The sequence below is a fragment of the Eptatretus burgeri genome, chromosome 2 (genome assembly GCF_056783735.1).
Source record: "Eptatretus burgeri isolate ZD-2024b chromosome 2, Ebu_testis_v1, whole genome shotgun sequence".
In the NCBI taxonomy this organism is placed as follows: Eukaryota; Metazoa; Chordata; class Myxini; order Myxiniformes; family Myxinidae; genus Eptatretus; species Eptatretus burgeri.
Genome location: NC_140962.1, coordinates 76,665,501 through 76,953,858, shown reverse-complemented (window position 1 = coordinate 76,953,858; position 288,358 = coordinate 76,665,501). Strand labels below are relative to the sequence as shown.

General features: G+C 42.7%; 1 protein-coding gene, 4 long non-coding RNA genes and 2 pseudogenes across 11 annotated transcripts in view; 5 read left to right on the top strand and 2 right to left on the bottom strand.

Annotated features, from left to right (window-relative positions):
- Positions 1 to 5,036, top strand: part of LOC147032382 (uncharacterized) — a 27,602-nt pseudogene extending 22,566 nt beyond the window's left edge.
- The window catches only part of LOC147032381 (chromobox protein homolog 1-like), a 38,477-nt gene extending 31,681 nt beyond the window's left edge, over positions 1 to 6,796 (top strand). Inside the window, exons 4-6 of one of the 2 annotated variants that reach the window (XM_085869961.1) lie at positions 5,043 to 5,283; positions 5,517 to 5,611; positions 5,741 to 6,796. In XM_085869961.1, coding sequence (XP_085726087.1) covers positions 5,043 to 5,283; positions 5,517 to 5,611; positions 5,741 to 5,882 — 478 coding nt within the window. In that variant the 3' untranslated portion in view covers positions 5,883 to 6,796. The remainder of the gene's footprint in view (positions 1 to 5,042; positions 5,284 to 5,516; positions 5,612 to 5,740) is intronic. The other variant, XM_085869962.1, reaches the window with a different exon arrangement.
- A 53,691-nt stretch (positions 6,797 to 60,487) lies between these two features.
- On the bottom strand, positions 60,488 to 96,081 carry LOC147032380 (uncharacterized). Of its 6 annotated transcripts, XR_015055140.1 has the most exons (5): positions 95,854 to 96,081; positions 88,329 to 88,590; positions 84,347 to 84,461; positions 78,017 to 78,076; positions 60,488 to 61,786 (listed from the first exon to the last, which is right to left on the bottom strand). It is a non-coding gene; the product is annotated as an uncharacterized LOC147032380 (long non-coding RNA). The 6 variants fall into 6 exon arrangements; XR_015055142.1 differs by lacking the exon at positions 78,017 to 78,076 and having other exon boundaries at positions 95,854 to 96,079; XR_015055143.1 differs by lacking the exons at positions 60,488 to 61,786; positions 78,017 to 78,076 and adding an exon at positions 78,377 to 79,384 and having other exon boundaries at positions 95,854 to 96,079.
- A 70-nt stretch (positions 96,082 to 96,151) lies between these two features.
- Positions 96,152 to 109,539, top strand: LOC147032379 (uncharacterized). The gene is made up of 3 exons (XR_015055145.1): positions 96,152 to 96,361; positions 105,626 to 105,733; positions 109,408 to 109,539. It is a non-coding gene; the product is annotated as an uncharacterized LOC147032379 (long non-coding RNA).
- LOC147032378 (uncharacterized) lies at positions 107,735 to 194,311 on the bottom strand. The gene is made up of 4 exons (XR_015055144.1): positions 194,198 to 194,311; positions 168,223 to 168,308; positions 124,776 to 124,896; positions 107,735 to 109,543 (listed from the first exon to the last, which is right to left on the bottom strand). It is a non-coding gene; the product is annotated as an uncharacterized LOC147032378 (long non-coding RNA).
- Positions 194,312 to 231,309: 36,998 nt separating this feature from the next.
- Positions 231,310 to 233,418, top strand: LOC147032377 (uncharacterized; annotated as a pseudogene).
- A 45,836-nt stretch (positions 233,419 to 279,254) lies between these two features.
- LOC147032376 (uncharacterized) overlaps positions 279,255 to 288,358 on the top strand; it is a 46,557-nt gene continuing 37,453 nt past the window's right edge. Inside the window, exon 1 of the long non-coding RNA XR_015055137.1 lies at positions 279,255 to 279,328. This is a non-coding gene — a long non-coding RNA (uncharacterized LOC147032376). The remainder of the gene's footprint in view (positions 279,329 to 288,358) is intronic.

The window sequence follows — 288,358 nt, the reverse complement described above, 5'->3', positions numbered from 1 at the left end:
CTTGCATGCTCACCCTCCCACACCCGGGCCAGTATGCACGGGTCTCGTGGTCTTGGTCTCAACATGGTAGCTTGCCATGGACCAAGTCGCATGGTTGGCAACCTGGCCATTTGACCTCAACTGCAGAGACCCATGATGTGGCTTTGGAAGCGGGTTCAGGAAGCTCGTGCATACCACACACCTCCTTAGGAAGAGTCCTTGTTCAGACCTTCAGTAACTGGACCATTGCTCCCCATTCACACCATTGTTCTACGTGGCCATGTACTTGCACAATATGGCCATGGTCAGCTCCACCCTGCAAATTGTGCCTCTCCGCTTGCTCCTGAAATGGATCTTCGTACCACATTCGGGGTCGTGTGCTCCTCGCACGTCTTTGCCCTCGCACGTCTTTGGATGTGTGAGGATGATGAATCTATTTGATTTTGGTGAAGACCCGATTGCAGATCTGGATACGATTTTTTATTTATTTATTTATTTTTTTTTAACAGCACGGCGACATCGCGGTTATTTTTTAAAGTGATTCTTCACTATTGATAGATGGGACCAAAAACGATATATATTGTTACGAATTACGCGGTTCCGACAGCCACGCATGACCGCTTCAGCCGAAACGCAGTCGCGCGCCCGCCGAAAGCCGGAATTCAGTCGTAGCCTTCCAGATAACCCCGAAAACCCGCGACGGGTGCCTTAATGTACCATAAACGTGTCAATATCCTGTCCGCGTGGTACAGGGTCAATCGCCGAATCTCGATATACCTAATTATCCACGCAGACAGAAATACTGAGAATTTATACCTCGACGGAGACTTGTATGGAACGAGCCGCTAAGTGCGCTCGTCCCGTGTGCGTTTTGCCGAGCGGTTTTAAATCGCCAAGTTCCGTCAGACCAAATTGTCACGTTTATCGGCCTTAATAGCCAGCTAATTCCCCGAACGCGTCGTGGCAGTCAATGGTAGGAAAGTGACGCAACGAGCAGATGTATTCAAACAATAGGGCATTTATTTTATACAGCAGGCAAGCAATTGATGGGGGAATAGGGACAAGACACGAGCAAAAGCCTACAGCCGATGTATTCAATAAATGTACAGTCATGCACTTAATCAGTTCTACTTAAGAGAGACAAGGCGCCACAGATTTTCCTACAAAACCCAAGGAAAATAATATGGCTCGTGAGCCTTAATGGTACTCAGAGACGGGATGACCGAAGGGCTCCGAGAGACCGGGCTGGTTACCTGGTCGCCCCTGGTGGCGACTCGAGGGTCTTCGGGTCGGCGACCCCTGTGTCTCTGTTCCACCTGGGGCGGCTCAAAATGCGCCAGTTGCTTGAGCGGCTTGAGCAGCTTGGCGGGCGGCTCTCCTTGGTCGCTTGGCCTTTCCCACGGCCTGGTTGATCGGGCCTGGCCGACGACGCTTCAGAGGAGCGAACGGGCCTTGCTCTCTTAGTGTTGATGCCCTTTTGGGACCCGTTCACTCCCCAGCATCGCTTGATGCCCTCAAGGTCGTCTGCTCAGACCACCGAGCTCCGATGCGCCTTTCTCTTCAGCGACTCCAAACTCCATCCTTCCAGCCTCCACCAGCCCCGTCTCTCCCCTCCGACTGTTCCGATGCGCCTTCATCTCTCCCATCTCCCATCTCCCGAATGCCTCTGGTGATTCGACTTCGCCATTTTTATAGCCCGGGGGGTGGGGGGGAAGCCGCTCTCGGTTTCTTCACCCGAGGTTGGCGCCACTTTCACCTCTGCCCTTTCACCCCCTCGTGGGAAACCCCATCTCTTACATCACAGGGTGGTTTCGGGGGAAGACGTCTTTTTGATCAGAGTATGCAAATCAGTCGCTTCGCGGCTGTTTGCACATGGACGGTGTGATGTGGCTTCACAGTTGTGCCGCTGGTTCGCAACCAACGGCATTTTGCGGCTGTCGAGGAGGAGGTGATAGTTTTATGATGTTTGTTTGAAGATGATGGCGTTCCTGTTGTTCGGGGATGATCAGGTTTTTGTAGATGTTATTAAAATAAAAGATAGAAAAGAATAACACTACCTCAAAGATTCACATCCCTTTACACATCGGTGGGGATTCTAACCTTAAACACATACTTATCTAAATAACTGATCTCTGGGGAACCTGAATGGTGTTTTGTGAATTTCCACAACCGTAACAATATCATGATATTTCAAGAAGTTGTGGATGAGTTGGTTAGGTGATGAGAACAAGCCAATTTGATTTTTGGTTCAGGTCCGGATCCAGATTCTTCCGATCTGTGGGATGCAAAACGTAGACTGTTCAGCCTGGCGGAGAAGTGCCCTTTTCCGAGTGTCGTTCTAGTTATAATCTTTTTCTCCATCTCCTGTTTGATTTTTTTTCCCCATACTGGCACTATTTCTGTTTCCATTGTTTTTCCTGCCTCTTTCACCAATGTCCCCCCCCAACCTCTCGGTAAACTTCCATGCTTCCTTAACCACACCTTGTATTCCCCCCGTTATCCTGGTCTGACCGACCATCAATCTCCACTGAGCTCTCCGCATGTCCACCAGGTTTCTTGCCATTGTCTGCAGCTCGGCTTGGCCGTTTTCCATTTTAGCCGTCGAGTTGACTTGGCCCGCTTCAAGCCTGTCACTATTTGCATCAGCATGGCCATCAAATCAGTGCCACCCCCCGCTGCTGTACTGACAAGGACCTGCTCCACCCTGGTGTCTGTTCATTTGGGGGCACCGGGTTAGCTGGTGGAGAGTGGAGAGTCTTTGAGGCTTCCAGGTGAGGGGGGGGGCTCACTCCACCATGACCTCTCCATCTCCATCTCTACTGGGGCTGTGGTGGCGTCAGTCCAGTGGGCACTTCCATAGTCTGAGCTGCTTTGATCACTCATAAATTTAAATTTTAGCACCAACTCACATGCTCTGCAGTTTCGCTTTGAGGTACAATTTCTCAAACCTCAGGTCAGAATCCCAACTTCTAGACACCAGTGTTGTACAAACTCTCAGCACCTGTGCTAACTGCCAGCCTGGGTGTTTTATTCATTTGAGCATACATTTGCATGTCCGCTTACGATGGTCGTTTCAAAATAGCCGCTGCTTGAGCCAACCTACATAATTAGCAGACTAGTTAAAACGAGGACTGAGGGTGGAACATAAAGTTACTATATGAGTGGCAAGTGAACTACAGTTGAGGGAAAAAAGGATAGTTGAGTGGTGGGAGAGTCAATTTAGACTAAGCAGTCAAGAGGAGTCACCACATCCAGCTGCAGAATTAATTTTTCTGGCAGCTGTGGGCTTCAGTAGTCTGTGCTCATTCCTGCATGATGGTCAAAAGTGGTGCTGTTCATACAACTGAAGGACGTTAACACTCAATCTTGAATGGTGTTCGGGAAGAAGTGCTTTTGGTTGTGACGTTTCCATTTCTCTTCACGAGTCTGCATTTTCGACTGTGCTATTGATAGACTGCCGATGCCCTTCAGAGACCCTTCCGCCTGTACTACTGCGGCATATTTCTTCTGTTGGTGCCCTCAAGGCTCTCTCACGTGTATCATTGATGCCGAATTGCCATTGCTGTGGTTTGTGTGCCTTGAAGACCCTCAGGATTTCACCAACTGGACACACTCTGTGCACTGCCAGCCCCTCAGGGCTCTTCCACCAGGTCAAAGGCTCATCATTCACCACTGCAGCTCTGCAAGCAATTGTGGCTGATCGCCGTCATTTCTCCCCCAATATGCACTTCCCAGCTCTCGCTCGCAGCCTCCTGCTCTACACCTTCCTATTAGGCCTGATTTATGTTTTGTTTTGTTTTCTTTGAATCCTTCCACTCCCATTTGATTGTATTTCTTCCCCTTGTGTAGTTTCTCCTGCTAGCCTGAAGCATTATTAGTGGTGATTATTGTTGGTTATTTATTCTGTCATTTGGTTTTTCTTGTATACATATATTAAATTACATAATTGTTTCTAACCAAATGAAACTAGTTGGGAGATTAAGAGAACTGGTATCTGCTCAACCCGATAGCCATCTGAGCTCGTTATTTAGAGCTCTGCCCTCTATGCTTTGCCAACTGCCACCCAGAGGTGCGTGACATTATAATGTCCCAGAAAGATTACTGTTACACAGTTTGCTTCTCACGGACTGATAGATTATGCACCTTATTGCCTTCATAAGCTTACAACATTAAATACTAAGGTATTGTCCTTGTGCAACTGTAAACTTTAACTTTGAATATACATATGATGGACATGAACTGTAAACAGCATAATACAATGTTTTTACACAATACAGCTCAAATTTCTCGGCTTCAACATAACCACCATCTTTCATAAATGCATCATTCAATCCGACTTTCCAACTCGTTGAAACCATTCTCCAGTTGCTGATGGGTTTAATGAATTGCATTTCTGATTGTAGCCCCAAGTTCATTCAAAGAATGTGGTTTTGATGAGTAAACAACAGTTATACATAGCACCATAACATGTCATCCCATGGGGACAGGTCAGCGGAAGGAGGTGGCCAAGAAAAATTGGTCCACGTCTCCCAATCAACTTCTCTGGGAAAATGTTATTCACGAACCGTTGCACATTCAAAGCATAGTGGCAGGAAGAAAAGTGTTGCTTGTGCAACACAAGGTAATATCTGAAAGATGTAATCATCGTAGTTCAGGGATAAAATTTCTGCAACATTGCAAGGTAACGTTCACCATTGATTGTTGCTTCTTCAAAAAAGGAAGGACCACAAATAGGTCATCAAAGATCTGTGACTTCCTGAAAGCGCACCATACGTTGCTTTTGGCGAGTATAACATGTTGCCAGAGTGAGTTGTTTTTTTTCCTGAACCCCTAAATGCAGTAATTGTGGCAATTGACGTTGCGTCAGAAAATGTCAACTCGACAAAAAAAAAACTCAGGGGAATTGTGGAATTGACAAAACTATGAATCAAGCTTTTATATGCTATTTCCAGTTTGCATATATCATGTTTATATATTCAGAGTTATTAAAGTTTAATAAAAATTTATAAAATAAACTCTATGAATAGTCTTCTTATTTTGGCTTTTTTAATTGTTTTTGGCAGTGAAGACAACACTTGGGAGCCTGAAGAGAATTTAGATTGCCCTGACCTTATTGATGAGTTTCTTAACTCTCAAAAAGGCAAGCAGCGCAAGGTTGAGGAGAAGTTAGAAAGTGGAAAACGCAAATCATCGGTCAATGGCAATGATGATAAAAGCAAGAAAAAGATGGAAGATGTGAAGGTGGATCGTTTTCTTTCTTTCTTTAAAATTTCTATCCCTACCTGCACTGCTTCTGTAATTCAGGTGATCGTTTTTTTGTTTTCTTTTTCCAACGGCTTTGGAAAGTTTGTCCTCACATTTTTTTCCTCCCTGTACCCACTCATCTGTATTGTGCAAATTATTGTTGCAACTTGTTTTTAATCGCTTGGGTCCCAACTGCCAGGAGACCTGTTCTTTGCACACACAATTTCCTGGTTCATGCATTTGTGTTTGTGAACTGGAGCAATGAAATAGTGAGTTCTGTATGCAATCAACAGAGTGAGCAGCTGAGAGGCTTTGCAAGAGGCTTGGAACCCGAGAGGATAATTGGGGCGACAGATTCAAATGGCGAACTCATGTTTCTCATTAAATGGTTCGTTGACATCACAATTTGCAAACCGACGACAACTTTTTTATGTTGCTGTATTTATTTATTTATTTTTTGTTACTCTGGCATGCAAGCAAGCTGATCACTTTTCATTTGTATGTATTCTGCCTCCAGGAAAGGCTCTGATGAAGCTGATCTGGTTCAGGCCAAAGAAGCAAATGTGAAATGCCCACAGGTTGTCATTTCTTTCTATGAAGAAAGGTTGACCTGGCATACCTATCCTACTGATGATGATGAGAAGAAGGAAGAAAATTGAGTGTGCATATAAGGCTTGGCCTTAACATGAATAAGAGTGGTGATTAAGAACAGGGGTGTGTTCCGTTACCAATCAGCTTGGTATCATTACCAATCAACCGTTTGGAGTGTTTGCTTGAGTACTTAATCAAATGGAAGTCCAAATACTACACATGAGTCATCAGAAGGAACCTGGAAAGGATTCGGGTCTCAGCTGCTACTCCACAACCCTCAAACCCATCCAGGCACAGCCAAGTGGGGCAGACAGAAAAAATTCTGCAAGAATTTACTTCTCCTTAGACAGATAGATAAAGAAAGAGAGATAAAGAAAAATCAAGAATTAGAATGAAAAGAGAAATGTGAAAAAGTGGAAATGTGAAAGGAACAAATATGTCGGGAAGAACCTGGAGGGATAGATTTCAGCAGTTATTCCTCAGACTCAAATGCAGCAACAGGTACAAGCAACCCGAGGTCCATCAGTCACTTGGCGAGCACTCCACAAGCTGATTGGTAATGGAACACACCCCCAATCTCACCGATGAAAAGACGTTTATCATCCCACGAGTTTGTTTTTGCATCCAAAAGGACGTTCCTCCAATTTCTATTGGCTACACCCCTTAAGGGTAGGAGTAAAACTTTGAAATTATTTCCAAGTTTTTGTTTTGTTTTTAATTTTTGCATTTATTTGTTATCCAGTGGTTTGACTTTGGAAGTAAATAGAATTAGGGTAAAGCAGTAAACCCTTTGTACTTGCTCATCTTCCATAATTTGTTGTACAAACTTAAGTCTTTGGCTATTAAATGATCCTGCATTGAGTGACGATTCCACTTATGTAAACCCCTTTGCTCTGGAATGGAGGTCACCCATTGCAAGTTATTGTTGGTTCTTAATGATCTTTTATGAAAAGTTGAATAAAGTTATTCATTCAATTTCTCACTGAAAGCATTTTTTAAATTTATGAATCACTTGTATAATTATTTTAACAATTAATTTCCTCCACCACCAAAGGTGGATGGAGATCGTTTTTACCCCTGTCTGTCTTCGTTTGTGAACAAAATATCTCAAAGTTGTGGACGGATTTGGATGATATTTAGTGAAGAGTTTGGGTAAGTAACAAGGAAGAATTGATTCGACTTTGGTGACGATCCGAATTTTAAAGTGATTCTTCACCATTGAGTAACGGGCTAAAACTATATCCAGCACGATATTTCAAAAAGTTACAAACTGATTCGGATGAAACTTGGTGGATGAGTTGGTTAGGTGACCAGAACAAGCCGATTAAATTTTAATTTAATTCAGATCCTGAAGCCAATTCAGGTCCGAATCCAGATCCAGCTTATTAGTGGGATACAAAACGTGAACTAATCAGCCTGGTGGAGATATGTGCTCCACTGAGTCCCCTTCTAGTTTTCATTGTGTCAACTGCCATAACTGTGTTTTGTGTAATATATATATATATATATATATATATATATATATATATATATATATATATATATATATATATATATATATATTGTCCTATACAGCCCTTGCTGCACGTCCTGTGACCGATAAACCCCACCTGCCACGCAGGAACATTATCTCTCGCTCAGCCACACACACCTGGAGCCATTAATTGAATGCTATTTTCCCCATCCAAAACCCACCCTATGGGCGAACTTGTTCCATGAATACAACACATTCTTCTGACGCATATCCTTATTTGGGCAGTGGAAAGGCAACTGACAGCTCTGTATAGGCAAAAAAACCCCCAGGTTGCGTGCATGAAGTAAAAACATACCTATGACTTCTAATTCAAAACACTTCACTGCATTGGAATATGTGGGGACAGGAATACTGTATTGTAAATGGTGGAGACTTGTAATACCTTCCCCCACCTGGAGCCGGCGTGACACGATACACGTTGTAAGAGAATTACAGAGCTTTCAAGTCTTGCATCCCAAACCCATCGCTTTCTGTACCCACCTTACCCAGTCACACCCAGCTGTTCCTGGACTTTGTGTCCTTTTCTCCTGACAAGTTGTAGAGCTTGCTGTCAAACCTCAACTCAGATTCTGCAACCGGTCCAGACGGCATCTTCTCACGTGTCCTAAAAACCTGCTCTGCTGCTCTTGCTCACCCTCTCTCTGTTCTATTCACCCTCTCATTTGCTCAGTCATCTACCATCTGCTTGGAAATCACCAAACATTACTGCCCTGCATAAAAAGATGCAAAAATGGATCCCTGCAACTACAGAGACCAATCAGTGTTGTCCCAATCATCAGCGAGGTTATGGAATCCATCGCTTCAGACATGAAATCCCTTCTCTTCTCCAATGGCTTGATTTCCGATCATCAATTTGGTTTCAGACCAGGTCACTCGACCTTGGATATGCTGCTTGTGCTCTCCCAACAATTGATGGAGGTCCTCAATGCCAGACATGAGATCAGAGCCATCTCCTTCGACATATCATGGGCTTTCCATGCAGTCTGGCACCCCGCCCTGCTCACCAAACTCTCTTCCTATGGTATCCAAGGATATCTCCACTCATGGCTTGCAGACTTCCTCTCCTGTCGCAGCCAAAGTGTGGCCCTGAATGGAGTTCTCTCATCCCCTCTTCCTGTCCAGCCTCGAGTTCCTCAAGGCAGTGTTCTGGACCCTGTTCTTTTTCTGGTTTTCATAAATGATCTCTCTGCCTCTGGAAAATCCTCTACCTCTTTGCTGATGACTCCACCCTATGCTGTACCGTCTGTCATCCCCGAGATCGACAAGCAGCAGCTTCTTCGCTCTCTGCAGATCCAGATAAAATTACAAGCTGGTCCAACACACAGAACATGTCTTTCAACCCTGACAAATCTCTCACACTCACTATGTCTCTCCGAAAGAACCATCTGGAACCCCAGCCCCATCCATTTTCTCAACAATCCTCTTAAAGAAGTCCTTTCATTCAAGCTTCTGGGTCTCACTATCTGCCATGATCTTTCCCGGGAAAGCCCCATTTCCAAGCTGGCCTCCAAATCCAGTCACCGATTGGGCATCCTCCATCATGCAGAGTCTTTTCTTGACACACCTGAGCTCCTGACCACACACAAAGCTTTCATCCGCAGCTTTCGTGATGGAGTATTGCTCTCCCCTCTGAGCTGGCACTCCCGACTTATACCTTTCTCAGCTTCACGCCGTGGAAACCAAGGCATTTTGGATCATTGGTATCTCCCACAATGAGGCTGAGTCCTTGGGCCTCTCACTCTCTCACCGCAGGCAGGTCAGTGGTCTTTCTGTATTATACCGTCTCCTCTCCAGCCTCGCCCCCCCGGCTCTATCTGAGATGTCACCCCCACATTTCTGCAGGGCGCTCAAGGTCCGCCAGCACCCCCTCTGATAAAACTACCAAAATCACGAATCACTGCTCACCTTCACTCTTTCATTTCACTTTTTTTCCCCACCTTTGGAAAAAACTCCCACACTCTCTTCAATCGCACTCTTTCCTGCAGCTCTTCAAAACAGCTGTTCACCACCATCTTTTATATTTCCCCATCCAAAACCACGATCTTTTCTACCCCCACGAATCCACCCCAAACCCACCTCCTTTAAATTCCCTGCTTTCCTTCCTGAAAGTCCCAATCATGTAAGGACCTGAAAGTCCCCATAGTATCCATCTTGTTTACCCTGTGTACCCTGCCCCATCCTTCTCCCTACCACAGATCTCCTCGTGTCTGGTCCACACTGTTTTTTCCTTCCCTCTCCCGCCCTGCACTTCTTGTCTCCTGCTCCCCTTGCTGTACGTTCTCTATGTGTTAGCTCTTATACGACCCTCAACAGTGCATACAAAAAAATTGTGGGCTGGACGCTTGGTGCAGATGAAGAGAGAAATAATGGCAATGAGAGCGGACAGGTTGAGGGAGCAAAGGAAGAAGAATAAAAAAAGTAGACTGTGATTGAGATGGGAAGATTGCGTGAGGAAGGATATCAAGAAGGTGGGGTTGTTGGAGAGTGGAGAGAGTTGGCTGAGGACGAGGGGACGCAGAGGAGTAGCATGCCAGAGGCAGGGCAGAGGCTTGGTGCCATTGGACCTTACCCCAAATAAAGGGAAGAGAAGAAATATGTAATCCAGGTAACCGTACATTTGATCATAATATAATGTAAACTCCAAATTACACTAAAGGACTTTTTTTTATCCCCCGGCAAACAACGAAGTTGGCGGGGGATATAGAAATGGGTTCCGTCCGTCCGTCACATTTTGTTTCCGGAGCTTAACTACAAATCCCCTCAAGATATATTTACGAAATTTGGTACACATATCAAGCAAGTGGTGAATTGGTGCCTTTTGATATTTTCTAATTGATTGGTCACATGGTTTGGCAGCCATGTTGGATTCAAGAAAATATTAAATAATGTTTTCTCTGGAATCACATAACCTAATGAAGTGAAAATTTGCAACTATCATCTTCCATCATGTCTGCATACATTGTAAAAATTATGACATCACAAGTCATGGTTTGGTGGCCATCTTGGATAGAAAAACACACCTCATCCGATTAACACGAAACTTCACACACGTATTCCACTGGAGGATTGGAGGCAGAATGTAAATTTATGATGTCATAGGTCACATGGTTCGTCAGCCATCTTGGATTGAAAATTAATAAATTTTAAAAATCTTCTTCTCCAGAACGGTTGGACAGATTGAGGCAAAATTTCACATACACTTTCCCCAAGACATCCTTTCAGAAGTTTGTTAATTTCTAATTGATAGGTCACATGGTTTGGTGGCCAGATTGAATTTACCCTAAAACCTACAAACATCTCCAGAATGGCTCGTCAGATCAAGGTGAACTTCACATACATATTGCACACGCTTAGGGAATATAAGTTTGTTAATCCTCATTTACTATGGCGGGGGATATCGAAGACTTTGTCTTCAATGGATGCCAGTTGTACATTTGAAGATTGAAGCATCTTCTATCATGAAAAAGATACGTTTTGATTACAACAAAATACAGAGGAAGGAAAATAGTCTTGGAGGTAATGCATGTTAATACTACAAAGTATAACATATACCTTTGAAGTTTTTAAGAAAACAACTCCATCCCGTCATTTTGGCGGCCTTTTATGCTTTTACCCCACTGAAATAAATGAAGGTGTTTCTGTGTAATTTCGGTTTTAGCCTGAGTTTTTAAGGCTGAATAGCGTTTTATTTATCCGTATGCAGCCTGTAGCTGCTTGGCTGCATCATTTGCTGAAGATGCAGCTGTGTCACTGATGCAATGCCCCCATTACCAGCACGCTGGTACTCATTTCACCGACTTCAAAAGGATGGCAGATCGAGTCAACCCAACTGGTGTTATTTCAACGGGTGACGGGTTTGCAATCAAGACCGCAAGATCTTTAGCCAGCCACCCGAACCGTAAGCCAAAACCAGGCTTGCTGAAGAGTGTGAAAATACAGAAGTACCCCCCCTCTTCAGCATTAGGAATGTTTTCCTTCAGGTATGTAATCTGGGTTATTTCTATTTTGCAAAGCGATCAAGACAATGGTCTGTTGTCACCTATGTAGATGGTAAGCATACACATTATGTAGATGTTTCCACAATTTGTTGATGGTTGCATACGAGTGTGGTTGGTTAGATGGCAAAAACTTAACACTGTGTCCACCCCCTTTTACACACCGTTCCTATCCAATATATTGGAGCATTTATATTTTTCCCCTATTTAAAAAAAATTAATGAATCGATATTTGGAAGAGTGAGGCAACAGAAGAATGCCATGTGTTTACTGTGGGACATGTGGATGCAACAAACAAGAAGAGAAGTGAATTGCAACAGTGTGTGTGTGTGTGTGTGTGTGTGTGTGTGTGTGTGCGTGCGTGCGTGCGTGCGTGCGTGCGTGTGTGTGTGTGTGTGTGTGTGTGTGTGTGTGCGTGCGTGCGTGCGCGCCTGAGACAGAGAGAGAGAATGATGGATGGGAATGTAAAATTATCTGAGATGATCTTCCTCATTCTTGAACAGTTTAAGTCTGCTAGGAAGCATCAATAGCTGAGGGTGTGGCTGTGCCACTGAACAGCCATCTGTAGGTGAGGGCAGGAATTTATAAATTGTTCACCGTGCCGGCGATAGCTTGCCTGCTTTTTGTGAAGGACACCATTGGATCTTTGACATCCACCAGCTAATGCTGGCAGATGTGACGTCCGTTTAACATCCATCCGAGGGATGTCACACACTGATGAATCACCCTGCCTGTGAAACACAGGGATGATGACAGTTTAGCTGAGCCAAACTTCAAACCCAGGCTAAACAGCTAAGTGGTGGGTGTGCGTACCTCTTGACTGTCCTCCCAGCATACTTGAGATGGTGATGCAGCGAAGTGAGATGAAACCAACTTTTGAGGGAAGATTGCAATTAAACGGAATGAGGAAAATAGTTCCACAAGTGTGACAAACGAGAGGCAAAGGATGAGATCAGCAGTAAACCTGAATTTTTGGAGTTTCATAAAAGGGTATTGTGAGATTACTGGAAGAATGCAAATGACCTGTACAGATGGAGGATGACAGGCAAAAGAAAACTTTGGCCACCTACCTGTCTGTGTTCAGAGCACAGAGCTTGCTTTATAGGAAACAGCTCATCAAAATTATGGGAGCACAAAACTCAACACCGAGGATTACGTGACCTCAAATACAGGTTATGAATTACGTCCGATGAATTATTTTCAAGATATAATCCAGTCTGAGACTTTACCTGGGAAGGATAACGAGCAATTTGTAAACTCAACACACATTTCAGGTAAAACAGTCACACACACATCACATCAACAGATGCCATCTTCAAAACGACAACAACAACTCCAATAACAATACACCATGTCAGGTCAGGTATGGGAGCATGCGCTGGAGCAGTGCATCGCTGCGTCCACTTTCCGTCAGTACTCCAGGAGCCTCCACTGGCGATCCCCCAGGCAGATACCTGGCCCATCCCCATCTCCTTGAGATGCCGATCAACCTATTGCAACTACGAGGCACGTGATCGGCCCATTGGCCTTCTCCACACACGAGGCTCCCTCGCTGAGAGAATCTGGTGAGCAGGATCAGCGTCAGGAAAACGAGCCACATGTCTATACAGCCGCAGCTGATGCTCACAGGCTATGCAGGTAATAAATCTCATTTGAGTCTCAGCAACCACTGGTTGGACACAAAGTCTAACCAGCGAAAGCCAAGGATTCTCCGAAGAGACCTGGTACCAAAGGAATTGAGTCTCCATCTCAGATCCCTGTTCAGAGTCAAATCTCACATCCATAGAGCAAGGCTGGAAGCATCAAGGACCTGAAGATTCAGACTTTCATCCTCCTCCACAGGTACCGACAATGCCACACCTCATGATCCAGTGAATCCATGACTTCCCAGGCCTGACCCAAACGATGATTGACCTCTGATGCATCGCAGACTTGATCTCTCTGACATCCAGTGCAATCAAGTGCTGAAAAGTGTGGGGACCAGCACACACCTCTGACAAACTCCAGTAACAACTGGAAATAATCAGAGATGGCATCACCACATCTCAGTGCACTCTCAGTTCCAGAGTATACTTCAAACATCAGATTGATCAGTCTTGGTGGCACCCCAAGTAGAAACCTACAAATGTAGATACCAACTGAGACGCGTGCACGCACATGGTTTGCAGCAAACTCCACAGCAAATGAATCGCCTGTTAGAAGCACTCACATATTGGTCATTAGATTCAGTCACTGAATGTTGTTCCAAATGTATGAGGCTTTGAGGCAGGCCTGCAGTTCATCAGCTTTGGTTCCATGTGGAGTGACTGGCAGTGTCTGTCGAAAATCCCCAGCCAACACAAGGTCGCTCCACCCATTCTTCTGTCATTATGTCGAAGATCTTGCATGGTTTGATCAAGAGCTTCGAAGGCAGCTTTGTGAGACATTGTACACTCATCCCAGACAATGAGCTGGCACTCCTGAAGGAGCTTTGCTTTGCCAGTGCCCCTGCCAATGTTGCAGGTTAGTGCCTCCATACTTGCCAGATTTAAGGGTAACTTGAAGACCAAGTGAGCTGTTCTTCCTCCTGTTAACAGTGTGGCAGCAATGCCAGATGATGCCACTACAAGGGCAATCATGTTTCTCTGACGGATTTTTGCAAAAGAACATTGATGAGAAAAAATTTGCCAGTTCCACTGGGAGCATCCAAAAATAAAGCATCACCAATCCAATTGAAAACTGCTTATGTAATCTTATTGAAGGCATAGTATTGGTCTGGAACCAGACATGGCTCATTCTCCTGTATGTACAGGTTGTCCCAAAAAAATATACAACTTTTCATCTGCAAAGAGGATGGTCATAACATATATTTTTACAAAAGATATATGGCTGGATAGAAAGCTGAAAGGTTGAAGTTTATTGTACCAATGTCAAAATTGCCACCAAAATTTAAATTTTGGTATAGAATCGTCGTTTTCTTTTAGACCAAATGTTCGACGTAGGCTCCACGTTGTCCGATCACTGCCTGCAAACGCGTTGTCATGTTCTCCATCATTTTGGGAAACGTTTCCTGAGGAATGTTTTGGATTTCTCGGTGGATGTTTTCCTTCAGATGATCAAGAGTCTGAGGCCTAGGGTTTCCATAGATCCTGTCCTTGAGATACCCCCACAAGAAGAAGTTTGGAGGAGTAAGGTCAGGGGAATACGGTGGCCACTCAACGTCTTCGTAGAGGGAGATAAAGCGGCCTTCAAAATGTTGGTTGAGAAAACGCCTTGTTTCCCTGGCTGTATGGGGCGATGCCCCATCCTGCTGGAACCACTGGGTTCTCATCTGGATCAGGTTGTTTCTCCTACGGGCCTGAGTATGTAGTTCAGGCAGATAGAATTCCTGAATCATTTCGCGATAGTTCCTCTGGTTTACCGTGCAAGTGCGTCCCTGGTCATCTTCAAAGAAGTATGGACCAATTATCCCATACCAACCAACCACCTCCCACATGGTGACTTTGAGAACAGATTGAGGCACCAGTTCAGTTGATGCATTACCAGGATTTTCAGTTCCCCAGTACCGAAAGTTTTGCTTGTTTCCCTCCCCGGACAAGTGAGCATGGCATTCGTCCATCATGTGAAGTTTTTTGAGGAAGTCTGCATCTTCCTCCAACTTTCCTGAGAGCCAATTTGCAAAGTCTAGTCGTTTGCGTTTCTGTTGATTAGTAAACACCGTTTCCGTTTGAATTTTGTATGGAAAGGCATGAATGTCTTGGTGAATGATCCTCTGAACGGTGCTCTTATGAATGTTTGTCTCGGCAGAAAGTCGTTGAATCGATTTTTTTTGGACTCTGAACGACCGCCTGTCTCACCATTTCCACATTTTCTTCACTATGACCTGTCCTCTTCCGACCACTGTGACCCTTGTGAAGGTCACAGATGGTTCCCACATTGGTAAACTTTGTGATGGTGCACTTTATTGTCCGAAAGTTTGGTGCATGGCGCAAGTGGATACTGAAATGTCTCGAGTAAAGACGTTGCACCTGTATGACACTTTTTGTCTGGTGCCAAAGTTCAACAATTTTCGTCCGTTGTTGTCCGGTCAGTCTTGGCATTTTTCTGGCGCTTGCTTGGTATCAAAATAAACTTCAGGGTCTCTGCAACAAGAAATGAAGCATTAGTGACAAAATTACTGCTTTTTTAGGATCAAACGAAGCATTTTAAAAGTTGTATATTTTTTTGGGACACCCTATATTCAGCAAGCTTCTCCATGTTGTAGTTTGTCTCTCTCAAAATTCCATTTGTGAGCTCAATTTCATTGTGTCGTTGAGGGTCAGGAAGGCCAAAAATTTTAAGGTCAGAGCCACCAAAAGCCTTGATCTCGTATTCAATGATAATGAGAGCTTGATTGAAGATGGCATCATTGTAATCCAGTTCCAGGTTAGGATTTTGAACTTGTGCGTGATGCAAAATGTCCTTTGCCAGATTCTCCGTGTGGTTGTCCCATAGTCGTTGAGGATTTGACATGGCACATGGCTGCAAGATGATGGCAAACAAGTTCCGCAGCATCCATGATGATCAAGTTGCAGCTGCCTCCTTCAATGTGCTGTTCTTGTTTGTTTCAACCTCCAGGAGTCCTTTGAGTTGGCAAGTCTGTTTGTGAGTTTCACAAATTGTGGTATCCACTTTTCGCAAGCCCTCAGATGATGTTGGACCTTTGACCTCATGCAGAAACAGTCTCAGGTAAAAGCATTCAAAATTGTTAGGATGGACAGTGAGTGAACACACAGCCAAGTGCATCACTGGCTTTGATGCCTGGCTGGTCTGGTGCAGTTTGTTCTGCTTTGCGGCAATCCCATTTCTTGCTGCCAACATTCCATGTGTAGTACTTGGGTATCTGATGATACAACAGTGTCTTTGCAAATTGATCATCCTGGCAGAGATTGAAGAAAGCAGTGAGGGTTGTGTCTTGTGGGACTTGGGCATGGGAGGTGGGAGTGAAGTACACACTGGCCATTCTCAAGGTGCACACTGACATGAATCCTCCAGATGGCTTCATTGCTGCTGATGTATCTTCCCAATTCATATTGCTGAACCCCATCATGCACAGTCCCATCCATTGTCAGGCCAAACACATCCACGTCAGATCCTTTGTTGACGTACTTGCACACATATTTTATGGATTTCACAGAGTGGCAGTACTCAATATTGATTTGTGCATTGAATAGCTGTGTAAGGAGTGGACAGTATGGAACTGTTGTCAACTGTTATCAACTTCAACCACACAACCACGAACTCTGATGGTTGTTGTGACAACCATCTTCTGGTTTTCTCTGACCATACAGTGGGTATCCATCTTGTGCAGTCTGTCTCTTTCAGAAGATATCGTGGGAACCTTATTGTGTATTTATCTGTCATGCATGGTGAGTTTGGGTTGATGCTTCCACAAGGACCATGCACCATCTGTGTTTTGACAGTGCTGAACAGAAATGGATCAATTTCTGGGCCTGGAAGTTCAGCACTGATGAAGTCATCCACTCTGTGCACATGAAATTCATCTCAAAGCCAAGTCAGAATGTGGGCATGTGGCAGGCCACGCTTTTGCCACTCAATTGTGTATATGTAGCACTTAATGGCTCCAAAAATCTTTCCCTTGGTGATGACATTCATCAATGCCTTCATTTTTTGTTGGGTAATACTCTTGCCAGCAAATCATGGTGGTGATGTGATTTTTGGTCTGGCTTCAGAACATAAGCCACTTCCTCCCAAGCTGGATTGTAGGTGAAGGTGATGAAGAGATCAGGATGGCCATGGTTTCGCACATATGTCAGGGCATCCTGAGTGTGCTCATGCATGTAGTGGGGACCACCTGGGAAACTGGAAGGCAAGATGAACAATTGGCCAACATTGGCAGCATTTCCACATCATTGTTAATGGCATCCCTGAGGTGAACACAGTTCTCCACTCAGTTTCTTTTGAATGAATCTCGATTTGCTGCCTCAATTTTGTCATATATGTGCATAATAAATTGATGGAAGAGATCTTTGCAAAGTGTGGGAAGGGAAGGCGAGGAAGGGGGGAGTAGAGAGATCCCTCACCACATGTCACAATACACTCCAGGAGGGAGAAGGTGCGAGGAAAGGGGGGGGGGAGAGAGAAAGAGAGAGAGGTATGGAAAGAGTGTGTTGTACTGCATTAGGTGGGGGCAGAGCGATGATGTGGGACAGAGAGAGAGAGGGGGGGGGGCAGGTGAGTTAAGAGACAATGTTATGCTTTATTAACACACACACACACACACACACACACACACACACACACACACACACACACACACACACACACACACACACACACACACAGACACACCTCCATTTTTTTGAAATATACATTGTCGAGGCTCGTCTCAGGGCTAACACTCAGAATGTACAACAAGGGGAGCAGGATGAGGCGGGTACACGGACAAGATGGACACTACAGGGACTTTCAGGGTGGGGGAGGGGTCCAGACGGTCCTTTTGGAGAGACATAGTGAGATTTGTTAGGATTGAAAGACGTGTTCTAAGTGTTGAACCAGCTTTTGATTTTATCCAGATCTGCAGAGTGAAGAGGTTGCTGCTGGCAAATCTAAGGGATGACAGATGGTACGGCAGAGGGTTGGAGTCATCAGCAAAGAGATAAAGAGGATTTTCCAGAGTCAGACAGATCATTGATGATAACCAGAAAAAGATGATAACCATAACACGTTGACTGCTGCAGGAGAGGAAGTCTGCACGCCATGAGTGGAGATTGCCATGGATACCATAGGAAGAGAGTTTGGTGAGCAGGGCAGGGCGCCAGACTGCATGGAAAGCACATGATATGTCTAAGGAGATGGCTCTGATCTCATGTCTGGCATTGAAGACCTCCATCCATTGTTTGGAAAGCAGGAGCAGCAAGTCCGGGGTAGAGTGACTTGGTATGAATCTAAATTGATGATCGAAAATCAGGCCATTGGAGAAGAGGAAGGATTTAATGTCAGAAGTGATGATGGATTCCATAACTCTGCTGATGATTGGGAGAAGGCTCTTACACGAGCCTTGACTTGGTATACAAAAAAACAAACAAATATTTTTTTTTCAAGGTTGATTGCTCTATAGTTGCAGGGATCTCTTATTGCACCTTTTTATGCAGAGCAGTAATGGTTTCTGATTTCCAAGGAGAAGGCAGATGACATTAAGCAAATCAGAGGGTTAATAGAACAGAGAGAGAGGGTGAGCAAGAGCAGGTTTTTAGGACACGTGAGCTGATTCCATCTGAACCGGTTGCAGAATCAGAGTTGAGGTTTGACAACAAGCTCTCCACCTTGTCAGGAGAAAAGGACACAGAGTCCAGGAACAGCTTGGTGCGACTGGGTAAGGTGGTTACAGAAAATGATGCGTTTGGGACACAAGATTTAGAAGCAAACACGGAGTTTAGACATTCAGCCTTTTTGCGTGCAGTGTCAACTGTGCGGCCATTTGAGGTGAAAGAGAGGATGGAGGGGGAACATGCACCAGAAACAGTTAACTAGCCGCCACCAGGATTTTGAGGAGGGAGACAAGTTTGAGAGTTCAGACTTGAGATTAAAGAGATGAGCTGAGTACTGATCCTATGGGACATCTTGTTCCAAGTATGCAACACGTTCTTCTGAGACTGCCTTTATTTGGGTGGTGTATAGGCAACTGACAGCTTTGTATATGCAAAAATCAAAAACCCCCATGAAGCTATGTGCATGAGGTAAAAACATACCTCCTGCTTACAATTCAAAACACCGCACTGCACTGGAAAACGTGGGGACAGGAATACTGTGCTGTAAATCGTGAAGACTTGTAATACCCTCCCCCATCTGGAGGCGGTGCGAAATGATAATATTTACATTGACAATTTGCGTCCGTCCCCTCTCCCTCACTCCCCCCTCCCCAAGACCACCGCAAAGATAAAAACACCTCGATACACTAATTGGGGTCATGCTGATACTATGTAGCCAGTCTGGATGTAATCGGCCTACAACTGTAGGAGGAGCAGCGCAACAAACACTCAAACACTGATTCGTGAATTATTGTGAGGATAAGTGAAGACAAGGGGAAGTGATTGTCAATTTAACGATCCATCTTAATGTAATTTTAACATTGTTCTTAAATGGGGACAGGAACAAAGCAGGCATGATGGGCAGAATGGCCTTCTCATTCACCAAAGTGCCCTGTGTGACGTTGTTAAGAACAGGAAAACATGGGGAGGGAGGACAGAGAGTTGGGGGTGAGTGCATGCAGTTGGAAGAGAGAGATCGAGATGTTGAGAGTGGGGGGGGTGGTTTGAGGACTTGGGGTGTGGAAGGAGTGTTGAGAACTTTGGTTTGAGGCAGTTGAGGACTTGAAAAAGAAAAGGGGAGAGGATAACAGAGTTGGTTTGGGGGAGTGGAGGCAGAGACGTGCGTCACAGAGTTGGGATTGAAGGGTTTGAAGCTTTTGAGGGGTTTGGTGGGGGGGTTTGAGGACCCAGCTGTAAGGTGGTTTGAGGATTTGACGAAAGGGGTGGGGAGCACAGTTTGGGTGTGGTGGTGGGGGGACCAGAGAGAGGACAGAGTTTGGGGGGGTTGAGGACTTGGGATTGTGTGTGTGTGTGTGTGTGTGTGTGTGTGTGTGTGTGTGTGTGTGTGTGTGTGTGTGTGTGTGTGTGTGTGTGTGTCTGTGTGTAAAGGGGGGGGGAGGTTGTCAACCCAGTCACATTTTACATTATGCAGAATTTCCATGGGTCCCAGATGGTCCCTTTGGGTTTTTTCGGTATTTTGAGCTCCAGGTATTTTGGGTCCTCGTGGTCTTTTGTGTGCTCAAGTCATTTGGATCCCCTGGGTCTTTTGGGTCCTTGGATCATTTGGATCCCATGGGTCTTTTGGGTCCTTGGATCATTTGGATCCCATGGGTCTTTTGGGTCCTTGGATCATTTGGATCCCCTGGGTCTTTTCAGCACTCAGGGTCTTTTGGGTGTTTTGTTTTCTCGGGGTCTTTTTAGTCTTCGGGGTCTTCAGGGAATTTTTGGTCCTGTGAATTTTTGGGGCATTTTTGGATGTTTGGGGTCTTTTCAGTGTTTAAGGGTCTTCGGGGTCTTTTAGGTCCACTGGGTCTGTCGGGGTCTTCAGGGTCAGTTATGTCTTTTTTTGTACACAATGTCGAGGCTCGTATGAGAGCGAACACACAGAATGTACAACAAAGGGAGCAGGAGACAAGAGGGGTGGGAGGGGAAGGACAAAACAGTGGGGAAGAGAGACAGATCTGTGGAAGGGAGAGGGATGGGGCAGGGTAAACAGGGTAAACAAGATGGACACGACAGGGACTTTCAGGAAGGAAAGCAGAGAATTTGGAGGCGGGTTTGGGGTGAATTAATGGGGGTAGAAAAGTTCATGATTTTGGATGGAGGAAGATAATATATGGTGGTGAACATCTGTTTTGAAGACCTGGAGGGAAGAGTGGGATTGAAGAGAGTGCGGGAGTTTGTTCCAAAGGCAAAAAGAGGAATGAAAGAGTGAAGATGAGTGGGGGGGGGGGTGAGGGGGGCAAGCCCGGAGGAGAGATGGTGGAAGAGAGAAAGACCACCGACCTGCCTGCAGTAATACAGTAAGACACCCAAAAGCTCAGCCTCATCACGGGAGACACCAATGATCCTAAATGCCTTGGTCTCCACAGCGTGAAGCCGAGAAAGGTGAGATGCGGGATCACCAGCCCAGAGGGGAGAGCAGTATTCCATCAGGCTGTGGACGAAAGCTTTGTGCATGGTCAGAAGCTCAGTTGAGCCAAGCAAGGACTTTGCACGACGTTGGATGCCCAGTCGGCAACTGGCTTTGGAGGCCAGCTTGGAAATGTGCCTTTCCCATGAAAGATCATGGCAGATCGTAAGACCCAGAAGCTTGAATGAAAGGACTTCTTCAAGAGGATTGTTGAGAAAGTAGATTGGGGAGAAGGGGTGGCTGAGGGGGGGGGGGGTCCACACAATCCTTTCAAGGAGACATAGTGAAAGTGTGACATTTGTCAGGATTGAAAGGCATGTTCCATGTGTCGGACCAGTTTGTGATTCTATTCAGATCTGCAGAGAGTGAAGAGGCTGTTGCTTGCCGATCTGAGGAATGACAGAAGAGGGCAAAGGGTGGAGTCATCAGCAAAGAGATAAAGAGGATTTTCCAGAGAGTAAGAGAAATCATGAATGAAAAACAGAAAAAGAACAGGGCCCAGAATGCTGCCTTGAGAAACTCCAGCCTGGACAGGAAGAGGGGATGAGAGAACTCCATTTAGGGCCACATGTTGGCTGCGACAGGAGAGGAAGTCTGCAAGCCATGAGTGGAGATGGCCTTGGATAAAATAGGAAGAGAGTTTGGCGAGCAGGGCAGGGTGCCAGACAATATCGAAAGCTTGTGATATGTCGAGGGAGATGGCTCTGATTTCATGTCTGGCATTGAGGATCTCCATCCATTGTTGGGAGAGCAGAAGCAGCATAACCAAGGTAGAGTGACCTGGTTTGAATCTAAATTGATGATCAGAAATCAAGCCATTGGAGAAGAGGAAGGATTTAATGTCTGAATCGATGATGGATTCCATAACTCTGCTGATGATTGGGAGAAGGCCGATTGGTTTTTAGTTGCAGGGTTGTGTTTTTGCACCTATTTATGCAGAGCGGTAATGTTTGCTGATTTCCAAGCAGATGGCAGATGACCTTGAGCAAATGAGAGGTTGAACAGAACAGAGGGAGGGTGAGCAAGAGCAGCAGAGCAGGTTTTCAGGACACGTGGGCTGATGCCATCTGGACCTTTTGCAGAATCCGAGTTGAGATTTGACAGCAAGCTCTCCACCTTGTTAGGAGAAAAGGGACACAGAGTCCAGGAACAGCTGAGTGCGACTGGGTAAGGTGGGTACAGAAAGCGAGGGGTTTGGGACATGAGATTTAGAAGCAAACACGGAGTTTTGGCATTCATCCTTTTCACCTGCTGTCAGTAGTGCGGCCATTTGTAGTAAGGGATGGAGGGAGAACATACATCAGAAACAAACGAAACGAGGTGCCACCAGGATTTGGAGGAGGGAGACAGGTTTGAGAGTTCAGACTTGAGATTTGAAATGTGTTGTTTTCTGGCTCTCCTTGGGGTAGACACACACTTGTTCCAAGCTTTGTGGAAGGAAATGAGATTGCCTTCAGTTGGATTAGTCTTCCATGAGGCGAAGACGCATTCTTTCAGGACAACTGCCTCACCACAAGCTTCATTGTACCATGGGCAGGAGGAAGGGTAGGACAACTGAAGACGAGATGGGATAAATATGTGCACAAGAGAGAGAGAGAGAGAGAGAGAGAGAGAGCAAGTTTCTCTGAAATAATTACCAGGACGAGTTGATGTTGGAGAAAGTAGAGATGGGAGCCCAGTCTATAAGTACGATGGCTGCTTGAAGTCCCTGCCAGTCAGCCTGAGTGAAATGCCAGACTCGACGGTGTTGAAGTGGTTCTCCAATGACAGCCAGAGAGACGTCCACTTTGACAAGCATGGAGTTAGATGAACCGATTGGAGCCGAGGAAGAACAGCAGATATTTTCAGGGAAATTGGTCAAAATCAGATCCAGAAGACGGAGTACCATTGGTTGAGATCCGAGTTGGGAAGTTGACAGATTGTGTCAGCCCCAAGGAGTTGCAGAAGTCTTTTGCTGAAGTGCCATGGCAGGTGATGGAGGTACCCACACCAATCCAACTGGCATGATGACAATTGAAGTCACCATCCATGTTTTCGGCGAGCGAGGTGTAAATGGAGTCATCACTGTTTGGTGGACGGTACAACACACATATAAACATCAGGTGGGAGCGGACGGAAAGCCATAGCCAGTGGTATTTCTGGGGGTGTAGGGGAGTGAGGGCAGTGCATGGAGAGTGAGGAATAGAGTTGTTGATGAAGAGAGCAACTTTGCCACCAGGACGAGGCTCAGGTCTGTCATCCCAGGGAGAGGGACGAAGTAACCAGGCAGAGATACGACAGAGTCGGAGACGTATGAAGGAGAAAGGTTTCTGTTAAGCAGATATCTGCTTTGTCAGTGGCAACCTGAATGGAAAGATCTGCCAGGTTTGAGCGAAGGCCACCGATATTTGAGGTCCACACTGTTTTGGAAGAGGGAGGGCAGGAGGCTTTGTGTGTAGTGAAGGGGAAGGACAGGATGAGGGAGGAAGGGGGGGAGGTTGGAATAAGTCTGCTCTGTGTCTGCTTTTGTAAGATTGCTTGCCTTTTGCTGCACCCCACAAATTCCTTGCTATCCCCTGCTGTACATACAAATAAACCCAATTCACTGTGCCACATACCTTTCCTCGCCATTGTAAATAATTCTTTGTATAGAAATGTTCCCAGCTAAAATTTTCGTCTTTTACTTCATTGGTCCAGCATCGTTCGTACTCTAGTCTAGCTGGGACGTTATCCCCTAACAATCTGTTTCCTAGCCCGGACGTTCTTGGCAGTTACGCTCGGCTGCATCTGATCTGGTAAGGTGATCTGGTTTGAGCAAGGCGTACCGAGGGCTTATCTCCCGGTAATTATATCACGTGACCATTAGGTAAACGGTATCAGACGGAGGACCCGAAGTCACGTGTTCGAGTTATTAGTGTTCATGGTCGATTAGCGACCCACCGCGTCACAAAGTTATTCGTGTGTGACGGCCTGCGATTCCGGAGAGTCTGATGGGAACCCAAGGTCGCTCACCCCCTCATGGTCTTCTCGCCCCCAACTCCGGGTCCGCAACAATATTAACAAACAAACTTGTGCATGTCTTTTTGGAACACCTTATATGTCAAATTTGGTACAAGTGTTTACAATGATGTGGTAATGTGGACAGAGGTATCGGTCGACGACGCGATGTCGAAGAGTGCCGTTCTAGTTATATTTGCATTCCAAAAAGTAATTAAGTGATTACTTCGTTCTTTTGTTTCTATCTTCAATCTTATTTCATGCAGGATCATTTTGATGAGACAGTATGAATCTGGGCATGCGGATAATCTATGAAAGCTAAAACCAAATGCTGTACTAACGCAGTTCACCTTCGCATCAAGCAACACTCCACAGCCTCGCAAACCTCCCAGAAAGAGAGTCAGGGTTCATGATGACTATCATTGTCTTTCCCAAACAAGAGAACAAGAGAATTAACCTTGATCACTCCCATTGCAACTTCTTGATAATGTACTATCAGGAAATGACAGAAATTCCAGTGATAGTACATGTGAATCCTTACTGTCATATTGAAACATTTGAGATGAGCTCCATTGTGTTTTCTTGTTTAAGCATTAATTGTACTGTACTGAGAATTGAGCAAAATAATGATTTGCATTGAGATGTGTTTTTTTCTGAAAATAATGATCTCTTCTGAAATTGTAAAAGAGATGAGTTGAAAGAGATAAAAACATAGGTGAGATCAATAAAGCCACTATATTATGTTTTGCAAAGCTACATTATGTTGCTTTGCATGACAAATCTTCCAGAGTTGATTTGCATGTCAGATTTGTCGTATTGTCTATTATTGGGTTGCTTATTACATTTTCTGTTATATTCATGTTTTCCCATTGTGGGAGAAAATGAGCGGGGTGGAGATGGAAACCTGCTGGAATTGGCAGAGCAAGCTGGAACATCGAGGAGCTACACGAAGTGGGCACCCCTTTGCAAGATATTGCAGGCATGAATGGAAACATAACTTGACACGAAAATCGCATGGCAGCAATGAAGGACAAGGCATCAACGCTGGAGAGAGCACTGGCTAAAGAGCAAAGGGCTACATGAAAGCTTCAGAGGCAGGAAAGGAATCAGGAACTGAATCTTGCAAAAGGTTTCAACACTGAGCAATTAGTACAAAAACAAATCCAAATCCATTGGGACCATACTCTGAACAGAGCATCGGTGCTGCTGAAGCAGTCTCCTGAGCAATTGGGCACAATCCTGGATGGGTCACCACTCCAACACAGGATACTCAAATGGCTCAATAATCACAGCAAGCTGGTACTCAATTTGCCAATCTTGGAAGGATGAAAAGCTGAGTTAACCCCACCTGGTATTAATTCAACAGCCAAGCAGGATTTTAACTCAAGACCCTAGGATCCCAAACCCACCGCCCTTATCATAAAGCCAACACCAGGCATAATTAGGAAAGTTAGGCTGCAAGACAACACGAAGCATGAACTGGTCAAGTGAGACTGAAGAAACGTCTACAACTACGATTTGCTTCTGGAGCTACAGGATCTTAGCTGAACTGGGAAGTAAAAGTGTGGCCATGCGAGCTGTGGTGAAAAATTAAAATAAGAATTGTGTGAGAACGGAAACAATAAAATTTAACACAAATTCACCTGCACTGAATTACATGTGCACCTGTTCGTACGACTGGGACCAGATTCGGTTTGCTCGCTTTTGTAAATGCATCTTGTTTATCTCGTCAACCGATAATTTGATGGAGTTGTTGTAATTACCCTCACCGGAGGAGAGCGTATTGCATTTGGGTCCGTTTGTTTGTGTCTGTTTTTGTTTGTATGTCTGCACATAACTTTCTTGTTTTTCTGCACAAACACTTATCTGATCAAGACAAAATTTTCACAAAAGGAGCGACCACTCATGTGTAATGTTTTGTTGGCCGTTATGACGTCATAGGTCACATGGTGTGGCAGCCGTGTTGGAAAAACGGAAAAATCTTTGGACCTCTGTATCTCTGAAACCACACCAAGGAAAAAATTCAAACTTGGCACAAAGCAAGTACTCCTCATGAGTGTGATTGATTTTTATAATTGCATTGGTGCCTTCGTTACGACGTCATAATTGCATACGTAGAACGCTACATCCGGTCAGTATGAAAATTATTGAGGGTCATTGAGGGAGAAATTGGTACATAGAAAAAAAAATGATGACGTCATCGGTCACGTGATTTGGCAGTCATATTGGATTTACCCTAAAACTGATTTTAAAAAAATCATCTCCAGAACGGCTGGACAGATTGAGGGGAAGCTTCAAAAAAATGTTCCCCAAGGCATGTGTGTACAAGTTTGTTAAGGAATAATTGATAGGTCACATGGTTTGGCAGCCATATTTGATTGAAGAAAATATTAAATAATGTTTTCTCTTGAACTGCTTAATCAATCGATGTGAAACTTCACAATTATGACCTAGTAGTGATGGGGAATACATGTTTTAAATTTCAACTTGATCAGACACATGGTCTGGCAGGGAGAATTAGTTAATATTTTTGACTTGCGTTTTTTTTTTGTTTTTTTTTTGAATAACACTCACTTGGCTGTGTCTGGATGGGTTTGAGAGTAGAGGAGTCGCAGCTGAAATGCGAATCCTATCCAGGTATCTCCTGATGACTTCATCTTTTCGTTTTGCTTGTTTGGGTTCCTTCTGATTACTCCAACGCAGGACTGTACCTATTTGGTCGTCCATTTGATTTGAATTGAATTTATTTTAATCCCATTGTAAATTCAATTGAATAATAATAATAAACGTCATGGGTTAGGGTCACGTGTACAATCAAATTTGGACGTCTTCGTACCCAGTCATCACTGCCAGCAGTTATAACGTGACATTTCTAATTATGTCATTTATTAATCATGTAATACACCAGTACACAAACGCCACACAAAATACACTACAAAAAAAGGAGTCCTGGTGAGGGTCTGCAATCTTTGATTGCTCTTTTCCTTGTTGCTTTTCTTTTTCTGTTTTGCTTGCTTCCTTTGGTGCAAATGTTTAAATAATGTGTTGTACTTTGTAGTTCACAATAATTTATTGTTAAATCATATTTCAGCTCCAAAATAAACTTATTTTCACTTTTTTGCATGAGATAGTTTTTACTTGCTGAGGGATCTTGAGGGTCTAAAGTGAAAGCTCTAAGAGGTGTCAGGTTTTCAGGGTCTGAGTGTCTGAAGGGTCTAAAGTCATAGGTTTGTAAAGGTCTATGACGTCGAAGGGGTCTGAGGGTTTAATGGATCAAAAGTAAAAGGTCTAGTGGATCTAAAAGGTGTAAATGTCTCAAAAGTGCATTCTAATAGTTCGTAATGAACTCTACACTGCACGTGAACAGTTGGGTAACAACATGGCGCCTGCTGTTAAGTTCACGAAATTCTGTTATTCAATGACTCTGGAGGCAGCATCAGGGGGGTGGGGAGGGGGGATGAGGGGAGGGGAAGGCAGCGTGAGGTGAGGGGAAGGCAGTGTGAGGGGAAAGCAGCATGAAGGGAGGGGAAGGCAGCATAAGGGGAAGGGAAGGATTCCTGAGGGGAGGGGGAGGAAAGGCAGCGCAAGGGGAGGGTAGGCAACATACCAGACCACTACCAGGGCAATAAAACGTGCCCAAACAGCAATGTTTTCTTCACTGCTGTGTTCTATATACAACCAGGTGGGAGCATTGAAAAATTGAAACCCATGCTATTTACCTGACAAAGGTCTGTCTGCATGCATACCCCCACCCCCCTCACAGCCCATGCTAACCATGCACGTGCACTGTTAATATACTCAGTCTTTCACACACACACACACACACACACACACACACACACACACACACACACACACACACACACACACACACACACACACACACACACACACACACACACACACACACACTGCACAGTGCACACTGCACTCCATACTCCACTCCACATGCACTCCACACACTGCACTCCATACACTGCACTCCATACACATGCACTGCACTGCACACATACGCCTGGCTTTGATGCTGTAGTATGTCTGCTCTTCATGTGGCTTCGACGCTGTAGTATGTCTGCTTCCCACATGCAGATGCAGAGGGTTTACAAAATGGCCACATAACCACCTCCATAGCGCCACGCACCATGGCCCAAGTGTGAGTTTGAGTTCAGATCACGTGCCTGCGGAACCTGTGCACCGCACATGTAACTAAGCGTGCAGGCAAGCCCACACCGTATGGAGAGTCATTTATACCTATTTGTGCAATGTCTGTGTGTGCTGTCTATGTAACTCTTCATTTTCAGCAACTGCCAACTATTAATATATTGCAGCAACTATTAGTATAATATTATGTCATGAAAGCAGATCACACAAAATGATGAAAAGCAAAAAACCCCCCCACTTGCAGCAACAAAAAAGCACCTCTTCGCTTGCAGAAACTACCAACTATTAATATATGTGGCAGCAACGATGAGTATATTTATTATATTAATGTTTTGTCACCAAAGCAGATCGCATAAAAAGGTTAAAAAGAAAACCATACATTACTATTGAAAAAAAACAAATGACCCCTGTTTACTGTATCGCCATGGCTTGCAAAAGCAGGTTACAGAGCACAGCATTGCGCTCAATGAAGTTCCACTTTCTGCACATTCCTTAATCTTTTATTCGCCAAATATAATCGTCCAAACAGTCGAAAAAAATTTAGGTTAATGCTTTGCTTAAATAAATACACTTGGTTATAAAAATCGCAAATTTGTGGAAATTTTCAGATTTCACTCCAGATTTCGACACTTTAATTCACGATATCCGATTCTCCAATCAGATATAATATTTTGATTATATACTTTAATTAGTCCGTTAGAAAGAGTAGAACGTGCTTCCAAATTAAAGCATGTTTGAATTGGCCAAACAAAATGGCGACTTAAGACCCCAGCAAGCTGACAAAGGGCTGACCAAGGATGACGCCTTGCTAAAGGGTAATTAAATAAGGCTGCTAATTATTCTCAAAAGGAGTATTTGAATTAACCCAAACACCCAATTTTCATTTATGCACCAGCAAAACAAATAAAACAAACACCACAAACCTTTTAAAATACCTCAAATGGTAGTTGATTTTCCGTGAATTAAAGAGAAGTTCACATTTGTGGCTTAACCCCGTCATCACAACAAAGAAAGAAGGAATGAGCAGGGTATTGATGGGGATTAATACAGCAAATGACGTCATTACTGACAAACTGGGAGAGGGAATGCCGATTGGACAGAGGTGTCTGCGTCATATGTGACGTATTGCCCAAAGTAAAGGCATCAAGTGATGAGTTGAAAGAGGCAGGATAGGAAAAGGAAAAAGAGGAAGAGAAAGAAGTGAGGTAGAATGAAACGTAAAAGGAAGGGAGGAAAGGGAGAAAGAGAAAAGAAAAAATGAGGGGAGGTTGAGAGAAGATGGGTAGGGGTTGGAGTGAGGGTAGGGAGGATGGGAGAGGGAGGGAAAGGTAGGGAAGGGGAAGAAGAAGAGGAAGTATAACATGAGGGGAGAGGAAGGTTATGGAAAAAATAATAAGAAGGAGGAGTGAGGGATGAATATTTAAAGGCATGATATTTAAGAGAAAGAACATTTTTCATCCAAGCCATTTGGTGCAGGAAACACGATTTTTTGATTGTTATAGCTTCATGTAATCCTTCTCCCATGCCATTTACTTGTTAAATAAATGTACCTGATCTCGGGGTTGGGGTCTGCTTGTTGTGGTGTTCTCATTTGGTGATTTTGGTAGGCTATCATTAGATGAGCTGACTCAATCCGCTTGGAGTGCTCGTGATCTATGATTGCTCAGCCAGATTAGGAGGTCGCAAGTGTCTATCGGTGCATCACTTGATTAATTACACGGTCCCTAGTATTGCCAAACAGGTCCAGGAACATGCTCAGGACTGAGGACTTAGCTGACGGTTGCAGTCGTTTTGACACGACCCGGGTAATTGGAACGGGCCGCGGCTATTACAATATATTTTGATATCCGTTGAAATGTGAGGACATGCATAGGTTGGAAGTTTTATTTTTTTGATGGACATCCGACATGTACATCCACAAAATGTTCGTACCAAACTGCAATAAACAGCACATGAACTGTCCCCAAACTGATTGCAAATCAACTCATAAGCTTCTTTCGTGATGCTTGTACAACTTGCAATTCAGTGATTGATAAAGAGTTCAATTCCTTGATCCAAGGAACTAAACCACCACCAACTATAGAAACTCACCCTCCCCACGATTCTTCAAGGGGGGGTCATTCACACTGCAAAAGATACGTGTGAGCTCTTTACAACTCAGGGCCTTTCTTTGTCTGACAGTAAGTTATCATTCAAGTGAATTAAAGGCTAACTACATGACATTGGGTCCAAATTATTGATGAGTGCACGTTTATAATTTTCTATGTGAATGTAAACAGGTTGCAATTTACTTGAAAGCATTATATAAATCAATGAAGGATTCACACATCTTGTGACATTTCACGAAAGCAATTTAGGAAATTAAAGATGTTGAAAGGAGTGTAGTTGTAGTTGTAGTTGACAGGAACATGGGATGGTGGAAGGGACAGATGCGGTAGAGTTGAGGCTTTTGGAAGGGGTGTGTAGCGGTACTAGGTCAGTGTGGTAACTAGGTAACTTCTCCCAATTCCCAAAAGGACAATTTAAATAAATACTTAACATAAAATTCTGGAAATATAAAATGCTAATCAATGTTTGTACATATATTGGTATTTGTAAATGCACCACCAGCTCCCCTCCCCTTGCAATGGACGCACACGTCCAAGCAATGGCCATTCACTTTTGTCTGAACCAAATATATCCAGTCCTCAGAGAAAGTTTGATTTTGGATTTCAAAGTGACATTCAGCTTGCTAGATAAATAATCCACCCGTCGTCATACAATCCATCCCAGATAGGCCAGGAGGAATGAATGCAGGCCACAGTCCTTGAATAATCGATTAGAGAACTGACACGTTTTGGATGTATTGCCAACATTGGTAATCCATATCTCCCCAGATGAGAAATGATGGTAAAAATGAAATACACCCTGTCTAAATCTCACAGTTAATTAGGAGGTCCCAATCTATATTTTGTAGGATGGGGACTAATTGGGTAGATTTTAAGCTGTGCAGTTAGTTACCTGATATTGAGTTTGCAAGATAAGTTAAATACCTATCTGATCGATGATTGAAGAGCTGACTATTAAGCAGCTGTTTGGTTTTTCTGCCAAGTATTTGCTGCCAATGAAAATGCAAATTAATACTTTTTCACTGCAACACTGTAAAGCGTTGGACTTTGTGTTATTTCTTCTTATGAGTCATCTATGTGTAGTAGTTTAAAGAATGGGGTCGTTTTGCTGTCGCTGAAAGTGCCATTTCTTTTCCGAAGTAATTATTCAGTTTTCCTGTTGGCAATGGTCATGAATGGATGTATTTTTGAATGGGAATGCTGACATTAAATGTTACGGATTAATGCTTGTTCAAGCTCATTTTCTTCATCCTTTTTCCATGTGCAGGCAGTATGAAAATGAATGTGGCAAATTAAGTTTTGTTTTTTTTCTTCCTAATTACAATAAATATTGCATTTCGTATTTTGACACATCACAAATGCAATTACAAAAAGATTTTCTTTGCATATGGAAAATTGCTTGTATTAATCCCCCCCCCCCCTTCCTACAGCCTGGCTGGGAGCTTCAATTTGTGCACAACTTCGTGAAAAGAACAATGCAGCACAGCTCAATTAAAAGCAGCGTGAGTAATGCATGTATGCATTGGACAGTAAATCAAGCCAAAAAGTTTTGGCCAAACTTGTCATTCTGCTTTATTTTCTCATAATTTATGAGAAAACAGGTGCTGGGGCTCTCGTATGCCGAATCTGTCTATCAAATCCAATTTAAGTCCATGAGGTCCTTCTCTTTCTTCCATCCCTTAAAGAAGGCAGTCATTACCCTGTAACAACTGTAACAACCTTCTTATCTACTTGCGAGCTTTTCTGTTCCCACTTACCCAGTCTCCTTTGTCTTCCTGCAGTGGTCTAATCTACTTAACATTGATCTTTGTATACGTGTACATGTTGTTTGCCTGCTCTCAACTGCCTCATTTTTGAGTGGTAAACCTTCAAAACAGTCAAACTTTGTTAGTCTTGTCCTCAAAACTCACAAAATATTCGCTCTAGGAAATAAACAAATCAGGAGTTTTTATTATATTATTGCCAAAAACACAAAAGTTAGAATGACCACAAAGTGAAGAATGCAAAAACAAAACCATCTCAAACTTTTTGGTCAAAAAAAGACAGAAGCTCAGAAAGTACAACATATCAGCCACAGAATGGCCCTCATCAGGGACTAACACGGGCTCTGTGTTCTCAGATCTTAAATTCCCTCCTGGAGGGGTGGAATGACACAAGCCTAGGATGGTGCACTTACCTTTGAGCTGTTTAATCTGGGTTTGATTCCGGGCCCAACTATAAACTGTCAGATTGGTGCTTTGGAGACAAGGTGTTGGATCACGCAGTGTGTCAACCATTGGATGGACCTCATGCTGGTGGCCTGTCTATTATCACTAGTTGGTGCATGCAAATGTTAAAGACTTCAGACAAAAAGTCGGTGAGTTATAGCTGTCATTCATATTGGCCAAATTCCGACAATTCCTGCCCTTACCTACAGGGGACACTGTACCAGCTGCACAATAAGCAGCCACTGTGTTTGAGAGAAGAAGAAGAAATCAGTCTTGCCCTGCCCTTCAAGGTTGACATAAAATATCTGAACACAGCACCTGTGTTAGTCCCTGATGAAAGTCACTCTATGGCTGAAACAGGTTTTCAGAGCCTTTGTCTTTTTTGATAAATCACTCGAGTTTTTTATGCTTTTGCATTTCATTTTTGCACGTTATCACAATTTTGTCGTTAACACAATTTTTTTTTTGCACGTTAACAATTTTGCACGTTAACACAATATCACACGTTATCACACGTTATTTCATCTGCACGTTATCACAATTTTGCTGATTATGGAGTCTCAAAACAACAAACTGTTCTTTCATACATTGTGAAAGACTTTGCAGGTGCACTTAAATTGGTAAGACATATTTGTTGTTCAATCAGTAAGTTCAAGTGAACTTTCACTATAAATAAAAGAAGAAATCAAATCGCCATTTTTGATGACACTCAGCAGCTGGGTTCAACCTGACATCAGAGATGACATTTTTTTTTATTTTAGACTGTTGAGGTCTAATGGCAAGGTCACATCTTAAGGTCAAAATTGTGTGCTGTTTCTTTTAAATGGCGAAGAGTGAACTAAGTTACTACTAACTAGTGTACCATTTGTAACACATCTTCAGGGTCAACAAGGAAATGTATTATTAAGTTATGGTAGATTTAAGTTAAAAGTCATGGTCACAGTTTGTGGACAAAGTTTTCCAAATCTAAATTTAAAAGATTATGACGGAAAAACCATTGCATGAATCTGGACAGCATTTGACGGACACATTGAGCGTTCGACAGATGTCACTGGATATTTTTGTGAGTTGCGGTCAAAAATCAAAAACCCTCATCTCAGATGCAGGTGAAAAGTACCACATTGCCTCTTGTGAAATTCTCATATTGCATGTATCTGCGCCGGGAGAACGATTATAACACCAGCCTCATTATCTACCTGTGTCCATACCTGTGTATCTTTGTTTTAACAGAATAGCTACTCACCTCTGAGCTGTCCAACTTCAGTTGAAATCCCAACCCAGCAATTAACTCACCCCACTGTTTTGCATGCAGGATGATACATCAATATGTGCGCGATCCATCCGAAGGTTGCCATTAAAGATCCCACAGTGTCCTTCATGAAGAATAAGCGATCTATTGCTGGTACCCTAAACAAATACAAAATTTATGCTCTAGCCTACAGGGGACACTACATTAGTGGTACAGCCACCCACAGAGTGATGATGTAAACCCACAGCTACGTGCTGTACACAGAATGATGATGATGGTGCTGATGTCGAACAAAATATCTGAGAAAAAAATATCTTAATAACAGTACCCAGCATTGCAAAACAGGGGTTTGTGCTTTGACGAGCTCTTCCCTATGTACACGTGCTTAATAAGGCTGCTGAAAAACTGCACTCATTTTGGCTTTGTTGTCATTTGACACAAGCTATGATTATAAGGTTGCTGAGCTGAATATATTTTCAAATAGTTAGAAAACACTTTTTTCTTGATGAGTCTGGTGCCCCTTGAATTTATAGCTAGAAAACCAATTTGGTTACACATTAATGTGTTGAAATATATTTACAGGAGGCAATCCACCAGCATCTGCTGCAAAAACACTGACATCCTTAAGAATGAGTCCTCCAGTATAACAGTGCCTTGGGCACACATTGCAATTTTCTTTTGCACTATTTTTTTAAGTATGGCATTCCAGTTGTCAAAGTTTTCTCCTTTCTGAAAAAAAAAGTTGAACGACCTAACTCACAAGATCTTTCTCCATTTTTTTTTTTGAGTCCCAAAGGTGAAATTGCACAAAAATGAAGACATTATGTCAACAAATTATTGAACTTGTCATGGTTGTTCTTCGAGAAGGAAGTTTAGAAAAAGGGCTCGCAAGACTGTTTCTCCAGATTACAGGAATGCTGGAATAAATGGAATAATTTGGAAGAATACCATCAATGGGCCAGCTATGATTGGCTTATAATGGCAATATGATTTGTACAATAAAAATCGGTCGTACATTCAATATCTAAATGAGTGTAAAGTCTTTTTGAGTTCGATTAAGGCAGGTTTAATGAGGTTGATATACTTTTGCATTCTCTCCATTACTTGCAAGCAAACAGCCCTTTCTTTTGTCTTAAGGTCAGTTTCGCCGTATGGACTCGTGGGGGAATCCAGAACTAGCTCTGGTGGCCAATTAGCAGCCACGAGAAGCCAATTAAATTCCAGGAAATCGACACACCAATTGCGCGGAAGCATTTTCTGCCAAATAAATGCTAATTGTAGTGATAATTGTATGTTTTTGACAGGTGCTTTGAAACTAGCATATTTCATTTGAAAATCTAAAAATGAGACTATTGAATTCCGATTTTTCAAACCACTAAATTGACGTCCATCCTTATTTTGTTCGTTAATTTTGCATTCGAAGCAAAATGAATGATTTACATGCGATTTTTAGCGAATGATACTTGAAAGACAATGTTCAATCTTTTGAGTGAATGCATAAATTTAGGAAACACTTATGTCCACTGCAGCCGTTTCACAGCGCCACTTTGCGGAGAATGGTCCTACTCTGTACTTCTCAAAGAACTCATAAGTGGAACACACATAGCTCGTTTATAATCACCTCAGGTTATTATTATGTTTTACTTTCACAATAACCACAATACAGTGTGTTGTATTTCAGATGAGCCTTATGTGGCTCAGTGGTTAAGGTGGTGGCTTGGGATCCTTGGGGATCCTTGGGGATCCTTGGGGTCCTGAGTTTGAACCCCGCTGGCTGCTGAGTTAGCATCAGGGGGGGTCGACTCAGTCTGTCATCCTTCCAAAGGTTGGCAAAATGAGCACCAGTATACTGGTAATTATCCCTGCAGGGTCGAAGGCGACTAAAGGGTTGGCGTCAGGAAGGGCATCCGGCCGTAAAAAACATTTCCACAAGAAAAGGTACCATGATTAGAACATGCAAAAAGCTGACCCCTGATCAGGGATAAAGGCTTTCAAATGGTGTGATGATGAGTGTGTTGTATTTCAGAGTTCCTGCTTGAATTTGTTTTGTGAAAAAACTCGTTTTTACATTGCATAAATTATTTGGATACGTATTAAATAGACAGAAACTTTGTTTTTTCTTTCTTCACAAATTTTGTTAAACTCATTTGCTTCAAGTGGAGCATTATTTTGCACACCCTTTCAAATATATATATATATATATATATATATATATATATATATATATATATATATATATATATATATATATATATATATATATATATATATATATGGACAAAACAGAAGCTCAGCAGAGATTTGTTCGTTAAAAACAGATGATGAGAGGACATCAAGCAGACAAAAAATCGTCTCCAGCATTACAGGATGTAGCATTCAGTTCTGCACGGACAGCTACTGTCTGGCAGGCCCCTAATTAATAAAATATTTATTCGTTTAAAATAGTGTACACAGGAAGTACTCCAAGAACGTCATTAATGGGTCCCAAAAAAGTGTGACGTTGTTGGAAATGACATTTTTGGAAACAAATTTTCCCCATCTATCCATATATTAACACTGAAGGGCCAATTTTGTGCTCCTCCTCGCGGTCGCGTCACGTTTTTCTCGGGACTGTGACCTGGACTGAAAGAAACTTCGTACCTGTAAGAGTGCATCGCACATAGTGGCAATAGTCAAACTTCAACTCTGAAGCAGAATAAACACTTTTCGTTTTACATTCGTTTACATGGCGACATGTGACGTCACCGCTGAGAGGCGTAAGGACATCATGACATCATCAGTCATTCGCGGACGTCATTACGTCTGTCGTCGACAGACCGTCACCGCTGAGAGGTGTAATTCCACTCCTCGAAAATAGCGTCTGCAATGTAAAACCCTCTTCTGCACATGCTAACTACCTCAGAATGTGAATTTGACACAAAAAATGTCACAAGAAACATTGTATCTATATATTAATACTGAAGGACCAATTTTGTGCTCCTCCTTGCGGCCGCGTCACGTTTTTCTCGGCACTGTGAGCTGACAAGTTTTGACACGGTGTTTGTACGTCAAAGGAGACACGTGCACAAATCAGGGGACTTCTTCACAAGGAGTAGTGTACACCAAAAATGTCGTGTACAAGGACGTTTTGTAGGCCTCATTAGGTAAGGTCATGGAGTACATCAACTGGGATCCGGCTCTTACGAGAGCCGTCACTGGTTGTCATATTGGGCTCATGGAACAGAATCCGTCTGTGACGGGGTTTCGGCTAGTATAATAATAAGCTTGTTCATCCATCCGTGTGTAACACTCCGTTCCACCCATTGGTTGGACAGCTGGCCTGACTCCACCCACAATTGTCCCCTGAAAAGCCATACGGCACCTATGTCAGTGCTATGCGAAGCCATATGCATCTTTGGAGCTGTCTTATTCACAATCACCATGCCCTCCCTATAAGTTTCCCTTTCGACTGTTAAAAAGGATCATTAAATATTGAAAGGTTGGAGCCAATAGGTGTCACGGGCCTTGTGAAGGCCACAGTACGTTTCGACCTCAAGCTTCAGGCCTTGGCAGCAGTCTGTTGTCTCTTCACCACCTGAATAACTATGTGGAATTCTCTCGAGCAAAGGCTTTTACCGCGTCGATTATGCAGGTCCTTACTAAATTATTTCCGACTATTTTTCTCTTAAACAACTCGAACAAGCACCATAAACCCATGTCATTATAAAGGTCTTTGTTCGAGCAGTTCTGGGAATCTCACGAGATTGTGAAATAAAACACCTGTCATTATTTACTTTTAATGATGTGTATACAGTGAACCCTCAAATATGATCATGGAGGTTACATTCCTGGTAAATGTCACGATAGTTAAAATGGCGATAATTAAAACCAAGGGCTTATGGGAAAAGGGGCTTGAAGCAAATAATTTTGTCCATTCTTTAAATAAAATATAGAGGAAGGTCAGGGGCAGCCAGCAATAAACACATCACAATTGAAACAAGAGCGAGAATTCCTTTGCAATACAAGTCCCCTTCCGATGTGATATTTTCTAAGTCCAAAAAGGGCATCACTGAAAAATTGATGAATCGCCCTGACACTCGAATTGGTTCTGTAACTTATCATCATAAAGCCATGTACCAAGTTTCAGGTGAATGTTAAAATGTATGGGGAAAAAGTTTGCAAAACCACAGGTGGGACGGATGGAAGCAAACCTATCGTCCTCTCCGGTGAAACCAGTAGGGGACTAATAAATATGTAAAATATGTGTAAAGCATGATAACATTGAAATTAACATGTAGATAAAATAAATACAGCATAAAATAAACAACAATACAAGACTTTTACTTTTTTAATTAATTCCAAAACAGCGAGGTGATTTTTACGAAACAGTGAGGTGGGTGAGGGTAAGAATATTACGTACTCTGCCGTGTACGTATATAAATCACATGAATTAACTCGGGATTATGATTATGATGCTGTTGGATCAGCGTGTGGAGAGGGGAGGAATGTGGAGCAGGATTCAGTGATCAGAAGAGCAGCATTAGCTTTACGCTGAAGTCGCCTGAAGCATTGCCACATAAGCCGAAGGGTAAGACGATCCTTATCCATCTTATCTTGAACCCCGGAGCAGATCTTTCCTGCTTGGAGAAGAAGGTATCAGATGGCATCCTTCCAGAATAATCCAATCTCATCGGTGTTAAAAACCTGCTCCGGCTTAAATCCCTTCGCCTGGATTAGTTCCAAAAGCTGCGGTGGGTAGGTTTTTGCAGCATCATGGTCTGCCGATGCTGCTTCCCCGACTAAGTTTACATGATGGAGGCCGAATCTTATTTTGAATTTCTCAAACCAGCCCTTGCTGGCACGGAAGTCGTGGGTAGCTGTGGTTGAACTGGAGCCTTCGGCCCTAGGTGCCTCGTGGCAACATTGGTAAATGCACAATGATTTATCATGTATCACTGGTCCACAAAAGGCAATTTTTTTTCTGTTTATGGTCCTCAACACAAATATTAAGTGTTTTTTCCATCCTTTCAAAATGAGGATCATGGGACTGGAATTACACTTTTGCCCTTTGCGGAACGTTGGCTGCAACACTCGCATAGATATTTGACTCACTTTTACAGATATACCACACAGTAGTTTGATTGATCCCGTAGTGATGGTCCACAGATGTTGCACTTTCACCTCTTGCCAACCTATCTAACAACTCTGTTTTTTTTTCACACATCATAAACTTTCTCTGCCTTTTGGCACAACTAATTTTGTCCATCGTTTTACGTTTAGGCTCATTAAAAACGGTGCACGAGAAACAACAAAAGGCTCGTATTGGGAGGTAATCGTACACGTGGATGCAAACAATTACTCATTTCAGCTCAAAAATTGTGATTGGCCAAAATGAAATCCTGCGATAAGTCAATCGGAACATAATTAATAGGCTGCACACGATTGAAACAAGAGCGAGAATTCCTTTGCAATACAAGTCCTTTTGTAAGAAAAACCCGCGATATTTTTGTCCTTTGCAAAACCCGCGATATTTGAAACCATGATATTTGAGGGCTTACGGTATACTCATCAGGAAGAAAATTACTTTAGGGTCGTTTATTGACACAATTAGGCTGCTCATGGTCACTTTAGACTTTAGAGATACAATTCCACGGGGTTTCTGCATATCTTGCAGGATCGTGAGTTGGACAGGCAACCGTGATAACAATGACATGTTGGAGCAGTGCTGTTGCTGTTTCAATCATGGTTTCTGTTAAGTCGGTGATAGCATGATGGGGAAGGGAATGAGTTAAATATTCTGCTGTTTCGATGGGGTAATGAAGAAATGTGTAATGATCAATGTTGAAATGCACCTTTGCTTTTATGAGCTTGAGGAGTGGTGAGGGGAGGAAAGAGGGATGGAGTTGGGAGGGGGTGAGTGAAGATATGACAGTTGAGAGGGGGAGGTTGAGTATTTGGGGGGGGGAGGTTGAAGAGTTGTGGTGGGGGGCATGGAGAGAGGGTTTGAAGGGTTGGAGAGGGGAGGGGATTGAAGCATAGGGTGAATTTGCAGAACTTTTGAAAAAAAGAAAGTAATAAGCAAGACGACTCCTTACTAGGGAGGTCCGGGGGCATGCTCCCCCATAAAATTTTGAAAAATTGATGACAAAATATGCAATTTGGAGGTGATACTGTCCAAACTCTAACAAAAACTATGCAAATGAAAGTGACATTTGGGGAAGAATTTTTTTTATTTCACTTGAACATCCATTGCTGGAAAAATTATTTTCAGTTAGTTGGTACAGCATTTTGTTGTCTAAAAAATAAATGAATACTGAATACCACATACCTTTTCAGGACTTATAATACGAGTGTTTTATGAAGGGTGGGAGGAGGTGGTGTCACACGTCACATACTGGAGCGGTTTCCCGGAATCACCCTCGCTCCAGTGTAAACCAGAGGATTTATTACTGCCTTGTGTTTTCTGTGCATTTCTTTACTTGGCAGATACTGGACTCGTTAACACCATAATGTTTGCCTAAAAGACCTCGCCTGGCACCCCCTCTTGTGCGCTCGTGGCTATTTTGATTAGATTATATTTCCTGTATCAAGTAGGTTTTTCTTATGTCGGATCACGAGTGTACTTTGTCACTTGCAAAATCGAAGATTTTTCAATTGTATTGGTCAGTCGATTTTGTTCTTCTGTCCGTCTGTCTGTTTTTCACCTTCAAGGCACAATTCCAAACCGATTGTCATGAAACTTTACCAAGTTGTAGAGGTAGTCTCAACTGAGAAGCCTCTTGATTTTAAGGTGAAAGGTCAAAGGCCATTTTGAGATCAGATTTCTAAAATCGTCATTGTTCATCCGATTGATTTGAAAATTATGCAGCAATTGCATAGTGCATCACTGAATTGGGATACCAACTATTTTTGAGATCAAAAGGTCAAAGGTTAAACTAAAATCAATTTTTATCTGAAAAATTGTCAATTTCCATCTGAATGACCTGAGCTTTGATTAAGATTGTCAATTTTAATCTTAATGAAATGGAAAATTTGATGTATCCATGGCAACCTTTGGAGAGGGGGTGGATTTTGCAAGTATCATACGCTGCACGACGTCTTTTTCTTGTTTATTTATTTATGTTCCCATTTTCACGTCCATCTATCTTTTGTCCTGGGATTCTCCATTTTCATCATCCTGTGCCTTCTTATAATAAACAGTTATTCTGTAAGAACACGTTTGGTATGGTGGCCAGCCATTGCAGATTTAACATGTGAGAAACCATTTCTGCATGATTTTAATCGCAAATCCCCGGGGGAGGTTAAAATTGGTAATGTTCTCTAAAAAGAGACTGGCAGAATTAACAATTCCAACCACCCTCTCCAGAATGGGTTAGTAAACACACACAACGTCATGTGTGACGTGTACAAGTAAAGTTGTAAGTCGTAATAAACAAATGAGTTTTAAAAAAAATTGATTATATCACACTCAAGTCGTTATGCCCATCACACTTTTCTCATCCCCACTCCTCATTGCAGTGAAACGGAATTGAGAGCCTGATGAATTTATTCAATGTGGTGGTGCAGCATAGGCATGATAGGCCAAATGGGCTTCTCCTGCATCTATGCTCCTTGTTGAGATTTATTGATCAAGATCGATGTGGTCACAAACTTCACCAGCAGACATTATCAGGTTTTGTATTTGTGTGGAGCAGAATCGCATCTTTACTTTATACAATGCCAAGATGGCACTTCAGTATTTTCCGGGAAGTTCATGGAAGGGAATGGCAATGGGGAAATCCAACAATGAACGCTATTTCTGTATTTACCAACATAGACAGACATTCTCCTGCCTGGCGGAAATCTGATCATGGTAACGCGCTTGCAAGCTTTTGTACCCAGCTAACTTCTACTAAAATACCTCATAATTAAAAAAGCTTACATAATAAAAAACGATGGAAACCTACGTTTGAGTCGTTACAAAAATACGGATTTCCATCCAGATACAGAAGAGTTTCACCCATGTTGAAGCCTTGGGGTTGGGAGGGGGAGGTTGCGGACTTGGGGTTTGGGCGAGGGGGGGGGGGGGTTATTGACTTGATCTTTTTGGGGGTAGTGGGAGTTGAGGACTTGAAGTCTCATTTTACATTGTGCAGATGTTGTGGGACCCTGCTCATTGACATTAATGTAAATAACATTTAATGTGTCCTAAGTCTAAAAAAAAATTGCACGAAACACACCTTCAAATGAGCAAGACAGCATATGTTTGTACATTAACATTCAATAACATCCTAATCATAAAAACGAATAGTCCCAAGTGGGTTAGACGCCCGTCTCATGTTGGACAGCAGTCACCGATGAGCTGTATTAGGTGATATAGTGGGTCTTAGTGTTTTAAAGGGTCTTAGAGTTCTATAGGGTCTATGGAGTCTTAATGAGTCTAAAAGGGTCCAAAGTGTTTAAAGAGTCTTAAAAGGACTAAAAGAGTAAAGAGACTAATAAGGACTGTGAAAAGGACTCTGCCCTCACCCAACTCTATGTCCTTCCCTTCCCCTTTCTTTCCCGTTCTTCAAAGCAAGAGGGCATTCATGACATTAAGGAGGTAAAATTAAATTAAATATTGATTGAAATCGAATTAAATTGAGAGGTTAAAATTAAATATCGAGGAAACATCGATGACGAAATCTCGCGATATGTGATGGACGTACAAACATAAACGACATTTTGAGTGAATTAGTTAATTATCTCATCACCTGGATGGAAATTAAATAAAAAGGCTCCATTCGTTTTTGCACATGACGTCATGAATCATCATGCTCTGTTTCACAACGATAAGGTTCGCCACGTCAGAAGAGAAGGGAAAAACGAAAAAAAAATGTGAATGGACCCATTTCTGGAAGGACATGGTTGTAGCTTTAACAGTTATGGCTTTAAAATTACTGACCCTCAAATCAACTGTGAACCACCTTTGCTTGTGGAAACGCCGGCTGCAGTGACCAGCTTGAAATGGTGTAAAGCTCCTGGGATCTGTGGCATCCATGCTGAACTTCTCAAGGCTGGTGGAAATGCTGCACTCGTGTCGTTGCATGCAGTTCTGTACTCTGCCTGGAACACAGGCATCATCCCACCTGATTGGAAGAGGTGCCTTGTTGTCCCTCTCTGGAAAGGGAAGGGTGATCGCCAGGACTGCAACAACTACCGAGGAAGTGACGCTGCTCCCAGTGCCGGGCACTTTGTGGACATGCTGTACATGAGTGCCTCATTGAAGTCAATGGTTCGTTGCTTGTACCTTTTCCTTTTGTATGGAATAAAGCAAGGATGTTCCTTGTCTGGCCAGCTCTACTCCCTGTGCAGTGTGCATTGGGCCTTTTCTCTGATGAGGTGAAGGTTAACCAGCATTGTGGTGCTGCACATAAATATTTCCTTCATTCTTTCTGCTTATGCCGATGATGTTCTAGTGTTTGTGGGGAGTGCAAGAAACATGCAAATCGTTTATGACTGTCAGCAAATCTACTCGGTGATATCAACCGCAAAAATAAATTGGCAGAAGAGCTCTGGACTCCTGGTTGAACCTATACAGGTTGATGAACTCCCCACACTGTTTCAGCGATTCAACATGGAGTCATCATGAAGTTAAATATTTGGGGGTCTATTTGCCAATCTCTCCTTAATTCACACCTTGAAGCACTTTAGAGGATAAAATGCTGGTGAAGCTGAGAAACTGGAATAGACAACTAAAAATCCTGTCTCTGGATGGGAGAGCTCTTTTCATGAAAAAATTTGTCATTTCAAAACTGTTGTTCAAGCTTTCTTGCATAACAATTCAAGATGAGTTTCTGGCAAAGATGCAAAGGAAGTTGTTGGACTGCTTTTGGAATGGTAAGCATTGGGTATCTCTTGGAATCCTGAGCATGCCTCTTGCTGAAGGTAGACAAGAATTTTTCTGCCTTTGTAGCCACTTTTACACCTTGCGGCTGCAGACAATTCAGCGTTACCTTTATGTGAACCTAATACCACGATGGTGCATGCTAGTCGCAAGCATCATTATTTTTCAGTAAAGCACTCAGTGTAGGGTATAAAAGGCAAATATTCATTATCAATTCCCAAAACCTTGCCAGTGATCTTTTGCCGTATTTTTTTTCATCAGAAAATGCTGAAGGTCTGGTATGCAGTTCATATGAAAAGAGCAAATGGTCCTCACCCAGGGAAAGACCTGCTGTAAGAGCCACTTTTCCTCAACCCACTTCTACAGCCCCCAACGCGAGCTAGCCTCACTAGAAGGAGAAAACTCTTGTCTAAGGCTATATTCACAGAGGGAGATCTCTTTAAGGACAGGAAGAATGATGTTCTCTCACCTGATGAACTTGCAGCAAAGATGAATCTACAGATGATCAGAGTTCCTTTGAGGATACTCAAGGAGGTTAAGAACTCGTTTCTTCCTGATTGGATTACCTGGAGAATTCTTGCGAAGGTGATGAAGACGTGCAGGTTTGCCCCCATACTTCCATCACTTTTATACCACGAGAGCACAATCTCTCCTAACCACCACCCAAACATAATATCAGCAAGGTCCCTGGTACAGCTGGGGTCCTCTGTGAACTGTCAAGGAAGGAAATGTATGTGCCTGTAGTCTACTCACTCCACTTTGTTGCAAAAGCAAATCGGCTGGACACTCCCTGGCATGAGGTACTTCTGCGTCCGTTGCTTGGCCATCCAAGTTGGGAATCTTTTTATCTCTACTCAACACCAAGGATGGTGAGAGACCTTAGTTGGAGATTGCTTCATGGGACACTGAGTTCTGGAGTTCTGCTGCAACACTTCACAAACTTTCCTGGTGGATGTTGCTTCTATCGGGAAACGGAAATCATCTTTCACATGTATACCTACAATGCCAATGTTTTCAACGAGTTTTTTGCTGGTGAAAAACCTGCCGTCATGCTTTTGGCTTAATTTTTCCCCAACACTTTTGATTATTGTTCATCCTGTAAAGAATGAGAGTGGATCATGGGATCTCCTTTTTAACTTTATTGTCAGGTCAGGTATGGGAGCATGTGCTGGAGAAGCGCGTCGCTGCGTCAACTTTCCGCCGGTACTCCAGGGGCCTCCGTCTGGCCATCCCCCAGGCAGATGCCAGGCCCATCCCCATCTCCTTGAGATGATGGTCAACCTGCTGCAACCACGAGGCACGTGGTCGGCCCACTGGCCTCCTCCACTCACGAGACTCCCCCGCTGAGAGAATCTGGTGAGCAGGATCAGCATCAGGAAACCGAGCCACATGTCCATACAGCCGCAACTGACGCTCACGGACCATGCAGGTAACAAATCTCATCCGAGTCTCTCAGCAACCGCTCGTTGGACACAAAATCCAACCAGCGATAGCCAAGGATTCTCCGAAGAGACCTGGTATCAAAGGAATTAAGTCTCCGTCTCAGATCCTTGGTCAGAGTCCAAGTCTCGCATCCATAGAGCAAGACTGGAAGTACCAAGGACCTGAAGACTCGGACTTTCATCCTCCCGCACAGGTACCGGCAGCGCCACACCCCATGATCCAGTGAATCCATGACTCCCCAGGCCTGACCCAGATGTCTATTGACCTCTGATTCACAGCCAGTAGAGACATGAATATCACTGCCAAGGTAAGTGAATCTCTCCACGACCTCAATATCCTCACCACAAACAGACACAGACAGGACAGCAGCATCCAAGATGTCACCGAAAGCCTGGATCTTAGTTTCGACCCAAGAAACCCGTAATCCCAGCGGCTCCGACTCCTCATTCAGCACCTCGAGGGCCCCCTAAAGGATATCTAAAGTCTCCGCAAAGATGACTGCATCATCTGCAAAATCAAAGTCCGAGATCTTGACATTCCCAAACGATGCACCGCAGCTTGATCTCTCCGACATCCTCCCTAAAATCCAGTCCATACAAGTGCTGAAAAGTGTGGGGGCCAGTACACACCCCTGACGAACTCCAGTAACAACTGGAAATAAGTCAGAGATGGTACCACCACACTTCACAGCACTCTCAGTACCAGAGTATAGTTCAGACATCAGATCGATCAGTTTTGGTGGCACCCCACGAAGACCAAGAATCCTCCAGAGGACATCCCGATTCACTGAATCGAACGCATTACAGAGATCAACATAGGCTGCAAGCAGCCCCTGCCGAAACTCTCGTCTGCGTTCGGTGAGGACATGAAGAGCAAGGATACGGTCAATCGTTGACCTCTTTGGTGTAAAGCCTGATTGCTCTGGACGCTGGTCTCAAGCAAATGGTGGTGAACCCTATTAATAATTATCCGAGCAAAGACCTTGCCCGGCACTGAGAGCAGCGTCACCCCTCGGTAGTTGTTGCAGTCTTGGCGATCACCCTTCCCTTTCCAAAGAGGAACAACAAGGCCCCTCTTCCAATCAGTTGGGATGATGCCTGTGTTCCAGGCAGAGCACAAAACTGCATGCAACGACACGTGTGCAACATTTCCACCAGCCTTGAGAAGTTCAGCATGGATGCCACAGATCCCTGGAGCTTTGCCCCGTTTCAACCGGTTCACCGCAGCCCGTGTTTCCACAAGCGAAGGTGGACCACAGTTGATTCGAGGGTCAGCAACAGGGATTGTAACACCCTTGACGTCCAACTCGACAGCTGGGGGATCAGCCTGGTACAACCGCTCAAAGTAACTGGCCCAGCGGGCCTTCACTTTAGACTCCTCTGTCAAGAGCCTACCACTCTCTGCTCTAACTGCAGTGCTCCGAGGGATGGGCTTGGATGAACGCAATGCGCGAATTCCCCTGTAAACGGGACGAGAATCACCTGTCCACAGGTGATGCTCTACCCCCTCAAAGATTCCTCGCACATAGGCCTCCTTGTCCACCCTCAGTGGACCTCCTTGTCCTATCGGTTCCACCCTCAGTGCACGTACAGTTTTACGCCTCAGCTCCCTGAACAGCTCAGCTCTGCCATTCAGCCTGGCCCTGCGACTCTGGTCAATGGTATCCAGTGTCCCTTGAGAGACAAAATTCTTCTTTGCCCTGCGGTGAGTTCCAAGACATCCACCGGCAATATCAAGGACGGTGGTCTTAAAGGCGCTCCACAACTCTTCAGGACCCCCCAAAGCACCCAGACCCCCCAAGTGTCCACTCAGCCCATTCGCAAACTCCTCAGCTACTCTCTCATTCCTGAGCTTGCCAACATCGAGCCGAGGCTGGGATGGTACCATTCTCCAGGATTTAAGGTGCAGCTTTAGAGTTGCTACAACAAGCCTGTGGTCAATATTGAGGAACTGAGCACTCTGGTGGGCCCTGCAGTTCTGGATCATCCTCCAGCGATTTTCATCCTCCTGCACAGATACCGGCAGCCCCACACCCCATGATCCAGTGAATCCATGACTTTATTGTGATCTCTGGAAAACTTGTAATATACAAAACCGGAAAGGCAAAGATTGAAAGTGATGTGATAAAGCATAGTTTTGCATGTGTGAAATTCAATATGCTCACATATCACTTCAGAGTTAAAGGTGGCACAATCGTCCAAAACTATTGGGTGGTTGAAAGAAATTTACCATATTCCCCACAAGGTACTTTTCTTTTACTTGTATGATTGTTAGTATTAGTGCCCTATCGGTATCACCGGAGAGGACGATAGGTTTGCTCTCTGTCCATCCGTCCTGCCTGTGGTTTTTCAGACTTTTTCCCATACCCTTTAACATATTCCCCTGAAACTTGGTATATGGCTTTATTTTGATAAATTACAGAATAAGTTCGAGTTTCAGGGCATTTCATAAATTTTTCACAGTTATACCCTTTTTGGACTTAGAAAATATCACATCGGTAGGGGACATGTATTGCAAAGCAATTCTCGCTCTTGTTATTATTGGTCCCCAACGGGTTTCACGAGAGAAGGCGAAAGGTTTTTTTTGCCGTCTGTCTGTCCGTCCCACCTGTTGTTTTTCAGAATTTTTTCCAAACACTTTAATATATTTGGCTAGAACTATGCCCTCACCGATAGCTCTTTGTGCATCCACATTCGACGAGTCGGAAAAAAGAGAAAGAACGCATAAGCATTGGAACTACCACTCGTGGGTGTTTGTCGATTTCACCTCTTGCACAATACTGCATCCGGACTGGATGGTGCTTGGTCCGCATACTTCCTCAGCATCCCATTCCGTTCATTCTGTTTCAGCAGAAAGCACCTACTACTCCAGTAGCAGCCAGTGCATCCAGCAAGAACCCAGCAACCACCGCACCAGCTCTTTCCATTGACCAGTTCCGATATTTAAGGAACTCGGGAGAGGTGAAATTCCGTGGGGATCAAGGCTGAATCACCGCCTCTCGTCGGTGTGGTTCTTGAGAGCAAGAGTCACATGCCGCCCTCGTTGCTCCTAGTGTGGCACGCTCATTGGTCTAGACGTGCTCTGTGGTGACATCACCTTCTCCATGAGTTCGCTGGTTTAGAATCACTTTCACTCATTCTCTGAATGTGCCATGCACAAGAGCTCCTGACTTAACATGGGGCCAACGTTCAGCAGTCCCCATTTGTCACTCGAACGCCCGGGAAGGGCGCAGATGGCTTGCTGGATAGCAGTGCGGTTCTTGCTGACAGGAATGTGATGGAACGGTGAGCACACACTCACGCCTTGGTGTAAAGGCTTTGTTTGTGGCGGTGCCGGGCCTGGGTACAAGCGTGAACCAAAGGTGTCTGTGGACGAGGCCAGATGATGGGCCCGATGTGCGGGAAGGCAGTTTGCAATGGTGAGACGTATGAGACTGGTGTGGTTGTGGAGTCGAAGCGTCGTTGTTGGGTGATAGCGATGTGGACAATGGAAGAAGGCTGGAAAAGCGAGCTTGAAGGGTGGTGTTTAATGGAATTAAAGTCTGGTGTGTGTCTGAAGCAGGCAGGGTGATAAGGTCAGGTATGGGAGCATGTGCTGGAGAAGCGCGTCGCTGCGTCAACTTTCCACCCGTACTCCAGGAGCCTCCTTCTGGCCATCCCCCAAGTAGATGGCTGGCCCATCCCCATCTCATTGAGATGCTGATCAACCTGCTGCAACCACGAGGCACGTGGTCGGCCCATTGGGCTCTTCCACTCACGAGGCTCCCTCGCTGAGAGAATCTGGTGAGCAGGATCAGCATCAGGAAAACGAGCCACATGTCCATACAGCTGCAGCTGACTCACGGACTACGCAGGTCCATCATCTCACAGATCCGTGAAAACAAATCTCATTTGAGTCTTTCAGCAACCGCTCTTTGGACACAAAGTCCGACCACGACAGCCAAGGATTCTCCGAAGAGACCTGGTACCAAAGGAATTAAGTCTCCGTCTCAGATCCCTGGTCAGAGTCCAAGTCTCACATCCGTACAGCAAGACTGGAAGCGCCAAGGACCTGAAGACTCGGATTTTCATCCTCCTGCACAGATACCGGCAGCGCCACACCCCATGATCCAGTGAATCCATGACTCCCCAGGCCCGACATAGACGTCTATTGACCTCTGGCTCACAGCCAGCAGAGACATGAATATTACAGCCAAGGTAAGTGAATCTCTCCGTGAACTCAACATCCTTACCACAAATAGGTACAGACAAGACAGCAGCATCCAAGATGTCATTGAAAGCCTGGATCACTGGCATGTGTGAGAATTGTGATGACGAAGGCTATTGTGGTTGAAATAGCAGTTTGGTTGTGACACACAGATTCAAACAAGGTTTTGGCATGCATATGCAAATTAGGCTGCTAGCAGCAAGTGCTTGGTCATAAGTTGAAGATAGTGTACAGAGAAGATAATGGGGAAGAATGGGGCAAAAAAAACCTCACTTATCCCTCACAATGCATATTCACTTTGTAATCCATAAGACACAACGGGAGGACCCTATCTGGAACAAGTAATGATGGAATAACTACCTCTGGAACCACTGTATGTTGTGTGCCATTAAGTTGGTTCTGAGAACCATCACAATAAGTTCCACAAGAAGTTCGAGTTTCAGGGCATTTCGTCAATTTTTCACAGTTATGCCTTTTTCAGACTTAGAAAATATCACATAGGTAGGGGACATGTATTGCAAAGCAATGCTCACTTTTGTTTGTGGATACTTAATTTTTGTTTCAGCTTCTCTCCCTCGTTATCTGTCTTGGTCATGATTTCTCTTTTAAATGCTCCACATTGGCCACTGCAGTTCTAACCATGGACTTGCAGAGAGATGAGGAATTCGAGCGACATTATACAGGAAACTTGTCTGCCTGAGGTTTCCTGCGCCCTGAGCGCATGCCTCCAAAGCCAAACTACGACTGCTACTACGACTTCGACTATTTCATTCCCACATTCTTGTAGGGCTGGTCAGGGAAGGTCTTTGGCTTGTGTTTCATGACCCGTCTGGCCAAGCCTGATTTGGAAGTTAACCAGGGTGCTCGTGATACAACAACTCGCTTACTCCAAGCAAAGAACACTGTGATCTTTTAACTGATTTTGGAGACCTCCATAGAAGGGCAGGTCGTATAAGCTGAGGAATGTCAGGATAGCTGCACGAGTTATGGCCTGCGAGCCTCGAAGCTATCCGGTCCTGAAATAATTGTGCTGTTGAGTCAAATATACTAATCTGGCATTTCGGTATGGAGCCAGCAGGTGGCGTTGCACCTTGAAGCACACCGTTCTTCAAAAAAGGATATCACAATGGTCTCACCTCATGGAGGAGCTGAACTACAAAAGGCAACATGCACAACAAACTACAAAAAGGGAAGTGAAGAGGGCGGGTGTCGGGGGATAGAGGAGATTGACGTGTACAAGGAGAAAAACACAAAAACCTAAATCTGGTTGTCCTGCCTACATGTTGGCTTTCATAGTAATTTTAGACATTTTATATCACAGTAGATCTATGGCTGGCAGGATGGCTAAGAGGTATGCATGTTTACCTCTAAGCTGTGTAGCCTGGGTTTGAATCCCTACCTAGCAATAAACTATCATCCTGGTATTTCACAGGCATGGCATCCTCCAGCATTCATTGGTGGGCGTTAAACATCCGATGGTGTCCTCTCTGTAGAGTAGGCAAGCTATCGCTGGCACCATGAACAAATTCCTGCCATCAGTGGCACAGCTGCGTCCTCAGGCAATGATGCTACCCCGCAGTCTGGTGCTGCATACCGACGAAGAAGAAGACGATGGACATAACGAAAACAAGGCTCGGCGATGCATTGTGTTTAGAGCGTCAACTCCGAGTGTGGGAGGTCGTTGGTTCAAACTCCTTGCTGAGTCAGAACAAAGATTTTTTTTTTTAAACAGTAAAAAATGACAAGGTGCGTGCTCCTTCATTGCTTGATGCTCAGCATTTAAAACGATAGAGGACGGACAAACCACCCAGTACAACCCTTGTAGCACCATGACCATGTAAAGAGTCTGGGACATATATCAAAATGAACAATCCATCCAAAATGGTTGGTCACATCAGGGAGTGGAGACGCGCCACATTCCCTGATGGCCGCATGATTTATAAGTTAATTACAAAAACGAGATGTGGATATTGTTCGAGAACGCACATGAGGCCGGGATCAAATCCGATCAAATTCAGCCTGCTGGTTGCATCATTGCTGCTGCGGTGCCCCCTTCCCAATCATGCAGGAGTTCGTAAAAAAATTTCAGGGTGCCGTGGATAACTCACCGCCCTCTTCGCAAAATATACCACATAGTGAGTGGTATCTCTCCAGGGGTAACCACCAGGGTGACAGTTTATACGCTTGATGGAGATTCGAATCCAGGCTAGACGGGCTCATCAGCTCAGTGTGCAACCACCTCGTCATCGGCTCACCTGCCAGCCAGGTAGAGAGCTGAATCGTCCGGAATCGCACAAGGAACGCCGTGTGCTGCCTTATTACGGGCGTGCGTGCCTGAAAAGATGGCGATCCAACCGAAATGTCTCTTTCTTTGGAATAAAATAAAAATTAAAAAAAAACCCAAATAGTTTCACTCCATTGATCTTGCACGTACGACGACGACGAGCTGGGACATCAGCAGCTAATTAGTTCGTCTCCATGGAGACGGCGTCTAATGAGGTGAAGTGCGGGTCACGGCCATGGAAACGAGGTGATGGAGAGTGCACGGTGAGGGCGCCCGTGAGGCTGTGTGACGGTTCTTCATCCTTTCACGGCTTGTTTAATGTGCTGACGTCGTGCGGCCGTTCCGTTGTGTCCGGGCTCTCGTTGCGTCTCATCCCCTTGTCTCGTTACTAGGAAATTGCCTTTGAAACCGCAGTGAAGCTTTGCACTGGGGGCTGCAAGGATCGTCGCGTTATAACGGTCTCTCCTTTTGATAAATGCTCTCTGAGCCTGAGAGGTTGGCGGTTCGAACCCCAGCAGTCCACGCCAAAGACGTTAAAAAATGGTCCGTGCTGCTTCCTTGCTTGATGCTGAGCATTTAGGAAGGAAAGAGCCGGCACAATGAGTCTGCTTAAAAAAAATGCAGGCTTTGATGGGTCTAATGGTCTCCTGTATTAAAGTCCCTTGTTGTCAGGGAACTCATATTATTGTTATTAGTCCCCGACCGGGTTTCACCAGAGAGGACTTTCGGTTTGCTCTCCGTCCGTCTGTCGCATCTGTGGTTTTTCAGACTTTTCCCCCATACCCTTTAACATAATCAACTAAAACTTGGTACATGACTTTATTATGATAAGTTAGAGAACAAGTTCGAGTTTCTGGGCGATTCGTCAATTTTTCACAGTTTACGGCCTTTTTGAACTCAGAAACATATCACATCGGTCGGGGACATGTATTGCAAACAAAATTCTCGCTCTCGTTATTAATTGATCTCCAGTAGGTTGTTGGGATTAAAATTGTCTTTTTTTTAAGCCATGGCAATGATTGGTAGTGTTTGTCTAAACGTTTATTTTATGCCTTCTTCGTTCGCTATCTGGCAGTTACTTTTCTTACATTCACAACTCCTACCACTACTAGTACCTGGCTGACCAGGCCAACTGTGCATCGATGAAACGTTCGAGGAATTTGTGATTTGTTTAGGGTGCCGGGGATACAACTCCCCTACTCTTCATGGAGGACACCAGAGGATCTTTTTGGGTGTTTGTGTGCATGTGTATGGAGTACTGTTGGTGGGGGTCTCGTCAAGGGGTGTTGTGTGGTTGATGTTTTTTTGACCCAAGCACATTCCCCCTCCTCTGGGGGAGTAGGGGGGGGATACAAAAAAATACAAAAAGCCCACAAAAAACACTTGATTTAACTAAAAAAACAAAACATTTTGCATTTCCTTATTTTGATCTTGTGTTGTTATACTCGGTGTGATTTTGATGTAGGGCAGTCATGATCGGCTGAATGGCCTCCACATGTGTCTAAATTCCTTGTGTTTAACGTCCACAAACTAATACTAGCAGATGAGATGCTCAGCTTAACGCCCATCCGAGGGAGGGCACACTTGGTGATACAGCACCCTCACTGCAATGCACCGATACATCGGTTTATAATCTTGTTGGGAATCGAGCATAGACTAGACAGATAGCTGTAGTGCTAATTCTGCACCAACCGGTCAGAAATCCCTAATATTTAGTAACGAGCACAAGCCCGTGGTAAAAATGCCACCAAATTAAAAAAAACAAAAACAGGAAAGCCTTTTATTCTTGCATTGGTTGAAATAGCTCCAAAATGGGAGGTTACATATTTCTTAACAGAAAATAAAAAAATTTTGAGAGTGATCGAGGCAGTGATCTGTTGCCAATACATCACCCCTGTTAAATATTTTGGCTGATTGAAAAAATTATAATTTTCCTGCAGGTTTTGATTAATTTGAAACAACCTTTACTGAACGTTTTTTTTTTCTCCCTGAGGAGCGTTTCCATGTTTCAGGGTGGGACAGACAGCATTTGTCACACTGTATCTGTATATGAAGACCACAATGGGAAAACCAGAGATGTCACTTTTTATAAATTTCAGGGTTATTGCACCTGCCAATAGTTGGCAACATAAGGTTTCCTCTCACAATATTACTTTAACAAATAACCAGGGTGTCACATAATTTATGTGGTATAAAGTTTAGCCGTGCAATGAAAAAACAAGTGTTGTCAAAGCTGAACAAGTAGAAACCCAGAGTTGTCAGTACTTTACTCCTGGTTATCTCCTTTTCATTCATGTTAACTGTTCCACCATAATATTCAGACTTGAGAAACTAAAAAATGAAAGGTTGTAAAACTTTCAGAGCATAAACTCTGAGCACTACAATGGCCTATTTGGTTATATAATGGGCTCCGTAGTTGGTGCATATCGTGGTTCAAGCCTGGTCAAACCTTTATTGTGACTTTTATGGGACCCACGCCGTGACTTAATGGTTAGCGCGTCTGAGTACCCATCCTCATTCGATGTACCCACCGCCCAATCAACCTGCTTAGGTATATGAGGGAGTCACATGAGGTGACTTCGGCTATCGCGGGGGTGGTTTATCCTTGGTTTCCTCCCGGTTTTCCATCATATTAAGTAGCACGGAGTAAGAAATGGAGAATCCATCGTCATATAAGCGAAATACCCTTGAGTATGGCGTTGAACACCAATCAAACAAAAAAACAATGACCGTTTAATATTGAAAAAAAATAATCTGTGATCACCAAAGTCATGTAATGTATGCTAATAACCAACAAGCATGAATTTGCTACACATCCTGGGTTAAAATTGCATGGCAATTATTAAACAAGGGAATAACCAGTGATGTCAGTTTGCAACATTGATTCGTTCTTTGCTCTTAAATTAAATAACACAGAAGCTTGGCAAATGCTACATGCTTAATTTGATCGGCCAATGATCACTCTTCCTTTCACTGGAAAAGAAATCTATATGACAGTTATTAAACAGTCCACCAAAGTCTTGATACTTTGTTTTTCAGTTTCTTCAAAATTGACTTATCCTGACGTCTCCGGTTTTCCCCTTGTGGTCTATATATATATATATATATATATATATATATATATATATATATATATATATATATATATATATATATATATATATATATATATATATATATATATATATATATATATATATATATATATATATATATATATATATATATATATATATATATATATATATATATATATATATATATATATATATATATATATATATATATATATATACATATATATATATATATATACATATATATATATATATATATATATATATATATATATATATACATATATATATATATATATATATATATATACATATATATATATATATATATATATATATATATATATATATATATATATATATATATATATATATATATATATATATATATATATATATATATATATCTATATATATATATATATATATATATATGTATATATATATATATATATATATATATATATATATGTATATATATATATATATATATATATATATACATATATATACACACTAGTGCGGGCCCGTAGGGGCGGGCCGGCAGGGGCGGGCCCGTAGGTGCGTACCAGTATGTGCAGCTTCGTGCCTGCAGTATCAGATCCCCAGCATCAATTGTGACGTCATATCAAACGAAGAAGAAGAATTGTGATGACCCCTCACTCTCCCCCCTCTCCCCCTCCTCTCTCCCTCCTCCTCTGTCCCCCCTCCTCTGTTCCTCCCCTCTCTTGCCCCCCTCTCACCCCTATCTCGCCCTTCTCTCTCCCCCTCCTCTTGCCCCCTCTCACCCCCTCTCTTGCCCTTCTCTCTCCCCCTCCTCTGTTCCCCTCCTCTCTCCATCCCCTCTGTTGCCCCCCTCTCACGCCCTTTTCTCTCCCCTCCTCTTGCCCCCCTCTCACCCCCTATCTCGCCCTTCTCTCTCCCCCCTCCTCTTGCCCCCCTCTCACCCCCTCTCTCGCCCTTCTCTCTCCCCCTCATGCCCCCCTCTCCGCCCTTCTCTCTCCCTTCTCTCTCCCCCTCCTCTCTCTCCCTCCCCTCTCTTGCCACCCCGTCTCACCCCTCTCACCCCTCCTCTCTCCCACTCCTCTGTCCCCCCTCCTCTCTTGCCCCTCTCTCTCCCCTCCTCTCTCTCCCCCTCCTCTCTCTCCCTCCCCTCTCTTGCCACCCTCCTCTCACCCCTCTCACCCCCTCCTCTCTCCCCCTCCTCTGTCCCCTCCTCTCTCTTGCCCCCTCTCTCCCCCTCCTCTCTCCCTCCCTCTCTTGCCCTTCTCTCTCGCCCCCTCTCTCCCCCCTCTCTCTGTAAATGTATTCACAAATGTCTACCAAGCACAACTATTAATTCCAACCTTGGGAAAAAACAGCTTTCAAACCCTTGGGAAACAGCTGTTTCCCTCGGGAAAATCCAAACCTTAGGATTAATTAATAATTTGAATAATAAATAATCAAACCTTGGGAGTAAATAATTAAATAACTTAATAATTAAATAATAATCAAACCTTGGGATTAATTAATTAATTCAAACCTTGGGAAAGAACAGCTTTCAAACCTTGGGAGACACTTGGGAAACAGCTGAAATGGATGAGGAAGAACGATATCAAACTTTGAAAAGGCACATACCCAGGTCCCCAGTGTCGATTGTGACATCACACTAAATGAAGAAAAATTGTGACGTCAATCCTTCAAAAAAAAAAATTTAAATAAACATTAATTGTCACGTCATTCTGTATGTCATAGCACCTTGTCCTGTCATTGGTTCACAGATACATGGCCGTAACTTGGGAACCGCTCGTCTGATTGATATCAAACCTTGAAAAGGCACATCCGCGGGGCCCCGGCAATATTCCTGGCAAGTTTCAATCCGATCGGACCGGTGGTCGTCTGGTTATTAATAATTTGGGGAAAAAATGGCATGATAAGGCGAGAAGGTGGAACAACATCTTCAGCTGCCATATATACACCTTTTCAACACTAAAAAAGCAATAAAATGGCCGTAACTTGGGAACCGCTTGTCTGATCGACATCAAACCTCGAAAAGGCACATCCGTGGGTCCCCAGCAATATTCTTGGCAAGTTTCAATGAGATCGGACCCGCGGTCGTCGAGAAACGGCGAGATAATATATATATATATATATATATATATATATATATATATATATATATATATATATATATATATATATATTATCCATCAATACATATTTATTTATACATAAATATATATTTATCCATAAATACATATATATTTAATATTTATACATATATATTTATACATAAATACATATTTATATTTCCACACACACACACACACACACACACACACACACACATATATATATATATATATATATATATATATATATATATATATATATATATATATATATATATATATATATATATATATATATATATATATATATATATCGTTATATATATATCGTTATATATATATATATATATATATATATATATATATATATATATATATATATATATATATATATATATATATATATATATATAGTTATATATAGTTTTATATATATATATATATATATATATATATATATATATATATATATATATAGTTATATATAGTTATATATATATATATATATATATATATATATATATATATATATATATATATAGTTATATATAGTTATATATATATATATATATATATAGTTATATATATATATATATATATAGTTATATATATATATATATATATATATATATATATATATATATATATATATATATATATATATATATATATATATATATATATATATATATATATATATATATATATATATATATATATATATATATATATATATATATATATATATATATATATATATATATATATATATATATATATATATATATATATATATATATATATATATATATATATATATATATATATATATATATATATATATATATATATATATATATATATATATATATATATATATATATATATATATATATATATATATATATATATATATATATATATATATATATATATATATATATATATATATATATATATATATATATATATATATATATATATATATATATATATATATATATATATATATATATATATATATATATATATATATATATATATATATATATATATATATATATATATATATATATATATATATATATATATATATATATATATATATATATATATATATATATATATATAGTTATATATATATATAGTTATATATATATATATATATATATATATATATATATATATATATAGTTATATATATATATATATATATATATATATATATATATATATATATATATATATATATATATATATATATATATATATATATATATATATATATATATATATATAGTTATATATATATATATATATATATAGTTATATATATATAGTTATATATATAGTTACACATAAATATATATGATCGATTAAAAAGGCTGATGCCATCTTTCTGTAAACTCGAGATAATTCAGTACTTTTACAGCTTTGTTTTCTTCCTCTGCATCCATTTGTCCAAAGCTTTCCTTCCCTATTCAGGTGCCTTTAATAGCAGATCAATCCTCAGTTTACAGCTTAACTCAATCCCCTGAGCTTAAAACACAGTTTGCTTTTATCTTTAAGTCAAGTCTGTCTCCGGTGTGTGTTCCTCCTTTTTGAATGTCCACTCACCTTGTGGTGGCTTCATGGCGGACAAGTTTGAAGCAAGGCTGAGTGCTTCAACTGCCTTGACATCCAAAGCTTGTTTTCCTAACTCTTCCCGCCTCATTTGTTCTCTTAGCCTGGACTGATACCTCATATCAACATGACCTTTCCAACCACAAAAGTTAAGAATCAATTGGCTTAGCTCGACAACTCATGATCTAATTTATTGAACCTTTAGCCAAAAACACTATTTTATCTTCCAAAAGTGCTTTTTCCAAGCTGGCACGAACACCCCTGAGGAGCTGTCATCGATCACCATGAAAACCTGTCTTTATCATCATTTTAAAATGTAACACTCAAACTAAACCCGACAATATTATTTATGCACCTGTTAGCCAACCCACACATTCAGTGAAGACCATGTTCTAAAATCAATAAACGCAGATTCTCTTGAATTTCTCTCCAACGTTTTGTTCATTAATTACCAGTTCGTGTTTTTTTGCAACTTCACATGACAATCACTTGCTATTTTCTGGGTAAAGTGTTGGTTTACAGGTTTTCAGCTTGCTTGTTTGTTGTGTAAATGTTGGATGGGTGTTTAAAAAGCAGTACGATTTGGTATGATATTGCGGAATTGGACTTGTCCAATCCAACAGTGAATTCATCATCTATACCAGTGTTTCTCAAGGTGGGGCGCACGCCCCACCGGTGGGGCATGGCAATATTTTGGTGGAGCATGAGGATTCATAATTAATGAATTAATATATGATCGCTTTCGAGAGAAAGAGAGAGAGAAAGCGAAGAGAAATCGACTGGAAATCACGAAACGTGGTGATTTAAGGCTGAAACTGACAAAATTGGTTCCTCAAATCAAACAAATCCGCAGCCAGCGTCAAGGGCCGGGCTCCCATTGAAGTGACTAGCAATTGAATAAAATTTGCAATAAAGTATTAACAAAGTCTTTTGAATACATATGTAGTACAAGCCGGTAGGCGGCGATGGGTCGCCAGGCATGGAAACTATAAGATGCAGAGCAAAATGGATGTCATATAGCGGATAGGGAATCACCTTAAGATTATGCATATCAAATCTCATCCAGTTCCATCTACTGATAACTACTCGGTATCCATTTGAATGAAAAGTACCGAAAATGCGGTTTGAAATCGGAAATCCCCAAAGTTCGAGGGGGTGCTGTGGGTGAACAAAGATCTAAATCGAAAATCCGGCTCAATCGTTTGTGCACAATGTATTCCAGACGATTAGTGTGAATTTTCATGACCATCCGACCATAACCCTAGGAGGAGTAGCATTTGGCGCGAAGGCACCTCCAGCTCTCGCATATTATCGATTTTTGCACTAATTGACCTTTGACCCCTGACCTAAGCGAAATCCGTCAATATGTCCTGAGGCAAAGTTGTAGTACTCATTGAGTACCATGAACCTGCAAAGTTTCATTCGGATCGATGCACTCACCTGGTCGCAAGGTGGCCTTCAATTGTCGCCAATTTTTGGGCATACCCCATTTGTAGGGGGCGCTGCGGGTAAAGTATTCCATATATCACAAAAACCGGAACATATTTGATAGAGCATCACCTGTAGATCATTCGTGCCAAATTTCATAACCCTACGTGGGATAATGTCTTTCGGAATTGATTTCGCGTGAATGGTACCGATTTTGAATGTTTTTCAGTTGTTGCTAGGGGACCAAAGCGTCCCAAGCAACCATCACAATTTCCAAAGCACGAGGTCATAAGATGTAACTCCCACCCGCGTTTGGTCAAAATCCGCCCACATTTACTACCAATTATGCTGATGACAAACGAACAAACATCCAAACAAACAGACAGAATTACTGACAATAAGGGTCACCTATTTCGGCGACCCAATATACTGTAGTGTCTCCAATCATGGTGCGGCGTACGATTTTTTTGAAAATCAAAGTGGAGCATGGGACAAAAAAGGTTGAGAAACATTGATCTATTCTTACAAAAAGGCAAATATGTATGTATATATATATATATATATATATATATATATATATATATATATATATATATATATATATATATATATATATATCTCTCTCTCTCTCTCTCTCTCTCTCTCTCTCTCTCTCTCTCTCTCTCTCTCTCTCTCTCTCTCTCTCTCTCTCTCTCTCTCTCTCTCTCTCTCTCTATCTCCCTCTCTGTATTCTATGCACGGCCACATCTTTTAAGTTACAAACTCCAAACTCGGGGTACAAATACAACTTTGCGTGGGGAGGGGGTAACATCGGATATGTGGCCAAGGCTTCACGTGGAGATGTGAGGCGGGGGGGGGGGGAGGGAGGGCTCCATGTAAATGTGTACCGTGTAGTGCCACCTTGTGATGGTGGCAGAGGGTATTACAATTTCCAAATTTCCTTCTGCTACAATGTTACTTATTCACATTCCTCTTCCCGTGCAACGACAGGTAAATCTGCAAGTAGTTTATAAAATTGGATCAACATGCCTTACATGCATCAAGCATTTTTTTATTCCTGGAAATAAATGTCATTGTCTGTTTGCAGATAAACATTACAAACAGTGCACCCATCCATCCATTGGGACCATACTCTCGTCCAGAGTGTTGGTGCTGCCAAAGCAGTCTCCTGGGCTCTTGGGCACAATCCTGGATGAGTTGCCACTCCGACGCAGGATACTCAAATGGCTCAATCATCCCAGTAAGCTGTTACTCATTTTGCCGACCTCGGAGGGATGACAGGCAGAGTCAACCCCACCTGGTATTAATTCAACAGGATGCAGGATCTGAACTCAGGGCCCTTGGATCCCAAACACACCATCCTAACCATTAAGCTAACACCAGGCATAAATATCATCATGGTCTCCAAAAATTAGGATGGCAAGTCAAGAGATTAACCTGCATATTCTCGACATTTTGAAAGGAAAACCACAAACTGGGAAAAGCAAGACCAGTGTTTTTGCTGTGATGGATCTGCTATTACGCCACTATTGGTACAAGCTGCTAAAGTCAGGGGCTATCTCCATATTACATCAGCAAATTTGGCAAGTTTTTGCCTCCCCTCTGTCCTTCCCTATCACTTATGTCATATATCCCTACCCTTTTCTCCTCTGCTTTGACTAAGGCGACCTCCTCCCAACCTCCTCCTTTTCTTACCGACCTATCCTTCTCTCCCCGAATCCCCCTCCTCCTTTCCTCAATTTATTTTCTCAGCTTAGCCATTTCACTTGCTTACTTCATCTGTAAATGTCACCAATAGGCTGGGTAATGTCATGCGATCAGATTACCTTGGTTTGTTCCGTTTTTATTCAAAAAAATCAAAAAAAAATCAGCTTATCGATCCGACAATGATGATTACCGCTGATGAGTGAAAGATGAAAGCAGACATGAAAAATAAAAATGGTGGATTTCATCACCAAACAGGCTGTGCTCCATGATCCTCCATCTTATGGGCAGTGCTTGCCTTCATACACATCCAGCGAAACCTAGAGTGAGCAAATAAGATTCCATAGTTTCAATAGCTGTCTTTTAGGTATGCATTTCTGATTCTGATGTACCATTCTCTGTTACAGAGTGTCGGTGCTGTCAAAGCAGTTTCTTGGCAAGGGTTATAATGGGTGGTTTCCCTTCCTCAGAGTACTTAGAGCAGGAATTTGTCGTTTGTTTTGGGTGCCATCGATAGCTCACCTACTCTTCACAAAGGACACCATGTGATCTTTAATGTCCACCAACTAATACCGGCAGATGGGGCACCGAGTTTAACATACATCTGAGAGACAGCGCACACATTTATGAATCACCCTGCCTGTGAAACACCGGGATGACAATTTACAGCTGGGTCGGGATTCAAACCCAAGCTAGACAGCCAACAGGGAAGTGTGCGTACCTCTAGGCCATCCTCACAGCCCAAGTATGCATTAGTGGTTGCTTATTTGCTCTTCTAAAGTCAAAATATGCCTTATTGTATTTGCTATGAATGCAATGAATTGTAGAACTCCATGTAATCAGGCCCTTGGAGGTCAGGATTAAAGATGAAGTGTTGGAAGTGCCATGCAGCATCCACACTTTCATATTAACTTGGCAGAGATAGAGGTAAAACAAACAATATCGTGTTCTTATTATTTTGAACAAATGTACTTTAACATTTCTCATTTCCACATTCCCTTCTTTCCCAGCATGCTGTATTAAAGTGTCAATGAAGAGGTGTCATTTAGGGAGCACAATGTTAAATACTCTTATCCACCCTCTCATACGGTCCATGTGAATATCACCATCCTGGCAGTTTCTTTAGAACAAAAAGTGTCTTTCAACTTGCAAATCACCTCACTCAGCTTCATGCACTTCTTCATCCCAAGATAAATATCCTTTTTTTTTGTATACAAAGTTGAGACTCCTGGAAGAGTGAGAACATTCTAAGATCGACTGTAATCTATATACCCCCGTGAGGCACTGCTCGTAAACACTGTCTTGTTTGATTTGTTATGGAGTGGGACATATTTTTCAACTGATGATACACAGCAATTGAAAAGGCAAATTAAAGGTCACAAGAACGTGCCTCTGGCAGATGCACCAGTTCAATGACTACGTGCGTCAATTTCATAATAAATGATCTATTATATCAAAGAAGCAAAATAATTCAGATGGTGAATGACTTATGACCAGAACCAAAGTAACAAAGTTCACCGTTGCAAAAATGACATGACAAATGTTTGTCTTACCATCATATGAACAGCATATCTGTCTGTCTGTCTGTCTGTCTGTCTGTCTTTCTTTCTGTCCCCAACCCTGTTATATTATATTATGAGATGTATAAGTGAAATGCCATGTTATTATACAAGTGAAATACTGGCATAGGAATTTGATGCCTTCTTGCCTGACATTCATCTGGATGGCCATAATGTGACCCTGCCGGTGGCCACCCGGCAAGATGAATAGCCAAGAGTGTGACTGGCCCAGGGACACTGCGAGAAGCCAATCGAGCACTCCCTGACCACCTTGGCTATGTCTTTCGCACAGGCATAGAACAAATCGTGATGACACTCATGTGGTATCGTCAGCATTTTACTGTTTCCTGTCACAAAACAATTCTGAGAAACACGCGCGCACGCACGCACGCACGCACACACACACACACACACACACACACACACACACACACACACACACACACACACACACACACACGCACACACACACACACACACACACACACACACACACACACACACACACACTTCAAGGCAAGCTTTCATACAAGAAAGACTTTTCATAACTGCTATTTTTTGTGCTATTTTACAATTTAAGCATCATACATCGATTCTATCGGCAAGTCAGTTCCAACATGTAATCGTATCTGATTTCAACTCCAGTGGATAGCTCAATATTCATCATGTCGATGTAATGACAATCCCTTTGAAAGTCCATTTGAGACAAAGTGCTGAAGGTGAAGTCTGCGAGTCCGAAAAGCCGTTATCATCTGGGATTTACTTTTTAATGATTGAAACGGATGATTTGTTGTATTTTTGTTGGAAAAATAATCCTTTCTCGACCCCCACTTCATCTGATGAAGCCACCAATTATTTTCAGTTATGATACATCAACTTGATGAGATCGACAATGTTGCCTTTTCCTCAAAGAATAAATATTCTTGATGGTTTTCTCATCAGATTCAGCAGTGGCATAGCTCCAGCATTTTCATCTTTATAATATGTATTAAGGGTGCAGATAAATTGAGAAAAGTTACGGAAGAGATGTCCATGGAAGAAAAGTGGGTACGGTGGCCTAATGGTGAAGACGTGGGGCTGGAAACTCAGTGGTTACCTGGTTAAATCCAGCTGAAAGAGGCAGTAACAAGACTTCTGAATGAACCTTAGCTTATCTCATGATAATTACTTTGTCACTATAGGATTGTCAGTAAGGATGAATGAATTAATGAGCTTAAAGCATCGGTTCAACAAAGGGGAGGAAGTCTCCCTCCTCCCCCCCCCCCACCAAAGTCAAATTTATAAGTGTACATATTTTGATGTTTTTACATAACAAATCTATTGTTGTCCAATCCAACGGTGAATATTTCTCTCTCCTCCACACAATAACTTCTTAACTGGGCTGTAACTGTAACTTCCTTTGAGTTAGTCACTCACTACAAGTGCATGGGGTCAGAAATAAGGGTATTCCTCTTCCTCCTGCAATGCTCTTTTGTTTTATTTTTTTGTACTTTTCACTCAGTGAAGTGACTTGCTCAATCTCTCAAACAAATTCCTGCTGCACCTCGTCTGGAAATTAAAAAAAACGTTGTAAAAAATAATGTGCAAGGTTTGCTGTGATTCCGTGATCAACATCAGCCAGGTCACGGAACAAGAAGAGAGGAACACTGAAAAAAAAAACATTGACCCATATTTATTTTCTGCTACCTGATAGGTAATGTGTGATAGATAGGTAATGTGATAGGTAATCACCTCCCTTCCCTAGGTGAAAAAAATAATTCTGATTGCATCCCTGCCTTCAGGAGGAGGCAGCCAATCTGCTTGGCCTGCATTTACGGTCTGCAGGTGTTGCCGGTCTATACGTTGTGGTTGACTTATAAATGCCTCAGGGCAGTTTGGGATGGGCATTTAAAAGCAGCTTGTAAAAGATAGTACTGCCACATCAACCTACATATACAGTTAAAAAAGGAAGGGTAAGGGAGTAAGTATCATCATCATCATGATGATGTGCGGCAGTTAGAATGAGGAGAGAAAAAGATGGCAGGTTGCCGAAAATGGAGGAATTTGAGGACAATGTATCGGGACATCCGGGCGGCCTTCGAGTGATGGCGAATGTTCAAGAACTCAAGAAAAATCGTTGCATTATAAAATGAATGAGGGAAATTAAAAATGTCTAAGAAATGAGATACTTACAATAGTCCGACACACGTAAACAATTTGATTTTCCAATACAGTGTATTGTTACGAAAATGACTGAGGGGTTAATGAATGGATTAATTGGTTAGTTATATTTCATTATGAATATTAGCAAAAGGCATTTTGTAGCATCTTGTTTCGTGATTGTCAGGATCGAGTATATAGAGAGCTCCCTATCACAGCAGCCCCTATGTCTGTCTCTCCCCCCCCCCCCCACGCCATTTGCCTCTGTATTTAGTGTTCTTAATCCTTCCCTGTTGTGTTTTCTCACCTCCTACATGGCTGCAAAACCAACACAGTGGAAATGTATTTGCAATCTCTCACGCAGCTGTGAGAATATGGTGAAATCGCATCTGCAACCTCTGGCACACTGAAGCAGCATGGTGGAGCCACATGTTGGGGCCAAGAGTGAGGGTCAGCTCATGGAGCAGATGACGTCACAGCCTAAATTAAGGATATAAAAGCAATGCACAGAGGTGCTGCTGCAGTCGAAGAGTCGGATGTAGTTTGTTGCAGCGTTCAGTCCCCTTGTAAGAGACCCGGTCCAAAATTGAGTTCAGCTTCCGCGAGAGTCCAGCAGTCATTCCCAGGCTTTCAGTCACAGTGCAGGTGGAGTTGGAGTTCCAGTGTCGAGGGTATGTGCCAGTCATGGGTCGACCCCAGCCACAATACAAGCGACTCCAGCCACAATGTGAACCGCAGGGGGGCACTCGCCTGCAAGCTAATCGGCATGCCACGCTGTGTCCTCCGGGTGCCTCAAGGAAAGCCCTTTGCAACTTCAACTTCCCATCTGTCTCCTCTTGCATTTGTCTTGTGTTCCTCATATGAGTCTACATCGACAAGAACTTAGTTCAAGGATAGGCTTTGAGTCCATCTGTAATGAGCTGATAAGCATGCGTCGGTTTCTCTGCTGTTTTCCCTTTCATGGGTAATTACTGTGCCATCCTCCCAAATTACTATTTACTGAATTACAGTATTTCTTTATCACCTTTGCTGTGGTTTTGATCTGCAGATTCACCCTCCGACATTGCTAAACTAACATTAAACCGAACACGTGCCGAGCTTTGGCGTAGAGGCCCAACTATTTAATTCTTAACCGCACCACGAGGCTTACAGTGTGTGCAAGTGAAATGCCTCTGCTCGGCCTCTGAGAAGTTTATCTCTGGTGATGTCTTATGAGTTTCTCTCAGGCCGTCTTGGGTCACCCCTTAGAGAGACCCAGTACTGTTACAATATTTTCCAAATTAACCCACCTATTTATTTACTTCATCATCCACTGGTGGAGGTTTAGTCTCTTGAACTTCAAGGCCTCGCCACCTTTTCTGGGCCAACAACAATGGAGGTCCATACCTTTCCTTAGCTAGCCTCCAAAGCCAACCTGAGGTCGGGCAACCTCTATCAATCCAAGTCTTTCCTTGGAATATCAGAGCTACTCTCAGTTGACAAGGCCTTTGTCCACAGCTCAATGGAATAGTGCTCTTTGCTATGGGCTGGCACTCCAACATCACATCTGTCTCTCCTGGATTCTGTGGAATCTAAAGTTCTCCAAATTATTGGACTCTCTTGTTATGAGGCCAAAGCCCAAGGTCCTTCGCTCTCGCATCACAAGCAGGTTTGTGGTCTCGTTTTTTTCTACCGCCCATCCTCCGATATTGCTCCCTCTGCTCTCTATGTCCTGTGACCATCCATATCAACTCCAGGATGCATGCATTCTTCAAGTAATCCCATCCTAATTAAACTTCCAAAATCAAGGCTGAATGCACACTTCAACTCTTTTTTTAACGTTTCTTCTCACGTCTGTGGAACCACTTTTCAGAAGCTGTTCTGTTTCATTCTTTCCTCCAGGGTTTCAAGCAAGCAATGCACCGCCCTCTCTTGTCATCACCAATTCTGACCCATGATCTTGATTACCCCCATTAATGCTTCCTAACCCAACCATCTTACTTGTTAGTTTCATATCAAAAATTGGCAAATTTGAAAATGACACTTAAAAAAACCATTTTACAAAGAAGAGCATGATTGTAGGAAATAAAAACTGATATGGTTATGGTTACTTGGGTTGAAGACGCCTCTTTTTATGCAACAGTGAAGAGGTGCACCAATTGTTTTCATCCTCTAAAGTGTAAATGTTAGCAGTGGAATAATCAACCTACAACTTTTATTTTCATTATTCGGACGAAGCCGAGCGAAGTGAGGTTGAGGCCATTTATTCATGATACGTGAAACACCCTGCAACCCATGCCGACAGAAAAGGGACTTTTGGGAACACAGAGCACATTTTCCATCAAATCATGTAGTTTTGTTTAAAAAAGAAATTACCCATGGGTCGGTGCTCCGATGTGGAAAGATTCATGTCAATCACTCAAGTGGTTGCGGAGAAAACTAATTTAAAAGCAAATGAAGGTGAAAAACTGAGGGAAGAAGAAAGGATGGATGTGGATGCTTATTACTAGTACAAGTACACATAGTTAATAACAATGGAGGTCCATACTCTTGACATAGCTTCGGTGCTCGTCACAACAAGTAGAGAAACGTTTCAAGGCTCGAACCAATCCTGGACAGATTTCTCTCCATCACAGCATAATAAACTGAAAGTGGCAGGAATTGGTTATTTGTTCAGGGTGACGACAATAACTCGTCTCCACTTCATGAAAGACACCATGCGATCTTTAATGTCCATCAAAAACCACTTCTGGCAGACAGGTCCTCCAGCTTAACGTCTTTCCGATGGACGGCACACATATTGATGAATCGCCATGCATTTGAACCATCAGGATGACAGTTTATAGCTGCATCGAGATTCGAACCCAGGCTAGAAAGTTCCTCCAAAATCTAAATCATCCTTTCATCCCAATTATAGTTGGTAAGAAATATAACATCTATATATATATTTGTTGAAAAATAAATATAAACGTTGGCATTTCTTTGATTATTGTGAGTGTCTCGTTCATATAACCTTTTCAACAGTCCACATATATGTGTAAATGGTGGCAAAGATTTCATTTATTTATTTTTTTAACAGGGAAAAGGGTGAAATATGATCTTCGGAGTAGGTGCCCCAAAACTCCACGACATAATTGTGTGATGAAAATGGCACGACAACATTGTTTTGAATAACAGGACTTTTCCAACTTGTTACATTGCTGGTATGTTGAACATTTTGCATATAACCATATTTAGAAAACACGATGAGCAAATGTTTCGCACAAAGGTGTCTCCAAAAATAGGTCGCCATATTGCTCATGAGGGACTAGACAGGGCAAACACAATAAATCTCGAATTCAAATTGAAGAAGGTATCTGTCTCTTTCAGTGCTGTAAACACTGGAAAAAGCTTCCATTCCAAACGCATTCCAAAGCTTTACTGCCTGATGGAAAACTGATCCGAATAGGCTACTAAGCTCGTGGTTATAGATGTTCTGAGACACACTTTGGTGCTGAAGTACATGAGCTGACTGTGCAGAGAATTGATGAGTAATGCAACATGCTGAGGAAGCAGAGTGTAGCTCACAGAAAGCCTGGTGTTGGCTTCGTGGTTAGGGTGGCTGGCTTGGGATCTTAGAGTGGTTAGGGTGGCTGGCTTTGGATCTTAGAGTGGTTATGGTGGCTGGCTTGGGATCTTAGAGTGGTTAGGGTGGCTGGCTTGGGATCTTAGAGTGGTTAGGGTGGCTGGCTTGGGATCTTAGAGTGGTTAGGGTGGCTGGCTTGGGATCTTAGAGTGGTTAGGGTGGCTGGCTTGGGATTTTAGAGTGGTTAGGGTGGCTGGCTTGGGATCTTAGGGTTCTGAGTTCGAGCCTTGTTGGCTGCTGAAATAACACCAGGTGGGGTTGACTCAGCCTATCATACTTTTGAGATCCATGAAATGAGTACCAGTGTACTGGTTTAGGGGCACAGCATCAGTGGCATAGTTGTGCCCCAACAAAATGACAGCGACCCAGCAGCCAAGCTGCCATACACAAGAAGAAGAAAATCACATATAGGACTTATCCCAGTTGAGGAGAAGACTTCATTCCTGTATAATTGGAAACTCAAGAGCTGGCACATTGTGAAGATTTTGTTGGGATTAACTTCATATTTTGGCCACTTGCTCCTCATAATGAGATGTTCAGAGCATGACTCTATTACAGATTGATTTATTCAATCTGGTGTTGGTGTAGCACAGGCAGGATGAACCAAATGACCTCCTCCTACATCAGAATCCTTTGTTACCCCGAGCGCGTAGTGCAAAACAATTTGTTCACGCTGTTTGTCAGTCATTACATGATCAAGGAAATACTTGATTTCAATTGAATTATATATTTTGACACTTTAGAACACAAATCCGAACATGAATCGGAACACCAACCTACAGTTTAGGTGTACTTTGATTCTGAATTTGGCAAATTGTATGGAACCTTGCCCCAAACATGCATGCGCACATCGGAGTAAGGTAATTGTTTTAGTCTGTCTGTCAACCAAAATTAAAAATCATTCCAAAAAGAAAACTCATTGTTTTCAAGGACATCATAAAAGGACACAAACAACAAACGTGAATAACTAATTTAGCGTGTTAAATAAGGTGATGTAAAAGACATTGCGTCATCTGCAGTGAACTTCCAATTAAATTGATTTTTTTTCTACAGCCTTTAAAACTGTTATTTTATTTCAATTCCACAATATATATTTGAACACTGTGGAACACATATCACCTTGATTGCACTTCCAAAAACCTCCAGTTTAGCAGTACTTGAGCAGAATGTGAGGCCGTCTTGACCAATCAAATTTGCAATGTTCTGACAGTGGAGGAACAGCGAGATGCAGGCAAAATAGCAGCGCCCAGCAATGCAACCACACTTAGTACAAAATATCTGTTTGTTCAGTGCATCTTTTTCTCAAAGATCGTTCCAAAATCAGCAGTTTCTCAGAGAATTGGCAGAATGTTCAGCTCTGGATTGTTCTGTTTGACCCATCAGCTTCATATGGCTGCCATCACACCTGCTATTCAATTTTCATGAACAAAGCCAATATCGATCGTACTTGGAAACTCAAAGCAGGAATTGAAAAGACCCTTCCCATTTCCTTTTTCTCAAGACTGTGTGGAGTGAGGTGTTCAATGAACTCTCCAGTTATTCCTTGTTATTACGACGTTGAGAAGTGTCAGATGGAGAGGTGCTCCACCAGATCTTGAAAACGGTACATACTAGCTAGACCTTGTTTCTTTTACTTATCATTCATGAATGTATGTTCGACTGGGAATCATTAATTTGGTCTGCTGAGGCACGGGTGTATCACCATCACTACTGAGGCATGGTTGTATCACTGATGCAGTTTCCCTCTGCAGGTTAGGGAACGAATCTAGAAAGGTACGATAGGTTCTTTAACATCCGCTTGCAAGGAAGGGTCGCTGATAGGACAATGAGGTTAGCATCTCCCCTGAAGGATGACTCAAACATGTAAAGGGCGATGGCAAATCTATTGGAGAGGGTCATCTCCTGATACCTGGATGGCTCAAATACGACTTTAAACTGGTAACCTCACCCCTATTCGCTAGACTTAGTGCCTCCGGCTATTCCTATTTTGAAATGGAAGCAATTTAAGTTCTTTAGATGCGTCTTAAACAGTAACAACAAAGTTATCAACACTGCAGAAGAGAATTTTGAGTGCTGAGATTTCAAAAAAACTCCACCCTGGATATGCTGTTTCTGCTCTCCCATCAATGGATGGAGGTCCTCAATGCCAGACAGGAAATCCGAGCCGTATCCCTGGACATATCACGTGCTTTTGACACAGTCTGGCACCCTGCACTACTCACCAAACTCTCTTCCCATGGCATTCAAGGCCATCTCCACTCATGGCTCGCAGACTTCCTCTCCTGTCGCAGTCAATGTGTGGCCCTAAATGGAGTTCTTTCATCCCCTCTTCCTGTGCAGGCTGGAGTTCCTCAAGGTAGCGTTCTGGGCCCTGTTCTTTTTCTGGTTTTCATCAATGATCTCTCCGACTCTCTGGAAAATCCTCTATTTCTCTTTGCTGACGACTCCACCCTCTGCCGTACCATCTGTCATCCCTCAGACCGGCAAGCAGCAGCTTCTTCGCTCACTGCAGATCTGGATAAAATCACAAACTGGTCCAACACGTGGAACATGTCTTTCAATCCAGACAAATCTCACACTCTCACTATGTCTCTTCGAAAGGACCGTTTAGAAAACCCCCCCATCCACTTTCTCAACAATCCTCTGGAAGAAGTCTTTTCTTTCAAGCTTCTGGGTCTCACTATCTGCCATGACCTTTCCTGGGAAAGTCACATTTCCAACCTCGCCTCAAAAGCCAGTCGCCGACTGGGAATCCTCCGTCGTGCAAAGTCCTTCCTCGGCCCTCTTGAGCTCCTGACCACTTACAAAGCTTTTGTCCGTAGCCTGATGGAGTACTGCTCTCCCCTCTGGGCTGGTGCTCCTGCCTCCCACCTTTCTCGGCTTCACGCTGTCGAAACCAAGGCATTTAAGATCATCGGCATCTCCCGCAATGAAGCTGAGTCTTTGGGCCTCTCACTCAATCACCGCAGGTTGGTCGGTGGTCTTTCTGTCTTCTACCGACTCCTTTCCAGCCTTGCCCGCCCTGCTCTCTCTGCAATTTGTCCCCACCACATTTCCACAGAGCGCTCAAGGTCCGCCAACAACCCCATTCTGGTAAAACTACCAAAATCACGAATCACTGCTCATCTTCACTCTTTCATTCCTCTTTTTTCCCGCCTTTGGAATAAACTTCCTCACTCTATTCTTTCCCATTCTTCCCTCCAGGCTTTCAAAACAGCTGTTCACCACCACCTCTTATCTTCCCCCATCCAAATCCTCGATCTTTTCTACCCCCAATAATCCACCCAAGCCCACTACCTTCAATTCCCCTGCTTTCCTTCCTGAAAGTCCCTGTAATGTCCATCTTCTCTGCGCCATGTTCCCCGTCCCATCCCCATCCCTCTCCCTTCCACAGTTCACCTAATGTGTCTGTTCCCCACTATTTTGTCCCTTCCATTCCCACCCCTCTTGTCTCATGACCCCTTGCTGTGAGTTGTGTGTTAGCTCTCATACGAGCCTCGACCAAGGTATACAAAAAAATAAAATAAAATAAAATAAAAAAAACCTTTCACTGTAGGTACTAGGCAGCTTAAAGCTGTTTAACAGAAACTTGATAAAGTACTGCCCTAAACAAAGGTTAATATTGGATGTTTTTTTCCAAACATATCTTTCTTGTTCAGGCTCAACTTAATTGGTTTGAAGAAGAGCTCACACATAAAACATCACTTCATCTTCTTTCCTACAGTGGTTAGATGACGTCTCTCAACATTGGTAATGAAAATTAATTGTCAAAACGTACAAGCAAACCCTCATATGACAATGGAAACTGTCACATGTTGGAATCGTTTGGAGGTGTTGGAAACAGACACGGACTAGAGAATTAATAGAACACCTTACACCGTGCAGGAGCGCTGTCTTGAGAATGAAGGACATGGGCGGGGTGTACGAGTGTCAAATTTTATTGGTCGGCATGATGTAAAAAAATTTAAAAAGTGGCAAATTTGATTGCAGTAGTATGTGTCAGGGCGGTGCTGAGGTGTCGTCCACCAAATGGCGGTCTCGTTGGGTTAAGCTGAGGCGGTCACTTCGGGGGGTGGGGTGCCTAGAATGTCCTATCCTGAAGAAAGGATGATCATCTGTCTGTTATCATCAGAGCTCAAGCATTTGGACATCGGTATTGCAGCCCTCTCTGAGGTTCGGAGACCGGATAGTGGCAACATCATGGCAGGTGGTTACACCTACAATTGGTCTGGTCGCTCTGATGGTTACCATTCCCAAGGAATTGCTGTAGTGGTGTCCAATAAACTGATTCCAATGGTAATTGAGGTAACACCGGTCAACAACCGTATTATGAGACTAAGGATTTGTCACTCCTTGGGTGTCGTTTCTCTGGTCTCTGTTTTTGCCCCGACTGAGGCGAGCCATCTCACCTTGAAGGACGCATTCTATGCCATGCTCAAGTCTGTGGTTGAATCAGTGTCCCAGGCAAGATACTCTTCTAGTCTTTGGAGATTTCATTGCATCGACTGTAACTGATCGGGATGGTTATGCGAACACGTGTTGGTCCCATAGCTCTGGAACTGTGAACCAGAATAGCACTAAGTTCCTTCACTTTGCAAGAAGGCATGGATTTAGGGTGGCTGGTTCATGGTTTCAGGGCCACAGACTCATCGCTGGATTTGGTATTCCAACGCTGGTGGTGTGGCAAAGGAGATTGGCCGTATGTTCATTGATGGTCGCTGGAGAATGATCCAGAGCTGCAGGGTCCACCAGAGTGCTCAGCTCCTCAATACCGAACACAGGCTTGTAGTAGCAACTCTGAAGTTGCAGCTTAAATCTGGGAGATGGTCCCATCCCAGCCGAGGCTGGATGTTGGCAAGCTTAAGAATGAGAGGGTAGCTGAGGAGTTTGCGAATAGGCTGAGTGGGGATTTGGGGGGTGGGAGTGGTTTGGTGGAATCCTGAAGAGTTGTGGTGTGCCTTCAAGACCACCATCGTTGATGTTGCCAGATGTCTTGGAACTCATGGTTGGGCAAAGAAGAATTTTGTCTCTCAAGGGACACTGGATACGATTGACCAGAGTCGCAGGGCCAGGCTTAACGCAGAGCTGAGCTGTTCTGGGAGTTGAGGCGTAAAACTGTACGTGCACCGAGGGTGGACAAGGAGGCCTATGTGTGAGGAATCTGTGAGGGTGTAGAGAATCACCTGTGGTCAGATGATTCTCATCCTGTTTTCAGGGGAATTCACGCATTGCATTCCTCCAAGTCAATCTCTTGTTGGAATGCAGTTCAAGCGGAGCGTGGAGGGCTCTTGACAGAGGAGTCTGAAGTGAAGGCCCGCTGCGCCGGTTACTTTGAGCGACTGTACCAGGCTGATCCACCAGCTGTTGATTTGGATGTCAGGGGTGTTACTATTCCTGTTGCTGACCCTCCAATCAACTGTGGCCCACCTTCGTTTGTGGAAACACAGGCTGTGGTGAACTGGTTGAAATGGGTAAAGCTTCTGGGATTTGTGGCATCCATGCTGAACTTCTCAAGGCTAGTGAAAATGCTGAACTCATGTCATTGCTTGCAGTCCTGTGCTCTGCCTGCAACACAGGCATCATCCCAACCCAATGGATTAGGGGCCTTGTTGTCCCTCTCTGGAAAGGGAATGGCGATCGCCAAGACTCTCAGTGCCAGGCATGGTCTTTGCTTGGATAATTCTTGATCGGGTTTGTCAACAACTACTTGAGCACCTGCACCCAGAGCAGCCAGGCATTATACCAAAGAGGTCAAGATTTACCATATCCTTGCCATTCGAGTCCTCACTGAATGCAGACGAGGGTTTTGGCAGGGGCTGCTTGCAGCCTATGTTGATCTCTGCAAAGCATTTGATTCAGTGAATCGGGATGCCCTCTGGAAGATTCTTGATCTTCGTGGGGTGCCACCAAGACTGATCAATCTGATGTCTGAAGTATACTCTGGAACTGAGAACGCAATGAGATGTGGTGATACCATCTCCCACTTATTTCCACTTGTTACTGGAGTTCGTCAGGGGTGTGCACTGGGCCCCACACTTCTCAGCGCTTGAATGGACTGGATTCTGTGGAGGATGTCAAAGAGATTAAGCTGCTGTGCATTGTTTAGGAATGTCAAGATATCTGACCTTGATTTGGCAGATGATGCAGTCATCTTTGCGGAGACTCTGGAGATCCTTTTGTGGGCCCTCGAGGTGCTGAATGAGGATTCAGAGCCACTGGGATTATGGGTTTTCTGGGTCAAAACCAAGATCCAGGCTTTCAATGACATCTTGGATGCTGCTATCTTGTCTGTACCTGTTTGTGGTGAGGATGTTGAGGTCACAGAGAGATTAACTTTCCTTGGCAGTGATATTCATGTCTCTGATGGATGTGAGCCAGAGGTGAAGAGACATCTGGGTCGGCCTGGAGAGTCATGGATTCACTCGATCATGGAGTGTGGCGCTGCCGGTACCTGTGCAGGAGGAAGAAAGTCCGAATCTTCAGGTCCTCGATGCTTCCATTCTTGCTCTATGATGTGAGACTTGAACTCTGACCAGGGATCTGAGACAGAGAATTAATTCCTTTGCTACCAGGTAGACCTCAAGATAACAGACCTCAACATCCTCACCACAAACAGGTACAGACAAGATAGCAGGTCTCTTCTGAGAATCCTTGGCTATCGCTGGTTGGACATTGTGTCCAACGAGCGGTTGCCGAGAGAGACTCAAATGAGATTTGTTACCTGCATAGTCCGTGAGCATCAGCTGCAGCTGTATGGACATGTGGTTCATTTTCCTGACGCTGATCCTGTTCACCAGATTATCTCATAAGGGAGCCTTGTGAGTGGGGTTGGCCAATGGGCTGACCATGTTCCTCATGGTTGCAGCAGGTTGATCAGCATCTCAAAGAGATGGGGATGGGCCAGGCATCTACCTGGGGGATGGCCAGATGGAGGCCCTGGAGTACCGGCGGAAAGTGGAAGCAGCGACACGCTGCTCCTGTGCATGCTCCCATACCTGACCTGATCTGAATGAAAGGGTTTTGAATGTGCTAAAAGGCAATTTGTGTTCTTCAGTGTTCAAGTGTATAATTCAATTACAATTAAATAAAGATTTTTGATGTCGTAGAAAGGTTTTAGAGGTTTTTTTGGGGGGAAGTTTACTGCCGTTTCACCCAGTGTCGTTTACACCACCTTATTTAACACATTACATGAGTTCTTCGTGCCTGTTGCTTGTGCCCTTTTTGACGTCCTCAAAATAGTGGGTTTCCTGTTTGGAATGATTTTCAATTTTGTTTGACTGCCTGACAGGCAGACAGTAAAACTTGAAGGGCACTCAGTGGAGCACATATCTCTGCCATGTAAGGCCAAAAAAAAAAAATGTTGCATTGGCGTAACCCGCCCGACCCTAAAAATTCCGCCGACCCTACGTTTTTTTGTTGTTTTTTTGCTATCGAAAAATTTTGCCGACCCTATTTTATTGCTATTTTTGTTGTTTTGCTATCGTTTTCAAGTATCTTGTTGATTGCGATCGCGATCGCAAAAACCCGGAAGTGTTTCGGACAGAACCCGCCGACAAAAAGGGTGGTACTCGAGCCGGGGGAGATTTTGGGAGGGATTTATTAGGAAAAAAAATAAAAAAAAAGATCCCGACCGACCTACCCTATTTTTCAGTGACCCGTTACGCCAATGCAACATTTTTTTTTTTTTGGCCTAATGCCTGATCCATGAGAATATATCGGGCACGTTACGTTTTTGAAATATCATGCTATACAGTACTATATCGTTTTTGGCCCTATTTCTAAATGGTGAAGAATCACTGAAAAAATTATCAGATCTGGATCCGGATTGGGATCTTCACCACAATTGAATCAGTTCATCCTTGTCACACACCCAACCTGTCTACCAAGTTTCATGTGAATCCGTCTACAACGTTTTGACATATCCTGTAGACAAACAAATAAACAAGTGAAATTGCTCATTGAGCAAGGAATTGCCAGAATAACTGTCATATCTCCATGATCTCTGAAAAAACAAAAACCTGGAAATCAATTTGGTTCTTATCAGTCAATAGTGCTGGGTAGCAAGTTTGGTCATGATCATAACTTGGAAGTCAATCAGATTTGAAATGGCGTTTTTATCGCAATTTTAAAGTTTTGACCCGACCCCCCTGACATTCGACCCCGGACCGCCAAGAAGGGTGCTGGTTATGACACTCCAATGAGACATATGGTTGGATGCAGAATTGGAAGATTTAGTTTGAAGTCTATACGATCATTTCAGCGGACGTTATTGCGAAAATAAGAATTTCGGTTTTTCGGTGACCTTGACCTTGACGTTTGACCTACGTATATTCACAAAAAATGACAAGTGTCTAAGTTGGACCATGGCCGACGTCTGTACCCAGTTTGGTCTTGATCGCTGAAATGGTGTGACTGCTACAGGGTAAACAAACACACAAACAAACAGACAGACAGACACACAGAATGACACACACAACCGACTAACATAATTGTCGAAATCCGAAGGATTCCGGCAATTAACAAACAAACAGACAGACAGATAAAGAGGTGAAAACATAACCTCCTTCACCTTCTGGAAAAAATTATCTTGCTCCTCTCTGCGCATGCACAATCGGGACACATTTTGAGGTAAAGTACTGATAAACGACAGGTTCGTTTTCCGATTCATGTGTTGCATTCAAAATATAACATCTAATTGAAAATAGGTTCTTTCCTCAATCATAAACTGACATTTGTGGACAGACAGACAGAAGTGAACCAATTCTCACCATATCATCTCAGAAGGATTGTCAAACGAAGCCATCCATCTTTTTCCATGGTCTGCTCCTAAAAGAGCTCCAGTGTTTTAAAGTTCTTGACCTTATGCTTCGTGTGCGTTGGGTGAAAATAATGTTCAATGTATTTGCGATGGGGTATCATATGAAGGTTGCGAGCAGGAAATGAATTATAACGTGGAAGGACTGGAGGGATGCTAAAAGAATTGAAGTAAAGCCGAAAGCATCACGCTGTTTCGGTTCACCTCATCGTAATCTGCACCGTGCACTTGCACCAACTGTTTGGATCAAATTTGTGTGTGCTAATTAGCAGCTAAGGAACATTGAAAGCACATTCCCAAAAACAGCAGGGGCCTTTTTGCGAATTGCCACAAATGCAGTTCTGTGGGATCCACAAATTCCGACAAGCTCATGGCATATCCAACCGACCTTTAGCTTCACTTACTTGACTTGAAAATGCATACGTAAAGGTACCTGTGCCGTTCAAGAAGTTCAACAAATGGTACACTCTCGTCCAAGATGTGTCCATGTTTTCTGTTTTTGAAAAAACATACACACACAAAGCAGAGAGTTTATCCATCCCAAATCACATAAAGACCCCATGCCCCCTTTGTTTATATTACTGCAACCATTTTTTTTTAAAGACAAATCGATGTGACATGCTGAGATAAAAAAACATTGAAATTTAGAAATAATTCACTGATGATTCGTATCTTCTGCACTGGGAAAGCAAAAAATGCTCACTTGTCGCCCCATCGTTACATGATGGGGAGGTCACAGATCGGACAGGAGAGAAAAAACGAGTTTCACTTGCTCAATTTCCTATTTTAATATTGAAGATTTCCAAAAGATAAATCGTATCTAATTCCCACAATATCAAAGGATAGTTTCAGGTGAACAAGGGATATAGTTGTTTGTAATTCATTCATAACTTATACAAAGTAATGAAGGACCGTGCCAAGGAGATAATCTAAAATTACACAGAAGATAACTGTAATCAGCAGCGAGCTACCTTACCCTCTGGGTGTGAACTGGCAATGTTGAACACATTCACCCATGAAGACATGACATTCACAGTCATTTATTAACTCATCTGAAAAAAATTTGGTTTGAACAGAGTACAGAGTATTCGTTGACTTTCATATCCAAAGAAGGCATTCAGATGAAACGTGTGAATCGCCTGGTCAATTTATTTATAGTGCAGAAGCTGCTGATCTGACGACGACCACACTTGGAGATAATATGCAGATGACAAGAAGCTTCCAATAACCCAGTGTGAAAGAGCCTAAAAGAACATCACACCACTTGCTACCCAGAGTCCAGGCAGGGATTCGGAATATCGCCAGAGTGCTGGTGATGGCTCATCTACTCTTCACAAAGAGCACCGTGGGATATTTAACATTCACAAACGAATGCTAACAGACAGGACGCCCAGTTTAACGTCCATCACCATCTGAGAATGCCTGGTATTGGATTAATGGTGAGGGTGGTGGGCTTGGGATCTGAAAATCCTCAGTTAAAATCCCCCTCGGCTGTTGAATTAATACCAGGTGGGGTTGACTCTGCTGTCATCCTTCCGAGCTCGGAAAAATGAGTGCCAGCTTCTTATTATCCTGTGTCGGAGTCGTGACCCGTCCAGGATTGTACCCAATAGCCAAGGAGACTGCTTAATAAGCATCAATGCTCTGCACAGAGTATGGTCCCAATGGATGGATGGACCATCTGAGGGACAGTGGACACATTGATGGCTTGCTCTGCATGCGAAACAACAGGATGATGGTTTGTCGAGATTCGAACCCAGGCCAGCCAGCTCAGAGCCGAGCACCCATACTCCAGGCTATCCTGCCAGCCCAAGAGAAGAGAATACTGGAACAATAAAGTGCCTGAACATCAAAAATGAAATGACAAAATTATGGAAATAAAAGACAATATCTCTGTATACCACTTGATTTGGGTTTGACAGACATTACAAAAACAAGCTTTACAAAGTTTAAAAAAACTAAACATAGAATTTTATGAAACAATTAATCACTAATAATAAGATGTGAGAGACCAATGACAACTCTATAAAGTCATCAGAACAAAACAACCGTGAAGAACTTCCACAGTAACTTCCAAAAAATGGAATGTAAAGTAAGTGTTGCTTAGCTATGGTTTGTGGAGCTTTTTCAATATTCAATTTATAATACTAAGATTTCCTTACACCCTGTATAGATAACTGAGGAGACTTGTTCAAAAAAAAATTATAAATAATCAGTTGGCCGAACTAACAGAGTCTCAGAAGAATAATTTATAATCGAAGATACGCCTATTCCTGATATCAGCACAAAGGATAGCTCAAACTCGACATCAATCCAAACCGAGCATGAAGACAAACCAGCAGTCGGCACACGCCCAATTTATCTCTCATGAAACTCAGCAAAGGAGCATCTGTTTATGATGTATGCAAAACAGAATTCTGACCCTTACCCCTCTTCTCACACAGATCATATATGAGGCGCCACGAGGAGGAGTGATGTAAGGGCCACATCGGCCATTTTGGAGTTCATGCCATATAGCACTATTTTAACCTTTCCCCTATCATCCGAGCCTATCATCATCATATGATTAAAAAAATGTTGCTTACATCACTCCTCGCGGCGCCTCATATGTTTCTTTCCTCCCCCTTCCTTACACTGTTTCTCTGATCCAAATTTTATTTTCCAGGACCTCAGACTGGTAGCAGAGCTGTCTCACACACACACCACACACCAAGCTTAGCGGAAATGCGGTCACTTACTAGGACATTCTGGGTAACAGCGAGGTCACAACAATGGCGCTGACTTTCTCACCCCATGGATGCTAACCTGTGGTTGGTTGTTTACTTGTGCTTTTATCCTTTCAAAATGTTGAGCGTCAAGCAAGGAAATGGCACGCACCATTTTTAAAGTCTTTGGTGCAACCCGGCTGGGATGTTAGCTACCGACCACCCAGATTTGGGCAGACACTCCACCCAGTCTCAACATGCAATCATTACTCCACCCAGTCTCAACATGCTTTCCCTTTTTTCGCTGCTCTTCGCACACCCTCCCTTCTCTCCACTCTCTTCCTCTGCTCCTATTCATTTTCTCAATTTAGTTTTTACAATTTACTCATGGCCATCTTCCCAGTACATCTATACTAATAAAAGGCAATGTGTGTCAGCGTTTCAGTGTGTCTCCTCCATCACTCCAAAACCATAAAACCTAGCAGCCTGAAACTTTGTATGCATACGAAGAAAGCTCCAGTGAAGTGCAAGAGTGAAAATTTGGTGCTTCGGTTAATTAAAACACCCCTTATGAAGATAATTAACGACCTTAGTTAATTATATCCTTCATCAGGAAATTCACGGCCACCTTGCTGTCTGGGGTCTTAAGGCGTTTCCTGGGTAACCACGCTGGGGTCTGAAGCCGCCATGTTTTTTGACCTGCTCAACCATATCTTGACTTGAAACAGGCTGCAACGATTTCTTCACGATGAAGTTGGTGTTTGCACTTTACTTGCTCATATTATCGAATGACTGTTCATCATAGCTTTGGAGTGCTGTATACATTGCTTTTGTAAGTACCATAAGTTTTCAAATCACGAGCTTGGAGTGATTTCATACATTAGTTGATACAATTTTCCACGATGTACTCTCATGGACTAATTAAAGTACATCATGGAAATATTATGCCTGGTGTTGGCTTAATGGTTAGGGTGGTGGGCTTGGGATCCTAGGGTCCTGAGTTCAAACCCCCACCCGGCTGTTGAGTCAATACCAGGTGGGGTTAACTTGACCTGTCATCCTTCCGAGGTCGATTAATACGAGGTGGTGTTATCTCGGCCTGTTATTCTTCTGAGGTCAGCAAAATGAGTGCCGGCATGCTAGTATACTGTGTCGGAGTGGTGACCCATCCAGGATTGTGCCCAATAGCCAAGGAGACTGCTTAGGTGGCAACAATGCTCTACACAGAGTACGGTCCCAATGTATGGATCAAAATTTTATTTCGGTTTTGCGGATCGGATATCGTCCGGATAAAAGAAGTGTTGAAATCTGTCATGAAATCTGATAATGTAAAGAAATAACGAGTCTTATAACGAAGCCGATATACCTATTTACTTTAAGCAAGCAAGGCTACGTACTTTCTTCCATACATGCACAAGAAAATGTGAAATTTCCAAAGCATTAAACTTACCTTTTTCGACTGTTTGGAGAATTATATTGAGTGAACAAAATTTTTTAGGAACGTGCCAAAATTAACCAGCTTCAATGAGCTATATGATTTAATGCATTCACTGCCGGACCTCATGCCCTGTCCCCCAGAGGGACTGCTTATCCATAGCATCTGCAAGATCTATGTGTGTATTTTTAGAGGTTTTGTGAGGTGCACATCCAAGCAGGGAAAATAGCGGGTTTTATGCAGTGTATATTTCACGGGTGATTGAATTTTGCGGTCTCCAGGGATGTTCTGCATTAAGCTGTAACTGTTTTGTGGATGAAGTCATTATGTGAATGAATTCATTTTATTTTTCATTGCTGCATTCGCAGTGAAGACCGGTTTTAAAGTTTAAGGGATCCTTTATGGTATGCAGTGACAGCCTGGCCAACCTTTCCTCATCAACCATTTAATTGGAGTGCTTGCGGTATTCGTCTCCGGACGCGTCCAGGCGGTGTTCATCTGCGGACGCGTCTGGGCGGTGTTTGTCTGCAGACACGTCAGGGCGGTGTTCGTCTCCGGACACGTCTGGGCAGTGTTCGTCTCCGGACGCGTCTGGGTGGTGTTCGTCTGCGGATGCATCTGGGCGGTGTTCGTCTGCGGACGCGTCCGGGCAGTGTTCGTCTCCGGATGTGTCTGGGCAGTGTTCGTCTCTGGACGTGTCCGGGCGGGGTTCGTCTCCGGAGAGCTTGGCTGCTTACGTGTCCTGGTGGTATTTATGTCTGGACGGGAGTTTGGCTCCAGGCCGTGTTTATAGTATGACAGGTAGAAAATGGATTTCAGACATTGTTTTGATTCAATCTTCACTGTTATTCTATGCAGAATCATTTTGACAAGACGGTATGAACGTAATTAACGCTCCACCACACGTCTGCCTTCCCTTTCCCTCTTCCTCTTCACTCTCACCTCTCTCTCTCTCTCTCTCTCTCTCTCTCTCTCTCTCTCTCTCTCTCTCTCTCTCTCTCTCTCTCTCTCTCTCTCTCTCTCTCTCTCTCTCTCCCCCCCCCTCTTTTTCTCCCTCCCCATTACCGTCAGCAAAGCGACAGGTAGTATTTGCTCGTAAGTAATAAATGGATAGTCCAAGATGAGATAAATATGCGCTGAAGTTCATGAGGCCCCATTGGGAGTCGGCCCCATCAGTGGTTCATGAGGCCCCACATTCAAATACAGTATGCCTAAATACAGAATGCAAAGAAAAAAGAAAGAAAAAACTACTATTGAATGATGACAACTCAAATGCAACACACAATAGGTGCTCATCAAGTCTGTGGCCTGAAATGAAGTGTTCACCAAGACAATGAGCAAAACTGTTGTGCTACATATCCTTGTGGGATATAATGTAGCGGTATTTTCTCCACGTCTTTTTACTAGGTTTTTGATTTTTCAACTGAACAATCACTCATGCATTATTTCCTATCTCTTTTAATGCCACAAAGTTATGGTGTCGTTTACACAACAAATTTCAAATAAATAATGCAATTCATGGAATAAGGTTGAGTTTCTGGAGGATAATTATTTTCAAACACAAATGGTCAATTATGAGGGCATTCTTAGGGGCTGACAGGATGGCCGAGAGGTACACACACTTCCCTACAAGCTGTCCTGCCTGGGTTTAAATCGTGACACAGCTATAAACTGCCATCCCAGTGTTTCACAGGTACAGTGATTTATCAATATTTGTGCTGATCATCGGATGGACGTTAAATGGGTGTCCTGTCTGCCAGCATTAGTTGTTGGGCATTAAATATCCCATGATTTCCTTCGCAAAGATCGGCGAGCCATCTCTGGCAAATTCTTGCTTGAACCTACAGAGGGCATTGCATTGGCAGCACAGCCACACCCTCAGCCAATGATACCACTCCACGGCCTTGTGCTACAATCAAAAGAAGAAGAATAAGAAGAGCATTCTTAAGAATGGGGAGACAAAACCGGATAAGAGTAGGTGAAAATAATAAAAGGGAGGTTTACTTGAAAAAAAAATCAAAATACAGCACGGAGTTGAGAGTATTGAAGATTGATATTACAAAAATTTAACTGCCAATGTCATGACGTGTTCAAATGAATTGCAAACATTTTCCATGTCTTACCCATATCATATTGGGTCAATGTCAGTAGATTTGGAAAGCTCTTCCATTTCGTCTCATCTTGAATGTACTAGATGACAACTCGTCACCAAAGAAGATGAGCTTTTTCCTCCATTAGCATGAAACGTGACTCAACAGCACCAGCAAATTGTCCTACAATCGGATTGAAGATCACATCCTTTCAACTAGATGGGGGTTGAGCAGTATTGTTGATGATGTACACATATGTGGAGCCTTAAATATTCCCCTGGACTGAATGAAAAATGGTCTCCCAATGCAATCCTTGTTGGTGAAAAAGAAGTGAAATAGTAATTAATAATTCTCCTGCCAAACTGCTCACAAATTGGACTATGCATCGAGAAAAAAAAACAAAACAAAAAAAAAAAGAACAAGGGATATTGACTCAACAGTGGAAAGTATTTGACTTAATTCTCATGAATCGATGCTTTCGTGCTTTGGGCAAATTGGGTGTTGGCAAAATAACTCGGAGCTAACATACTCACCTTTAAGTTGTCTTGTCAGGGGTTGTATTTTCAAATGAAGAGAATCCAACGACATTGCAAACGATTGTCTTGTTGCTCATCGGGCAGGGAGTTTGTACAATGCAGTACACCACTGCTTTAGGGGGGACATTGGGCCAATGTTTAGCATTTGTGGATGTAAAGACAAAAAAACACAGGAAGCCTTTCAAAAAGAACAAACCAATGTCTGAAAGCACCAAGGACAAATTCCAAAACTTCTTCCTTATCCACAGTGCGTCTGGAAAGTCTACAGCTACACGCTCTTTCATAATTTTCACCTTTTGTCACCTTATAGCCTGGAATTAAATTGCATTAAATCAGATTTTTTTCCACTTTATTTACACATCGTAACCCACAACTTCTAACTGAAAAACAAATGCTACAAATTTCAGAAAGTTAATTAAAAATACCAAACGAGAATGTCTTGGTTAGATAAGTATCCACCCCCCCTAATAATAGCACACTGTAAATAAGCTCAGGTGTAACCAATCATCTTCAAAATCACACACCAAGTTAATTGGCCTCCACCTGTATTAAGTTGAAGCGATTCTCATTATTTCAGAATAAAATCAGCTGTTTCTGCAGGTTTCCTTTGCTGGGTGCATTTCTCAGCAAAGACTCAACCATGAGAACCAAGGAGCTTTCAAAACACCTCTGGGGTTAACGTTGTGGAAAGGTACAGATCAGGAGATGGGTATAAAAATATTTCAAAGGCCTTGAATATCCCTTGGAGCACAGTCAAGCCAATCATTAAGAAGTGGAAGGCGTATGGCACCACCAAGACCCTGCCTAGATCAGGCTGTCCCTCCAAACAAGATGACCAAGCAAGGAGAAGACTGATCAGAGAGGCCACCAAGAGGCCAATGGCAACTTTGAAAGAGCTACAGGCCTTTATGGCAAAGACTGACCACTGTGTGCATGTGAGGACAATATCCCAAGCACTCCACACGTCTGGCCTGCATGGTCAGGTGGAAAGATGGAAGCCATTACTCAAAAAAGCCCACCTTGAGTCCCATTTGAGGAATGCAAAAAAACAATCTGGAGATTCTGAAGCCATGTGGCAAAATGTTTTGTGGTCTGACAAAACCAAAATGGAAGTTTTTGGCCAAAATGCAAAACGATACGTTTGGCACAAACTCAACACAACACATCACCCAAAGAACACCATCACTACTGTGAAGCACTGTGGTAGCAACATCATATTATGGGGATGTTTCTCATCAGCAGAGACTGGGGCACTTGACAGGATAGAAGTGAAAATGAATGGAGCAAAATACAGAAAAATCCATGAGAAAAACCTGCTGCCCTCTGCAAGAAAGCTGAAATTGGGACAGAAGTTCAACTTTCAGCATGACAACGACCTGAAGCATACAGTCAAAGCTACACTGGAGTGGCTAAGGTACAAAACGATAAATGTCCTCGAGTGGCTCAGTCAGAGCCCCGACCTAAATCCAATCAAAGATCTGTGGCGTGACTTGAAGATTGCTGTCCATCAACGCTCCCCACGCAACTTGACTGAGCTTGGACAGTTTTGTGAGGAAGAATTGGCAAATATTGCCCAATCAAGGTGTGCAAAGTTGGTAGAGACCTGTACCAACAGACTCACAGCTGTAATTGCTGTCAAAGGTGCTTCCAGCAAGTATTAACTCAGGGCAGTCAGGGGGGTACACACTGATCCAAGCAAGATATTCTAGTTTGGTATTTATAATTATCTGAAATTTGTTTTTCACTTTGAAGTTATGGGTTACATGTAAAAATAAAAGGTGGAAAAAGTCTCATTTAATGCAATTTAATTCCAGGCTATGAGGCAACAAAAGGTGAAAAATTTGAAATGGGGTGTAGACTTTCTATAGGCACTGTATGCAGAAATGTCAATGTGATTATTGCTTTAAAAAATAATAAAATGCTTTATGTTTTATACATTTTGTTATTTTGGTGTGAATTAAATCCACCTGTGTTATTAAATTGTTTTAATAATTGTTTCAGTTGATTTGGGGGATGAGTTGGATTTTTATCGCTTTTGGAATGGTGCTGTCCAACTTCCCCCCTTCCATGATCCTGGCCTGGTTTGATTGAGTCTACATTAACATTTGATTTCTTTTTGCAATTAAACGAATAATGTTTTTAAATTTTGGATTGTATGCACAAGCCCAGAGACAAAGGAACTTCCTCGTGTTGCAATCACGACCATGGCTTCAGCAATTATTGAGTTATGGCGGGCAACAGTTTTACATTGTTTTTAGAGGGGAAGAAGCAGAAGTACAAATTGGCGATTTAGCGGTCTCTCGTTGTGGTACTTTAGCGAAATACTCTGGCATCCTTTTTAAGTCTCGGTAATTCAGAAAACGCTCGAGAATAAAAGGTGTAGCTTTTAAATGTTTACGACTTCATTCTAAAGTAGTTTATGAGCATGTCATTTTGTACACATTTGAATGGGTGGCCATTTTTTCCCCGTATCATCCTTCTATATGGAGTACGACCATGCTCCATGATGACACTAAATGAGAGGAGCACACTGACACTAGATGTGACATGACACTGATGTCATGCACATAAATTATGCCGACACCTCATCTCCAAACAGAATGACATCCATGTGGCACTCAGGTCTTTGCAATCTGAGATTTATGCCATCTGCTGAAGAAGTTTGAGCATATATCTGAATGATGGTGGTGTTCACTTGATGTCCTTTCAACTTCAAAGATTCTTTTTCTTAATTCATATCCAGCACAAGGCTGCAGAGTAGCATCATTGTCTGAAAGGTATTTGTAAATTTACACTTTTGGATGAAACAACTTTTTTAAATGGCAGACTTTAAAATAAAAGCTCCAATATTCACTTCATGTATAACAAAAAACAAAAGTTTTAAAATCTTTCAGTTGGTAAGTGAAAAATGTGATTGCGTGGCTGGAAGATGTATAATGTCATATAGCGATTGAAGCAGGAGAAAGATACTATTTCTGCACATTTTTACATTATGGCGAATAGCTGGGCCATGACTACATGCTATCAGATACCAATATATGTCGTCCATTTGATTTTGTTCACAGAAGAGATGAGTAAAATAAGGTTTTTGTTTACAATCAAGTGTGCACATTGTATTTTTGCTGGGCACTGTATAGGCTCTACGATATACGACTGAGGCCACAAAATTATGTTCTGTTGCTCCTCATCCATTGTTTAAAAGTCATCTTATGATCAATTTAAAAATCCTTTTGTGTTTGAGAGTCAGCATTTCATCCTATAATACATCTTTAGAAATAAGCTGTGGTCATCTTGAGAGAACAAACATTTTAAATCAACTTATAGTGGGCTCCTTTGTGTGTGTATTGAATATTTTAAAATATATATAATTTCTGTTTAACAGAAAATTAGATTATTGCATGAATGTTTAAAATCACCATGTCATGGAATATATTAATCATGACAAATTTAGTACACATCTGCAATGTCTGGATTGAACATATTAACATGTATGGAATGAACATGTCTTAACATGCTGATGCTGAAGCTTGCCACAAAAAATGGTTTATTCAGTATTCCATGGTGGCATTATGTAACTTCATCCCAACAAGCTTTCTTCATTAATCCTCAAGCAGTACCTGTCTGTTATTTTGCACCATTAGTGTGGGGCACAGCTATGTTGCTGAAAGAATGCCGCTAGATATTAAGCTACAAATTTACAATTTGATGTTTCGCAGTGACCTCAATCAAATGTACCGTACTGTTCACAAAGCGTTGGTTCTACCGAAGCATTGCCCAGGGAAAGGTTATGCTGGGTGGTTTGCTGTTGCTTTCCTCGCAGAGAGGCAGGGCAGGAATTTGTAATTTATCCAGGGAGCCAGTCGGTAACTCAGCTACTCTTCACGAAGGACGTTAACGCCCACCAGCTTATGACAGCAGACGTGACACCCAGTTTAAGGTCCATCCGAGGGATGGCACACACATTGATGAATCGCCATACCTGTATGCCTGGTGTTGGCTTAATGGTTAGGGTTGCGGGCTTTGGATCCTCGGGTCGAGTTCAAATCCCGCTCAGCTGTTGAATTAATACCAGGTGGGGTTAACTCGGCCTCATCCTTCCGAGGTCGGCAAAATGAGTGCCAGCATGCTGGTATACTGTGTCGGAGTGGTGACCCCTCCAGGATTGTGTCCAATAGCCAAGGAGACTGCTTCAGCAGCACCAACGCTCTGCACAGAGTATGGTCCCAATGTCCTCCTCCTGCCTGTAAAACACCAGGATGACAGCTTATAGTTGGGTCGGGATTCAAACCCAGGCTAGACAGCACAGAGGCAAGTGTGCATATTTCTCGGCCATCTTGCCAAACCAATACAATGGCCTACTCTTCGCCAAAAGTACAAGTGGATATTTACCGTCTACAAGTGGGGGCAGATGTAAGACAGCTGGCTCAGCTCGTTTCAACAACTTCCTGCCTACACAGCACCACAATAACAGTTGATAGGCAGACTAGGATTCAAACCCAAACTCGACAGCTCAAAGGAGAGTACATAACCTCTCAGCTATCCTGTCAGCTCGCAAGCCTGAATTAGCTACAAAAAAATAAAATAAAAGTGCCATCAGGACCAGCTGGATGCCAGAAAGGTCAGGAAATAAAACAAGATGGTGAGGTTATTTAACACCTTGAGTATCCCATCCATCAATGTGGTAACAGTAACACGATAGAAAGCAGTCATATAAAATATCCGAGGGCAAAGAGGCCAAGGTTGGTGAAATAGAAATATGGATGATGTTTGAGCGATTCAAAAGAGATGCTTTGGAAGCTCATGACACGTCTTGCGTGTCCGGTTAACAGTCCCAGGTATTCCATGGCGTTGTTCGTTTATACTTACTTTACTAATACTATTTGGCAATATTAGGTGATTTTAGAAGCCTGATCGTGTGGTCATGTAATTGGTGGGTCTTGAACCACAAATATATGCGTGAGTACGGAACAGAAATGTAGAAGGGGCATTCAAGAAGTTCAAACAAGAAGATATTCACATTAGTGCATGTCATGCCAGCATGTTGTTTTATTTTCCACCATGGAGGTTTGTTCGTCTGTTTATTGGACGAGGAATCAATTGCGACTTCAGCCTGCAGGTGCACACCTATTCTCTAAGGGCTGACGTTGTGCTGGTGATGAAGTGCTTCCTGTAGGTGAGGGAAGGAATTTGGAATTTGTTCAGGTTGCTGGAAACAGCTCACTTACTGTTCTTCGAAACACACCGAGGGACCTTTAACGTCCACCAACATATGCTAGCAGAAGGGACACCTATCTCAACGTCCATCAGAAGGACGGTACACTTTGTTATGCAACACCTTGCCTGTGAAGCATCAATGTGAAAGTTGATAGTCGGGTCAGAAATCAAACCCAGACTAAACATCTCAAAGGTAAGATAAAATATGAAATGACAAGAGCTAATACATAAACCTCTGCACAGTGCAGACTGCACCAACGTTGAACTAATATCTATTTTCTGATTACTAAGAAAAATATTTTCCTACTAATTGTAGATACAGGTAGTGGACAAAAAAAAAAACGGAAACACCAATGTAAGGTCACTTAACAGGGCGCTGGGCCACTACGTGCGGCGAGTCTGGTCTGTATGTGCCATGGCACAGAGTCCGGCACCGTTCTTCCACGAGAAAGTTAATCCAACTCACACCTGTTTGATGGAGGTGGAAAACGCTGTCTCAGGCGTCGTTCCAGAATATCCGATAAATGCTCGATTTGGTTCAGATGTGGTGACTGAGAAGGCTTTCACATATGGATAACATCAGTGTCATGCTCATCAAACTATTGGGTGACCACTTGTGCTTGTGGATGGGGGCATTTGGGGGGGGGGGCAGCCATGCTACTCATAATTAGAGGTAACTAGGCCTGTGCAGCATTTCTATACATGACCCTGAAGCATGCTGGGATGTTATTTGCTTAACACACAGGCCACACCTGTGTGGAAGCCATTACTTGGTGTCCCTAATTTACCCATGAGGTGTTTCAATTTTTTTGTCCACTACCTGTATGTAGTGTCGTTATGCGTTGAGAAAAAAAGAAGTTGGCATGTCTTGAAGTTTTGTGTTTACCTGGTTCAATTAAATAATTTTACACTCCCCCACCCCCCGAACCGCCCCCACCCCCCCCCCCAATACAGTTCCAGAAGTATTGGAACAGCACCCCAGAACTTGAAATAAATCCTCCCAACATTGATGTCCCTATTAGGAACTTCAACACAAAAGCCTATGAAATGGTTGCCAACCTATGGTTGTTTGTCCATGTCTTATCCTTTGTTTAATGTTGAGCATTAAGCAAAGAAGCAGTGCGTACCATTTTTTAAGTTTTTGGAATGGCTAGGCCAGGGTTCTGAATCGCCGACCTCCCAGACTTTGAGGAGATACGATAACCATTACACCACCGATACAGTGCTTTATAAAAGGTGTGCATCAGGTATTGAATGCATTTCAAATCAAGATGCCATGACGGAAGAGCTGACTGGCCTTCAATGTGGAATTATTAGTTATTGGGTGCAAGAGGTTCACGACATTCCCCCAACTAAACTGTAGTTGCCAAAAAGCCAACTCGCATACTTCTTCCAATGTTGAAAACAGGACAGAAAGGCTAGAATCATGAACACACCAAATCAAAACAACCTTAAAATGTGGAATCATGGAACACTATGTTTGATATCTTTCTAAATTTGATACAAAATAGATGAGTGACAGGTTACCAGCTGCTTGTTGCCCAAAGGAGAGCAACACCTTCTGACAAATTGAATAAATCGTTGTGACCGACGACAGCTGCATATTTCCTTACTCTCCCAAGTCTTTTGGTATGAAATATAATGTAAACTAAAAACATTTGTGCCTTGTACGAAGATGCTACTTTACATGAAGACTCAATGTATGCACTTCAAGAGAAGCAAACAATAAAGAAGGAAGGTTGTGGAACAGGAGGGACATGGGTAATGGCGTGAATGCAGTCCGTCAATTCAGATGATTTCACATCCGGAAGATAACAACCCGCTGCTCAATATATGATCCTCAAATGATCCCTCACCCCAAATCTTCAGTATGATTGGGATTAGTTTGGAGAAGAAGATGAAAGCCACCAGTCACCACATTTAAAATGGTTCCTATCGCTACCTGATATAATGAACCTTCGTCATAACATGCAGAGGTATCTGGCAATTATGTGTCAGATCAGAACATTTTTTCTCATTTTTGTCTCACAAGCTATACCACAACAGCATCCATCGCGGTGTTCCACTAAGCACTGTGGTCTAGAAGCCTCGGGGTCTGCATCCCGCTCCAGCGAAGCTGGACTCGAACCATGTAAGATGGCCTTTGGCGAAACAGATTGCTGTTGGCCAAAGAGATATATTTGTGCGTGCTCCGAGCCTGCTGAGCCAGCGTCAGACAGATATCGATAGGAATGATATAAATACACAGCAGCACCGTTAACTGGTTTCAGAGAAAAGACAAGAGCCGAGAAATAAATCTTGCATCTTGTTAGAGCAGGATTCCCAATTCAAAAAATGCCAATTACAGCCAGGCCCATTTATATTCTTAATATGCATGGCATCTGTCAGACAAGAGGCAAAGGCAATGGCTTGGTTATTAGGCAAACGAGCAGCAAAAGTCACGAGGATAGACGGAGGTCCCCTCACGTCCCGACAGGCCGCCTGTAATTGAAAAGAATGGTTTTGCCTCCTTACTGCCTCTCGCTTGCCCTCAGTGTTCCTCTGCCCCCACGAAGGCCTTGTTCTCACACCTTATGCTCAGTACCTGTGTTCATTGGGACTTTTTATTCCCTCAATTTGGTCGATTGTCCAAAAAGAAAAAAAGAAAAAAAAGGCATTCCGAGACGAGGTGGATTTTTTTAATATATTTACATATTTATCATTAACTCATGCAAGATATCTCCGATGTGTTGGGCGAAGGTTCAACGAGGCTTCCTTGCTGTTATCTTTTGGGAATTAGCTGTGGGGATCTGGACAGCGAATCGAAGTCTAATTCACACGTCAGTTAAACATCCACTGTGTAATCATGTTCGATTTACCGATTAAACGACATTGCACATATAACCACTATCGAGCATTATGGCAACACCTTCACATATCCCAAATTCCTCCTGGGAAAATGGCTTCCGTGTTACAGGTTCGCTACATTACATTCATGTTCAGGCTGCCGTATCGAAAACGGTTCAGTTCGTGACATCTTTCCATCGTGCCAGAGCACGATAGAGAAAAATGGAAAATTAAAGGGTGGCCATTCGATGCATTTTTGCTATTAATAAGAGATGTAGTGGGAGTGAGAGTAGAGATGATAACAAAATGGCTTGTTTGTGTTCCTGATCATATATTGCCATAACTATGTGCTCGAATGTAAAAGCGTGATAAGCATGTCCGTAGGATGGGTCTGTCTGTCTGTCTGTCTGTCTGTCTGTCTGTCTGTCTGTCTGTCTGTCTGTCTGTCTGTCTGTCTGTCTGTCTGTCTCTCTCTCTCTCTCTCTCTCTCTCTCTCTCTCTCTCTCTCTCTCTCTCTCTCTCTCTCAGTTTTGGAAATGCAATAATGATGCTCAGTCGGTGCACACAAGAGGCATCATTGGAAGCTCACTGTAACTGGACATAATTTAGAGACATCAGATTGGCCTCCAACTCTTGGAACAAAAACGCATTCTGGTCACCAAGTATGACACCACAAAGCAATCTCCAGCTGACAATCTCATCAAGATTAATAATAATCTTTGAGACGAATTTTTTTTTAATGAAATGATGGAAAAAGTTAAAATTTAAAAATGAAGGAATAAACATGCATCCCCAGCTTGCAATTCTGTGAGAAAAACTCGTCTCAATGACTGTTTGTCTTAACGAGCTTGTGCGTGATTGTGTGTTTGTGTGTTTGTGTGTTTGTGTTTCCGTCATACACGAGCTGGCTGGCTGGATTATCATTGGAGTGCCGAAGAAAGAGGATGCAACCTATTAAGCTCAGAATCTGTCAGGATTGTTCGGATGACTGGGGGTTAGGGAGGGGGGTCCACGGTGGCTAATACAATGTCAAACAAACCATCAAGAGGGGAAATCATCTCGGAAGCTGCTTTCAAAGGTGGCGGTTCGAGTCGTCCTTGGAGGTCACATGAATAGGGCAAGTCAAAATGATTTTAATTGGGATTTCGTTTTTTTCAAAATATTTAATGAACTTAAAAAAATTAAAACATGCGAAAATAATAATAATTGTTATTATTATTACTATTATAAGAATACAAAATTACACCGACAATAAAAACAATGATAAAAATCATAATTAAAATAATCAGGTGTAATAGAAATGACAAAAACGAAAACAAACAAACAAATAAATAAACCAAAAGGTGACCACGTGTGACTTCTTTAAGGTCACACTGAGGTGAACAGAGCTCCTATCCACCAGGAGCGACTCCTTGAGGAATATCTGCCTATGAGAGATTCCGATGAGAATCGTTCTGCAGAGTAACCATGAAAAATATGCTTTTGCCTCATAACGTCACCAAATGACGTCATAATGTCTCAAGCTTGACATATCTAGAAAGCACTCATCGAGGTGTTCAATTTGAGGTACTACACAATATGGTTCCTAAAACTTGAAAATTTGACCTTGGGGTCAAATATGTTTGACCTAAGGCGCTAACCATGAAGGTCAAGGCCAATCGCCACCAAAAATTAATCAGCTGAGCGCCAGACCATGAACTATATTCCCATGAAGTTTGAAGACGATCCGATCAAAATTACTCAAAAAATAAGGGTTTCGTCGACTCCCCTGATTTGCGAAAAAGTTACCTTGACCTTTGACCTTGACCTTCAAAATTTTGTGCACTGAAAGGGACCTCTATAGGCCTCTGATATGCGAAGTTACAAAAATTTCCAATGATAACTGTGCTCTGCAGAATTTTTTATATGTGATTACAGACAAACAAATAAACAAAAAAAAAAAAACAGACAAGCTGACTAACATATCTTGCAAAAACTTCGTTTTGCCAAGATAACGAAAAAAGATTACATTTAACAATTAATAACCGAGCTCATGATCGATCATCTCAAAATGAATGATCGAGCTGATGTTCCTATCAGCTTACAGACACACACACACACACACACACACACACACACACACACACACACACACACACACACACACACACACACACACACACACACACACACACACACACACACACACACACACACACACACACACACACACACACACACACACTTGGCAGGATAGCACAGAGGTAATGTATCTGATGCGACTGCAAGCCGTCACCAAGGTGATTCACAGGCAAGCCATTCCATCAATAAGGGCACCATGTTTCGGAGGGACGTTAAGTTTGCTGTGTTATCTAGTAAGCAGTTCCTGGTGGACCTAAAGGATCCCATTGTGTGTTTCGCAAGAGTAGGCCATTCTGTGCCAGCTCCTCTCCTAAATTCTCTACTGCTGTCCTAACCTATAACACCATGCAATTGTTATGGGTACCTGTCCAGAGAGAGGTTTCTCAACAAGCAATACTCTCAAGTGGATGTGAGCACCCCAAGGCACTGTGTGGTGTGTGCACACCTTGACCTTGGCCGTGACATACATTTATTGTCACACGGTCATTATGGCAGCAATAAAAAATCGCACTCAAAATGCTAAGTCCAACAGTCTGAATTCACATATCTTCCACAACTAGTTGTCTTGCGTCCAAATCATTGCCGGATCAACACGACCCCGATCAAAATGATCATATAATATAATGCAATAAGATAGAATGTCCATTCGAAGATATTTTCCCCATGGTTACGAGTTGACTGATGATGCACCACGTGCAGCACGATGGTTCCACCATTGTTTTTCTCTCGATATCCTCGATTAAGTGTGTGGCCACGTTTGCTCCACACGGCCACGTTTCTTTGGCCAAATTGGTTTGTTTATCTGCACGCAACCTGGGCCTGCTTGGTTGCGTCATTTCCTGGGAGCGTGGCTGTGCTGCTGATGCAGTGCCCTCTTTTCCCCATACGCCGGTATGGTACTCATTTTGCCGACATCGGAAGGATGACAGGCCGTCAAGCCACTTGGTGTTAATTCAACGGCTCGACAGGGGCTCGAATTCAAGACCCGAAGGTCTTAAGCCAGCCAGATTAACCGTTAGGCCAACACCAAGCCTGCCAAATGTGTGACCGTCAATACGGGCAACATTGCACCGACATCTTTAAAAAAAACCAAAAAAAAAAACCACTTTTTACCAATCCTCTCACCCCAACAACCTCCAAGCCAAGGCGACTCGTCCTTGCCTTGGAAATCCCAACATCTTAATTTTATCAGAATTTTTTTTTAAAGAAATGTCCTGCAGCAGGCCCAATGTCATGTCTCAATCGCCACTGAAATCCAAAATTCTATTTGTCGTATTACCACAGGCTCCCCACCGCAGAAAGAACGGACTTCCATTCCTTCGAGGATAAATATTTAATCGAACCTCTGCGGTCCAGTCGGGGTGAATCTGTCACATTGAATCAGAAGACCGTCGCGACCACGAGCCACCATGCCCAAACGCCATTGCTATGACTTCTTGCAATGGCGTGCTCCCTCGTCGGGCCTGTCAAGGCGAGCTCGTTTGTAAATGGCTTTATTGCGGTCGTCCTGCCTTTTCCTCGTCCGGGCGAGCGTGGAATTCCCACTCAGGAAACGTGCAGAGCTGTGGGATAACCACACGCCGCTGCTGATTGGCCGTCGAGCAGCGCCTCGGTTGCCGTGGTAACCGTCGTGATCCAATACGTGCGTTCGATTGCAGCGACGACGGTACGTGGAGATGGGATGTCTTTGTACCCCCCGGTGGAAGTGATATCGTAGAATGGGTGAAAAAAAAAAACAACAGAGGGGTCTATTGCAAAGGATGTTTAAAAAAAATAAACCAATTACACAGCTTGGGTACTTTGTGTGCCACTCGAGGTGTTGCATCATGGAGCATGTTACTATTGATGGAGGTCAGTTCGCATTTCACAAATACTCATTGTTGTGCTGCATGCTATGTTTTATCCACAATCCTTGGTCTCTATGGAGACAACAAATAGTGATTGTGGAATTTTATGATTCAATTACACCGTACGTCTCACACTCCTGATTGGGATAGACGTCAATTGCTCAAAACAATTAATTAATGACAGACACTGTTGCAGTTGGCTCAGGTTAAATGTATAGAAAGCATCTATTCTCGAGGTAGCGCACTTACAGTTGAGCTGTGTAGTCTGGGTTCAGTCCCTGAGCCGATTGGTTCGTCACTGGTAATTGGAAATGCATCACAAAGTGCACCGTCCCTCTTATTAAGGACCTTAAGCTGGCTGTCCCATCTGTTAGCATTCCTTGGTGGATGGCAATGATCCCACGGTGTCTTTCACGAAGAGTAGGCGAGTTGTTGAACAAATTACAAATTCCTGCCACGTTATGTTGAACAATTTGTCAGCAGGTTTGTGAAAGACTTGGACAGAAAATGTTCCCCAGCCAAACTGCACAATAAATTGGGAATAACCGGGGCCATTAAGAAAGTAGTGCAGATGCACTGTGGGTATCCAATTAACAAAATGGGCATTATCAGCATCCATCCATCCATCCATCCATTGGGACCATACTCTATGCAGAGCGTTGGTGCTGCCGAAGCAGTCTCCTTGGCTATTGGACACAATTGTGTAAGGGTCGCCACTCCGACACAGGATACCAGCAAGCTGGCACTCATTTTGCTGACCTTGGAAGAATGACAGGCAGAGTCAACCCCACCTGGTATTCATTCAACAGCAAAGTGGGATTTGAACTCAGGATCCTGAGATCTCAAGCCCATCACCCCTAACCATTAAGCCAACACCAGGCATACATTATCAACACCAACTGGGTACATTCTCAACAAGAAAAAGAGCAATCAGAGATTGCAAACCCTCGCCAGGACTTCTTTTGAGTGGTGCATTTTTATCGGTTTTCAGGTAAATCCAATATGGCTGCCAAACCATGTGACCTATGATGTCATATGTGTGACATTTGTTCCTCCTGGATAGGTGGTCATATGTGTAAAGTTTCACCTCGATCTTTCCAGCCATTTTAGAGAGGAAGATTCAAGGTTTTCTTTTTGTTTTGTTTTTAAACAATATGGCTGCCGAATCACGTGACCAATGACGTCATGATTTTTTCTTCTGTGGACCGTTTTTTCCCCAGATGACCCTCAAAAATGTTCATACTGATTGGACGTGGCGTTCTACATATGCAATTATGACGTCATAATGAGGGCACCTATGACATCATTAAAAAAATCACTCATTCCCCACGAGTACTTGCTGTGTGCCAAATTTCAAATTTTTCCTTGGTGTGGTACGAGATACAGAGGTCCAAAGTTTTTCCAGTTTTCCAATATTGATGCCATGCCACCTGACCTATGACGTCATAACTATCATTGAAACATTCCACATGAGTCGTCACACCAATGGTGAAAATTGTCTCAATCCAACAAACGGTTGCGGAGAAAAACACGAAAGTTCTATGCAAACAAACAAACAGACAGACAAACCCAAATGCAATACCCTTTCCGAATCCTTCGGCGAGGGTAAATATCTTACCTTGTGTGCTTTACTCAATATGCTGGGCCTCGAAAGACAAAAACAATGGACCAGTCCAAGGTTTATAATCCACTCATGAGTTTCCCCATTGTGCATCAGAATCTGAACAACTATTCTACCTGTTTAAATTTTTGGTACATTTTGATTTCATGTCAATATGGGACTTTCGAAATGACGTATGAATGGTAACGAGGCCTTTTGCACATGTGCTGCGTACGTGTTCCCAGGGACTCAATTCTGCTAGTCGGGGCACATTAAACCTGCTGTTGCTTACGGCAAAATCTGTATCAAATAGTCTTTTTAACATATATCTATACCACCCCAGAGCTCTCACAGCTCCCAACTCCATCCCCCCACATGATCAATAGTAAATATCATAATTTAAAAGGTTGATTCTAAACTTACCCTGTGAATTCACAAGCCCCAGATACGACCTTGCCATCGGTGTTAAGGAGCACCCAAACCAGATAGGGTCTTTCCCTTATGGAAGTGTACCTGGTACGTCCGGCTCCCACGTGACTATAGCTGGCATAAGCTTTGTGTATTTTTTTATCTCACGGAGATGTCCTTCGTCAGAGTTGGCAACCCTTACTTTGTTGGTAAGGAGGTAGTCCCACAAAGTTCAAAGTCCACTGACTAGCAGCGATAGTCAAGGTTTGGGTAACTCAGGCCTTGCACGAGTCCACACCATCACAAGTGCAGCAAGGGCATAACATCTCAGCGCTGTTGGTGAGCTGAGAGTGTTCTCTAACTCTTTCATTGTGTAGAGGCACAGCCCCGTCTCAGGTACTTTTCCAATTATTTTTGGCTTCTTTTAGAAGCTTTGTGAGCCATTTGAGGTAACAATCCTTAACTCGCACACATGACATGCATTAGTGTTACGGCCTGCAGCACACCAAGCCAACATACGATCAACCCGCTTTTATTTAGGGATTGTAACAATCATAAATATATACATATACATAAAGAAGGAAGGAAATTAAGAAGGAAATAATGAAGAAGAAAGGGAAAGAACCCGATTAGGCCAGCACAAGGGCGAAGGAGTAGGCACCCAGGGAGCTGGAGGGTGCTGTTCGTGTAAAAGACGGTGGCAACCAGATGAAACCCCTTTGAAATCTGGCCAGTCCCAAGAAAGGACCTGCAGTCTGATGGTCCTGAAACTGTCAGAAGAGCAGAGACCCAGATGTTGTGTGTGTGAGCGGCACCGTATCCTCAAGTACCAAACTCAAGGCAAGATAATGGATCCGAACTGGAGAAGCTACAGCAAAGTTCGAGCAAGCACAACATTCAATGTAGCAAGCTCCAACAGTAGGCCACCCCCAGGCATGCCCCAACAGTAGGCCCCCCAAGGCAAACTCCAACAGTAGCCCCCCTCCCAGGCAAACTCCAACAGTAGCCCCCACCCCAGGCAAACTACAACAGTGGCCCCCCCAGGCAAACCCCAACAGTAGCCCCCTCCTGGCAAACTCCAACAGTAGGCCTCCAGGCAAGCCCCAACAGTAGGCCCCCAGGATGTCGTGAAGTACAAACAATCAGAGGGACCACAATGCACTCAACTTCACGAAGGTTTTATTCACAACACTCAGCTCTATTGCTCGCCCCTTGTGTTGCGCATGCCTACACGGCACTCACATCAAATCCAAGGAGGGCGATGAATCACAATATCTCCCCTTTAATTACAAATCCAACCAGTCTGGATGCTTAGATACACGGGAGGACCGACACAAAGGAGTTGTTGCACTCAGATTTAGGTGACATGGACAAACACACTGGACTGGCAGCGGGTACAGGTACAGACACTTCGGCGACGCATTACTGGCAACTTCAGATGCAGGCTCGGAAACAGTTGCATTCTCTGACAACGGAACAATAACTGGATGAAACAATAATGGGAGACATGTATCATCCTCCAACTCAATGTAACACTGCTGGATCTGATCCACATGTTTCCTAACTGTACGCCCATCTTTCAGCTCGACACAAAAAACACGAGTTCCTTCCTTGCTAATAACAACACCTGGCAGCCATTTCACTCCAAGGCCATGGTTCAGTACATAAACTGGATCGTCTACAGCAGTCACGCAATGCAGCCGTTCGATCATGAAAGTATTTCTGACTCTGACACTAGTTATCAACAGTTTCACTGATGTCAGGATGAACAAGAGAAAGTGTGGTTTTGAGTTCTCGCTTCATAAGCAATTCGGCTGGAGGCACTCCAGTTACGTATGTGGTCTGGATCTGTAACCTAGCAACATGTGTGACAAAGGCATTTGAGGCAAACCTTGAGTAACATGCCTTGACCCTTGCTTGATAATCTGTACAGCACACTCTGCCTGACCATAAGAAGCGGGTTTAAACGGAACAGAACGGACATGTTTGATACCATTCAATCTCATGAACTGAAATTCCTGACATGTCAAACACGAACCATTATCGCTTACCAACACATCAGGTATACCGTGAATAGCGAACATGACAAAAATTCTCAATGATGGCAGCAGAAGTGCTGGTAGACATGATAGAGCACTCAATCTACTTAGAAAATGCATCAATGACAACAAGGAACATTTTTCCTGAGAACGGACCTGCAAAGTCAACATAAATCCTGGACCAAGGTTTGGAAGGCCACAACCAAAGACTCAGTGATGATTCCGCTGATGACTTGCTGAGCTGCGTACACGCATCACAGCAATGAACACAAGATTCAAGCTCAGAATCAATACCAGGCCACCAAACATGAGATCTTGCGATAGCTTTCATTGTAAAAATACCAAGGTGGGTACTATGTAGTGCAGAAACCAACTTCTCTCACAGTCCCACAGTCCCACAGTTTGTCAAATGTCTCCTGGCTCATAATTGACCGACTCGCCCCCATGTCCAATTCCATTGACACCTGCTTGCCATGCAGTTGAAGATCAACAGTTATCGGTGCGGTGCTGCCATAGATTGTACACATCTCATACTCCTCATCATGCAGTGATGACTCAGCTCCAGCAACATGCTCACCATCATCCATATGATGGGTGGTAGCAGTACTATTACCACTACTGGATTGGGAACACCTCGTTTGAAGATGCCCGATCTTGCCACATCCGTTAGATGTGTGCCACTTGAAACGACACTGGTGAGTCACGTGATTTGCACCACAACGCCAACACAAGTTATTGAGGCTTCTCACTACCGATGAAGCAGGTTTCAAACACACAATTGGCTTAGGTGTAACTTTATACGAAGATTGAGGAATCCTATTTAGAGTATCTGCACTTGAAGAGTTCTGACTTCGCCAAGATCTCCTTCAGGTTTTCAGCAGTTGTCAGACACGCCTGTGCAATCTTCACTGCTTTTCCTAGGTCAAGGTCGTTTTCTTGAGCAAGGAGTTTTCGTAAGATGACATCATGATTTACCCCAATCACAAAAAAAGTCTCGGAGCGTCTCATCAAGCACAGCACCAAACTGACACGGTTCTGCTAAATGGTGCACATCAGCAACCAATGGGAAATGTCACGATTTTCCTGGCGAGTGTGTGTATAAAACTTGTACCTCAATATGATTAGACCAGCTTTCAGCATGAAGTGTAGCTTGACGAGCTCACAGAGTTCTTCATATGACTCGTCGATAGGTTGCCATGCTGACAGCAGGTTTTTGTCGAATCCGTACACCTTCTGCCCGCACACAGTCAACAACACAGCACGACGACAGATGGCATCACCAGCAGCCGCCGTGTTGTTGGCCACGAAATACTGGTCCAGCCTCTCGCCAAAATCCACCCAATCCTCCCCTTTGGAGTATTCATGGAGAATGCTGATAGTCACCATCGAGACACAGATAGTTATTTAGCTCGTCACCACTTGTAATGTCGTGAAGTACAAACAATCAGACTGACTACGATGCACTCAACTTCACGAAGGTTTTATTCACAACACTCAGCTCCATTGCTCGTTTTCCATGCATGCGCACACGGCACTCAGGTCGAACCCGAGGAAGGGCGATACATCACAGCCCTCAGGCAGGGCCCAACAGTAGGCCCAAGGTAGGCCTCAATTTTGTCCGCAAGGTGGAGATACTGCAATAAGGGTTTGACCAAACACAACCTTCTGATAAAGATACTGCAGGTGGAAACTCCAACCCGAAAAAGACACTCAGCAATTAGCCTTTCTCAAAATTGCTACTTTCACCCTCCTCACCCTCCGCCGCTTCCACCTACGCCTCCTTCTCTGCATCAACTTCCTGGTTCCCTCTTTTCCCCATCGCCAATCACAGTCTTTATACCCATGTGCTGAACCATTTGGTCTAACTCGGAGGGGGAAGAAGATAAAAGATAAGAGGAAAAGAAAGGTCACAGACCATAACATAAGCCAGCCCCAATAACTGCTGAGGCTTGGGTTTTCTGCACATGCTTGTGGTAGATTTCATCGTTTCAAAAGACCTACATTGCTTGTAGCAATCAATGGTACGTAACACTCATGGATGTGAGAGATGTAATTTGACAAAGTTCTAAATGTAAAAAAGATGATTTCTTGCACAGTGTTGATTCGATATGGAACTAATTTATGACAAGAAATAAAAACATTTTAAACAAAAAAAGAGCAATCAGAGATTGCAGGCCCTTGCCAGGACTTGTTTTGTGTGGTGGTTGTGTCGTTTTGTGTGGTGTATTTTATGTGGCGTTTGTGTACTGGTGTGTTCCATCTTTACTAAAAAAAAGGCAGTGTGTGTGTGTGTGTGTGTGTGTGTGTGTGTGTGTGTGTGTGTGTGTGTGTGTGTGTGTGTGTGTGTGTGTGTGTGTGTGTGTGTGTGTGTGTGTGTGTGTGTGTGTGTGGCATAAAAATGTGAAAACTTTGGAGGGGGGTGATGTAACCAAGTTTGAATGGAAAATGTATAGTGTTCCAAACATGTCTCTCCATATTTATGCTCCCACCCATGTGTCACGCCATCTCTGCTGCAAGCGGGCAAGAGCACGTTGCCCTGTCTGGCAGGACGTGTGTATGTATCTGGAAAAGGCACAGTTTTTACTGATGCAGTTTGAGTGTTTTAAATAAAGGAAAAGTGATTTAAACCTCTGCAAGTGTTGGATAAACTGCGTGGAGCATTCATATTCATGAATCTGGACACATAGGCCATTCCAGGATAAGGGGAGTGAACACTTTCGGAGGCCACTGTAGATATACATACATATTTTGCTGAACAATATGTTAGCAACAAGTGTCGTCCGCCACACGCACAAGGTGTCTGCCCTGCTGGGCATCAGTTACAGGGTGGAGTTACGATTACTGTTATGGGACTCGAGCTTTCATTACTGCTTGACTGAGTGAGGGGTTTTAATCCATAATTTAGCTGACTTGATAGGGGTTGGGAGATTGAGATGTGGAAAGAAGGGGGAAAAAAGACAGAAGGAGAAAGGAATGAATGAAAAGAAAAGAAAGTAATTCACCTTTATAAAAATCTCAAAAGTTGCGACGCAAATTGCCTGATTTGTCCCAACCTGAAAACAAGATAGACCTTACAGGGCAGGTTGGTGAACCAATTTTCCGAATGCTCTACCATGAAGTCCTATCAGCATTCCAAAGTTTATACGTTTCCATGCAAGAGTGGCGCGATTTAATTATGAGCTCAGTGGTAAAGCTACAGACGAATTCAATTACCAGACAGCTGACTGAAAGATTCCATAGGCCATAACGGGTAATGAATAGTGAATAGAATACAGGGCTGCGTGTGCTGCTCGCAGCCAAACCGATGTTCCCTTACAAAATGCAATTAATATTGAAAGCACAACTTTAAAATACACTGCTTGCTGAATAATATTTGATCAGAATATTAAATTCAATGCAGCACTTCATCTACACATCTGGTTCTAGGATTAATTAATTTGATTTCTCGGATCAATTGATATATATGATCTTCCCTGGTAAACATGAACTTTACAGAGCCTGCAAGGCCTTTGTCTGTTGTGCTCTGTCATGCTAAACCTCTTTGGGCTAGTGCACCCATTTTAGACACATCTCTCCTATATGTTGTGGAATCGAAAGCTCTCAACATCATTGGCATTTCCCCAAAAGAAGCAGAAGCACAGGGCCTGCTGCTCTCTAATCTCAGACAGAAAACATGTGGCCACTATCCTATCGCCTCTTCTCAGGTCTTGCTTCCTCTGCTCTTTCATCTCTCTGTCCCTCTCAGTCACATGCATTCTTTCAGAAATCCCCTCCTTGCGTAACTCCCATAATCTAAACTCACTATTCACCTCTCCCCTCATGTGTTCCTTTTGTCTCCTGCTTCTGGGAAGCTTATTCCTTCATCTGTACAATCACACTATTCCCCTCAATCGGGTTTCAAGTTGGCAGTAGACCACCACTTCAGGCTATTCTCCATCTCTGTACATGATCTTCGTCTATCCTTATTCACCCTCCCTTATTTATATTGAGCACACTACCTCTCTTCATATATTTTATTTGCATGTTTGCTTTCCTCTTCTCTTTCCTCTCGTTTGTTCATCCAGTTGTTGGATTACATGCTACCTCACTCTAAAATCAGCATAGACTTTGTACACAGTTTTTGAAAAAAAACTTGTTCTGATGGGGGTACCAGCAGCCTGCATTGTATAGTGAGTGTGCTGTCCTTTGGAAGCAGCATTAACCTGGAGTTCCATTCATAATCATGAGTGTTAGTTAATTGCAACAAATAAAACTTTTATACCAATTGCAACAAATGAAACTTTTATACTTTCTCTCGTCATGGACTGAGATCCACCTCCCCTCCAATATTCCCTCTATAAATCGAAAAATGGAGGTGAATATATGGGGCTGGATATTATTGGGGAAGTGGGGGAGGGGTGGAGGATAGATTTAGCAAAATGTGTTTGTGACTGAATGTAGTTTTATCATTCTAGAGGAAATTACCAAACAGTATTGCAGCAATTAGAAAAAAAACGTCAAAGCTGCTTTTTTAAAAATCATTTCATTTTAAGTGATAATTATTTAAATCTCGATCTTTTTTGACCCCAATCATAGCAGGTCAGCACTTGTAAGCTCATAGCATGGATCCTGTATTTGTTTGTTTCGTGAGACGCAATTTTTAAATGGTTCATAAAACAAATAGTCCTTTGGACTGTAAAACAGCACAGCGATGCAAAACATAATGGTGTTTACTTTTTGCGCTGGCGCAGTATAATGTATGTATTAAATTGGAACGGAAGGAAATTTGAATATTTTAATAAATGGATGTGAACAGGGCAGTGTGAGAAATGTGGGTGTGCAAAGCGTGGCCCTTTTATAACGTTTAAGGTCGGGAAGCAGTAGGGGGTCGGAGGGGATTGGAGGTTTTAGCTCGTACCCTCCGCAGAAATGAGAAGTGTGTGGGCCAATGGACCCCGCATTGCTTCTGATTTTGCACCATCCACCTGCTTAAATTTATCTGATTCATTCACATCGGTTTCAGATGTGCTGCTTCATTGTGATTGTGGCAATTTTTCTTCCCAGTAGGGGGGCGGAAATAGCTAGATTAGAGTTGAGGCCTTAAAAAGGGCTGTAACACTTTTTCCCACAACCCCATCCTATTCTTATCCTCCTGGTGCAAATTTTCACCATTTATCACCTGATTCCCAGTTATTAACAATGTAGAATGACAGGATATATATCGATGTACTTTCATGTGCAGGATTAGGATCACGGCATTTTTATGGAAATACGTTGCAGAGTTGATGCTACTTGAGAAGCGGACCATATTTAAGCAAACCATTTGCTGTGGCGTTGCCATCGTGGAAAGGTGAGTCAAAAGGTTTACCTTTTAAACATGTGTCCCCTGACCATGAAGTGAAGCTCGGCAGATAAGTTAGCCCTTTTCTCTGTCGTAACTTCCTCCCAGTGGTGGGTGACTTTCCCGATGCCCTGGGAACATGATTTATGTTTTTGGCTCTGAAATTATCTTCAGGGGAAAAAACCTTTTGATTCCCTTTTGTATGTGTTCGTATGGTAAGTGTGTGTACATCTGTTTAATATAACATCCCATTAGGTTTAATAAAAGGAGAAAGAAATTATGGAATGATAATACAAAACACAAACATTTGTTTGTTTCAAGTAATAATTTACCTCCTCCTCCCACATGGCATAAAACACAATTTTAATAAAGTGTCTTCAATGTTTAATAAGAAGAAATTTCATGAGATGATTCATCTGCAGAACGATTATATAAACCAAGGTATCCACGGATGCCATTCGAGCGTCTTATCTGCTCTGTGCAAGTACGGTACTGCGAATTATTTTCCCCAAATGACAGAACGAAGTTGTAACTGGAATTTCATTTTTGTTTTTTAAATAATCGGTGAAAACCCATTTTGATCAAGTATATTTTTTTTCCCCATTGACAGAACCTTTTTTAAATGTCTGTACATTGCAGTATTGTGTTCATATGATATATTCCTGTGTTTACTTGCAGAGCTGGTATACATCCTCAGAAAAGAAATACTGCCATTATTAACCGTTTTGTATTTAGAGGGATTATCTTGTAAATAATTTCAAGTGTTTGTGCGTTTGTTTTTTGTTCTTTCATTGCCAAACTCTAGCACCGAGAGGCCAAAAATTTTGGGCATAGGTCCTTCAGAATGTGAGCAAGGTTTGAAGCCATCGCACGTTGATCTTTAAGGCCATATTGACGCCACCAAAGGCCACTATAAAGTGTATACTGGGATTTGGGGTCAGGCAGTGTTGCTGTCGGCCCACAGGCAAAAGGTAACCACCATGAAGTTAATAACTCCATAACTTTTCAATGTCCAACATGCCAGGTCCCAACCCCAGTTATCTATATTTTTAAATGCAGCCTGAGTTTTACAATTCCGAATCAAGCAAAGGAGGTTTCTTGTCAATCAATTGCTCCCATGTTAAAACTAGTTGCAAATAATCCTCGTACTATACAGTTCTGCCTACCTCCTCATAAACTACATAGTTCATACGCAAAACTTTTGTCATGCACAATCGTGCATCTATCCATTGAAATTGTCCACCAGAAAATTAGAGTAAAATAATATTTTCGTTTCGTGTATTTTTTGCCCATTTTGTGCCCACATTCAGATTTTACATGAACCCAAATCACTATATGTCTTTAGAAGCCTGACGGCACATCCCCAGATCTGGCCCTGCAGAAAAGTATTTTTTTAAATGGTGTTGAAAAGAATGAGATTTAAATTGTGTGATCCAGCAAAGTCCAGTAGCGGTATTTGTGTTTTATAGTATACTAGTATAAAAGCCCATCAAAAATGATGGCTTGAAGAAATGGCAAATAAATATTTAAGGAGACTGGAATATATGGTTTCCACAGCAAGAAAAACTCTAATTTTAAAACACCACATGTACAAATGTGACCCCATTCTCTTTATCTTCTGGGACGTTTTGTTTTTACGGTACAGCAGTGTGACCACTCCTTGGCTTTTTTCACAAGATCTTGGCTATTTGTTGTTCACCTTGGCGTCCTGGTTTTCTATAGGTTTTCTTGGCGTATAGGTTTTCTATTATCATCGCTTTTCTGAAACCTTGTGAATTCTTGGCTTTTTTCATTGTCTCACCTTGGCATTTATGAAAATGAGGAGTGGTCACACTGTGGTACAGCCTCATAAGTTGTGAGGGTGCCAAAGCCTGAAGCCTCGGCCTAGTGTTTGTTGTGCTTACATCTTCTTTATTTTTTAGACATCTTACGGATGTAAATGAATACTCGTTTTACTCGGTGCATGTAACACATCACGTGCAGTGAATTTCACCTCCCTGCACCTCGTAATTATTGTTATTTTTAAAATCATTCTGTACACCGCCCTTGAGGCTCGGTTTACAAGTCACCATCTACAATTCCAATAGAAAAGATGGAATTACTCTTTTAGGGAAAATGTTTTTTGATTTTTTTTTTAATCATCAAAAATAAACCACAGTAAACACACAGTCATGTGAAATGATTGGCCTTTAAACCCCTACTTAAACCTTCCTTATGAAGGGGACAAACAAATACACAAATACACACTGTATTGTTATAAACATAGACTCAGATCCACTCAGATGTTATATACATAGACTCAGATACAGCAGGAAGAAATGAAATTTTGTTTTTTTTTCTATATTTTTTGTAGGGGCCTAAAACACTTCCCTACACCCACTGAGGAATGGGGTCAGAAAACATTCAATATTACCTTTCACATTGCTCCAAAAGGCTGAAGCACTTTCAAGAGATTAAGAGAAAAAAAAAAGAATCCCCCCCCCAAAAATCAAATAAAAAAATTGTTTTTGCCTTAGATACTCCACAGCACTCAGTAACAAACCTCTGAAAGTTTGACGATGATCCGTTTGACCATCTCTAAGAAAAATGGCCACACACATACACACACTCGTTTTCAAATAAACGAATAAAGGTCATGCTAAAAAGCATATAAGAGTTGGTGTTTCCATGAAAGATGAAGGCTGGTAATAAGTTTTGACAGAGTATTTACAATCACCTGTATTATTTGTCAACTTAAGTACATGCGTTGCAAACTTATAACTAATCTTTTCAAAGCTTTCTCTTCATCTAATGTTTTGTGAAAGAAATTTAACACATGTGCAATTTCTCTCGCACTAAATGAAAAATAAGTATACATAAATATATGCTTTAACGTGGGTTAGGCAGGTTCGATGCGGGGACGCTTAGTTTAACGTACATCTGAGAGACGGTTTGATACCTGTCTAACCCATACCATATGAAACCACATGATAAATAGCAATAGGTGACGACATTGTTGCCTTCATTTTCAATAAGAAAAAACTTGTTTGATTCTTAGACACTTCTTCCAGAGCTCTCCAATAAAACCATTATTGTCTCAGCTTATTGTTAAATTCCATCTTCATTTTTGGTCGCTATCCATTTGGCTACAAAAACAATTTTTGAAGTATTTTATCAAGTTTTTTTTTTTACTATTAGCAACGTTTAGGAAAATTTTCAATTTATCTTGGGTAACTTTTAAATATTTGACTCAGATGCTTCAAACATAATGTCGCACTGTCTTTTTAATAAGCAAAAGATAATGAAAATGCACATACTGCAACAAAATAGATTGGTTCGTGAATCATGATCCTTTACCAAAAAATAGGAGGTGGAGATTTGGAGTTCCAGGAGAATTCCCCCGCACCTCCTGAAACCCGCAAATGGAGATAACCAACAAACATAAGTAAATAACTACAGGTAGGAAAAAGATGAATTCAAACAAAGAGCAAATATATAGCAAGGAAAAAAAAAGCTGTTTCATTCCAAGTCTTCAAATATCACCAAAAAAAAGACACCCCATGCCTTATTTATTTTTGCATTTACTTTAACCAGTGTGATCTTGTGCTGCATGTGCGCACTCATCTACCCCATGCCAGCATTTCCCCCAAGCAATGCAGGAAAGGATCTGGACATGATCCAAATGTGCTCTTCTTGGGCAACAGGGATGCAGGGCTTTGCTGGAGGCATCCATTGTGCCACTCGGGATAAGAGTCAGATGGTCTGCCAATTCCAAACGAGAATTTGTGGTAGGATGTTGCAGAACAAATGTCAAGAGATGGGAAGAATAAAAGATTGTGGCTGAGGAGAAAAGGTCAGTTGGGAGTAATAAGGGGTTGGGCGGGCCGCCAAAGCGATATTGCATTCTACAACCTTTCCTCTGAGAATACATTTGCAAGCATTTCTGGTTATATTTTCATATATTATATCACACAAATTACTACATTTCAACATTGGAGTCTGTGAGTCTAGATTACGAGCATTCCTGCAGAATAAAAAAAATCAAATTCTGAATGCATTAGGATTACTCATTGCATTAACATGTACTCTTGTGATGACTTATGCCCATCTGCTTTTGTGACACCTTTTGCATTAGGCCATTAAAACTGAAGTATGAGACTGAAATACTGGTCTTGAATGGCAGATGAGTTTTCGTGAAAAATATCTTCATCTCATGGTGCTTATAAATATCTGGTTTTGCTCTCTTTCCCTTTCCTAATGACAAGATAACACTAGGATTTGCTTTCTAATTAGGCCTATACCTCAAATAAAACTTTGCAAACATGAAAACTGGCCCAAATCATGTTCTCTTACATGTTACTAACAACAGGTTGCTTGGCCGAGCTTACCCTTACAGAAAATATTTAAGAGCCTTTTTATAAAATTGTCCTGTTTCTTTTTTTTTCTTTTTTTTAAATTAGTGTCCAGGTTCATGGAGGGGCTAGAGCACAGAATGGATCAGAGTATACTAGAAATAAAAGAAGAGCAGAAAGAGAGGGGGACACACCAACAGCAGGGTTAAGGGACATATAGAGGGAGACTTGGAGAAATAAGTGATGTGGGAAAGAAGTGGAAACAAGGGGAGGACACAAGGGGTGAACAAGTTGGAAACAGCCACAAGCGTTCAATCACAGAAGTGGAAGATAAAACTGGAAAACTGGAAAGAGGTGGGCCCAAGGAATTTTAATAGGAAGACAAAAGATCATGGAGATAGATGGGGGGGGGTGACCTGATATGGTGGTGAACACCTGTCTTGAAGCCCTTGAGGGAAGAGTGAGATTGAAAAGACAAGGAAAAAGGGACAAATGAGTGGAGGTCAGCAGTGAGACTAGATTTTGTGAGTTTCACCAGAGGGAGTTACTGGTAGACAATGTGCACTCTGCAAATAGCTGGGGGATGACAGACCACAGCAAGGTTAGAGGTGACAAGACCAGAAAGGCTGCAGTAGAAGACAGTGAGACCACCGATCTGCTGTTGTTTTAAACATGAATTAGGCCCCGTTGGACTTAGTCTGCAACGGGGACTTATGTATTTGGTCTCGATTGTTGGAGTTATGGCACCATCTTCTCCTTCCCCTACTTCCATATATTTGTGTTCATGAAATATGAGCAATATCAAACCCTTTGCACGATTCCATTTGTGATGGAGCGATGTATGGATATTGGCAGGACTGATTATTGGCAGGACACAATTACTAAACATGTACACAATAGATTGTTGTGTACATGCGTAGTAATTTTGTTGTCTGTGAGTGGGTCTCGTCAAAAAGTGATTGTGCTGTCATTGTATTTGATCGCGCAACCTACAACCCCCTTCATCCCAAGAAAAATAAAAAACACCCTGGTTACCTCCAGCACCGAAGGTGGACGGAAGTTATGTTGTCACCCCTGTCTGTATGTTTGGCTTTGAGCAGGATATCTTAAAAAGTTGGGGACGGCTTCAGACGAAACTTGATGGACAGGTTGATTGTGTGACAAAGACGAATTGCTTAGATTTTGGAGAGGATCCATATCCAGATACTAGAATTTTAAAGTAATTCTTCACCATTGAGAGATAGGACCAAAGCGATAGATAGCAGGATATCTCTGGGATTTGTAAAGGAAATTGGACAAAATTTGGTGGATTGGTTTAGTATGTGACAATGACGAATTGATTATATTTTGGTGAAGATCTGGATCCTATAATTTTTTTAAGTGATTCTTCACTATTGTGTAATCAGGCTAAAAACGATATATAGAATGATATCTCGAAAAGTTTGGAATGGATTCGGATGAAACTTGTTGGACAGGTTGGGGTGTGTTGGAAGGACAAATTTATTCAATTTTGGTGAAGAGCCGAATTCGGATGCGAAAATTAAAAAATTATTTAAGCGATTCTTCACCATTGAGAAATGGGGCCTATGTTGACCTTTTGACGATATATATAGCATATTTCAAAAAGTTGTGGAGGGATTATGGCAAAACTAGGAGGATGAGTTGGTTATGTGACAAGAACAAGCAAATTATATATTGGTTCAGGTTTGGATGCAAATCAGGCCTCTAATTGGGATACAAAATGTAAACTGTTCAGCCTGGCGGAGGTATGCGCTCTATCGAGTGCCATTCTAGTTATCTCCTTGTGGCTGCCACTACTCTTCTCTGCTACACTTATCCTTCTTACGCAACACTTCCATTCCACGTGGAATTAAGTACATAAACTGATTAATTAAATTAATGGTTGTGGGTCAAGTACAGGCATGATATACCAAATGGCCTTCTCCTCTATGTTCAAGTTCCATGTACTTCCTTGCATTTCCTTGTCTCCTCATCTCTCTGAATGTAATTTTGATGGTTGTCAGATCGACCTTCAAGGTTTATGTTGTCTGTATTATATTTCTTCATGACATTCCCATCATGTGATTTGGGCATGACTTGGATGGTTAAAAAAAATAAAGATCATAGATTCAGGATGGGGGATCCAGGACCTAAATTCTGCAAGATTGCTTTATATTGGATTCCTCCACATAACAATGTATGAAATGAATTGTGTAACGATTTGTATTTGTTTTCGTGTACACGAGTACTTGTTTGCATAAAATGACCATTTTTTCTTTTTTATTACTTTTTTTCACTGTTTAATATGAAAACATTATTTCTTGCAAAATCGAAGATTTTTCAAGTACAGTGGATTGGTCAGCTGATTTTATTGTTCTGTCTATCACCTCCAGGTCACAATTTCAAACCAATCTTCATGAAACTTCACCCCATGGTACAGTTTGGCATAAGCAAAAACCCTATTGTTTGAGGTCAAAAGGTCAACATAGGCCAAAGGTCAACAACTTATGTGAGATTTCTAAAATCCTCAATTTTGATCCGATTGACTTGAAATTTGAAGAGGATATATATTTCAGGTTACTGAATTCAACTTGCCAATTATTTATAAGGTCAACATCGACCAAAAGGGAAACATAGGCCCAAAGTCAACAACTGAGGTGGTATTTCTGAAATCCTCAATTTTCACCCGATTGACTTGAAATTTGAAGATGGTTTATATTTCACGTCACTGAATTCAACCAGCGAAGTATTTTTGAGGTCAACATCGCCCAAAAGGTCAACATAGGCCAAATTTCTAAAATTGTCAATTTTCATGCCATTGACTTGGAATTTGAAAAGGAGTTGCATATTTCGTCACTGACTTCAACCACCAATTATTTTTGAGGTCAAAGTTGTTTTATGGATTTTACACATATCGTCCTCTGCACGATGTCTTCTTGTTTTCACTGTTTGTTTGAAATGTGTACATAAAAAAGGTGGCAGCCCATTGCCTGCTTGAAGGACTGGAGATGAGAGTGAGACCGAACTGTCTTCAGAAGGTTGTTCCATAGATGGGAGAAGTGAGGAATAAAAGAGTTAGGTGTGCAGTTAGCGTGAACTTTGGAGGTTTAATCAGGAAGGGGTTACTGGAAGAGCATGTGCATCCTGGAGATAGCTGGGAGGATTGGAGGATTGAGAGAGTGGAAAGAGCAATGCTGGAAAATAGACTAGAGACAACAGAGAGACCACTGACCTGCCTGCGATGTGAGAGCAACAGACCATATGCTTCGGCCTCATCTATCTATAATTCCAGCAATGTGTGTGTGTGTGTGTGTGTGTGTGTGTGTGTGTCTGTGTGTGTGTCTGTGTGTGTGTGTGTGTCTGTGTGTGTGTGTGTGTGTGTGTCTGTGTGTGTGTCTGTGTGTGTGTGTGTGTGTGTGTGTGTGTGTGCCTGTGACCGCTGTTTCTCGACAACCACCGATCCGATCTAATTTAAACTTGCCAGATATATTGCTGGGGACCTGAGGATGTGCCTTTTCAAGGTTTGATATTAATCGCACAAGCAGTTCCCAAGTTATGGCCATTTATTTACCAACCAACGACAAGACACGTTGCTGCGTAGGCGTGGCCGATGGGGGAAGGGAACCTCAGACGTGTTCCCCATTACAGGTTACAACATACGGACTTCCGGATAATGATGACTTCGTGTATTCTATTAATTTCTTGATTTCTCATGCGCATTTATAGATAAACACAATGCCCCAAGTTATGATCGTTTTCTTATTAGACGGTGCATAAATTTAGGTAACATCAGAGTGAGCTGGTCTGCTCCGAAGCAGGAAGTATTTTTTTTTTGTCCCAAGTTCTGATCGTTTTCATATTAGACGTTGCATAAATTTCGGTAACATCAGAGTGAGTTGGTATGCTCCGAAGCAGGAAGTAATTTTATTTTTGCCCCAAGTTATGATCGTTTTCATCTTAGACGGTGTATAAATATCGGTAACATCAGAGTGAGCTGGTATGCTCCGAAGCAGGAAGTAATTCTTTTTTTGCCCCAAGTTCTGATCGTTTTCATATTAGACGGTGCATAAATTTCGGTAAAATCAGAGTGAGCTGGTATGCTCCGAAGCAGGAAGTAAAATTTTTTTTGCACGAAGGTTTATTTTTTTTTCTCTTCTCTTCTCTTTGTGTTTTTCCTTGTGACGACATTGCGAAAAGGCAAAATACGTTGGCGCTAATTGAATAATTGGCTATTAAAACTAAATTGCGAATAATCGTGACTGCGATATGCGAACTTCCGGACAGTGAGGACTTAACTTCCGGATAGTGACGAGTACTGTATTCTTTCTCGATTTTTTTTCTTGATTTATCGACTTACTGTATTCTTTCTTTCTCGATTTCTGTGCTTTCTCGATTTTCTTAAACACAATGCCACAATCCAGTCAGTGACGATTACTGCATTCTTTCTCGATTTTTTTCTTGATTTATCGACTTACTGTATTCTTTCTTTCTCGATTTCTGTACTTTCTCGATTTCTTTCTCGATTTTGTTAAACACAATGCCCCAATCCAGTCGTCGTTTACGACAGCGAAGGAACGAAGCTGCGCATCATGCACGTGCAATGGAATCTAATGAAGCACGAGCTGCTCGCTTGGCAGACAACACTGAATGCGAGGCAAGGCGTCGTGCAGAAGAAACGGATGAAGAATGAACTGGTCGCTTGGCAGACAACACTGGACGTGAGGCAAGGCGCCGTGCAGAAGAAACGGATGAAGAACGAACTGCTCGCTTGGCAGACAACACGACGCGAGGCAAGGCACCGTGCAGAAGAAATGGGTACGGGCACGTGAGAGCGAAGGAACGGCCTGTGCAGTTGTTTCTGGCACGCGGTTTTAAATTGTTTGGTTTTTGCACGTACGGCCATGCACGTACATGGGCACGCACCGACGGTCATGCACTAGTTATGAGAGATTCCAAGGATATTGAGTATTAGATTCCACAGAATCTAGGAGAAATGGATATGCTGAAGTACCAGCCCATATCGACAAGCAGTACTCTACTGAACAACGGGCAAAGACCTTGTAGACTGGGAGAAGCTCTGATATTCCAAGGAAAGACTTGGATCAATGAAGGATTCCTAATCAGTCTGGCTTTGGAGGACAGTTTTGCTGTGTTCGTCCCAGGAAAGATCATGGTTGATGGTGAGGCTGCGAAGTTCAAGAAACTGAATCTCTTTCAATGAATGACTAAGGATATACGTTTTAAAAAAAATTGTTTTATGATCATTCCAAAATGATAGTGAGACTTTGGGATTTTCCACGATTGAAGGACATTTTCCATTTATCAGACCAGAGTCGAATAATTTCCAGATCAGCAGAGAGAGACACAGCTGCTATCTGTCTCGCAGATGGATGGGGTACTGTACGACAAAATGTGAAGTCATCTACAAAAGGGAAGAGAGGGTTTTGCAAATCATCAGACAGGTTATTAATGTAGATGAGCAAAAAGCCAAGGCTCAAAACACTGTTTTAGAACCTCCCGCCTCCACTAGGAGAGGGGAGGAGAAGGGTCCATTGATAGCAACACAATGACTCCATGAGTGGAGGAAGTCAGAAATCCATGAATGAAAGTGGCCTTTTATGCCACATGCAGAGAGTTTGGCAAGCAAAGGAGGATGCCAGACTGCATCCAATGCCTGAGATATGTCTCGGGAGATGGTTTTAATTTCTTGTTTGAGATTGAGGGATCCAACCATTTCTGAGAGAGGAACATAAGCAGGTCCAGGAGTTGAATGACCAGGACAAACACCAAACTGACTGTTGGAAATCAGATTCTTCGAAAACAGGAAAGACGACATCAGAATCAATGATGGATTCCAAGACGTTTCTTGTGATTGGAAGCAAATTCACTGGCAAATAGTTTGTACGGTCTGTTTTTGCACTCTTCCTGTCGATGTTTACTGACTTCCATGCAGAAGGGAGGTGGCCAAAAGAGAAGGGCAGACTTAATAGGGCAGACAGAGGTGGAGGAAGAACAGAAGAGTAGGATTTGAGAACAAGGGCACATATTTCAGAGTAAGAACAGTCAAATGGGTACAGCAAGAAAAGTATTAGGGACATTTCCCTTTTATGCAAAGACAGAGTTAAGGCAGTCATCCTGGGTATGAGCAATGTCCATCATGACCCCATCCTTCAAGAGTGAAGGAATAGAGGAGCATCCTTTAGAGATTGACTTGACGAACTACCACAACGTTTTTGTGGAAAGACCTGCCAGTCTGGACCTCTGTGGTGGCCTAGATAATGAACTCTGGAGCATCTGAGGATGAAAACACAAAGGTTGCAAACTTTGCATTGAGACTAGAGGCTCCTGTCAGGGGGTTGGTTTCCAGTAGAAAAAGACAAGCTGCTTTTTGGCATTTGCTTCACAGCATGAGTCGTTGTACCAGGGCTGATGTTAGCCAGGATAGTAACTGGTGTGAAGGTATAAACTGATGGTCTGATAGAACAGACAAATTCACACTGATACACGGTGTCACATTCAAATGTTATTTTAACTAAACTACTTTTGACTCTTTTGTGTTTATGAAATATTGTGCCATTTTACATTCCTCCAATGATAACAGGTTTTCTGAGCACAACCCCCACTGTGTTTACTTACATATGCTGCTTCTGCAGGGCAATGGATGAGAATTTTTTACATGCTCAAAATAGTGTTTTGTGTTCTATCAGTAATGGAATTAAGCTGGTGATTTTGAAGAACAATGCTGACACTCCAGACTGCCGAGGCCTCCATTATGATTGTGTGGTGAGCTGTTTTCTGCACTACAAAAGAAAATAGTCGGCTGAAAAAGTTCGGTGGAAGATAATTACAACTACAACAGTGCCAAAAACAATTAATTATACAGGCATTTCCTTTCACTTTGAAAATTAATTGACACAGTGCGACCATTTTTTCTTTTCTTTTTTTCCTGCCTTTTGTTATCTGCACATAGAAATAACAATATGGATAAATTTTAACAGGAATAATGCAATTTAAACTATTTTCATGTGTCGTGTGACATCATTTGACCATAATACAACCATCTTCTTTTTAAAACTTTATATTACATGACGAATTTTTCAAACTTATAATCTGATTATTCTTTCCAAAATAAAACAGCCCCAATGTTATTAATGAGAAAGAGAAACAACTTGTTCCAATGATTGTGCCATGAAGCAGTGTTCATTTGTCGCTTGTTGATATAATCAATTTTTCTCATGCAGTAATGTTGAAAAGCTCCTTCTGAGACTGCCCCCCCCCCACACAACTGCACAGCGGGAGACAGGGTTTTGCAACCGTGTGTGTGTGTGCTTTTGTCATCAAATTTTCAACAAACCTTAATTATGAAAATATAGAGAAAATAACGAAAAAATTGGATCAAAATGTGAAAGGGAAAAGTCATAGCGACTATAAATAGCTGTTATTAGCCCCGCCGCAACACGTCAGGCGTGAGACGCCCCGTTTGTTTTAATCCCTTTCATGTTTCTTGATTTTCCATTGAGCTTCAGTCTGTCTGTCCAAGCCATAACATTACCAATTGAGCTTTTGTCATCAAATCTTCAACAAATCATCATTCTGAGAATATAGAGAACACAAACAAATGAATAAAATGTACAAATTTTTTTTAACTGTCGTTTTCATTAGGTTTAGTATGTTATGTGTACAAAGCGGCCGCAGACGGGCTTTGCATTTTGAGATGCTTTCCAGTTAAAGTTTATAATTGCTTCGAAAAGCATACAAGGAATTTTGCCTTCCCAAAGAGTTGTCTGAAAACTAGCTGTCCGAGAATGATGTACTGTAGCGACGAATGTTGCTTGAAAATGCCACATACTGAAGCCAGCAGTGAGCTATCAACATTTTATAAAAAGGAACTGATCCAAGAAAACAAAGGGCAATAAGAATATGATCATAGTTAAAACTCAGACAAAGTGATTTCAGCTTGACTTGCCACATAAACCTGCACAATGCAGGGTCCAGTGCTAAATTCAGGGATTACCAACACAGACGCCATACACTGGTTTACATACACGATTCTCACCATGTACATAGATATCTTAACATTTAAATTTCACTCTGACTGCAATTCACTACTTTTTAAAGAATTAGCAATCAATGAATGCAAATTATGTTATTATTTTTTTAACTAGTGAGCATGGTATGAGTTTCCTAGTTTGGAGTGAACATGAAGACATAAATAGAGAAACATGATATGTAAGATAGAGAAACATACATATTTAAATTCTGAACACCAACACCCACTGCCTTTTCATATTTGTGCATGAACGATATACCCCAGCAAGTAGCTGTTTCTGCACAACTGAAAACAATGTTTCAGCATCTTATACAAGTCAAATTGATAACAATAGACCACAAACAGAAAACAGCCAGTAACTAGAAAGCATTTCAAAATTCAAGGCATCCGTTTTGTACTCAAACTAAACTTGAAGAAAACAACAGCTGAAAAAAAATGTACTAGACAGTTCATAGAACACATTACCCCACCGAGGCATGCTGTCTTGAGAAACAAGGATATGGGTGAGGTCTACGAGCAGAAAATTTGATTGGTTGTGATGATGTAAAATGCCATAATATTTTGTCCAAGTACTGTTAAATGGAGGGTTTTGAAAGTGCCAAAAAGGCTATTTGTGTTCTCGAGTGTTCACATGTGTATATAATTACTGTATCTATAATAATACGTGTCAGTGGGTGTCCATCCTTCCATCCATCAGTCCCCCCAGCTCCTCAATAACTCCAAGACCATGAAACCTAGCGGCGCCATACTTTGCATGCAAACTAATGAAACTCCAAGGTCGTGCGTGAATGAAAATTGGGTGTTTGGGTGAATTTAAATACCTCTTTTGAAGATATTTTACAGCCTTATTTAATTATCCTTTCTCAAGCTGTCATCCTTGAACAACTCCCTCTCCCTCACCGGGGTCTTGATTCACCTTTTTTTTTGGCCTGCTCAACAATGCCTAGACTCGGAACAGGACACAACGGTTTCTTAACGATAAAGCGCTCAAAAATGTTTTTTTTTTGAGCATCCTGGGTCAAAAATTTCAACGGATTCATGATCAGCGTGAAAAATGGCCATAAAAAACACTCCTTTCAACGGGACAACAGAGAAAAAGTCGATGTATGCCCAACCCTCTGAGGTTGGTAAAATGCAAAAAATCAAAATGGCCACCAAATTTACCCACTTTTCAGGTAAAATTTGATAATTATGGCTTACTAGGGCATGTAATATTATTACATGTAATATTCACACTGATACACGGTGTCACATTCAAATGTTATTTTAACTAAACTACTTTTGACTCTTTTGTGTTTATGAAATATTGTGCCATTTTACATTCCTCCAATGATAACAGGTTTTCTGAGCACAACCCCCACTGAGCACAACCCCCACTGTACCAGACAATTTTTTTCCCCCTTAAAGGTGTACAATTTGATCCTTTGGAATGCACAGCGTACAATATTATTACATGTAATATTATTACATGCCCTTGTAAGCCATAATTATCAAATTTTACCTGAAAAGTGGGTAAATTTGGTGGCCATTTTGATTTTTTGCATTTTACCAACCCAAGACATTATCCTAAGTCAAAAATGTCAATGGATTCGTGATCAGCGTGAAAAATGGCCAGAAAAAACACTCCTTTCAACGGGACAACAGAGAAAAGTCGATGTGTGCGAAACCCTAATGTAAAAAGTCTTTGTCTTCCATGTGGTTAAATACCCCTTTGAGATGTAAAATTATACTCTGTAGACTGATGCCACTTCTTGTAACTGTATTTAGGTGGTTATCGCGAGTGTGCATTTAAAATTCCTTGTGTATTGATTTAAGATTGCCAAAGGACCAGGTAGGTACCAGTATACGTTGATTAAAGCCACTCCGATGACATGACCATTAAGGACCTAATGGCCTTTTGTTTCATTCAATTATCCTGAATATTTTTAGAATAGATCTCAAGCTCTTCGCACCTGAATTTTATTGACTCGGAAATGCATGAATCGTCTTGTTATATCTATTGAACAATGTCAAAAACGTTCTCTTACTAAAAGAAACCCAACACAAAGAACTGTTCACACTGACATCAAGAGACACACACATGAAGGCATAACGACTTCATCATGTGATTTGATAAGTTTTTTATACTAAGAAAGACAACATCGGTAAATAGATGGATGTTATACACATCCCACAGTAATCCTGCCGAGCAAGACGGCTCCTTTCATGATGTCATGGAGGCAAAATGAAAAAAAATTGAGAGCTCACTTTCTTTTTGGAGCAAACGCCCATTCATTTCAAAAGGCGAAAATTACTGCTGTACCAGACAGGGCCTGTCAATTAAGCAGAACATTAGAGTGAAAAACGCAAATGTCACCAAGCACGCGGAGTCATCATGTGCTCTCCAGCCGTTCGACTTGGCGTCAATCCCGCTCTTAATGTCAGCACACTGCACTTGGCGTCTTCCAACCAGGAGTCCATCTCCCTCGCAGTACGAATACCTAATTCCGCTCTTTTTAATTAAAGTCACCGTTATACAATCTGTTCGTGTGACACAAACATATGCGTTTACCTGCGTGGAAGGGATTTTGATTGATGGAGTAACGTTTGTGAGACCAAGAGTGGTCGCTCTGGAAACGATTGCATTTATTTTCAAATTCCGCAGTGTTTCGTAAATAAATAAATAAAATAACATTGACCCAGCTGTAAAATCCACAGATAATTTGAAGCCATCGCAAAAGAGCATCATCATATCAATGCACACCTGCTGTGGCTTTACTTTACCTAAACTAATCAGAAGGTATAACACAACATTCAACTTCAATTGAGTTTAATATTCATTGTAAATGTGGAGCTCTTTGCTTTCTTAAATCGATTGGAGATTGACATGTCAGGCAGTATATTTCCAGTGGACATGATATGGTCAAAATATTCTTCCCAGTTGATACACTGGGGGAAAATGCCGATATAGTACTAGGTGCATACCAAAGTTCGACTACTAAAAGACATGCCCATGGTGACTATGTCCGTCAACATATCAGGTTACATGCCTTTAGCGACAATGTCGTCAACATGTCAGCTCGAACTTTTGATCATGCCACCAGTAGTACCGTTTGACATCCATCCTACTTCACCCGAAAAAGGTTGAGCTGACATCCATCATTCCTTGACATCTACTGATAGGAAGTGTGCTTTACACATGACCAAAAGTTGCTCCTGATATACAATTTTTTCCCCCTTAAAGGTGTACAATTTGATCCTTTGGAATGCACAGCGTACAATGATACAGCAGTGCAGTGTTACCCATAAAACTTTGATAGTGTTACGTTTGAGGGGGGGGGGGGGTATGCATTCAAAGGGTAATTAGGATGTTTAATTAGGTATGCCATGCTGTTCGAGTTTACCAGGATCTCGATGTAATAAGTAGCAATTCAGTGGTGATAAGTTGTCTAGTAAATGTTCATTTCTTCAAGGGGGAAATGATAATTGTCACGTAATTAGATAGGGACACGGGATAGGGTAAGTGTGTCTGCGTAAACCCCTTTTAGTAGTCCCTGGAGGCTGGCCGTGACGTCACAGGACAGGGCTGCGGATGGCTCCGCCCCGTGATCACGATTGGCGGAAGGCGACGGCGGTGGGCCAATAAAACGGCTCGATTGGAAGTGACGAGGACGGGAGGATAAAAAGGTTCTGTTCGGGGTCGAAAAGGAAAAGGAAAAGGAAAAGGAAAAGGAAGAGGAAGAAGATCTGGACAAAAAGATCGTGTTTTTTTTGGTGTGGAGGCTGTTGCGCGGGAAGCGTACTTGTTGTTGTGCTGATTCGATCGTGTTCTTCATCGTGTCTTGGAGCCTTGCTGAGCCTCGTGCCTCACCTTGGTTGGCTCTGGCGTTCTGCTGACTCGGAGTACGGGGTCGAACGGCGGGCGGACCTGCCTCCCTCTCCTGCTTGCAATTTGGCGCCAGAACTGGTTCCCTGGCGGCTGTGAGCGGACTTGGGCCAGGACCAGGAGGTCGACAGCACCACGGTTTCTCCTGCCCCCCTGACGAGAGCAAGGCCAGCTCGTCCGACGCTGATCCAGGGACAGTTGCGTCCACACCACGGTCCAGCCTGACCACCAGAAGTAGCTACGTTGTATGTGTGTGTGTGTGTGTGTGTGTGTGTGTGTGTGTGTGTGTGTGTGTGTGTGTGTGTGTGTGTGTGTGTGTGTGTGTGTGTGTGTGTGTGTGTGTGTGTGTGTGTGTGTGTGTGTGTGTGTGTGTGTGTGTGTGTACTTGGCGCCTTAGAGGGTTTGAGAATTGTATATTCATTGGAATTGTCTGTGTTTTCCCCACGCCCGATCCCACGCCATCCCGTCGAATCGCCCCGGATCCCTCTTCTTGCCGAGTCTGTTTATTTCTGGTTAATAATAAAAACAAATAAACATCATCAACTCAGTGAAAAGCGACTCGTGCCACCTTCCTCATCCCGTTTGCGGTAGAGCGATTAGAACCGCCATGTTTGGGTTATATATAAATAAACCGCCTCCATCGTTTCGGCTCATTCTACGTTGGCGGGACTGTTCAAGTCCCGTGGACGTCACAATATAAACAGTATTTGAGATCGAGCTTATGACAGGGAACCAATCTATAACTGTACAATATGGATGGAAGTACTTGCTGTCCACATCCTGTTGTCCTGTGGAAGTTGGCAGGATGTTCGACAAATGTATTCAACAATTTCATAGAGGAAACCGAGCTGAAATAACTCTATGAAGACCACTGTCTTGAATACCAAAATGGCCATGCTTGTGTGTCTGTCTGCTCGTTTGTTGTACTGCCTCGTTGTATAACCTCACAATTGACATTAGGCTTTTGGTGCATTGCCTCTCCAGCACCTACCTTGACAAATAAACGAGTGTGTGTTTCAATTGGATAGCACACCTGAAATTACGTGCATATATGCCAAAAAATGCAAATTTCGTGAAGTGTCTCACGTGTCAACCTTGCCACAGAAGAAACATATTTGCTTCACTGACTCATTTACTGGATAATGGGTCATCCCCACGGGTACAATTCATACACCCCTCCAAACTGACAGCATCCTTCCCTGTAGATTTCCGCTTCTGTGCTCTCGAATTTGGATTTCCTGTAGTTCAAAGTGCATCGCTTGTGTACTCTACCGCTCTCTTTTGTGAGTGTCTTCACAGCCACCCTCTTCATCTCACACGGCTGTATTGAAAGGCAAATCGGGTTATTGGCCAAAAAATCTGGGTATAGTCATTTTATTCACTCTCATTTATGCCTTGGATGTACTGTATATATTATAAATATATTTATTGTCAATGGTGGCCACTTTGAAATCCATAATGCTTTATTTAATGGGTCCTATTAAGTGCTTGGCTCCCTTCCTGAAAATGTTTCTCCATGGGTTCCCTTTCAAGGAACTTCGAAGCAGGAGGAGGCCATTCGGCCCATCAAACCTGCGTAATGGCTGGCAACCTATGGCTGTTGTCCGTGCTCTATCCTCTTTAAATGCTGATCATCAAGGAAGGAAGCAGCACGTACGTACCATTTTAAAAGTCATTGGAATGACTCAGCCGGTGTTCAAACTTCCGACCTTTGAGACTCAGATTGGATGCTCTAACCATTTGGCCACTGAACGTGGTGTATGTTTGTCTCGAATCCTGCAAAATTTCCTGCTTTATCACAAAGTGCAAAATTGCTTCATATAATTTCACATATCTACCCGAGTTTGAAGGGTGATAGAACAAGAGAAAGTGCAACCTTTAAAACTCAATATGATCGAGATGTCGAGAGGAACCGTGAATTAAAGGAGCAGATGAGTGTCTGTGAAATATATAGAACAGTCGGTGAGTTCAATCATGTAGTACGAGGATGTGCAATGCATGTGCAGTTGTCAGGCCATGTCTGTGTCGGAGATAGACAGCAACAGTGGCAGGCACTCGTATGCAAATGCTATCAGAATCGGACTACATGGCTCACCATTAAAGAGCACAGTTATTTCTTCATCGTGCCTTTATGGAAGCAAATCCTCTCGGCTTCAATGTCTCATTGGAAATTCGATGCCTAGTTATATTTCAGGCAATCCATCAACTCAAAGTGCCTGCCAGGGTCTTATGTACACATGCAGGGCTAACCGTCTGCCAAAGTATGATTATTTAAGTATATATATATATATATATTATGTATAAATACATCAATTTCTTTGCAAAGATATCTTATACAGGATCACTTATTCATTGTTTCAACAATACAGTGAAATGAAGTATAAACACTGAATCGAAAAGAGAAGAGATTCACAAAATATTCAAAGGTAAGCCGCCAACATGTTTTCATTGAACTGATGAAAGATGAAATCCATTCTTCCTGAAATATAATGCACAATCCCCGTTCTCTATGTTCAAGCAATGAAAAGAAACGGGTTGTGTTCATAAATTATGCCGACTCCTCTGATTGCGTTTGAATTATTTAAAAGAAATGTCAGGCATTGGTCACTCTTCTGATACACAAATGTGCTCCTGTGATGATACTTTTGATATTATAATATTGTTTATTTCTGTTTGTTTTATTCTTATTTGGGGCAATTTGATTGTCTTAAGTTTTCTGTTCTGTAGTGGTTTAAGCTAAGGCCTGCAAAGGAACTTACATGTGTTTGTAAATGGATTCAATAAACATTTATTCAATAATCGTACCTTTTAATCAAAGTTGAGGCTCATGGAAGAGGGGATGAGAGTGGATGACGGAGTTTCCATTGCCCCAAAAAAAAAGGACGGAAGGAAACGAGCAGACGTTCGATGGACGTGCAAACATGACCTGCAAGAAAAGACTGGGTGTTGGAGTGTGTTTGTGTGAATAAAGATCATGAATGGCAATAATAAAAGACATGAGATAGCAGTCAGCTACAACCTTGAAGCAGATGAGGAAAGAGCATGTTTGAACAGTCACAGAGAGGCAATTCCACAGGCAGAAACAGAGCAAGATATAGGAGTGTGTGTTAGCAAGAAGCCTGCACTTTGAAATGTTGAGAATGATGAGCTTCCTGCGTGAATGCATCTGTTCTCATAGAGCTGTGGAGTGCTGGTTGGCTCATAGGTTGGTGGCAACGTGAGCAATACTGGATCAGAGAAGATAGAACATTGAAAGTCCTCCAATCGGTCTGCCTCAAGAAAGCAATAGGACCTGTGCGACGACCTCTTGGTAGGTGATGCCGTTTATACTCAGAGGCTCAGCCTTTATCGCTTCCAGGAATGCAAGTTGGGATTACAGGTGTGCCAGTTGACGAGGGAGAATGATACTCCATTATGCGTTAATGAAATACTTTATAGCAGGCACAGATCCAGGAAATGAAAAGTGGAGGTAATGATTTTTCATTTCAAGCTGGAAAGAGTGGGGGAAGGGATAATAGTAGGGAAAGAGGGGGGGGTTGGGGGAAACAACACACATTGCAACACCAGCAGTTTTCAGGAATTCTCACGAAAACCGCATACACATTTAAACCCCATTATTAACATGTTTGGTTTGATCTTCCCTGTTCTTCATTGGGCATGATCTCGAGTTATATGTGTGACAGTGAGTGCTTGTGTGTGCACTTTATTTTTATTTTGCGCTTCCAAAGCACGACCTTAACTGCCTATGTTTCTGGGTGCTGTGTGGTGACATATTGGTTGCCTCATTAGTGGGTTCACTGGTGCGAGTTGTACGCGCGGGAGGGAGTAGTGTACACTTGCATACATACAACACCACGAGTAGGTCACGCCAAATGAAAAATAGAACAGAGCAGACCATGATGATGCTGATGATGGATGATGATGACGTTTTTGCTTGAGGTCTAAAACACTCCTTTGATTCACTCCTTGCACCAGCACATGGCCGGAAATGGTTGCATAGAAATAAAAGAGGCCACACGTTAATGGGGCTTGCTCGAGTCTTTGGCCTGAGGAAGTCTGTTAAGAAGCTGATGACACGTCACCTGAGACGAGCTTCTTTCCTCCCGCCAAATTTCCCCGACAGTGGCATCTTGCCTCACCTTACTCTACTCATTGATGCACTCAAGCACTGCTTACAAAATAACAAGATGGCATTTTTTAGTCGAGACACAAATCAAACCCAGTCTAGACAGGTTAAAGGGGAGTGTGCTACTTCTGAATCTATCCTGTCAGTTCATGTCATTCATTAAACACCCACCACCATACCTTTCTGTCGACACCCCTTCTGTCAGTCCTGTGTAAACTTTTCACCTCTCCGAGCATGTATTTTCAATCGCTCCATGACGCAAAGTGAATTTTTTGAGGAGGATGTAAAATTAATGGAAAATATGCTGCTTTATTTGTAACCCAGGTTTACAGTCAATGAGTCAATGCTTATTTTATACCTACTAGCATGGTTTGGCTTGCTACACTCTCCTCTCCACACGTCGTTGCAGTGATTGACGTCACAGATTTGCTGTGTTGCCATGATTTACACCAATCATAATACAAACATTTCTTCTCCACAACTTTATTTGTAATATTGCTGATATTGTATTTATTTGAAATTTATTTTGTGATATAAGAAGGTCTAAGTGGTCAATGGTCTAAGGCTCTACGCTGTCTAATCTATCTGAAGGGTGTAAGGGGTTGAAATGGTTTTAAAGTCTTCGGGGTATGAGGGGTCTTAGGGGCCTTTTGGGTCGTTGCTGTCTTTTGGGTCGTTGGGGTCTTTTGTGCCTTCGGGTGTTTGGGGGTCTTTTGGGGTTTTTGGTGACTTTGGGGTCTTTACGGTTTTTTTGGTCTTCAGGGCCTTTTGGGTCCTTGGGGTCTTTTGGGTTTCAGGGTCTTTTTTGTATTCAGGGTCTTCATGTTCTGAAGGATCTTTTGAGTCTTTTTGGTCTTCAGCATCTTGGGGGTCTTTGGTGACTTTTGGGTCTTTGCGGTCTTTGGGGGTCTTCTGGGTCTTGAGGGTTTTCGTGGTCTGTGTTCTTTTGTGGTCGTTTGGGTCTTAGGAGTCTTTGGGCTCTTCAGGGTCTTGGTCTTCAGGGTCTTCTGGGGTCTTTTTTTGTCTTCGGGGTCTTTTAGATCTTCAGGCTCTTCGTGTTCTTAACGATCTTTTGAGTCTTTTTGGTCTTCAGCATTTTGGAGGTCTTTGGTGACTTTTGGGTCTTGGTGGTCTTGAGGGTCTTCAGGGTCTGTGTTCTTTGTGGTTGTTTGGGTCTTATGAGTCTTTGGGCTCTTTTGGGTCTTGGGGGTCTTCATTGATTGTTGGGTCTCAGGGTCTTTGGGGGTCTTTGAGGTCTTCCTGGTCTTTGGGTATCCCTGAGGTCTTTGGGGTCTCTGGGGTGTTTTGGGTCTTTTGCATCTTAAGGGTCCTCAGGGTCTTAGAGGGTCTTCGTAGGTCTAAGGGGTCTCGGCAGTCTAAATGGTTGAAAGGTAGATTCCATTAGTACGTAAATAATGGACTTACAGTCACACGGCCTGACAGACGGAGAGATGGAGGGATGGAAAGAAGGACAGACGAGACTCACGCCGAGACTGAGCTCTTTTTATATATAGATTCTTATTTTGATTCCAAATGAAGATAGCACTAACTGATCGAATCTAGATTGTATTTTTCCAATAACAAAACGTGGTTGCAAGAAGAGCGAGATGAAAGAGAAGGGAAGTTCTCAAAATGACAGAAGGGGCAGTAGGGAACAAGCAGACAAAGAACAAAGGACATGATCTGAAAGTATAAAAAGCCTAAAGGTATGTTTTGGGGTGGGGAAGATGGGTTAGCAAAGGTAGAAGTGATCACAGATGAAGATGAAAGACAAATTGATTCGGCAATGAGCTGTTTCCTTGAAGTTTAAGAAAACACAATCAGGAAATTATTTCAACACAAATGTGTACTTGCTCATACATGAGCACAATTACAGAAAACAAGAATACATGCTCACATTGGGAAGAAAAGGGCAAGTAGATGAAAGGACTAATGTAGGAGGAAAATAAAAGGCAAGAAGTCTAGAAATGCTCAGAAGTGAAGATACAATTTGATGTAAGTTGATGATGAGCTGACAACAACTTGCATAATGTGCAGGAAGAAGAATAACTGAACAGAGGTTTGAAGGCGGTCACATGGGCGAAAGATTGAAAGTAAGATTTCAATCTTAACTGCGAGGCAGCAAACAACCTGTGGCTTGATAATAATGAGTGTAATAATAATGATAATAACTTGATAATAACTGCTGTTATTTCAACAGATTGAAATGATTTTGAACTGGAGAGTAACTGATTTGCACGCATCGATGCAGGTTGCAATTTTATGATGATTTACTTTTTAGTTGCAGTTTCCATAATATTTGGTAAACCCCGATTTTATAACCAGTGTTTTTGATAAAACTATTTTATGACCATTGTTTTGGACAAACCTCTATTTTATGACCATTGTTTTAGATAAACCTCTATTTTATGACCGTTGTTTTTGATAAACCTCTATTTCCTGACCGTTGTTTTTGATAAACCTTGGTTATATGACCATTGTTTTTGATAAACCTCGGTTATATGACCATTGTTTTTGATAAACCTCTGTATTATGACCGTTGCTTTTGATAAACCTCTGTTTTATGACCATTGTTTTGGACAAACCTCTATTTTATGACCATTGTTTTAGATAAACCTCTATTTTATGACCGTTGTTTTTGATAAACCTCTATTTCCTGACCGTTGTTTTTGATAAACCTCTATTTCATGACTGTTGTTTTTGATAAACCTTGGTTATATGACCATTGTTTTTGATAAACCTCGGTTATATGACCATTGTTTTTGATAAACCTCGGTTATATGACCATTGTTTTTGATAAACCTCTGTATTATGACCGTTGCTTTTGATAAACCTCTGTTTTATGACCATTGTATTTGACAACCCTCTATTTTATGACCGTTGTTTTTGATTAATCTCTTTTATGACCATTGTTTTTGGCAAACCTCTATATAATGACCATTGTTTTTGATAAACCTCAATTTTATGACCGTTGTTTTTGATAAACATCTATTTTATGACCGTTGTTTTTGATAAACATCTATTTTATGACCGTTGTTTTTGATAAACATCTATTTTATGACCGTTGTTTTTGATAAACATCTATTTTATGACCGATGTTTTTGATAAACCTCTATTTTATGACCGTTGTTTTTGATAAACCTCGATTTTATGACCGTTCTTTTTGATAAACATCTATCTTATGACCGTTGATTTTGATAAACCTCTATTTGATGACCGTTGTTTTTGATAAACCTCTATGTTTTGACTGTTGTTTTTGATAAACCCCAATTTTATGATCATTGTTTTTGAGAAACCTCTTTTATGACAATTGTTTTTGATAAACCCCTATTTTATGACCATTGTTTTGGACAAACCTCTATTTTATGACCATTGTTTTTGATATGCCTCTAATTTTTTATCAGTGTTTTTGATAAACCTCCATTTTATGACCAATGTTTTTAATAAACCTCTAATTTATGATCATTGTTTTTGATAAACCTCGATTTTATAACTAGTGTTTTTGATAAACCTCTATTATACGAGGTGTGTTGAAAAAGTATCCAACCTTAATTTTTCGTGCGTAAACAAATGAAGCTCGGGAGGCGTGGTTTGGTGCATGTATGTAGGTGATCCTAATCCGTATGCATGAATTTTTTCCCGCCTGCAGAAGCTGTCAGTCTCCGACTGACCGCCGATGAGTGAGGAAGTGTAAGTGAGTGCCGTCGGATTTTCGTTTTCGACAAAATGACAGATCACTGTGGTCTCATCGCCAGTGATCACTCCGTTGAAGAAGTTGGGATCGCTGTTCACAGTCTCCAGCATGTCCTGTGCGATCTCCAAACGGAGTTGCTTCTGCTTGATCATTAGCAGCTTTGGCACGAACTTCGCTGAGATTCTCCTTAAGCCCAAATCCTCAGTCACAATGGAATGAACAGATCCAATGCTGACGCCCGCCTTGTCTGCAAGTTATCTGATCGTGATTCGACGATCCTGCATCAGCAGGGTCCTCACTTGGTCAATGACGATCTCATTTCGGGATGTTGAGGGCCTACCAGAACGTGCTTCAATTTCCACTGATGTGCGACCATCTTTGAAGCGGTTGTACCACTCTTTTATCTGTGTGGTGCCCATTGCTTCGTTCCCAAAGGCCTGTTGAATCTTGCGGATCACTTCCACTTGGGAATCGCCAAGCTTTTCACAAAATTTGATGCAGTAGCGTTGTTCAAGTTTTTCCGTCATTTTGTCAAAAATGAAAATTCGACGGCGCTCACTTCCACTTCCTCACTCATCGGCGGTCTGTCGGCGACTGACAGCTTCTGCAGGCGGGAAAATATTCACGTATACGGATTAGGATCGCCTACATACGTGCACCAAACCACGCCTCCCTAGCTTCATTTGTTTACGCACGAAACATTAAGGTTGGATACTTTTTGAACACACCTCGTATAACCAGTGCTTTTTTATAAACCTCTATTTTATGACCGTTGTTTTTGATAAACCTCAATTTTTTGACCGTTGTTTTTGGAAAACCTCTATTTTATGACCGGTGTTTTTGATAAACCTCTATTTGATGACAGTTGTTTTTGATTTACCTATATTTTATGACCGTTGTTTTTGATAAACCTCTATTTTCTGAACATTGTTTTTGATAAACCTCGATTATATGACAATTGTTTTTGATTTTTTTTTTACATTTTTCGAAATGCTGACGTTCTCTCATCAAGTGACGTCGCAATGCGAGGTTGTGGCACAATCTCACAGGTACAAATTAAGTATTTGGGGGAAAGATGTGCCACGGCCCTAATGGCCCCAAATATCCCACTGACTGCAATGATGATCGCAAAGAATGTCTGAGAAGATTAGCACTTTCAACTGTAACCGTGAATTTACCTGCTCAATAATCAACCTTGAACCATTGACGAAACATAACAAATGATTGAACCAGTCCAATTACAAAGATCTAAATGACTATTAGACGATGCGCAAACTACAATCCTAGAAACGAACGATATCCATATCAACAGTCAATCATCCACCAACACTTTAGCTTGTGAATACTTGCATATCAATTGCTTATAATCACACAGGTTGTTGGTTACCAAAGAAATGCACGTATTATAATCTTTCCAATTCATGTAATTGTGCATCGATGCAATAACCTTGCACAAAGGGCTTTGGCTTATAGTCTTATTTTATACAGCAGGTGGCTCTCACAAGCAAGCCCTGCAACCCCAGTGCGGTCTATCTTCAATTATGAGGTTATCTTGTCCCTGTGTCCAGTTTTTACCAGCTTGTTGTTGGGGGCTGGCAGGATGGCCTTGACATACGCATCCTCACCTCGAAGATGTCTAACCCGGGTTTGCATCCCTACCCAGCTATAAACTGTCATCCTGGTGTTTCACATGTCGGGTGATTCATCAATGTGTGTGCGATGTCCTTCGGACAGACATTAAACTCGGCGTCCAGTCGGCCAGTATTTGTTGGTAGACGTTAAAGATCCCACGGTGTCCTTCGTGAAGAGCAGGCGAGCTATCGCCGGCACCATGAACAAATTACAAATTCCTACCCTGATCTGCTGAATCAGAGTAGTTCCCCGTCTGGGATTGTAGCCGAGTAACAGCTTCGGCAGCATCAACGCTCTGCATTGGGGATGATGATGATGATGATGATTGAATGGATACTGTGGTCAGAATGTAGTGGTATTAGTGCAATATGCTTGATGATTCCACTTGTACAACATGCATCTCTGTAAATAATTACACATTAGAAATTGCTTGTGTGGAGGGGCGGGGGGTGTGGGGGAGGCGTTCAATATTTCAAATTTAATTGAGATTTCATGGAGGAATTAAACTTGTAATTGTTGCTGCGGTTCTGCGTAAATTATTTCGACGAGTTGGCGTAGTCATTCATTCAGTTCCTTGAGTCTTTCATGTGCATCGCTGTGTCCAGTTTTAAGTAAATAAATTCGGTGATAAGGACATGGGGGCTCATCCACCGTCAGGGACAGCTGAGCAGTGATACCTCAGACAAAGAGATCGTGGAGCAATTGCAATCTGAAAATATCGAATGTACTTCAAAATGATCAAGCACACATAGAGCTAGATCTGGAAACGTTTCATCTTGGGGAGAAAACTCGCACACAGCTCCAGACCCTTGGGCAGGCAGTAGGCAGCACATCTGAGCTCTCCATCCCACAAATTACACTAGGGCCATGACTTGGTTATAATCCAGCAACAAGCTGTCTTCTTCTTTCATGTGCAGCATAAGGCTGTGGGGTATGATCATTGGATGAAAGCATGTCTGTGCCCTCTGACGGTAGGTGAGGGCAGGAATTTGGAATTTGGCCAGGGTGCCGGTGATGACCATTTATCGAAATGGCATATCGGATTCCACAAGATTGTCCATTATTTGTTTTTGAGTTTAGTCTCAGTTCGATACCCAACAAACCTGATTACAAATTGTCCGACTGGTGTTTTACAGCCATGGCATTACATCAATGGATGGACATTAAGCTGGTTGTTCCACCTGCTCGCATGGAAAGAGCTCACAGTGTCTTTCGAGGAATATGTGAATTGTGTACGCCACCCTGAACAAGTTGCAAATTCCTGCCCCGACTACACCTACGGTCGAGCAATGCTGAGATGTTCGGTACACCTGACGGGTGACTGGAGATGAAAGGTTACTGCCTACTCGGATAATTTGCCGCCAGAGGTGACCAGCCCACAAAGAAGAGAGAAATTGTAGTTTTGAACCCAATTTAAATACGTAATAGAAATGGTGATAATTACGGAAAGCCCAACACCCTGACATAAGAAGAGAACTGCTTGTCTAATCAAATGAGAAGCTCGAATGTCGTCATTCTCATGTATGTATCAACTGCTTGCTGCTTTGCATAATTTCTTGAAGTGCAACCAGGCTGATGCTCTGCAGGTCGGATATTGCATCGGGCAAGAGAGGATTTATGCTGTCTGTACAGTCTGGTACTATTTAGTTGCTGGACCTTAACAATTACACAGTACCTTGCAAAAGAGTAGGCCATTGTCTGTCAGCACCTAATCCAAATTCCTGTCCTGACTACTGCTTTGAAGTCAAAGCAAACTACCCATTGTATTTCACAGACTAAAACTTTTCAGCAATGCCAACAATTTGGCTCCAAGGAGGATGGTATTTTGGGAGAAATAACTCAATACTGTGCAGTTATTGAGGTTCATGAAATAGCCGAACATAAAGGGGCACAGGATCAACCCTCACAAAGGACAGCAAGAAGCAGGAGGATAACAACGTACCTACATTTAACCTGCACCACGGCATGATGACATTAGCTGCACATGAAAGGGAATAAGGTCTCAGCAGGTGTAGTAACGTGGAGGTAAGAGCTTGAGACGACAGACTGGGGAAGTCAGTTACAAGCGCAAACAAACAGGGGAATGAATGAATGGAGGAGGTGAGCGTTCAACTTGAACTTGTGGAGAGCGCCCTAATAAAGTGAGCATTTCAGAGCTGAATTAAACACTTATGGGGCCCTGGGCAAACCTCAGCGAGTGGGCCCCCTTATTTATATTTCCATATTTACACCTCCATGTCAAGAATATAGCAAATTTAAACATGTACTGTATACCATTTATTTCAAAGCAATGCTTTGCATGCCTTTTGGATGGCAAACGTGCGAACAATGTCCGTGTCGTCAAGACTGTGAAGTGTGTCCGATTCAGCACTCACGGTAAGATATTTGTGAGACGACTTCGGGTCATAATTCGACCGTTACAAGTTCTTGATCAGCTTTATTTTCGAAAAAGATCATTCACCAGAACAGTTAGTGATCATAAGAGTGAGATAGATCTTCAAACAATTTTCTGTGTTAGGAAAAGTAACCTAAATGTCGTTGTCAAGTCTGCAATTGTACATAAATTGTTCCAGGACACAATCTTCTTTTTTCTGATGCAAAAGACAGAGAGAAATGACTGGAACGGAATTGTAGAAAAGTCTGACAACTTATTTGCAGCAATTCTAATGCAATCAGGGTTCATCGTTGGATTTGGAATGTTTATAAAGAAGTCAAATAGATCACATACTTCAATGTGGGCTGCTAGCCGATCTTCCAGTCATACCAAAAGCCTATTGATACACTGCTGAAAGGCCTTAGTACGAAAAGCCTCCTTTTGTGCAAGCTCAACCTAGGCTTTTTTTTACATCACCATAGTCAAATGGCTTGTGATGCACATTACAAGAATGAGTTTGATGCCATTCCACAACATTCTCTTCTGTTCCTGAAAAGAACTTGCTAGCTTCTTCAAATTTATCACATTGTTGCTGGATAAAGTCTTTGAGCGACCAAAAACAAAAACAAAAAACACACCAACCGCAGCATTTAACTTGAGATGCACTCCCTGCAAAGTTTTGTTGGTATTGATAAAGCATGGAATATAAGATTCTGGGATTCCTATAAAATTCCTGTCTCAAGTTTACTCATTTGATCATATCGTCATCATGTAGTAATGTGACATTCTGACTTCTCAAGATAGTCTGTTGACATCTCCAGCAAAATGTCCATGATATCTTCAGAGCCATTCACTCGTGCTTGACAAGCAAATGCATGACACAACCAACGTGTCGCTCAGTTTCTTCGGCATTGAAACGGAAAGGGCCTTTTCTTAGAATTTGGCTTTCAGTTTCTTATACCGCCCAGTCGAGCCAGTGAAGAAAACATGTAGTGCTTGTACAGAATCAAAAAACTCTACAGCCTCACTGCACTAACTTGCAATATCCTTGTCCATAAGAATCAACGAATGTCCAAAATAAAGCACATATTTTGCCAGTTCATTTACGTTGCCTATTCCACCATGCATGTCCTTGTAGGGACCAGACATGTTACTTGCATTGTCAAAGCTTTGGCCTCGGCATTTCTGGATGTCGACGCCAACACCACCATTCAAAACAACAGCTTCAGGGGGAGGCCAATTAACATATCCAGATGTCACCTTCAGAATGAGGCAATTCAGTAGGTGAAGATGTATCACTTGCAGGTGCCAGACAACCACAAATTTGGGGAAGTTTAGCAATTCTTTCCTTCAGCTCCTGTTTCTTCTTAACGCTTCATGCTCCACTCGAATGCTTCATCATAATGATGGGTGCAACTTGTTCGTTATTTCTCACACAGATTAGTTCTCTGAAACAAAATGGAATAATTTCAAAATCTGAAAGAAGTGTGTGTGTGTGTGTGTGTGTGTGTGTGTGTGTGTGTGTATGTGTGTGTGTGTGTGTGTACATATGTATCCATCCATCCATCAGGACCAGACTCTGTGCAGAGCATTGGTGCTGTCTAAGCAGTCTCGTTGTTTGTTGGTCACAGTCCTGGATGGGTCACCACTCCAACGCAGGATACCAGCAAGCTGGCACTCATTTTGTCAACATCAGAAGGATAACAGGCAGAGTCAACCCCACCTGGTATAAATTCAACAGCCAAGTGGGATTTAGAACGCAGGATTCAAGGATCCCAAGCCCACCACCCGAACCATTAAGCCAACACCAGGCATATATATATATATATATATATATATATATATATATATATATATATATATATATATATATATATATATATATATATATATATATATATATATATATATATATATATATATATATATATATATATATATATATATATAATGTATATATATGTGTGTTGTTGTTCTTCTTACGGGTCGCCACAGTGGATCATCCTTTATGATCCGTATACTGATTTGGCATAGGTTTTACGCCGGATGCCCTTCCTGACGCAACCCTGGTCGCCTCTTACGACACAGGAATAAGGATTGGGTTTCGCCATGATTCTGGGCTGCCCAGTGCAGAGCTCCCGTCCTCAAGCGATTCTCCAACCCAAGCCTCCGAGTAGCCGGATTACAGATGCATGCCACTACGTGTGTGTGTGTGTGTGTGTGTGTGTATATATATATATATAGTTGAAAGTGTGTCTCTCTGTGACCTATGCACGCGAAAAGTACTGGACTGATCCTCACTAAACTTCACATACTGACAGAACATGTACCCGGGAGTGTCCCGATGTAAAAGAATTGTACTTCCGACTTCCGGTTTCCGAATTATGACGTCATCGCCTGATTTCGTAACATTAATTTTTCAAGTTCAGCCGATTGACATGGGGCCAACGCCATTTGCTCGAGAATGAGAAATTAATACTACAGTCAATTGAAGACAATGACTTCCGACTTCCCGGTTTCCGAATTATGACGTCATCACCTGATTGCGTAACGTTAATTTTTCAAGTGCAGCCGATTGACATGGGGCCAATGCCATTTGCAATAGAATGAAAAAATAGTGCTGCAGTTAATTCCGAATTCCCGTTTCCGAATTATGACTTATGCATTCGACACACTTATCATATGCCCTATTCACATCAACAAACGCCTCTTTTAATGCATGATTAACACAAGTCATATTTTATTGTACATACAGGTAGTCGTCGACTTACGACGGAAGAACCTCCAATTTCTAACTTACTGGCATTTTTCAAACTATGCAAAATTGATGACTTTGCTCAAACTCTACTGTATGCTCAGGTGCCAACGTATTTCACTTGGAACTCGAGTCAGAAACGTTGGAACAGGAGGAAGCAGGGTTCAGAAGTTCCAGGATATCCCGATATTTACAAATCTGACACATTGGGTCGAATGTACACAGTACATCCCAATAATTTTGAGTGTTTCTGCGTCCGCCTCCTCCTGCATGTGAAACGAGGCCCAGTGAGTTTCATAGATATGAGAACAGTGGACGGGCAAATTTGCAGCACATTCCGTGAGGCTTGCAATCTCCTTGGACTCCAAGAAGACGATGCCCATTGGAACGCCATGCTTGAAGAGGCAACTGTTTCTCAATCCCCATCGACCATGAGGTATCTATTTGCTATTATGATAACTTCATGTGAGATGTCAGATCCCAAGAGCCTCTGGGACATTCACAAAGAGGCCCTGTCTGAGGATGTAAAAAACAGAGTCCAAAGAGAACATCCCCAAGAGGACATCCAGCACACACCAGATATGTTCAATGAGGCTCTGATATACATTGAAGATTTGGTATGACACATGAGTGGGAAAGATTTAACTAAGTGGGGACTTCCTTCTTCTAATAGGTCTGAAAGCGCAACCATCAGTAGAGAATGATTCCATGAAACAAACTACAACACAGATACTGTCGCAAAGTTTGTTTCTGACAATGAGCCGCTTCTGGTACAGGATCAGAGTAATGCATATCAACTGATTTCTGAAGCGGTTCAAGAGGGAAGTGGTGTGATATTTTTCTTGGATGCCCCGGGTGGTACTGGCAAAACATTTGTCCTCAACCTTTTGCTTGCTAAGATGAGGAGCCAGAAAAAGATCACACTCGCCGTTGCTTCATCCGGTATAGCCGCAACACTACTTTCAGGTGGCCGCACAGCGCATTCTCCTTTCAAATTTCCTCTCGACTTAGCTACAATGGAATATCCGGTTTGTGGCATTGGCAAACAAACTGAAGCAGCAAAAGTGCTGAAGAATTGCGACCTCATAGTTTGGGATGAAGGTACGATGTCGCTTAATGATGCATTTGAAGCATTAGATAGAACTATGTGAGATTTAAGAGGAGTAGACCTGCCTATAGGTGGAGTTACGCTGGTTATTTGTGGCGATTTCAGACAAACTTTACCTGTAGTACCCCGTGGCACTCCAGCTGATGAAATGAAAGCCAGTATAAAATCTTCATACCTCTGGACATTCGTACAAACTATCCATCTAACAACAAATATGAGGGTAAAATTTTATGGTGATTTAGATGCTGGCAATTTTGCACAATTACTTCTCAAACTTGGAAATGTTGAAATCCCGAACACAAATGATGATGATATCTTTTCCCGATGACTGTGGTACAATAGTTTCATCTATGGAAGAATTGGAGGCTCATGTGTATCCCAATTTAGCGACTAATTACAAAAACATACAGTGGCTCTGTGAAAGAACAATCCTGGCTCCACTTAATGAAACAGTCCATGTAATAAACCATCAGTTATTACAAGTAGTTCCAGGCGAACAACAGAGTCACAAGTCTATTGACACCACACTGGATACTGAACAAGCCATACATTATCCCACAGAATTTCTAAACTCATTGGAATTACCAGGATTGCCTCCGTACAATCTGTCGTTAAAAGTTGGATGCCCTATTATGTTATTACGTAATCGAGATGCACCAAAACTTTGCAATGGAACTAAACTGATTGTGAAAAGACAACTAACACATGTAATTGAGGCCACTATCATGACAGGATGTGCGAAAGGAGAAGATGTATTCATTCCGCGAATTCCACTCATTCCATCAAATTCAACGATTGAATTTAAGAGACTACAATTTCTTGTATGCCTGTGCTTTGCGATGTCTATCAATAAGGCACAAGGACGGTCATTGAAAGTAGCAGGGCTGGAATTATCCACTTCTTGCTTTTCCCATGGTCAGCTATATGTGGGATGCTCCAGAGTGGGATCATCGGAGGCTTTATACATTTTGGCCCCAGAGGGGAAGACATCAAATATTGTTTATCCTCGAGCACTCCACGAAAATTATTGAGCTACTTCAGTTATTTCATAAACGGGAATAGGATGTGCGATGAAGGAAATACATGTTGCTGGTGAAAAATAAAAATGGTGGTGGGAAATAAAAAAAATGGTGGTGGTGGTTTGTATATTTACATATTACAGATATAAATAGAATGGTGATGGCGTATTGCGTATGTGTATAATATTTTATAATTAAATGGTTATGGGCTATGTCTATTTTATAGAATGGTTATGGGCGTAGGAACGTTGTAACTTCGTATACATAATATAACATAATTTTTCATCAGGATAACAGACGTAAATAAATCAAATACGCTGGGCCAGACTGGGTTATGCCCGACGTATAAATTAAGTCGCAAATGATGACATGAAACCAGCCTCACATTGTTGAGGCATTATGGTTTTTTATCTGATACGGCAAAAAATCTTAACATTTTTGAACTCGAGTCTTCTGCATATAAAACATGGCGGGGAAAATATAATATTATAGTGGTGATGAAAAAAAAAAAGTAATGGTGGCAACCTCTACAATTTTACAATTAACTGTGACATATACTCCTTCAGACCCGCCGTCATCCACGGGATTCCTGTGCGGAGCACGGGTATCCCTGCGAGTTTATTAATAATAATGGGGAACTGGATTTAAAGAGAAGCAAGTAAGAGCAGAACTATACCCACTTTACGGAATGCAATACAATCATTTACAGCACACGAAGCACTTAACAGTTTCCTACTTATTAGACGGGCCCATGGACACGCACACGCACACGCACACGCACACGCACACGCACACGCACACGCACATGCACACGCACACACACACACACACGAAATGGTGGCTGATGCCTTTAATTACTGACTCCAGCTCAGAGGACAGATGAGCTGAAACCCAGAACCTATCTCGAACCTCTCCACCTCGTGGTCTTCAAGCTGTTCGGACCCAGGCTCCAGCGAGAGTATGCTGGATCCAATCGCCGTGAGCCGCGATCCTTCCCGAGCTCCAGCGAATCCTCTCGCACTTCCGAACACGTGCTAGTGAGACGAGGCGCCGATCCTTCCCGTTGATGCGTCCCTATCTCGAAGAACCACCTCTAAGATGAGGCCGATGAGTCGCACCAACCCAGCAACCAAGCGGAGAAGAAAGAGCTCCACGAACCAAGAAGAGCCAGCCGAGCAACCAGCTCAACTCTCTTCCGATGAACAAAGCCTCTCACAACACGAACCAAGAACTCCGAAGCGAGCAACCAGCTCAACTCTCTTCCAATGAACAAAGCCTCTCTCTTCGACGAACCAAGCCAGAGCCCAAAAAGCGAACCGAGCCAAGCAGAACACGAAGGTCTGCTGAAAAGCCAAGCCGAAGCAAAAAGCTCTCCAAAAAGCCTCCACCGAGCCAAGCAGAACTGAAGCTCACTGAACCAAAAGTCTCAACGCTCGCCAAGCAGAACCCAAAGGCCTGCTAAAAGCCAAGCTGAAGCAAAAAGCTTACTCGGAGCCAAGCCAAAGCAGAAAGCCTCCGAAAAGCCTCGACCCAAACCCAAGCCAAGCAGAACCTGAAGGCCAACTACTGAAAGCCCAAGCAGAAAGCCTTCAAAAAGCCTCGACCCAAACCCAAACCAAGCAGAAGCCGAAGCTCAACTGAAAGCCAGCCTGAACAAAGCAGAGGGTCTCTTCTTTATTCTTATCGGTCCCCTCCCCCGCTCCCAGCGTGACTCATGCCCTCGTGCTCCATCCCCCGCTCAACCACGGGTGCGAGGGAGTTGTTGACGTCATGAATCACGGGACGGTAGGGCTCTTCTTCCTCTTCGCAGAAGAGGGGGAGGGGCGTCTTCCTTTGTGTTTGATCGCTCCCTAACTTATATTAAATCATGCAGCGCACTTAATCGATTTCTGCCCATTAAACAATGGAAGGTGAACTATCTCGGGAACATGGACTTATCGACGTAACTGACGAAAGGAACCTGAATGTTGTGTGCAATGAAATTCCCAAATTCGTAACAATATATAACTATGTATAGAAATATACATTTATACATCCATATATATATATATATATATATATATATATATATATATATATATATATATATATATATATATATATATATATATATATATATATATAAAAATATACATCCACATTTATACATACATATATAGAAACATTTGTACATCCAATATACACATTTATATAAACATATTATATATATTTATATATATATATTATAATACCAAGCTTGCACACCAAAAACTCGGCTCACCGTCACGCGATCCCTATGAAATTGCTGTGGCACTTAGAGGACATGCCGACAATGTTTGGGAAGTCTTGGCGTTTCATAGTACCACTTGCATTTTGCACAATGCGTATTTTTGTCATTCACCGTGTACGGTCTGTCGTCTGCTACCAGCTATGTTGCACTGCTATCCCGTGCATGTGCACGGGTATCGCTTGTATATGTATGTATATATATATATATATATATATATATATATATATATATATATATATATATGCATTTATACATACATACACAAATAAACATCCATACAAACATAAACATATATGTATATGTATATGTATATATATATATATATATATATATATATATATATATATATATATATATATATGCATTTATACATACATAAATAAACATAAACATTCATTTATACATATATATATAAACATACATTTAAACATACATTTATACATAGATATATATATATATATACATTAATAGAAACGAATAAAAACATATATATATACCTTTATACACATTTATACATACATATATAGACATTCATACATATTTATGCATACGTATATATATATATATATATATATATATATATATATATATATATATATATATATATATATATATATATATATATATATATATATATATATATACATTCATACATACATATATACATGTATACATGAGCCTGTTGTGGCTTATTGGTGAAGGCGGTGGCTTGGGATCCTTGTAAGTCCTGAGTTCGAGCCCCGCTGGCCGCTGAGTGAGCATCAGGGAGGTTGACTCAGCCTGTCATCCTAATGAAGGTCGGCGAAATGAGCACCATTATATTGGTAATTATCCCTGCAGGGTCAAAGGCGACTAAAGGGTTGGTGTCAGGAAGGGCCTCTGGCCATAAAAACATTGCCACAAGAAAGGGTACCATGATTGGAGCCTGCAAAAAACACTGACCCCTGCTCAGGGACAAAGCCTTTCAAATGTGATGATCTAAACATATATATATATAGATATAGATAGATATAGATAGATATAGATAGATATAGATAGATATAGATAGATATAGATAGATAGATATAGATAGATATAGATAGATATAGATAGATATAGATAGATATAGATAGATATAGATATAGATAGATATAGATATAGATAGATATAGATATAGATAGATATAGATATAGATATAGATATAGATAGAGATATAGATAGAGATAGATAGAGATAGATAGAGATAGATAGATATAGATATAGATATAGATATAGATAGAGATATAGATAGAGATAGATAGAGATAGATAGAGATAGATAGAGATAGATAGATAGAGATAGATAGAGATAGATAGATAGAGATAGATAGAGATAGATAGAGATATATATATATATACATATATACAGATGTTTGGTACAACAGAACTTTAATGTGGAGAAAAACAAACAGAACATAATAGTGACCAAAGGTTTTAGTGCTGCAATCTTCAAGGTAAAAATCGCAGCAAGTGAAGGCATGTGCTTTGTACGCAGGTCTCAATAAGGTAGATGCTGATTGGTTCAACCGAAATGATGTCACGGTTAATCCGAACGCCCATTGGTCAGCTTATAATCTTCACCCCGATCTCCCATTGGCTGGAGCAGAGTTCGTCGATGATTGACGTTTGTAACCACATCTTGAAGAGAGGGGGGTTGGGTTTCTCCGAAGGTCCATTCATCATTTGTTACTGTACTTCCCTTGATCTTTCCATGCTGAGACACAGAGATCGTACAAATTCCTTTTGATGACATATTATTGGATCGGTGGGAAGGATGAAGGTTGCTTCCAACATACATAAATGAAACGAGCTCCGACCTCGGCTCAATATCCTGAACATATCTGCATTGTACTGGTCTGCACAGAAAGGGTTGGCAACCAAGTGCTGTGCAATGGCAGATGAAGCAGGTACAGTGGCTGGTGGTTGCTGGATATTTCTACATGCTCGCACTGGTTGTGTTCTAACCCTCACAATCTTTCTTTGAATCGCCAAGGGGGTGTGTTGTTTGATCCGATCAGCCAATCTTAGTGTTGTGTGGCCAATCATAGTCTTAGTGTTGTTGATGATATACATATATATATATATATATATATATATATATATATATATATATATATATATATATATATATATATATACACAGTATATATGACCCCGCACGAGAGCAGCCGAAAGAAGACATATATATATATATATATATATATATATATATATATATATATATATATATATATATATATATATATATATATATATATATATATATATATATATATATATATATATACACACACACAAGATCAGCCAATCTTAGTCTTAGTGTTGTTGATGATGTACACATACATACACATAAATACATATATACAAATTTCACATATACATATATATATTTATACATACACATTTTTCATTCATCTACATACATGTATACATATATATGAGGCCCGGCGAGGAGGAGTGATTTAAGCGACATTTTTTGTTGATATGATGATGATAGGGGAAGGGTTAAAATAGTGCGATATAGCATTAACTCCAAAATGGCCGATGTGTCCATTACATCACTCCTCGCGGCGCATCACCATATATATATATATATATATATATATATATATATATATATATATATATAGATATATATCCTAGTGTTGGCCCAGTTAGGGTTAGCAGTCTTTAGCAGTTAGGGTTAGCAGTGCTGCTTTAGCAGTCTCCTTGACTATTGGGCACAATCCTGGACGGGTCGCCACTCTGACACAGTCTATCAGCATGATGGCACTCATTTTGCCAACTTCAGACGGTGACAGGTCAAGTTAACCCCACCTGGTATTAATTCAACTGAGCTGAGCTGAGCGGGATTTGAACTCAGGACCCGAGGATCACAAGCCCACCACCCGAACCATTTTGCCAACACCAGGCACATACATATAGATATTTATGTAGAAATATGTCAAAATATAAATATATATAGATATATATATATATATATATATATATATATGTACACACACACACACACACACACACACACACACACACACACACACACACACACACACACACACACACACACACACACACACACACACACACACACACACACACACACTCTTCCTTTCGACCACGGAAATCAAATATTGTTCGGAAAGTTCTTCACAGCACTGTTGCAGAATATCCCACAAATGTGTTGCACTTGATGGTTGCTTTGCTTTCACCCTTCTGTCCAGTTCATCCCAAACCAGGTCGACGGGGTTTTAGTTTGGAGAATGTGCTGGTTATTTATATATATATATATATATATATATATATATATATATATATATATATATATATATATATATATATATATATATATGCATATATACATATCTATACACACACACACACACACACACACACACACACACACACACACACACACACACACACACACACACACACCACACACACTGTTTAAGTGGGTTAAAAAATTGTTTTTATATTTTTTTACAAGAAATTAGACCTGTGTGTGCCAGCTGTCATTTCCAACGTGCAACGGAAATAAAACTTGCTCAAATGAGCGGATCCTCGTCCTCTTAATGATGACGTCATAAAAACGAATATGACGTCATTGTGATGTATCAGGTTTGCGATAAATTATCTGTGCCAATGTCCGGCTTGATTCCCGCAAACAAAATTCAAACAGCTTGCCTATTTTTGAAGATAATGGTATCGGCGATTTCCATTAGCGGCGATATTGTGACATCAACTTTTTTTCTAGGAAGAATTTCCAAAATCGGAGATGGTTGCTGCCTGCGCGTGGACTTTCTGCATATACATGGCAAGTTTCACGAAGAACCGATGAAAACTCTGGGTTGTGAAACAAAAAATGTCAAAAAATAGAAATGACGTCATAAAAATTGATATGACATCATAGTGATGTATCGTATGTGCGCAAATTCATCTCTTCTAATGCCCTGTTCGATTCCCACAAACTGAATTCAAAAAGCTTGCCTAGTTTCGGAGATAATTTCTTAGGCGATTTCCATTAGCGGAGATGTTTTGACGTCATAACTTTTTTTTTCTCGGAGGAATTTTCTAAATCGGAGATGGTTACTGTCTGCGCAGGGTATTTTTACATATATATGCCAAGTTTCAGGAAGTTTCGATGAAAACTGTGGCTGTGAAACAAAAAAGTCCACAAGAAGAAGATGAACAACAATAATGTGAGTAAGACTTTGAGATCCTCCACGAGGATCGAACATTTGTGGGAGAAGATGCTAACTTGTCATTTTGATGCCAGTTGACAACTATTCTCCTGGAGTGAACTGAATAAATCAAAAAGCTTTCCTATCCCCTTTTCTTTGTGTACGAGGTGGGCCTCCATTGGCAGTGGGCCCTGCCAAGTGTCCCCTTTTCCCATTCGATAAAACAGCCAGAAGCGTTTATGGTGTAACGTGTGCATTCTGGTGGGGTAACAGTTGTCCATGGATGTGAGAGCGTTGGAGTAGCAAAACCACAATAAAAGACTGCAAGGGCATGTATCATACATGCCTGTGATCTCCTGTTTGGTGATCAGGTAGCAGACCCCAATAGTCAGCCTCCTGTCATGAGTTGCCAATGACTCGGAAGGGCTTTAGATCTTTGCGGCGTTTGTTCTTCCCTTTGTTCACATTGATTACTTGGGGTTGGATGGTTATGTATGTCTGCAAAATTTGTCCATTTAGCATAGTCGGTCAAGCATCTATTGAGCGCGCTTTGCAAGATATATAATTTTAAAACGTGAATAATTAGCCCAAACCGCACAGCAAACACTGACAGACCTGCTGTCTGTTTTGGAGGCTTGGTTAACCCAGGATAGGTTTGTCAAATGATGATAGAATGACCCTCGAGAGGAAATGATGAAATATTTATTAATTGTGATTGAGTAAGTCGATTGTGATGGGTCATGGGCAGGTTTGACTTTTCCTCTACATCATTCTATTGTGTGCTAATGAAATAACTTTATATTCAAGAGCACTTGAGTCGCCGCGAGGAGGAGTGATGTAAGGGCCACATCGGCCATTTTGGAGTTTATGCCATATAGCACTATTTTAACCCTTACCCTATCATCCGAACCTATCATCATCATATCATTAAAAAAATGTCGCTTACATCACTCCTCCTCGTGGGGCCTCACTTGGTTCCAATGAAATGCAAGCCAAAAGACAAACTAAAAATGTGGCATATTCATAATTAACTTAATCAAACGATGAGAAAAAAAGGCAATTCAGGTGATCCAAAGAACAATAAAAATAAATATGCAATATTTAAAGTGTACTATCATTTCTACAATTATTTAGTAAACAAATTGGTAATTGTTAAAATTATTTAGTAATTATCAATATTTTGAACACATCAATACTTGTGCACATCATACTGTCGATCAGAGACTGATATCGGCATCACTTGCAATTATTTCCTTTTAAAAGTATAACGTCCGTTCTCCTTCGACTGTTTCAAAGGCACGTTGTGGTTGCATTCTGTAAGCAGCTAAATAACTCAATAAGTCCTATATACTACAAATCAGAAAAAAAAACATTTTATGAAAATGAAAAAAAACATGTCGGGATGGAATCCCCAACAAACAACCAAACAAGGGAGGAAAGAATGACAAGGAGGGAATGTCAAAATAGAATATGTTGTGATGGCAATCCATAAAAGGATTGTGATGTTGTATTGTGGTGTCATTCCTACCTTGTCATTCCTTTCTTGTCATTCCTTCCTATGTTGTTTTGGTGTTTTGGGGGGGTTTCCGCCTCCACATGTTTTTTCATTTTTATAAAATGTTATTTCTGACTTAACTGCATTTTTCCCAAAAGATGCCAATGGCATCATCTCAGTAAATTCTTTTGAGGGGCATCTCCATGGGGATCTCCCCAAATCCCATCCCCTCAGTGATATATCTCACACAAGTCCCTTCCCAAGTTCCCTTCACATCCCATCCAATATTCCCGTCCATTCTGTCTCCACTGAGAAATTCTGCTACGCTGTTGTCCTTCACTTTTGGAGTCATCTATTTATTTTGTATTTCAACATGGCAAGAAGTTTTCATTACCCTTTCTCCTTTCTCTGCTCCTTCCCTTCTATTATATCCTCCCAATCTTCCTCTTCCTCTCTCCCAAACTCTGCTCAGCTCCTTTCCTTCTCCTTCCATTCGACATTCTCTTATTTTTCTCAATTTACTCCATATATATATATATATATATATATATATATATATATATATATATATATATATATATATATATATATTCACAAGTAGAAGGGCACTTGGAAGAGTGCTACAACAATGCCTGATCCAGTAAAACATATCAGGGCCAAGGACTCCTTACACGAGTCTTTATGCGTGATGGAAGTTGAACGATGGAGGGCGGAGCGATTTAACTTACCCCACTCCCCGGGTTCAGGTGTATATCTGGGTTAAGATAGCGAATGGTGGCCTTCTTCCAAGTCCGCTTCTCATAACAGGAGTAACAACAACACTAATGATTATAACAGCATAATATTAATGTTATTACAAAATAATATCCTACCTCCCCAAAGAGTTTTTATGACATGTGATATTGTTACGAATCTGGAAACCATTCGCCTTCACACACAGTTGACCCAAAGTTTAGTTATTTCGTTAAGTATATGTGGGGAGTTAGAATCTCCCCCCTATGTCTAATGGGAATTTCATGTGTGCGCTGCGAGTTTCTTTCAAGTTAGTCTTCTGCATTAAATCCCCCTCCACTCCTTCAGTGCCATTATGCACGTGTTCGAGGCCATGGACATAGGCGGGGGTGAGATCACCTCAGGGCCGACTCCACCCCAGCAAGATGGAATGTTCCCCTCATCCAATCGGGGGTGAGATCACCTCAGGGCCGACCCCACCCCAGCCAGATGGAATGTTTGCCTCGTCCAATGAGGGGAGGACACCGATCGCCCGATGCCCCCCGACCATTCCGGAGGCGAGTTACCTCAGAGCGGTCCCTCCACCCACCCGGAGGTGGGATAAGAAGGGTGGCAAGCTGTCTCAGCGGCCATCTTTTTCGGGGTTCCTTGGTGGTTGGTGCTCGTGGTGGTGGTGGTCGTGGCGAAGGTGTTTGGTGGGTGCTCATGTCGTCGATCGTTGTTCGTAGCAGCCAGGATCGTGGGCTCATTGGATTCTGATTCGTGGGTTCGAGTACCACCATGGTGGGTTGTATTGGAGCGCTCGAGCTGGGGATCCCTGTTCCCATCCATGGACTCCGAGCCCCACAAGTGCGAGTCGGTAAAACTGCACGAGGCGGCCAGGTACCCAGCCAGACTCTGACCTTCAGCTCGCCTTCCATCCTGAGCTGAAGGGCCGAATAAAGACCCACGAGGTCCATTTATTTTGGGTTTGTGTGTCTGTCTGTGGCCAGTCTGATAATTATCAGTAGTAATCGTTTAAGTGATTGCCATTGTACATTTCTCTACATCTATGTTTGTGATTAAGTCTGCTCTGTGTTTTCCTCCCTCTTACATTGTAAATAAATAACTGTTAAATGTTCCAGTTCGTTGTCTGTGCTTTTTCATTGACCCACTGTGGTTTGGGCTTGAGAATTAGGGAGGCCGATTGTGCCGTAAATTGTCATTTGAGCCGGCGCGGCTTTGGTAATTCCCGCCCGGTTACGCCGGATCCGAGTCGGTAAGAGCGACTCCGTTCGGACAAAGCCGGCCGAGGGTGTGGTTTCCCCTGTAGCTCGACCGCATGGCTACTTTGGTAAATTGGAATCAAACAAAAAGACCCTAACCGCGCGGTCGAAATATTGGCATCCACGGTCCATTAAGTGACCCATCGACATTGGAGTTATCTGGAGTGACGACCTTCAATTCTGGGTGTTTGGAGGGGAAACGGCCCAACTGCTCTGTCTAGCAGTCGTCCTCGCCACTGAACCCCGGCACCACAACAATATTACCCCCCCCCCGCCCCACTGATCTAACATGTCATGTCATCCATGATCTGATCCTTTCAATAACCTGATCTAACATGTCATGTCATGCATGGTCTGATGATCCTTTCAATGACCTGATCTAACATGTTATAATGTCTTGCAAGGTCCGATCCTTTCAATGACCTGATCTGGCATTATAATGTCAAGCATGGTCTGATCATCCTTTCAATGACCTGATCTAGCATTATAATGTCATGCATGGTCTGATGATCCTTTCAATGACCTGATCTGACATGTTATAATGTCTTGCAAGGTCTGATCCTTTCAATGACCGCATCTAACATGTTATAATGTCTTGCAAGGTCTGATCCTTTCAATGACCTGATCTAGCATTATAATGTCATGCATGGTCTGATGATGCTTTCAATGACTTAATCTAACATGTTGTGTCATGCACAGTCTGATCCTTTCAATGACCTGATCGAACATGTTGTTATGTCATACATGGTCTGATCCTTTCAATGACCTATAAACAATGGCAATCATAATAATAATTGGCTATAACAATAATGAGGATAATAACATGATTCCCCTTGCCACTCCTGCAGTCAGCGGGCCGACTAGTTACTTAAATTAGCAGAGTAGATCGAGTTTACTTTTTAGATGGAAGCACCTTTCTACTTTTAAAACACCTGAAGCTCAAAGTCTTCTCTTCACAGTTGAAACTCAGACTTCCTTACTTCGACCAGTGTTAGGCTGTGCTTGAAGCTGCTGTCCTGTGAGCCTTCTAACCCTAACAGCTGTTGACGCTCAGAAACTTGTCTTCTGATTGTGTTGTGGCTTTGGGTCTGTCAGACCTCTTCCTGTCAGAGTTTTCTCCAGTTTCCAAGTACCTTTTGATGGTGTAGGAAACTGTACTCACTGACATCTTCGCTCTCTTTGCAATTTCGCCAAAGGAGAGACCTACACTTTAAGGGTTATAATGGTCTGTCTGTCTTCCTTTGTTAATTGTCTTTTTCTCACCATTATGATAGCAATATACTACTTCCTGCATTGCAATATTGTCCAAATAATGCTTCAGACAGTGTAGCAACACAGTCTGTTCCAACACTGCTTTTATACAGACAGAGGGTTTGTAACTAATCAACAAAAGTTGGGACACCTGGAGGAATTGTTTGCATCGACTTTCAAGGCTTAATTTACTTCCATTGCTGCAGAACAGCTGCAGTTGCTACCCCATTACTTGTTTCCTGAAAAGGGCTTTTTTAACAACTCTGAAATTTACATTATTTTTCAGTTTTTGGTAACCTAAACTTTTTTTTTTAACCTCTGGCAGTTTACCGCTTAGCCTTGTACCATTGCAGGTTATTCACTGGACTTGAACTGCTTAAATTTCAGTAAAAACTGAAAAATGTGGGTGTTCTAAAACTTTTGTCCGTTAGAGTAAGTATTACACACACGATTAGAATTAAAGTAAACGTTTTGCAGCCAACAACTTATCAGCTTCACGAATGTGTTCAATAATCTCATCCAGTTAAACACAATCTAGCTCGGTTACGACTTTGATGCGAGACCTCTATAGGTGTTCTCGGCTTAGGGATATCTGGATAGCTCTATTTGTGGACTGCTCTTTTCTGAACTGTTTGGTCACGGATGTATTTTGCTGTGTGGAGTCAAATATGACTAAAACTAAAACAGGTCATTGGAAGGCCATGTGGAGTCAAATCTGACTGAAACAAACTGATGGTGGTGGCTTGAGAGGGCGCTCCATCATGGAGAACTCGATATTTCATAGGGGGACCTAAAGTTGACTATCTTGTTTGGATTTCGGTTGGGGATGTTGGCGATCCCAAGTTGTCTCTCAAAAATGGTAGGTCATTGTGATCCAGAATCCAACCTTGAGATTAAATGAGTTATTTAAATTATTCAGAGAGTTAGGATGTTAAACTACTTGAAATTGTTGGGTAAGAATGGGGTTAGGGCGTAGGAGATAAGCAAATTGAGAAATTGATTTCATGCAGTGGATGGATGATTGGCCGAAAAAGTGTGTGTGTGTTTTATTTTTTTTGACACCTCCCACACTCCTCTTGCTGAAGAAGCTGTATAAAGCAACTCAAGAAGGGCCTACACAAGGTAAGCGCTTTGCTGTTTCGAACCCTTCCCAGAGTTCTACCACAGCTATAAAGACATTCACACATAGTACACACATGAGAATCCCAATGCTACACAGCCCTACAGCTACCAGATCAGTTTCATCGCTTATTGGTGAATTATCAGCGATAGAGCAGACAGTAATGCAAACCAATGAGGCTGCCAAGCATGCAACACATGCAAACATCAAAAGCAGTCAACATATAATTAATAAAGAAAGACCCACCCACATCTCATCTCTAGTTGTGGAGGAACTCTGGGAAGGGTTCGAAACAGCAAAGCACTTACCTTGCGTAGGCCTTCTTGGGTTGCTTTATGCAGTTTCTTCAGTCTGAGTAGTGTGTGAGGTGTCAATTTATATATACACTACCAGTTAAACGTTTTAGAACACCCCCATTTTTCAGTTTTTACTGAAATTTAAGCAGTTCAAGTCCAGTGAATAACCTGAAATGGTACAAAGCCAAGCAGTAAACTGCCAGAGGTTAAAAATAAATAAATTTAGGTTACCAAAAACTGAAAAATAATGTATATTTTAGAGTTGTTAAAAAAGCCCCTTTTCAGGGAACAAGTAATGGGTTAGCAACTGCAGCTGTTCTGCAGCAATGGAAGTAAATTAAGCCTTGAAAGTTGATGCAAACAATTCCAACAGGTGTCCCAACTTTTGTTGATTAGTTACAAACCCTCTGTCTGTATAAAAGCAATGTTGGAACAGACTATGTTGCTCCACCCTCTGAAGCATTATTTGGACAATATTGCACTGCAGGAAGTAGTATATTGCTATCATAATGGCAAGAAAAAGAAAATTAACAAAGGAAGACAGACAAACCATTATAACCCTTAAAGTGTAGGTCTCTCTGGAGAAATTGCAAAGCAGTCAAGGTGTCAGTGAGTACATTTTCCGACACCATTAAAAGGCACTTGGAAACTGGAGGAAACTCTGACAGGAAGAGGTCCAGCAGACCCAAAGCCACAACACAATCAGAAAACAAGTTTCTGAGAGTCAACAGCTTACGTGATGGAAGGCTCACAGGAAGGCAGCTTCAAGCACAGCTTAACACTGGTCGAAGTAAGGAAGTCTCAGTTTCAACTGTGAAGAGAACACTTAGAGCTGCAGGTTTGACAGGTCGAGTGGCAAAAAGAAAACCATTGCTAAGACGGCAAAATAAGAAGTAGAGGCTTGCGTGGGCCATGAAGCACCGCCAGTGAACTACTGAAAACGGGAAGAAGGTCTTATGGACCGATGAATCAAAATTTGTAATCTTCGGTTCATCACGCAGGGTTTGTGTACGCCGTCGAGAAGGCGAAAGGATGGTTCCTCAGTGTGTGACACCAACTGTCAAACATGGAGGAGGAAGCGTGATGATCTGGGGCTCTTTTGCTGAATCCAGAGTCGGCGACTTGCACCCTGAACCAAAAGGGCGACCACAGCATTTTGCAGCCCCATGCAATACCCTCTGGTCTACGCCGAGTTGGTCAGGGGTTCATCCTACCGCAAGATAACGACCCAAAACATTCCTCCAGGCTATGTCAGAACTACCTCAGAAGAAAAGAACAAGACGGTAGGCTTCAAATCATGGAATGGCCAGCACAGTCTCCAGACTTAAACCCCATCGAGCTGATTTGGGATTACCTGGACAGAAGGGTGAAAGCAAAGCAACCTGCAAGTACAACACATTCGTGGGAACTTCTGCAACAATGTTGGGGAGAAGTTTCCGAACAATATTTGATTTCCATTGTAGAAAGAATGCCACTAGTATGTCCGGCTGTTTTATCTGTAAATTGTGGCTACTTTGATGAGTCAAAAATTTGGATTGAAGTTTGTTCAACAAAACGATTCCATGATTTCTTTTTTTATCTGCAATTGTTTATTTGTACTCCACTTTAATTTCAGAGTGTATTGAAACATTAAACTGCTTAAATTTCAGTAAAAACTGGAAAAATGGGGGTGTTCTAAAACCTCAGACCGGTTGTGTGTGTGTGTGTGTGTGTGTGTGTGTGTGTGTGTGTGTGTGTGTGTGTGTGTGTGTGTGTGTGTGTGTGTGTGTGTGTGTGTGTGTGTGTGTGGTTTGTCAGCCCCTCAGACTGCTTCAATCTGGAGCAGGATGATGTTGGGAGCACCGTACACATTGAAACACCATTGCTGGTCCTTTGGTCAACTGAGAGTTCCTCGGGGTTCGGCCAGGGTGTCGGGTGCGCAATGACCGACTCTTTGCGAAAGACAAGTTGGGATCTTTAACGTCCACCAGAAAATGCTGGCAGACAAGACACGCAGTTTAATATCCCATGCGAAGGACGGCATACTCATTGATACAATAATGCCCTGCCTGCGAATACCAGGGTAGGCAGGGTGGCCATTCACAGTGGGGTCAGGAATCCAATGCAGACCCCTGAGCTATCCTGCCAGTGCCACATCCTTCAGTAAAATGCCAACGATGAAGGTTTTTCTCGTAGCAACACAGCTGGACGTGACATCACTGTAAATGAAAAGCCCAAGGGTTTCCCACAGATTTTAAACCCGCAATTTTCCCACGGCATTTCAGTTCGAACACTTTGTATGATTTAATATAATAATAATTCTCACCATCTTGACGGTATATTAAAGCTACAGAAGCAAAATCTATCGGGATCGACGCTATTATCACAGCAATTGGTCGCCCAGGAAACTGGCAATGCTGGGGGATTCCTCATTCGTAATGACATCAGTAAGTGGTTGACCTTACCTTGGTTGGGTTCGAGGATCTCAAACTGCTTGGAACAACCCTAAACAGCTGCAGATGTTTTTACAATCGGGATGTTTTAAGCAAAATTTATAATACCTATCCCTTGTGCTGTCTGCTCCGCAGATGTTACGACTGGGAAAGTATTTGGGAGATCTAAAAAGCCAAAAGAGTAATGTCTGCATGGAATTTCTCAGTCCAATGTGATTTATTTTGACGACTGGTGCTGCGGCTGAGCGCTGGAACTCCTGCGGAGAATCCATGGTTCGGTTATCCATATGCAGCTCTGTCTCGATGCCGACCCGTCGGGGCCTGCCACCTGTCTGGAAAAATGGCGCTTTTGGGATATAACCTTCGGCCGTGCAGTCTTCATAACTAACCCTATGACATCGAGTATTAGTTATACAAGGTCTTCAATAATCCCACACACCACACCGACGGCTTATCAATGGGAGATGTTTAACAGCTAGAGCTGTCATGTAGTGCGTCCACAATGTGGGTCGAGGCTCTATGTCGTGAAATGGAACAAAAATTGTGTCGGCATCAAAATTAAGAGAACTTTAAAAATGATGACGATGTCGTGTTGCAGATAATCAGCTGCAGCGAGGAAATGAGGACATCTGTTATGGGAAGAGAAGGCTGTTGGGGTTCAATTTGTGTGGACAAATGTTCAGGTCAGTCAGAGTTATTTTCATCTGGGATTATGCCTGACATGTTCACCAAACCTAACTAGAGTCCTTAAGGGAGGGGTGTGATGTGGGATAGGATAAAGAAGTATATGTGGTCGGTGATGAGAAAGGTTTGGGGATTGGACAGTGGTTATAGGGGATTTGGTTATAGCTGAGGCACGTGTCTGTAAAAAAAAGGAATATGTCATTGTCATCATCATTTCCAATCTAATCCAGATCAATAATCCGCAATCCTCCTTACTACCCCCTCACAGTGCTTACTCCCAACATCCCTACTTCATCCTTTCCTATCGTCCATCAACTCCCTTCTCCCTCCCTCGAGGAGTTTATTAAGTCTTGGTGAATGCGTCGTATAGTCCCAGTTGAAGATCACCCTGTGGTTGAAACGTCGGTCTCAGCCTCTTGTCCACGTGACAAGTTCATTATTGGATGCATATTCATCCTTTATCGATTTTGCTTCAGAAAAGCATCAATTTTAAACAGCAAATCTTGACTCGAGTAACAGATTGCCCCTCAAAGTAGTCTATTTAAAATACAAGGGCAAAACTCATTTATAAAAGAAGGATGGCAGTTTGGCAATTAGTCGTGTAGCGGCAGCAGTCGCGCACAGATTGATGGCATGCATAAAGTTGACGTCGCATGTCTGAACGGACATTTAAAAACGACTCTCGTTGCGAAAGGACTTTTTCATAAAGCAAGCTTTATGAGCTTCGATACCAGCTGAGTTGTCACCACCCAAAATACAATGAATAGTCCCAAGTGGGACAGATGCTCATCTCCAGCTGGAGGGAGACGTAAGATGATAAACTTTAGTTTAATTTGATTGCAAATTATTATCATTGCATGGTCATATTCACGTGATGACATTTTAAGTTAATTATTTCACCACCTGGATGGAAATTGAAAAAAAAGGGCTCCATTAGTGTTTGGGCGTCGATGTCATGAATCGTCATGCCAGGTTTCAAAACGATCCATTGAGCCACCTCGGAGGAGTAGGATAAAAAGCAAAAATTGTTAATGGGACGCACTGCCTGACTGCCTGACTGCCTGACTGGCTCGACTGAAGGACATGATTATGGTTTGAAGAGCTCGTCGACCATGGAGTCGACGAACTAAAAATTTATTTTTGGCGTTGTAAAATTAACATCCATCTTTACAAAGGAATGCAACACTTTCCAAATGAAATGATCCACTCGAGAAAGATCAGGGCGCATGTGCATACCCCCTCGGCAGCAATGTTGATTGGGGCATGTTTCCATATGTCGTGCATGTGAGATAAGGATTGCTTGGTCAAATGGCTCACAAATCTTCTAAACGAAGCTGGAAATACTTGGAAAAGTACCCCATAGAAGGGGCTGTGCTTGAACAACAAAAGAGTTGGAGAACTTTCTTACTTCGCCCAAAAGGCTGATTTCTTGCAGCTTCGCTTTCTGTCCTGCAATCCGTCCTGCAAAATTCTGATGGCATGGGTTGATACAAGGCCCAAATCGTTGGGGGGAGGGGGGGGGTTATTGGATTCGGGTTCCTGTGGACATTGCACATTAATTTTTGGCAACCATTATAAATGCATCCTGCTGAATCATAATAACAAGAAAACTGCTTTTGCCACTTTTTTTCTATTGACATTTAACGACCTTGACCTGAGGTCGAAGTTCGTGGGTCATGGAAAAACTGAGGAAGAACAATATACTTCTATAACCACACAGATGGCGAAACGAGAGACTAATTTCAAGCTCTGCACAAAATGCCAACACTCAGACAGCAGAAGACTTGTAACAGAACCATCGTTGACGATTCTTCAAAATTTCTGACCTTCATTCACAAACTAGGGCAGTATCGGGATGGTGACTTTCCAGAGATCAGCCATTGACTGGATCAAGTGACAGATACCAAACAGAGCCAATGAGACTTCGTGGCACTGTACTTGCTACAGTGAAACATGTCAGAGTGGTCATCTCAAATTAACCAGGGTGTGCTATGAGACCGCATGTCAGCAGAGAAAGAACCAAAAAATTCAGAAAAGACATGGTTGCCCCTCCTCCTTGGATGGTACCCAAAGTGTCTAAGCACCCTCGCCAGGTCTAAATGACACCCATTTCACATATTCATTGGCAGCTCCCTTCAATAAGGAGATGTGCTTCTTCTGCCAGGAGGACACTCCGAGCCAAGATATTAATGAGGTGTCCACCTTCACTGCATGTGAGCAGCTTCAAAATGCAGTGGAAGAGAGCAACAATGAAACATGGAAAGGTCACCTTGGCACAGCCTTCAGTGCAGATGATGCAAATGCCATTGATATTAAGTACCACTTGGCATGCTTGGTGAAGCATGTTCAGCATGCACCAAACAAAGAGAGGGAGGGGAGACACTGCATAGTCTCCATGCATCAGAAGAACCAAACGTTGGCATCATTGCATCATTGCATGAGTATATCTGCCTTGTGAGAAGTCTCTTCAAGGATGGCTCGAATAGCATGGCCGAGCTACGCACTACCGACAGTGTGAAGATGGCGTGAAGAAAGAAGTTATCTCGCACATACATGACATCCACTTCATGAAGCCCAAACACCAGAACGAGTCTGAATGAGTTTTCTCCATAACCTTGTGGGATGCTGCCACTTGGAAAATAGTAATGATGCAGAATGCTGAAAGGGGCATCTACCAGCTGTTTCAGAGTGCCTGCATCCTGTGAAAAGCCATCACAGATCAGCCAAGATACCCTTGTGAGTTTGTTGGATCTCTGAATGCCAGTGATGCCAAAATACATGTACCCAATGTTTTCTTTCATCAGATGGGTACTACAGGGGCCAAGACAGAATCTCCAGATTGAAGTACGTTCATCCACTATTAACCAAGATTCCTCGCCATTAGCCAAAACATAATGTACAAGTCAATGTGTCAGGTCATGTACATACCAAGGCATATGGATGCATTGTTCTGACATCAATTTGAATGGCCTCAGCTGCTTGCCATCGACATTGCAGAAAACAAGTCGACCAGAAGTAAGAAGCTTCTAGAATTCCTGCATGGCTTCGGTCTGTCTGTATACTTCAGTAGGATTGTAAGGCTCGAGAGACAATTGGTGAGTTCAGTCATAGCAGCTACCAAAGCACAGTGGACATAATTGCCATCAACCATGTATATGGGAGCATTCAAACTTCTTTGCGGTAGACAAGTGACTTCAATAAAGACACACCGAATGGGAAACAGACACTCCAAGACACTGCACCAATTGTGTAAACAGGCTGGAGACAGTCAGGAGAGCACATACAAACTGATGCGACATGGCAAAACCAGAGACCACTCTCTGAAGGGTCTCACTACTCCAAAACTTGTCCCCTGCTTTGAACTAAGCAGGCAGGTTGCCAAAGGTCCCACCTTTACCTGGTTCAAAGCAGGGTCAGCCGAAGATGTTCTCAAGTTGTTTCATGCACAGGATTCTGTGTAGCTGCAATCACACACCACTGCCTGCACATATGAAGTTGATGAAGTCCAATCCATGGACATCACACCCTCAAAAGAGCTCGAATACCAACTGCTCCAATGCACCTCTGAAGATGATGATGCAGCATTCTGTGATGCCACACAAACAGCAACTCCACCTGGAAGCAAGACCACAAGGCACAACATCCTGACCTTGACTGCTGACAACTCATTCATAGCCTCTGAAAAACCTGTGACAGAAGTTGCTGCCCTTCCTTTGGTAGCAGTGCCTGCCATGAATCGCAAACACTGTTGACAGTCTTAAAGCAGACATAGCAGATCAACTGCATGGTTATGGGCCTTGACAGAAAGAATGGTGATCACTTTGGACACGGCCTTGTACAAGCGAGCAAAGCAGCTCGAGATGAGTCGGGATGACTGCAAGGGGAAATGGGTGCTGAGACTGGGTGGGATACACACTGTGCACTGAGGGCAGCTGGCAATGCTTTATAAGACAGCGAACTGCATGAAGCTTAGCGTGAGGCAGACATCTATGGTTCTACCATGACAAGACAGATATAATTGAAGCAAAGCACACAATACGACAACCAAAGCTCTCTATGTCCTCCATGTAGAAGCATTCTTTGTAGAGCATCCTCACATCAGGGGCCTATGTGTCAATTCGGAAGAACATGTTGGCAAAAGCTGTGCCCAACATAACTGAGTGGAGACGACCATGGAGCAAGTGACCATGTTAGCTACCTTTGAGTCCACCAATGTTCTCCAGACCATGGCACAGTTCGACAAGATGAATGAAGCCAGAAGTCCACTCTTCAAATTTGTGCGGCATTACATGCAGATAATGCTATTGATGTATGTATTTATCCATGCAACAGGTGACAGCCTGTGGGATACTTATTTTCCCATGACGAGCAGAAATAAGCATGGCTTGTGCCACTGTACTTTACAGAGTGACTGCCCTGCTGACTACCAATCCAGACATAGTACATCAAGAGTTCATGGCTGGGAACTTCACAGTCAACAACAACCAGATACCTTTCTGTGCAGTCAGTGTGGATCACACTCATAAGCACATCAATTGAATCATGAAGATCACGAGAGGTCTTGTGGGAATTACCCAGAATGGCAGTGCTCATGAGAGATTCTTTCTGACAGCGCCAGAGCATGGTCGGCTTGCAGAATAAGCACACCAGATGGCTGGTTCTCCAACAACAGCTAGACGGAGAGAACATCACGAGTTGTCAACAGCTTTATGGTCTAGGCAGGAGGAAACCATTCTTCGGCTGAATAATGTAAATGGATTCATTCACAAACACCATGATATATGAGATGTGAGACCTGATTTCACCAAAGTTGTCATGCCACCACAAGTGCAGCAAGATGTGTGCAACCAATATGAGATTGGCCAGTTAGAAGGACACTGCAAATGTTGAAGAGCACATCATAAATTACATTGTCAGTGCCTGGCTCAGAATGAAGAAGAAGGTTCAACTCAGGATGTGGAAGAGTGCAAGAAAAGCAGTGAAACATAAACGGACTGACTAGGTAGTGGCACTGAAGGATGATCAGACACTGTTTGCATGCATGCTGATTGTTACCCATTCCCGACCGGAAATCAATGTGAAGAAAGCCGTTGGCCAACATGAGTTCACCTCACTACCATGGGTCTTGTTTGCAATGACTGGGAAACTTCGAACATGCATGTATAGACAAAATCCAGATGAGGGCCATACTTGAGGAGCTGCCCAAGCAAACTATGACTAAAGATTGTCAGCAACCAGACCCCGCCACAACTAGTGATGTTCGATTGCCATCCAATAAGTTGACTGTCATAGATGGCATGGCTGTGGTATAGGTAATGGGGAAACCAATGTGGATCAAGACTTGTGCTGAGTGGGCTGACCACTTCACCACCATACTGGACAGCAAGACCAGAGACTGCGATGCGATGCATCAGCGAATACATACCATGTGGAAGATGGCACACCAATAGGGAAGGTATTTGCCAAACAGTTTCTGTCTAGTAGCAGCACCAAGGACGAGCTAACTGTTTACCTCGCTCAGAAAGTTCTCCACAACTTTGAGATGTCTGAGACCTTCACTGTTATGGCAAGGCAGGGTTTCTTCTTGAATCATGTAGATGTGCACCACCTTCAAAGCTCACAAGAAGAAGCTGACACCAGGATGATAACAGCCTGGATGATGTTAGATGAGCCACAGAACTGCACAACCAGTCACCTGACACTGATGTGCTTGTCCTTCCAGTCCAATGATACCACCAGCTCTGCAGGGATACCTACTTCGTCACTGGCACAGGGAATAATTCATGGGAAACCATGCTGGATCCAGGCAAAAATGCTACATTTAGAACTATAGTATATGAAAGTTGTACTCTCATATACTATAGTTGGTAACCGGTCCTATTACAGTAGTCTGCAGAGAGTTACTACAGGAAAGGAATGTTATTTTTGCCTCGACCAAAAATCCATGCCCTCAGTGCCTCCAAAGCTGCGGCCTTAACAAGCATATATGCTTTCACTGGAGCTGATCAACTGGAGGCAGGTTTGCGAGGGAGGGCAAGCTCAAGTGTTGGCAGGCACTAAATAAGTGTTCTGCCGAGATGATATCTGCATTTGCTGTCCTGAAATCCTCCAGCAATCTGACAGCTGCAACAGAAGGAGCCATCGAGGCATTTGTATGCCAGCTTCACGAGCCCGGTACCATCATAACAGATGTTGCAGATCTAAATTGGATGCTTTTCACAAAGAAACAGTCATAAGCCCAGAGGTTATCACCCACATGAGGAGCTTTGAAGGAAGTGATCGCACAAGCCCATTACCAAGTCACGGTGTGCTTCAAAAACTATGTCCCTGAGCCGCATCTACCACCAGCCACGGAGTACGGATGGAAAGTGGAGAGAGGTGGACCAGTGACAACCCCAACAATTGAACTTCCTGCTCCACATGCTGTAACACATCCGATAAAATGCGGGTGTACGAAGAGCAACTGCCAGTCCCACTGTTCATGCTCACTCTATGCACGGCTACATTTGTCTTGCCTTCCTTCTCCTTCTCGCTCATAATTTTTGGCAAACAGGACGACTAATTGTTCAATCAGCGAAGAGACGGGTTGGCTCTGCTAATTATGTCATAAATCAGTAACTAACCGCAAATCATATATAAGTGTGTGTGTGTGTGTGTGTGTGTGTGTGTGTGTGTGTGTGTGTGTGTGTGTGTGTGTGTGTGTGTGTGTGTGTGTGCCCATAACAATCCTTCTCACCGATTGGTTGGACAGCTGCCTTAACTCCACCCACAATTGTAACTTTTCTGCAGATTTAAGATGCTTCACAAAGAATATAATTAATTTATGATCATTTATTAACCCAAATTTATTAACACAATGAGGCTACTCATTATCATTTATTGAAAAATTGGTGCAATACCGCTGGGCGCTTACCTGGTAGAATAATGAAACTGAGGAGGAAGTCAACATGGGATGGAATCAGCAAAATGTACCAACGAACCAATGTTTGTTTTTTTTGTATAAATATTGTTGCGGACCCAGGGTCGGGGCGAGAAGAACACGAGGGGGGGGAGGGGAAGGCAACCTCAGGTTCCCACCAGACTCTCTGGAATCGCAGGCCGTCGCACACAGATAACTCCGTGACGTGGCGGGTCGCGAATCGACCGTGAACGCTAATAACTCAACCACGTGACCTTGGGTCCTCCGTCTAAAATTAACTGGTTACCTAAAATAGTTAAGAAATCTAATTACCGGGGGGGGGACATGCCCTCAGTACGTTTTGTTCAAACTGGGTCACCTTACCGGATCAGATGCAGCCGAGCGTAACTGCCAAGGACATGCCGGCTTGAAGAACGGATCGTTGGAAGATAACATCTCGGCTAGGCTAGGATACGGACCATGCTGGATCAATGAAGGAAAAGACGAAAACGAGCTGGGAACATTTCTATACAAGCATTTATTAACGATCAGAGCCTGGTGTTTGCTTCGTGGTTTGGGTGGTGGCTTGGGATCCTCGAGGTCCTGAGTTCGAGCCCCGCTGGCCACTGAATTAACATCAGGGGGGTTGACTCAACCTGTCATCCTTCTGAAGGTCGGTGAAATGAGCACCAGTATACTGGTAATTATCCCTGCATGTCGAAGGCGACTATGGGTTGGCGTCAGGAAGGGCATTCGGCCGTAAAAAACATTGCCACAAAAAAGGGTACCATGATTGGGGCCGGAAAAGGCTGACCCCTGCTCAGGGAAAAAGGCTTTAAAATGGTGTGATTTATTAACAATCAGGCGAGGAAAAGTATGTGACACGGTAAATGGGTTTATTGTTATGCACAAAAGGGATAGCAAGGAATTTGTGGGGTGCGACGAACGAAAGCGACCAACTTACGAAAGCAGACACAGGGCAGACTTATACATTATATCTTCTACACTCTTAACTTAGGCCAGGACAAGCGCCATCACACACACACACACACACACACACACACACACACACACACACACACACACACACACACACACACGCGAAGATGAGATCAGAAGGAAGGAGAGGATATGAGGGTTAACAGCCTCGCAATACCTTGCACAGTCGGCCGACTGTGCTATCCAGTACACTTTGAGGGAGGCTCCGCTGAGCGATCCCACCTTGATAGTCGGTGCATTGTCTCCTGCTAATTACTGTGTTAGGACTCGTGGAAGTACGTGCACCGGTCTGGTCCAGAGAGTGGGTGGAGCAGGCAGGTAAGGAGGGCGGATAAGTGGGCGAGTAAGGCGGGTGGAGTAGGCGGACCCAGCAGGCGAGGAAAGCGGAGTCAGCAGGCAAGTAAGGGTGGAGTCAGCAGGCGAGTAAGGCGGAGTGAGCAGGCGAATGCAGAGATCCAGAGCGAACGGATTCGCGATCCACCTTTTATAAGCTCTGTGATGTAGGGTGGGGTGATGACCTGAAGCGACGCGACGTCACCTGAATCGTGCGCTCCTATTGCCCCCCGGACTCGTGCTGCCAGGCTCCTTCGGCTGGAAGTGGGCCCATTCGTACATCCGGCGCAACATGGCCAAGCTGTGGAATTGACTTGCACCAAACACCGTGACATGAATCGCCTTGCACCAAACTCCCGGGCCGTGTTCCGGCGACTAGCCGAGGGTCGTGTCAGTTGTGCATGCCCGTTCGGGCACCCCCGGCGCTCTGCGGTTGGCGCTGGTTAATGTGCTTGTTCCGTCCACACGACATGCGGCCCGAGCAGACTGGGCAGTGCAGCACGCCTCTGCTTGGTGGCGACTGAATCGAGGCGGAGGCGCGAGGATGCGCGGGATGACCTCGAACATTTACGGGAGATATTGGTGGCTGAGGTGGCGAGCGAAGGTCGAGGGTGAGACGCCGTTGCAAATCAGTGCGTAGAACTGAATGAAAGGACACGCAGCGCACGTCCTGTTCAGTGTAGGTGGAGGTTATCACGGGCTGCGTGTGTGTCTGTTTTCGTGCATTTGCACCTGCTTCGCCTTGCATCATGGATTGAAGGAAAAGATTGGAATGAAGATAGAGATAGAACAAGTCTGGAGACGGCGATGGTTCACGAGCAATGTACACGGTTCGCCTTTTTTATATTTTGACCTTCGAGGGGACGCCACGGGCAAACTGGCGGGAATTGGAAAAAACGTAAATGATGAAAGTTGTAGTATTAGAATAGCACTACTTGCATACTAACTTTCATTCGAAACAGTTGAAAACCCTAGAAGCTCGATGCCCAATTTATTGATTTTTTTTGACATTTTCTAAGTTCGTGACCTTGTGACCTTGACCTTGGGACGAAAATGAAAATTCGACCTCTGTGGGGCTATGCAGGTGCCATTGGGCTAACCAAATACTGAAACCCCTGCCAGATTCGACAAACCCCCTCGGAGAAGATGTAACTTGAAACCGGCTACCCCCTAAAAACACATGGTTTTTGGGCGTGGCTCCGCCAATAATTGGCGCAGCTTGCCCATTCTCATGAAAACACAACTAGATCATGATATAAACCTCCCACCCAAATTTTATCAGGATCGGATCAAAACCCACGGAACTATGCTCGGGACAGACAAACAGACAGACACACACCCATAATGAATATGGTGGTCACATACTGACTAGTGAACCAATTAGACCTCGCGATAAGATCCACACAATGCACTTCATCCCGTTAACCCATTATACACGAGAGGAAGGTCTAACTGCACGTATACTAACAAAATTACTGTCTGGGGGACACTGTATGTTGGGTGCCATTGCCTTAGAGGCATGCGGTTTTCAGAACCGCAACAATATTGTCGAGGCTTGTATGATAGCTAAAAATGTAAAAGCAAATATTATAGCAAATACCTATTTTGGGGGCAATCCCACCACCCCCATAAACTCCCCTCGACCCCGATTTGTTTTAAATAGCACGAACAAACTTGGTACATCACGAGTGATAAAGATTGTGCTCAAGTTTCATGGAAATTGTGTTTGTGCAGTTTCGGAGAAGAAGCAAATACATATTTTGGGGGGCCACTCACCCCTTCCCTCCACCCAATACACCCTCTTAGACCTCAATTTGTTATTAATGTCATTAACAAGCTTTGGTACATTACGGGTGATGAAGGTTGTGATGAATTTTCATTGTGTAGTTTCTGAGAAGAAAGGAAATGCATTTTTTGGAGGATAACCCCGAGTAGACCACTTTAGGGCCTGATATTTTTAATACTGTGAACAAAATTTGGTACAACATTGGTGCTGAAGGTTGTGGTGAAGTTTCATCGAAATTGTATGTATAGTTTCAGAGAAGAAAACAAATACATAGCTTGGGTGGAAACACCCCCAAACAACTCCTTAGACCCCGATTTTTATTTTTATTTTTAATTTTGTGAACAAACTTTGGTACATCACGGGTGATGAAGGTTGTCGTCAAGTTTCGTCGGAATTGTGTGTTTAGTTTGAGAAGAAAGCAAATACCTATTTTGGAGGGCAAACCCCCGTAGACCCCCTCAGGGCCTGATTTTTTTTGAAAAATATTATTATTATTATTATTTTTAATGCCATGAACAAACTTTGGTACATACTGGGTGACGAAGGTTGTGGTCAAGTTTCATTGAAATCATGTGCGTAGTTTCAGAGAAAAAGTTGCATGTGTTTCTGAACGGGACGGACGAACTACGTTCCAGGTGAGCTAAAAATTACGCGGAAAGACAAACGACGGACCGTAATAAACCATGACCTGTCAGATATCTACGTTCTGCTTCGATCGTGCTTTCCATGAATAGAGTTAATGGCATGAAGAGCTAAATATTCAACTATTTTAATGAGGTAATGAATATTGTCGTGGCCAGGAGGGTTTTAACCCTTTCCTGGATGGATGGCCAAACTTCTCCCTTGGAGGCCTCCAGCCGAGACTCTTGGAGATTAATGAGCACGCAGGAAAACAGCTAAGCGATGTACCAGACCGGCACAAATACACGGACACGACCAAATCAAATCAACTAAATAATAATTTAATAACAGCTATTAAATATGTACAATGACAATAATTCAAATTATATTGATGAAATAAAAATGTGAAGTAACCTAAATCTAATTCTAATTGAGGTGCCTCCACACAGACTTGAATAGAGGCAAAGGGAAAATGAACCAAAGAAAAATCCCTCCTTTATTTTGGCACTTAGCTTGGTCCAGATGGTCTTTATGGAACATGGAATTGAGGTGCTGGTAGACGCGCCCAACAAAATGGCGCCAAGCCGTACGTCAGGCAGCGCGGAGATGGCACTTGACGTCATGGCTCACGAACCACGCAGTAGTTTATTCTCCAGAGTGAATATGCCGACGTTCCTCTCCCACACTCGGTCCATTCACAACAATGGTCCACACCATGAGACAATCTCCGAGTTGGACTGCCAATGGCCAGTGCCTTGCCCAGCACACCACAAATTCACCAGCACAAATACGAGAATCGTGCAGCCTTCGGCGTGCCGAGAACAAAACCAAGTTCCTCAATGTTCTCCAAGTCCCTCCACTGCGTGCATCCTTCCTCCTGGACTACTCACCTCTACGCCCTCTTCTTCTTTATGCATCTGACAACACACCTTGGGGGCGTGACTTTGCCTGTTGTCACCCTTTGAAGACGGCTTTCTGCCCACTTGTAGTTGATTTAGGGACGTGTTTCCCCAACTTTATTGGCGATTTTGAAATATAAAAATATAGGGAAAAGTCACAGAGGGGCTATTACATATTGGGGAAATTATCCCTAATCCCTATCTAATTAGCACGCCCCCCCCCCCCCGTGTACTTACACGTAACACTTAAGCTCACAATCTCCCTACTTAGTTACACCGAGATGTCTCCTACACGTGCAAAAGCCAAGCAACTATACACAATGCTGTCTTTTTATGAAATCCCTTCATCTACCCCACAAACAAAAGAATATGTAATCACAACATAGCAATTTTCCCTTTTGCTTTGAATTATGGGATTGATGGCAGAGGAGGGTGTTTGTTATGTGTGGTTGAGGACCTTGGGTGGTGAGGTGGTTTGGAGACAGATTTCAATCTTACAGCTGCCACATTGCGTTGGTGCTCACTGCTGTCATGTTCACAATCACTATGCACTCCTTATATGTGTTTCCTTCATTGTCCAAGTACCAAAGCGACAGTTTAAAGGATTTTGAGTCGATCGGTGTGACGGCTTTGTGAAGATCGGCCTCATCGATCGGGACAGTGGTCTGTTAACTTATGCACCGCCCAAATAGCAATGTGGAATTATCTCAAGCAGAGATTAACGGTCACACTCAGCACTACCCAGAGATGTCTGGAAATGCCCAGAAATGCTCGAACGCCTGGAGACATTCTTTTTTTTTAAACACTCAGAACTGCTGTTGAGCTCAATTCCAAGCTGTTTAAATTTAAATTCTGCTGTTAAGAGATTGTAGAACGTATTGCATTTTAGTTTCAAAACGTGAGTGGAAATGAAATAAAGTTACGAACACCACCCGGAGAAGTTTGGAAGTTAAACAAAATAAATAAAGTTACGAACACCGTCCTGAGGAGTTTGGAAGTTAAATAAATTAAATAAAGTTATGAACACCTGCCCGGAGAAGTCCGGAGATGTGGTATTTGGAACTTTGTTTAATTTATTTAATTCCCGGATGGTGTTCGTAACTTTAATTTATTTAATTACCACTCACGTTTTAAAAGAAACGTGATACGCTCTACAAACCCTTAACCTCAAAACTTGAACAGCGGAATTGAGCTTAACAGCAGTTCTGACTGCTAAAAAACAAAAGAAATCTCCAGGCATCTCCAGACGACTTTGGGCGGTGTTTAGTATGACCCGATTTTAAATCCGTGTAGTTTGAAATTTGTCCAAGGTCATTATTTACTTTTGACCCTGAGATGCAAGGCAGTCTTGGGGACCCGGCAAGGTTGTTGTATTGCCACTGTATAACTATGTTATAAAATAATTATTTTATTTGCATAAGCCCACTTGTATGTATGCTCCTCTAACTTACAACTAATTCAATGAGATAAATATGAAAAAAAAAATTCATTCAGGTTCGATGGAAAAGGTTAATTCATAATACAACCCTTCCTTTACAGCCACCGGGGTCTGGGAGACCCGGCAAGGTTGTTGTTGTGCTATATAATATTAATATTTATTTTTCTTTGCATGAGCCTGTTTGTATGCTCCTATACATACTAACTTACAAATAATTTACAATTCCATGGCATAAATATAAAAATATTTAATTCAGGTTCAAGGGAAATGCTTCCTACCATTACACTTCCTTTCCAGTCTTCAGGGTTTGCCTCACCTCATTAGCTCGACAATAGGTCCTAATATCTAATTCTAAACTTGGAGGGTGGGAGGGGGAAGTCAATCAAGCTGGATTATTGTTGACATTATTCCATCCCACTGCCATGTATAAATGTGTTTCTGCATTTAATTTCCTCCTGTGAGCTTTTCCTGTTCGAATCGACTTCTCACATTGACTTCTTTAGTGGTTTTAAGCATCTTCAAGATTGGATTACTGCTTCGATTCCTTTGGCAGAGGTAAGCTTATTCTTTTTATTCTCATGATTTTATGAGCTTCACGAGCTTTGCAAGTTGTGTGTCTTACTGTTCATATTATGGCTTTCCCAGACCCGACACCTGGAAAGGTATAAAGTTTTTGACAAAGTTGTGGAGACATCTTCCAAATAAAAGGATCAATGAATCACTTTTTGAGCAAATATTCATCTATGAGCATCGACTTTGACAAAAAAAAAAGAATAATAAAGAATAAAATAATAAAAGAAAACAATTTTTAAATGAATTTCCACTTACGTTTGCCCAGTTGCCCAGAGCCCAGGACTGGAAAGGTGTAAAGTTGACCCTGCATCGAATGGTGGGGGAGCTTCCCGTTGTGGTGCCTGCAGTCCAAAAACAAGTCGCCCGACTTACGACTTCTAACTACTTCAGCATTGTGTTGCTGTATTTTGTTCAACTATTCGGTCCCTGACAGCCAAACAGAGAAAGGTGTCAGAAACTGGTCAGAAAAAATGGCAACAGCATTTTTTTTTACAACCAATTAAAACATCCCAGAAGATAGCCCAACCAGTTGTCAAAAATTAACATTTGATGCCAACAGGAGTGCATTACCCCCCTCCACCCCCATGAGAAGGATCATAGATGATAAGAATGATTATATGAAACTATTAATCATGTGTGGGGGAGGAAGGGGAGCTGTCATAGCTGTTACCAATATATTGCTTGTTTGGTTCCATAGCCAAAACAAAAATACCAGATTTTTGTATCTTTTGTTAAAAGGAGAAGTGTGTGTGTGTGTGTGTGTGTGTGTGTGTGTGTGTGTGTGTGTGTGTGTGTGTGTGTGTGTGTGTGTGTGTGTGTGTGTGTGTTACACAAGGTGGAACGGAGCCTTCCCACGTCTAAAGGGTATTAAAAGGTCTGAAAGGTGTTAAGGTCTAAAAGGGTAGAAAGGAGTCTTAGGGATTCTAAAGGGTCTAATGGGGTATATGGGCATTATGGTTTTAAAAGGCTTAACAGGATATAAAGGGTCTTAGAGGTCTAAATGGTTCTAAAGGGCGCAATAGGTTCTGTCGGACCTAAGGGGTGGTAAGGGGATATGAATGGATCTTGGTGTTTTAGGGGTCTAATGGGGTCAACAGGGTCTTAATAGGGCCCGGACTTAATAGGGACCCGTAATTATTCCTTCATGTTTTCTGTTTCTTATAAAGAATGATTGTGATGATAAAACACTGGAGGCAACTTTATTTTGTGTCTCCCTCCAAGCCATTCAGGGTGATTCCATGGCATGCCGTTGCCATGGACGGTGACACCTTCCCTTGTAAAATAAACTACTGTGGGAACAATTTACATAATCACAATCGTGGTAATGACGTAATGATGTAAATGAACACAGGAGTGTTGGCCACACTCCATCCGGATCAAGTGTGGTAAACGAATCTGCATATTCTGCGGTAAATGTGTCGAAATTATTCTTTTACAATTTTTGTTATACGCTCAATCTGCACGATATCAAATGGTCATATAACATGTGCTAAAGTTTCAATTTCCTCCGATGAACAGTTTTCGATGTATTCTTTTAACAAAATGCAGACACGTACACGACCGATTGCTTAACCCCGCTTGAGCACGGGCTAATTAATACACCTCCTCCTGTTCTTTGTGGCCAAACAAACAAACAAGAAAGATGTCGTACATCGCACGATACTTGCGAAATCTCCAAAACAAATTTGACCTTTAAAATAATTGGTGGGTGAATTAAATGACCAAATCCGCAAATCCTCTTCAAATTTCAATTCAATTGGATGAAAATTGACAATTTTAGAAATACGTCCGATGTTGACTTTTTGATCATTAGACCTCAAAAATAATTGATGGTAGAAGTCAGTGACCTGATATGCAATTCCTGTTCAAATTTCAAGTCGATTGAATAAAAATTGAGGATTTTAGAAATTTCACCTCAGATGTTGACTTTTGGCCGATGTTGGTTGACCTTTGGCTTATGTTGACCTCAAAAAGTAATTTGTGGTTGAATTTAATGACCAAATATGCAAATCCTCTTCAAATTTCACGTCAATCAGATGAAAATTGAGGATTTTAGAAATCCGACCGAAGTTGTTGACCTTTGGTCTATGTTGACCGTTTGAACTCAAAATTAATATGCTTCTGGCATATGATGAACTCTAACATTTGGTGAAGATTCGTGAATGTCAGTTTAAAATTGTGACCTGCAGGTGATCGACATACAAACAGACAGAACAAGAAGGTGCCAGGTGGGTAGCCTGACAGGTATGATGAAAAATTGACGTCACTATCACCTTGACCTTTGACATAAATAGTCAAAAAACATTGACAGCCTCACTTTTGGCCTTCAAAATCCTCTAGTACAGTTTTACGAAGAGAGCTGAAAGTGTTCGCAACTTATCACACTCACAGAAAAACAGACGAACAAGAAAAAGATGTAATGCCGAGCCGATACTTGCAAAATCCACCCCCCCCCCCCCGCCACCCTCTCCAAAGTTTGTCACAGATACATCAAATTGTCCATTTATTTAAGATTAAAATTGACAATCTGAATCAAAGTTCAGGTCTCGCCGATTGGGAATCCTCCGTCGTGCAAAGTCCTTCCTCGGCCCACCTGAGCTCCTGACCACATACAAAGCTTTCGTCTGCAGCCTGATGGAGTACTGCTCTCCCATCTGGGCTGGTGCTCCTGCATCTCACCTTTCTCGGCTTCATGCTGTGGAAACCAAGGCATTTAGGATCATTGGTATCTCTGGTGATGAGGCCGAGTCTTTGGGCCTCTCACTCTCTCACCGCAGGCAGGTCAGTGGTTTTTCTGTCTTCTCCCGTCTGCTCTCCGATCTCGCACCCCTCTCCCCATCTGCGATATGTCTCCCCCCCCTATATTTCCGCAGGGCGCTCAAGGTCCGCCAGCAACCCCCTTCTGGTAAAACTACAAAAATCACAAATCACTGCTCACCTTCACTCTTTCATTCCTCTTTTTCCCCACCTTTGGAATAAACTCCCACACTCTCTTCAATCCAATTCTTCCCTCCAGGCCTATCTCCCCCCATCCAAAACCTCAATCTTTTCTACCTCTGTCAATCCACCCCAAACCCACACCTTCAAATTCCCTGCTTTCCTTCCTGAAAGTGCCTATAGTGTCCACCTTGAATACCGCAAGTTCCCCGCCCCATCCCTCTCCCTTCTACAGATTTCCGAATGTCTGTTCCCCACTGTTTTATCCTTCCCTCTCCCACCCCTCTTTTCTCATGCCCCCCCCCTCTTGCTGTGTGTTGTGTGTTAGCTCTCATATGAGCCTCGACAATGTGTCCCCCAAAAAAAGACAAAAAAAAGGTCAATCGGATGAAAATTGATTCTTTTTTCAGATTGAAATTGATGATTTTAGAAGTTTGACCTTGAGTTTACCTTCGACCTTTTGACCTCAAAAGTAGTTGGTTTCCCAATTCAGGGATGCAATATGCGAGTGTTGTTCAAATTTCAAGTCAATCAGATGAAAAATAACTATTTCAGAAATTTGACATCAAGATGACCTTTGACACTTGATCTCAAAATCAAAAGGCTTCTCAGTTGAGACAAACTCTACAACTTGGTAAAGTTTCACGATGATCGGTTTAGAATTGTGACCTGTCAGAGAGAGAGAGAGAGAGAGAGAGAGAGAGAGAGAGAGAGAGAGAGAGAGAGAGAGAGAGAGAGAGAGAGAGAGAGAGAGAGAGAGAGAGAGAGAGAGAGAGAGAGAGAGAGAGAGAGAGAGAGAGAGAGAGAGAGAGAGAGAGAGAGAGAGAGAGAGAGAGAGAGAGAGAGAGAGAGAGAGAGAGAGAGAGAGAGAGAGAGAGAGAGAGAGAGAGAGAGAGAGAGAGAGAGAGAGAGAGAGAGAGAGAGAGAGAGAGAGAGAGAGAGAGAGAGAGAGAGAGAGAGAGAGAGAGAGAGAGAGAGAGAGAGAGAGAGAGAGAGAGAGAGAGAGAGAGAGAGAGAGAGAGAGAGAGAGAGAGAGAGAGAGAGAGAGAGAGAGAGAGAGAGAGAGAGAGAAAGAATAACAAAATCGACTGACCAATATACTTGAAAAAAATCTTCGATTTTGCAAGTAACAACACAGACCGACATATGATGAAAATTTTTAATTTTTGTCATACTACACACGACCAACCAACGCACTTGAAATATCTTTGATTTTTCACAAGTAACAAACAAACAAACGGACCCAAATGCAATACCCTCTCCTCTGGCAAGGTTAATAACATCAGGAACAATAAGGATAATAGCGTTACAATAAGATTTAAATTATTTACATTTAATAATAATGAGGATAATAATAAGACCCTTCCTGGCCGCTCCCGTAGGAAGCAAATGTTTAAAGTAATTAGAAGTATGACAGGTCACTGAGTTTTAATTATGGGCCGGTGAAGGCAAATGGAATGAGGATAATTACAGGATCAATGCAACACCAAAGGTACAAGTTTCATTCACACTTAATGTAAACTCAAAAACTCTCCATTAGTCTATAGTTTAGCAACCAAGTACGGTCATTTGAAAGCTTTTAAAGTCGGATAGAGGCGAATAAAACACAGCTGCGATTTAACACGAATAATTTAACTCGATCTAATTTCCACAATCCAATTGAACTCATTGCAAGTACATGTATGTCGTTTACGCTCTCGCGGCCACATGGAATCTTTGCGGATACCATGGACATTCCATTCAGGTTTTACGAACAAAGTGTTCTTCAAACAATCTATTTCTGTGACTCGGTCTCTCGATATCGATGAAGAAATGACTATCAATTATCGGGGATATACATGGTGTTCCAAAAAGACCCGGACAAATTTGATTGTTAATATAGATGGAACCACAAATGATACGACGATACCCTTTGGTTTATGTGATATACTAAAACTCATAAAGTTTTGTGCACACCACAACGCACTTCAATGTGGGCTCCGTTTGTTGCGAGCAGGACATCAAGGTGGTCCATGAGTTCTTGCCATGTTCAGCTCAGCATGTTTGCACTTTTCTTTGTGGACGATACAGTGACCTCAACAATTTACATGAACATGTTGGAAGGATTGGCCTTCGCACAGATTGAAGACCTGCAACCCGATATCATTTTTCAACAGGATGGTGCTCTCCCTCATTGGGCCTTCGTCGTTTGAGCTGTCCTGAATGAAAAATTTCCAGGTCGCTGGATTGGCCAAGATGGACCAACCGCCTGGCCCCCACGATCACCAGACATAACCCCCCTTGATTTTTCTTTTCTGTGTGGGTTTGTCAAAGATGTTGTCGACAACACCAAGGTGGCAAACCTGCAGGATCTCCATTATGGGATCACAGCTGCGTGTGCACTGGTGGACGTAAACATGCTGAGTCAAACATGGCAAGAACTCGTGTACTGTCTTGATGTCCTGTGCGCGACAAACGGAGCTCACATTGAAGTGTATTGATGAAGTGCACAAAATGATACGAGTTCCTGTATCATATAAACCAAAGTGTATCGTTGTATCATTTATGGTTCTAAATATATTAACGACCAAAGTTGTCAGGGTCTTTTTGGAACAACCGTACAGTGAAGCCTTCACGCAGGAAAGTGACTCTGCCACAATGTGCTTGTTTGTGGGGTTAAAATATTCTTAAAGTGGCCGACATAGCAGTGAATAATGCAAAACAAAGTATCGTCTTTCAATAATCCCTTCATTGGTCGAAGTAGGGGAGGGCAAGATGTCACTCCCACCTTTTCACACCATCACATCCTCAGTCTTGCTTACATATTGTTGCGGAAATTGCTCCTTGGGGTTAATAATGTGTAAAATAGAGTAGTTATTTCCTTAAAGTGAATGTCTAGAGCAAGCGTAAAGTAATCAATCGTGTTATTTGCATATCGTGTGGGCAGGCATGCTAAGCATAAAATGGGGTTAAACAATTTGTTCATGTCTGGCCTTCCCTCTGTCCATCTTATCAGTTTATCATCGAGGAACAACTTATATAAATCGAATGTTACATTTTGAACATGAACCTCAAAATGAATAGGAAGACAAGTTTCTTGTTTTACCTTACTTTGGCATTGAATTTGTCCTGATCACACATGTGCAGAGAGGAGTGAGATAATACATTTACTCTGTCTGCCTGCCTGGCAGTCAAACTAAATTGAAAATCATTCCAAACAGTAAACTTACTGTATTTACGGATGTTATAAAGGACCCAAACAACAGGCATGAATAACTAATGTAACGTGTTAGATCGGGTGATGTAATGTAATAATAGATGCTGTGTTAAGCTGCGGTAAAACCCAGAATGAATTTGTTTCTATGACTTCTACAAACTTTATTTGATATAAATTGAATTATCTACTTGAACACTGTAGACCATAAATCACCTTTGAAGTACTTCCAAGAGCCCCCAGTTTTGCAGTACTTGGACATGTTCTACAGGGTGGTGTATAAGAATGGTTGGTGTATAAGACTGCTTCAATATGGTACCACTAAACTTTTGGATTTTTTTTTTTTAACGATCTTTAAAATCATTATTGGATTAACATTGAAGCATACACCTGAACACTGTGCAGAGTATCGTGTTCTATGAACTCTCTAATTAGATATTTGTTACTTACATGTCAAAAGCCTGGTGTTGGCTTTCCGGTCAAGGTGGTTGGCTTAAGATCTTAGCATATTGAGCTTGGGCACCTGCTTCCTGTTGAACACCAGGTGGGGTTGACTCAGCCTGTCACCCTTCTGAGGTCGGTGGAATGAGTACCAGTGTACTGATGAGAGGGCACTGCATCAGCGGCACAGCCGCACCCCCAGGAAACAATGCAACCAGCAGCCACAGACTGCACACAATAGCAAGCTGACTTACATGTCTGGACAGACGTCTCACGGCGTTGATTTTTGACGTAGGGCGCTCCTTCCTTTCCCAATGTCTGTCTAAAATTATCAACCCTTTTGACCCCATTTTTAGTGTTTTTCCCAATGTAATGTATGTTTTATGTTCTTTTGAAGCACTAGCTAAGCCTTACGTCGCGAGTTTTGGCGGGAGAATGGCATAGGTGCCGTCAGTCACAGCCCATCACCTCGGAATATTGGAGTGAAGAGTTACTGAGGGGTCACACCACCGACCAACCCCAGATTGGGCCCCGACAAATAGCGAAGGAGAAGGGAGGGCAAAGCACGTCAGCGCTACAAGTGGGGGCTCGAGACTTTAAAAGTGTGCAGCAGGGGCGATAGGAGGAGTTGTCCGAGCCCAAACCATGGAAGGCTGCGCCGTGATTACTAGGCTGTCCTAATGCACAATGCCCCACCAAGCCAGCCACGCCTCTCCTCCTGCTGCTTTCATTTCTCCATCATGCCTGGGCTGCATGCTGACTGGGCCTGAAAGGGGACGCGATGGGTCTGCCTCCCTGCACTGTGCCAACCATGCCTTGTCGGTACATCCTGGGTATTTCCTGTCTTTTCTGCCTCTTATCTGTGTCTATCTCATGTGGTATGTCTGTGGGCCCCAGCCTAGGTAATTAAGTTTCCCAATTGTTTATTTGGTCCATGGACGCGAATATCGGTAGGGGTGAGGGGCTTTTAGTTTGATTGCATTTATTTATTAAGGACTGTTTTTTGATTGCCTTCCTTCTGTTCACTTTTCCATGAGTATTATTCTCATTAGCAAATGCTAGCAAATACCACGAGTCATTTCGCTGACAGGAATAGTAAGAGGGGGGAGAGAGAGAGTGTGAGAGTGTGTGAAGGAGTGAGAGAGTGTGTAAGAGTGTGAGAGAGTGAGAAGGTGTGTGTGTGAGAGAGTGTGAGAGTGAGAGAGTGATTGGGGGGGGGGTAGTGGGGAGTGAGTATGTAGAGGGGGAAAAAACAGAGGAGAGAGGGGGAGCAAGTCTGGGAGGGAGAGTGAAGAGGGGTGTGGGAAGGCAAGGCAGCGTGAGGTGAGAGGAAGGGAAGGCAGACGTGCAGTGGAGCTTTAATTCAGTTTCATACTGTCTCATCAAAATGATTCTAAATACCGCCCGGAGACGAACACCACATGGGCATATCCAGAGATAAACATTGTCCGGAGACAAACACCACCCGGACACGTCCGGAGACAAACACCACCCGGACACGTCCGGAGACAAACACCACCCGGACACGTCCGGAGACAAACACCACCCGGACACGTCCGGAGACAAACACCACCCGGACACGTCCAGAGACAAACACCACCCGGACACGTCCGGAGACAAACACCACCCGGACACGTCCGGAGACAAACACCACCCGGACGCGTCCAGAGACAAACACCACCCGGGCACGTCCAGAGACAAACACCACCAGGACACGTCCAGAGACAAACACCACCCAGATACGTCCGGAGACAAATACCACCCGGACACAACCGGAGACAAATGCCACCCAAACGCGTCCAGAGACAAACACTGCCCAGACATAACCACCGTCGAGAGAGACAGACAGAGACAGAGAAAGGTGTGGGAGGAGGGTGCTGCACTGCATTGGGAGGGGGTAGAGCAGTTGGGACAAAGAGAGAGAGGGTGGGGGTAGGGGAGTTAACAGAGAGAATATGTTATGCTTTATGAACAACACACACACACACACACACACACACACACACACACACACACACACACACACACACACACACACACACACACACACACACACACACACACACACACAGACACAGACACAGACACACACTAGTATAGATACTTGGTGTCAGGGTGAATTTGGGCTGTTGTGTTTGTCTTTGGTGATTAAGGAAAGACCTGTGAAAGGGAAAAATTGGCTGCATCATATAACGCCGCATATCCAGACTGTGCAGTGTGCCTCTCAGCACCCCTCGGCCGGACTTGGGAATGAGGAGTACGGCACCAACAGGTGTAATGCTTGGCTGGTTCCAATACCAATAGCTGGTCCCACGGGTACGGTATCGGAAGTGGAAAGGCCGTAGTCTGGTCAGGGACCGTTACAGTCACATTGAGGAAACTCACTAGATTCAAATCAGGCCACTGGATGAACCGTGAAACCATTACAATATGTTCAATATATTGAACATCTGTCATAAACAGCTTTCTGGAAAATGGTGTACAGTGGTCAATTTGAATGCAAAATGTTTAGTCTACTGAACAAAACGACCGAGGCTTAAATAATAAACCTCTGGCTATACAAAAACTGCACAAGACTGATCCTGCCAATCGCCATACAGTGAATTAGCATTTATGAGGCAAAAATTTAACCTGAACAAAGCTGTTAGAAAAAAAGTTTGACATTGAAGGACAAAGTGGTTAAAACCACAGAGGTCCGTCCATTAATGATAGAATTACCTATTTGTATCAGGCTCATGGAGTAGCATGGATATATAACACACGTAGGACAAGGTCATTAGAAGACATCAGTTTACTGGAACACTAATCACAAGTCATTAGGAGACAATGAACGAATTGACACAGTATATGGGATTTGGACCTCTTTACCACAACATCATGACCTGAATTCCGAAGACAGTTCAAAACAGGTCAACCCAGACTTTGGGATACGAAACTTTGTCAAAGCGAGTGTCATTCTGCATTGGCTGACAAATCCAACGATAAGGAACGTTTGCTCTGATGAAGTCGAACGGCCAAAAGGTCAGTATTTTCTTTTTACTCCCCATGGCAATTATCACGATTATGTCAACTTTCATTTGATAAAAACCATTCAAAAAGCTTTCTTTGATAAAAAATTGTAATAAAAAAAATTCAATATTTATGTTCTCTGTCTATTCCATAATGCCTGTTTTTATTCCATAATTTTTTTTCTTCTTATAGATAACAAACAGGGTGTTTCAAAAGTCCAGAATGATGGGGATATTGATTTTACATATTTATTATGATAATTTCCCAAATTGTGAGAAACTTTCATGCATACACATATCAATTTTTGTATGTACTGTAGGTTACTTTGAATGTTTCTTGACATTGACAAATCGATTTTAGCACATTCGTTTCTGATTTCATTATCTACATCTTCATGGTGTCATGGTGTAAACCACTGTATTTCATTTGTCCCCCCCCCCCTGAAAAAAAGTCGTGGCGTGAAATCTGGACTATATGCATGGGGCCATTAAATCCGTCTATGACGTCCTCAAAAGCAACGTGTCCAAAAAAACAAATAAAATAAATTAAAAATATTTCCTGTGATTCTAGGCTTTTGAAACACTCTGTAGAGAGAACCAACCGTTGAGTACATCACAAAAGACTACAAATCAAAGCAGCTGCCTTTTAATGCAAAAAAACGGAAATGTAAACTCAATAAACAACGTAAACTGAGGTTAAGGATGCAACAAAGGGCTTAAGAACTCAAATAGTCCTCACTGGGTCTGAGTTTCCTTATTAATGACTCCTTGAAGTGGTTTCTGTTGAAGTATCAAAGGGCAAGTGGCTGTTGTTCAAAGCACGTCACTTGATATTACATTGACAAGTGGTGGACAGCTTGTCAATGCAACATTTAGTGACTTGCTTTGAACATTTATAATGTGCATTTTAGTCGAATGTTCCACACATCACATTGAGATAGTGGGGGTTTTGTTTTGGATCACATTGTTCACATCGATCATATTGGCAAGTGTTGCCGAGCTACATCTTAAAACCAAGTCCCCGAATACGGTGAAGCAACGCAGAGCAAGATCCCCAAGGGCCGCAAGGGGGCAGTCGAAGTCTGAGGGAATCGGTGCCAGTGGAGAAACATCGATCATCAATCAATATGAGCGAAGTCCCACACACCAGACCGATGAGGGAAACGTCAAAATTTATATTAACGGCTTTCAGTGTGAAGCAATGTGAATGAGAGCTCAAAGTTGCCATAAGATATTTTGTAACACTAAATTGTAAATTTGTTACTCCAAATTAATAAACTATATACAGGATGTATGCAATATATATATATATATATATATATATATATATATATATATATATATATATATATATATATATATATATATATATATATATATATATATATATATATACACATTGTGTGTGTGTGAATAGCACACTAAGCAGTAAAATAATAAATTATTTATTAAACCTGACGTTTTGAGGACAAGCTCTAGTTCTAGTTCTCATCCTCAGAGGTGTTGAGAGTGGTTTGGCGGTTTGGCACCGTAAAGTTCCGTTGGGGATGGTTTGCATCGTGGACTGGTCCAAGTTCTCACCAATTTCAAGGCCCCCTGTATTCAAATTATTCTGCCGTTTTTTTCATAAACAACGTTTTAATTGATTGTGTAGTGCTTTATATGTGGGATGCAAGTTGATGGAGTTTTCACAGGAGTACCAGGCATCAATAATCTCGCGGTTCAACCTCAATGACCCTGTGTCAAGGATAGCAGTCTGATCCCGAGAGAGAGAGAGAGAGAGAGAGAGAGAGAGAGAGAGAGAGAGAGAGAGAGAGAGAGAGAGAGAGAGAGAGAGAGAGAGAGAGAGAGAGAGAGAGAGAGAGAGAGAGAGAGAGAGAGAGAGAGAGAGAGAGAGAGATATAGATATAGATATAGATATAGATATAGATATAGATATAGATATAGATATAGATATAGATATATAGATAGTGTGTGTGTGTCAGTCAGTCAGTCACAACCAATGACAGCCTGTCTTGTCACCTCACAGCATGGTGTTCGGTTAGCCGTGTGGTTAAGCATTTGAATGTTTTTCCAGCATACTTGGCTTCACAATCTTCACATGATATGTTATAGATGACGTTCTTTCTGTCAAATTTGTTCACGTGGTCATTCGGCTTTGACAGCTGTGCTCGTAAGGATGCTTGTGGTTTGTGGGTGATGTTATCATTGTACTGATGTAGTATGCGGCTTGTGGTTTCAGAAGCATGTTGTATGTATGGAAGTGTGTTAGTGTGTGTTAGTGTGGCTGAACTGTTGCTGCTGTGGTTGGATTTCTGGAAACAAGATTTTATTGATGAATTTGGGTAGTGGTTTTTGCCGCAGTCGTTGAGTGGCATGCAGTATCTCCATTCAGCGTTGTTCATGGTCACTGCAGTGTGTTTTCACGTGGTCAACTAAGCTGCGAACACAACTTAATTTGTGACAGGTGGGATGGCCACTTCGGTCGTCCAATACTTTGTCCATGTGAGTGGGTGTATGGTACAGCTGTGAGTGTAACTTGTCGTTTTGTCCGAGAAAAGTTATACATCCAAGAATAGTAAAGACCCAGCTTATTCTACTCAACACGTGAACTGTACTGCTGGCCATGCTGAATTGATCTTTAGAAGGAAAACGGTCAACATTTGCCTTCTTTATGATCACGAATGTATCAACAACATATCGCAGCCGCAACCTTGGAGAAGGCTTACCATGTAGTATAAGTTCTTCAAAGCATTGCATCGCCAGTTCGGCAGTGAGCCCGAAGATGGGTGAGCCCATCGGGGTTCCTTCATGTTAATGGTAGATAGTGCTGTCAAATACCAAGTACGTTGATTTGAGACAAAGTTGAATAAGTGACGTGCGATTATCAGAGCTGAGGCAGCGGTTGCTGGCTAGCTCTTAGTCGTTGGTGATGTACTGTTCTAAGTTCTGAATTGCCAATTTGATGGGTATGGTTGTGAATAATGAAATAATGTCGAATGATACCATAGTTTCATCACTCTCAAGGTGGACATTTCTGATTTGGTTGATGGTCTTTGGCGTTCTTTACATTGTGTGCTGAATAGATTAAGTTTTTGAGTCCTCAGAAAAGATTGTAAGTGGGTGTGCTCCTCAGAGGGTCACGACAGGTCATCGTGGGACATCGATTTTTGTCGATCTTTGGTAACCTGTAGAAGCGTGGAATCACAGAGACTGTTGGTCTTGTCATGCCTCATTCTTGTTTTGTGAGCGGGTTTACATCTTGCATAGCATGATTACCATATCAGATTCTCATATGAGATGTATGAGAAAACATCTCATAGTTTCTGTAAGGTGGCAGTCAGTTGCTTGTCAATGGTCTTCATATGGTCACAAGGCTTTGTTTGGTAGGTGGTGTTGTCATCCAATAAAGCTTTAGCTTTGTGGTTGAAATATGCATGGTTCATCACGAACGTGGCACAGACTTTGTCGGCGTGGAATATGATGATGGATTTGTCATGGCGAAACTTTGTAGCGCTTTCGACACGTCTATTGTCATGTACAGCTTGTGTTTCGGATAGGCATGTATTGTGGTGAGTTGTGTACGTTGTTGTTCTTCGTCTCATTGACTGGTGGGTAGATTGTACATTATAGGTTTGAGAGCAGTGATGAAGTCAACCACAACAGCATCACTTGTATTGAAGTTGAGGCCACATTTGAGTAAATGGACTTCTGTTGTGGTTAGATATCGATTGGATAGATTGTGAAGGCAGCGTTTTTCTGTTGTTGATGTTATGTGCAAGCGATTTAACATGTTCTTATCTGATCATGGCATTGCTGACACATCTTTTGGCTTGCTTTCTTGATTTGCTTGATGACGTCATTATCAAAGATCATCAGGAAGTTTCAGGACTGGGAGTGTTGATGCAGCACAGTTGCTCATTGCAGCCTGCAACATGTGTCATGGCCAATATTGGTGATAGCTGTAATCACAATCCTTCAGATCAATCAGTGTTCTCAGCTTCTCCTGAAAGACCTTTTCTTCAATGTACCCCCAGAGGAAAAATAAAATCTATAAAGGGGACAGATCTGGTGACTATGCATTCACATGTGTGCTCAGAGAAATGGAATGGAAGACATTTTGAAAATCTGGATTGAGGGAAATAAATGTGAAAGATTTCGATTACTTGCTTTTTGTCCCACTTGTATCAGAGTTCTTTTAATTGTATTTGAATTTTGATATCGGGTCCATTATTTTGGCCCACCCTGTACATACAATACACACATACAATATATATAGGAATATATATATATATATACTGTATATACAGTACACACAATACACACACACACACACACACACACACACACACACACACACACACACACACACACACGTGACTAAAACTTCAAAATTGATCACTTGACGCTTTGCATCACAAAATCTTTACAGTGCAATCCAACAAGACCAAAATATGATTACAGCATATCCCAATTTTTTTTTTTCAAGTGCATAGTGTGATCAAGAAGAAAGTATCACTTTGTGAAAATATAAACACCAAAGGTGGGCCGAGAATGGCACTCTACCATCCCTCCCCCCCCCACCACCCCTGCCACCACCCAATGCTCCCCACCCAGTGCCGATGCTTTTACAGGGGCTAGGAGTGCCGATACTCATACAGGGAGGAACCTGATTTCTCTAGTTCCACTCGAGATATGTTCCAAAAAAACTGAATGTACAACGAAAAAACGTAAATAGAAAACGAAATTTTTCCAGAGGCATAATATAAATTAAAGATGCATTTCTGGGCTGAATTTTCTGGCCATAACCGAACTCTAACTTAAGAGAGTAAATGCTTAAATAAAGTTCCCGTAAATAAATATGAGACGTAATAATGAAACAAATCACTAAAGAACATAAATAAATATTTAAATGAATAAATTATGGACGGTTTTAAGTAAGGTCAGGTCAGGTTTGGTATGGAAGCATGTGCCGGAGCAGCGCGTCGCTGCGTCCACTTTCCGCCAGTACTCCAGGGGCCTCCGTCTGGCTATCCCCCAGGCAGATGCCTGGCCCATCCGCATCTTCTTGAGATGCTCATCAACCTGCTGCAACCACGAGGCACGTGGTCGGCCCATTGACCTCCTCCACTCACGAGACTCCCTCACTTAGAGAATCTGATGAGCAGGATCAGCATCAGGAAAACGAGCCACACGGCCATACAGCTGACGCTCGCTGATTATGCAGGTAACAAATCTGACTATCCCACTTCTTTTTCGCCAACCCCTTCTTCCTTATATTTTCCTGTACTTCCTCGTTCCACCACCAAGTCTCCTTATCTTCCTTCCTCTGTCCAGACGTCACACCAAGTACCTTCCGAGCTATCTCCCTCACCACTTCTGCTGTAGTTGCCCAATCATCCCACCCATCTTTACCACCATCCAACACCTGTCTCGCCTCCTCCCTAAATTCCACGCAACATTCTTCCTCCTTCAGCTTCCACGATCTGGTCCTTGGTTCAGCCCTCACTCGCTTCCTCAACCTCACCTCCAAAATCATCCTACAGACCACCAAACGATGTTGTCGAGCTCCACTCTCCCCTGTCACCACCTTACAGTCTCTAATCTCTTTCAGGTTGCATCTCCTGCTGAAGATGTAATCCACCTGTGTGCACTTTCCTCCACTCTTGTACGTCACCCTGTGTTCCTCCTTCTTCTTGAAATACGTATTTACCACTGCCATTTCCATTATTTTTGCAAAATCTACCACCATTTGCCCTTCCACATTCCTCTCATTGAGACCGTACCTACCCATCACCTCCTCATCCTCTTTATTCCCTTCCCCAACATGTCCATTGAAATCTGCTCCAATCACCACTCTTCATCCTTGGATACACTCTCCACCACTTCATCGAACTCACTCCAGAAATCTTCTTTATACTCCATCTCACACCCATATGCCGGGCATATGCACTGATGACATTCATCATCACCCCTTCAATTTCCAACTTCACACTCATCACTCGGTCCAACACTCTCCTTACCTCCAATACCCTCTTGACATGATCTTCCTTCAGGATTACCCCGACACCATTTCTCCTCCCTTCCACACCATGGTAGAACAGTTTGAAACCACCTCCAATGCTCCAAGCCTTGCTCCCCATCCACTTGGTCCCTTGTACACACAGTATGTCCACCTTTCTTCTCTCCATCATATCAAACAACTCTCGCCCTTTGCCAGTCATCGTCCCAACATTCAGAGTTCCAACTCTCACCTGCACACTTCTACCCTTCCCCCTCTCCCACTGCCTCCAGACTCGCCTTCCCCATCTCCATCTCCTTCTCCTCCTTCGCCCAGCAGGAGCACAATTTCCACTGGTACCCTGCTGACCACCGATTCCGGTGGCGGTCATTGGTAACCCGGGCCTCGACCGATCCGGTATGGAAATTCGTTTTGTTGTCCGCATAATGATTTGGCATAGGGTTTTACGCCGGATGCCCTTACTGACGTAACCCTGGTCACCTCTTACGACACACAGGGATATGGTACACCTATTCTAACCGGGGCATACACCGGGCACAGTACACTGGTACTCATTTCGCCAACCTCGGAAGGATGACAGGCTGAGTCAACCCCCTGGTGTTATACGACTTGGTATATATATATATGTATATATATGTATATATATATATATATATATATATATATATATATATATATATATATATATATACATATATATATATATATATATATATATATATATACACACACACACACACACACACACACACACACACACACACACACACACACACACACACACACACACACACATATATATATATATATATATATATATATATATATATATGTATATATATATATATATATATATATATATATATATATATATATACACACACACATATATATATATATTCTTCTTCTTCTTCTTCTTTCGGCTGCTCCCGTTAAGGGTCGCCACAGCGGATCATCCGCATGATCCGCATATTGATTTGGCACATGTTTTACGCCGGATGCCCTTCCTGACGCAACCCTGATCGCCTCTTACGAAACACAGGGATATGGTACACCTATTTTAACTTGGGTATACACCGGCCCAGTACACTGGTACTCACTTCGCCGACCTCGGAAGGATGACAGGCTGAGTCAACCCCCTGGTGTATTAATTCAGTGGCCCAACGGGGCTTGAACTCAGGATCTTTTGGGTCCCAAGCCGCTGCCCTAACCACTGCGCCAACACCAGGATATATATATATATATATATATATATATATATATATATATATATATATATATATATATATATATATATATATATATATATATATATATATATATATATTTTGTTACGGCTGTGGAAATTCGCATTACACCATAAAGGGCCCGTTGGTGAGATATCTTGATAGGTGCATGTGTAGTTAGCCCTAACCCGTTGTATAGAGAGAATTTATGTGATTCATCTGGGCTGCGACTATTTGAGTCAGTCGTTTTTCTTTTTCTATCTTTTATTTCAAACACACAGCATTTCAACAACCATTCCATCCCCATCACAGCGCCAACCACACTGCAACCACGCCACCTCCACCATCTGCGCTACCACATCTTCACCACTCGCCATTCAACAGGCTCCGTGCAGTTACGATCTCCACGGAGGGACAAACAAAAACCAACAAGGATGCTCGGTGGGCTTTTCCCGCCTGTTTTTCCCGTATGACTTCCCCGCGCTTTGGAGTGGCGGAAGAGCGATGCAGGTCAAAGGTCAGAGGTCATGTGAAGGTGGGGCCTCTTTTTGGGGGAATAATTCCCTAGCTCCGATCCAAAAAACTGACCCCCTCGGCCCCCGGACCGAGCGGGGTGGAGGGAAAGCGTGAGGGCACGCCCCCTTCGAGAAGCTCGAAGGGAGGCGGGGCAGAAAACAGGGCGGGGCGGAAGGGCAGAGTCCCGCGTGACAAAAGATGGACACGGGCGGGCGCAAAACAGCTCCCTGGAAAGCTCCCTGAAAAGCTCCCTGAGAGGCTCCCAAAAAGAAGGTTTCCTAAAAGGCTCCCTATCGCACTTCTTCATCCTCTTCATCTTGGCTGGTGGTTCAGTTGGTTGGTCATCAGGAAGGGGTCCTGCGCCCGCGCCTTGGCGAGCGGGCATGTCACAAAGGCATGGACGGGAGACGCGGCAGCGCCCGTTGCGAGGTGGACCTGTGCGACCGGACGGGGAGTGCCGGAGAGGGTTCACCGGCTGCGAGAGAGGTCGAGGCCAGGCGCGACCACGCTGACGGTCGTGGGAGAGGGACTCACCAGAGACAAAAGGGAAGTCGCGACTTCTTTCTTTCTTTTCTTTGGGGTTTTGGTGTGAATGTCCGTGGGTGGCACCAGTCTGGCTAAAGTAGAACTGTATAAGTGTTGCCATGTGTACGCGTATTCAGTTGTAGCTCCGCATCGTTGCTTTTATTGTTCTGGTTACTATATGTGCATGTTGATTGTGTATTGCTGTAAATACGTGCCTTGCGTGCTTGTCTGTGTGTGCGTGTTAATAAAATGCTTGCTTGTTGAACTGTGCCCGTTTCGCTTTGTCTTTTCTCTATTGACCCTCCATCTTGCATCACGGAAAGGGGTTCGTCATGGGTGCAACATCCCAGTAATTAATCGGAACCGTCAAGGCCGACGATAACACCGCTCGGTTATCACTGTAGCACGGAACGGACCGCTGAAGCGGTTCGTTTCCGGAGTCGGCCTGTGGCGTGGTACGATCGCCCGGTCGACCATCCGCGCAGGTAATTAGGTAGATGGAATTTGGCGAGCAACCCTATCCTGCACGGGTGGGCAATTGGCACGGTCGTGGTGGGGTTAAACCCCCACCCGTGACTAGCTCCCGGCGTTGTTCCGAGAGGGTCACGACTAAATTGTCCGTCCGGTGGGCAACGCGGTCGCGATTCGAGTGACGTGGCCGTACGCACGCCGGCGGGCGCAACTTCACAACAATATATATATATATATATATATATATATATATATATATATATATATATATATATATATATATATATCTTCTTCTTTCGGCTGCTCCCGTGTTAGGGGTCGCCACAGCGGATCATCCGTATGATCCGCATAGTGATTTGGCACATGTTTTACGCCGGATGCCCTTCCTGATGCAACCCTGGTCGCCTCTTACGACACAGGGATATGGTACACCTATTTTAACCGGGGTATACACCGGCCCAGTACACTGGTACTCATTTCGCCGACCTCAGAAGGATGACAGGCTGAGTCAACCCCCTGGTGTATTAATTCAGTGGCTCAACGGGGCTTGAACTCGGGACCTTTTGGATCCCAAGCCGCTGCCCGAACCACTGCGGCAACACCAGGCTCATATATACATATATATATATATATATATATATATATATATATATATATATATATATATATATATTGTTACGAATTTTGGTCCGCCCGGCGTGCGATCGGCCATGTAACTCGAATCGCGACCGCGTCGCCCACCGGAACCGACAATTCAGTCGTGACCCTACTTGGAGCTACCGCCAGGAGCTAGTCACGGGTGGGTCTTTCGACGCCACCACAATCGTGCCAATCGGCCACCCGCGCAGGATGGGGTTGTTCGCCAAACTCGACCTACCTAAGTACCTGCGCAGGTAGTTAACCAGGTGATCGTACCTCGCCGCTTGCCGGCCTAGGACACGAACCGCTGAAGTGGTCCGTTCCGTGCTTCAGTTATAACTGAGCAGTGCTCTCGCCGGCCCCGACGGACGTGATTATTTACTGGGTGCTTACACCTCTCTACCAATTCCTTCCGTGAAGCAAGATGGAACTTTCAAACAAAGGAAAGGACGCAACGAAACGGGGAACAGTTCGACAAGCACCTTTATTGCACACTCAGACAAGCACGTATTTTCAGCCATGCAGTAATTCATGCACGTATAACAGTCAAAGCAATGAAGCAAGAATTACAACCGAATAAAGTCTTTATTCGCACGCACACTTCGACAATTCTACTTATAAGATGGCGCCACACATGCACTTACACAAAAGCAAAGGAAAATGCCACCCTCAAAGGCAAGGGTGGCAGACAGGTTCATGGACCAAATGTGCGTGGAACCTGGATGAGCGGCCAGGTCCACGAGACCGAAGGGTCATACCCGCGCCCTCGTGGCGCGATGGCGGGCAAGTCGCGATGTCAGCTTAGCTGCGCCTAGCTTCGTGCCACTGGCGTGGCCGGAGAGCTCTCTCCGGCGTTCGGCACCCATCTTTTTTTTTTTTTTTTTTTTTTTTTTTTTTTGTATACCTTGGTCGAGGCTCGTATGAGAGCTAACACACAACTCACAGCAAGGAGGCATGAGACAAGAGGGGCGGGAGTGGAAGGGACAAAACATTGGGGAACAGACACAGGTGAACTGTGGAAGGGAGAGGGATGGGGATGGGACGGGGAACATGGCGAGGGGAAGATGGACATTAAAGGGACTTTCAGGAAGGAAAGCAGGAGAATTGAAGGAAGTGGGCTTGGGTGGATTAACGGGGGCAGAAAAGATCGAGGATTTGGATGGGGGAAGATAAGAGGTGGTGGTGAACAGCTGTTTTGAAAGCCTGAAGGGAAGAATGGGAAAGAATAGAGTGAGGAAGTTTATTCCAAAGGCGGGAAAAAGAGGAATGAAAGAGTGAAGATGAGCAGTGATTCGTGATTTTGGTAGTTTTACCAGAAGGGGTTGTTGGCGGACCTTGAGCGCCCTGTGGAAATGTGGTTGGGACAAATCGCAGAGAGAGCAGGGGGGCGCAAGGCTGGAGACGAGGCGGTAGAAGACAGAAAGACCCCCGACCAACCTGCGGTGATTGAGTGAGAGGCCCAAAGACTCAGCTTCATTGCGGGAGATGCCAATGATCTTAAAAGCCCTGGTTTCGACAGCGTGAAGTCGAGAAAGGTGGGAGGCAGGAGCACCAGCCCAGAGGGGAGAGCAGTACTCCATCAGGCTACGGACAAAAGCTTTGTAAGTGGTCAGGAGCTCAAGAGGGCCGAGGAAGGACTTTGCACGACGGAGGATTCCCAGTCGGCGACTGGCTTTTGAGGCAAGGTTGGAAATGTGACTTTCCCAGGAAAGGTCATGGCAGATAGTGAGACCCAGAAGCTTGAAAGAAAAGACTTCTTCCAGAGGATTGTTGAGAAAGTGGATGGGGGGTTTTGTAAACGGTCCTTTCGAAGAGACATAGTGAGAGTGTGAGATTTGTCTGGATTGAAAGACATGTTCCACGTGTTGGACCAGTTTGTGATTTTATCCAGATCTGCAGTGAGCGAAGAAGTTGCTGCTTGCCGGGCTGAGGATGACAGATGGTACGGCAGAGGGTTGAGTCATCGGCAAAGAGAAATAGAGGATTTTCCAGAGAGTCCGAGAGATCATTGATGAAAACCAGAAAAAGAACAGGGCCCAGAACGCTACCTTGAGGAACTCCAGCCTGCACAGGAAGAGGGGATGAAAGAACTCCATTTAGGGCCACACGTTGACTGCGACAGGAGAGGAAGTCTGCGAGCCATGAGTGGAGATGGCCTTGAATACCATGGGAAGAGAGTTTGGTGAGTAGGGCAGGGTGCCAGACTGTGTCAAAAGCACGTGATATGTCCAGGGATACGGCTCGGATTTCCTGTCTGGCATTGAGGACCTCCATCCATTGATGGGAGAGCAGTAGCAGCATATCTAGGGTAGAGTGACCTGGTCTGAAACCAAATTGATGATTGGAAATCAAGCCATTGGAGAAGAGGAAGGATTTCATGTCTGAAGCGATGATGGATTCCATCACCTTGCTGATGATTGGGAGAAGGCTGATTGGTCTATAGTTACAGGGATCTGTTTTTGCACCTTTTTTATGCAGGGCAGTGATGTTAGCAGATTTCCAAGCAGATGGCAGATGACCTTGGGAAAATGAGAGGGTGAATAGAACAGAGAGAGGGTGAGCAAGAGCAGAAGAGCAGGCTTTGAGGACACGTGGGCTGATGCCGTCTGGACCGGTTGCAGAATCTGACTCGAGGTTTGAAAGCAAGCTCTCCACCTTGTCAGGAGAAAAGGATACAGAGTCCAGGGACAGTTGGGTGCGACTGGGTAAAGTGGGTAGAGATAGTGATGGGTTTGGGACACAAGATTTAGCTGCAAACACCGAGTTTAGACATTCAGCTTTATCACGTGTGGAATCAGCAGTGCGGCCATTTGAGGTAAGGGAGGGGATGGAGGGGGAACATACACCAGAAACAGATTTGATTAAACGCCACCAGGATTTTGAGGAGGGAGAGAGGTTTGAGAGTTCAGACTTGAGATGAGAAAGATGTTGTTTTCTGGCTCTCCTGAGGGTAGATACACACTTGTTCCGAGCTTTGTGGAAAGAACTGAGATTGCCCTCAGTTGGGTTTGCTTTCCATGAGGCAAAGGCAAGTTGTTTCAGGACAACTGCCTCGCCACAAGCTTCAGTAAACCAAGGGCGGGAGGAAGGGTAAGACAACTGAACACGAGAGGGGATAAATCTGTGCATGAGGGAGAGCAAGTTTCTTTGAAAGAATTCCCAGGATGAGTTGATGTTTGAGAAAGTAGTGATAGGAGACCAGTCTGTAAGTTTGATGGCTGCTCGGAGACCCTGCCAGTCGGCTTGAGTGAAATGCCAGACTCGACGGCGGTGAGGTGGTTCTCTGATAACAGCTGCGCCTAGCTTCGTGCCACTGGCGTGGCCGGAGAGCTCTCTCCGGCGTTCGGCACCCATCTGCCTTTCCCGTCGGCTTCGAGCTCCGTCTCCTGACTCTGCCCCACTGACACTGCCGCACCGACACTGCCGCCGTCTGCCGACACTGCACTCGACTTGACTGCCCTGTCTCCCGATTCTCCAGACTGCCGCTCCACCGACTCCAGACTTGACTGCCCCGTCTCCCGCCTCTCCAGACTGCCACTCCACCGACTCCAGACTTGACTGCCGCGACTGACACACTTGACTGCCACTTGACTGCCGACGCACTGCTGCTTCCACTTGACTGCTCCCACTTGACTGCCACAAGCTGCGCCGTGCTCGCGCTTATATAGGCCGAGGGAGGGGCGTATATGCAAATTTCTGGATCACAGCGGGTTCGGAGGCGGGGCCACACCACCCGATGCTCAGCCATTGGATGGATGAAAAGGGGGCGTGAATCATTCCTGATCCCATTCACAACCCATGGTACGACGTGTGGTGGAAAGGCGGAGTTGGTGGGAGGTTGCTGTGGTAGTTTGGGAAGGGTGTTGGTGGAGGCGATTTGGTTGCTGGCGGGCGTCGTTTGTGAATGGCGGTGAAGTGATGTTTGTGGGGTGGAGTTGTGGAGGTAAAGAGGCAAAGGTGGTGGTGTTTGAGTTGTAGTTGTTTGGGAATGATGTTGGTGGTGGCGATTTGGTTGTTGGGGGATGATTGGTCCAAAATAATGACAGAGAAAAGAAAAACGGCTATCTCAAAGGATCGCAGCCCTGTGAACACGGAAATTCCCTCCAAACAACGGTGGAGAAATCTAACTACACATAAACTTATCATCATAACTGATCTCAGGACACTTTATGGTGTACTGCGAATTTACATAGCCGTAACAATACATATATATATATATGTATATATAAATATATATATATATATATATGTAAATATTGTAGCGAATTCGCGCCCGCCGGCGTGCGATCGGCCGCTCGACTCGAATGGCGGCTGCCTCGCCCACCAGAACGGACAATTCAGTCGTAACCCTCTTGAAACAACACCGGGAGCTAGTCACGGGTGGGGGTTTAACGTCACCACAATCGTGCCAATTGCCCACCCGCACAGGATAGGGTTGCTCGCCAAATTCGATCTACCTAAGTACCTGCGCGAATGGTCGACCGGGCGATCGTACCACGCCACAGGCCGACTCCGGACACGAACCGCTTAAGCGGTCCGTTCCGTGCTAGTGATAACTGAGCGGTGTTATCGTCGGCCTTGACGGTTCCGATTAATTTCCGGGATGTTGAACCCACTACGAACCCCTTACGTGAAGCAGGATGGAGAGTCAATAAAAGGACAGGAGACTAAGCGAAGCAGGAACAATTACACAAGCACGTTTAATAGCAAAGGCAGACCAGCACGGAAGGCACGTATTTATAGTCACAATAGTCATGTACAATAGAGCAAAAGCAAGAGTTAAAACCGAATACTCGTACACACGGCAACACTTAAAACAATACTACTTTAAGGACAGGCGCCACCCACAGTCATTTAAACAAATCCAAAGGAAAAAAAGGACTTCCCTTGGAGCGGCCGTCGAGTCCTCCTCCCACGACCTCCACTCCGAACACCGTCTCCTTTGCCGTCCTCCACTGCAGACTTGATGATGACACAGCTCGACTTCAACGAGCTCCTCGGGCTCCGCGAGTTCCATGAGCTCCACACCGACGCAGAGACACTCAACCACGACGACACAACTCGGCGATGACCCAACAACACTTCAGACGGAGGAGAGTTCCACGAGTCAGGGAGAGAGCGAGACCTCAAGCCACCCCACTGGGACAAGGGAATAACCAACCAACCAACAACCACATGCAGACGAGCGAAGCGGAAGAGGAGGAGGAAGAGAGTGGAGGGAGAGCGAGAGGAAGAGAGAGAGAACGCGCCCCGTCCGTGTCCGTCTTTTATAGCGCAAGGCTCCGCCCTTTGCTCCACCCCGTTTTCGGCTCCACCCTCCTCGAGAGGGTTCTCGAAAAGGGGCGTTCCCTCACCCCGACCGCCTCACGCTGTTCATTCACCAATCGGCGGCGAGCTGCCCTTCCCCTTTCCCTCACACCAAGCGTGGGGAAGAATGGCGGGAAAAGCCCACCAGCATCGTTGGCGGTTTTTGTTTGTTTGAAATAAAAGATAGAGAAAGAAAAACGACTAACTGGAGGATCGCAGCCCGAATGGATCACAAATTCCCTCCATACAACGGGTTTGGGCTAACTACACATGTACCTCTCGAGATATCTCACCTGAGGGCCCTTTATGGTGTAATGCGAATTTCCACAGCCGTAACAATATATATATATATATATATATATATATATATATATATGTATATATGTATATGTATATGTATATATATATATATATATATATATATATATATATATATATATATATATATATATATATATATATATATCTTCTTCTTTCGGCTGCTCCCGTTAGGGGTCGCCACAGCGGATCATCTGTTATGATCCGCATTATGATTTGGCACAGGTTTTATGCCGGATGCCCTTCCTGACACAACCCTGGTCGCCTCTTACGACATAGGGATATGGTACACCTATTCTAACCGGGGCATACACTGGGCCCAGTACACTGGTACTCACTTCGCCGACCTCGGAAGGATGACAAGCTGAGTCAACCTCCTGGTGTGTATTAATTCAAGCGGCCAATGGGGCTTGAACTCAGGACCTTTTGGATCCCAAGCCGCTACCCTAACCACTACGCCAACACCAGGCATATATATATATATATATATATATATATATATATATATATATATATATATATATATATATATATATATATATACATATATATATATATATATATATATATATATATATATATATGTGTGTAATGCCGCTTTACGTCAGTGTTTTTGACATCCTCTCATAAGGCCTATGTCACATTTGCTCTACGGCGAGGATATGGCAGCCGTACACCCTCTGAATTGACAGAAACGTGCGGCGGCCGCAGAGTTTCTGCGGTGGCCTCAGGGTGGCCCGACGCCGTTTGGCTATATTTTACAGGTCGTAAGGTCGCCGTGGAATTGTAACGCGGAGTTATAACCTTTTTTCATTGCTACGTTCACCGTAGCAATTCGACAAGCCGAAACGAAGAAACTGGTAAAAAAAAAAACAATTAACCCACTCGTTACTGTCCGTCTGGCCGCACGTTCGCCTTCGGGCCCACCTGCGGTCCCCTTGCAGGCACCTTGAGGCTACCTTGCATCTTCCTTGAAAATTATATGGCCGCCGCAGGAACGCCCTAAGGTCACCGTGCTACATCAAACCAAAGACCGTACGGACCCCCACGTTTTCGGTCTCCACAATTTATAAATACGCCATGCGGCTCCCCGAAAAATAAAAACATATGTGACTGCTACATTGTGTGACCGTGGAAATACTGCGGCTGCCGTATAATTGCTAGTTGCCGTAGATTCTGAAGACCCCACGGCCGCCGTGGCAAATGTGACTTCGGCCTAAGTCATTGCGATGTATCCGTGTGGTGTTTCCTCCCTTATCAAATCACTCAAATGATATGTAGTTGTTTTTTTTACAAAATGCTGAAATAGTAGTCTCATTTTATAACATAATCTGTCTTTGAAACAAACTTCAAATATGTCTGTAAGGTGCACTTAATATGTAAATACCGCAAAACATCGAAGGTCTTTCAAATTGCAGTGGTGAGTCCTGTATTTTGAGTAATAATAATAATAATAATAATAATAATAATAATAATAATAATAATCATGAGTTCCTTTCCAAGGAATGTCGATGCAGGAGGAGGCCTTAGGCCTTCCAAAGCCTGCACTATTATTATCAACCAATGGTTGCTTGTCCATGCTCTTTCCTTTTTAATGCCGAGTGTCAAAAATGGGAGCACCACGTACCATTTTTAAAGTCTTTGGAATGACTCGGCCTCGGTCCGAACCGCTGATGTCCCAGTCTCAGAGTAAACACTCTAACCATTACACCACCGAGCCCATCCTCTGCCCATACTTGGAACGTCAAAAACTTAAACAAACGAGACACTCAAAATAATTCAAGACGTGGTAATCATTTTTATTTAGCAATATAAGTGCACATACAAAAAGTGAGAAAATGTCCTCTGGGATGGTACAGAGGTCAATTGCACTTCCTCCTTGTGCTGTCTTGCCTGTGTTCGATTCTCCACCTGACTGTATATAGTGTATATCATGTTCTCGCACCAAATACGAGGCTGTCGGATTGGTGCTTCACAGGTAGGGCATTGTGTCACAAAGTTGTGTCGTCCCTTGGATGAACGTTAAACTTTCCACAGCCACCCAACGAGAATGTGGTATTAATTGGGGCCATCGTCGTCGTAATAAAAATGCTTTTCTTACTTGTGGTGTAGCCATGCCCACGGGGAGGGGCATGATGATGATGCATGATGGGCGTGATGGTGGAGGAGTGGCCGTGGGGTTCGGCGAGGGATATGAGGTGTGCACGCCGTCTGAGGCGTCGTAGTAATACTGGAGTCGGCCGGCTCGTGAGTGTACCGCGTACGGAATAAAGGGGAGCCGCGGGCACAGTACGCCCTGGCTCGCACTCGTGCAACACAGCCCGGCTCGACTGTTCCTCCGCTTCGTGTCTGCCTGCTAAGCATCTCCCAATTCAGTACATTACATTTTAACAAACATTTATTTTAGCACCTCAGGATTTCTTGGCCTATCTTCAGAATCTGACTCGTATAACTTTTTGAAAGCTTGATGTAGCACCTGATTATACGTGCCATTCATCCACTCCTTACTTTAATCACTTATCATAATCGTTCATTTGAAAGTCCTTAACTCTTTTATGCTTTTATGGCTTTTCTATTTTCTTGAGCCGTTTCCCACTCTTGATGAGCCGAATAAGCAGAAATTCTAATGAGCTTTGCCTCGCCCCAGGCGCCGAGATAAACACAAAAACGAATTTCGCTACGACACGTAACAATTCGGCCTATTCCTTTGGGAAAAGGTAATCATGGGATATCATTGAACGACCTTCCTTTGGGAAGCATTTTTTGAAATGTTCACGAGTTGTCAAAAACGAGGGATCTCATCCCCGGATGGATGGATGTTCCTCTGAGAAGCTGATGTTGTACGAGGACGCACTTTGTGTTGAGGCTAATATGCGAACCGATGACCGTGGGTGCTCGAAGGTGACATTCCAAGATTCTGTGTATAAATGGTGATGCAGAACAGTGAACCTGCGTCGGCCTAATTTCTAATTCATAATCCTAATTAAACCAAACAAATACAGCATATAGCTGTATAGGCAGGGGTGTGGCCAGAATTTCTCAAAAAGGGGATGGGGCTTCCAATGTTGCTGACCAAGTTTCAGAAATCACGAGAAATTAAAACGAGTTTGGGGGAGATCCATTTATCGACATTACACCCTCTGTAGGCTACTTTGGTAGAGAAAGAGGTTTTGGGGGAGCCCCCCCCCCCACCCAAACTCTTACTTGCACTTCAAATGTATAGGCACCTTATACCATCCCAAGTTTATCTTCTAAAATCGAGAAATATGAATATTTGGGGAATGTAGACCCCATATGGAATTCCTGGGCTGGCAGCTAAGAAGTTTTATGCAGGCACACTCACCTCTGAGCTGTCTCGTCTGGATTCACATTTCAGTCTCACTATAAACTTGCACCCTGGTGTTTCACAGGCAGGACGAGGCATCAATGTGTATTCCATCCATCAGAAGGATGTTAAGCTGGGTGTCCAATTTACTCACATTAGTTGGTGGACATTAAAGATCGCATAATAGCCTTCTTGAAGAGTCGACAAGTTATCACTGGCATAATGAACAAATTCCAGCCATGATTGGCTGCTGGGAAGGCAATGGCAAATCACCTAGCATAGTCCAAATCGTAAACTTTGCCTCAGAACTGCTTTGGCAGCAACACATTGTAAAAAGCTTGGTACATCAATGATGATGGAATTCCTAACCATTGAGAAACTACACATTACTATAATAAATAATTGGACAGTCAACGCATAACAGAAATAAATGTATGGACAATCCTTAACTTTTGTTTGTGCATTTTCATACATTTTATGGCCTCCCAATGCTTCTGGACAGCCTGGACTTGTTCTAAAGGGAGCTCTATAACAGTATTCCTCACCATAAGAGCTACCAGATTGATTGTCGAGATTGGTGTTTTCTTTAATCTTCCACCTCTAATTTCCCTTTTTCCACAGTTCAGACTTTTAATTTGAGAATGACTAAGAAGGTTGAAATTTCCTGATTAATGTACCCAAGCTCTGACAGATGATTATTAGAGCTCGTTGGAACTCCGTTAACTCGTACCTTTGGGAAACTGAACAATGAGACCTCTTTATACAATCTTTTGATGATACGTTTGGTTCTGAAAATCGGACATGTGTGGGGAATTCTTACGAGAAAGGAGTGTCCCATGACTTTTAGGGAGGTAAGTTTCATAAAGAGGAGAAGCAGGTGAGTATTTGAGCATTTTCATGATATCTCGTTCTGGGTCCAGTCAATCATAGGTATGATCCTGTGTGTATTGTAATGAGACATAAACAATACAAGTACCGGGACTTTCAAAGTACACCGCCCCCATGCCAAATATATATATATATATATATATATATATATATATATATATATATATATATATATACATATATATATATATATATATATATATATATATATATATATATATATATATGTATATGTATATATATATATATATATATATATATATATATATATATATATATATATATATATATATATATATATATATATATATATATATATATATATATATATATATATATATATATGAGCCTGGTGTTGGCGCAGTGGTTAGGGCAGCGGCTTGGGATCCAAAAGGTCCTGAGTTCAATCCCCGTTGGGCCACTGAATTAATACACCAGGGGATTGACTCAGCCTGTCATCCTTCCGAGGTCGGTGAAATGAGTACCAGTGTACTGGGCCGGTGTACACCCCGGTTAAAATAGGTGTACCATATCCCTGTGTTGTAAGAGGCGACCAGGGTTGCGTCAGGAAGGGCATCCGGCGTAAAAACATGTGCCAAATCACTATGCGGATCATACGGATGATCTGCTGTGGCGACCTCTAATGCGAGCAGCCGAAAGAAGAAGAAGAAGATATATATATATATATATATATATATATATATATATATATATATTTTATGTATATATATATATATGTATATATATATATATATATATATATATTTTGTATATATATATATATTTTTGTATATATATATATATATATATATATATATATATATATATATATATATATATATATATATATATTAAATCATCCAGCGCGACATCACCGGGGCACCTGAGGTGCCCCGGTGATGCCGCCTTGCAGCACATGGAATCAGAATTGGGAGGGAGCGGTGCACAATAATTGATTGATTAATTGCACAATTCAAATAAATAAAAAATGGTGAAATAATTAATTTCTTAATCAATTGGCTGATAGCATACCTCAACCACGACTGTTTCATCCGAAAATGTAACTTTTAAGAAATGAAGTAATTAATCGAAAAATTAAATAATTAATTAATTAATAGAATAAAAAAAAGACTTGTTCACCAATGCACATCTTCACTTTTGTCCCCACATTTCAGCTTCCCAGCTCAAAGGATGGCTGAGATATGACCCAGAAAGCAAGAAAGAAAATAATTCATCGATTAATTGATTAATCAATAAATCAAAAATACTCTTGAGAGCTAAATCACTTGTTCACTGTTATATCCAAATATCAGCTTCCTAGCTCAAAAGGTGCCTGAGATATTTCCAGGATGAGAAATAAAATAAATAAGTAATCAATAAATCGATAATAATTAAGTAATTAATCAATTAATTGATTAATCAAAAAATAAAAAGTCTGTTTTGTCCAAAGCACATCTTCACTTTTGTCCTCAAATTTCAGTTTCCGAGATTAAAGGATGGCTCAGATATCACCCAGACAAACAAACAAACAACAACAAAAAAAACAAGCAAACGGAGTATAAACTGAGTACTCCCTTCTGCACCTGGCGATGGCATCATGCATCGCCTGGATATGGAATTGGGAAGGAGTGGTGTACAATACTTGTTATATACTGTAGGTTGGAATTGGTAAAGTCCTCCAAGCAAAAATGCTACAGTGAGAACTATAGTATATGAGAGTTGTACTTTCATATACAGCAGTAGGCTGCAGAGAATTACTCCAGGAAAGGAATGGTTTTTTTGCTGGGCTTAAAGAGTTCACATTACCACTTCCCATTAAAACTAGTATGATGGCTTTTGGATACATCATTCAAAGTTCACGGAGGAGCTTCAAAAGTCACAAATACAAACAAAAACGTGACTACATACCAGTTGTTAGTTCACCTGGTTGTAATGAATCTTAATGAATCCATTGTATCGTTCATAAAGAAAAGTACTTTAAGTTGTACCCTGACCAAATCCTGGCCTACGGTCTGAAGTCACAGCATGTAGCCCCAACTGCAGGGTCATCCAAGTCCTTTACATGCCAAGTCTGAATATACCTTCTTTTAGGGATATACTTCCTTATCCATCGTTTTGATTGTAATATCCACCATCTGTCAAAATATATCACAAACAGAGATCAAGTGCAGCAACAGGTGTTCAATATCACCTTGCTTGTGAACGTAAACATTCATATCGAAAATTTAACTTTATTAAAGCAATTGTTTGTCAACAAACTTTCAGTGTTATCAACAACTGATGAATTCGTCATCAAAAGCTCCATTATTATGATACATCAAGAAGATAATGGTGATGTCAGATGTTTCACTGGTACTGTATATCAGTGAGGAAGAATTGCAGGTAGGTTGACTGACTATTACAAATTTGCCATTTTCCAATATTCTGATAAATGTAGCAGGTCGATTTATTACAAGAGCAGAGCAAAAATATTATCTAAAGGTCGACATTAGCAGGTATAGTACATGAAGGTTGATGAATGTCTCGCAAATGTGAAGGCATTCAATCTTGCACCAAGTAAAATTAATCTTTTCCCATCATGTTTAATGGTCAAATGCCAATAATTGTTCACTTTCAAAACAATTATTGTCCTAATTTGCTGTCAGTTTCAAACATATTGTGGCTGCCTGGCATTACCTTATGACACCACCTGCCAATATCAATGGAAATAATCGCCATGCGTTTGTCATCAATTTTTACGAACATCACAGTGGTACTCCCCGAGATGCTGCTTTAAATCCACCAGTTCAGGCAATTTCCTCGGCATAGGAGGACATCATCTTCGCGAAACTGGTGCTGTCGATACATCCCCTCTCACCCCCATTGCAGATGATGTCATATTACGAATACAATAGCAGCGACTGTCTGCTCATGGATGTCTGGTTCTTTTTATCAACTGTAAAAAAAAAGAAGCATTTTCTCTTTAATTGCCCATTATAATCCTGACTGTCGCACTATCCTCGAGATGCCAGTTGCTTGCTTGCACTATAATCGGAATTTTATTGCAGAATTATTTTGGAAAGATTGGATTTGTTTTCATTGAAGAGCTTTATTGACAGGTTACATTAGGGTCATGTTTTATCCACTCCAATGAAAACCTTATGAGTTTCAGTGGCTTTGACGTCCGACCTTGCTTTGACGACAAATGCAGAACCCAGGATGCTTTCCATCCTGAAATTCCGCATTTGAAATGCAAACCATAGAGATGCGTTAAACCAGATGCATGGTGAAATTGGAAAAGAGCATATCATAACGGATGCTTACTTGTGTATTTGTTTCAATCGTATTAATAGCGAGACTGAGAATTCAGAAGACGTTGGCAAATGCCCTTCCAATGATGTCTGGCTCGAAATAATCCATCTCGACACAAATGAGAAAATGTGTTTGTTTATAGAAGATATGACACTGCCCATTAAATTTCGAAGAGATGTAATTGTATTATTTTATTAAAATGAATGCGATGGTGTTATTGTATCTTTCTGCCACTGAATATATTAAAGTTTATGTCTTTGTTTTACTTAAATGTGCATAAAATTATGAAAAGTACATCTTATTTAGTATTATTTCCTTCCTTGGTTGTTATTTGGGTGAGGGTAAGCAAGCCACTTAGACTGTTAGCACACACTCGTTACCTATAAATGCCACAGTGCCTTTTGAAAAAAAGCACCCAATGTTCTGTCAAAGCAAATAGTATGCCAGATAGAAGTTATTGTTTTAATCATGTGCCTACAAAATAAATATACCGTTGTCGTGGCTGTTGGTTTGTGAGAAATTATCTCAATAGCATCAAGTGCATCAACATGATTGGAGATAAAAACATAAATCGCACTCTTTCCTCCAGGGATTCAAGCAAGCGGTGCACCACCATCTCGTATCCTCTTCCATCCCCAAACAGTGATACTTTGTACCCCCAATAACGTCATTTCCAGTTTCCATGCACACAGTCATGATGGAGCACTATTTTTTGCGACCACAGCCATTAAATGGTGATTAATAAATTAATATCTCAGATGATATGCCATCGGGCAAATGAAGTGGGGTGGGGGTGGGCAGAGGTGGTTGCAACAAGATAACAAAGCACAATGGGTAGAAACTACTTCATGTTTGGATCACTCCTGCACTTTTTTTTTTAAACGATCTTTAAAATCTTTATGTTGATGTGGCACAAGGTTTTGGCAAGGTTTAATCATTGTTGCTGCAGAGAAGTGTTTGTGGGCAGAGGCAGTGCCTGACATGCTGTTCATCCATTTGGTAAGGCACACAAAAAAATTGGGAGAATTTAAATTTTTAATACCATTCTCGACTGCTAATTAAAATTAACCCTTTGGTTGCTTGTTTTGACATCAGCTTTGTGTTTGCATGCAAGCTACATGGGTTTTTTGTTTAAATAATTTTTTGAGGCAATAGTCATGATAAGGTATGAATTTGTCCACCACAACAGCCAAGTTAAAGATGATATAAAAACAATATATATATATATATATATATATATATATATATATATATATATATATATATATATATATATATATATATATATATATATAGTTGTGGAACTGCCTTCGAGGAGGTAACTTTGCAGAATATAGCAATAGTTATTTTCCAGAGTGCATGTTTAGAATAAGCATGAAGTAATTTAATTGAGATATCAGGATATGCATCATTTTATGGACAAAAAGCTGTTGTCTTTCCTCCCTTTACGTTTGTGTCTAAAATCGCCATCCTGTCATGCCCTTTTTATATTTTATCCCTTTGGAATCTGTCTTACATGTGACTTTTGAGGGAAACACTAGGCCATGGGCGCAAGTTTTGGCGCGAAGCCACAGGATCGATGCAAATAACAGTGCAAGGGGCATTGATGGCCTGAATGTCAATCAACGCAGGGCAACCAATGCAGGGGTGCGTCACAAGGCAGAATGTGGCCCAAGAGGATAAAGCTGGAGGTAAGAGGGGACTCAGCGAGTTGGACCATGGACTTTGGAGTGGAAGGCTGTGCGATTCACATTCGTGCACAGTCAGCACAGCAGCCTTGTTCCACCACTCAACGCTCCCCTCATCCCCATCAGGGCTTCTACAACCTTCCACCATCGGCATGCACACCTGCATCATGGACATGCTGGACCCTGCCTGCTTACGAACTATTGAGCCGTGCCAAAATTCCTCCCTCGAGGCCTGCTGTGCTCCTTCGAGCACAGCAATGGTAGTTTCTGTCTTGTCCGATTCTCTACATCGACTGAGGTGTGAATGAGGGCTCATTAAGTCCATAGGTAATTAAGGATCTGTGTTTGTCATTGACTCGGGGGCACGTGTGGGTAGTGGGGATTAACAAATTGCATTGCTTCTTCTTGTGTATTCCTGCCCTTTTTGTATCCAACCCACATTATAAAATCACTTGGTCGCTGGGTAATTCAAATGTCTTGATTGTGATTTGTAGGAGTTGTACACGTCCATTAAAGGACAGCTTAGGGTAGGGCCAGTAGCGCAGAGTACAAGACCATGCCTGCATGCACAGTTTAGGAGATGGAGGCTTTATTGTGACTGATAAAGCCTCCATCTCCTAAACTGACTCAACGTCAGCTTATATCAGTGTATTAAGGTGATGTATAAGACTGCTTCATTAGTGCTAAACTTCTGGATTGTTTTTTTTAACGATCTTTAAAATCATTATTGAATTAAAACTGAAAAAGTTTGGTGTTGTTTTAATGGCAAAGATGGCTGGCGTTTGATCTTATGTTCTTGAGTTTGAGCCCCTGTCATGCTGATAATAACACCAGGTGGGTTTACTCAGCCTGTCATCCTTTCGAGGTTGGCAAAATGAGTACCAGCTTGCTAGAAACGGGGCACTGAATCAATGGCACATCCATGCTCCCAGCAATGACGCAACCAGCAGACACAGGACAGGTCAGGTTTGGGAGCAGCGCGTCACTGCGTCCACTTTCCGCCAATACTCCAGGGGTCTCTGTCTGGTCATCCCCCATTCAGATGCCTGGATCATCCCAATCTCCTTGAGATGCAGATCAATCTGCAGCAACGATGAGGCACTTGGTTGGCCCAATGGCCTCCTCCACTTGGGAGGCTCCCTCATTGAGAGAATCTGGTGAGCAGGATCAGCATCAAGAAAATGAGCCACATGTCCATACAGCCACAGCTGATGCTCACAGACTATGCAGGTAACAAATCTCATTTGAGTCTTTCTCAGCAACCGCTTGTTGGACACAAGGTCCGACCAGCAATAGCCAAGGATTCTCCAAAGAGACCTGGTGCCAAAGGAATTAAGTGTCCATCTCAAATTCCTTGTCAGAGTCCAAGTCTCACATCCGTAGAGCAAGACTGGAAGCACCAAGGACCTGAAGACTCAGACTTTCGTCCTCCTGCACAGGTACCAACAGTGCCACACCCCATGATCCAGTGAATCCATGACTCCCCAGGCCCGACCCAGACATCTGTTGACCTCTGGCTCACAGCCAGCAGAGTCATGAATATCACTGCCAAGGAAAGTGAATCTCTCTGTGGCCTCAACATCTTCACCACAAACAGGTACCGACAAGATAGCAGCATCCAAGATGTCATTGAAAGCCTGAATCTTAGTTTTGATCCAGGAAACCCATAATCCCAGCAGTTCTGACTCCTCATTCTGCACCGAGAGGGCCCCCAAACAGATTCAGAGTGTCCGCAAAGATGATTGCTTCATCTGCAAAATCAAGGTCAGAGAAATTAACATTCCCAAACAATGCACTGCAGCTTGATCTCTCCGACATCCTCCCCAGAATCCAGTCCATGCAAGTGCTGAAAAGTCTGGGTGCCAGTACACACCCTTGACAAACTCCAGTCACAACTGGAAATAAGTCTGAGATGCTATCACCACATCTCAGAGCACTCTCATTTCCAGAATATAGTTCAGACATCAGATTGATCAGTTTTGGTGGCAATAATTATCTATCAATAATTATTCAGACCTATCAATAATTACACTGAACAAAAATTTTTTTTACTGGAGATGTGTAAAGTGATTTAGACTAATTTGGGTACGCTGATTTCAAAAATCATAACCGTTTTGCTGTATCACGTCAGGATTTTCAGTAACAGAAATATTCCCATTGCCTAGAAGTCAGGATTTCAATGAAATTTACAAAAATTCATTTATTCATTTATTTCATCATGAATGCTTCAAAATTATAGAAATTACAGAAAAACTCCACTAGAATGTAATTAAAAATGCTTTAGGCATTTGGCTTTGCGTTTGTGCTGCTCTGTGTCAGTTTCACGATGCAGGAACCAGCAGAAATCGCCCATCATGTTCGGGTTGTGCCGCCCTTGGTAACGCGTCTCCATGAGTGAAATCTCTTGGTGGAATCGCTCGCCGTGCTCGTCCGAGACTGCTCCCAAGTTGTCAGGGAAGAAGTTCAGGTGCTGGTGTAGGAAATGGATTTTCAGGGACATCCTGGAGCCAAGTTTCCTGAAGGACTCCAGCAGCTGCTGCACTATTTCTTCATAGTTGTCCGCGTGCTCGTTCCCCAAGAAGTTGTCCGTCACAGCTTTGAAGCTCCTCCACGCTGCCAGCTCTTTGGGGTTTAGAGTTGTCGGAAAAGCTTCGTCCTTCATAATCTGTCGGATTTGCGGTCCAACAAAGACACCAGCCTTGATCTTGGCCTCCGACAAGGTGTTGCCAAACTTTTCCTTGAGGTATAAAAACCCACGCCCATTCAGATCCATTGCCCGTACAAACTTTTCATCAAGCCGAGCTTTATGTGGAGTGGTGGAAGGAAAACCTTGGCTGGGTCGACAAGGGCGACATGCTTCACGTTGTGTCGACCAGGTACATGCTCTTTTCGCTCTTCCCAATCTTTCTTCGTCCAGTGATTCTTGTCGTCTCTGCTATCCCAGAGACAAAGGAAGCACATGTATTTCGTGTAGCCTGACTGCAGCCCTAACAACAGCGCCACCACTTTCAAGTCTCCGCAGATGTGCCAGTTGAAGTCATTGTACTTGATGGAATCAAGCAGCTGCCGCATAGTCTCATAGGTCTCTGTCATGCCGAACGCGTGAGCCAGTGGGACTGATGGTTTCTCGTTGCCATTGTGGAGCAAAACAGCCTTCAAGCTGTTCTTCCCCGAGTCAATGAAGAGGCGCCAGTCTGCAGGATCGTGATCACACCCAAGTTCTTTCAACAGACCGTTGATGTCACTGCAGAATGTCATCGTGTCTTCCATCTCAAAGAACTCAGCCATGTCTCTGTGACGTGCTCTGAACAAGGATATCTTGGTGTTAGGTTCAAGTAGATTCCACTGCTGCAGCCTTGATCCAAGCAGCTCTGCCTTCGCCTTTGACAGCGAGAGATCTCTTACAAGATCATTTAAGTCTCCCTGGTTCAGAAGGTGTGATTCTTGAGTGTCGGGTTCAAAAGGTTCATCATCACCATCCTCTTCACCACTGCTTACAGCTATGTTCTGATCAGCTGGAGGTGTTGGAACGGGGTTCTCGTCATCATGAGGCACAGGTTTACGAGCAGAGACGCAGTCAGCGTACTTGATGTGACCTTTATTCTTCTTGTTGAAGCCGGCGATGCTTGTGCAGCAGAAATAACAATCATCATGATGATTCTGCGGCTCACGCCATATCATGGGCACCGCAAATGGCATGCTCGCGTGCTTGCCCACCAACCACTGAGTCAAGGTTGTGTGACAGCTTGTGCAGCAGATGTGTGGTGCCCAGCTCTGTTCTTGGTCCCCCACCTTACACCCGAAGTAGTGAAAGTAGGCGGCCTTCATTTTCACTGCTGTAGATATACTTCGCTGTTGATCTTTTTTGGTATACCGACCACAGACATAACAGAAGTTGTCAGGATGATTGGTACAGGAACGCCTACTCATCTTTATCTGAAAGAAAGAAATATAACACAAGTTAACAACAATTGTACGAAATAGACATGTTAAAGACATATGTAAATTTCATTGAAATCCTGACTTCTAGGCAATGGGAATATTTCTGTTCCTGAAAATCCTGACGTGATACAGCAAAACGGTTATGATTTTTGAAATCAGCGTACCCAAATTAGTCTTAATCACTTTACACATCTCCAGTAAAAAAAATTTTTTGAAATTTGTTGTTCAGTGTTATCCCAGCAAAGAACTTGCCTGATCACCCGTTGGTAGTTGTTGCAGTCCTGGTGATGAACCTTCCCTTTCCAGAGAGGGACAACATGGCCTCTCTTCCAGTCAGTTGGGATGATGCCTGGGTTCCAGGCAGAGCACAGAACTGCATGTGACAACATGAGTTGAGCATTTCCACCAACCTTGACAAGTTCAGCATGGATGCCCCAAATCCTAGGAGCCTTACTCCTTTTGAACAGGTTCACCGCAGCCTGTGCTTCCACAAACCAAGGTGGATCACAGTTGATTGAAGAGACAGCAATAGGGATAGTAACACCCCTGACATCCATCTCAACAGTTGGTGGATCAGCCTGGTGCAGCTGCTCAAAGTAACCGGCCCAGCAGGCTTTCACTTCGGACTCCTCTGTCAAGAGCCCACCACACTCTGCTCTAACTGCAGTACACCGAGGGACGGGCTTGAAAGAAAACAGTGCAAAAATTCCCATGCAAGCAGAACGAGAATCACCTGACCACAGGTGATGCTATACATCCTCACAGATTCCTCACACATTGGCCTCCTTGTCCACCCTCAGCGCACGAGTTTTATGCTTCAACTCCCTGAACAGCTCGGCTCTGCCATTCAGCCTGGCCCTGTGACTCTGATCAATGGTATCCAGTGTCCCTTGAGAGACAAAATTCTTCTTTGCCCTGCGGTGAGTTCCAAGACATTCACCAGCAACATCAAGGATGGTGGTCTTCAAGGCATTCCACAACTCCTCAGGATTCCCAAAGGACCCAGGACCCTCCAAATGCCCACTCAGCCTGTTCGCAAACTCTTCAGCTACCCTCTCATCCTTGAGCTTGCCAACATTCAGCCAAGGCTGGGATGGTACCATTCCACCGGGTTTAAGCTGCAACTTCAGAGTTGCTACAACAAGCCTGTGGTCGGTGTGGAGGAACTGAGCACTCCGGTTGACCCTGCAGTTTTGGTTATCCTCCAGCGACCATCAACGAGCACATTGTCAATCTCCTTTGCCACACCACCAGCGTTGGAATACAAAGTCCAGTGATGAGCCTGTGGGCGCTGAAACCATGAACCCACCACCCTAAGTTCATGTCCTCTTGCAAAGTCAAGGAACTTAGTGCTATTCTGGTTCATAGTTCCAGACCCATTGGGACCAACACATGTCTCATAACCATCCCTATCAGTTTCAGTCGATGCATTTAAATCCCCCAAGACTAGAAGAGTATCTCGCCTGGGGCACTAATCAACCACAGACTCGAGCTTAGCACAGAGTGCATCCTTCACGGTGAGATCACTCGCCTCATTTGGAGCAGATACAGAGACCAAGGAAACGACACCCAAGGAGTGACGACTCCATCCATCCATTCGGACCATACTCTGTGCAGAGCATTGGTGCTGTCTAAGCAGTCTCCTTGGCTATTGGGCACAATCCTGTACAGGTCGCCACTCCAACACAGGAAACCAGCATGCTGGCACTCATTTTTCCGACCTCGGACAGATGACAGACAGTCAACGCAACCTGGTATTAATTCAACAGTCAAGTGGGATTTGATCTCAGGATCCTAGGATACCAAGCCCAGCCAGCACCCTATAACCATGAAGTTACACCAGGCATTAGTGACAAATCCTTAGTCTCGTAATACGCTCGTTGACCGGTGTTACCTCAATTATCATTGGAGTCAGCTTATTGGGCACAGCTGCAGCAACTCCTTGGGCCTGGCAACCATCAGAGTGACCAGACCAATAGTAGGCGTAACCACCCGCCATGATCTCACCACGATCCAGTCTCTGAACCTCAGAGAGTGCTGCAATACCGATGTTCAAACGCTTGAGCTCAGGTTATACCAGAGACAGGTTATCATCCTCTTTTAGGGATAGGACATTCCAGGCACCCACCTGAAGGGAACGCCTCCGGTTAACCCAAGGAGATCGCCGTCTGGTGGACGACACCTCAGCATGACCCTGACACAGACTACCGCCACCTGACCCAGGAAGGTTACCCCGTGGTTTTCCTCCTGTCATCAAAGAGTGGGGGTCCAGAAGGCTTTGCCTCAATCCCATCATTTGGTGAGTTGCCCCTGGTCTCAACTGTGAAAATAAGGCTTTTCTCTCGACAACACAGATAATGAATGATGGCTTGCATATGCACATCTTTTTTTTTCGACATCAGATTCAAGATGGCCGACTGGAGGCCATGTTGTTACTTAAATGTGTCCCCAACCATTTCTCAGACATATGTGGACCCTACCAGATTTAGTCGCTTCAGACAACGCCTGTGGTTGCCTCGCCTAGCAACCCGTTGAGTCGCGGAATTATCCGTAGTCCTTCGGCATCAGGGTCAAAGGTCAGGAAGCCGGTCCAAGAGAGGGCACTCGTGATCCGGAAGACAAACCCGCAACAATATATTTATGCAAAACTTGATGACTGCAACTTTTCTTGCAGTTGCAATTTGTTGTATAAACATTGGTAGGAATAGGCTTCCACCACCATCCTTGACCATGTTGTGTAACATCAGTCGAGGCACTCACTTTTTTTTTTCTTCCACCCTCACTTTTTCACCTTTATTTCTCTTTTAAATATGTTTTCTCCACAACCACTTGAGCAATTGATGCGAAACTTTCAACATCGGAGCGCATAACCACAGAGAATTGTTAACAAAGTTACGTGATGATTGGATGGGAAATGCAGCCGTCATTCCAAAAAATTATTTTTCTGCTGGCATGAGTGTTTCACAGACCAGGAATAAACATCCTCGGCAAAATTGTCATGTTGAGTTACAAATGAAATAACTTGCACAATCACTTGAGTCATTCGTCTCAAGAATAATCCTAACTTGACCCAAACTTATTATTTGCCGTTTACCGTTTCCTCATCTCTGCCTCTGACAGTCTCTCTCCTCTTTACCTGTTCATTCCCTTGCTTGTTGTGTCCAACTGTTGGCCCACTGTCCCACCATCAGTTCATTGCCTTTTTACCCTCTGTGACCCTACTCATCAATGATCCTCGATCTTGCATAAAACATTTCAAATATAGGAAGAAGCATATATGCAATTTATTTCTCAATCCCACGAGATTTCTGCTGACATCTCCACTGATCCTCAAAAACAATCCATGGCTGGACAAACTCATCTAGAAGTTGAAGCCGAGACTGTGGCTCTGTTATGAGTATGAGAAAATGTCATGCGTGTTAAAGAGCAAACCAACGAAGTTCACCTGGCATTGTCTAGTGAAAACGACCCATGCAAGATAATTCCAAACAGAAGCATTGGAACCGGGTCCTGTCTCCTAGATATCACCCACACAAGTGAGGAGAGGCAACTCAATTTCGATTCAAGTCTTGATTATTCGTCTTCGAGTTGCTTTACCTCCAGACATGTAAAGTTATGAAGGTGGGCGAATTATTAGGCAAATGATACGCCCTCTTTAATGATTATATTTATTGACAGAACATTGAAGAGGGTCATTAGACAGATAAAACATGAAGGTGGTTGGAATATATACCTTAAGAGGGCTATGATGCTTAATTTAAGGGTAATTTCTCTTTACACCTTCACATTATACCATGCACCATGATGTAATTAAAAATAATAAACTGTTTTGCTGCTGAAAATATATAGGTCTATATGCGAGACCTGATGTACATATAAATAATTAAATGGTGGTGGTGCCATGACCTCAGGTAGTTTGTCGATACACCAGTGTCGTCTTTATGGTCCTGATGATGCCTATCTCCTCTTTTGGGCCAGATTTATTTATGGCCATGAGAAACGAACCCACAGCAGTAAGGATATGGAGAAAACTGCAACTGCAAGAAAAGTTGCTGCAACAATTCTTTAGATATACACTCCACAACCAAGCCGCCTTTACCTCCAAGTGCTGAAACTAACTGCAAGTGACTTCCAATATTTTCAATCCAAACTATTATAAGGTAGATAAAGTGTGAAGAGGGGATACGTCTTTAATGTCTTCACTTTATCGTTCTTTTAAATCCCTCTTATGCTGCATACTCCAAGATGCAGCCTCTGCAGTAAAGTCAATTGAAAACTCATTGACTTAGTTATGTAATTTCTGTCACTCCATTGCATGAATTAAAATAAATGATCCAGGAAGGAGGAATGTAATTTGTGAATAATGAATTTGTTGGCGAGCTCGATGATGACGGCGAGGGTCAACTTCGGGCCACTTTCGTGGAGGCGAGCCATGACCCTTTGTCCCTCCCTCACGTTCCCGAGCCATGGTCACGAGTCTGCCCACTCAAAAGGTGGGGGTGAGGGGAGGGGAATGGTTTGCCACCCGCCCACCTTTGTGAATGATCGGTCGGCGGCGCGCGTTCAGACCCCAGCACGCATAGCTGGCTTGTGTGCAAGTTGCCACGCGCACGGCCGCGACCCCTGCACGACCCCAAGCCGATCGCTACCTGTCCAACATCACACACCGTGTCCATCCTCTTCCACATCTTACTCCATTCTTATTTATGTTTTGTCTCCTTTTCTTTTCTCTCTCTCTCTCTCTCTCTCTCTCTCTCTCTCTCTCTCTCTCTCTCTCTCTCTCTCTCTCTCTCTCTCTCTCTCTCTCTCTCTCTCTCTCTCTCTCTCAAGCAACATTCAATATCTCATTTTTACTGGTTGTTTCTCAACAACAACCATCACAAACTATCCAAGTTACAAATAATTTTACGAAAGACAAAATCCAGGAAGGATAAAGGCAAATAAAAGCCAGAAACAAACCGGAAGCCAGCGACTCTGACCTTTCAACGACCTCAAGGTTCAGCCATGCCAACCAACAGGGTCACATAATGTCGATATTTTATTGTATTTCAGGAGAAAGTTATAAGAATTTCTTCCCTCATTTGCTTTCAAAGTATATCAGCAAATCCATGGAAGGCAGTTATATTTAGTTTTTATGACCAACCACCGAAAATAATTGTGGCATTACCCAAATAAACCTCGAAAAGGAGAAATTATTGAATGAATCCTTTTAGTTCTTGATTCTTTGTTCAAGTTTTTGTTCCTTAGATGTTCCAAAGTCCACCCTCAAGCAACTATTTTTTATTTGTTTGTTTGTTTGATGTGCACAGTTATTTCAATGTGCTTCAAATGATGTAACATAATCTCATTTCCAGTGTGATGATCCTTTGATAACGATTTTAAGTGAACTTTTTGTTCATTCAATTCATTTGCATTTTAAACTTTTAATTGAATCAGTTAATCACCCATATTTTCATTGTAGTTATTTGTTTTATGTCAGATTGACCCTCGATTACTCTCGTACAACTTGTCAGAACATCGGTGAGCAAAGGGCATGGTGGCGCCAGTATGCAGAACCATGGCTGTTCAGATGTCACGAGGGGTTTGTCAATGAGGGAAAACGAAAACCAGAGGGGATCCTCAAAACCAGGAACATTTTGCAGAAAACAGATTGCGATACGTGCGATGCAATTAAACAGTAACAGACACGCTGCCCATAAAAGAAAGTTTCTTTAAAATAACAATAAAAATTGGAAAAAAAAAGGTTCTAAATTATCAGCTTAAAGTCATTGTATCCAAGGAAAAATGTACGCAAAGAAAAGAGAGAATGAACGTCATAAAAGGGGGCGTTTATAAAGTTCTCAGAACGAGAAACTTACAGTAGTCCAAGAAATGCAGATGTCATTTAATTTTTTTTTTTCACTTGATTTGACCAGCTTATTTAAACCATGTATGATGAAGGCCTCCCTCAACATGGCCCATCCTATTATAGTCAATGCAATTTGAGGCCATTGTACTCATACATTTTAAAATTTATTCTCCGCATTTGATCGCTGATCTACCATGGTTTCTTCCAGAGCCGTGTATAGATTTGCCAGTTCGTAAATCTTGTTGTCCACTGTTGTTATCTGTTGTTCATGCTGCATGTAAGCCCACTTCAATTACAGTTTTTTATAGTGACCAGAATGTCAAAAATATTTCTCCATTTATTTGTTTTTAAAAGATAAGAAACGGCAGTTCTTGAAATAGTGTATCTCATAATGTAGACCTCTTAGGTACAAGTAAATTTGCGTAAATAGCATCCAGGCACCAAAACAAATTCAACTAACCTAGACGCAACTGTTTCTGAGACGATACTTTCAAGGTTAAGTGGAACTAATCTTTCCGGATTAAAAAAAAGATGACTTTGAAACAAATTCCTCATGACCACAGTTTGACTTTGAGACCGTAGGTCCTTGTTGTACGTTCTGTGTGCAAGCTCTCATACGAGCCTCGACAGGGTATATTAAAAAAAAAAGGGAACTCGAGAGTTCATAGAACACTTTACCCCATGCAGTCTTGAGAAAAAAGGGCATGGGAAGGGTCTCTTAAATTCTTGCTTTGTGTTTTGCAGTCAACAATCAGCACTAGGCGCTGCTATATTTGTCTGATTGCTGAATCTCACAGTTACTCTGCCCTCAAGCTACAAGAAGGAGTAAATATTTTTTGCCAAGTACTGTTAAACGGAAGGTTTTTGAAAGTGCCAATAAAGTGATTTGTATTGTACAGAATTGAAGTTAAATAAAAATAAAGGTTTTAAAGGCTGTGGAAATAAAAAGTAAAACAATTTTTTTTCTGAAGTTTGCTGGCGTTGATGCACAGTCTTTAACTAGCCCAAAAGAATTACCTCATTCCTCTCTGCTCATGTACACTCGGCACGAGGTTCTGTAAAATTTGCCAAATTCATAGCCAAAGTACTGCCAAACTACATACAGATTCGTGATCCGATTTGTGTTCTACAGTGTTCAAAATATAAAAGTCAATTTAAATGTAGTGGTTCCTCGATCACAAACTGACATATGTACACACAGACAGACATAAGACCGACAAAGTGAACTAAATGCTGAATCCCTCTTTTTGCTACGTGTGCACAGTGTAAATTATATATAAATATGTTATACAACGATAACAACGATCATCAAAATCACCAACATATGGTCACATGTGCTGTGTAAACGAGGTGTTCCTTGTGAAGGACCAGATTAAATTAACAGGAGACTGCACAATTTACTGACGCATGTCATTCACTTGATTGTGCTTAAATGGTGAAGTGAGTTTAAGAGATTGGCCCTGAATTGGTGAGCAATCTTGAGTGGTCTCACATGGAAGCAATGGTTGCTCCTCAAGCGAGCATTAAACGTGTTGAGCGGCTAATTTTGGAGACTAGACAGATGACTACACATGAGATTAAAGAATTTTGTGTCGGTGTTTGAAGTGTGGAAGCAATCATTCATTCTCACTTGTAATTCAATAGCTGGGTACAAAACGAGGGCATCAAAGGACCAAAGGTTTGATCAAAAGAGGACTGGTGTGCCTGTTGTGACAGAGCTCTTTTATAAACGTAACCAGAGGAAGGAAGATAATTTCCTGAAGAACATTATGACGTGATGAGACTGACTTCCATTATTTTATGCCAGAGCCAAAGCAAGCCAGCATGGAGTGGAAACGTTCTTGGTCCGCAATGCCATACCAATTCCAGATTCAGCCTCCAGCTGGAAAGATTGCAGCAATAGTGTTTTGGGACTTCATCAGTTTCATCCATGTGGAACTTAATAAGGTGGGAAAATCGTCAATGTGACTTTTGTTACACAATGAAATGAGGCGAGCGACACACAAATGAATACGATAATGTGTCGATAATTTATGCACAATAATGCTCGCCCTTAAACAGTAAATCTGACCACTATCAAGAGTAGAGATCGGATGGAAAGTTCAAAATCATCTCCCAAACATGTCCATACTTGCAAACTGTGATTTTTCAATGATTTGGACCACTTAAGGAACATTGAGGTTGTCACAAATTTATCAATGCCAAAGACATCAATGCTCATTTCCTGAAATGACTGTGTCTGTGTTGTAAAGTTTTTGACATGGATGATATTAAGGAAATTTAATGTGCATGGTTCAACGTGTATGTGTACTTGCATCAGGGTCTGCTGCAAGAAATGGGTGAGGTTTCATCAACTACCCGTTACGTATTCATTTTGTAGAATAAAATAAAATAAAAATCCACATGAACCTTGAACTACCACCATCAAAGAATGACAATAATATGTAAAACTGTAATATATCTTGTTTTTTAGAAGTGAGTGTGTGTGTGTGTGTGCGTGTGCGTGCGTGTGGACTTGCACGCACGCGCAAACACACACACACATACACATGGTGGTTCAGAGGGAGCACATTTACCTTTGAGCTGTGTATCGTCTTTTTGATTTTGAACCTGACCATAATCCGTTGGATTGGTGCTTCATAGGTCTGGTGTTGCATCAAAAAGTGAGACGTCCCTCTCATGGACTTGAACTGGGTGTCCCGTCTGCTGGCATGTGTTTGTGGAAGTTAATTGTCTTTTGCAAAAATAGTTGATTTACAGTATCACCGGCATCTTGAAACAAATTACAAGTTTCTGGCAAAATGACCTTCAACTGAATGTCAAGCAGGTTGCGCATCACCAAACATGTTCTGAAAATTTATCAATATGATTAATAATAATTGGAACCATACTCTCTACAGAGAGTGTCGGTGCTATTGAAGCAGTTTCCTGGGCTGTTGGGTACAATCCTGGACAGGTCACCACTCCGTCGCAGGATACTCGAATGGCTCAATTATCCCAGCAAGCCGGTACTCAATTTGCCAACCTCAGAAGGATGAGAGGCTGAGTCAACCCCCTGGTGTATATTAATTCAGTGGTCAACGGGGCTTGAACTCAGGACCCTTGGCTCCTAAGCTGCTACCTTAACCACTGAGCCAACACCAGACTATCAATATGATTATGTATGCATTAAATAGTTTGATTCAAACTATTGTGGTTGCCTAACTATTGGAAAAATTAATGAAATTTAACTCCAAAGTTGTTATTTCTTGAGGCTGTTGAAAAAAACAGCCGGGTGCCATATATGGATGGTGACGTCATGTTCTCCAAAACAAAGCGGACGCTCACTCGCTCATTGTAGAAGTGTCCAGTTCAGCGGGCCGTTCTTTCGCTTTTTTGAGCTTGTAACTGTCTATATTATCCTTTTTTATTTTGAATTATTGTAGAACAAAGTTATTTTGATATTTGTACATCATGCCTCGTACGTGTGTCGTCATGTTTTGCGAAAATGGCTGGAAAATGGGTAATCGCTCCCACCGATTCCCGAAGGAATCAAACATTCGCCGGCAGTGGATAAGATTTGTACGAACAAAACGGGTGAATTTTCCCCCAAACAAAACGGGTAAAGAGGACCCTTTGGATAGACTTGTCATTTGTGGTGACCATTTCACAGCCGAGGATTATGAAGGCAGACACACATCTGATCACCACTCTGTGAATACGAGTTGTTGGTTGACAAGTTCTCCAGATACTGCTCTGTCACAGAATCAATTGTGGAGTTTAAGTGAGAAAAACCTTGAAATGTATTCTTGAAGAGAACATGGAAAAACACATAAATAAACTTTCTGAAAAACACAAGCATGAAAAAATTTCTCAACAAATCAACTTATTGTTGATTAAATTACGTTTTAACAGCATCAGCAAATTTGGCTATTTCATTTCAATTGTAAAAAAATTGATCAATTTTCCACTTTTTTTCTAAATTTGGAAGAATATTTCCCAATGAGGCTAAACATGTTTTGGTATTTATATGCCACAACAGTCTCTTGAAAGTTGGAGTTGTTCTAACTGTTCACGTCCGCTGGGGTTAAGCTCAGCTGTCAGAAAGACTTCAACGCCAAGGCTATGGTGAATAATATATTTGGGTCCATCATTGATTCATTCCATTTCTGACTCTTGAGTGACAAAAGGGTTAAAAATTATTACATCAAGTCACAGACGAATCAAACTTTACATTATTTTATGCATCGAACAAGAAAATGAAAATGTACAAACCAATCTGTCTGGTGGAGTCTGTCAGTGTGACCTGCCGGACAGTCAGTCCTGCCACTTGTACACGAAATAGGCCGTTTCCTGGCACTTGCAAGTGGCTCGAATTTATATGGCTCAGGGCCAGAAACTCCATAGTATAGATTCCCATCATCCTCTGACTCGTCCTCGGCAATATCGGAATGAAAACACTCAATTTCATCGCCGCTGAAATCGCTCTCTGATTCGCATCTCGCCATTGTTCACAGGCTGTTTCCGAATGTTCACGAAGTTTTCGGAGAACGTGACGTCATAGCATCTTCGGTAAATTCCAGTCTGTTTTTCGATCACTGACAAAAGTTTTGACTTAAAGGTTAATTTTAGCATATTTTGAGTTTCAAATGTAAGAAAATAATTGCCCAACGATTATTAATGTGATTACAACCTTCGAATGACGCGAAGTCATCAGCGACCCAAAACCTGTTCTTTGAAGACTTATTCCACAAACTGATGGCTGACCCCACAGAAAATGGGAATAATATATTTGGGGCCATTAAAGAAATAGTAGTAGTAGTAGCAGTAGTAGTAGTAGTAATATTGGCAGGAGAGCTCACAAGTTGGGATAGTTAGCTCTAAGCACTGGTAGTCAGTTCAATAACCAATATAATTGAAATGACTGAAGCTGTGATGTGGATATCACTGCTGGGAGCCCACAACTCCTTTCGACAAGATGATAATGGGGATATTTATCCAGCTTGTGCTCGTTTGTAGATGTTAAATCCCATTGGAATAAACCGATAAAAGTAACCCTTAACTGGTGGAATGATCAAATTATTTCTCCGGGTTAACCTCATTGCTTACTTTACCTTCTGTTCTATAACCATCACCCCTGCCAAATTCAGGTGTGTGTGTGTGTGTGTGTGTGTGTATGTGTGTGTGTGTGTGTGTGTGTGTGTGTGTGTGTGTGTGTGTGTGTGTGTGTGTGTGTGTGTGTGTGTGTGTGTGTGTGTGTGTGTGTGTGTGTGTGTGTGTGTGTGTGTGTGTGTGACCTGTAGGATTGAGGAAGACACACTGAGGTTTAGCAAAATTACCTGTGCTGATGTCATCATTAAAGTGATTTTGCAGCTTGTCTGATTACCACAGCCTCTTGTCGCCCAATGTAGTTTGTGCCTTAAACGAGCTTTGTGTGTTGTCTCCCCTACCCGAGATCCGACCCCCACCCTCCATCCAATCCCCTCCATCAGCACTTCGTTCGAACCACGACTTCGGTCGTGCTGTCGTCCTTGGTCAGACGAGGGCGCCGTTGCACTGGGACGAAATTAACAAGTTCCTGAAAGGAAGAGAAGAGACATGAGAAAGGGGGGGGGGGGAATACACAAAAGAAAAGCAAAAACAAAAAAGAGAGCAGAAGAAAGCTGTCGGGAAAGACAGACAAAGTCCAGAGAAAACCCAAAACAGGATAACTGGCATGAGGGTAAATATTTGCATGCAATAAAAGGAACATCCGAATTAAAATCATCAAATTGTTTCTGCATATTGAGAATACAGCATCGTCATCATCAAAATCGTAATGTAGATAAAAGGTGTATAAAAGGAACAGAGAAGAAAGACATAATAAAAGGAAGGAATCATTCCAGGAACAGCCGCTCCTGTGACCGCTCGCTGACCCCATTAGCACACGGCGGTAACACTTATCAAGGGCTTCGTCACCTCCCCTTCTCCTCCTCCTCCTCCTCCTCCTCCTCCCTTCCCCGACTACCAACGTTACCAACCCCCTCTATCACCTCCACTCCTCCCACAACTTCCTCTTTCACACTTCTTTTAATAACTGTTCATTTTGCCCTCTTAAATCATCTTTCCTACCCAACTCGCAGCCACACACAATCAGCACAAAAAACACACACACACACACACACACACACACACACACACACACACACACACACACACACACACACCATCACCCTCATAACAAAAGTGCCGAAGTCATTTTATTCGTTAGTGAAGCCTAGACACTTTTGTTTTGAGGGTAACAATATATATATATATATATATATATATATATATATATATATATATATATATATATATATATATATATATATATATGTATTACGTGTGTTTGTGTGTTTAGTTGTCACAGTGCTTTCAGTGTATTCACACTCTGACTTTTGTCACATTTGGTTGTGTTACAGCCTGAATTTAAAATGGATTTCATTTAAATTTTTTGTCACCAATCTACACAAAATACAGCATAATGTAAAAGTGAAAACAAGTTTTTAGGGATTTTTTCAAATTAATTAAAAATGAAAAGCTGAAATGTCTTGTGTCAATAAGTATTGAACCAATAATAATATTCAATAATAAGTATTCAACGTCAATAAGTATTCAATACTGTGTCGAAGCACCCTTGGCAGCGATTACAGCTTTGAGTCTTCTTGGGTTTGTCTGTATCAGCTTTATCCATCTGGATTTGGGGATTTTCACCCATTCTTCTTTGTAGATTTGCTCAAGCTCTGTCAAGTTGTATGAGGAGTGTAGATGAACAGCAATTTTCAAGACTTTCCACAGATTCTCAATGGGATTCAAGTCTGGGCTTTGGCTGGGCCCCTCAATGACTTTCACATTCTTCTTCTGAGGCCATTGCAGTGTCGCTTTGGCTGTATGCCTGGGGCCATTCATTGTCCTGTTGCAACATCAATCCTTGCCGCAGTCTAAGCTCTTTTGCACTCTGAAGTAGGTTCTCAGGGATTTGCCTGTATTTGGCTCCATTCATTGTTCCCTCTATCCTAATAAGTCTCCCAGTCCCTGCCGCTGAAAAGCATCCCCATAGCATGATGCTGCCACCACCATACTTCACGATAGGGATGGTGTTATATTGGTGATGAGCTGTGCTCGGTTTCTGTCAGATTTAGCACTTTGCATTCAGACCAAAGAGTTCAATTTTTGTCTCATCAGACCACAGAATTTTTTTGCCTCGTGCTCTCAGTCTTTCACATACCTTCTTTCAAACTCCAGGCATGCTGTCATGTGCTTCTTTCTCAGGAGTGGCTTCCATCCAGCTACTCTCCCATAAAGCCTCGATTGGTGAAGTGTTGTCCTCCCGGTAGGTTCTCCCATCTCAACCAAGGAATCAACTTCCACATCCTCTTTCGTCCACATCTTCAAGACAGCTGTTCACCACCATCTCCGATCGTCCCCAATCCAAAACCATCATCTTTCCTGCAGTGGTTAACCCCGACCAAATCCCTGTTAACTCTGAAGTTCTGTCGGAGTGGTTCTCGGTCATCTCCCTGACCAAGGTCCTTCTTGCCCAGTTGCTCCGTTTGCTCAGACAGCCAGCACTAGGAAGAGTTCTGGTGAGTTCAATATTATTTCCATTTCCTAATGATGGAGTGTCACTATGCTCTTGGGAACGTTGAACACTCTAGAAATTGTTTTTTTCCCTTCCCCAGATCTTTACCTCCTCACAATTTTATCTCAGATTTCTACGGACAGTTCCTTGGACTTCATGGTAGAGTTTCTGCTCTGACATACACTCTCAACCGTGGGACCTTATATAGAAAGGTGTGTTTCTTTCTAAATCATGTCCAATCAATTGAATTGGCTCGAGGTGGACTCCATTCAAGTTGTGGAGACATCTCAATGATGATCAAAGGAAATTGGATCCACCTGAGCTGAATTTGGAGTGTCATAGCAAAGGAGTTGAATACTTGATGCAACACATTTCAGCTTATCATTTTTAATAAATTTGTAAAAAATTCTGAAAACGTGTTTTCACGTCATCATTGTGGGGTATTTTGTGTTGATCGGTGCCAAAAAATTTAAGTTTAATCAACTTTAAATTCAGGCTGAAACACAACAAAATGTGAAAAGGTCGTGGTGTGTGCATACTTTCTGAAGGCAATGCATCTCCATATGCAGGTTTCAAAAGGTGGAACGGAGCCTTCCTCGGTCTCAAAATACGTGTGTGTGTGTGTGTGTGTGTGTGTGTGTGTGTGTGTGTGTGTGTGTGTGTGTGTGTGTGTCAAAATATACACACACGTATATAATCACCTTCAACACTGCTCTGCTATCAGTCTCATACCCTCCAGTAATGACAATGGCAAAAACATCAGATAAAAGAATCCCTCTAAACCCCTACTGTTTTGATGCAGCTTCGCAGCGTCTCATTACAGCATCAGCAGCGTGCGGCTCATACTCTTGATTGCCTCTCTGATATGCTGGGGTTAATAAGAGCATTGTAATGAGTACATGAGCCTGTGGGCCTGCCGATTGCGTGGAAATAAAGCATGACCACCGGCAAAAGCGCAGCAGCGATCTTTCATTTGTTGACCAACTGCAGTTGGCAGAAATAGCGCATATGCTCGTGGAAAATTAAAACTGTCCGTCATTATTTTGTACATGTCCTTGCCGTTATTAATTAAATTTCTCGTGTTTTTCAAGTTTTCATATGCAGAACGAGTTCGGTATGCTGATGGTACAGGGCCATATATTTATTGCCAACACGCTGGTGGGTTGAGGGGGTGGTGTTGGCACAGTACATACAGGGGTGGAGGAGGAAGCTCAACATTTCCACAAATTTGCGTATGTAATCAATACATGGTCCAAAATTTTACATGGATTACTACTCATACAACAACTATGACTTATTTCTTAATGACCCAATTGTTTCCACCTTCTGTGGCATCAGCCATGCATTTCACAAACCTGGGAGCCAGGCCTGACCTTCACTGGAAGCATTTGTGCAGGAATTTGTCATTTGATACTTCACCTACTTTCCGCAAAAGACACTGAGGAATCATTAACACTCACCAACTCATGTTGGCAGTGAGGAAGCCAAGCTTAACGTCCAACCGAGTGTTGGGATCATGGTTAACGTCGATGTGATGCAATGCGCGATCACTTTATTTATGATAATCCTGGTGTTGGCTTTGTGGGAAGGGTGGCTGGCTTGGGATGTTAGGATCCTGAGTTTGAGCCCCGTTGGCCGATGAATTAACACCAGGTGGGGTTGATTCAGCCTGTCTTCCTTCTGAGGTCAGTGAAATGAGCACCAGTGTCTTGGTATAGGGGCACAACCTCAATGACATAGTCACGCCCCAACAAAATAATAGCTTCCCGGCAGCCAAGCTGCCATATGCAAGAAGAACAAGATACCTATGATTCTATGAAGCACGAATCCAACAGTTTACAGTCGGCTTAGGGTCTTATGTACTTCCTCTGCACCATTCTGTTGAACTACTGATTATGCACAAAACATCCATCTCAAAGGCTACTCCTTAATTTTATGCTTACCAAGAAAACTATATGATGACTATTTAGCGACAAGAAGTACAATCAGTGGCGTGCCACCAGTGACATTTTTGGTCTGGATCACTATCAAATCGAACAAACGGCAACAAAAACCACCATTCCAACGGACGACGTGAAAAAGGACATAGAGCATTTTTGTTTTGCTTTCTGACTTATATGGGTTGGGGAGGAGAGCCATTGATCAACACCCACTCAGATTTAATCCTCAACAAATATTGACCATCTTCCTGCAAAGACCGGACCATCTGTTGATGTCATCAGGAATCATAAACCTGTCACCGTCACTGATACGTGCATTAGAGGAGCAACTAAGGCTGATGGAAACGAAAGGAGTTATTCAAGTTGCAGAGAGAACAAGGAGCATGGACAATGTGAGGATATTGCACAAAGGACAATAGGTAAACTGCTGGAAAACTTGCCTTCTTACAATCACCTGACATCTTGAACTATTGTCTTTATTTTCATTCGTCATTTCCAGATACACCGAATAATCCTCACATCTTCATTTTTTATTATTCCAAGTAGAATGAGTTACACTTCAGGATGTGCATATCACATGTTCGGTGTAAACTTTTAAAAAGTATACAGGATAAGTTTGAGACACAAAAGTAGTTTTAGGTGTGTCATGACTGTTAGGCATTAAAAGTATATATATATATATATATATATATATATATATATATATATATATATATATATATATATATATATATATATATATATATATATATATATATATCAAATGAAAGATTATCACATGCAGATTTTCAAAATAGAGTCATCTGTCAAATTTAATAGCGTTATGTTTGTCCCAAGAAGTGATGAATAGGAGTACCTGCCTTTCCTTTTGACAACTCAGATTCAACTCAGATATCTGAAATAATAACGTATATTCACACTCATTTTACCTGACACAAACAAATAAATATTTCTGTGATATCACAAATTTTACTACCTTTCTATTGACACCAAAATTGTCCCACACCAATTAAAGATGTACCAGGTATTATGTCTTAAACATAAGTACATCACTGTTGCAACACCCAACATGTAGTCACCTGCAAGACGTAAGACTGAGAAAATATTCCTTACTTCACGTAAAGAATATAAATTATAAGTTTATTCAAGAAAAACAATTGAAACTTATTATGTCATGTCCACAAAATGTCATTGTGCATGGATTACGCATAATATCCATTATCACTGTCTTCATCACTCTCCAATGCCTGCTCTATATCATCAAATGCATCCATATCTGAATCCTCATCAGAGTCAGTGTCGTCAGGTGTGACTTCAGCAATGTCAGCCAGTTGTGGTGGGAGGACATCTCCCTCATACCATAGAGGATCAAGGTTATCATCCTTTTCCTCCCAACCATGTCCCTGACCGGCCTTCGGAATCTATGGTTGTGTAATATGCACGGTCTTCCAAATCCGTACTTGGTGGTTTACTCTCCGAATGTGCTGGGTAAGAGCTCGCTTACAAGGTGGTAAGTTAGCCATATCCACATTCCCTGAAGGCACAAGACGACTTTGCCTGGCACAGAGCTCGTTTATACGAATGAGTCGCTGATCATCAACTTTTGACACCTTTGACGCTCTACCGTACATGGCACACGTGAAGGTGTCCAACTCATCAATGAGCTCATCAGGAATATCCCAAGCATCGCCCAGTTTCTCCAGAGTTGAGATATATTTTGGAAAGCGCAGAAGAGTTTTCACAGGTTTAAGTTTGCCAATTCCTCGGAAGGCACTAGTGGTGTCACAGCCACTATAAGCATTGAGTGCCATGAAAGCTGTGCACTTTTCCTGGCCAAAGTCTGGAGCTAGTTCACTGACATTTACCATCCTCTGGTTGTTGCCTTTGCCTGTGTCAAACAGGACAGTTGTACCATGAACAGAGGCAGCACAGTGTAATCGGATGAAAAATACATCTGAGTCTGGACTTTTCACTCGGACAAATTGATAGTTTCTGAGTCTAGCATACTGAACATACAGTATCATACGAAAGTGTTTCATCCTGGGTTGATTTCAGCAGTGGTATATATATATATATATATATATATATATATATATATATATATATATATATATATATATATATATATATATATATATATATATATATATATATATATATATATATATATATATATATATATATATATTGTTATGAAGCCTGGTGTTGGCGCAGTGGTTCGGGCAGCGGCTTGGGATCCAAAAGGTCCTGAGTTCAAGCCCCGTTGGGCCACTGAATTAATACACCAGGGGGTTGACTCAGCCTGTCATCCTTCCGAGGTCGGAGAAATGAGTACCACTATACTGGGCCGGTGTATACCCCGGTTAAAATAGGTATACCATATCCTATAAAATAGGTATACCTTCGCAGGGCAGCTCACCGGATGATGGGATTGGGGCAAAGCCTTCGGGACCCCCAATCTTTGATAGGAGGGAAACCACGGGGTAACATCCCTGGGTCAGATTGCGGGAGAGTGTGTCGGAGTGGTGCTGAGGTGTCGTCCACCAGACGGCGGTCTCCTTGGGTTAACCTGAGGCGGTCCCTTCGGGTGGGTGCCTGGAATGTCCTATCCCTAAGAGAGGATGATCACCTGTCTCTGTTATCATCTGAGCTCAAGCGTTTGGACATCGGGATTGCAGCTCTCTCTGAGGTTCGGAGACCGGATTGCGGCGAGATAATGGTGGGTGGTTACACCTACTATTGGTCTGGTCGCTCTGATGGTTACCATACCCAAGGAGTTGCTGTAGCTGTGTCTAATAAGCTGACCCCAATGATAATTGAGGTAACACCGGTCAACGAGCGTATTATGAGATTAAGGATTCGTCACTCCTTAGGTGTCATTTCCCTGGTCTCTATTTATGCTCCGACTGAGGCGAGTGATCTTACCGTGAAGGATGCATTCTACGCCACACTCGAGTCTGTGGTTGATCAGTGCCCCAGACGAGATACACTTCTAGTCTTGGGGGATTTCAATGCATCGACTGGAACTGATAGGGATGGTTATGAGGTGTGTGTTGGTCCCCATGGGTCAGGAACTATGAACCAGAATAGCACTAAGTTCCTTGACTTTGCAAGAAGTCATGGACTTAGGGTGGCTGGTTCATGGTTTCAGCGCCCGCAAGCTCATCGCTGGACTTGGTATTCCAACGCTGGCGGTGTGGCAAAGGAGATTGACCATGTCCTCATTGACGGTCGTTGGAGGATGATCCAGAACTGCAGGGTCTACCGGAGTGCTCAGTTCCTCAATACTGACCACAGGCTTGTTGTAGCAACTCTAAAGCTGCACCTTAAATCCTGGAGAATGGTACCATCCCAGCCTAGGCTGGATGTTGCCAAGCTCAGGGATGAGAGAGTAGCTGAGGAGTTTGCGAACAGGCTGAGTGGACACTTGGGGGTCTGGGTGCTTTGGGGGGTCCTGAAGAGTTGTGGAGCACCTTCAAGACCACCGTCCTTGATGTTGCCGGTGGATGCCTTGGAGTTCACCGCAGGGCAAAGAAGAATTTTGTCTCTCAAGGGACACTGGATACCATTGACCAGAGTCGCAGGGCCAGGCTGAATGGCAGAGCTGAGCTGTTCAGGGAGCTGAGGCGTAAAACTGTACGTGCACTGAGGGTGGACAAGGAGGCCGATGTGCGAGGAATCTGTGAGGGGTAGAGCATCACCTGTGGACAGGTGATTCTCGTCCCGCTTACAGGGGGAATTCGCACGTACGTTCATCCAAGCCCATCCCTCGGAGCACTGCAGTTCGAGCAGAGAGTGGTAGGCTCTTGACAGAGGAGTCTGAAGTGAAGGCCCGCTGGGCCGGTTACTTTGAGCGGTTGTACCAGGCTGATCCCCCAGCTGTCGAGTTGGACGTCAAGGGTGTTACAATCCCTGTTGCTGACCCTCGAATCAACTGTGGTCCACCATCGCTTGTGGAAACACGGGCTGCGGTGAACCAGTTGAAACGGGGCAAAGCTGCAGGGATCTGTGGCATCCATGCTGAACTTCTCAAGGCTGGTGGAAATGCTGCACTCGCGTCGTTGCATGCAGTTTTGTGCTCTGCCTGGAACACAGGCATCATCCCAACTGACTGGAAGAGGGGCCTTGTTGTCCCTCTCTGGAAAGGAAGGGTGATCGCCAAGACTGCAACAACTACCGAGGGGTGACGCTGCTCTCAGTGCCGGGCAAGGTCTTTGCTCGGATAATTCTTGATAGGGTTCGCCACCATCTGCTTGAGCACCAGCGTCCAGAGCAGTCAGGCTTTACACCAAAGAGGTCAACGATTGACCGTATCCTTGCTCTTCGTGTCCTCACTGAACGCAGACGAGAGTTTCGGCAGGGGCTGCTTGCAGCCTATGTTGATCTCTGTAAAGCGTTCGATTCAGTGAATCGGGATGTCCTCTGGAGGATTCTTGGTCTTCGTGGGGTGCCACCGAAACTGATCGATCTGATGTCTGAACTCTACTCTGGTACTGAGAGTGCTGTGAAGTGTGGTGGTACCGCCTCTGACTTATTTCCAGTTGTTACTGGAGTTCGTCAGGGATGTGTACTTGCCCCCACACTTTTCAGCACTTGTATGGACTGGATTTTGGGAGGATGTCGGAGAGATCAAGTTGCGGTGCATCGTTTGGCAATGTCAAGATCTCGGACCTTGATTTTGCAGATGATGCAGTCATCTTTGCGGAGACTTTAGACATCCTCTTGGGGGCCCTCGAGGTGCTGAATGAGGAGTCGGAGCCGTTGGGATTACGGATTTCTTGGGTCAAAACAAAGATCCAGGCTTTCGGTGACATCTTGGATGCTGCTGTCCTGTCTGTGTCTGTTTGTGGTGAGGATGTTGAGGTCGTGGATAGATTCACTTACCTTGGCAGTGATATTCATGTCTCCGCAGGACGTGTGCCGGAGGTCAATGGGCGTCTGGGTCGGGCCTGGGGAGTCATGGATTCACTGGATCATGGGGTGTGGCGCTGCCGGTACCTGTGCGGGAGGACGAAAGTCCGAGTCTTCAGGTCCTTGGTACTTCCAGTCTTGCTCTATGGGTGCGAGACTTGGACTTTGACCAAGGATCTGAGACGGAGACTTAATTCCTTTGGTACCAGGTCTCTTCGGAGAATCCTTGGCTATCGCTGGTCGGATTTTGTGTCCAACGAGCGGTTGCTGAGAGAGACTCGGATGAGATTTGTTACCTGCATAGTCCGTGAGCGTCAGCTGCGGCTGTATGGACATGTGGCTCGTTTTCCTGACGCTGATCCTGCTCACCAGATTCTCTCAGCGAGGGAGTCTCATGACTGGAGGAGGCCAGTGGGCCGACCACGTGCCTCATGGTTGCAGCAGGTTGACCATCATCTCAAGGAGATGGGGATGGGCCTGGCATCTGCCTGGGGGATGGCCAGACGGAGGCCCCTGGAGTACCGGCGGAAAGTGGACGCAGCGACGCGCTGTTCTGGCACATGCTCCCATACCTGACCTGACCATATCCCTGTGTCGTAAGAGGCGACCAGGGTTGCGTCAGGAAGGGCATCCGGCGTAAAACATGTGCCAAATCACTATGCAGATCATACGGATGATCCGCTGTGGCGACCCCTATCGGGAGCAGCCGAAAGAAGAAGAAGAAGATATATATATATATATATATATATATATATATATATATATATATATATATATATATATATATATATATATATAATGTTATGACTCTGGAACCCATCGCACACAACAGCCAGAGTCCTTATAGATCAGTTATATCGGTAAGTATGTGTTTCCAGTTAGGGTCCCGTCCTTTGTTTAATGGGTAATTAAGTGTACGTGCGCTGCGAAGTTGTTTTATCGTCAGGTCTTTAAATCTTAAGATCCGACAAACCAACCACCCTGCCATTCCCATTCACAACTCCTCCACTGAACTCTCGCTTTACCAGGCGCCCCTTGCTGTTCAGTTGGAGTTTTCACAGCGCGTCAACACACCTGATCCCTGTCCAATCAGGAGTGAACAGCGTGTCAACACACCTGATCCCTGTCCAATCAGGAGTGAACAGCGTGTCAACACACCTGATCCCTGTCCCATCAGGAGCGAACAGCATGTCAACACACCTGATCCCTGTCCAACCAAGCGTGCACAGAGCGTCTGGCACCAAGGCTCCGCCCCTCTCAGGGAGTGGATAAAAAGACCAGGCTCCCTTTGGTGTTCGTGTTGGCATCAGAACCTGAGGAGAAGCACTTGCTCCGCCTGCCTCACCACCTCCTCGCTTGTTTTTGCCGTCCGGATCGTGCAGGCATCTGCCGCTCCACTTCTGGTGCCTTCGTCCTTGACGCTACATGAAAGCTGCGGGTTTGAGTCTCGCCAATGAGCCAGATCGTCAAAGACCGCACGAGGCGGGCAGATCCAAGCACAGGCTCTGGCCCCAAGCTCACCTTTCCTCGAGCTGGAAGCCTTCAATAAAGACCCGACGGGGTCCGTTTCTTTTGGGTGTGTGTCTATGTGTGGGCCCAGTCTCTTAACCAGAATTGCTAAGTGGTTTTGCTCACTGTATATTGCCTGCCTGATATTCGGATAAGTCTGCCCTTACGTGCTCCCCCTCCCCCGATTATTATTGTAATAAATTTCCCTATTGTTGAATGTCCCAGCTGGTTCCATGTCATTCCCCTTATTGGCTTAGCACGGTGCGTGTTGAGAAATAGCGAGGCAGTAAATTGTTCATTTGGACCGACAGGCCTTGGTAACCTCCTTCCTGGTTACACACGGTTCGGGCACGGTAACGGCTCGTCCCGCTCGAGGTCTGTCGAGGGTGTGAATTCCCCGGTAGCTTTGCCGCGTGGGTAATTAGGTATATTGAAGTTTGCCAATTAACCCTACCCCACGTGGCCGAATTATTGGTGATTCATGGTCCTGTAAGGGGCCCGTGCCTTTCGGACTTATCCGAGGGTCACGACCGAAATTCCGGTGTGTTCAGTGGAGTGGACTCGACTGCTCCCTCTCACGGTCTTGCTCGCCACAGATATCCGGCCCTGCAACAATATATATATATATATATATATATATATATATATATATATATATATATATATATATATACATATATATATATATATATATATATATATATATATATATATATATATATATATATATATATATATATATATATATTGTTGGGGAAATGGGCCCTTAGGCCTTAGTTATTCTATAACTTGGTTTACGCAGTTCTTCAGCTAAAATGTAGGGTCGGTAGGTTGAAATATAAATATAAATATAATTTCAATTTTTAGAAATCATATATTTTTCTGATTTTTTTCGGATGTTCCATCGAAAAGACAAGGGTAGGTGGGGGGAAATAAATATAAATTCCGGACCAGGAGGATTTAAGAAAACATTGAAGATGGATGACCATTCAAATGAAGGATGACCATGTTCATTGTGTCATCTGATGTCAAAAACAATAAAGAAGGATTAAAACTTGTTTTTACAATATTGTCTCGCATGTTTTCCTTATAGAAACCTGTTGGATCATCAAACAAATGGAAACAATGCTGAGAAAATTACTGTCCAAGTTGTAGATGTGTGCATGCACACCAGTGCATAGTGCTGGATATGATTAATAAAAAGTGTCTACTCAGAGTCAACACGCTCAAAACGGTCAATCAGAGCCATAACCAGCTCTTACTTTTCAGCGGGCATCTGATCGTACCGTCTCCCCATCCCCATGAGCACATCAAAGGCTGATTTCTGGTCCGTTGAAGGCTGGATATCAGCATCTCGCAGGGAAACTTTGACGTACTTGGCACCAAAATCTTTCAATATGAACAGCGGTGTACAACTTTCGACGGAAACAAAATCGGCACGATCGAGAGTAGCCTGCGAATCATCCCTGCTGCTGCACTGAATTGATGCAATAGTTCGGCCAGAATATTCGTCATCAAGATGTTGCGTGATTAAATCACCAATACAGTCACTCAAATTTATACTGCTGACATACTTCTTAACAATCACTTTCGCCTCAGAAACCAGTCAATCTGAACCACACTGGCCACTGCTCAGACGCCATGACCGAAGACTACTGCGCAGTTTGGTTAAGGCGACTTGGCATTTTGGTGTGCGTGCGCGAAATTATATTTTGAAAATAAATGCCGACGTTTACATTTGGGGTTTTGAAACTTTTGCACCTTCGGTGGAAAATTTACAAATATAAAAGGCTAAAAATATGTTTTATATTTATATTTCCTTTCGGCAAATATACCGTCGACAGATCTGTAAACCAAGTTATAAAATAACTGAGGCCCTTATGGGTTATTAAATATTGGATTAGCCCAGATCCCCCCTTAAATGCATGTTTAGCCAGGTTGTTTGGTAATCGGACGTTATATGTGTGTCGGGAGTGTAGCAGGCTGTCCAGTGTTCATACAGTGGTGGTGTACCGAGAGGCGCCTTGAGTCTTTTTCCTTCCCCCCTTCTGGCCAGCCCCCGCCCAGCTCTCTGAGAGAGTCAGACAACGAGACGTGTCAGCAACCCATTGGCGGAGAGCGGCTGCAAACTCGAAGGATGGACCAATCACGTGTCCCCGGGGGAGTGTCCAGAAAAAGCGAGCCCCAAGAAGGCAAGGGAGAAACTGCTTGCATCGAGTCTGTGATCTGCTGTATGAGGAGAGGAACTGCATGAGGTCTGTCTGCGATCTACTTCGTGAAAAAGGCCCGCCCCAAAAGGCAAGAGGAACTGCATGAGGTCCGTCTGTGATCTGCTTCGTGAGAAAGGCCGGCCCCGAAAGGCAAAAGAAGGAACTGGCTGCTTTGTGAAGTCTGCGTTCTGCTTCATGAGGAGTGGTTTGGTCGGCTGTTCCTCCTCGGTTATGAATCCAGCCTGAGTTCATCCACAGGTTCATCCTGAGTCCAGTCATGGAGCCTCTGACTGTCCTGACTCCCTGCATGGCTCGACACGTCTGTCATCCCATCGATCCGCCTGCGGAGCCCAACACCGGGATTTTCCTAGTCTGGTGTACGGGCCAGGCCTGGATTCGCATACTGGACCTTGTGAGAAACCAGCTGGAACACACCATAGATCTTTCTCTCCTGTGCCGTCGACCTTACGGGAGCTGAACGCGTCGAGGCTGGTGCGTGAGCGGTGCGACAAAAGGAGGCCGTCGCCACCATCTAGCCATGTGGCATGCGTGAGCGATGCCGAGAGGAGTACGAGCGCCATCTTGCCACGCTGCATGCTCGAGCTTGGGCACTCGAATCCGACAACATCGGCTTGTTACGAGCCGCATTCGTGCCTTCAACACTTTTCCTCTTGTCCATGAGGCGTCATGGACTCCGTGTCTTGTATACATGTTGTCTGCATCTTGACTGCATGTTGTCCAGGCCTAAGGCTTATTTCGCTAGGACTCCCTTCGAAACCTGTATCTGTAGCTCCCTCGTTAAGAGCGGGTTATAGATTAATTACAGCGTTCGTGAATGCTTTGCTTGTGTTGTGTTTCCTCGATGTGTCCCCAATAAATCTGGCTGAGTTATGCGAGATTTTCCGCCTTGAATTTATTTGTGCCGCGCCAAGGAACAATCCACTCGATTTGTATATAAAACCAAAACGGGCTACGGACTGGCAGACTTCACCCGGTCTCTGATCAAACCCAGTCTGTAGCCGGGGTCTATATCCCCATCTGGCAAGGCCCAGGTGTACGTTGGTATCGTGATCTGAGGCACGTGGTCCGAGACCTGTGGCGAACTAGCCGGCGTTATAACCCCTGAGACGGCGGTGCTGTTACGTGCCACCGAATCCTCAACATTTGGTGTCCGGAGTGGGGTGCGAATCTCTCCGTCGCTGATCCTCAACACTGGTGTTCAGGAGTCGAATGAGAATCCCTCCACCTCCATAAATTTGCAGGACACCGATTCAACAACATCTGGTGTCGTTCGCACCCCGAACATTGGTTACGAGAGGCGCGGAAAAAAAAAAAACGTTGCTCGCAAATTCCAAATTAGGTTTGATTTTATTTTGAGCGGATTGGGTGTAAAACTTCGAAATTATGAAGAAAGATGGAGTCGCAAAATGGCGGCGCGGCTCCACCTCAGCGCGACATGAAGCGGGAGAGGGTTACTATGAATAGCACAACGAACCACACAGCACGAAGAAAGCGCTCCCGCCCACCGGTTCAAACCACGTGGTCACAGCATGTATCATGGCAAACAAAGCAGGACGACAACGCCTACATTGACGAGCTTCATGCATGATTGGCGGATACCTTGGAGCAGAAGAGGTGTGATGGGAATTATATTGAGGAGTTACAAATTAAATTGGACGAGGCATCATGGCACGCAGACGAGGTTCAGAAAAATTACGTGCACGGGGAATCGCACCAATTGGCCGATGCACGGGAACGAATTCGGTGGCTGGAAAATGACTTGGCCAACACAGTCGAGGAACTACATGGACAAATGAGGAAAGTAGAGTGGAGCACCCGTAGGTTGGAACAAGAGAAGAGCGAACTGAACAAAAGAATAGAGGAAGAGCAAATTAGTAACTCCAGGGATAGGAAGAACTTGGAGGAAGAATGGAAAATAAAGCTGGAAAAGGAAAAACGGGAACACGATTTGGAATTGAAACAACTGAAGGAAGAGGTAAGATCAGGCAATCAGATAAGAGAATGCCTAGAACAGAAGATAAAAAGAGGAGAGAAATATCTGGAACAACTAAAGGAGTACGGTGAAAGAATGGACGACATGAGGAAGGAAGCATGCAAAAGAGGTGCGGAGATGAGAAAGGAATTAGGGGAAAAAGCTTCTGAGTCACAGAAACACCAAAACGAAGAGAGGGAATTACAAAACGAGCTGAGGATGTTAAGTGAGGAAAGAGAGAGAGAGAACGGAGAATGACACGTTAAGGAACCACACTGTGCAGATTGAACTGTTTGAAGCCAAAGCAAGATTAAAGAATGAGATGGAAGAAAGAGTAGTGAAAGAACAACGAATGAAGCAGGAAAGGGAAATCAATCAATTGAGGGAAACAACGAGATTGGAGAATGAAGAACAAGAGAGACGGTGGGATTGGACACAAAAAGAACATGAACTTGAAATTTACCAACTAAAGAAGAGAGCAAGGTTGCAGTACGCGGAGATGGAAAAACTCCGGAAAGATAACGAAGAACTAAAAAGGCTCAGAGAGGAAGAACGACTCAAATGGAAAGGAAAATGGAGCCAGGAAGTAGAACAGCACAATAATATGGGATGTGTGACATCACGACAGGGAGTAATGTTAGTGGTGCGGAACTTGATTGACATCACTCTTCGGATGAAACAACAATTGGAGCAAACCCTGGTGATGGAGACATTGAGGGAGCATACGGGGTTGTTGACGAATGAAATACATTTTGAGCAGGTCCAGCATGTGGAGCTGACAGCCCCGGAGGAGTGTGGCGAACCGATGATGAGCAACCTGCTGGAGAGAAGCAACTGGACAGAGGTGACTCGGGAACGAAGCAGGTACGAGGGTACATGCATACATGGTGCGGATGATGAGCTTAAGTTAGGAATTGAATTTTATGTTAATGAACAGACTCTGTCCGATGGGGTGCACGTATGCGTGACCCCTGAATGTGTGTGTGGAGTGCCTGTGAATGAATGCTGTGAGGCCACAGTCCAGACTACAGCACCGGTGTGTGCTGCCAAGGCAGAAACGTGTGTGGGAACTCATGTGGCGGTCAAGAATGTAACCCTGGAATGCGAGGCAGTTGGTGAATACGCAGGCAAGGTTGAATGTGTGGAATGTGAACACATTTCCTTGGCATGTGTGGAGCCTGATTTGTGTGGGAGTCCTGAGCGTGGAATGAGTGGTGATGTAGGAAATAGGTTCAATGTGCAAGGGGAAATAGAAATGCCACCAGGACAGAACTTGACACAGGGGACGGAAACCAGAATGGACAGCTCCGCATGGGTTCTTGCAGAGTTGGAGGTGCTGCATCCAGGAGGAGGCTTTAGAAATTGGAATTTAATTTCTCTCTCAGCCTCACAGGAACTTCGGGGTACAGCGCAGATGAGTAGCAAGCGGCAATGGCATGTGTCACATACTCCCTGTACCCATTTTAGAACAGGAAGGGGCCAGTAGCGACACCGCCATTTGTCACTTGGTCTTCAAACCTCTCTGAGGACACGAGGGTTTCGGCTTGCTGAGTGGGGCTTATCTGTCTTCAGGGAGTTAGCGAGAAGATGGGGAGGCCGACCCCCCCGATTGGGGTTTACTTGACTTCCGTGAACCCTGGAGAAGAGGAGGGGGTGAACCACTACCCCAATTGAAACGTGACCCCTTTGAGCCGTGGCGGAAAGGCAGCGGGGTCATGTAATGGGTAATGACGGATTCGTTCTCTCACTCCCCTTCCAATGAGCCAATGAGCCAAAGAAGCAGGCCATATTGGGATGTAAAAATTTTGTTTGAAAATTATATCGAGAGTGATTGCAAATTGAGGGACTGGCAGAAGGGATAAGAGTGGCACAAGTGGATTTGGGTGATTATTTTTAAAAAGTAATAAAAATTAGTGGAGACATCACAGGCAGAGCGTTAAACACACTTGAAGCAAGTGGATGGCAAAGAGTGGCTTGTTTGAGGAAAGACTGAAATTCCTGGTTGGAACCATGCAGAAGTTCCATGGGGCTGGTGAAGAGATTTTGATGTTTTGTTTGAATTTTTGGAAATAAACGATTAGGGCAGTACGGAGGAGGCCAGCGGACGACGGACGTAGTGAGAAATCGATTGGGGTTTGATGAAAAAGTGTAACAGTTAAATTTGATGACCAAGTGGGATCCGAAAGACTGGTGTGTTTTTGTTTTAACATAAAAGTGAAAGGTGTTGGATGGTGTTGTGGACTGGGTGTGTGGCACTGTGGAATGGATGACTAAAGTGCTTGGGGTGAATGGCGTGATTGTGCGAATGAGTAGAGTGCGTGCGGACAATGTACCCTGTCGGTAGGAGTCTCCCAACCAAGTTAGTGTAGGTTCGGGGGACTTGGAGGATTTGACATGGAACCTGGCCGCTGTTCCATCATGCAGACGGACTGCAAGGGGTAGGTGCAGGCCAAGGTATGGTGGTATTAGCTGGGAGTGTGACATGGTATTGGAAGTTGGTGAGTCAGGAAATAGGGCACCAGGGCTTTGGGGGCTCCTGGCAGGTGAAGGCTGTCAGAGGTGCCAGGAGTGCACAGTAGAGTTTAGTGCCAGGAGAGCATAATAGGGTTTAGTGCCAGGAGAGCACAGTTGGTTTTAGTGCTAGGAGAGCACAATGTGGGTGCAAGGAGAGCACAGTATGGGGGCTAGAGAGCCACCCCTTAGTTTGGAGCGCCAGAAGCATGATCAGGTGAACCCCGAGGTCGCTGGGTGTCCCCCACCCCCGATTGGAAGCAGGCAAAGAGACCTTGTAGTCGTCACACTCCCCAGCCAGCGAGTTATGCCTGGCACCACCAAATGAAAAAAGACAAATAAGGGCCTTGCCCAGGTTTAAAAGGATGGAACAGTGTGCCAGGTTGGGAAAAATGGGTCATTAGGATCATTCTAGCCAAAGCAGGGTTTGTTTCATTGTTTAGAGCTAAAAGTAAATGGTTAGATTCGATGAACTCTCCTCCGCACCATTCATGTGTGACACCTGGTACGAGTAATGTTGATGGGAAATTTTGTTAACAAGGGCCAGGCTAGGTCACCCTCTCCAAGTGCCAGAGAGGCTACCAGTGAGTCATGAGCACACACCTACGAAGATAACAGTTGATTAAGAAACCCACCATCCGGTCTGCTAAAAAAGAAAAGAAAAAAAAGGAACTTATTAAGAAGACTATACCAAAACAAGTCCTGCCAAAGCAAGTCAGGCAAGGAAGGTTAAGGGTACACTCCATCTCACCTGATCTGAGGTCATCACACCCACTTGCACCCTCAAGAATGCCTCCAAACTGCATTTGCTTTCCATCGATATCACCGTGCCACCTGCTGTCCAATGCAGGGCTTGTTGCCTGCTTGTTGCCTCGTGAATAGGCCATATGGGCTGAAGCATTTTTGTGGACCAGTAAGGCCAAAGTGCTTTTGTGGGCCATTGCGGCCGAAGATTCATGTCATTATGTGGGCTTAATGGGTCGAAGAACTCTCTGTGAGATTAGGCCACTGGGCCGACTGAACTCACCTGGTGAGAGGCCAATAGGGCCACGAAGTGAGGAGGCCATCAGGGGTGAATAGACAATACTGCCGGGAGGGGGCATGAAGGAACGAACACGTTAGGGAACTTTGAGTCCTTTGAATGTCCTGCTCCTATGCCAATATTGGTGTTAAAAGTAAAATTGAATGCCCTCCCGTTCAAATCCATAATTAGAATGTTAAGTGGTGTGCATGGAGTGTGAATGTGTTTGTTAGATTGGTGACCCAACACACTAGGATAGGGACATGCCAATCTTACTGTGACACTTTCGTTTTTGGAGTTAAGTGCTTCCCATATTGTGGGTGAGAGTAAATGGGAGATTTGTAATGTACGTTAGACAGGGCCATTACCAAATGGAGGCTCGGGAGAGCCTCGGGAGAAAGATGGGGGTAGTGTTGCGGAAATGGGCCCTTAGTGGGTTATTGAATATAGGATTCGCCCAGATCCCCCCTTAAATGCATGTTTAGCCAGGTTGTTTGGTAATCGGACGTTACATGTGTGTCGGGAGTGTAGCAGGCTGTCCAGTGTTCATACAGTGGTGGTGTACCGAGAGGCGCCTTGAGTCTTTTTCCTTCCCCCCTTCTGGCCAGCCCCCGCCCAGCACTCTGAGAGAGTCAGACAACGAGACGTGTCAGCAACCCATTGGCGGAGAGTGGCTGCAAACTCGTAGGATGGACCAATCAAGTGTCCCCGGGGAGTGTCCAGAAAAGGCGAGCCCCAAGAAGGCAAGGGAGAAACTGCTTGCGTCGAGTCTGCGATCTGCTGTATGAGGAGAGGAACTGCATGAGGTCTGTCTGCGATCTGCTTCGTGAGAAAGGCCAGCCCCGAAAGGCAAGAGGAACTGCATGAGGTCCATCTGGGATCTGCTTCGTGAGAAAGGCCGGTCCCAGAAAGCAAAGGAAGGAACTGGCTGCTTTGTGAAGTCTGCGTTCTCCTTCATGAGGAGTGGTTTGGTCGGCTGTTCCTCCTCGGTTATGGATCCAGCCTGAGGTCATCCACAGGTTCATCCGCAGTCCAGTCACGGAGCCTCTGACTGTCCTGACTCCCTGCACGGCTCGACACGTCTTTCATCCCATTGATCTGCCTGCGGAGCCCAACACCGGGATTGGCTGGGTCTGGTGTACGTGCCAGGCCTGGATTCGCATACTGGACCTTGTGAGAAACCAGCTGGAACACACCATAGATCTTTCTCTCCTGTGCCGTCGACTTTACGGGGGCTGAACGCGCCGAGGCTGGTGCGTGAGCAGTGCGACAAAAGGAGGCCGTCACCTCCATCTAGCCACACGGCATGCATGAGCGATGCCGATAGGAGTATGAGCGCCATCTTGCCACGCTGCATACTCGAGCTTGGGCGCTCGAATCCAACAACATCGGCTTGTCACGAGCCGCATTCGTGCCTTCGACACTTCCTCTCGTCCATGAGGCATCACCAAGTAGTCCATGTCTTGTCTGCATCTTGTCTGCATGTTGTCCAGGTCTAAGGTTTATTTCACTCGGGCTCCCTTCGAAACCCGTATCCGTTGCTCCCGAGTTAAGAGCGGGTTATACATTAATTATAACGTTCGTGAATACTTTGCTTGTGTCGTGTTTCCCCGATGTGTCCCCAATAAATCTGGCTGAGTTATACGAGATTTGCTGCCTTGAATTTATTAGTGCTGCACCGAGGAATAATCCGCTCGATTTGCATATAAAACCAAAACGGGTTACGGACTGGCAGACTTCGCTCGGTCTCATATTAAACCCAGTCTGCAGCCGGGGTCTATATCCCCAACTGGCAAGGCCCAGGTGTAAGTTGGTATCGTGATCTGAGGCACGTGACTTGAGACCTGTGCCGAATTAGCCGGCGTTATAACCCCTGAGACGGCGGTGCTGTTAAGTGCCGCCAAATCCTCAACAATATATATATATATATATATATATATATATATATATATATATATATATATATATATATATATATATATATATTTGAAAGTGTGTCTGTGTGTTTCTCTGTGACCTATGCACACGAAAAGTACTGGACTGATCCTCACCAAACTTCACATGCTGACAAAACATGTACCCGGGAGTGTCGCGATGTAAAAATTGTATTTCCGACTTGTGGTTTCCGAATTATGACATCATCACCTGATTTTGTGACGTTAATTTTTCAAGTTCAGCCGATTGACATGGGGCCAACGCCATATACAATATATCTAACATATGATTTTAAGTTTTTGTTACTTGACGAAATCTACGATTTTGCCAAGTATGTTGGTCGGTTCAGTTTGTGAGTTTGTTTGTTTGTGTGTACGTCTCGCTCTACAGGTCACATTTCAAGTCGGAATGTCATGGAACTTCACCAATGGACTTATTGGCCACCAGAATAGAACACGATAACTTTTGGCATGTCAAGGTCAAAGGTCAAGGTCAGGAAAAATTCCTGAAAATCGCGAAAATCCGTATCTTTTAGCATGGGCCGATTTTCAAAAATTCATGTCTCCGCCAAATCTTAACGGATTCCTTTCAAATTTGAAACACGGACGTAGGAGGGGAGTATCTTTGACTGGATTAAAATTGGTCATATCCATTACAGATTAATGGAGGTCACAGGTATTTTAATTTAATTTTTTTGTTTTTTTGTTTGTTTACCCGAAAAACTATGTTTAACCCCAAAAATACCTATTATCGCTCACTATTCTCGATGGTACGCAATCATGTTGAATTTCGTCAAGTCCTGGCCCTATGGGCCATTTTTTATTTGTCTGTTTACTTGTTTGGCTGCACATGCTAATCTCCTGAAAGGTGAAAGATAGGAGCTAACCACTGAAACAAAAAATGTCGGGATGGGCCCTGGGAAGGTTATAGGCAAGGCCCCTCGGCCGGGGGGGGGGGAAGGGGGTGTGTTTCCCCCTCACCAACCCCCTTAGCCTATGACTGCCATGGCCTAATAGGGAAGTGAAACTGTGCTCACGTCAGACATATGTATAGAAGATTAAATTCATTCAAAAAGAACTCGGGCAGCGCCGGGTGAATTCACCTGGTGTATATACATGTACATATATACATATACACATATATGTAAATATACACATATATATGCATAATATATATATATATATATGTATATATATATATATATATATATATATATATATATATATATATATATGTATATATACTAGCGGTACCCGTGCACATGCACGGGATAGCAGTACAACATATCTGGTAGCAGACGACAGACCGTACATGGGGAATGACAAAAATACGCATTGTGCAAAATGCAAGTGGTACTATGGAACGCCAAGACTTCCCAAACATTGTTGGCATGTCCGCTAAGTGCCACAGCAATTTCATAGGGATCGCGTGACGGTGAGCCGAGTTTTTAGTGTCCAAGCTTGGTATTATAATAGAGATTACATGTAATTATATATATATATATATATATATATATATATATATATATATATATATATATATATATATATATATATAATATTGTTACGAATTTGGGAATTCGATTGCACACAACATTCAGGTTACTTTAGTCAGTTATGTCGATAAGTGTTTGTTCCCTATAAAAAGGGATACTCTGCTTTGTTCGGGCGAGCTTTCAGTAGAGCTTCGGCTTCTGCATTGGCTTGGCTTGGGTTAGGGAGGAGGCTTTTTGAAGGCTTTCTGTTTTGGCCTGGCTTTTTGGAGAGCTTTTTGCTTCGGCATGGCTTTTCAGCAGACCTTCACGTTCTGCTTGGCTCAGTTCGATTTTTGGGCTGTGGCTTGGTTCGTCGAAGAGAGTCTGCTTTGTTCATCGGAAGAGAGTTGAGCTGGTTGCTCGGCTCGGAGTTCTTGGTTCGTGTTGAGAGAGGCTTTGTTCTTCGAAGAGAGTTGTGCTGGTTGCTCGGCTCGGAGTTCTTGGTTCATGTTGTGAGAGGCTTTGTTCATATATATATGCAGTCCATACATATAAATATATATGCAAAGAATTAGAAAGGATAACAATAGTGAGTGAAAAAAAGATAGAGTTTGAGAAGATTGATTGCGTGTTGTGCCTGACGGCAGGTTCTTGGCCGCTTGGCAAGGGTCATGCTGGGTGGTTTGCCATTACCTTCCCAGCAATTAATCAGGGCACAAATTTTTAATTTCGCTGGGATGCTGGTGATAGCTTGCTTCTGCTTCACGAAGGATACTGTGGAGTTTTTAACGTCCACCAACTAATGATCCAATGTGCCTTCACAGGAGATTTACAGGAATCTTTTTTTTTAACCTCAGCTGACAAAGTCGCCAGAGGCATTAAGTTTTTGTCTTGGCCGTCTGTCCGTCCATGCTAATTTTTTTTTCTGTAACCACATTCGAATGACACTAAATTTTCACCACAGGTACGAATACTCGTGTGGAATGTTTCAATGATGATTGTGACGTCATAGGTCATGTAGAGTGGCAGCCATACTTGAAAAATTGAAAAACTTTCGACCTCTGTACCTTTGAAACTGCTCCATGGAAAAAATTGAAACTTGGCACATTGATGTGATAAAAAAATTGATGTCATAATTACATTCTTAGAATGCTTTATCTGATCAAAATGAATATTTTGAGGGTCTTTTTGGGCTAAATAGTATGTGGTGGGGGGGGGGATTGATGGGTCAGTCCTATCACCTTGGCTCAGTGACATCAGTCACGTGTTTTGGCAGCCATATTGTTTTTTACCATAAAAGCCTTCATAAATCTTCTTCTCCGAAATGGCTGAACAGATCAAGGCAAACTTTACAGTTATGATCGCCTATCCATGAGGAACAAAAAGTTCTCCACTTATGATATCATAGGTCACATGGTTTGGCAGCTCTGACTTTTTTTCAAAGAGTAAACCTTTAAAAAAACCTCCCACAGAACAGCTTGACAGATCGAGGGGAAACTTCACCCCCATGTTCCCCAAGCATTGGGGACACCAGAGTATTCACAAATAATTACTCGGTCACATGTCCTTGCAGCCATATTGGATTGAATGAAAATCTTTTTAAAATCCTTTCCGTTGAACCGCTTCACCAATCGATGTAAAGCTTCACAATTAGGAGGTAGTAGTGATGGGGAATATATGTCTTAAATTTCAACCTGATCGGACCCATGGTCTGGCAGACAGAATTATTTAATATTTTGAATCAAACTTTGTACAAGTGTGTATCGTGATGTAATAATGTTGGCAGAGGCATATCCGTCGACGTCACAACGTCAAAGAGTGCCATTCTAGTTTTGTATACAGTCAAGGCTCGTGGAAGAGCTAGTACATTCAACGGACACATGGGGGTGGACAAAATGGATGCAGAAGCAAACTCTCGGGAAGGAAAAAGCTTGAAATTTGGAAGGAGGTAGGCTTGGGAGAAGCGGTGTTCAACAGGGGTAGAAAATATCATGGTTTTCGATGGAAGTTACCTGAGATGGTGTTCAACTGCTGTCTTGAAGTCTTGGAGGGAAGAGTGAGATTGAAGAGAATATGAAAGTTGGTTTCACAGGTGGGGGAAAAAAAAGAGGAATGAATAAGTGGGGTGAGCAGTGATTCTGGATTTTGGGAGTTCCACCAGAAGGGTGTTGATGGTGGACAGAGAAAGAGTGCCCACTTTTTCTCTGTTCACCATGTGCCCTGCACAAACCTGGGGAGGGGAGGGGGGGAGAGGAGAAGGACAAAGCATGAAATTGTTACAGTATATTTGATATTGGTGGAAGCAGAGGCAAATTAAGATTTTTTTTGGAGCCCTGGGCACAAAAAATATTTAGGCCCAAAACGCCCCCCCAAAAAAGAGGACTCCAAATTATTTTCACACTCGCTTAGCCAATGTTGCTTTCGACTCGACTGCAAAAAATCTGGAGGAATTTCCATATTTCATTACCATTTTCTCCCCTTGGAAAAAAAAAATTGCCATGTTAAGGTGTTCCATTATCAGGCAGCTTGCTCTTGCTTCCCAAGCCAGCCGTTCCTTATCAACGGTTTCATTGGAGTGATTAAACCACATGGCAAGTGCTCATCAAGCTGATTGGTGATGTAAGAGACCCCAGCACTTGTGGAAGTGTGTTCAGTTACCAATTTTTTTTTGTACACATAGACGAGGCTCATGGAAGAGCTAAATATTTATTGGAGACTGCTCACCAAGTTGCTTAAGCACTCGAGTAAGCAGTCCAACAAAACCGTTTATAAGGAACGACTGGCTTGGCAAGTGATAGCAAGCTCATTGGTCATTGTACACACCTTAGTACATGTGCGAGACCGAAGACCCTTTTCTGGTTCTGCTGCTTGTGTTCTCGAATTTGTTTCTCACTTGGAAGTTGTGGGTTACGATGTGTAAATAAAGGTGGATAAAGTCTGATTTCATGCAATTTAATTCCAGCCTCTAAGGCAATAAAAGGTGAAAATTGTGAAAGAGTGTGTAGACTTTCTACAGGCACTGTACTCCACCAACTGGGAAAACGATAAAAGAGCAGGGAGATATTAAACAAACAAAAAAAAAAAGAGTTGGACAGATTGGGAGTAGACAAAGAAGGCTCATTGGAATGGCTAAAAAGAGGTCCACTCAATTAGGATGAAAAACGAATCATTATAAATGCCCAAGACCAAGGACACTGTCCCAATAGCTTTAAGAAAATGACAGAGGACTGAGTCAATCGGACAGGTGTAGGTTCTGCAAGGTAGAAACAGAAAGTACAAGCCACTTCCAATCGGGATATGAAAAAGCTCACGTCAGAACAGCCGTACACACATAGGCACAGCAAAGTATGTACAATAATCCACTGGCATGTCTGCAAAAGCCTCAATATCCCAGTTCCAGAAAATTCATGGAAACATGGACCAAAATCAATCGTTGAAAAGAAGTAAGTAATTAATGCTCACGTACGACCTGATGATCCCATCGAGCATGAACATAGAAAACAAAGCATTGCGACCGGATATAGTACTGGGCTGCAAAAAAGAAAATACGGCATTGGTAAATGAGGTGTCAGTACCCAGTGATTTTGGCCAAATACCACAATCGCAAAAATGAAGTGAAAAGATCCTGGAAGCTGAAGAGTGCCAAAATTGGAGCAATGGGAATAATAAAAAAAGAACCTTACAGAGATTTAAAAACCATATCACGACAAAGAAACTAAAGTTGGAAGCTGTCCGGGGCTCAGTGACGATCCTAAAAAGAGCCCTCAGAAAAAAAAAACTTTTAGAACAAGAAAACTTCCCAACTTGGTCCATGAATCATAATCCCTTAATGAAACAGAGGTGGATACTGAGAGACTTGGGAGGGTTCTGTTCCAACTTCTGAAACTCACATATGGAGATAACAACCAATGACACACACACACACACCTCACTCTTTGTTACCTATTGGGATCCTGTCATTTAACTAAATTTAGTTTGGATTATGATCTAATAACGAAACCGTAACAATGACAATCACAAAAAGTTTTGGTTTTTTTTACCATTCAAACAAGCTTCTTGGTCTAAGTCTATATAAATAACAGACTGTATCTCCAGTTGTGTTGATAAAGATTATTATTTTATTGTGCTATTTTAAAGAAATCTTCCTGAATGCCAAGATTGTGATCATGGCGTATTGCTGGTCCTCGTTCAAGGATTGTTTGAGCTTGAGTCTGGAATTGCCAGACAGAGGGCGCTCCAGCGTGGCGCTTTCCTTGCTGTAAAGAGTTGCGTCATGTGTAGTGCAGCCCGGCAAAATGATATCATCGATGCTCTCACATCCCCATTTCATTATCTCCATTTTCCCTGGATTTGGGTGAATGGGCAGGAAAATGGAGCCATCTTGTACACAGATATATACAAAAGCCTGGAAAATTGAGTTGCTGAGATGCACACAGTACATGGTCGCCATCATTTCTGAATACATCAGTTTGTCAATTTTCACTAAATAATTACATAAAATCAGAATGATGTGCTCCCTCGGTCTTGCTTCCACCTGCATTATGCAGTGAATTGACTGTGCAGATAAATACGATTTAAATAGAAAAACCACCTCGATCAGATGTCGATCTTCATCAAAATCCCGTTAACAAGGTTGCTGATGGTATTGTAACGAAGGTCGACATCTGAAAACGAGCACCGTATCAAGTTAAAGTTATCATAGGATTGTATACATCATACGTAAACAAGGGTTATGGTCCAAACTGAGAAAAGGAAATGTCAGAAAAAGACGAGGAGTGAAAAGTACGTAGTCGAAAGAACAGAGGGTGTGGGTATGGGTTAGGAAGGAGGGAGAAAAGGTAAATAAAGATGGGAGAGGATAAGTGATGAGAAAGGGAAGGAAGTACAGTATGGTGGGAATAAGGGACATGGGGTGAAAATTATTAATGAAAAATGAAAACATTTTTCTGCACCTAATCTGATGATGGTCCTAAATTTAAACTAGAACGGCTCTTGGTCGAGCGCATACCTCCACCAGGCTGAACAGTTCACGGTTCATAATTGTATCCCACCGATAGGCCGGATCTACATCTGTACCTGAACCGAAATCGAATCGGCTAGTTTTTGTCATCTACCCTACTCATGCACCGAGTTTTGATCCGTCCATAACTTTTTGAGATATCCTGCTCTATATCGTTTTTGACTATCTCTCAATGGTGAAGAATCGCCTGTAATATTTTAAAACTCTCGTATCCAGATCCAGATGTCCACCAAATTCGAATCAATTCATCCTTGTCACACCCCCAAGCTGTCCACCAAGTTTCATCTGAATCCATGCACAACTTTGTGAGATATCGTGCTCACAGACAGACACGGGTGAAAACATACATCTGGTCTACCTTCGGTGGTCGAGAGGTAATCATGCCAAGGCAGTGGCACATTCATCATTTATTCTCCTCCATCAGTCAAAAGTAAAGTTCTCTCTTTTACAAGGAAGTATCATTGGGATCTTATGGCTAATGTAAACATAATGTGTAGATTGCATTTAAGGCATTTCTTATAGCTTAAGGGGATTGGAGGCATCATTTTCTATCATACTCAAGTATAATGAAGTCTTTGACGACTCTGTCCCTAAACCCTCCTCTTTTAAGCCTCATATATGCCCAGTTCTCTTCCATTCCACCCTCATCCTTCTATTTCCTCCAAATCTTCTTTCACTAACTGTATATTTAAAGCTTAGGCTCGTGACAAAATAGTCACTTCTTATTTGCAACTCGTCTCTGAGCTGTCAAGCCAGGGTTTGAATCTCCACCCAGGTATAAACTGTCTTCCTGGAGTTTAGTTATAACTCCGGGGCGAGGCATCCATGGATGTGCCATCAATTAGAGTATTAGACGGACGTTGAAGTTGGTGACCCCTCTGCCACCATTAGATGGTGGACTTTGAAGATCGCACGTTGTCTTTCACAAAAAGTAGTTGAGTTATCAGCAGCACCCTGGCCCAATTCAAAATTCCTGCCATGTTCAGTTGAATGTCAGGCTTGGCCAGCGGTTCGTGAAAGACTTGGCCATAAGCTTCACATCTGACAAGGTAATGATGGGGATAATTAGTGCCATTAAAGAAGGAGTCAATTCAGAGCCCCGACGTAACTTCGATCAGATTTAGCTAACATAGTCCAAAACATTATAATTTGATATCCACCATAGCACAATGTGCACACGTTATTTGTGGAATTACAAGGTGCACAAACAACTGATTCGTCCCCTTGTCTATTCTGTGTTTGATATTGAAAAGAGACTTGAGCAATGCCTTTTATGGTAAGTCTTTCTGTAAAAGGTAATTGGTTTGCAGTTCAGCGTGCTGGTGCTGGGCACCTATTTTTAAATGTAGATCGTATTCTGGAAGCCACATTGCATTGGCTTCTATTTCAATAAATATACCATCTTTATGAAAATTGACTTCTTCCAATGTTGTTGGTGTTGTTTCGTAGGAAGCCTGTGGCTGCTGGTTGCATCATTTTCTGGAAGCATGACTGTGCTACTGATGCTGTGCCCCTGTTACCAGTAAACTAGTACTCATTTTGTCGACTTCGGAAGGATGACAGGCCGAGTCAACTCACTTGGTGTTGTTTTAACAGCACGACAGGGGCTCATACTCAAGACCCTAAGATCTTAAGCCAGCCACCTGAACCGTAAAGCCAACACCAGGCTTACTTCTTCCAAGTAAAGGTCCCCTGACATGCAAAAGTACTGAAATTTCATTTATACATGTCCAAAAGGAGTTTTTCATTGTGATTTCAGATCTGACAATTTTTTTTTCACAATACTCATTCTGCAAAATGTAAAATTAAAAAAAACAAATCTCTTCGGGAACGCCCCTAAAAATTCTCCTGAAAGGGGCGTAACCCACGTGACTTCACGTACAGGATTACAAAGGCTGCACGTTAATTACTCGGGTTAGTGGTCTACGTGATTCTATTGGCTTGCTGTGTGTTTCCACATTTGATTGGTCGACTCAATCGCTTCGTTCATTTCTGCTTTAAAAAAAATTTGAACATTTGTTTTTGAATAATGGATGACATGGACTTTCACTTGTCTGGTAACGACAGTGAGTGTGAGAGAAATGAAGGATTTGGGTCTGAATCAGATGGAGAATTGTCGGATAACGTTGTCGCGGGAGGTGAAGTTCAGCCAGCTTGAAATGAAATACGGCATTAAGCTTAGCACTTCGAGCCCGAAGCAGGACAAGCAGAGGAAAATGGCAATGAAATTCCCGGAGTTCATGATGATCGGGAGGACATCGAAGGAAGACTCGGAAATAACAACTGGTTAGACTAAATCCTATTTGTAATTCAATAATGTAAATTCGACTTGCATACTTCTCGATATAAGAAATATTTTAGTGAGGTGGCGTGAACAGCGCAGCGCAGCGGACATGTTGCTCCGCGGCGAATTAATCGCAAACAAGGCCGGCGCATGTCATCGGCCGTATCTCTCCGCGCATAAAACGAAGCAATCTCGCTGTCCGGATACGATGAAAACTTGTGTGCAGAACACACCTTGTGACACAATTGTCTTGAGTAGTCCGATAAATCTGACGTTCTGTTGCATTTTTATTTATTTTATTCCTACTGTCGTCATGTAGCGCCAGTAGAAAACAATGAAAAAAAAGAGAATAATAAATAAAAGTTACAGCACGTCAGATTTATCGGCCTAGTCGGACGGACGACGCAATTATCGGCCTAGTCGGACGGACGACGGATTTATCGGCCTAGTCAGACGGAGGACGGATTTATCGGACTAGTCAGACGGACGACGGATTTATCGGACTAGTCGGATGGACGAAGGATTTATCTGACTAGTCAAGACCAGTGTTTTTCAACCGGGGTTCTCCGGAACCCTAGGGTTCCGCAAAAGGTCGCTCGGGGTTCCGCGAGAAACAGTAGTAAATATGCTCATGTATTTTTGAGTAGTTTTTGTTTGATTTAATATTCGTAATTTTACGATACACGTACGGCATATTGTTGGAAACTCCTTGGTTATTATAATAGAGGCTTCAACCTCTTATATTATTTACAATTATAACAACCATAGGGAATGTATTTGATGATGTCTATATGGCGCCAGTTTGAAACCGCCCTCACTGGTTAAGCATGAGTCACATTTGCTCTATGGCGAGGATACGGCGGCCGTAACCCCCCTGAATTGACAAACGTGCGGCGGCCGCAGAGTTTCTGAGGTGGCCTCAGGGTGGCCCTACGCCGTATGGCTATCTTTTACAGGCCGTAGGGGCCTCTGTGGAATTATAGCGCGGTGTTATAACTTTTTTCATTTCTAGGTTGACCGTAGCCATGATGTACGTAGATGTGTTCCACGCCGACCATACGTAGGGTGTACGGTGGGCTTGCGTTATTCGTGCGGCTGCCGTCGTCTCTTATCAATGAAAAATGAATTTTGCCAACCCTCAAAAAATCACGGCGGCCGCACTATTTCCACGGACGCCGTAGGGTAGTCCTAAGTCATCCCTGTGTTCAACGTACGGTGGCCTTCCGTTCTGTGTGACTACCTGCGGGCAACGCACGGGGCCCCAACGCCCGCCGTGCGTCCGACGTACGGCCTCCGTGGCAGTCTGCGTCGACCGTGCGTTCACCGTGCGCCACCGCGAGAGATCGGAGTATCGGCGTTTGCCACCAGTGTTGGGCACAAAAGCGATAATCCGATAACAGATAATTATCGAAGTTTACTTTTTTATCAGACTATTATCGGAAGTTAACTTCCATTTATCGTTATCGGACCAGTTAACTTCCGCTGACTCGATTTTTTAGTCCCATTAATGTCCGTTAATTTTTTGTCCGATAACATTTTAATCGTTTCCGGGTCGCATTTCGCCGAACTAATTAATTACACTGAACAACAAATTTCAAAAATTTTTTTTTACTGGAGATGTGTAAAGTGATTTAGACTAATTTGGGTACGCTGATTTCAAAAATCATAACCGTTTTGCTGTATCACGTCAGGATTTTCAGGAACAGAAATATTCCCATTGCCTAGAAGTCAGGATTTCAATGAAATTTACATATGTCTTTAACATGTCTATTTCGTACAATTGTTGTTAACTTGTGTTATATTTCTTTCTTTCAGATAAAGATGAGTAGGCGTTCCTGTACCAATCATCCTGACAACTTCTGTTATGTCTGTGGTCGGTATACCAAAAAAGATCAACAGCGAAGTATATCTACAGCAGTGAAAATGAAGGCCGCCTACTTTCACTACTTCGGGTGTAAGGTGGGGGACCAAGAACAGAGCTGGGCACCACACATCTGCTGCACAAGCTGTCACACAACCTTGACTCAGTGGTTGGTGGGCAAGCGCGCGAGCATGCCATTTGCGGTGCCCATGATATGGCGTGAGCCGCAGAATCATCATGATGATTGTTATTTCTGCTGCACAAGCATCGCCGGCTTCAACAAGAAGAATAAAGGTCACATCAAGTACGCTGACTGCGTCTCTGCTCGTAAACCTGTGCCTCATGATGACGAGAACCCCGTTCCAACACCTCCAGCTGATCAGAACATAGCTGTAAGCAGTGGTGAAGAGGATGGTGATGATGAACCTTTTGAACCCGACACTCAAGAATCACACCTTCTGAACCAGGGAGACTTAAATGATCTTGTAAGAGATCTCTCGCTGTCAAAGGCGAAGGCAGAGCTGCTTGGATCAAGGCTGCAGCAGTGGAATCTACTTGAACCTAACACCAAGATATCCTTGTTCAGAGCACGTCACAGAGACATGGCTGAGTTCTTTGAGATGGAAGACACGATGACATTCTGCAGTGACATCAACGGTCTGTTGAAAGAACTTGGGTGTGATCACGATCCTGCAGACTGGCGCCTCTTCATCGACTCAGGGAAGAACAGCTTGAAGGCTGTTTTGCTCCACAATGGCAACGAGAAACCATCAGTCCCACTGGCTCACGCGTTCGGCATGACAGAGACCTATGAGACTATGCGGCAGCTGCTTGATTCCATCAAGTACAATGACTTCAACTGGCACATCTGCGGAGACTTGAAAGTGGTGGCGCTGTTGTTAGGGCTGCAGTCAGGCTACACGAAATACATGTGCTTCCTTTGTCTCTGGGATAGCAGAGACGACAAGAATCACTGGACGAAGAAAGATTGGGAAGAGCGAAAAGAGCATATACCTGGTCGACACAACGTGAAGCATGTCGCCCTTGTCGACCCAGCCAAGGTTTTCCTTCCACCACTCCACATAAAGCTCAGCTTGATGAAAAGTTTTGTACGGGCAATGGATCTGAATGGGCGTGGGTTTTTATACCTCAAGGAAAAGTTTGGCAACACCTTGTCGGAGGCCAAGATCAAGGCTGGTGTCTTTGTTGGACCGCAAATCCGACAGATTATGAAGGACGAAACTTTTCCGACAACTCTAAACCCCAAAGAGCTGGCAGCGTGGAGGAGCTTCAAAGCTGTGACGGACAACTTCTTGGGGAACGAGCGCGCGGACAACTATGAAGAAATAGTGCAGCAGCTGCTGGAGTCCTTCAGGAAACTTGGCTCCAGGATGTCCCTGAAAATCCATTTCCTACACCAGCACCTGAACTTCTTCCCTGACAACTTGGGAGCAGTCTCGGACGAGCATGGCGAGCGATTCCACCAAGAGATTTCACTCATGGAGACGCGTTACCAAGGGCGGCACAACCCGAACATGATGGGCGATTTCTGCTGGTTCCTGCATCGTGAAACTGACACAGAGCAGCACAAATGCAAAGCCAAATGCCTAAAGCATTTTTAATTACATTCTAGTGGAGTTTTTCTGTAATTTCTATAATTTTGAAGCATTCATGATGAAATAAATGAATAAATGAATTTTTGTAAATTTCATTGAAATCCTGACTTCTAGGCAATGGGAATATTTCTGTTACTGAAAATCCTGACGTGATACAGCAAAACGGTTATGATTTTTGAAATCAGCGTACCCAAATTAGTCTAAATCACTTTACACATCTCCAGTAAAAACGTTTTGTTGTTCAGTGTTATCAATGTGGAGAAAAATGTACATGATTGTAGATTACTTGTTTTACAAGATAATGCTGAATCAAGACGACGCGTGAAGAAAAATGGAAGAAGAAGAGGAGGAGAAAAAGAGAAGGAAGAAGAGGAAGAGGAGGAGGAGGAGGAAGAAGAAGAAGCCTTGCAATGGCGACTTCCTCAGCCATGTGGCTGCTGGGAGGTAGGTACTGGGTTCGGTCAAGGTTTGGGAACCCGAAAAATAAAAACATATGTGACTGCTACTTTGTGTGACCGTGGAAATACTGCGGCCGCAGATTATTTTCGACCCTACGGCCGCAGCTTTTTTTCGACCCTACGGCCGCCGAGCCAAATGTGACTGAAGCATAAGTGGACGTGCTGTTCGCGGCGGATTCGTGCATCATTGAGTGACTGACACAAGTACGGGACGCATGCACGGTGTCCATCTATCTTCTCTGTGCTTCCCTACACGAAGTCTCTCTCTCTCTCTCTCTCTCTCTCTCTCTCTCTCTCTCTCTCTCTCTCTCTCTCTCTCTCTCTCTCTCTCTCTCTCTCTCTTTCTCTCTCTTTCTCTCTCTTTCTCTCTCTCTCTCTCTCTTTCTCTCTCTTTCTCTCTCTTTCTCTCTCTTTCTCTCTCTTTCTCTCTCTTTCTCTCTCTTTCTCTCTCTCTCTCTCTCTTTCTCTCTCTTTCTCTCTCTTTCTCTCTCTTTCTCTCTCTTTCTCTCTCTTTCTCTCTCTTTCTCTCTCTTTCTCTCTTTCTCTCTCTTTCTCTCTCTTTCTCTCTCTTTCTCTCTCTTTCTCTCTCTTTCTCTCTCTTTCTCTCTCTTTCTCTCTCTTTCTCTCTCTTTCTCTCTCTTTCTCTCTCTTTCTCTCTCTTTCTCTCTCTTTCTCTCTCTTTCTCTCTCTTTCTCTCTCTTTCTCTCTCTTTCTCTCTCTTTCTCTCTCTTTCTCTCTCTTTCTCTCTCTTTCTCTCTCTTTCTCTCTCTTTCTCTCTCTTTCTCTCTCTTTCTCTCTCTTTCTCTCTCTTTCTCTCTCTTTCTCTCTCTTTCTCTCTCTTTCTTCTTCTTCTTCTGTTTACCGATATTGCTTCAGCTTTATTTGTTTAAGTTTTGTTTATCAAGTTACATGAAGTGTATTTTTTTTTTTTGATGAAAAAAAAGATTTGATTTTATTTTTGATTTAGAAAAGTTTTTTTTTTTGATTTAAAAAAGATTTTTTGTGAATTGAAACCTCGGTGTGAGGTCTCATAAACGAGCGGTATGTTTTTTTTTTTTCGATTAAAAAATTTTTTTTTTTTTTGATTTAAAATTTTTTTTTTTTGTGAATTAAAACCTCGGTGTGAGGTCTCATAAACGAGCGGTATGTTTTTTTTTTCGATTAAAAAAATTTTTTTTGTTTGATTTAAAAAAGATTTTTTTTTGTGAATTAAAAGCTCGGTGTGAGGTCTCATAAACGAGCGGTGTTTTTTTTTTTTTTTTTTAATTTAAAAAATTTTTTTTTTGTGAATAAAAACCTCGGTGTGAGGTCTCATAAACGAGCGGTATGTTTTTTTTTTCGATTAAAAAAATTTTTTTTTTGATTTAAAAAAGATTTTTTTTGTGAATTAAAACCTCGGTGTGAGGTCTCATAAACGAGCGGTTTTTTTTTTTTTTTTTTTTTGATAAAAAATTTTTTTTTTTTTGATTTAAAAAAGATTTTTGTGAATTAAAACCTCGGTGTGAGGTCTCATAAACGAGCAGTGTTTTTTTTTTTTTTGATTTAAAAAATTTTTTTGTGAATTAAAACCTCGGTGTGAGGTCTCATAAACGAGCGGTATGTTTTTTTTTTCGATTAAAAAAAATTTTTTTTTTTTTATTTAAAATTTTTTTTTTGTGAATTAAAACCTCGGTGTGAGGTCTCATAAACGAGCGGTATGTTTTTTTTTTCGATTAAAAAAAAATTCTTTGTTTGATTTAAAAAAGATTTTTTTGTGAATTAAAACCTCGGTGTGAGGTCTCATAAACGAGCGGTATGTTTTTTTTTTTTGTTTTTTTTTTTTCATTGCCAATAAATTTGACAAAAAGGGGGTCATTTTTTCCTCAAACCAGGTATCCGAAAAATAATATTATATTTACCACGTGAACTATGATAAAATATAAAAGAGCTAGATATTAATAATGGTATATAATAATTTTTATGCAGGGGTTCCCTGAGACATGAAAACTATTTCAAGAGTTCCACAAGGGTAAAAAGGTTGAGAAACGCTGATCTAGACTCTAGAGATCTCGAGTCAATCCACTCTGTGCGAGATTCTGCATGCGACGTCAACGCTGCGATTCGCTGAAGTCAACTTTTTTAAGGGACGGGGAATAGCAAGTTGTGAAAAGCACAATAAATTATCGAAATGTTGCTCTAATTTTCCCATTTTTGATTAAAAAAAAACAAAACATAGGTGATTTCTTCACGAGGAAGGTCAAGTTAATATATAAATAACCAGAAAGTTTTGCATGTCAGGAGACCTCTAAAGGCTTTCTTGAAAATCCTTCCACTGAGCATTTTACATTGTATTTAAGCAATTTTGTAAAGTGCACGCACTCATTGCATCTGTAATATATCTAATATATAAAGCTCTTTCTAACCACTAAATGACTCACTGATGGAAATGTATAGTAGTTTTATAGGTATGCTAGAAAGCTGAAATTTTGCATACTGATGCAACTCAAGTCAATATCCCGGGGGGGGGGGGGGTCACAAAGGCATTAGAAACTGACTGTCAGGGCAGGAATTAAGAATATGGCAAGGCTGCTGGCGATAGCTCACCTACACTTCACGAACGTTACCATGAAATCTTTAACATTCACCAACGACTCGTACTGGTACAGCAGTCCTCTGGCTTCATGACCATCCGATAGACGGCGCACACATTAATGCCTTGCCCTGCAAGCAAAATACCAGGACGACAGTTTGGAACTCAGTCGACATTCGAACCGCAGGTAGACAGTTCAGAGGAGAGTGTGCGTACCTTCAATTCATCCTGTCAGTCCCTATAGTAGGCCTATAACTGCATTCTGTCCCTATAGTAGGCCTATAACTGCATTCTGTAAAATAAAATTTTATTTGTGTTCCTCCAGGTCTATCCATTCATATTAGATTCCAGACAAAAGTTTACAACAAGCCTGCAATCTAATACCGACGACATTATTTCTCAGCAGTGAAGTTGTTGATCCTGATTTCACGCCAGAACAGTTTTAGAGTCCCCAACATCAGGATGGTGTTTTTTTTTACTGCTTTAGTTGGTATTTATTAATCATTCAGACGTTTAACCAAAAGTCTCCACATGCGTGATTTCTATGCTCATACGTTTTTTCAAAAAAGCCTTTTTGCTCTCATGAATTTGCTGATGAGAAACCAGGTAATGGGATTCGGCACCAGGTATATAATATAATTTTGCCTCGAGTAGAACACTATATAACTGTGTCAAAAGCTCAAGAAATATTTGAATCGATTACCCCGGAGCGTATTGAAACATATCAACTGCGGCGTTCATGGTTCACGCGAGGCACTTTGTGGGAATTGTTCTCTATGGAATATGTTTAGCTTCTCACTACTCGTAGTACGGACGAGTTGGTACATCTGAAGCACAATGAGGACTATGTGGAGCAATGATGTCTGGAATGCCTTTTAAAATGATGGAAGGCCTTTCAAAGTGTGTGACTTCTGGTTTATGTTATTACCATGACAATGGAACCCCCCTTGTTATCTTCTTAAATAATAATATGCTTGTCACATCTGTGTCTGTGTCTGTGTCTGTCTTACGGAATCTCGCGAGATTGTGAATTAAACGTTGTTTCGTCATTATTTAATAATATTTTAAGGTTATATTTATGCTTCAAGAAGAAGATAATTAATGTAGGATCATTTATTAACACAATTAGGCAACACACAATATGCCACTTGAGAGTGGCAATTTCACAGAATTTCCATGGGACACATATCACGAGATTGTGAATGTGGACCTGGAGAGAAGGGTGAAAGGAGAAGTTGGGAAGGTGGGAAAGCAGATCATCAGGAGCCAGTGAAGTTGGTAATGGCATAGTATTAAGGTGGACAGGGGAGGGGAAAGAGTAAATATTCCAAATATTCTAATGAGGAAATGAAGAAATGAAGAAATAATATGTAATGATTTGAGAAGGTCCTCTTGCTTTGGAGAACGGAAGGAAAAGGGGAGGGGAGAAGAGCGAGTTTGGGAGGGGGGGTGCAGAGATGGGATGGAGTCTTGGGAGAGGGGGTTGAGAACTTGTGGTGAGGAGGGAGTTTTTTTTTAAAACTTGGTGTCAGGGGGGTTGAACACTTGCAGTGAGGAGAGGGTTTTAAAACTTTGGGTTGGGAAGGTTGAGGACTTAGGCTTAAGAGGTGGGTTTAGGACTTGGGGTTGGCTGGGGGGCAAGAGGGGTTGAAAATGGGGTGGGGTAAGTTAAGGAATTGTGGTTTGGGGGGAGTTGAGGGCCTGGGGTTGGGGAAAGGTTGATTTAATCAAGCAACATTTTTTTGGGGGGGCACAAACCTGACAATATAAAATTCCCATGATATTTAACTGCTCTTTGCATGATGTTGTTGAAGTCACATTTTACAGCGCAGTACATAAAATTTCCACTGGTATCTACCTACTCGTGATATAATGAGTTCTCCTCCAAGGAACTTCAATGCAAGAGGAGGCCATTCAGCCAATCAAGTTTGCACACTGCTTGTCTATCCATGCTCTATCCTTTTTAAATGCTGAGCATCAAGCAAGGAAGCAGCACGTATCACTATTAAAGACTTAGGTATTTCTTGGCCAAAGATTGAATCGCTGAACTCCCAGATTCAGCGGATGCTCCAACCATTACACCACCGAGTCTGGATGGTAATCTCCATTCGTGCGAGGAAATTTCTTCCTAATCTTTTCGACTGCACAAGATGGTATAACTCTATGGACATCTTTGCCAAGTATTGGATTTTCCAGCACCAATGGTAAAGTTGTCTGGATGCTACTTGCCAATATTTCCTGTAACGACACATGCATAACTAGAAGGGCACGAGAAGGTAGAGCCACATAATGCCTGATCCACGAGAACATATCGGGCCCAATACATTTTTGAAAAATTATGCTATATCTCATAATATGCCAATTGTGATTTGGCCCAATCTCTCAAGGGTGAAGAATCACTTTTAAAATTAAATAATTATTGTATCCAGATCCAGATTCGGTTCTTCACCAAAATCGGATCATTGAGTCTTTGCCAGACACCCAACCTGTCCACCAAATTTCATCTGAATCCATCTTCAACTTTTTTGAGATATCGTGCTCTATATCGGTTTAGCACGATCTCTCAATGGTGAAGAATAATTTAAAATATTGTCAGATAGGGATCTGGATTCGGATCTTCACCAAAATGGAATCAATTATTCCTTGTCACACACCCAATGTGTCCACAACTTTTTGAGAGATCATGCTCTATATCGTTTTTGGCCCTATTTCTCAATGGTGAGGAATCACTTGAAAATTCTAGTAGCCAGATCCAGATCTGGATCTTCACTAAAATCGAATTAGTTCAACCTTGTCACACACCCAACCCATCCACCAAATTTCATCCAGATCCGTCCACAACTTTTTGAGATATGCTACACACAAACAAACAAATGAAAAATCACTCATAGAGTGACAACTTGGCAAAACAGCACAAAGTAGAATGGTACTCGGTGAAGTGCATACTTCTGCCAGGTGGAGCAGTTCATGTTTTGTATCCCACTGATGGGCTGGATCCGAACATAAATCCAATCTGCTTGTTCTTGTCACCTATTCAAATCTTCCACCTTGTTTTGTCATAACTCGTCCACAACTTTTTGAGATCAAGTGATATATTTAGTTTTTTGGCCCTATCTATCAATTTTAGAAATTAGGCCTGTGTTGACCTTTTGACCTTAAAATTAATTGGTGGTTGAATTCAGCGACCTGACATGTTAATGCTCTTCAAATTTCAAGTCAATCGGATGAAAATTGAGGATTTTCGAAAATTTGGCCCAAGTTGATCTCAAAATAGGTGGTTGAATTCAGTGAACTGATGTACAAATATGGTCTTCAAATTTCAACTCAATCGGATGAACACTGACGATTTAAAAATGTGGCCTATTTTGGGTTGACCTTATGGCCGATGACTTTTTGTCCTATGATAACTGCAAAAGTAATAGGTGGTTGAAAACATTGACCTGATATGCAAATCCTGTTCAAATTTCAAGTCAATCGGATGAAATTTGAGGATTTTCGAAAATTTGGCTCAAATTGGCCTATTGGCTTATGTAAGCCTTTTCGGTCAACCAAATTTTACGAGGATTCAATGCAGGACCGTCGCAGGGTCAGTGATACTATTCTCTGAAAATTTCAGAACGATCGATTGAGTGGTTTCGGCTGGAGGCGAGCGGACAGACAGACAAACAAACACACAAACGCACAAAGAAACGGAGGCGATCAACATAGTTGTCAAAAAATTTTCTTTTTGCCAAGTAACAAACAGACAGAAAGGGGTGAAAACATAACCTCCTTCACTTTCGGTGGTGGAGGTAAAAAAAATAGGTCTGCAGTGATAGCTTCACCTTTCACGCAGGTACAAAATGGTACATAACAATTAGACCTTTCAGAAAGAATACATCGAGGAACAAGTTCAACACGTGTGGGCGGGCGCACGCATGCACGCACACACACACCTCGCTATACTTTCTTGTTGCGCCTTGGACAAAGGTAGATACACACCATACTAGCGGGGTATGCTTACGCAGTTTAAGCATACGAATCATGCGTCCTCATTGTCTCAGGTCGCTCAGATGCATTTAATTTTTCATTTATTTATTTTAATTTATTTATATTTTCATTGACCGATGCTTTCTGACAGTTCTGTGATTTTTCCGGTGTATCGGCTTCGATGTCCGTCGGCACACAAAATTACCTCGCTTCCCCATTGTCTCTGGTCGCTCACCGGCATTTTTTTTTTCATTTATTTATATTTCCATGTATGTATGTTGTCCGCTGATTCTGTGATTTTTTTTTTTTCTTCCAGTGTACTCACTTCGATGTCCATCGTCACACAAAATTTCAGCTTTCCACATCACCTGGAAAGCACTGATCTTTAATATCAGTTAGTCAGGTCGTGGTTAGAAAGAGCTTTATGTATTAGATACCCTCAGCATAACTTTTTGAACATATCTTGCAAGTATACGGCGTGGCCCACAAAACGATGGCACATTCACAACTGCAACTGAAAGCAAAAACCGTCACCGTTTGGTGGGCCACGCTGTTTATGAACAGTAATCTGCTTTGTGTGACCACCTGTCACTCGCGACCTCATCGAGGAGCCACAATGCAGGGTGATTGCTCCAACAAAGTGAACAGTGGATTTTCATTGGTTTTATCGGCTCAACGCACGTTCATTGTTGCGCCTAAACCATCCAGCGCAAGAGGTTCAATCGTCAGTTCACCAGCTGATGCAGAGCAATCTAGGAACACACTCCCGGGCAAAGCTTATCGACGCACCCCGTCACGACCCCTCTTCCCCAAACACCATGAAAATAATCTGGACCCCCCTGCTGTACGCTAATCGCCGTCGTGATAAACAACCTTGCTTTTAGCAACGTTTTCACCCAATCACTCTTCGTTGAAACACAGTTTTCCCGATAATATTGGCATTTAGGAAGGTGGGAGGTGAAGCAGGCAACAAAAAATTGCACATTTCAAGAAATTTACACATTTTTAAAAGAGGAGGATACGGGCGGGTGTATGTGCTCGTGTAGGGATTGATGCGAACTGGAAAACATCAAGGAAATTCAAAAGGAAAGTTCTGGGGTCTTGCGTTACGACGGCTTATCTTCATGGTCTGGAGACGATGACACTGACGGAGAAGCACCAACAGAGGCTGCACTTCTGCAAGAGGATAGCGGGAGTGAAAAGGGTGGATAGAAGAATGGTGGATGAACTGGAGGAGGAGATTGACGTGTGGATGAACTTGACGGTGATATTGGTGAATATCTGGCTGATGTGGGCTGGGCAACTGGTGCAGATGGGGGAAGAGAGAATGACAAAGAATGCAGACGGGTTGAGGGAGCAAGGAAGGAGACAGACCTCGGCTGAGATTGGAAGATTGTATAAGGAGGGATGTAAGTAAGATGGGGGTGGTGGGAGAGTGGAGAGAATTGGTTGAGAACAGAGGGCAATGGAGGAACTTTGTGCAAAAGGTGGGGCAGCAGCATCTTGGCACCATTAGGCCTCACCCCATATAAAGGGAAATGAGGAATAGTAATAATAATAATAATAATAATAATTATAAGATGGTGTGATGGATACCTCATATATGTCGCAATATTTGAATGTAGATGTAAGTATAGAGTACATGGGGTCTCACAGGACAGTGAGAGGTATGCATACTATCATTTGAGGCGTCTCGTCTGATTTTGATTTCAGACCCAACAATAAACTAATGGAATGGTGCTTCACAGATCACAGAAAAGGCATTGCAGTACAAGGTGCACAGTCTCTCAGATGGACGTTAGCTGGTGCTCCACCTGCTATAGCATTAGCTGGCGGACATGAAAGCCCCCACAGTACCTTTACAAAAGAGTAAGCCTTTGTGTTTCGGTACTCTGGCTAAATTCTGAATTCCTGCACTCACCTTGACCAAAGAGGAGAAGGTCATTATCGGATCCATTTGCTCATAGACATCCCAACAAGGTGCCCCAACAATCTTGAAGGTCATATTGTAGTACAGATTGGATCAGATTTGTTCTGCTCCTGACAGTGTGGGTGCAGAGACGGCGCACTTATCTTCAAGCTGTCTCGTCTATGGCCGATGCTCGACCCGACTATAAATTGTCAGATGGGTGTTTCACAGACAGAATGTTGCACCATAAGGTGCATCGTCCATTGGATGGACGTCAACCTGAGTATCCTGTCTGCCAGCATTAGCTGGTGGACTTTAAAGTCCCCACAGTGTCTTTCGATGAAGAATGGGCAATTTATCGCTGGCATTCTGGCTAAATTCCAAGTCCTGCCAGCTTTAGCTGTTTATCAGGCCCGGCCATTCGGTTCATGAAATACTGTACTCGGGCCAAGTGTAATCGCTCTATGTGAGCTGCCGACTCCAACAAATGGGAAAATGGCGTAATGAGGAGAGAGATCAGATATCTTCCACCATGTAATATTGTACAGGATAATGTAATCAATAAGTGACAGCGATAGCTCAGTGATGCAAAGTATTCCATATATATGTGGGTTGCCGCAGCACCATCAAATTGTAGGGCGAGAGCAGGTCCTGGAATTGTAAAATGGGGAAAAGGAAGGTCCACGTGTGTCTTAAAAACTTGAAAAATAATATAAACAACCAGAACTAACATTGTAGGTTCAGTACAGAAGGGAACGAAGAGGTATGTATTCCCGGCGTATTGCAGCGATTCCAGTGGATGCCATTCTTCACCTCCGCCCACTAAAGATGGACAGAGGTTGCTATCACACTTGTCTGTCTGTCTGTTTATTTGTGAACAAAATATCTCAAAAGGTTGCAGATGGATTCGGATGAAATTTTGTGTAGAGCTTGGGTATGTGACACCGACGAAATGATTGGATTTTGGTGAGGATCCGAATCCGGATCTGGATCTGCGTATTTTTAAAGTGGTTTTCACTAATGAGAGATATTGCTAAAACGATATAAAGCAGGATATCTCAAAACATGAACGGATTCAGACGAAACTTGGTGGGCAAGTTGGGTATGTAACGAGGAAGAATTGATTCGATTGTGGTGAAGATCCGAATCTGGATTCAGCCCATCAGTGGGATACAAAACGTAAACTAATCAGCTTGGCAGAGGTCTGCACTCCACTGTAAGCCCTTCACCAGAGGTTACCCTCACCAGAGGGGAGGGTATTGCATTTGGGTCCATTTGTCTAAGGGTTTGTCTCTGTTTGTCCACACAGAACATGAGTGTTTTTCTCTGCAGCCGCTCGTTGGATTGACACGAAATTTTCACCATTGGAGCGACTACTCATGTAGATGTTTTAATGATAATTATGACGTCAGAGGTTACGTGGTGTGGCAGCAATATTGGATTTACTCTAAAACCTATTTATTTTAAATAAAAAAACCTCCAGAATGGCTGGACAGAGAGGGGAAACTTCACATACATGTTCCCCAAGCCGTGGGGACACCGGGGTGTTGACAAATAATTGATAGGTCACATGGTCTGGCAGCCATATTGGATTGAGTGAAAAATCTTCAAAAAATTATTTCTCTTGAACCGCTTCATCGATCGACGTGAAACTTCACAATTATGATCTAGTAGTCATGGGGAACATAGGTTTTAAATTTCAACCTGATCGGACACATGTTCTGGCAGCCAGAATTAATTTAATTTGTTTGATGTGGGTTCTTTTTTTTTTTTCCTTTCTTTCTTTTTTGAATGAGGCTCACTTGGCTGTACCTGGATGTGTTTGAGGGTAGAGGAGTCGCAGCTGAAATTCAAATCCTATCCATGCTCCTCCTGATGACTCCATCTTTGCTTTTTCCTCATTGAGGTTCCTTCTGATGACTCCGATGCAAGATTGCACCATGTGTCAAGGGTGTCAAGGATTGTACCGATTTGGTCTTCCATTTGATTTGAATTGAATTTATTTTAATCTCATGCTGAATTCAATTGAATAATAATAAAAGCGTCGTGGGTCAGGGTCAAGTGTCTGATCGAAGTGGGGTTGCATCAAAGCAGGACATCTTGGTACCCGGTCATCACTGCCAGCAGTTATAAAGTGGCAGTTCGAGTAAGAAGTTCTAGTTAGTGGTTCTGGTAACGCACCAGTACTCAAACGCCGCACAAAACAAGTTCTGGCGAGGGTCTGCAATCTCTGATTGCTCTTTTTCTTGTTTATATTTGGAATTACTAAACAAAATTGAAGTCCCACATCTCTTGTGAAAAGCATTTATAAGCGCATGTTGTTATGTTCCTGATGAAATCTAATTACCTGAAAAGTGTCAAAATATTTAGCTCATGTTTTCTTGTATAGTTCTAAGGTTCTTGGAGGAGGATGTCAATAAATCAGATGCAGAACAATATTGTGAACCACATCACATTTGAGAATGCTAAAAAGCCAACCTGAAATACTCTGTTATAGCGTTTTTGTTTAAGTTATCCTTGATGAAGTAAAACATGTAAAACACACTTTGAAAAGGACGAAGGAGCCATGGTGCTAAATGTGGCCGATATTACTTTGAAATGTGAAAGAATATCAAGGATTGTGATTGTTCAGTAACCCCTTCAAACCCTCTGAGTATGTACATACTGAATAAGTGGCCCCTCTGAAAAAGTCACACTCGTAGTTTCGTTTTTATGCATTTAATTGCAATTTATCACATAAGCCATGAGACTACATCATATATTTCCAAAACAACGAATATTTATAACAAGCCTGTTCTGCAGTTGAGCCATGATGCTTACAGTGTTTCATACTGAAGACTTGATATGAATGTGAATAAAAATTATCATATTTAAAATGTCATGCAATTTTTCAATGATGCAAAAGTTTCTACAGTGCAGGACTCGAGGTGTGATTTTGATTAAAAGGCACTATTTCATGCATAATTACAAAAATTAATTTTATCGTGTCATTTTAATTAATTTCAATATGTTGTTTTGAGAGGTATAAATCGGTATAAGCTACCGTATTTGCATTGCTTGTATTTGTATGGAGAATTTGTGTCCCCCCCCAAACCCCCCCCCCCCTCAGACCACTGGCAAAGATAAAAAAAAACATCCCTTTACATTAATTGTGGTCATGTTGATCCGAGGTAGCAAGTCTGGATGGAATCTGTCCACAACTGCAGGAGTAGTAGCATGACAAACAAACAAATAAACACCGGTCCTTAAATTAACGTGAGGATAAGGGAAGAAAGGGGGAAGTGATCGTGAATTTAACATTTCATATTTATTTACTTTTAACATTGTTCTTAACAAACGGGAACAGAAACAATGCAGGCATGATAGGATGAATGGCCTTCTCATGCGCCAAAGTTCCCTGTGTATATTTGTGTAATGTTGTTAAGAACAGGAAGAAATGGGGAGGGAAGGACAGAGAGTTGGGGGTGAGTGTGCATGGAGTTGGAAGAAGGAGATTGAGATGTTGGGAAGGGGGGGGGGATTGAGGACTTGGGGTTTGGGGCAGTTGAGGACTTGAAGAAAAGGGGAGGAGATGACAGAGTTGGCTTGAGGGAGGGAGGGCAAAGAGGGGACAGAGTTGGGATTGTGGGGTTTGAGGCTTTTGAGGAGGTGGGGGAAGTTGAGAACATTGGGTTGGAGGATTTGAAGAAAGAGGAGGGGAGCACAGAGATTGGGTATGGTGGTGGGGGAGGGGGCAGAGAGAGGTCAGAGTTGGGGACAAGTTTGGGGGCTTAAGGACATGGGATTGTGTGTGGATGTTTGGTGGGGGGGGGGAGGAGGAGTTGAGGGACATGAAGTCACATTTTACATGATGCAGAATTTCTATGGGTCCGTGGTAGTCCCGCTGTGTCTTTTGAGTCAGTCAGGTCTTTTGGGTCCTCTAGATATTTTAGGTCCTCGGGGTCTTTTGGATCCCCTGGGTCTTTTGGGTCCTCAAGGTCTTTTGGATTCTCTGGATCCTTTGGGTATTTAGGTCATCAGGGTCCTCAGGGTCTTTTGGGTGTTTTGGTTCCTCAGGGTCTTTTGTGTCTTGTGGGTCTTTTAGGGTGTTTTCAGTCTTCTGGGTCTTTGGGGCATTTTTGGGTCTTTGAGGTTTTTTGTATTTAAAGGTCTTTGGGGTCTTTCCGGTCTTTGGAGTCTTCCGGATCTTTTAAGTCTTCAGGGTCTTTAAGGGTTTTCTGGGTATTTCGAGTCTTCAGGGTCCATTTGTGTTTTCGGGGTCTTTTCAGTCTTTTAGAGTCTTTTGGGTCCTTGGGGTCGTTTGGGTCTTTTGGGTCCTCAGGGTCATTTGGGTCTTTTGGGTCCAGTGAGCACTTTGGGTTAAGTATTTCAGGTTACAATTGTGCGTGACATCAGGTCTACTGTCCACCCAAAGGGTGAGGAGTGGATATACATACATACATACATACATACGTAATCACATATTCTTGCTACATTATATATATGGTAGATTTGCCTATTTTTCCACACGTACTACTGTGCTCAATGTTCTAATATGGGTGGGGTGGATCTGGATGTTTTTGCCTCATGCCCGAATTATTTTTGGAAGCAAGCGATGCCTCTGGTTATATTGACTGATTATATATTATCATTCCTCCCATAGATATTCCACCAGCCATAAAACATTAATTATTTTGTAAGGCAGAAAAGAGGTTAGAAAAAGCAGAAGGCAGAAAAGAGGTTACAAAAGGAAAGATTCTTTTGTAAGGTTAGAACCCCCCCGCCCCCATCCACTTTCTCAACAATCCTCTGGAAGAAGTCCTTTCTTTCAAGCTTCTGGGTCTCACCATCTGCCATGACCTTTCCTGGGAAAGCCACATTTCAAACCTGGCCTCCAAACCCAGTCGCCGACTGTAAATCCTCCATCATGCAAAATCCTTCCTCGGCCCACCTGAGCTCCTGACCACTTACAAAGCTTTCGTCCACAGCCTAATGAAGTACTGCTCTCCCCTCTGTGCTGGTGCTCCTGCCTCCCACCTTTCTCGGCTTCACGCTGTGGAAACCAAGGCATTTCAGATCATTGGCATCTCCCACGATGAGGCTGAGTCTTTGGGCCTCTCACTCTCTCACCGCAGGCAGGTCGGTGGTCTTTCTGTCTTCTACCATCTCCTCTCCAGCCTCGCCCCCCCCCCTGTTCTCTGCGATTTGTGCCCACCACATTTCCGCAGGGCGCTCAAGGTCCGCCAACAACCCCCCTCTGGTAAAACTACCAAAATCATGAATTGCTGCTCACCTTCACTCTTTCATTCCTCTTTTTTCCCACCTTTGGAATAAACTCCCTCACTCTATTCAATCCCATTCTTCCCTCCAGGCCTTCAAAACAGCTGTTCACCACCACCTCTTATCATCCCCCATCCAAATCCTCGATCTTATCTTCCCCCGATAATCCACCCAAGCCCACCTCCTTCAAATTCCCTGCTTTCCTTCCTGAAAGTCCCTGTAAGGTCCATCTTGTATTCCCCATGTTCCCCGCCCCATCCCTCTCCCTTCCACAGATCTCCTGATGTCTCTGTTCCCCACTGTTTTGTCCTTCCCACTCCCGCCCCTCTTGTCTCATGCCCCCCTTGATGTATGTTGTGTGTTAACTTTCATACGAGCCTCGACAAGGTATACAAAATAATAATAATAATAATAATAGTAATAATAATAAACAAGTCTGGAGACGGCGATGGTTCACGAGCAATGTACACGGTTCGCCTTTTTTATTTTTTGACCTTCGAGGGGACGCCACGGGCAAACTGGCGGGAATCGGGAAAAACGTAACTGATGAAAGTTGTAGTTCTCGAAGAGCACTACTTGCATACCAACTTTTATTCGAAACAGTTGAAAACCCTAGGAGCTCGATGCCCAATTTATTGATTTTTTTTTTTGACATTTTCTAAGTTCGTGATCTTGTGACCTTGACCTTGAGATGAAAATGAAAAATCGAGCGCTGTGGGGCTATGCAGGTGCCATTGGGCTAACCAAATACCGAAACCCTGCCAGATTCGACAAACCCCCTCGGAGAAGATGTAACTTGAATTCGGCTACCCCCTAAAAACACGTTTTTTTGGGCATGGCTCCGCCCATAATGGGCGCAGCACGCCCATTCTCAGGAAAACACAACTAGATCATGATATAGACCTCCCACCCGAATTTTATCAGGATCGGATCAAAACCCATGGAGCTATACTCGGGACAGACAGACAGACAGACAGACAGACACACACACATAACCAATCTAGTGGTCACTCTGGCTGGTGCTCGTGAACCAATAATTTCACACAACTTTAATAGGGTTGCGTTTTTTTAAAAATGAAACACCCATATTTTGTCGGCATGCATAACATTCTTCTATCTGTATATATTCTATCATATTAAATATTTCTCTTTCTCCCCCTTCTTTGGGGTGAAAACAACAGGAAAGGGGAGGGGGAAGGTAGTGCAATATTGAGAAAAGGAAGAAAAGACAAAGAATGCTGGGGGAAAAAAAAGACAAGTGTATGAGTATGGAAGGGAAGGGGCATGTAAGGTGTGCGTGTGTGTGCGTGCGTGTGTGCGTGCAAGCAAGCATGTGTGGAGTGGGAAAAGGAGGAGGGGAGTGGTCTGCTTAAAATTCCACCATATTTGCATATGCAATAAATTATTAGATTGGCCTGGCAGGATGGCCTCGAGGTATGCACACTCACCTCAAAGCTGTCCAATGTGTGTTTGAATCCCAACTCGGCTATAAACTGCCGTCCCGGTGTTTCACAGGCAGGTGATTCATCAATGTGTATGTCATCGCTCGGATGGGCGTTAAACTGGGTGTCTCGTCCAACTATTCCTGACAGACGAGAAATATTTAATAGGATAGAATATATACAGATACAAGAATGTTATGCATGCCGACAAAATATGGGTGTTTCATTTTAAAAAAAACGCAACCCTATTAAAGTTGTGTGAAATTATTGGTTCACGAGCGCCAGCCAGAGTGACCACTATATTCGTTATGTGTGTGTCTGTCTGTCTGTCTGTCTGTCTGTCCCGAGTATAGCTCCATGGGTTTTGATCCGATCCTGATAAAATTTGGGTGGGAGGTCTATATCATGATCTAGTTGTGTTTTCCTGAGAATGGGCGTGCTGCGCCCATTATGGGCGGAGCCATGCCCAAAAAAAACGTGTTTTTAGGGGGTAGCCGAATTCAAGTTACATCTTCTCCGAGGGGGTTTGTCGAATCTGGCAGGGGTTTCGGTATTTGGTTAGCCCAATGGCACCTGCATAGCCCCACGCAGCTCGATTTTTTTTTTCCATTTTCGTCACAAGGTCACGAACTTAGAAAATGTCAAAAAAAATCAATAAATTGGGCATCGAGCTCCTAGGGTTTTCAACTGTTTCGAATAAAAGTTGGTATGCAAGTAGTGCTCTTCGAGTACTACAACTTTCATCAGTTACGTTTTTTCCAATTCCCGCCAGTTTGCCCGTGGCGTCCCCTCGAAGGTCAAAAAATAAAAAAAGGCGAACCGTGTACATTGCTCGTGAACCATCGCCGTCTCCAGACTTATTATTAATTTTTCTATTGCAGGTTTGTATGAAGCAAAGCATCGTTTGGAGGGAAAACTGCAAACATCAGAGTCATACTGTTAACTTTGAAGATGGCATGGACAATTGAACAAAGGATCGTTATTGTGGAGTCTTACTCTGCCACAGTCATTTAAACCGACTCAAACAAGACTCAGAAAGAAGTTTGAGACCAGAAGTCTGCTATTTTCCGATTGATAGAGGTTTAAGTCCCACGGGACAATACAAAATCTTAATTGCACAAAGTCTGGTCGCCCGAGGACTGCAAGATCACGAGAACACATTGAAGTGGTCCTTGAAGCCGTTTTGGAGGAGCCCCAGGAAATCGCTGCATCATCAATTTCAAGAACTGAACTTATCTTTATCAACAAGTACACAAATAATTCTGAAGCAGGAACAAAAATAAAAAAAATGTAGCCATGTCGCATGCAAGTAAAGCAAAAACTAAGAGTGGCCACAACATAAATTCAGTGATCAAAACATCTCGAGAAGGACAGATATTGAATGGGTGCCCCATTGTCCAGACCACAACCCACCTGACTTCTATCTTTGGGGTTACCTGATAAAGATAGAAGAGAGGATAGAATGTACCAGAGGAGACCTCAGACTATTGACGATCTCAAAAATGTAATTGCCACCAACATCAAAGCTATTCCGGTTCAGGAGTGCAGCCGAGTTATCGACGGATTCACCGGGAGGATCCATTTATGTCTGCTGCTGCAGGGCTGCTATTTAGAAGATGTTTTGTGAACTGTCTCCTGAAACCATTAGTTTCATATTTGTGTGTTACTTCATGCTACACATTACAAGTATTCTTATGTATAAGTTTCATGTTTCAATGATTTTTTTTTTAAGTTTTAAAACAACTTTGGGTTGTGTTTTTTTCTGAAATACCCTTTAGTACTGTTTGTGGAAAAAACAAAAATTAATAAAATACAAATTTTCTGTCAAACATAACTGAATGAAACCTCAATGCACGGGCTGCATTTTCCATTCATCACTGGACCAAAGCAGTTTTGCACACCCACCCAGCATGTACAGCACCATTATAGGGATATCAACTTGGAAAAAAAACAGCTTCACCTGCTCAGGCTTTGAAGAAGGTAACTATAACATCGAGTAATCCATTTGGTGGAATGTGTTGTGATGGTCCATACAAGACTTGGTGAAGTCCAAAGATGGTAAATGCTGAAATGCCCTTCAGTGAAATTGGATGTCATTTTGGCTTCTGGCAGAGTGTTATCAGTAGATTGGTCCACAAAAAAATCAACAAACCAATGATGTTTAAGACGGGCCCCAATTTGGACGAGCCAGGGTGACCTCTAACTGAGAAAAGGAGACTTTGATCAGACTTTGTAGACTTTTTCTTATTTCTATAAGCACAGTGTTGCAGCATGAATGCAATCTCCCTCAGAGGTTATCTACGAAAACCATCTGGAACCTGCTTTGTGCTGCAGGTTACAAAGCTATGAGATCGATAAGATGCCCTCTTCTCACCCCAGATCAAAAATCAGACTGCTTGTCAAGGTATCGTGCATGTCAACAGTGGAATTTCACATGCTGGAGGAAGATCCATTGGTCTGATGAGTCAATCTCCCCTGGATGCGACTGATTGGAGAACTCGGTGGGCAACAACCTATCGCAGCCATTATTTTCAAAACATGGTAGAGTCCATCCCATTTGGTGGCAGATTTGTTACGATATGCGGCTACCTGTTACGATTGTAAACGACATTAAAAGGTAACCTGATGGGCGAAAAAGTACTGTTTGAACATTTTGGATCGTGTTGTTGTTCCATGTTGTGACAACCACCAACTTTTCACTAAATTTGTATTGATGGATGACCCCAGCGTTATTGTGAAGTTAGTAAAACAAAAACAACTGACTCCTTGTAAAACTATGCCATCACATTTTCCTGGCAAGCAAGGAGTCCTGGGTACCACACGTACCCTCCTGTGCAGAACCTGGCAACGTCAGATGCTGCTTTGCACCAGGAATGACAACAACTCCCTTTGGATTCTCTCTGGCAGCTTCTTCAGCAGATGAGGAGGGTTACAGCAATCATTCTTTCTTATGGTGCTTACATGTGCTATTGACCCTATGAGACATCCATTCTGTTGTGACATCATTGGATGTCATTAATCACTGGTCTTGAGCCCTACATCACAGGACGTGTTGCAAGCAGACCCATTTTCAAGTCAGTGTGTTTGTTGGTATAAAACCGTGCAATTACAGACCATTTTGTGATTAAAAAACAAAAAATCAACAAAACCTCTACAGTTGTCATTTGTCGAACATGCATACTTTACCAATATGTGGTATTCTTTTTGATAAACATTATGGTTTCTGATTTCGGAAAAAAATGAGAGAGGAAAACTCAGCCCATGCTTAACTTCTTCCCGTATATAAGCAGGGGATGGAAAGGGAAGGGGATCTATAGAACATCCAGGAATTTTTTTTGCCATTTTGTGTTCTTAATAAAAAAAATGTCTCTAATGGCTATGAATGTGCTAGCAGGTGATACTGTACTTGTCAGGGCAATTTCCCTGAGCATAGCATCTGCCACATATCACTCAGAATGTCCTCAGGCCTGAGTGATTGCCCTATGGCACACATAATGGCCAATGTCTAAGGTGGGCACACTTTATTGCAGCTTGACGTGGATTATTCTAAACAGGGAAACTCAAACACAGGAGGAGGTCAGTCGACCCATTTAGGCCATGTCGTTTCTGCATTCCCGATAGCTCAGGGATACAATACTATCCCTGTGCCAATTACTCGTAAAAAAAAACATAACAATTCGGAACTACACCAAAAAAAAATTAACAACACATTCTCAATTGATGTGAAACACAGGGAAAATCATCTGATTTATACTTACAGACATCACAACTCAATCACAATGAGCGAATATTAACCTATCTACCATTCCTACCTATACCCCACCATACCCATTGCTTTTGAACCTATCAACTGTCCCTGATACTACCATCTTTCCTGGAAGACCATTTCATGCATTAACAATATGCTTCTGTTCGAACTCTCCTCTTTTTTTTTTTTTAAACTCTCAAACAATGCCCTCTGGTTCTGGCACTACCGATCCTGGTTAAAAATTGTTCTGCTTCTATTCTATTATATATGTACCCTTATTATCTTAAACAATTTTTTTTTATCAGGTCCCCTCAAAATCGCCTTCTTTCACATGTAAAAAAAAAAAAAGTCCTGTCACTTTTGGTTGCTGTTCGCAGCTTAGTCTATCTAGTTCTGGAATCAATCTAGGAACTACAGCAAACCCTCTCTGTGACAGCTTTGGCCTTCCTAAGATGTGGTGACCAATCCTGTAAACAATAATCAAAGTGAGGCCTCATTCAATTCCTACACAGTGTTAACACTATCGTTTTGATTTATAATTCATCTCCCTACAAACACAACCGAAAACACAATTAGCTTTACCGAGCTTTTAATTATTGACCACCCCCCAGATCCTTCTCATGGGCAAGGCGCTATCAGAATGCACCTTGCATTACCCAATCCCTGTTTTCATGATTACCTCCAAAACTGAAGGTGGGTGTAGGTTATGTTTTCACTTCTGTCTGTGAGGTATTTCAAAAACGTTGTGGACGGATTCAGACGCAATTTGGTGCAGAGGTTGGGTTGTGACAAGTACGAACTGATTAGATTTTGGTGAATAACCGGATCCGGATGCTAGGATATTTAAAGTTATTCTTCACCTTCGAGAGAAAGGGCCAAAAACTATATGTAGCACGATATCTCAAAAAGTTGTGTCCGGATTTGGACGAAACTTGGTCGGCAAGTTGTGTGTGTGACAAGGACAAATCGACTCGATTTTGGTGAAGATCCAAATCTAGATAAGCGAAATTAAAAAAAAAAGTTTTTTAAGTGATTTTTCACCATTGAGGGATTTGGCTAAAAGCGATATGGAGCATGACATTTAAAAGGGTTGTGGAAGAGTTAGGGGACAATAACAAGCCAATTCGATTTTGGTTCTTGTCCGGATCCAGATCTGGCCTATCGGGGGCTACACAACGTTACCTGTTCAGCTTGGTGGAGGTATGCACTCGACTGAGTGCCGTTCTCGTCTTACTTTTGCCAAGTACTTTACATTTCCTCATGTTAAACTGCATCTGCCAATCTTTTGCCCAATGAATAAAAGTATGTAGGATTTTTTGAATCTCACTTCAAGGTTATTCACCATGCCCATTTCTGACTGCCCTCCTGTTAGCTTGTCTTAATGCGTAGCATATAACTCTCTCCTCATGGCCTCAATGTTTAGCCTTCCTGAAACCTAATGGCTTTACTCTACCATCCCAAACTCCCACTCTTAATGGTATCCTTGCACACTCCATGTGATGGTCACTTGTCCTTACATTCTCCCACACCTCCACCTTCTCTATCATGTTGGGATCATTACTTAAAAAGAGGTCGAACATTGCACGTCCCCTTGTGGGCTCGTCTACAAGCTGGCTTAAAAAGGAATCCTGGACAAGATGTTGAATTTCCTCATCTTCCTGCACTTTCCCACTTCCTCGATCAAATCAATCCCCGGCAAATTAAAATCTTCTTTCTCGAATATATCTCTGACGAAAAAAATTGCTGCTTTGGCAAAAATATCCAAATCTATCCATTTCTCATACCAGTACCCTTCTCTTACTACATACATAGCTTTCTGTATTTTTCATGAACCCTTATATCCAAATTTTCCACACACCTGGAGTCCTATAAAAGCAACCTATAAGTACATTACTATTCTTTCCATATATACAAAATTGTCGATGGCAATTCTCTTCTTAATGTCACCTCTTTCTCTCGGTGCAATGATGTCTTTTACCCAGATTGTTACACCTCTTATTTTCTCTTTCCTGTCACACCCCCCACATCTTGTACCCTTGTAATCCTGTCCTTCAATTTCCCTCCTCTTTAAACCATGTCTGACAGACTGCAAGTATATTATGCTCCTCACTGTCATCTGCAGCTGCAATCTCCTCATTTTTATTATTTGAATTCCCAACATTGGTGTACAATATTTTTTTTCTTTGCCCTTCTTATATTAATTATTTTCCTGCCTACCCTTACCAATCATGTTATCCGTTGCAGTTTCCTTGTTGAGCCTCTCCACCTCCTGTCATCGAAAACAAGCTTTAATCCCTCCCTCAATTCCCACTGCAAAGCTTGCTGCCCCCTTTCTGTTTATCGACACTCCTCCGACCTTCCCTACTACCCAACTCCTCACTACTATCACCACTTCCTACACTCCTCCTCTCCCAACTAATTCCTGCACATATCCTACCTTCAACCCGACCTGCACTCGCCCCACCATTCCCACTGCCTCCACTCACCAAACCTTCACCACTGACTGTACTCACCCCACCTTCAGCAGTACCGACACACACTCCACCTTCAATTCTGCTGAACTATATTGCAGATTCTCTCAGTGACGTCGCACTCGTCCATTTTTTTGGGGGTCTTGGACTCGGAATGCCAAGGACTCGGACTCGACCTGCTCCTGGCTCAAGTCCAGCAAAATTTAGTGTGTGGCAGAACGAAAAAAGTAAAAAGAAAGAAAGGTCGTTTGGACTGTCTTTTCCATATCGTACTCTAACCTATAAATATGGCACACCATACTAAATTAAAACGGCCTTCGGTAGAGCGCACACCCCTGCCACGTAATGCCTGATCCATGAAAACATATCGGGCCCAATACATTTTTGAAATTTCATGCTATACAGTATAATGCTATCAGTATTTAGCCATATCTCAATGGTGAAGAATCACTTCAAAATTAAATAATTCTCGTATCCAGATCCGGATCCGGATCTTCACCGAAATTGAATCAGTTCTTCCGTGTCACACACCCAACCTGTCCACAAAATTTCATCCGGATCCGTCCGCAACTTTTTGAGATATCCTGCACACAAACAGACAAACAAACGAAGAAACAGACAAGAGAAGGATTTAAACATAACGTCCTTCACCTTCGGTGGTGGAGGTCATTAGCAGAAGACATGAAAATGTCTTCCAAATAACAAGGGACGTCATTTATGGTATCAAGAAGAAAAGTCCCATGAACGTCGGGTCAAAGAGGTCACGTGATCATACACGGCGAGCGGTTACATATGGCGAACATTTTAACAAGTAAAATCCCGTTGTGGTGAAATTAAATAAGAAGAAGACAAAGCCGCACTTGGTGACGTGTGACTTGCTTGTGGAGCTATAGCTGGAAAACTGCTTCGACAAAAGGCATGGTCCCTCGGTTCTTGTCGTTGACTGGCGTTGTCGTCTGCTGAGGCTTAAACGGTGAGAGTTGAGAGAGTACCTAGCTCTGTGTGTTTGCTGGTTAATTATTATTATACTTCGCTGTTGTCAATTGTTGATGTATCTTTTTGTTTGTGTTTGTAGAGATGGCTTCAATCAAGCAAATTAAAGCTTAATTCACCGAAGGCCTTTCTCTCTCTCATTCATTTCACCAGTGACAGGTGTATATATGAATTTATATTCAGCTGGTTCGATTTCTCGATTTTATGACTATATTTTCTTCATTCCACGTTCGATGTACAGTAGGGTTCATTATGCAGGGCCAAGGTGTTTGGGCCCAAACGTTCGATGTACAGTAGGGTTCATTATGCAGGGCCAAGGTGTTTGGGCCCAAACGTTCGATGTACAGTAGGGTTCATTATGCAGGGCCAAGGTGTTTGGGCCCAAACGTTCGATGTACAGTAGGGTTCATTATACAGGGCCAAGGTGTTTGGGCCCAAACGTTCGATGTACAGTAGGGTTCATTATACAGGGCCAAGGTGTTTGGGCCCCAAAAAAAATCGAACAAATTAGATTATAAAAACTCAATGCACACCTTCAACAATCATCTCCCAAAACTTTATTCAGTATAATTACCACACATGTTCCTTGATGTGACGTGACTTGATACGGTGTAGCGTGTGATTGGCTGAAAGGACACAATTTAAAAACAATAAAGAATCTTTCCAGTGAAGATTCTAAATGGAAGAAACATCCCTTTCCACAGTCAAGATTCTAAACGCATAGCTCAAGTCTATAGTTCATGAACCAAAGCTAAATACATACAGATTTTAGCGTTACAAAGCTTGATTGAACTGTTCACTTTCCTCAAGAACCTTTTATCCTCTTGAGAGTTCTCCTTTTTTTGTCATCAATGAGAAGCTCTGGAAAATACAAAATCCATGAACGTCGGGACTTCTGTTCAATTGTTTCAAGTCTTCCAGCTCTTCAATGGCAACAATTCCTGCTCCGATTGGTGGTGAACGCATTTGCTCTTTCAGGATTCACAGAAGAAGGCCGCATGACATTCCAAGTGATCCAACCCAACAAAGATTTTGTCACATGAGGGCTTCCACAAAGTGCCTGCTTTTCTGGTTATAGGTGTGTAAGGCGTCCGGCATGTTGATTCCTATCAATAAACCGATGTCTGCTTCTATCGCGTCACGGCTATTGCTATGTCTCTCAAATGTGGCCAATGGTGGACATCTTCGGTTGTCGGGATATGTGCCACGGACACAAGCATCTTATCCTTTGTATACACTTTTGGTCACTCGATGAGGTTTTCCATTTTCAAATCTTCCACGACCAGTCCCTGAACTACTTCAGTCTGCAACGTATGCAGAGCGCCCATCGTTTCAAGAGTTGTCTTCATGGGTTTTCTACTACCCCCAAGATTTCTGAAAAAATCTTATGTATGGAATGATGCATTACTTCCAGGATTCAGGAACACATAGGTCTGCACTGTGTTCATACCATTTTTCATTTCACAGTTTCTGGAACGATAGCCATGGTACAGTCTCCTCATACTTTCATGCCCTCTTTTACATTGCTAGCAAAGCTGGCACATGCTCTCATCGTACTTGTGTCACCATTGTTACTTGCTGAATTCCACCCTTTCTGTCCAAAGGTCTGAGGAGGTCTACGATCTACATGACACACGGAAGGATGCCGTCATTGACGATGCTAACAGGTAGCTTTGTAATGACAGTTTTTTTTTGCTGATGGCCAACCTTTAAACAACCAAAGCATAGATCATTGACTTTGAGAAAGTTCATTTTATCTTGGTACAGTGCAAGCGACTGTTTTCTTCATGTCGTGGCTTTCATTAGCGTTACTCGACTATTCTGGCTGTCTCTCACATTTCTCATCTGCTTGTTCAGAGACTGTCACCTTGGTAGCAAAGCTTCCTTTGGACTTCATCACAGGCCTTTGGAACCTTCCTTTGACAGTCTGTTTTGGCTCGGCACGAAGAGCTTCTCTTCCATATGTAAGGTCATTAGCTTTCTTTGGTTCACTTTTTACAAACTGGACCAACAGTGTAAATTTCACTTGCTCAGATTTGATCACGTTCTAGTGAACAATATTTCTCCATTTATCGTGGTAGAAATAGGGCAGCTTGCCGACCAACTTCTTTGGATTGTCTAAATAGTCTCAGACCTTTACAGCCTCGATGCTATAGATGGGTTTTTCACATTTTACTAAACAATACGAAACTCATCCAAAGCTTTCAGATTGTCCGGTTTGATTGTGGGACAGTCATGGGTGCATTTTACAAAGGTGTTAACTTGCACCTCATTGCTGCTGAAGTGCTCTTCAACCTCTTTAAGTGCTGACAGGTAACCAGGTTTAGCCTCCTAAAAGGTCTCATGATCTTGTCTTGAGACCTTCATGTGTTGCTCCAAGTAGGTCATTCGCTCATCATAGTTGTTCTCCTCCATGTTTCCAACTATCTTCGAGTTAAATTGCCAGATAAACCTTTTATACTCAAGTGGATTTCCACCAAACACTTTAATTTCTGGAACAGGTTTCTACAACTGATGGACAACAGAATCTATTTGGTTTTGACCAACTATAAAGACCTGACAAGCTGAGACATTAGGAACAGCTGGCATCTGGCTGACTGGTATTGGTGCTGAAAGCTCATTAAAACCTTAAATGTGTGGGTTAATTACATGGCAAGTCACATTTCCACCATCACAGATAGAACTAGCAACATTTGAAACATTTACAACGTTTGTAGCATATGGTATGACATTTCCACAAATATCAACATGGTTACCATGGTTGTTTGGAAAAAGAGCAGGAGCAATTGCCCACAAAGGTGATGTATTTTCAGAAACATTCATTAATGGCATATGACCAAATACCTGAGGAATGTCACCTCCTTCCCTGCCTTGCACACTTTCAAAGTCATCAAGCACCTTGCTTTTAGCGAAACCGATTGCCATTCAATGTCCCGCTCTAATTGTTCTTCCTGCAGTTTTAGGTTAAGTTTTGCCAATTCAATTTCATGTTTCTTTTGTAGCGATTTTAACTTCGTGCTGATTTCTGCTTCATGCTATTCTTCCTTTACCTTTGCGGAGGAAATGGAATTGTACAATGGTGACACATGGTTGCCACTGGATGACGCGCTTTCTGCTTGCTTTTCCTGGAGCTGGTCTGCAAAACGCTGTCATCTGGATGACCATCAACAGTAAGGCTGGGGCATGTTTTATGAAAAAAAACAATTCTCCCCAGCGAATTTAAATGACAACATTGTCACATAATGTTTGAGAAACTGATCGTTGTCAGGTGATGTCAGAAGGGTTTTGCATGAATCTCGATTGCTCAGATAGTCTTCATAAAGTGTTAAACATTCACTGTAACTTTGCTGCCACACCTGGCTGACGGAGTTACCAGCCATTAAACAATCAATTATGCCAGTTTTATGTTTCATCCGGACATTCAGAGTATTCAGCTGTTTCACTTTATTTTCCAGAAGGAATGCTTGATGGATAGGTTCCCCGAGCTGTCTCGTCTTCTCCATCCGTACGTCAAGTGTTTCAGCCAAAAACGACAAGGATATAACTGTTTGCCAAATAACTCAATACACACCTTCATCAATCGTTTACCAGAACTTTATTCAGTACTAGCAGGAGTACCCAGTGTTGCTCGGGAGTAAAATTGAGAGGGGCGAGTACTGAGTATGAGAGTTGGGTGGGATGGGAGAATTGCTGTGATGGGGTGGGGGTATTGGAGAGTTTGAGGTAGGAGAATTGGAGGGCCCAGGGCAGGGGGGGGAGAAGCGCCAGGCTATGGGGGTGGAGGCAGTGGCTGGGCTGGAGAGGCAGGGAGGATGGCGCAGTTGGATCAGATCAACAACCGTTGAACCCCACACTCTACAATCCCGAAGGGGGTGGTAAACAGGGCTCAAACTTCAGCCATAGAGCCTAAACACCCCAGCAGTTTGCAGTCAAAATTAATTGCCAATACGAAAAGGTGACTCTTGAAAAGAATATAACTACAAGTGAACACAACTAACCCGAACTTTTGGTAAGTCCAGACATTATTAACTTACTGTAATTTCCACAATATAATGTAAGCATCATAACCCTGAGCTGTTTTGCTATGAACGCATGCAAACGATAATAACCGTGTTGTACAGTTTCACTTGCTGTATGGTACTGACTAATCAAATATTCAGATCAAACTGGGTAGATGTAACGATTTAAAGCATAACAAAATCACCAACATACAAGTTTGGCCATAACATGGAGCATAAATACAAGGAGCAAAATTGAAGATTTTTCACAGGATTTATGAGTTAAATAAGCTACCAAATTGTGTAAATATTGTCAGAATCGGTTTCCTCGACAGAAAGTAACCCAAAAATATCTTTAAAAATCAAAATTAATCTTTAAAAACAATTTTTTTCAAATTTGCTCCTGGTAATCCAGAGCTGCTAATCTCCGTGTGAAGTTTACTGCATTTTTTTCATGGCATAATACTTCAAAGAAAAACATCTTTATTTAAACTCACAGAGAGATTAAAGTTAACATGTAAGATCACATTTATCTCCTCTTGCCGAAGATATGATAATTTGTCCCTTTCATGTTTGATTTAAGGATTTTGTAATAGTTTCTTTTAAAGCGGTGCATAATACTGGACAACTTATTTAAATGTTTGCAATGTTGTTTGGTTTTTTTAAAGCACTGAAATGCCTTTTTTATTGGCTGCTAATGTTAATATACAACTCTCCCAACTCTCCTATTACCAATAATGTCACGTTTGTTGAATATAAAGCACTTAAAATGGCCTCAATTTTTTTTCGATAAAAAACAATCTAATTTCTCTTTTATTCCTCAATAAGCTTTCATTTTAAATTCAACATGTAACCTCTTGACATGTAGTTCACATGTGCGTTTAATTTCTATATGTCAAAATCGTCCGTAGCCGAACATTTATACATTTAATTAAACTGATGAATTGCCAAAAAGGCCTAATCAGGCCGAGCAAGGCCATATAATATATCAAGGCTACAGGAATCGAACTCTTACCATTTAAATTTTTTATCGTTATTATTATGTAGATTTCTTTCAACATGGAATTCTAATGACACTATGGTATCGAGGGGACATTGCCGAGAAGAATGAGTGGTCGTATGAACTTGTACGATGTAAAATAAGTGAAATGCAGTCGGTGGGATGTTTGTACCAACAAGTGAGCAATACAATTAATTTTGCCTGCACGAGTGCGTATGCTAGCATTCTGAGGTTGGAAAATCGTAAGAAACTAAGAGATAGCTATGTGTCCACCAAATTTGGCATGCGAGGTGTTCGTAACCAGAGACAGATCATAGACCCAAGGAAAAAGAAAATCTGACTCACCATAAACCTCACCCTCACCTCACTCTTTCTGCTTTTTTGTACACATCTTCAAGAGGACATGTAAGGCAGTTTGGATATTGAATTTCACATTGATAGACACTTCAGATTCTGTGAAACACCTTGAAAAGTTGAAAAAATATTTGTAAAACAACTATCAAAATTATGCTTTCTTTAAATAGCAGCTTTCTGCAATTTTAACACAATTAAGAGACCATCCTTTTGATTGTATTAAAGCAGCATTAATTCATTATATAATAAAAGGGAAAGGAACCACAGCAGTCTGTATTCAGTAAAGGGAAAAGCAAGGAAAATAAATGGAAAAGCAACCATATAATTAACCTCCGCCATCGAAGATCGGAGGTTACTGTTTTCACCCCTTTCTGTTTGTTTGTTTGTTCGTTTGTTTGTTTGTGAACAGTATTACGGAAAAACTCCTCAACAGATTTCGACGAAACTTGGTGGGGGGGGGGTTAGGTCTGGTCCAAGGATCATGCCATTAGATTTTGGACTTGGTCCAAAATCCAATATGGCCGCAATGGCGGCCAATTTGAAAAAATATTTGAATTTTTTTTTTTTTGCATTTCTTCATGTTTTAAGTGATTTCCAACCCCCCCCCCAAAAAAAATTGTTAGAGAAAAAAAATTTGCCACTTTTTTTTCAACAAAATTTCGATTTCTTTTTTTTGCATTTCTACATGTTATAAGTGATTTCCAACAAAAATACATGCCAAAATTATAATTGCAGCTGATTTTGGAACTTCAGATGGATATACCCACGTAAAATCAATTTCTGTCTCAAGGAATCTAGTTATGACGAATGACTTGAGTATGTAAAAGTTAAAAGTAAAAAGGAAAGTTGCAAACTATAACTCTGTGAGCACTGTTGACGTCAAATTGAATGAATAGGATATCAGGTTCACTTGAGTGACCTAGCAGTATTAGCGGCGGAGGTTTTGCACTCTACCGAATGCTCCCACTCTAGTTTGAGCTGTGTTTGTTTGAAGCTGTTTTGGATTTTCATAACTTTGACAGTTGACAAATAAATGCAAATTTTTACAACTCCATTTTGTGGACAAGATTCGTATGCAATCAGAAACTTTGTAGTCCGAAAAGAATGAGCAAACTACAGCAAGAGTGCCATAATATTGAATAAAATCTTGATGCAAGTAAGAAGTTGCACTGTTAATCGGTTTTGATATTTTATTATCTTCATTTACATAATACATAAGCACAAATAAATTCGCTATTGTTTTGCCACTTTACAAAACACTTTCAGCACAGGACTCAGACTCGGACTTGGACTCGAAATGCCAAGGACCCCGACTCGGATTCGGAACTGCTGGACTCGGACTCAGGACTGCTGGACTCGGACTCAGACCGCAGGACCCAGACTCAGACTTGGACCAGGGAGACATCTACAATACTGGACTTCTTCACCAATGTAAATGTCTTCTATCTACAAGTTGTTTGCACTCCATTACTCCCTGCAAAGTAGATATCCATATCTTCAACTTATCCATAGTAATCCAAAGTGATGCCATTTCTACACTTTTCCTGAAGCAAGGCTACTCTGCCACCACTATCCCTGATACTGCATAGCACATCAAACATTTCTTACACATCTTATAATCTTCCTCTGTTCTTCTTGTCCCCTTCCCTTCCCTCCCCTCCTGAGGGATGCAGGTGACGTTGAGGGTTAGGGGAGAACACAAGGGGTGGACAACATGGATACATAAGCAAGATGGATACGTAAGTTTATGTTTTGTATCCCAATGATCGGCCAGATCTGGTTCCAGACCTGAACTAAAAATCTAATCAGCTTGCTCTTGTCATCGAACCACCTCATCCACCTAGTTTTGTCATAACTCATCCACAACTTTTTGAAATATCATGCTATATATAATTTTGGTCCCATCTCTAAATGGTGAAGAATCACTTAGAAAATCAAAAAATTCTCATATCCGGATCTTGATTCGGATCTTCACTAAAATCGAATCGATTCGTCCTTTTCAACACCCAACCTGTCCATCATTTGTTGTCTGAATCCTTCTATAACTTTTTGAGATATTGTGCTATATATCGTTATTAGTCCTGTCACTCAATGATGAAGCATCACCTTAAAAATTCTCATACGTGGAATCGGATCCGGATTTTCATCAAAATTGAATCAATTCGTCCTTGTCACACACCCAACCTGTCCAAGTTTTGTCATAACTCGTCCACAACTTTTTGAAATATCATGCCATATATCGTTTTTAGCCGCATCTCTCAATGGTGAAGAATTACTTAGGAGATTTTAATATCCAGATCTTCACAAAATTTAATCAATTTGTCCTTGTCACACACCCAACCTGTCCACCAACATTCTTCCAAATCCGTCCACAACTTTTTTGAGATATCCTGCTCACAGACAAATAAACAGACAGACAAGGGTGAAAACATAACCTCATCCACTTTTGGTGGCAGAGGTAAATGTCTACTTACCCCATTCTGCAGTAAAGAGTGCTGGATAAACAGTGCAATGGCTCCAAAATCTCCAAGGCAGTAACCATATAATACAACTCTGCTGAACAAGTATGATGAGCATACCAGTTTAAAGGGATTTAGCAGGGTTTTTCCATGTATTCTCAAATTGAAGCTGGTACATAAATCTCAAGGACAAAAACATTAGTAGATTTTAGTGTATCTTTACAAAAACTACTATTATTTTTGTCAGTATTGAATGAAACAAAGGAATTGATATTAACGAGAAGGGCACTCGGTAGACCACATAACTCCGCAAGGCTGATTAGTTTCCGTTTTGTATCCCACTGATAGGTCGGATCTAAATTTGGACCTGACCTAAAATTTAATCGGCTTGTTCTTGTCACTTAACCAACTCATCCACCAAGTTTCATCCGAATCCATCCATACCTTTTTGAGATTTTTTGAGAAATATCATTGTTGAAGAAGAACGATTGTTTATATTAAGGGGTTTTTGTTCCTCCACATGGTAATTCTTTTGACTATCTTTTTTCTGTTTCATGTTATCATCAAACATATTCATATACATATGGTCAAACCTCTTTAAGAAGAATATACAGGTATACATGACCCACTGTTTCCCCCTCCTGAGATCTTTAAATGCCAATGATGTAGCATGGATGGATCCTGGGTGTGGAAAGGCGTATTTACTTTTTTTTCAATCAGAGGTTTATTATTTTTTCCGATTATTCAACCAGTCCATTATTCCATGATTTAAATGTATAGAGATACTCAACAACATCACTCCGAGATTCCCTTTATGGCAATCTTTCCTACCAGGTTTCAGAATTTTCAAAAATGCACTTGACTGAAATGTTTCCCTTACTTTCAGGATATAACTTATAAACACACACACAAAATTTTTTTTTAAAAATGACAAGACCTGACCTGACCTGAAAAAAAACCCCACTCAGAGCACTCGGTAGAGTGCAAAACCTTCGCCGCCAATACTGCTGGGTCACTTAAGTGAACCTGATATCCTATTCATTGTAGGTCAAAACGGATCAGACTCTACTGAACCACGATTGAATAAACTAAACTAGATCGACGCGCATGTAGAAATGCCAAAAAAAAAAATCGAAATTTTTTTGAAAAAAAAGTGCAAAATTTCTGGGTTTTTTTCTCTAACAATTCTTTTTGGGGGGTGGGGGGGCTGGAAATCACTTAAAACATGTAGAAATGCAAAAAAAAAAAATTCAAATATTTTTCAAATAAAATCGAATTTTTTTGGAAAAAAAGTTGCAAATTTTTTTTTTTTCTCAAACAAAAATTTTTGGGGGGGGTTGGAAATCACTTAAAACATGTAGAAATGCAAAAACAAAATTCAAATATTTTTTGAAAATGGCCGCTATAGCGGCGATAATGGACTTTGGACCAACTCCAAAATCCAATGGCATGATCCTTGGAACATACCTAATCCCCCCACCAAGTTTCGTCGAAATCCGTCCAGGAGTTTTTCCGTAATACTGTTCACAAACAAACAGAGGGTGAAAACAGTAACCTCCGTCCATCTTCGATGGCGGAGGTTAAATATCGACACTCATCAAAAGTGAACTCTCTGCACAGAAGATGAAGTAACATAATTTTTGTGTGGATGTGGAATAAAAGCAAACTCTTTGGATCCCTTCGAAACTGAGATCCCTTTAACCTGAAAGAAATGAAAGCTTGAAATCTGAGATTGTGTTATTCTTCATATTAAACATTGATTATTACTTCTCTCTGGGTGTCTTACTTCCAATTAGAGTATTCTTCCATGAACACAATTTGTCGAGCTACTTTATTCCCAGTGTAGGCAACTTCAGTGACCTACATCAAATTGACAAATTATGTCCTTGGCAGGATAGTCTAATGTAATTGGTGATTTTATGGGCATTTTGTGATCTCATGCAATAAATTGGCATAATGTGTGGTTTATGCTCTCTTACTTTTTTGTTTTTCCCCCAATACCTTTTTTTGTATACCTAATAGAGGCTTGTGGAAGAGCTTGAGCAGAATGGGAAATTTCCACTCAAATATTTGTTCCTCTTTTCTGCCTCTCATGCCCAAAGATGTACGTATTTCCATATTCTCTGACTAGAGAAGTAACATTCTGAGAAAAAATGAAAATGAGAAGTTTTATGTCAAGGAAAGAACAAGAGTAAAAGAGAAGGGGAAGATTTGATTCAGAAATGAGGAGGGAACAGAAAAGACAAAAGGGAGGAAAGAAAATGCGAATTTATCGAATAAACAAGGTGGAGTGGGGCAGAGGCTGGTGATTGCTATTGTTGTTTTATCCAAGTACATTGTCTGGCTTTTGAAGATATTATGTCCAAAACACCTGTCCACAGTACTATATGATGTACATTTGACTCATATCGCTATGACTGCAGGTTCAAATCCCACATACTGTGTTGATTTATCCATTGCTGCTAACTTTCTTGTAATTCATGTTAAAGTAAACTGATGTCCTCTTATGTCTTTATCCTTTGTGCAATGTATTTTATAGCTTCTCCCTGATTTCTCACAGCTTATACATATCATGTATGCAAAAGAAGTAGGTTGGAGGATTGGGAAAGATTAATTTAGAAGAATACATTTTATGAATACAAGGCAAGTGAGTGGGAGGAGTTGTAATGATTGGGTAGAAATGGGAAGATTGTGTATAAAGGAGATCTCCAGAGGGCATTACCATGGATCACTACCAAAAAGGGGTTGATGAAATAGACAACCATGTTTGGTAGTATGCGTTTGTAGATTGTTCTTTCACCGTATTTCATAAAAGACACATTGAAGTAAACTGATGAAAGTTTCATTGATCACTGCACATTGGTGATTTTTAGTGGTGATCTGTGGCACTGGCATCTGAATATTTCGTTTCTATTTAGTATCCATAAGGTTTTGACGAGCGAAACTAATATAGTGATCCGATATACCACCCCACCGCCCTCCCCCCTCCCCACCACCTAATCATCCCCCTACCTGTAATTATCTAACTCCTTTCACTTCTTTCCGAACTGCTTGCCTCACTTTTTTGAAAAAGTACTTCACCACCTTCTTTTCAAAAGGGAAGCACCACCACCATCTGGCCAGCATTTGGCCTATTCACACATTCTATTGCCGTCCTCACCCTGCTATTCTTTCTCTATTTGTCTTGCTGATGAGGATATTAAGTCAAAAACATCACAGTCCAAAATTGGTGTTGATATAAACCTATTTGAATCCGTGATCACGCGCTGTTGCTTTTGACTTATCAGATCATCACATCCAGAGACCTTCTTTTACCCCTTGACCTCGTGTGACCTGGATGGCTTAAGGTAGCATTTAGATATTACTACGTTTACAGATGGTGTACCCAGAAATGAAAGTGAAAAATGATAAATAGTTAATTTGATTCAAGGAAGGAAAATAGGAGGTGTTAAAGGACTGTAGGCAGAGAAAGGATTGTAGTCCATAGTTGAGAGGAGGAAAGAGTTGGGTTTTTTTTAAATAAAAGAGGGCAGAGTCAGAAACTGCCACTTTTGTGTATGTAATATCTAAAAAGTTCTGAATGCAACAGCACAGTTCTGCTCAGACTCTTTGTACAATGCTTTCATGGTACAATGTGGTCAATGATGTGATATCAATACAGGCTTTAAATAGAATTCTATATAGCACTATATAATACGGTAAAATATGATGCATATGTTGTCTTTTCCTCTCAAAATTGTATTGTATCATAAAAATGTCTGTCAATACAGGTTTAAAATGTACAATCAAAGTAATACAGACTTTAAGATAAAACGGCACTCGGTAGAGCGCATACCTCCGCTCCATATTGCCTGATCCACGAGAACATATCTGGCCCAATACATTTTTGAGATATCATGCGATATATCGTTTTTGAGCCTTATTTCTCAATGGGGAAGAATCATTTAAAAAATTCTCATAATCGGATCCGGATTCAGATCATCACCAAAGTTTAATCGATTTGTCATGGTCACACACCCAACCTGTTCACCAAGTTTCGTCTGAATCCGTCCACAACTTTTTGAGATATCCTGCACACAAACAAACAGACAAACAAACAAAAAGACAGAAAGGGGTGAAAACATAACCTTCTTCACCTTCAGTGGTGGAGGTAAATATCATGCTATTCAGTACTATTGTTACGAATCTGGAAGCCATGAGCACTCAACATACATGTCCGATAGAACAGTTATTTCGCGAAGTAAATGTGGATAGATAGCTCCCTTTCCCTTGTTTAATGGGTATTTAAATGTTCATGTGCTGCAGAATTATTTTGATAGTCAGGGTTTTCTTTTATTTTTACACCACCAACATCGTCTACAACAACACCAGCATCACCCTCACCTTCACCTCGTTGTGACTGACGCCATTGCCTTCAGCATGTATGTGGGCGGAGCCCCCGCAGGAGAATGTTCCTCTGCCTGTTGGGTGGGCGGTCAGCAGCGACGGCCGTCACGCCCCCCCTCCCCGGTCCAATTAACGGCCTTGGCACCCGTTTTGGCCAATGACAGGGCGACGAGTGCATTTTGCATGCCAAAACCGTCCAGTGAGGGAAAGCGGGGAGGGAGGAGGCGTCTCCACCCCCCCCCCCTGGACAAGGGTGAATAAGGTTGCGGCACGATCGGACCGAGGGGAGAGTTTGAGAAAGTTGATGACCATCGAGCAGGCAAGGTTATGGTCAACTTGATGGGCAGGTTGAACAAGTGTGGAGTTATCAGCCCTCGCTTTGATGTTCAACTCAAAGACTTGGAGAAGTGGCAGAGAAACCTCCTGCCTTCTCGACAGTTTGGGATACAGAGGAGAGTTTGGTTTTCGGGACGAGCGCTGAGCGGAGCCCTAGAGTCTGATCGCATCTCTCTGGTGCCTGGTTCTATTACCGCGTCTCACTGATGCCTGGTTCTATCATCGCCTCTTGCTCGCCTGGTTCGCTCGTGTCAGCCAAACCACACGAGGTGGACAGGTCCATGTCCTTCTGGGTATCTGTGTGTGTGTCTGTCGGTGGGCCCGTCTTTAAGAAGTAAATTGTTAAGTGCCTTTGCTGTACATTATTTGCCTTGCATCTCTTATTAGTCGTGATATCTGCCCTTACGTGCTTCCCTCCTTCCCCACCTACTGTTAATAAATACCCTATTTGTGAAATGTATCAGCTCGTTTTTGTGTTTCTTTGATTGGTTTAATGTGGTGCGTGTTAGGAGAATTAAAGAAGGCCGTTGTTGCCGTAGTGGTGTGCATTTGGGACTGACGGATCTCGTAACCATCCGCTCGGGTTACGCATGGTTCGTGCGCGCATACGGCTTGTCCCGTATGAGTGCTGTCGAGGGTGTGAATTCCCCGGTAGCTTTGTCCGCGTGGGTAATTAGGTATATTGAAGTCTGGCAATTAACCCTACCCCACGTGGTCAAATTATTGGCGATTCACGGTCCAGTAAGGGACCGTACCTGTCGGAGTTTTCGAAAGGTACGATTTAAATTCCGGGTTTTCGGTAGAGTCAACCCTACTGCTCCACCTAGCGGTCGTGCTCGCAGCCGACACCCAGCCCCGCAACACTATATCGTTTTTGGCCCCGTCTCTCAATGGTGAAGAATCACTTTTAAAATTAAATAACTCTCGTATCCAGATCCGGATTCGGATCTTCATTAAAATCGAATCAATTTGTCATGGTCACACACCCAACCTGTCCACCAGGTTTCATCCGAACCTGTCCACAACTTTTTGAGATATCGTGCTAAATATCATTTTTCTCCCTATCTCTCAATGGTGAAAAATCACTTTTAAAATTCTAGTCGTTGAATCTGGATCTTCACTAAAATCTAATCATTTCATCCTTGTCACACATCCAATCTGCCACCAAATTTCATCTGGATCCGTCCACAAGTTTTTGAGATATCCTGCACACAAACAAACAGAAAAACAAACAAATAAGAAGACGTTGTGCAGAGCACGATACTTACAAAATCCATGAAACAAATTTGACCTCAAAAATGCGGTTTTGATTTCAATGACCAAATGTGGTGGTTGTTGAATTCAACGACCAAATATGCAACTCATCTTCAAATTTCAAGTGAATTGGAAGAAAATTGAAATTTTAGAAATTCGGCATATGTTGACCTTTTTGGCCTATGTGGACCTCCAAAATAATTGGTGGTTGAATTCAATGATGTGATGCATAAATCCTCTTCAAATTTCAAGCCAATTGGATGAAAATTGAATATTTCAGAAATACCACCTTAGTTGTTGACCTTTGGCCTATGTTGACCTTTTGGTCTACGTTGAGCTTAAAAATAATTGCTTGGTTGAATTCAGTGACCTGAAATATAAATACTCTTCAGATTTCAAACAATCGGATGAAAATTGAGGATTTCAGAAATACCACCTTAGTTGCTGACCTTGGGCTTATGTTGACCGCTTGGTCCATGTTGATCCTAAAAATAATTTGCGAGTTGAATTCAGTGACATGAAATAAAAACCCTCTTCAAATTTCAAGGATTGAGGATTTGGATGGGGGATGATAAGAGGTGGTGGTGAATAGCTGTTTTTAAGGCCTGGAGTGAAGAATGGAATTGAACAGAGTGAGAGAGTTTATTCCAAAGGTGGGGAAAAAGAGGAATGAAAGGGTGAAGGTGAGCAGCGATTCGTGATTTTGCTAGTTTTACAAGAGGGGGGGGGGGGTGTTGGCGGACCTTGAGTGCCCTGCGGAAATATGGTGGGGACAAATCGCAGACAGAGCAGGAGTGGGTGAGACCAGAGAAGAGACGGTAGAAGACAGAAAGACCACCGACCTGCCTGCGGTAAGAGAGTGAGAGGCCCAAAGACTCAGCCTCATACCAATGATACCAATGATCCGAAGTGCCCTGGTTTCTACAGCGTGAAGCCGAGAAAGGTGAGATGCAGGAGCCCCAGCCCAGAGGGAAGAGCAGTACTCCATCAGGCTGCGGACGAAAGCTTTGTATGTGGTCAGGAGCTCAGGGGGGGCTGAGGAAGGACTTTGCACGACGGAGGATTCCCAGTCGGCGACTGGCTTTGGAGGCCAGGCTGGAAATGTGGCTTTTCCAGGAAAGATAATGGCAGATAGTGAGACCCAGAAGCTTGACTCAAAGGACTTTTTCCAGAGGATTGTTGAGAAAGTCGATTGCGGGGATTTCCAAATGGTCCTTTCGGAGAGACATCGTGAGAGTGTGAGATTTGTCAGGATTAAAAGACATGTTCCACGTATTGGACCAGTTTGTGATTTTACTCAGATCGGCAAAGCGCGAAGCAGCTGCTGCTTTCCGGTCTGAGTGATGACAGATGGTATGGCAGAGGGTGGAGTCATCAGCAAAGAGATAAAGAGGATTTTCCAGAGAGTTGGAGAGATCATTGATGAAAACCAGAAAAAGAACAGGACCCAGAACGTTGTTGGGAGAGCAAAATCAGTATATCCAGCATAGAGTGACCTGGTCTGAAACCAAATTGATGATCGGAAATCAAGCCATTGGAGAAGAGGAAGGATTTAATGTCTGAAGCGATGATGCATTCCATAACCTTGCTGATGATTGGGAGAAGACTGATTTGTCTGTAGTTGCAGGGATCTGTTTTTGCACCTTTTTTATGCAGGGCAGCAATGTTTCCTGATTTCCAAGCAGATGGCAGATGACCTTGAGCAAATGAGATGGTGAATAGAACAGAGAGAGGGTGAGCAAGAGCAGAGGAGCAGGTTTTTAGGACACGTGGGCTGATGCCGTCTGGACCGGATGCAGAATCTGAGTCACGGTTTGACAGCAAGCTCTCCACCTTGTCAGAAGAAAAGGACACAGAGTCCAGGGACAGTTGGGTGCGACTGGGTAAGGTGCCTACAGAATGCGATAGGTTTCGGACACAAGATTTTGATGCAAACACCGAGTTTAGGTATTCAGCCTTTTCATGTGCGGTATCAGCAGTGTGGCCATTTGAGGTAAGGGAGGGGATGGAGGGGGAACATACACTAGAAACAGATTTGATTAGATGCCACCAGGATTTGGAGGAGGGAGGGAGGTTTGAGAGTTCAGACTTGAGCTTAGAAAGATGTTGTTTTCTGGCTCTCCTGAGGGTAGATACACACTTGAAGTTTTATGGAAGGAACTGAGATTACCCTCAGTTGGGTTTGCTTTCCATGAGGCAAAGGAAAGTTGTTTCAGGACAACTGCCTCACCACAAGCTTCAGTGAACCAAGGGCGGGAGGAAGGGTAAGACAACTGAAGACGAGAGGGGATAAATCTGTGCATGAGAGAGAGCAAGTTTCTTTGAAAGAATTCC